A 288,358-nucleotide genomic window follows, 5' to 3' on the forward strand; every position below is an offset into this window, starting at 1 on the left:
TTTCACAAAATCTCATGCACAATATTAATTACCAAAACCTTCACAAAAACTCATGCACAATATTAATTACCAAAAACCTTCACAAAAACTCATGCACAATATTTACAAAACAAGAATTTAAGTAAGGATTCAAAATTGTGATTCATTCCTTATGTGGCTTATATTGTGTGCTATTTTATTATATAAAAAGAATTTGTAGTATGGATGGATTTTGGAATAAGACTTATCCTATACATGATATGAGAACCCTTATTTTGGACAGTACTTCCTATCACCATAAGTTTCACGAAAGCTCATGCACAAAATTTAGCTTAGCATTTCAAATTATGACTTATTCCTTATATATTGTATATGAGAAGATTATGTAGTATGGTTGGATTCATATGCATGATATGAGAACCCTTGTACTTTGTTGTCCATTTGAAACGGTAATCCTTCCTATGATCATAACTTTAACAAAAACTCCTGCACAATATAACCTTAACAAAAACTCATGCACAATATTACAATATTCATCAAAGAGGAATTCGTTTAAAATCTAAACTAATAGGGACTATACTAATTTTTTTATCAGCTGTGTGAATGACTTGTAATTAAAATAGGACTCATAATTAAATACTATTTTAGAAATGTAAATATGAAAGAGAAAACTCGTCTAGGAACGATGTTGATAATATGCCAATAGGGACAATTACAAATTTTTTATCTGCTGTGTGAGTAAATAGCTCGTTATTAAATACTATTTAAGAAAGGTAATTATGAGTAAATATTTCTAAAATCTACAACGCTTCCTTTCCCCACAGCAACATCCAAAATATTGTGCCTCAATGTGTTAAATGTACTTCCTTGTATTGGTCTAGATCAAATCAAACTTCGAGGCCCTAATATCTGCCCTAATATCTGCAACCAGTCCATATTTCTAAATGAGGACAATTTGAAGGGGTGCAATCTACAAGATTTATTTGAGTAGGCAAGACTCCAAAAAACAGTGGACTTCTTGATCAATATCAACAACAGAAGAGTCAACAACGACAAGAACTTGAAAATTGTAACAAAGATGCACTTGATCCCATAGACTGATGGTCTCATGGATGTTATTAAAACGCACTCATTCATTCATTGAGTCATTTTGTTTAATGTTTGCAACTTCAGTTGCATGCTATAATCATGAAACAAAACCTTTTTTTAATACCCTCACTACCCTCCCTCTGACCTTATTTACTTCATCTCTACGCAGCCAAACCCTTCTTCTCCTAGTCCATACTGCCACACTCTCTCCTGGTAGCATCCATTCTTCCTATTCTCTCTGCGTACCTCCCAAAACGGGTTGCCATTACATCTCACAAAAACCCTTTTCAATCATGCTTTGATAGATGTCCATACCTTGTCCTACCCGTGGCTTCCAACAAAGTTATATAAAAAATGGGTACCATTCCTCCTCCTTTGCCATTTCAAGTGACCCTCCCCTTCTTCTTCCAAGGCACCCATTGTTGTCATTACTTCATTTGTAACTCACATATTATTGACATCATTGTTTGGAAATTTTCATTATCACTTATCAACTGTTATACCGTTTATCGGTTGACATTGTTGCCAAACACTTTTGTAGTTAAGGTCTTTGTTTGTGAATTTTCATCATTACATAACTGCTAATTATGTCATCAGTTGGCACTGTTGTTATCATTATTGTATTTTGACATCATCATCCTCATGCAATTTAGTCATCTTCCTACAATCACTAATCAATAGCATGCTCTCATCATTGTGATCTGTTTCATTCTGGATCAGTATGGTGTTTAGTAGCATCATTATTTGATGTATGTTGCATGACAGTACACAGGTGCAGATTTGAGAGTTAGAATTTCTATTCATAGTCAAGCATGTGAAATAGAAACGTTCCTGTGACAGAGAGATTTTTTAATAGGTGTGCATCAAAGAAATATGTGTTCGAATTCTAAGACAATTTTTAAGTATTGAGATGCACTCTTATGAATAGATGGCCAATCAAAAACAACAAATATAGGGGGAAAATGTTATTTATGAAGGCGTGTTTGTCTAAGCAGCTGATCAACTATACTTAAAAGAGATGCATCTATATATAAGGGAGAGGTGGTGCCTATTCAAAGAGTCATGACTTCTGAAAAACAAATTGCCTATAAATAAAAGTGCATAGTACAGCAGGTCTTTAATAGCAGATTGAAACAAGATTTTGCAGTTATTTTTAGGAGGCTTCAATGCAGTTCTTTAATGCATCTATTTTATTGATTAATATGGATGCCATCACAATATAGAAAATATTGCTAAACATAATGATTAACATTAAACATTACTGTTAAAAGACAGGACACATATTTGGTACGCCGAGAAATTCCTAAGAAATATATTTGCTTTAACGACTATACCAAAGATACATATATTAAAAATGCTGTAACCCTATCAAATTTCCGTATTTTAATTTTGTATTATCTTATATTGTACGTCAATTTCACTGCAAATGCAAAAAGAGTTAGGCGCCTGCCACTTACTTAGTATAATCAATTCAATCCTTCCCTCTAATCAATGATTTGCATTTTAATATCCCTTCAACCATTGAGATAATTCTTTAATAAGTGCTTAGGATGCTGCCTTTTAAAACCATTGAAAATGGACCAACATTTCCCCTTGAAAATATTTTAACGGGAAGCTAATAACGAAAATTCAATATATTGGAGTTGTCACAAACCAGACCCGACAAAACTGCTTGAAGGAAAGAGGCACAGGCATGTCTTTCACACTCCCCTTCCTATTAAACACCATTTTTTTAAGAAGCCTTTGAATTAGTTTCTACCTTTGAATATTTACGTTTTAGATATTCAAAGACGTTCTATAAATATCAGTCCCTTCAGCAAACCTGGTTTTACAATTGAATTCGATTGTAGAAATTTTCAATACCTTCAGCAAACCTGGTTTTACACTTGAGTTCGATTGTAGAAATTTTCAATACCTTCAACATTTCTGGAATAACCTTTTACATTATTCAAGTGTGCAAGCTAGGTGCCAAAGACTACTACTGGTTTCATTATGAGAGAATTGAAACATAATAAAAACAACTAAATTAAAACATAAATGAACCAGAAAAATAAACAAGGACATAGCGGTTCACCATAAAGGCTACATCCACTCTCAAGTAGGGAAATCTCATATATTAACTGGTATACAATAGTACATAGACTGCACACATCCATTTATACATTCATATTTAGGTACAAGATGAAGAGATGGGGAATGCGAATGGTCATGTTCAGGCATCTCTTCCCAGGAACTCATGACTTGTATTGTGGTCAGCTAATATGCTTTCTCTACCTTACTACAAGGTTTATCCCATCCAGATAAAGAGAATAAAACCCGACTTTGCAGATTTAGATGCATAGGTAGGCTTACACACCAGAAAAGAATGTGTCTTCTAATCATTTACTTCCTTCTATTAATAAAAACCCACTGTTAACAATATTCAATTGTACAGATAAAAACAATTTATACTCTGTCTCGTCATAGAACACAATAACAACCATTGCCTTCGAACTATGTTTTTGCTGTGTCTCATCTACAGAATTTCATTTACTGCCAAATCAAAAATAACGTATTAAGGAAGCCTTCTTACTGTAATGATTGTCCTCACGCTCTTCAACACAGTATACAAAGGAATGCACATTTATAACACAGATTATTAACAATCAGACAATACATGCTTTGCTAATTATGACTACGCATCCACAACAACTAGGAAGTGCATAATAGTGGAGCTCTGGAAAATGTAAATACTGAATGCACATGAACACGAAATCATCCTTCACTGGACAAAGATTATCATACAAACAGAACATCATATTTATAGAGGAATTCTATTTTTTTATGATGGAACATTGAAAGAAGGCATTCCATTCAATTTAACAATAATTCATTTAAAGAGTCCCTCTGATAATGGAACTGACTACCAGTTTGTATAACATTCAAAAAGGCAACACTATTGCTTCCTTCTATAAAGCAAAAAGATTGGACATTACCATTGCATCTTTTTCTATGATTTAAAAGTACTTTTTAGCAAAATCTTCTGCAGAATCAGGAAATCTTTCCTGAACAAGATTTTTCAAGCATTTCTTGTACGAGAAATCTGATTTTGATCCATCCTTCCGTACAATGAATAAACATCTGCTCATTGTGAAGTCGTGATGTCTATCAACCTGAGAAGCAAGCCCAATTGCAGTTAAGAATTGCTTGTGACTGACCATAAACCATAACTAAAGCATAAAGATAGCATGTCTATTGCATTCTTTAATACCTTAAATATATTTGCCATTTACTTATAAAGGGGTTTAAACCATATCAATGTTTCTCACTGATCAAAGATGAATCCCTTTTAGGAGAAAAAATCATACCAGGAGGGAGAGGGTATTATTCGTGAGAGGAGAGATCCTTATAATCAGTTATAATTTTCCTCGATTTTATTCTTTCATAAACTGCAAATTTAGTATATCAAGGGCAGGGATCAGCTTTGATAATGTTCAATTTGCATTCCTAGATTTTGCTTGTGGACACGAGCTGTCCTACCACAACTCAGACAACTAGTGGAGGTAACTTTCCATGGAAATCAATTAAACCCCTAAATAGAAACTTATTGTGTTGGACTACATTATCTACTAGATTTTGAAGTGTGCAAATAATCACAAATTTTAAATATTCCAACGTTTAAGCTTATAATAGCAAAGTTTCAAATTGTCTTGAATATACTCAACTAGAGTGACCCAAAATGTGGATGTAAAAGTTTTTGAACAGTTTTATCTAGTTACATTGCTCTGCTCTTTGGTGGTTCTTAGTACCCAATTTACTTCTGGTGTCACTTCTACCCTTATCTTTGACCGATATGATTGCCTTACAAATATAATCAACTAGTTACATAGCTCTGCTCTTTGTTGGTTCTTAGTACCCGATGTACTTCTGGTATCACTTCTACCCTATCTTTGACCAATATATTTTCCTTACAAAACATTGATTTAGATATATTCAGTTGGCATCCAGCATATATCTATATTATATACAAAAGATTGATATGTATAAATGCAATCATTATTTATCAATATTTATATAATATTGTGTTTACATTTATACATATCAGTGTTACATATCTATATATTGATATATAGATCAATAGATTAATATTGCACATATTCAATACCTTATATGCTTATTTGATACATAAATATCATGTAACAATATATAACTCTATATTGTTCAATAATACTTAACGTATATCATTACATGATAGATGATACTATGTTATAATCTATTCCATATGCATACAGTTATTTTTCAGTATCTTATATCAATATTATGTATCATTTTCAATAAGATACCTAAATATTGCATATTACTCATCAACATATATTAACTCATTCACTTTAGACAGTAGATATTTGATACGTTAATAAACTTCATTAATTTTAACGGTTCTTAACATAGATTAATACTTTATCTTAATGCATTACATGCCTTGTTTTACAATGCGGATTTGTTTTTCTTTCCTTCCTTATGTATTTTCCTCTTTTTTCCTCCTCTACTTTTCTTTTTTTTAGTGCTGTTGTTACCTCCCTAACCCTTCCAGATCTTAATTTATTTTTTTCTGAGATGCAAAAATGCACATTTTAGAGCTTGTAAATACTTTGACTGAATTCATTAGACTGGAAACAAATATTTATACAATAGAATAGGAGAAAACCCGTGGAAATTCCAGTATGACGGGTTCAACAATATGTTAACAAATTCCTAAATATGCTATCAAACAATAACAGACTTAAACAAATAAACAGACCATACGGGTAATGATGGATACCCAACATTCCCCCCTTATTACATCGTTACATCATTGTTTTATACTACTAATAAGAGAGCCTTGAAATGTTTGAAACTTCACACATGCAAGAGGCTTGGTGAAAATATCAGCACGTTGTTCCTGTGTGGAACAAAATTGGAGCTAAATGTTGTTTTGTTGAAAGTGTTCTCATATGAAGTGACAGTCAACTTCAATATGTTTGGTCCGTTCATGAAACACTGGATTACGAGCAAGCTTGAGAGCACCCTAATTGTCACAATAGAGACTTGTAGGTTGGTTTTGTGGTACCCCCAATCCTTCTAATATGCGACGCAACCAAATTGCTTCACAAACTGCTGCACAATACTCTGCTTTTGTTAAAGAACGAGCAACTGTGGGTTGCTTCTTACTTCCCCAAGATATAGATCCTAATCTGAGGAAGAAAACATATCCAGAAGTGGATTTCTATCATCAACAAAACTTGCATAATCTGCATCTGTGTACCCTATCAAGAAGAATTGATCACTCCTATATTCCAAACCATGATTCATTGTACCTTGGATATACCTTAGTACCCATTTTGCTGCTTTTCGATGACACATTTTTGGTTCTTGCATGTATCTTGATAGCTAATTAACAACAAAACTAATATCTGGTCTAGTGTAATTCAAGTAAATGAAACCTCCAATCATTTGTCGGTAAAGTGTTGCATTCACTTGAGGAGATGTATCAAATCTAGATAGTTGCAAACCTGATTCCATAGGTGTAGACATGGGTTTGGAATCCATCATTCTAAATTTCTCAAGCAGTGCCTTGGCATATTTCCTCTATGACACAAAGATACGGTGATTTGTTTGCCATACCTCTAAGCCTAGACAATAGTGCAATAGCCCAAGATCTGTCATATCAAAAGCCTTCTTGAGATCATTCTTGGTTGTTTCAACCATTGCTTCTGAGCTGCCCGTGATAACCAAGTCATCAACATATACATTAATGATCACAATATCCCCCCCTTGATCCTTGAGGTAGAGGTTTGCTTCATATGGATGCCTAGTGAAACCATGTTTTAGCAAATGCTTATCAATTTTGATATATCGGGCTCTAGGGGCCTGTTTGAGACCATATAGGGACTTGATTAGCTTGCACACCTTTTATTCTTTACCAGGTGCAACATATCCCTCTGGTTGGGTCATATAGACCTCTTCTTTAAGGTCTTCGTTAAGAAAGATACTGTTTACATCCATTTGGTACAATTTCCATCCAAATTGAGCAGCAAAAGCAAAAATCATTCTAATTGTTTTAATTTTTGTTGTGGGAGCGAAGGTTTCCTCATAGTCTATACCTTCTTTCTGGGCATAACCCTTGGCTACAAGTATAGCCTTGTGTTTATCTATACTACCATCTTCTTTATACTTAGTTTTAAGAATCCATTTACAACCAATTGCTTTCTTACTGAGTGGTAGATCAACAAGCTCCCAAGTGTTGTTGTTTTTCATCAGAGATTGATACTTTGCATCCATAGCCTCAAGGCTTTGATTCTAGTGCTTCTTGAACATTAGATGATTCAAAATTTTCAACAACTAAAGTCATTAATGCAAAATTTACCTCATTGCGAGCCATGCCACGAGTCCTTGGACCTGAAGTGGAAGTGTCTGGGACTCCATCTAGCTTTGCATCTTGAATGGTACTAGTATATCACTTCAGTAAGGGTTTGGAGAAATTGGTAGGTGTTGATTGACTATCAATATTCCCATCATTTTTCCCATCCATGTTGAATATAGGAGCACTGTATGAAGTAGGTGATGACATGGCAAGAGATCTTACATCATTCTTCTCATCAAAAATTACATCCCTACTAATCTAAATCTTCTTTGTGTTGGGATCCAAGAGGTGATATGCCTTGGATTCATTACTATATCCAAGAAGAATACATTGCATTGACTTTAATCAAGCTTCTTCCTTTTTTGTTTAGGAATATGCATATAGGCATTGCATCCAAAAACATGAAGATGTGAGATAGAAGGCTTTACCCCTGTCCATGCTTCATCTGGAGTAATGCCATCAAGGGCTTTGGTTGGTACACGATTCAAATGATAAACTGCTGTGTGAACAGCTTCAACCCAATATGCATGCTCTAGTTGAGAATCTTTCAACATGCTTCAAACCATCTCCACGATAATGCGATTTCTCCATTCTGCAACACCATTTTGTTGAGGTGTGTATGCCGTAGTCAGTTGATGTCAAATCCCATTTTCCTTAAAATATGTGGAGAATTTTGTGCTGGTGTATCCCCCCCCTCGATTTGAGTGGAGGGTGCGAATACAGTGATTCGCATCTTTCTCCACTTGAGTGTGAAACTCTTTGAAATAGGAAAGAGCTTCATCTTAATGCTACAAGCAATATACCCACATTTTCCTTGTATGATCATCAACAAAAGCCTGAAAGTACATGTATCCATTGTGACTAGGTAGCATGGAACCGCACAGATCGGTATGCACCAACTGCAAAAGTTGATTTGCACAATGCTCACCTGTATAGAAGGGTGCTCTGTGTTGTTTTCCAGCAATACAGCTAGAACAAACAACACTTGACTTCTCAAGTGACGGAAGCCCTTTGACCATGCTTTGCTGATTGAGTTTTAACAAGTAGCTAGTGCTTAAATGACCAAATCTACGATGCCAAAGTAGAGCAAGATCATCATCCTTAGTCACTAAGGCTTGATTATTAGCAACTATATCAAGCCTAAACATTTTTCCAATCTCAGTAGCACTGGCAACAATCTTTTCATTTTCAGATTTATCTTTGATAAGACAAATCTATTTATCCCGATTGCTATCAAGCTCAATCCTAAGGTTGTGGTCAAGAAATTGATTAATAGAAGGAGATTTTTGGTAAGTCCTGGCCCGTACAAGACATTAGTAATCGTGCAATGATTAATGCCAAACTTCAAAGAGATGTCACCAATACCTTTGATTTCATGAGTGGTATCATCTCCAAGAGTGATTGTACCATGATGGGGTTTCAATGTGAGAAACCACTCCTTCTAACCAATCATGTGCTTTGTAGCACCAAAGTCCACAAACCATATTAAGATTGATTGTGAACCATCTTCTGAAGTCTGAGCTGAAAGTACATATTCCTCATCCGGAGAATCATCTACTTCAGCAACATTGCTTTGTTGCTTTTGTTTGGTCTTCTGCTCCCATTGCAGTTTGCCACCTTGAAAAGGCTTCTTTGGATGGGTTTTGTTGGATGATCCTTTGTTGAAGGAGTTGTACCAACAATTCTTCACATCATGTCCAACTCTGTAACAGATTGGACACTTCTTCTGAGGTCTGGATGAGTTGCCAGATTTTGGGAGGCCCATTGAACTGCTTCATAGGCTTCTTGCCTTTATGACATGTACTCATGGCATGATCATCATGATCATGTTCTTGGCTGCTAAATTCTTCTTTCTGGAGAAGATTTAGTAGTTTCTCGAATGTGGACGTCGTCTCAGTGACATTCAAAGTCGTCACAAAGACCTTGTATCTAGATGGTAGTGCTCGTAGAACAATAGGCACAAAAAATACATCCTCAGTCTTTTCTTCCAATGCTTGTAAGGAAGCTCTCAACTCTACAATCCTTTTGAGAAAGGATTCTAATTGTTCTCCATTCTTCATCTTCAGGCTATGTAGCTAACTCTACAAATTCAAGATCTAATTCTGATTTTTCGCCTCATACACCGTCTTGAGTTTGTCCCACGCATCTTTGGTTGTGGATGAATCACGGATAAAGGGCTAAACATCACCAGACACACTAAACAAAATGATTGATTTGGCCTTTTTGTCGGCCTAATAAAATTTCTTTTGTTCATCAACATCAGTTTTATGGCCTGTTGTGGTTCCACTGACCACATCCCACACTTCTTCAAACTCGAGCTGCATTTTGAGTTTGGTCTTCCAAGCAGAGTAATTATTTCCACGCAGTAGCTGAGAGTTTGGAAGAAGAAATTTAGGAAAACTACCTACCATTGGATTACAAAGGAAGAAAAACACCCCCGCCTCCCCCCCCTATGAAGAATTGAAAAATTACACAAGTTTGTTTAAAACATAAACATACATTTTTTACTTTTGAACTCTCCCTGATACTGAATCATAAATTCAGACTTATGATTGTGTAATTATAAATTTATGCTAACAAATCTAGCTTGAGACCTTCTTAACCCATATCTCCTCGATATATCTCATTTTGAAAGTTATCCCATTACAGAATAATCATAAACAAAAATAAAAATAAAAATATCACCAATATCTAATTCAAATGTCACAAGATAGTCTTCAGAACTCTTCCGAAAGAACAGAACTTCATGGCAGCCACCTTTACTTTCTCTTTCCTCTTCCACACCAACTTGTGCTAAAAGTAGGTGGGCTCCACGACTAGCAGAATAAGAAGAAAATTGCATGCAAAGGTATGGTTGTCAGCTTCTTTCAAATTGTCGATTCTTGGGACAAAGCGTTAAAGCAATATGCTTGAGAAAATCTCAAGCAAAGGAATCCGTTGCAACAGAAGATTGGGTGGATCATGAAATACACAAGGCTAGGAATAGTTGACAATTGATTTCTGTTACAAGTGCTACAATAGATTTGCAATTTGTCAAAGACCCGAGCTAAATGTCCATGTACGTGGCAACTCTTGCTCAAAATGGTATATTTTCTTAGTCAGCAGGCTGCTCCCATTCTCTAGCATCCAAGCCAAAAATGATCTAGTGATATGGGAGCATCCTATGCATCAAAGAAATCTTGCATCATAGTTGCGTTACGTGTTTTTGTGGCAGTTTTGGTTGTGTTTGGGAGCCTAAGTAATCTATATAGCATTACTACAAAGGCCATTGCTTTTGGCACCGGTTTTACATGGATTATACATGCTCAAGTGGATACTTGCCTTTGTAAAGATTGTGTAAACCCTAATGAAACCGCGCAATGCAGATGGTGTCACCAAGACACCATGTGTTACTACCCTAACGTAGGAAATCCAAGAGGGAGCAAGCCTTTGTTCTAGAGTGGATTTGACAAGGAGCCATTTTCAGGAATGACAACTTAAGGATGCCATCTTCTCTTAGTTGTTTTAGATTGTACAAACTTGTCAAAAGTACTTATAGATGATTTTGTTAGAACATATTGTTATTAGGGATCATATTGACGGGTGTTTAAAACCACACCAACACAAAATAAAGTTTCTAACAGTCACTCTATCCTCTCTTGATCAAAATCCAATGCATGCTAAGATTGCAAGAAGATCATAAAGTGATTCTAAGTTCCAACTACGTACTTGCGACTTTATGACGGATATAGGCTCGTTTGGCTCTATGTTTTGCTGGTAATCCAAGGGGACTTATGTATAGTGAAGAAGACTTAAACAAATTTGAAACTTCAATGAGACTTTGCGAATGATGTAGCAATGGATAGCTCTTTTTTGGAACTTTTTCTCAATAAGAATGTGGAAAGTAAATAGGAAAGAGTTTAGAAAGATTCTAATCTAGATCTAAGAATTCAATAGATAACAAAGGCTAAGGCGAGATCGACCATACTTTGCTTCGCCACTTTCAAACAACTACATAGAAGGTGCAATCTTCAAAGGTTGTGCTTGTAAGATTTTAAATCATTAATGAACACCATCAAGGAACAATGTTCATCCAACAATTTAAGTTAAGAACGCACATGTAAAATCTCAATCCTGTTAATGCATGGTAGCTTATGCAAGATAAGATCTTCCTAACCTTCCTTGTTCTGTTATTTATCTACATGCTTCATGTCTGATTTATATTGCATATGATTATCGGATTGTACAAACATTGCTTATCATTATGCTATCGGGCTAACAACTCGATAGCATATTAATGTCAATTGTTAATTGGCATTAATATGCTATCGGGCTAAATGCTATAGGTTTATCGGGTTAAATTCGCCGATACATACTTGCTATCGGGTGCATAAACATTGGCACCGATTCACATCTGTTATCAGGCTTAATTATATCGGGCATATTTGTTATCGGGTTTAATGAATACACCTCTTCATTTGGCATTAACATTGGTTAACAACTGCACCGGTTGGATTATATACATCGTGCACTTTGAATCATCAGTGTTTATATGAACCGATTCATTATATTGATCAGTCATTATATTATGATATTACAATATGCTATTGGGGGTTTTTGAACCGATAATCAGCATTGTGTTAATGGTATAATTGTAAGGGCACCGATCAATGAGTGCATTGATCGGTCATGCCTAAAAGGCATGACTGGTCAATACACCAATTGACCGGTTGCCTAAATGATATATATGCCAATTGAATTCATTTGGAGAAGACATACAAAATATTAAATGATCTCTCTCCTTCAGACCTGCAGATAAAAATCAGAATTATTAGACATTGACATAATTCCTCATATCCATATATAGCATACATAGTTCACAACTTGTTCTTTAATTGAAATTGAAATAACTTTACATGGTATCAGAGCCAAGGTAATCGAACCTAAGGCTATTCAATTTTGATAAAATTCAAGGACTAAGTTACAAACTACATCACATTTCCATAATGGACAACGCTATCAGATTCGAAGATAGACTCAAAGGTAGCAAAGATTTTTCAGCTTGGAAGTTTAGAATCAAAATGATTTTAAGAGAAACCAAAGTTGATTCATATGTCCAAACTGAAAGTACACAACCAGAAGATGAAACTGAGAAATCCACATGGATCGAGGGAAATGATAAGGCTATTAAAATAATAGTGGATGGGGTAAGAAATAATATAATGCCCATCATTAGAAAGCAGGAGACGGCTTATAAAATGTTCAAGGCACTTGAAAGGACATTTAAGATATCAAATGCAAGTCATACTCTGGCATTAAAACGAGAGATCAACCATATCAGTATGAACAAAGGGGAGACAATTAACTCCTACTTCATGAGGATATCAAGCCTAAGACATGACCTAGCTTCCCTTGGATACGACATCCAAAGCAAAGAGTTAACACTCATTGCTCTAGATGGATTGCCTAGTGGATGGAACACATTCGTCCAAGGCATCAATGCTAGGTCCAAATATCCTAAGTTTGAAAGACTAAGAGATGACTGTGTACAAGAAGAATCCAGATTGAACAAGGTAGGAATAAAATAGAAGTATATAGATGAAGACTTGCAAGTCCTAAATACAAACATCAATAAGAAGTACAAAAAGAAGCAATTCAGGAAAAGAAAAGCTAAACAAGGCAAGAACACTTCTAAGAAAGACCTATCACATGTTCAATGTTATAGGTGTGACAAATTCGGACACTATGTTGCAAACTGTCCGAAGAAAGGGAAGCAAGCCACATTTGCAAAAGTGAGGAAATCTAGAAGAGAAAATGACTCCGAGAACTATGTCCTCTACTCAGCACTTACAAGCCATGCTTCAAACAAGTCTAACTCATGGGTGATCGACAGTGGTTCATCCAGACACATCACCGGCTTTAGAGAAATACTAGACTCCATGATAGAGAAAGATGATGAGGACGTAACCATCGGAGACGATTCTTCACATCCAGTCAGAGGAATTGGAACCTGCACCATCAAACTGAAGACAGGCATGTCACTACGACTTGAAGAAGTACTATATGTTCCAGGCATCAAAAGAAATCTAATCTCCATATCAGCACTAGAAGATCAAGGATACAGAGTAACCTTCATGAAAAACAAGGTGTTGGCTTGGCCAAAGAGATCCTCCATCAAAGACGCTAAGGTCATTGGTCGAAGACAAGGCTATTTGTATGAGCTATGTACAGAGCCCAATCTAGCATTGATCCATGAAGCAACTAATGCAAATGAAGTATGGCACAGGAGATTAGGCCATCTGAATTATAGAGCTTTGTCAACTATGGGAAACCTTGTCACAGGTCTACGTAAGTTGAAGCAATATCATTCAGAGGCATGCAAAGGGTGTGCCTTAGGTAAAAATACCAAAAGTACATTTCAGAATAGTACTAGGAAAACTAGCAAAGTTTTGGAGTTAATTCATTCTGATGTATGTGGACCTATGTCTGTACCCTCGCTAGGGGGATTTTTGTATTATGTAATTTTTGTTGATGACTACTCTAGGAAGACGTGGATCTACTTTCTGAAATGTAAAGAATCAGAAGAGATCCTAAGTAGGTTTAAAGAGTTTAAAACATTAACAGAAAATCTCTCTGAAAACAAAATTAAAACCTTAAGAACTGACAATGGGGGGGAATACACATCAGGACTATTTAAAGACTTTTGTAAAAATTCTGGGATTAAGAGGGAGTTGACAATACCTTATAATCCACAACAAAATGGAGTAGCTGAAAGGAAAAATAGGACCATAGTAGAAGCTGCCAAAGCCATGATACTAGATCAAAATCTAAACTTGAACCTTTGGGCAGAAGCAACTAACACTGCTGTGTACATACAAAATAGATGTCCTCATTCACACCTTGAAGATAAAACTCTTGAGGAAGTCTTTACCAAGACAAAACAAGATATCAGCCATCTTAGGATATTTGGGTGTCCGGTCTATATTCATGTACCTAAAGAGAAAAGACTTAAACTAGAACCCTCTGGAAAAAGGGGAATACTTGTAGGATACAGTGAAACTTCTAAAGCCTACAGAATCTATGTACAAGGGCAGAGAAATATTGAACTCAGTAGGCATGTAATCTTCGAAGAAGATTTAGCCTTCAAAAGGGTCCAAAATACAATAGAACCTGAAATTCATAATCCTACTCCTAACCTAGAAGAAGAACCTACTCCTGAGCTTCAGAGGGAGTATCTTGAGGAAACTATAAGTGAAAAACAAGACCCACATATAGATAATCACAAGAAAAGACCACTATGGGCCATCAAAACTATAGCAGAAGCTCAGAAGTTCGCTGCTCCTTCAGGAACCTTCAGGGAAAGCAAGAGGCCTAATAAATTCATCAACTATGTTGCACTTATAAATGATCTCTCTAAAACTGAACCTAACAATGTTTCAGATGCACTCAAACATCAAGTATGGATAGATGCCATGACTGAAGAATATCAGTCCATTATGAAGAATGATGTTTGGGAGATTGTTCCTAGGCCAACCAAGAAGTCTGTTGTGTCTTCTAAATGGTTGTTTAAAATCAATAATGCTGCAGATGGCAGTATTGAAAAACACAAGGCCAAATTTGTAGCTAGAGGGTTCTCACAGAAGGAAGGAATAGATTACGAATAAACATTTGCACTTGTTGCCAGGTACACATCAGTAAGAGTTGTCCTAGCCATTGCAGCAGCAAAGGGGTGGAAGGTACATCAGATGGATGTTAAGACATCATTCCTAAATGGTGAGATCGTGGAAGAAGTCTACTTAGAGCAACCTGAAGGGTTTCAAATTCATGATGCAGAGTCTCGTGTGTAGACTCAAGAAAGCTCTCTATGGGCTCAAACAGGCTCCCAGAGTCTGGTATGAAAGAATTGACACCTATCTCTCAAAGCTCGGTTTCTCTAAGAATGATTTAGATCCTAATCTCTACCTCAAAAGAAATAAAGGTGATATGTTAATATTAATTTTATATGTTGATGTCTTATTAATCACAGGAGATGATCACCTAATAGCTCAATGCAAGAAAGATCTATCCACACAATTTGATATGAAAGACTTGGGGCTTCTTCATTACTTCCTAGGATTGGAAGTATGGCAGAATTCTGATAATATTGTACTGAACCAAGGGAAGTACACCTTGGACATATTGACAAGATTTGGAATGCTAAACTGCAGACCCATGACCTCTCCTATGGAAACCAACTTCCATAAACTTAAAGAAGTAGCAGCAGAATCAAGACCTACTGACCCCACTCAATACAGGCCGATGATTGGGTCCCTAATGTATGTGGTAAATACAAGGTCAGATATTTGCTATGCTGTTAATGCCTTAAGTCAGTTCATGTGTGAACCAAAGGAGATACACTTGGTTGCAGTAAAGCATATAATGAGATATCTACAAGGTACCCTAAAACTTGGTCTTAAATATGAAAAGGTTGACATAGATCTACATGGATTTACAGATTCAGATTGGGCTAGCAGTGTGACTGACAGAAAGAGCACTTCAGGGTGCTGCTTCAGTTGAGGGTCAGCCATGATATCCTGGATCAGCAGAAAACAATCTTCAGTAGCTCAGAGTTCCACAGAGGCTGAATATATTGCAGCTTCAATGGCTGCCCGAGAAGCAGTATGGCTAAGGAAATTGCTCGTGGGATTATTTGGAGAACCTATGAAACCTACAGTCATTCAGTGTGATAATCAAAGCTATATAAAACTCTCTGTAAATCCAGTATTTCATGACAGGTCCAAACATATTGAGATTCCATATCACTATGTACGAGATATGGTTGACAGGAATGTGATAAAGTTAGAATATGTGTGTACAGTAGATCAGACTGCAGATATTCTGACCAAACCACTTTCCAAAGTGAAGGTTGATCACTTCAAAAAGGATTTAGGTATGATAGAAAGGTAATCTGCTTTGTAATCTATACTTACATATATTTAAGATGTTTAACGTGTAAACTTCTTTGTCATGTCTGGACTATCTCTTGGCTTCTTGCCACCTGTGTTCATATCTAAGAGGTGACGATCTCTCAGATACTGAACACTTGTATGTAGACATCATAAGGTGACGATCTTATGATAGTCAAACCAGTAATCATGTTGGATCACTGGTAAGTCATGGATGTGCCATGACTATGTTGTGATACAACATTTGTACAAATGTTATTGCATTATCACAACTTGGATATAATGAAAACTTAAGCACTTCGCATATGGTTATCCTTGTATTGCGTGTTAGGCAATACTGATATCACGTGTAGGTGATATCTCAACCATTGATCATGTTGGATCTCTGGTAAGTCATGGATGTGCCATGACTATGTTATGATAAACATTTATAAATGTTATTGCACTTATCACAACTTGGATATGATGAGAAACTAACCTTTCTCATAGACTTATCCTTAAGTATTGCGTGTTAGGCAATACTGATATCACGTGTTAGGTGATATCTTGATGAATCTTACAGATCACATGTTTTGGTGATTTCTCACATGATCAGGTGATGATTCTCTTACTTTTATCACATGTTAAAATAATACTTTATGTCACATGCTCAGGTGATGTTCTTCTATTTTGTATCATATGTCTTGATGGTACTTCTCATGTATAAATGATTTTTGCTGACTGACATTATCTTAGTTATGAAAAGGAAATGTGATGCAGGTTGCCTTATCTATCTTCCAAAGCTAAGAGGGAGTGTTAATGCATGGTAGCTTATGCAAGATAAGATCTTCCTAACCTTCCTTGTTCTGTTATTTATCTACATGCTTCATGTCTGATTTATATTGCATATGATTATCGGATTGTACAAACATTGCTTATCATTATGCTATCGGGCTAACAACCTGATAGCATATTAATGTCAATTGTTAATTGGCATTAATATGCTATGGGGGTATTAACCCGATAGCATATTAAATGCTATAAGTTATCAGGTTAAATTCGCCGATACATACTTGCTATCGGGTGCATAAACATTGGCACCGATTCACATCTGTTATCGGGCATATTTGTTATCGGGTTTAATGAATACACCGCTTCATTTGGCATTAACATTGGTTAACAAATGCACCGGTTGGATTATATACATCGTGCACTTTGAATCATCGGTGTTTATATGAACCGATTCATTATATTGATCAGTCATTATATTATGATATTACAATATGCTATCGGGGGTTTTTGAACCGATAATCAGCATTGTGTTAATGGTATAATTGTAAAGGCACCGATCAATGGGTGCATTGATCGGTCATGCCTAAAAGGCATGACCGGTCAATACACCAATTGACCGGTTGCCTAAATGATATATATGCCAATTGAATTCATTTGGAGAAGACAAAGAAAATATTAAATGATCTCTCTCCTTCAGACCTGCAGATAAAAATCAGAATTATTAGACATTGACATAATTCCTCATATCCATTTATAGCATACATAGTTCATAACTTGTTCTTTAATTGAAATTGAAATAACTTTACAAATCCAACCTTGCACTACAGATAGAAATCATCTATCTGGAAAAGGTATGAGCAAATGACCTCACCATAAAGAAATGCTATCTATTCCATTCATCTAATTGCTTGGAAAATAAATTTCTAATCTAAGTGAGGAAGATGAAACCATGCAAACTTTAAAATAACACAAGTGAACATCAAAAGCCAATGTATCACTTTTATTATCTCAATAACTTATAGCAACAATCGCATACAATTCTCTCTCCCTTTTTAAATGAAGGGGTGAACCTCTTTTATAGGCCCCAAAAGAAAATGATGGCCTAGATTACATTCAAATCAATGGATAAGAATCACCATGCAAAATCCTAATCACGGTTTGACCAAAGATACCCAAAATGTGTCACCAAGTAGTGGGGATAGCCATTAATGAAGAATCTCGCCCACTACGTATTAATTGCCCCTTGTTCCTAAAAAAGGATGTTTGTGATGCATTAAATGACCATTACTTTTCAAATCACCCACCATGCATTAATGATCCACTAACTCCTTAAACATGGCAGCTATCATGCAATGAATAAGCCACCACCTGGTCAAAACGTCCACCAGCAATTAATGACCCACTATGTCTTCATGCATCCAATAAATACTCGTCCAAAATAGGACGACCATTATCCATTTCATTGGTGGCGAATGCGACGAATCTGGTCACAATGGCTTCCAGCTCTCCTATAGATACACTTGACACGGTCTCCAATTCGAATTCCAACATAGAAGTGTCTTTTTCACACTTGGAGAAAAAATTCTCCCATCTTGGCGCATTTTCTTGAGTCTTATGCATTGTGTTGGAGAACAAGGAAACATTTTCTAAATGTTCTTTCGAGAAGGATCCCATGAAGAAGAATTCATGCAACCTATCCTTAAGTTGGTCCACTTTCAACTCCTCATCAATCAACCTTCTTGCAAACAATGCCTCCACTACATTGAATATTTCTTCCTAAACCCCTTTGAGTGATTCCCTCGATAATGTTGATTCCTCGCTGAATGAATCTCTCAAAGAATTCCTTTCCAGTGCTGACTACATAAATACATCAAGGGAAATCATATACCTCGTTTTCCTTGATGACCTTCCCATCAATCAATTGTTGTCTGGAAGTCCCCATTCGTGCTTCCAAGTGTAAAATTGTTAAGTCCTAATAAATATGTACATCCTCCCAGGAATTATCCACAATCTCTAGCCTATTCAAGATAGCTAGGATCCTCCTATAGAAATAAGCCAAGTCTTCAATAAATTTACAAGTTGAAGTGAAGACATCCTCTACCCATTCCTTAGAGCACTGAGCCCTTTTCCTTATTTCTTCAATCCCATCTATGTATTCCTTCGGAAGAGAAGAGGGAGGAACAAAAAAACTAATCTTCCTCTTTGAAAGAACGCCTCAAGCATCTCACATATTCACACAAGGCTTTGTTCTCGCTCTTCACCTTCCTATTTTTCTCTTCTATTCTTTTCATCTGCCCCTTCAGTGCTAAGGAAGACTCATCAAAATCTTCTATCACTTGTACCTTGGAGGCATGCCCTAAGTCAATTGCTATAATATCATACTCATCAGGAGTAATCTCATTCTTGTCTTTGTTGACTCTAGGCACATCTAGGTGTAAAGTCCTAGATCCTGACTCATCCCTTGTAACTTTGGAAAATTTCTTTGTCGCCTTCTTCTTCGTTGGCTTGTCTATCCTGTTTAGAAGTTCTTCAAGTTCCAGCGTAGGATCCATCTCTTCCTCTGGCTCTTTTCTCATTCTTTCCTTCAGCCAATCTAGAGTGGTTGCTTCCTGATCCTGCATTTCCAACTGTACCTGTTCCTGTGAAACTTCCTCAAAATTTCCTAAGTCTCCAATGTTCATTTCCATGAAACAATCCTGAACCTATTGTTTTGGATTCAGAGGAAATTCTTGTCTTTGACTTCTTTGTTGAACAGGCCCGTGGGAGGCACTAATACTAAGGATATCCTGTGCTTGTGCAATGTCATGATCTTTCTCTTACGGGTGATTTCCCATGGCTTTCATGAACATTTCAACTTCATGCATGCTAGAAGAGCTAGCAGGTGACTGTGCTTCTTCTATCCTTGGCCTCTTATGTTGTAGTTCTTACTGCTGAACTTCCTTTCTCTTCCTCATTCCCAGGAACACTTTTCTCCTTCCCACGTTCTACTCTTTCCTATTGACTTTTCTCTTCCCTGGCCTATGCTCTTGGATCATTCAGTTGCCTCGTCATGGGATTCCAAATCTCCCATCAAATTGTAGGTTAGGCGAGTATTCTTCGCTTTCAACTTCGCTATGTGCCGTTCAACCCAATGCCTAATAAACTTCAGGACTAGCCTACTTAGGACATCTAAATCATCAACTTTTGGTTCTGACTAGTTTGGCACCTGAATAGGCCTATCTTTCTCCTTGTCATAATCTGGCTGAACAGTATTTTCATCCTCTTCAATCTGATCCAACACTTGTATAATTTCACAGATTCTTATCAGCTTGAGAGGCAATCTGGAAAACATCCTCCTTCTGACTTCAAAATCATCTTTGGCATTGGCCCAATAATCCTCCAACTGAAACTTGCTTGTGCTTTATGCTGGCAACCATCCTAATTTTATCATGTGGATCAAAGAATGTCCTTGCAGTATGAGATGCTAGGTGGTAGAATAATAATTCATCTACTGACTTTTCTGCTGCTGCCAATGACAGACACATTTCCTCGTAATCTCCCATGACAATTGGAAATTCAAGCCCCAACTTCTAAATTTTGTCATAGGCAGTCAACTATCTGGTAACCTCTAATAGCACCATCTTGTCCATTGGATACCTTGGAAGTTTATACGTCTGGGCAGCAAATCCTTGGGACCTGGATATAAGTAAACTTTGGAAATTGAATGTACCAGGCTCCATACTTCTTTACTAATTTCCTTGCCACCTCCAACAACCTCGTGCGAAGTCCTCCTTGCAACGATCTGGTGATATGCATAGTGAAGGTGTTGCCTGCCATCTTGAAAGAAGTAGGATCATACAAGTGCAATTGTGGACAGCACTCATGAACTTTTAGCTGTCCTGGTCCACATCCCATGAGTCCTTTCCTTGGAAATAATGAACTTGCCCATTCTAGCCAGTAGGTAGATAACACACGAGCTCATACAGAAAGATTAAGATTTCTTTAAATTCCTTAGCTGCTCATACAAGTTGTGGCTGATTATTTTTGCCCAATCTATCACCTTATTGCCTTCCATTACTTCGCCAATGAAGTAAAACATCCAAGATTTAAACATGAAGGCCTGCAGACACCCCATGACCTAGCTCATCATGAACACAAGATCGCCATATTCTTGTTTGAAATCCATGTTGGTGATCTGCTTGTGTAACTTTGAAATATGAGGCTTCAACTTCTGCATCGATACCTTATTGAGTATTCCAGCATATCTCTCAAAACCAAAATCATAAATCAATGTTGCTGCTCTTCTTTGGTCTTGTATGTCATGGACTGGTATGCAGGGATCCCAAAAGTTTCCCCAATTGCTTCAGCTGTAAGATTGGTCAAGAGTTTTCCATCAGGTGCCAAAATCGCCCTTCTTTCAACATTGTAATGCATCACACATTCCATAATCAAATTTGGGCATTGGATGGCGAGAGGGAAGCCGATAGTTGCTATAATCCCACTTTTAACTATTTTTGTGGCAATGGCTGATGGAGGATGTCCAGCTGTTTCGTATACTCTTTTTCTAAACTCTCCCAGCCTGAAATTTCCCAGGTTGGTGTCGCTGACCTCTCTTCATTTCGAAATGATTTTTAATTCCGCGAGAAATCCTCTTTGTTCGTTCTTGATTTGTGCCTACCGGGAGGTATTTGCCGCCTTACTGGATTCCGCCATTCCTACAAAATAAAATAATTAACATTAAATTTGTGACAAAAGAATCCTATAAATCCATTGAGGAAGGAATTCCAGGCTGATATTCTAGACTTCGAAATAAAAACCTCCAAAAATGAGAACTTCTGGAAAATGATAGAAACTTCGCTCCGACTTTCTTCACTTGTCTCTTGCTTCAAATTCCTTCAAAAATTGTTGTGAAGAATGAATTCCAGATCTTTCTTTAAATAGAAGTCACCCACTAAGCTGCTAAGTTGGTGAGGAGATAAATTTAGTAGTTGCATTAATTTACTTCAATCACATGTCATGTTTCCTTAGACAACTTGCCATGCAAGTGGACCCTGCCATCATCTTTGAGTTCGAAAATGGGAACTATAATTTTCCGAGTTGTGCTTCATTAATATGGAATATTCTTTTTGCATGTCACCAACTCATCCCTTACAAGAATCTTTCCATTCTGCGTGTACAAGGAAGATTCTAGAAGATTTTCTTGCCTCGAAGGAATTTTAATGATCTTTTCCACTTTGAAAAAATTCTTGAATGCCTGAAAATCTTGGAGAGAATTCTTTCCTAGAGAGATTATCGTCTTCGAGGAATTTTTCTTGTTGTTGTTTATACCTTGTCCTGAAGAGTGTTTTTTCTGACCACCAACTACTCTTTCATGTCCAAGGAATTTCATCCATCCTATCCAGAGTCTTGAAGAGAGATTTTTCCATACTTAGCCAATTTTCTTATCCTGGAAATTGTCACACTTGGGCGCAATTCTGCCCTGAGGAAGAATTTCATTGACGATGAAAAATCCTCCTTGTCTTAGAATCCACGCTCTCTCCAACCTTGGGCACCAATTTGGGGTGATGGAGGAATTTGACCATAGAGGAAAAATCCTCATGCATTGATTTTAGCGTCCATCCCTTGTCCTGGAGCGCATTTGAGCACTGGAGGACGAATTTTGGGGAAATGGAAAATTCCTCCATGTATTGATTTTGGCGCCCATCCCTTGTGTTGGAGCGCATTTTTGCTACGGCGAAGGAATTTGGTGAAAATTGAAGAATCCTCAATGACCTTGGTCTTGCACCCACCAACCTTCCTGGAGCGCATTTGAGTGGAGAAATTTCCTCCAAGAGGAAAATTCTCCTTGACCATGCTTTGGCGCCCATACACCCTTCTTGAGTGCATTTTGTTTATGGGGGAGGATTTTGGAGGATTTTGGTGGAAGATGCAAATTCCTCTATGACTTGATATTTGTGCTCTCCTTCTATCCTTGGGTGCATTTTGGAGGTGGAAGAATTTCCTAGGAGGAAAATTTCTCCCTCACATGGTTCTGGCACTCAGACTTCTTCCTTGAGCGCATTTAGAAGGTGGTGAAGGATTTTGGTGTTGGGATGAAATTCCTCCTTGTCTTGATTCTAGTGCCCACTTTCTAGTCTTGAATGCCATTTTAGGATAGAGGAAGATTTCTCAGTGAAGGAAAACCCTTTCATGCCTTAGAATAGATTTTCATGCTTTTGCCATTTCAAGAAAGGATTCCAGTTAAGTTTTTATCATCTGTCTGCTTTTTCAACTTTCTAGATTTAGAACTTGGATTTTCAAGGATGTTCTTGTTGGCAACAATGCAACAAACTGAGAAGGGGGGGAAGGGGGAGGGAATCAGTTTGCACCAAAAACTACAACAACTTAAACCAGAAAACAGATCTGATAATTAATAGTTAAAGCATTAATCAACACCACACCAATAACACACATAACACCAAGATTTTTGACGTGGAAAACCCGATTAAGGGAAAAACCACGGTGGGAATCTACCCACAATGAGATAATACCCTCTTAGGAGTAAAAGTGAATATTACAATGGGAATGCACATGCATTCAAATACACTGCCTAGAGCTCACTGCTAAAAATAAGAAACCAAGAAAGGCTACAACCTTAAGGGAAGGCTCACTGCCTTATAGGAAGTCTCACTAACTTATAAGAACATTCAAACTACAATCCAGATCATATGAACTGTGAAAATAGCATCTTCATATGCTTGAGTACAGTTCTGGTTAAGCTCAGTGTCAAATCTTCACTGCAACACACTTCTTTGCATAACTTCGCACATCTTCCCTCCTACTGAATGATTGATACAATATTCGCACATAGCATGATCATTTACAATGATTATTACAAGTATTTATACAAACCCTTCAACCTATATTTCAAGGTCGGCTAAACCCTCAATACCAATTACAAAACAATATCCTCACACGCTACAATAATACATGCGGACCAGAACAATGTCGGCTAAGACATAGTCTGGACCCAAACCAATCTCACAAACACGCAACACCTCCAATAATTACGCCTCGATCATCCGCAACACACTACATCCACCAAAAACATCGCATAACACAAAGAACATCACTGGACAAAGAAAATCTTCAATACTGCGCACAATAATCAATGCGGACCACCAATATGCATAGAACATAATATAGAGACATTCACAAGCAACGTGAATTGCATCACAACAACCGCAACAACTCGGATTACTAGAATCATCATCATCTCTCTACCAGAACTCAATAACATCAACATAACTGACTGTCAACCTGAAAGAATTGCTTGTGGATATCCAAATCATGAACAAAGCTAACTGAGGACATACATCAACATCCAGAACAGATTCCATACATCCACAACCAAAGATAGAGAAATCTCGAAAAAATACAGAGCACAAACCAGAATACCAAATAAAACGAACAACTGCATAACATCCCAATACTGAATCTCGTAACTCGATCAAATCATCATACGGACCTCTGCAAATGTGAATGAACCATCTACAGACAACATACCAGAAACCCTTTGAACCACATCAGCTCGTCTGCAATACACAGGCTAAACCAACTCATCCAATCAAACTGCAACACTGGAATACATGAAGAAAACTTTCCAACAATCTCCACATATGTCACATATGTTGACATCAATGACAACATATCAGTCAATATCCAACAATCTACCCCTTTGGCATTATTACCATCAAGAGAAATAGAACCTCTACCACGGATTACACAAGATTTGTTATCACCAAATCTTACTATACCACCATCATACCTTTCAAAGTTTACAAATTTACTCTTATCACCTGTCATATGATGAGAGCAACCACTGTCAATTACCCATTCATCTTTCTCCTCAACTTTAGCAGCTAAAGCTTTCTCTTCATTGGTGCAGCTTGTAGAATCGTAGAATCTGTAGTTACAGGATCATCTTCCTTGATAGCAATGAGCACAAATTCATGTCCTAAATTACCCTTATCTAACTCATCATCTGTCACACCTTCATTAGCAGCATAATAACACTTCTTCTGATATTTAGCCTTATATGGCTTAAATGGCTTCTGAGGATTTCTCTCTCTTTCCAAACACCTTGATGCAAAATGTCCTATCTTATTACATGAAAAACATTTAAGAGGTAACTTTCCTTCATACTTACCGACACCTTTAGGCAATCTTTTGACAATAAGTGCTTCAAGCTCCTCAAGCCCTCTTTCTTCATCTTCCATCTCTTTCATCTCTTTCTCACATCTAGATACTCTTGTAGAGCTTTCTCACGGATCATATCTCTGCTTCCCGAAAACAGTAGCTTTGAATGCAGACTTAGTCTAAGTATGTTAAGGAATTGTTGAAGAAATTTGGTTTTGAGGATTCTAAACCTGTTGGTACACCTATGGTGACCAGATGTAAGCTGACAAAGGATGATGACTATCTGAAAGCTAATCAGACCAGATATAGATCTATGATTGGTGGTTTGTTGTATTTGACTCAAACTAGACCTGATATAACAAATGTTGTATGTCATGTTGCTAGATTTCAAACTAATCCTAAGGAATCTCATGTTACTACTATAAAAAGGATATTCAGATACTTGAAAGGAACAGTTGATTTTGGTTTGTGGTATTCTAAGAATGATGGCTTTACTTTGAGTGCTTTTGTTGATTGGGCAGGTGATGTTGATGACCGGAAGAGTACTACAGGTGGTGCATTTTTTTTGGGAAAGAAATTAGTTTCTTGGGCAAGTAAGAAGCAGAATGCTATCTCTTTATCTATTGTAGAAGCTGAATACATTGTTGCTGCTAGTAATTGTACTCCAGGTAATTTGGATGAAGCAGATATTGAAGGATATAGAAGTTATTTATGATGAGCCTATTGCTATATATTGTAACAATTCAAGTGCTATCAATATTTCAAAGAATTCGGTGTTGCATTCCAAGACAAAGCATATATCAATCAAGTTTTATTTCTGGAGAGAGAAGGTGAATGAGAAAGAAGTCAGACTGGAGTATGTATCTGCAAAGGAACAGATTGCAGATATCTTTACGAAGCCTTTGCCTAAAGATACTTTTGGGTATCTCAAAGAGAAGTTATGGTTAATTGCCCCTCCTGATGAGAACTAAGGTGCATGAATTTGCATCAGTCTGGTGAACTTCACAGACGTATTTTATGCTCCCGATTGATGAGTGAGGTTGCTACCCAGGGGGAGTAGTCAATGTTAGTATTGGTGGTTCAAATGTTCAGATTTGTGGAGAGAGAACCCTGATTCCTGACCCTTTGTCATTGATATCAAAGGGGGAGAGAAGCATGTGAAAAACCCTGAAGTATTTTGAGTTGTTTGGGAACTGATCCTTGTGATTTTGAGGGAGATTGTTGAAAGCTGATTTCTTTCTTTGCATTGATTGTTTTTCACATTCATATGTTGCCATCAATGACGACATATCAGTCAATATCCAATAGTTCTACCATCAGTGTCCTATCGACTGCCGGAGATAGACCTGCCGAAAATAGACTTACTAAAAATAGTAAGTTCTTCCAAACATCAAATTAGGTCAAATCAAGGCACAGGAACACTTGCTAAAAATAGACACTGCTAAAAATAGTAAATTTGTTTAAATGCAAAATTAGGCCAATCCAGGATGCAATGGAACTTACTAAAAATAGTAAGTCTTCAAAATTCGCTCAAATTTCACTGGTAGTTTCCTTGAAAGGTTCTTACTTCATTGCTTCATATTTCTCAAAACCACAAGCTACTGATCTCAAATCTGTCTGAAGGGTAAACAACCTAAAATAGAAAAAACAAGCTCCAGACTTAGCCAAATTTACTCAAAAAACTTACAACTTGACCAAAATTTGCCAAAATACTTGGGGACTTGGGGAGATTGAAGAAACTGCCGCCAAACAACACAAAAGACCAAGTGGAACAAAAATGTAGGGGATCCCCATTTGGAATGGGGTGATGTGTGATTAGGTCACAAGAAGTCACATCCTTGTTCTAATATAAGGTTATAAAACCTTATATATTATATGCTTTTTGAGCATATCCCATTTGAAGTAATTATAATCTAATAACTATTAGATTATTGATTATTTGTGAATGGGAGTTATTGAAAAGGTGTGTGACTAGTGAAATCATGCTTCCTCCTATATTTAAGGAGGTTCTCTCTAATTTCCGAGGTGTACATTTGGAGCTTTATGGTGAGTTGTATCACTATGCAGAAGAGGTATTATTGGCCACATGAAAGTATTGGAGTGTCCCTAGGTTCAAGCCTATTTTTTTATAAACTATATTTTGTAAGTGTTTTAATAAAATGATGCTTTGTGGGATTTTTTTACATGAAAAGGCATTCCCATGTATATCTTATGTAATGTGTTAATTTTATAGTTGTATGACTCTTAATGCATTTATTTTATATCTTGTTTATAATGATTAGTATCCTAAGATCTCAATTTCTAGCATGGTATTAGAGCAGGTTAGGTGCTACTAATCATTTTTATAGGTTATATTGAAAAATACATTGAACTTGATGGAAAATTTCTTTATGCAATTTCTTACAATCCATGCCACAAATCTTAGTGACATACTTTTTTTTAATTAAAAAGTGACATACTTGTTCATTGCCAATCTATTTTTTTTGTGGAAGAAAGCTCAACACGATTACAAGGACACCATTTTCTTCAAAAACATTTGGGATTGCCTTTGAGAAGAATATTGTTATGCATTTTGCACCACATCCGCGTTTGTGACAGGGGACCCCCGATTTTTTTGGATTATGCCCATTGCTCTACGTAAAGAGAGAAGGTAAATGCTACGTGTTAAAGCCGAACAGCTTGAGGCCAATAGACTCCCGAATTTGTGTTCAAGTGATGAAGAGTCACGACAAATCATGTCGCCTTCCAGGAACTCAGAAAATACCGATAGAAGCCCCAAAGAATGATCATATGTGAAATCCCTTCACAAACGCCCTCAAAAAGTCGAACTAAATCCCAATATCGTTGGGTGAAGGGCATTAAGGATGAAAATCTCACATTCTCCTCCTAAAGCCTGAGTTTCTTCCAAATGCTAGGTTAGAGAGAGGGTGTTTAAAAACATTCAAGGCCGAGTTCAAAGGTTAATGTAAATCGTGCAAAACGTTTAATGAAGGCGAAGTTTCATGAAACAAAAGGCTAGAAACCAAGTGAAATCGCACATTTTCTGTATCATACCCGAACTTGCAAAAGGAACAAATAGCCCGAAAATGGAGAGCTAGGCGTTTCAAATAAAACATAAGTCGCGCGAAAACATCAGATGGCCCGACTTTCCTCCTCCATACTCCCAAAAATCTCATTAAGCTTCAAAATCGCTCAATTCAACTATTAAGGCCGAAACTAGGGCCAAGTTCAAAATCGCACGAAGGCTCAGTTTGACCGAAAAACTTAGGAAAGCCTAAGTCGCACGAAACAGGTAATCATAGAGTTTGGCATCAAAAACGAGTCGCGCTAAACCCTCACAGAGCCCGAAAATCATTAAATTCGGTGAAATGAAGTAGAAGTCTAAACTTCATGCAAAATCGTCTTTTTAACCAAAAAAACTTAAATGGATCAAAATCTCGCACTAAGGCTTCATAAGCCGAAACTGTTAAAAAATCAAAATCGCACCATTTCAATAAAGTGTGCGAATTTCACAAGCATTGAGAGCAAAGTCGCGCAAAACACGTCAAAATGCCGAAGTTCATCAAACCAAGGCTAGAAAACTAAAGTCAAAATCCCTGAAGACACTTCATCAGCCCGAAGATGACCAACACATCCAAAATCGCGCGATTTCACGTAGTGACCGGAGATATAAAGCAAGTCATTCACATGCCAAAACTAATTCGCGCAAAACGTTTCATTTGGCCGAAATTTGTAAAAAGAGTATTTTAAAAAATACAAAATCTCACATTTAAGCCAAATGCCTGAAAATCACTAAGGCAAAAAGGGGAGGAGGGTTTAAAAATCATAAGTAAAACAAGAAAACAAACCACAAAGTTGTGCATTATAACTTCAAAGGGCGAAAAACTTAGGAGAGAGAATCGTGCAATCCGGCCAAATTAACCGAAATTAAAAGTAAAAATCGCACAAAGCGTCCTAATAGGCCGAAAAGCTTCAGAAATTAAAATCACCATTCAAAGCTTAAAACCCTAATTTCAAAGGGGCATTTAAAGTTAAAATTTAATATGATTGTTAAATTTATTTATTTAATTTTTCAAAAGGATTATTAAAGTGGAATTCACTGTTTGCAGATTGACGATAACCTGAGGTGCAAAGCGAAGCTTTGATCGTGATTGTGTCGAGAAGCGGACATGAAAAGCGAAAGACCAAAGCGACAGGTCCTAAGTGCTGCCAATGCAAGAACGCACTGCAGAGCAAAAGGTCGAAGCGATGAAGCATGGGAAAACCTGCCACCACCGGACAACGAGTTGAAGTCCACCAGTCAGACCGAAGACAAAGAACACAGTGCTTCAAAAAGTGCATTCTTGGAAATGCACTGCTTGAAGAAATTCCAGAAAATCAGTTTTAAAACTGAAATGCTTTATTGTAAAAAGAACTGCCTGTGGGTCCCGTTCAAGCTATTTTAAAATGAGGGGACACCGGTCAGCTTTTTTCCAAATACCTGATTGACCGAATTAAAGCCAAATAGTGGTAGGTAGTTGAGAAAGTGGTTGGGGGGATAACAGAAGATTGAGTAGGCATGGGTTAAAGCTGACAAGTTTCTAGAGGGCAGATCAGGGTCCTTGGATGCAGTCAATCCTGGCCCTTGGCTTGAAATGTAAAATCTATAAAAGACAGAGGCCTTTCTTTTGTAAGGGGTTAGATTTTTTTAGGGTTAGATTCTTAGATTCTAGTAAAATAGTTAGAGTTCCGTAGAAGGTTAAATTTTAGTAGTAGCATAGAAATGTTGCAGAAATTGTTGTAGTAGCAGCTAAAATCAATGTAATGGACATTGATTTGGTGTTTATCATCTTGGTTTTATTCCGTTTGCATGGTTTCCTTCAACAGATTAGATAGATACTTTTGATGTGTAGGTATTTGATGAATCCAGGTTCATACCATTGGTGATATACTGATTGTGCATCCCTGTGTATGGTTACTCTGAGCCCTTTAAAATTGTGTTTAGTTCAATTGCACGTGACCGTCTGAGCTGCGCCAGAATTGGGTGCATAGCCATGTACCTGCAGTCTGAAAATCTTCCAAGTCCCCTTGAAGATTGCACCGTTCCTATGAGGTTGTGAGTTATTCTGGCCAAGCAGGGATTGGTTATGTTGAATCCGTCTCGTCACACACCAGTCTTATTAATTGTAGGTCTCTTAACCCTATCCTTTTGCATTTATTCTTCCCGCAGCATCTTAGAATGCAGACCAACTTGTTGCAAACGTAAGGCCCCTTGTGCTCCCAGCAAAACACATCAACCTTGAGTTATCCCGTAGTCAAGAACTGAGATTTGGAACCTTGAGGTTGTCCCCTTTGATCAATTAAAAACAAAATTAGGGCTTCCTTATACAAGAGAGGATAGGATACTCAACAAGAACATTCTATTTTGCGTTGGTTGGATAGAGTTGTAGCAATACGACTTTGACCATGTCAACAGAATTGGCGCTAGAACGAGGGCCCTCTTATCACAAAAGCTTGCACCCTTGTTGAGTTATCAACTCAGCAACCTTGTGAAACATGGAGACAACCCCGAAGTATGGGACCTTGCGCAAGGGGGTTGAATCTCCGGAGAAGGGCGGCTTCCTTCTCAATCCAGGTGCAGGTGTTGAACCAACTCAACACTTCAAAACTAACTCCTAAGCCTATCCTAACATATTGCAGAGGTAAAGGGAAGAGAGATTGCTTGAAATAAAAGGAGGTGATGCACCAAGAAGAGATTGTTCCTCTCCCTACCGAAATGACACAAAGAATTAACTGAAACACCCAGGAGATGCACAAACTTCAGTTGTGTGAGTGATCCCAATGCATGTATGAAGTTTAGAATCCACTGAATGCCAAGAGGGGAGAAGGTTTCCCACAAGTCACTCAAAAAAAAAAGTTCCTCTCCCTACTGAAATGACACAAAGAATTAACTGAAACACCCAAGAGATGCACAAACTTCAATTGTACGAGTGATCCCAATGCATATATGAAGGTTAGAGTCCACTGAATGCCAAGAGGGGAGAAGGTTTCCCACAAGTTACACTCAGAAAAACAAGTTAACACAACATATATGGAGAGAAGACCCACAAAACATACACTTATGATGAAGGTAAGGAAACATACACAGCATGCATAAGTTGAAGGAAAGCAAGAATGTAATTTCAATTCATTCAAAGGCCAAAAGGCCAAACTTACAGTTGCAGAAACGCAAAAATAATTACAAGTCTTCAAGAGAAGAGAAAGAGCATAGGAAAGCTCAAGGCAGCAGGGAGAGAACCCTTTACAATGAGGCTTAACAACCTTATATAAAAAAAAGGTTACAAGAGTGATCATGACCCCTACATGTCAGTCTGGGAGTGCAAGGAAGTGCATGCACTTGACCTCAGTACATGCAAGCAACCTAGCCATACCCACAAAAGGCAACCCTGAGAAGGTGGATTGACTGACCTTCCAAAGTCAGAGTATGTAGACATGACATAAGTCACCATAACAAGCATGGCCCCATACCTCTACTGATGGAAATCCTACCAAAAACATTAAATGCACCCCTGTGGCTCCACAAAAGAGGGTGCACAAGTCACAAAGTTGTCGGAGCATTTAAAGATTTGAGTGTTGATCTCGCCATCCAAAAGTGTTGTTAGACAGAAAGAAGTCCGGGGACTTCGGAAACTCGGGTTCCCAGAGTGGGGAAGACAAGGAAGGAAGGTTCCTAAGTTCTAGGGAAGAGGAAAGAGACGCAGCAGGGAACTCCGGAACCTTGGGGTTCCGGAGTTCCGAAAAGGAAGAAAGTGTAGCAAAGGAAGAGAATTTCGGAACCCCGAGGTTCTGGAGTTCCGGAGAAAGGAAGGAAGAAAGGCTAGGAGGGTTCCGAAGTTCCGGAGAAGGCAAGGGAAAGGAACTTCGAAACCTCAGAGTTTCGGAGTTCCCGGGAACTTAGAAGCAAGCAAGGAAAAGGTGAGAACTACGCAAAGGAACTTCGGAACCCCTTGGGGTTCTGGAGTTCTGGGGAAGGGAAGAAGAAAAGAAAGGAGTTCCAGAGTTCCGAGAAGGAAAGAGAGGAACTTTGGAAACTCAAGGTTCCGGAGTTCCAGGAAAAGAAAGGAGAGGCAGCAAAGGGAAGGAATCAGGGTTCCGTAGTTCCGGAGAAAGAAGAAAACGAAGAGGGAACCTTGGAACCTCGGGGTTCCAGAGTTCCGGAGAAGGAGAACAGGAGAAGGCAAAGGGAAAGAGCTTCGGAACCTCGAGGTTCCGAGGAAGGAAGGAAAGGCCAAGGGAGGAACTTCCTCCGGACAAGGCAACACTTCACACTTCATATTTCTTCTACTTTCTCCTTGATCAACTAGGGCAGCGCTAGTCCATGGATCGTATCTCTGATCGGTTCTTACTGATGGACCAAGGGTGCCATAAAATGACAACAGGCCCCTATCGTGTTCTTTGCAGCAAGTTGATTTTATCATACCCTTCCAATATTATATTTCGGATATGCAAGATCCTTGTTAAACCAGAAAAACCAATAAAATCAAAAAATCTGAAAAATACAAAAACATTCTGAGTCGATATGTCGGGTCAGCCACTTCATGAAAACTATCCGCAGTCCGACATTTTCCAAATCCAGCAAAGGCCGAGTCTGCAGCTATATCCCAGGTAGCTATCAGAGTTTGCATCAACATGTCACTGTAGAATTCTTGGCACAACAGAGCACCAAGAGTTGAACTGCTTGACGTTTTTGTCAAGGGTCGAGTCAGCATCGCAGGGGCAGATATTCTTTTCGGATATCCCCAAGTTAGAAGAGTTCATACATCCGAACATTCCCAGTCCTCCATCCAGCACTGATGATTTTACCCGATTCAAGGACCGGATTGAGAACCAATTTGGTCTCGAAGAAGAGTTGTGCTTGGAGAGTGTGTTGTCACCTTGGTGGTGCAGAATTCATCACACTCCACATTCAAAATTCACCTTCTCGATATGCATGGAGGCAGTCAGTCAAGTCAAAGCCCAATATGGACTGCCGGAAGAGCTAGAGGAGTGCATCACCAGCAAAGTGTGGAGTGCCTACCTTGCTGCAGATGAGTATAGAAGATCGCAAAATCAATGTAGCCCCACACTCTCCGATGATGGAAAGATAGAATTGCCAAGTGCCGACCAAAATGAACCAGTCAATCACACTGTGGTAACAAATGATTTTGTTGTCCTTGTGCCAAAGGAAGAGGTGACAAATGATGACTGTGTTGTCCTTGCACCTAAGGAAGATGTTTCTGAAGATGCACCGACAGATGACACACTCCACTTTCCCAAGTTCGAGTTCAAGACTGCTTTTCAACCTACACAACCCAATGAAGAATCTGATGCTCATTTGCATGAGCCGGATGCAAGCAGTATGATGCACCACCAGTTGCGACCTCCGGAGGCTGCTGAAGCTTTTCCGCTGCACGACCCGCCGCATGACTCAGAATCCCACCAGGTTGTTTCTTTCCTTTCTGCTCTTAATTCTCAAAATTTTCCGTTTGATTTTGAATATGCCGAGAAAACAACTTGTAAATGGATTAACCACGGACCTAATGAACTTCCCCAACTGATAATATTGCTCGATGTCCTGGTTCAATCTGAGAGTGGCCTACTGAAAATTTTCTTTTCAGAATACAAAGACAAGTCAGCCAAACTTAGAACTATTCCCGCTGCCCTGTTACTGCTACACATACTAAGAAATCATCCTGGGTCGGGAATGCATGCGTATAGTCCACATTTTGTACAATCGGTTTGTTCTTGTATATAATTAGTTTAGGCTTTTCTTTTCTATTTTAGAGTAGTTTTGCTTTCTATTTCTGCTTTAGTTTAGTTTTGCTTTGCTGTAGTGTAGGTGTCCTTTTGAAAGGGGTTGTCTCCCTGTCGGTTTTTGTAGGGGTATGTTTGCTTTTCCCAGCTTTGGTGTGCAAAGTCAAGATGTTTTCCGGTCTGTTTCTTGGATGGTGACCTTGGTAGAGTGCCTAATTGACGGTTGCCCCCATAGTCAGCTCATTTGGTTTAAGACTTGGTCGTTCTAAAAGTTTAGTTGCTTATTGCATCTTGTCACCAAAATTGCGATCACTGCACGTTTAACGCTTAAAATCGCTTGTCTATTGTCTTATCAAAGGGAAGTCATTGCAAGTGAAAATCTGAAGCTCTACTTCAACGACCACTATAACGTTCAATCCCATGTAGGCTTCATTGCCTACCAGCCAACGTGAAAAAGTGAAAGAAAAGAAATTGAAAAGCAAGAAATATCAAATTGCTTGCCCTTGGGAGTGCAGACATCTTTGCCGATATTCAAAAAGAAAAATTTACCGGAAACAAAGTAATCTCTGTGAGCTTACAGGCAATAACCTCGTCGGGGCTATGAACGCTTGTTGGCAACAAGGCAATGTCCAAGTTGCTTTTCGAGTATGAGTCGCTCTACGTAGCTTGTCATAACTGAACAATGATATTTCAACTTTCTCTAAGCTGGAATGAACTTCACTGCACACACTTGATTTTCAAGGTTGGTGACTTAATTCAGTTTGCGACCTCATTTTTATTTTGAATCTGTCTTTTATCATTTGGGTTGTTTTGTGGTGTATATACTAGAGATTATGGGTTTGATTCGGATAGTCATCCTTGAAATGTTCAGGAAAATTTCCCAGCCGAGTCGCCATTTGTTGTGCATTTTGCACCACATCCCCGTCTATGACAAGGGACCCCCGATTTTTTTGGATTATGTCCATTGCTCTACGTAAAGAGAGAAGGTAAATGGTCCGTGTTAAAGAAGAACAGCTTGAGGTCGGTAGAGTCCCGAATTTGTGTTCAAGTGATGAAGAGTCAAGACAAATCATGTCACCTTCCAGAAACTCAAAAAATACCGATAGAAGCCCCGAGAATGATCATATGTGAAATCCCTTCATAAACGCCCTCAAAAAGCCAAAGTAAATACCGATATCGATGGGCGAAGGGCATCAAAGATGAAAATCTCGCATTCTCTTCCTAAAGCCCGAGTTTCTTCAAAACGCCAGGTTAGAGAGAGGGTGTTTAAAAACATTCAAGGTTGAGTTCAAAGGTTAATGCAAATCGCGCAAAACGTTTAATGAAGCCGAAGTTTCATGAAACAGAAGGCTAGAAACCAAGTAAAATCACACATTTTCTCTATCATACCCAAACATCAGATGGCCCGACTTTCCTCCATATGCCCAAAAAATCTCATTAAGCTTCAAAATCGGTCAATTCAACTTTTAAGGCCGAAACTAGGGACAAGTTCAAAATCGCATGAAGGCTTAGTTTGACTGGAAAACTTAGGAAAGCCTAAGTCGCACGGAACAGGTAATCATAGAGTTCAGCATCAAAAAAAAGTCGTGCTAAATCCTCAGAGAGCCCGACAATCATTAGGTTCGGTGAAATGAAGTAGAAGTCTAAACTTCACGCCATAGTTCAAAAAATCGCGGACTCGCCACGGACTCACGAGTCCTTGGGAGCCACGAGTCGAATCGCGAGGTGAGTCTAGGTGAGTCCCTTCGCAAAGACTCGCACGAGTCTTTTGCTCGGACTCGCGAGTCTTTCGCAGGGACTCGCGGGACCCAAAAAGTACGCCACCAAAGACTTAAAGCGCGAGTCTTTCGCAGGGATTCACGGGACCCAGAAAATACGCTGCCAAAGACTTAAAACACATTTTTTTTTTAATTTTTCAACTAATTTGTGATTTCCTTTGGTTATAGCAGGTTTGTAGGGTTTGAAGGAGGAGAGGGAAGAAGAAAAAATCAGCAAAAGAGATCTAGGTAAGGATTTTTTCACTTTCTTTTTTTTTCATTTGAATCATTTCAATGTTTTGAAACTCAAAAAAATCTTGAAAAACAAGGGGATATGCTGCCAAATTTTTTTCTATTTCCTTTCCTAAGTTATTTCCTCATATTTTTTTCTTGTTTTTGAATGCTATTTTTCCCAAATGATTCATTGTCATTATTTTTGTTGATTTTCCATAAAACCCCACTGATTTTTTTTTTTCATGTTAAATCAGCATTGGCAAATTCAACTCCAAGGGCAACCCCAAGGTCAGGAAGACAAAGAGATAAAGCATGGAAATATGGGATTCCAGGAAGCAAAAAGGGGGATGTCACTTGCACCGAATGTACAAAATGGATGACTGGTGGAATCAATAGATTAAAATACCACCTTGCACAAATACCTGGATATGGTGTGGAGGCATGCCCCAAATCAACTCCTGAGATTATTAGAGAGATGAAGGCCATTCTTGCTGAGAATGATATGCATAAGGAAGAAAGGCAAAAAACAAAAAGAAGCCATGGCAGCTGCAATGTATCCCACATTGTCCACTTCGGGTCCCATTGGTCACACTCAGTCAGTCACTTTCATCTTTTGGTGACAATGACGGTGAGGCTAGTGGCACTCCTGTTAGATCAGACCCTAATTTTTTTGTACCACGCAATGTTCAGGTGCACAACCTTCACTTGAAGGTACAGGATGGAATAGAGAGAAGCATGAACAAGCACGGATAGCACCTTCAAACTTTTGGTTTTACAATAATCTATCTTTCAATGCAGCAAACAATGTGTATTGGGAAGGTTTTGTTAATGCAGTAACAGTTGCGGGTGAGGGGTTTAAGGCCCCAACAAGTTATGACTTCAGTGGGCCATTGCTAGAGAAAGCTGTGCAAAATACACAAGGTGTGGTTGATGATCAAAAAAGGTATTGGAAGAGAAAAGGATGCAGCATTTAATCTGATGGATGGACAGATGGACGGAATAGGACTCTTCTCAACTTCTTGGTGGCTTCAAATGGTGCAATAGTATTCATAAAGTCTGTTGATGCCTCAAATGAAATAAAAAATGCAGATACTTTGTGTAATCTGTTGGATGGTGTGGTTCAGGAAGTTGGAGTTGAGAATGTTGTCAAAATTATCACAGACAACGCAGCTGCATATGTATCTGCAAGTAGAGTGCTTATGGAGAGGCATCCTTCGATTACATGGAGTCCTTGTGCTGCACATTGCTTGGACTTGATGCTAGAGGACATTGGGAAGATTGTATGGGTGAAGAAGGTGGTTGAAGATGCAAGAAAAGTCACCAAATTCATCTACAACCATACTTGGGTGCTTGCTTTGATGAGAAAACACACAAATGGCAAGGACCTTGTGCGACCTAGAGTGACACGATTTGCTAGCCACTTCATCACTTTGCAGAGCATTCTTAGTGCCATTCCTCATCTTAAGCAGATGTTTGTGTCAGATGCTTGGTTGGGGTCTGCATACTCCAAAAGACCTGAGGCAGAGAAGATTGTGAGCATTGTTTTTGATGAAGGGTTCAATAAAAGTGGAGAGGAGTTGACTGCGGTAAGTGACAAACACAAAAGTAAAGTTTATACAATCTTGTCTATTTGCTGTTTTTATTTTTTAGGGGTTGATTTTGTACTAATTTAAAATTTGTTTTCATTTTTTTAGGTGACAGAACCTTTGGTAAGGGTTCTTCGTATGGTGGATGGAGAGGGTATGCCAATGGGTTTCCTTTATGAGGCCATGGATAGGGCCAAAGAGGCCATTTCACATTACTATCGTGGAAATACAAGAAAATGTGAAATCCTTTGGCGCATCATTGATTGTAGGTGGACAAACCAACTCCACCAACCGATACATGCCTTCGCCTACTTTTTGAACTCGAAATTCTACTTCTCTGATTCATTTAGGGCTGATGAGGAGGTCATGGCAGGTGTTATTACATGCATTGATAACATGACACCTGATCCTGAGTTGAGAGACAAGGTTCTTGATGAGTTGGAGGTGAGATTTGACATTTGCAATTGCTCTATCTTTACTTATGAATTCGGAAATGTTCATTATTGAATTTGAGTTTGACACTTTGACTATCTATTTCTGAATTTGGAAATGTTCATTGTTCAAGATCTACAAAAGTGCAGAGGGGAGACTCTTCTCATCACAACTAGCAATTGATAGGAGAGGAAAACAACAACCAGGTAAAAATTTATTAACTTAGTTCAATAGTGCAAGAAAAAACCTACAAACTTGATTGTTACATTTTTTTCTCAATTCTAATATTTCTAAATGTTTTTTGTAGATTTATGGTGGGAGAATTATGGTGCTGGCAAGCCTAATCTTCAGAAGATAGCTATCCGTATTTTGTCTCAGCCATGCAGTGCTTCTGGGTATGAACGAAATTGGAGTGTATTTGAGAGCATTCACACAAAGAAGAGAAATAGATTGTCACAAAAGCGGCTCAATGATCTAGTATTTGTTCGGTACAACCTTCGCCTTCGAGTTAAACAGGTGGAGGGTGTTTCACATGAGGCCATTGACTTGGATGAACTTGATCCATATGGTGATTGGACCATGAATGAATAAAATGATGGTGACGATGTCCTCCTTACCTAGAAGAAATTGCAGAAATAGAGAGAGGAGCAGCACAAGATGCAGAATTGGATGAAATGGAGGCTGAAGATGAGGACGAGGATGAGGACTTTGACTTTGAAGAAGAATCATCTCACCATTTAGATACCACAACAACCACTGCTACTACTTCTAGCTCAAGGCCTGAAAAATTGAGCTATATTAGGAAAAATACAATGAGGAAGATGTAGTCTTCTCTTTGGTTTGTTCATTGTTGTTTTTCACATTTGGAGTTGGACTTGGACATATCATTATATGTAATTTTGTGAACATTTATATGCTAATGCTGCCATTATACATTTTAGAGTTGAAACTTGAAACTTGAATATGATGCGAAACTTGAATATGCTGCCATGAATGATGAAATTTCAAATATTGTGTGTTTGTAGATCATATGACATGTATAATATTTCAATTATGGCACTTATGTTCTCTAAATGCATTAATATACGGTTTCAATTATGGCACTTATATACGGTTTTTTTTTTTGCCAAGTCTTTCTTGAGTCCGAGTTTGAGTCCAAATTTTTGGTTTTCTGAGTCCGTGGCAGGTCCGAGTTTTTGAAAATTGCACCGTTCTTGTGAGGTTGTGAGTTATTCTGGCCAAGGAGGGATTGGTTATGTTGAATCCGTCTACTCGCACACCAGTCTTGTTAATTTTAGGTCTCTTAACCCTATCCTTTTGCATTTATTCTTCCCGCAACATCTTAGAATGCAGACCAGCTTGTTGCAAACGTAAGACCCCTTGTGCTCCCAACAAAACACATCAACCATTGAGTTATCCCGTAGTCAAGAACTAACATTTGGAACCTTGAGGTTGTCCCCTTTGATCAATTAAAAACAGCATTAGGGATTCCTTATACAAGAGAGGATAGGATACTCAGCAAGAACATTTTATTCTGCATTGGCCGGATAGAGTTTTAGTATTACGTCTTTAGCCACGTCAATAAATATACAATCTGTTTTACAAAAAATCTCTTTCCTTTATCAATTTCGGAAATGTCAAATATGGAAAATTTATTTCCATTTGTATCATGTAGGAAAAATTGAATTACCACGTGAATTGCTTACATCATCATGCTAATATAACAACAATTTTTTAAGACTTGTGAAAGGTGCAAATTCATTTGAGAAAATTTGGAATGCATTTTTCACCTCTGAGGTAAGTTATATAATATTATTTAAGCACAATTTATTCCAACAAAATTGAATTTCATTCTAGATTATTTCAAGTGGATAAACACACTTTGGTAATGTGATATCCTAGAGAATTTTCACACTAATATTTTTTCTCTAACATATGCAAATAGCATATGATTATTTTTAAATAAAATCTGTTAATGATATAGATTAGTTTATCATTCCAAATATTTATATTATATATTGACAACCAATAGGAGAATAAGAATTCAATCTTCATTCTATACTTCATGTAATTTTTTTTTAATAAATATCTTCATTCGTTGATGAGTCATGTACTTCTCTTCAAAGGATACATAACACAATCGTGCCACTTGTTAGATGGTATGTAGATAGACTTGTGTGATGGTAGATACACTTGTAAATATATTTTAACTCCAATCCAAAACCATTGGTCGATGGGACCTATGTAAACAACATTAAGGAACAATGGAAACATTCCAACCTTTTTGGGGAAAGATTCTATGGTTGTCCATGTTCTTCTTAGCAAAATGAAAAAACCATTCAAAAGATAAGGAATATTATTTCCTCCGTTGTAGAATGTAGTATCTCTCTGCAATGGTAGAATTTCATAAGGAAACTAAGCATTTAGGTTTCAATGGCATCACAATTGGTGATGGAATTTCCTTGTTTCACCAACTAGACAACTGAGATTGATAGTTGATAATCGTTGGAGATCACAATCATTAAGAATCTTTCCATAATTGAATTCTTTCTCATTGCATAGCAATATTTGCGACAATAGGTGAAAGCACTTTGTCTCATGGATCATATTTTTCACCTTACTAACTATTTTTATGCTCTTAACCTCCAAACTAAATTCACTTTAGTTTGATTCTCTCACATATATCACCATGCTCATCTAACTTTGTATTGTAAGCAGGCCATGAACCCGTATTAGCCATGAGTATCTTCTTTGCATCTGTATACTGGTTACCAGCAAGCTCATGTGGAAAGTGATCCAAGAATGAAATAGAGCCACAATCTATATAGGCATGTGTCTCTCCTTAAACTCCCACAAATGCTGAGTAGGAAGAATGATGGAAAAGGTCATGAAATTTGGCTTTATGCCTATAAATTGAATTTTCTTGAAAGTTTTTGAAGTCTTTTCAAGAAAAATATTTTGCACATATCCAACAATCATTCATTCTGTGAGGTGACCAAACCATTTATGTGCCATGTTTATGCTCCAATGGACATCCATTCACTGCACAAAACATTTCACAATCAAAGCTTGAGCTAAAATGTGGAGGCAACAATCGACCTATTGGGAGAGCTTGCAAGAAGTTGTGGACTTGAGTACTCTAGCCCTATTGCAAGTTGGCTTTCTTTTTCGTATAGGAGGATAAGGTTGGTAAGCATTGTAAGTTTTGACTTTAAATGTTCTAGTCGCACTTGCTTTTAGGATCTTGAAAACTCCTTGACAAATCCATCTTGAGCATGTATCTTGAATATATCGCCCTCCTTCTAGCCTCCTTGTTAGTCAACTTTAAACTTGTCTTAATATAACTCAAATGTTCATGAACATAACTAAATAGACCCAATAATTAAAAATGTTGAAGGATTCAAAGAATTTCTTTAACTTGATTTTTCCTTGATTCTGATGGGATATCCTACCAAATATGTCTTCCCATTAATGCATATGATTAAAGTGGCCAATTTTGGTCTTTGAAAGGATGAAAACCAAGTTTGTTTTAAGGATCGTGAAATCTTTATGTGGTCACTACATATTTTGCAAGACTTCAAGAGGAAATGAGATACCCTCTGGCAAACAACTTCATCATTTCATACTTCACCTTCTCTTAGATGAGAAGATTACAACACATAGTAATTGCATGATTTACTGAAATAAAAAGAAATCATTTTGCCAAATATAACGAATACAGGGATGATAAAACTGAAATAAAGGATGACAATATATTTCTTGACATCTGGAAAAACTAAAAAGAGACCTCCCATTCTTCTCTTTTGTAGGCAAATTTATCCTTGTCTATAAATTATTCATTGCAATTAATTACTAAACTATTGGTGTGTATATGAAAGTGCCTCTCATAGCTTTTATATGAAACATAAGCTGAAGCCTATAGTAGCTATCTAAGACCAAGGTTACCTTTGATACGTAAGGAATTGAAATATTTGCCTAAACAACAAACAACGAGATTTTGTTTGTCTATTATCTTATGGTAGTATAAATTTATTAATTAATATTTAGAATATTTTCAAAAAATCACTAATAGAGAAGACTCTCAAAGTTCGGTTTATGATATTCATACCATTTTAAAAGTTATCTTCGAAATTTTGTGCTATGGACAAGGTATTGAATCTATTATGAAGATTTACAACAATACTTATGATGTTTATGGAACCATGTACTTTTGTGATTTCATCTACGGGAATCGAATAATAAATTGATGGTGATTTGTGATCTCATCATAAACAAGAGAGTACGTCTTCTATCAAATTTATTTTCTTCCCTAGAAATTGAATATTTGAAGAAGAAGAAATCTTTTTTGTATATCATTAATAGTATTAATTGACTTTACTTTAATGTGCATCCTTCCCTTCAAGTGGCCCTTCCAAAGTACTTGTTTTTATCTATATTAGTCCTTTAAGTTACATTTTAAAAAGTCACATGTGAACTAGTAAGAATAAACGGAAGGAAAATCATGATTTAACTCAAATTAATATTTGGACGAATTTGATGAAGGATATGCCTTATATTAACATTGACAATACTCCCACTTATAGTATATTTGATAAGAAAATTCTCAATATCAAACTATCACAATGATAATAGGAAATCATCTATCTATTCCTAAATAGAGGATAACATATTCAATGGCTCACTAGCATCTGTTTTGGAGATCAAAGAGATTTGTTGTTCTATTTGATCAATTTTTTCAATCATACTATAATGGGCGGCTATTTCCCTTATAAACTGTTTGGGAGCAAACCTACGAAGGATAGCTCATCCACCCATTGCCTAAATTTTTATGGATCATTACTATATGTAGTAGCATGTCTATTTTTATTTATAAACAAGACAACTACTTATTCATGCTTATTCTCATGAAAATATATGTTGATACCCTTGTTACTTTTATGAGGAATGCTATATGATCTTTGGAAAATGAAAAAATATTATTTTTTTATTTGCACCAAAAATCAAGTTTAATTGATTACTATGTTACTAACTATATTGGTGCTTTTTTGCGAGATTATGCCTTCAAAACATATGGTGTGGTTGTTGTTACATGGATGGTGCAATATTTAAATAAAAGGCTATCTTCTACGTGTCTTTAGCTCTTGAAGAATAAATATGGCTTTGAAGATTTATGGAAGAGTCCTAGTTGGATACATGTAAAAGTACCATCTTGAAGTTATTTTACTCTTTCCAAAGAATATCATTTCTAAAGAGAAAAAAGAACATTGAAGATCATGGGCACCTCACTAAGGTGAAAGCATTTCATCATAAAATTTCTCTCCAGTTCCATCCTAAAAGCTCATTGAAGATCATGGGCACATTTATATATTGGAATCATAGCCATCACTTTGAAATCCTCAATATAGTGATTGGTCTTTTCAGGGGGAATGTATAGGACACTACCTAGTGGCTAAATCCTAGATGTAAGAGCTAATAGGCATAATACCTTTAGGCATTATATGCTCCAAATTCAAATCATTGCTTGGCCTTAGGTGATGCCATTGAGGGGGAGTGTGCATTTCAATGACACCACCTAGTGGGTAAATTCTAGTTTTAAATCCTACAGGTAGGCATAAGTAAGTCTTAATAGGTATGAAATAAGACCTATATAGGCCTTAATAAATCCTTTAAGCCTACAAGTAGGCATATGTAAGTCCCTTTTTCTTTAAATACTGCAGGCAGGCATTAGTAAAGTCCTACAAGCACATTTGTGCTCAAGTCCTACGAGCATATTGTAATTCTTCTCCTTGTAAATCTTCCACTTGTAAAAGTATTACATTAAGACCTACATGCACATTTGTATTAAGCCCTACGAGCATATTGTAATTCTTCTCCTTGTAAATCTTCTATTTGTAAAAGTATTCCATTAAGTCCTACACGCACATTTGTATTAAGCCCTACGAGCATATTTGTATTAAGTCCTATGGGCACTATGTAATGAACCTGGGGAGAGGCTAATTTGAGGAGACCACAACTCTAATATAATTTTTTATAAGACCTCATGGCATCATTTTAAAACACTGGAATTATAATTATGACAAGATGACTTTCATGTAGTCTGAAATGCATGATCTTCATGTTGGCATATATTTGTATCTCTGTATATCAAAGCCAAAGAATACCTACATTACTAGGGTATTTCATTTTATTTTTTATGGAAATTGACATTTGATCCCCTATTAACATTAAGGGGGAGTGTTGGAACATAATGTCATTAGAGGTCACATCCTTGTAACATTAATAATCGAAATATGGGCAGAGACAACTGAAGCAATAGTAATTGAAAACAAATAATACGTCTGTCTTCTTTTCTTTCTCAATCAAATACTTTTTATATATAGAGGATTTGCATATCCTATAATATTGGAACCATCGTAAAATGACTCCCTAATATTATTGAGTTGTTTCAACCATAAATGAAAAAAACTGCAAAAAATCATTTTTAACTCTCAATCTTTCACAAGTCATTTATGGCAGCAATTTAATTTGCAAGCGATTTTTTCAAAAAATCGAGGAGACTTATTGGAAAATATCACAAAAAATTGGGAGAAAAACTCAAATAACTCTATGGTAATGATTTCTTGGGTTTTCTTTTAGAGGTTTGATTTCTTTTTTGGTATATGATATGTATTTAATTCTCACTTTGATTTATATATGATGGAAATCAGTAACATGTTCTACAAATTCAGTGTATGTGTGTTTTTCAAGAATATTTTCAGAATTATATATTTTCAAATGTTCAATAAATTTCCTGAGTTTTTGCCGATTTTTTCTCTATGTTTTGCGGAGTAAGAGTTTTTCATCTTTGGTTTCAACTACCCAAACAAACAACCAAACAGTGTTGACTAATAATAATATTAACTTGTTTCTCAACAACTTAATATTATGACACTTATAACACTAATTTAAATACTCACATAAACTCTAATTTCTAGCACCTATGTGAACACTAATTCCCATTAAGTTGTTTCTCAACAACTTAATATTATGACACTTATAACACTAATTTAAATACTCACATAAACTCTAATTTCTAGCACCTATGTGAGCACTAATTTCCAACACCCCCTCTTAGTGTGAACATGGGGTGAAAGTACAACACAACACTTGATGACCAAACACAGTAGCTCACCAAACACGATAAGATAAGAGTAGGGACATACACATCTACTCATGTCAAGAAATAGTGAAACTAGCCTCACTATGCTTGGTATACTTTCATCCAAGGCTAGGGGCAAACGCGTCTACCCATGGAACAAGGGATAAGGACAACACACCTACCCAAGGTATTACATCAAGTTAGGATAAGGACAAACACATCTATCCAACATCAAAGTCAAGAACATGGACACACATCTACTCAAAACAATTATGATTGGGGACACACACTTCCAATCATAATTACCCAATAACTGTGACTGGGTACAAACACTTCCAATCACATACACCATAGATTGTGAATGGAGACAAACACATCCATTCACAAACAACCAACAATAGTGATTGGGGACATACACATCCAATCACAAATACAATCTTTGAGAACCAAGTCCTCATCACGTATGCAGCTACCATTATAAATCATTGCCACTAATGATATGAGACGATCGCCGCTACCACCTGGAAACTGATCCAGGCTTTAGTCTTTTTGGCACAAAGTTTTTTCTCACTAAAGCAATTCCACGACCCTGTCGCTAGTGATTGACAAGAGGTCGTTGAATGTCCTCCATCGTCCTATGCCTCCGAACTCCAGTGAGTTTGCTACTTACCAAATTTGGCTTTGAGGCTCAATTTTATAATGCCCCCCTCAATATGAACATTGCATATAAGCGATAACGTATCCAATGATAATTGAGGCAATTATAAATGACAACTCTTTTTTTATTGACATATTGTTGATGAGACAACAATTATGGACTCATAAAAAAAAATGGACCCTAATCTAGATGAAATGATATAACTAGAATTTGATATAAAACAAGACAACTAGAACACCCTTTAACTGACCTAATTTGACCCTTCCTCTTATAAACGAATTGCAAGACAAGTCTTCGCAAGACCAATGATATCAAATCCCTTCTCAATAGAAGGCCGATGAACCATCAAAATAAGGAGCCGCAAATAATTTAAATGCTGGCCAATCTGAAAATGCTTTGCAAAGATATTTTTTGTACTGGCCAAGAAAAATGAAGGCCTCCAAAATGGACTCCACCAAAATATATGCCAACTTATAAGGTTCACCATCCAATGCAAATGATGCCCAATCTAGGTAATGGATCAATAAACCACCAACTTGTCGGTTTGCATTAATAATAATAATAATAATAAGCTCTATGCTGCCAAATGAAGGAAGGAAGCTTGCAGATGTCGCTCCACAACACTCCCAATAGGATAGACACTAGTAAGGGCAAAAGCTGATAAAACAACGCTGCCAAAATTTGTATAGTTTGCCAACAGTGATGCAAGCTCCCACAAACGACACCCTATCCAAAACAAAGTCATTGATTGGAAGATGATGCCGGCTGATTTAAGTAATAGCCGAGCAAATATGCCAAACCAATTAGGTTATGCAAGGAGTGTCAAGGTCGATAGCAGATCAAGGCACAAAATCCTGATTCAACATCAAATACTTCCGACCAATAATTGATCATGTGAAAGATCAAATTGCTGATGCAGACCAAACACCGGCCAAACACGAACATTGAAACCCTAAACTTTGTGCTAATCCTCAAGCTGATAGGGGCTAATACCAATAATAAATGCTAATGCCACTATTAAACCACGAGAGCACGCAATGAATGAGCCCGATCCAATGAAACTCAAATTCCAACAATGTCATGACTCGATCATGGAAAATGCTCTGCACATAATATGGGAGATGACCAATAAGGGTTACAACATTCTGCAAATCAATTAACTTGACTAATGAACTCACTTAGCTGTTTGATCTGAGATTACAAACACGTCGCTTCACAAAATACTACTGAAGTAAGAAACATGAACACAATGAGTACAACCTGTGATTGCCACATGACGATTTGGTAGACAAATCAAATCGGCAAACATATGGTTGAAAATTAAAAAAATTGCACTAGGCATAACTTTGAACTCGGTAATGCATAAATCGCACAACTCGTATAAGCATGAATTAAGATTGGCATATCACATAGCATCATATAAACAACAAAACCAACATAAACTTGTAATCATAGCATCATGATCATACCATCATAGCGTCATATACATCAAGTTTAATAATCAAATGGATTCTCTAATTCAACAAAATCATTATTCTCATCCTCCTCATCATTGACATTGACATTAGATGAACCAATACCAATGCCACTTGCACTATAAGTTTGCCCACTATCTGAGTCATCAAATGCAACAAGCTAAGAAGCAGAAGCATCCAAATCAGCATGCTCTGGCTCTATATCCCACATCTTTGTTTCCCCTTGCTTGCAGTCATGTTGCTTGTGTGAAAGAAGACGTAGGTTGGAATGCACATATACTAAATTCTCCGCTCTTTTTGATTGCAATCTATTGCACTTTACTAAGTGGATGAAAGAGTATGTGCTCCAAATTCTTTCTGATGCAGATGAACTAGCAACCTATGAAGACAAACTAAACTATAAATAAAACTTGTGATAAAATTTAATTAATTAAACTTACTTATGATAATAAAACTTTGACAACGAGGGGTTGTAGGTTTTGGAAGCACGTGCCATGGAAGTACCACCAGCTATGAGCAACCTTCATGAATCTATGACAAAGAGCATCAACACTTAGACCATTTCCATTTGCAAATTCTATAACCTCACTTGTAATAATATCTCACAAATCATCATCAGGGTAGAGTCTAAGGAATGCTGCCTTGTACCCATTAGATACTTCTAAATCTCTCCATGCTGCAAGCCTTCCTGGTTGATCAAGAAATTGATTGCTATAGTACTTTGGTGTCAAGGCATAAGGCAAGAAGATGCAAAGGAGTGGTCATCTTATTCCACCTTTCTACAACAATTGCTTCCACTTGTTTGAAGAATTTCTCCTCGAGGTCTTGCTCTCTTGCATTTATAATGCACTTCATTTTTTCAAGCATTGAGTCAATGCCATCATAAATCTCACCAATGCAAGGCCATTCCATGTCAATGTAGCGAATCATGCTCATAATGAGCTCCGTGAAACTAAGGATATATGTCACAAGATTCCACCATGAGTCATCCAATATCCTAACCCTACAATATCCTAACCCTAATTCTTGCTACCCTCTCACTGCTGCTCTGCTTCCATATAGCCCAATTTTGGTTGATCACCATATTGCAAAGTGCCACTTTAACTTTCACAAGTCATCTCAAGACAATTGTGTTTGATGCAAAACGGGTCTCAGCAATCTATAACACAAATTATGCCAAAATGATTAATAAATAAAGCCAAACTTAAAAGAAGAATACACATCATAGCTTACACAATGAGATTATGAACATTGAAAATAAAAATTTAAAAAATAATAAATGTAAAATTAAATTATTATTTCACTTACCTTCAATAGCTCCAAACTCGAAAAGGATCTAAAAATCCCTTGAGAGATGTGGTGGTTTGTGATGAACATCTGGATGTCCTTAGCCTCTGCATACACTTGTTTGCTCCATTCAATTTTATTCCCAATCTTGTGTAGCATAAGATTGAGTGAATGGATTGCATAAGGTGTCCAAAAGATGTGATGATAGCGTTCCTAAACCAACAAACCAGCAATTGTACAATATTTGCATTGTTCGTTATGACTTAAAGAACATTGTAGGGTCCGTCTTTTACTTGCCCCTCACAATCCATCTTGAGAATATTTGCAATAAATTGGCCATCTTTTACTTGCCCCTCACAATCCACAGCTTTTAAAAACATTACCCCTTTAGGGGACATCGCTATGACATTGATCAAGGGACGAATCTGAAACAATTGATACACCTGTCTCAACACATGAATCCCTTGTGGGCTTCAATGCATCTTCAACCCCCTTCACCTCTCTTTCCAATAAGGTTCCATGTACCTTCTCATAACCTGGGCCCTTATACCCTCTTGGAGCTTCATTAACACTTTTCAACATTTTTTTCCAATATGGGGAGCGAACAACATTGAAAGCCAACCTATTTGCATATATGCATCTTGCTACATCTTGGTCGACAATGTCTCAACTCTCCTTTTGAAATATGGTTTCTAAAGGCCCCTTTGATCTTTTGCATGTATGGGTGCTTCATTTTCAGGCTCAGTTGTGGAAAAGAAGGGGTGGATTTCTACTACAACATTGGGATTAGATGCGGGTTGCATTCCCTGTGTGTTTTTTTTGGAGCAGTTTGATTTAATCTACGGGCTTCTCTCTTCTACTACTTCATGCTCCCTAATATATTTCAACACCATATCATCTGGTATAGGCACACCATCTTTTCCAGGGCATCGCCTCTTTCTGGTATTCCACACAAATGGCCTAGCACCCAAAAATATGAACTATTACGTTCTTTACCACATCCTTGGCGTTTCCAACCGAATCCCCCACCTCCTGGAAGCAGTCGTATAATGTCAACATACTTCCATAGGGGAGAATTTGGATAATTTATTTGTTTTGATTGTTCATTTGTGCATATGGAGGAAGAGGTAGATGCCATTCTAGTTCCTATGGCAAGAAATATAAACACATTCAAAACTAAGAACAAAATAATGAAAATCAAATAATGTTTCATGTTCGACAATTTGTGAAACAAGAAAGTTGATGAAAATGTTCAAAAACCTACCTCTTTCAGCCAATGGGAGCTTGCAAATGTGTGGAAATGATGCTGCAACACTTGTTGAAGCTTCAAAAATCAGTCTTCAACTCCTCCTATTTGATGTTGGAAGCCAAACTTTCTTCAACCTGCTAGCAAAAAACTAATGTTTGCAACACAAATGAGGAGAAATGATCCAACTTTATGTTTTAAAACTCACTTATAGGGTTTTATTTTTATTTTTTAATTGGTGGATTTGAAAATTTTATGCAAAAAAAAAAAATCATATTTTGGGCCGCTGGACACCGGAGTTCGACCTAGGTTCGTTGTGGTATGAACCAGCCCTCCACAATCACGAATCTTGGCCGGATCCACAGGCAAACTGGACCAAGACCCAAACCAAGACTAGACCAGACTAGTACTAGGGGGCGAACCTTGCAACTTAGCAAATAATGGATCACCAAAGATATAATACGCAGCCAACAAGAAATTCAACTAATAAAGAAAATGCCACTGCAATAGGTATCACCTCAAATCTGCACAAACAAAAGAATTAGCTCGAGGAAAGATGTGCTACAATATTCATGACACTTAATATTCCAATATTCCCTCCTCATCGCTAAATAATTGGTGCAGAAGATAACTCTAATGATAAAAGAATCAACTCATTATCATTGAGGAAAATGCACAAAAAGGCACAGAAATGATCTTGCTCTAATACCATATTGATTTCCAAAGAGAGAGAGCGCACAAAACAATAATAATATGATCTGATATTTCACTCTCTTCGTCCATTGTTCATTCAATATACTACATACTTATAGGAGTTTTGATTCCTACATTATAGATACCACTCTGAATTATATGAGTTGTTTCAACAACCCAAAAAAACAACCAAACAATGTGACAAATAATACTATTAAGTTGTTTCTCAACAACTTAATATTATGACACTTATTCATAACACTAATCTAAATACTCACATAAACTCTAATTTCTAACACCTATGTGAACACTAATTCCCAACAATTTATATATAAGGTTCTAATATAAGGTTGTAAAATCTTATATATTATATGATTTATAAGTATATCCCAATTGCAATAATTATGCTCTAATAACTATTAGATTATAATTATTTGTGAACGTTATTGAAAAAGTGTGACTAGTGAACTCAGCCTTCCTCCTATATTTAAGGAGGTTCTCTCTCATTTGAAAGGTGTGTAAATTTGGAGCTTTGTGGTGAATTGTATCACCATGCACAAGAGATATTATTGGCCATGTGTAAGTATTGGAGGAGTGTCCCCGCTTCAAGTCCTATATTTTGCAAGTGTTTTAATAAAATAATGCTTTATGAGGTTTTTTACCTGAAAAGGTTTCCCATGTATATCTTGTGTAATGTGTTATTTTATGGTTGTATGATTCTAATTGCATTTATTTTATATCTTGTTTATAATGATTAGCATCCTAAGATCCTAATTTCTAACAAGTATGCAGAGCCCTGTCAATAGTGTTTTGAGTGGCATACAGGGTCCTTCAAAAACAATCAAGGAATCTGCAAAATCACACAATGGAAGTTGAACTTCGTTTCAAACAGACATGTGGCATGAAAATGACCTTTCAGTTCCCACAACCATAGTTTTAAAACTCGTGGACTCGCCACGAACTCGCGAGTCCATGGGAGCAAGTCTTTCAGATGGACTCGCGTGACCCAGAAAAAAAGTCATGCAAGCTTTAAAATTGAGTTTTTTTAAAATTTATTGCTTTCATTTGGCATAACTGAGGAAGTGAAAAATAAAAGAAAAATAACACCCGACACCTTTATAAAATAATAAAAGTCTTTTTGGCCTCGCGATGCCCCTTGACCCCAACTTGGGGGCGCTCCCCCAAACCCCCATCGAAAAATATAGGGGGAAACTGCGCTAATGGAAGTAGGGAAAATTTAACCTCCGATTCTGATTAGGCTCCATATAACAGCATAATTAGCATTGAAGAAATCTTGGTATTATACATTTTAGAGTTGAAAGTTTGAAACTATGAGTATGTGACATGTGTAATGTTTAAATTATGGCTCTTATGTTCTCTAAATGCATTAATTTCTTTATGTTTTTTTGTAAAACTACGGTTTTTCTTTTTGTCGAGTCCTTGCCGAGTCTTTCACGAGTCTTTCACGAGTCCAAGTCCGAGTCCGAGTCCAAATTTTTGCTTTGCCGAGTCCAAGGTGAGTCCGAGATTTTCAACTATGCCCACAACTATGGGATAAAATCAAAAATCACTACATCAGCATAAAAAAAAATGCTTATTTCTGCAGAGTTGGCAGAAGTTGAGCTGAAGCGTTGCAAGTGTGAGAGTTGAAGCTAAGAGAGAGAACAAGGTGGCTCTTAGGCATAGTTGGGCTTGTAAAATGGGGTAGAATGTAATTTACTAATTTCCTTGAGGTTTTTCCAAATCCAAATTCACTAATATTCATTCATGGTTCATGACCATTGGGTTCCGTGTAACTTGCAGAAGCTTTCATGTATTCCCCTGTAATGTACCCTTCTCAATGATGTGCATTCAGTGGTCCATTGGCCTATTCTGGAGACCCGTAGGCTATTTGGAAAGGAGAATTAGGGTTTCCTATTTTCTAGGAAGTTTCTTTGGTGTTTTCAGGGGGTATATGTGGGAGTTTGACAGTTTGGATTCTAGATTCCTTCTGGGTTTTCAGAGAGCTTCAGGATGGTTTGACATGCATCTGCATCAGGTGACTTTTTCCTGACTTACTATTTTTAGTAAGTGCGACGGCTGCTCAAAATGTGGTTAAAATCACTTTGGAAACACTTACTATTTTTAGCAGTATGCTATTTTTAGTAAGTACTATTTTTAGCAGGATGTCAGCTGGCCTATTCAGATGGCTATTTCCGGCAAGTCAGTTTGAGCAGTTGGTCTTCCAGCATTTTTTGGTGCTATTCTTGGCAAGGATTCTGCAGCTTAGCTCAGATGACTATTTTTGGCAGTTCAGTTCAGAGCCCCAACTCAGTTCAGTTTTGGTGATTTCCAGCACTTCAATCTCCGACTCAATTTGGCAATAATCAATATTTGAGGAGAAGGTATTTTAATATATTAATACCTTAGGCATGAGGTATTAATATTTGATTATTTTATGGATGGACGACTTAGGAAGGGAGAAAATATTAATTTTATCCCAAGTCTATTTGGGCGAAATTTGCATGACTTCAAGGGGTTCGTCATGGTGTTAATAAGTAAATTATAACTCAAGGCAAATGGGGCGATTTTCTAAGTATATTGCGTTAGTAATATTTTTTTATTTGGAAGTCATAGTTGGGCGCCCACTTTACACTTTATTTTATGACACTTATATTTATTAAAAAGGGCGATTTTGGGTGAATGTGAATTGGGCGAACTTGTGCAAGGAAATGAAATGAAATGAAATGAAATGCTAAATGTGGATGAAATGGAATGGCATTTGGTTTGGGCATATTTGGAGTGCATTTGAATTTGAATTTGGTTGGCAAAAAGTTATAAATAAGTGACTTGGGCTCTCATTTTGGTATCGAGAGAAAATATATTGTTATGCTATCGGAATGACTCCAGACATTCTTCGAGGGTGAATACCTCCTAGATCCTTCCTTCCGGTTTCGAGTGTGAGACATCACTCCTAGCTGTGGCGCGTAGTTGTGAGATTTTTGGTGATTTTTGGGTGTGTTGGTGAAGATTTGTGTGCTGCTGGTTTTTTGGTGTTGTTGGTGTGTGCCAGCTGAAAGTGTATTTTGCTCGTAGCTACCTGTGTGTTGAATGCATCATTCTGGGTGAGGGCTCGTTGGAAGCGTACCGGAGAGACGATAAGTCTCGTATATTGGCGTGGCATTTGGAGAACTCTCCAATTTTTAGTTGCAAATCGAACTATTCAGCAAAAACGCCATTTCCAAAATTGCATTGGGATGCGTGCATTATTGTTGGTGCTCTTCAGTGCAGTTTCGAGGTATTGTTTTGTTTGCTTATGTCATACGCTTCATTTGCTTCTGATTTGGCATGATTCTATGGGGTTTTGAGTGAGTTACAAGCAATTTAGTGGGTTTCGGGATGGCTGGTTTTGCGTTTTCCTTGTATTTGATTTCAGAACAGCAAGTAGTATTATTGGTTAGAATGTGTTAGCGAATTCATAAGATATGTACTTCACTCTACCTCCTTTCACATTTCTATCATTGTAAGAATTGCTTCAATAGTACTGACCAATTCATTCTATGTTGTATTTCCCGTTGAACAAGTGGAAAAGGATGGCTCAGCCGCCTGTATGTTTGTAATTCAGTTTTGTCCTCCCACTGAGCAAGTGGTTGAGTGATATTGTCCTCCAGCTGAGATATGCGGTTGAGTGATAGTTTCATTTAAAAGTCCTCCCGCTGCATAAGCGGTAGAGTGATTTGGTTCTATTATGCTTTGTTGCCTTGGCTGGTTTACCGCCAAGTTTGTGTTCTTCATCCCGCTGAAAAGTGGAAGGGGCTGGCTTGCCGCCCAGTTTTGTAATTGCATTATAATTTCCAGCGGATTAGAAAGCTAACGAACCCCTTGTCACCATATGCTCTCACCTTCCCACATTGGGCTCTTGGTGATCAGAAAGTGGAAGGGTTACCTTTCATTGGCATTGGAATTATATTTCCTAACTTTAACGGGTGCATTGTAATGTTGCTGTGATTGTAACTGGAAACAAATTGAAAAAAATTGTTGGGGATATTACATCCCCTCTAGCAAATCTGATATTCTTGAGGGAGAATTTATGAACTTATTTGTGGCGGAGTCGCAATCAAACCTAGACAAGTTTAGTTCCCAATAGATCTTCTATTAAATTGAAAATAGGAGACCAATCTTACATAAATCATATTTGTTTAGAAGCCAAGGACCTCCATCAAAGACCCTCCCTCGTTCTGGATGAGATGAGAAGATGGTTGGAAAATAGCTTCTCGGTTTCTTTAAAATTCAATCACATTGGTGGTGTACAAGTTGGTTCCAGTCCAGAGTTTTTGTTCTTTCGACCAATGAAAGGCCCTATAAATCTACCTATGAGAGCTCTATTTATCAAGGTCTACAGTCTTCAATCCATTCAATTAATGCTAAATGAAAATAAAGGGTAGCCATCTTTAAGTACAATCCATTTTTTTATTTTTACATATTGCAGGAATGTGCTCAATTCAAAATGAAGGATATAACCTTATAGGTGAGTAGGCCATGCTGTACTCCCTGGAATGGAATATAAAAATGCTAATTAGTTAAGGATTTGGCATTGGTTGGATTTTTAATCGAAGTATGCTAGAAACAAGTTGCGTAGAATCATGGAAGAGATCAGTTTGTAATAAAAATGTAATGAAAAGAAAAGCACTTAATTTCTTTTGCCTCTTGACAGTAACTTCCAAACAGCACAGTTAAATGGAAAAAAAATTCAAGTATGGAACAGAATAGATACTTGCATGTGTTGTATGTGAAACTCTAAAATTCAATATTGCACCTTTAGTAAGAATGAAAACAGTGACAATGGAATTAGTCAATGACAAATCAAAGCCGTGGAATATCAAAAAATATAGCCCTGAACCAATCTATCATTTTGAATTTTAAAACCTCTACAAAATTTATAGCATTTTTTTGAAAAGACAACATTCTAATTCTTATCAACTATGAAAATTATTAATTTATTCTTATTAAAATAAGGAAACATAAACTAAATGCTTTTCCTGATAGTTAAATACTTTTCTACGTAGTTTTTAAGTTTAGATTTTTTTCCTTATGTTTATGATACAATGGAGCAAAGATCTGCCGCTTACCATTACATAGTCAATGCCACTCCCAATTTTCGCTTCCTTTTCAGGATGGTGACAAAGAACTTTTCCTGTTACTTCTTTTTCATCTTCAGTTGTTAATTTGTCTCCATCCTGATAGCTGTCATAATATAAGAAAATTCATATCAGTTTTTCAGTAAAAGCAATCTGAACACCATTCACTTTAAAAGAAAATGTTTTGCATTATTTATTACAACACATAATAAAAGTAAGTTATAAACAATATTGGGATATAAATTTTTGCTTTCCCAGTAAAATAAGTTCTAATTAACGTTCAATACCTTGGGAACTTTTCTCAAACACAGTTCTCAGAATTTTTCTTCCCATTTCTACATCCTTCTACCTTCATCAATCAACAACTCAGGGACACATCATCTCTCCTCTTTCTGTACTTCACCTTATAGCACTTTCAATTCCCAGCTCTATTGTTGTCTAGTTTGCATGGTCTTATTCACAATATTACTTTCTTTCTTTTTACAGATGCTTAATATGGCAAATGAACATATTTGCTAAAAAAACAAACTAGTTACGAAATAATTTAAACCAGGTACCAGTCCTAGTTTGGTACGCCTTTGGATATGGCCAAGGTGCACACCAAGGCATGGCAGTTCGTCTGTGGCGAAACCGGATGTTTGGCTGCCAGATTCATTTAAAAATTTGCAAAATATTTTTTTTTTTGAAGTCCAATACTTGGAAAAAGTGAAATGAAACCCTAAAAGTGAGTTTTAAACAATTAGGGAGGTTATATTTTCTCATTTCTTCTGCAAGCAACTGTTTTTTTTCTTGTATGTTGAGAAAAGTTTGGCTTCTAGCATCAAATAGGAATTAAAGATCAATTGTTGAATCTTGATCAAGTGTTGCAGCTCCATTGCCTGAAAGAGGGAAGTCTTTTTAAAAAAAATTCATCCATTTTTGTTTCACAGACATGAAACATGATTTATTTAGTTTACCTATTATTTTCCTGTCTTTTATTTTTGTTTTGAATGTGTTCATAAAATTTCTTGCCATAGGAACTAGAATGGCATCTAACTCTTCCTCCATAGGCACAAATGAACAACAAAAACACAAAACAGATCCAAATTCTCCTCTATGAAAATATGTTGATATTATACGACCACTTCCAGCAGGTGGGAGATTCAGTTGGAAATGCTAGCAATGTGATGTAGAACGTAATAGTTCATATTTTCAGGTGGCAGGCCATTTGTGTGGAACACCAAGAAGAGGCATCAAAAAATTGCGGTGTGCCTATACCACAAGAGACAGCATTAAATATAGTAGGGAGCATAAAGAAGCAGAAGAGATAGAAGCACGTAGATCAAATCAGCCCATTTAAGAAAAATCACAAGGAATGCATCCCTTGTTTAGTCCTAAATGTATAGTTGATGGCTAATCAGATAACACAGTATTCCCTGCACATGCCAAGCATTCATGGAACAAAACACTGTACCTTACAACATTTTATGCCAATGATAATAGATAGACCAGAAAGTTATATCTTTATTCCAATGTCCCGAATTGTTCATACATAATCCCCCCTGCCGAGGATCCAACCCAACAATATATAGACCCGACGGTTGACCAAGATGCCAACCGTCACCAACTCCCAACTATCCGACGGGAACCTCTCGGCAACAGCAAAACATAAACACACTTATAATTATTATTCGTACTGACATACGTATTTACCCCTAACATTAGCCCCCCCAAAAACGTAGTTGTCTTCCAGACGACTCAGACAAGAGAAAATGAAAAACATAGCTAAGACCGAGAAGAGGGAGGAGGCATCCCTGTAGTGGTCGCGGGAGGCAACTGCTCTCCGGCCTGGAGTTTCAGGTTCTTTTCTGCTACTAACTGTCATTCCCGAGCTTTCTTTACCATGTGAGCAGCTTCCATCAGCGTTTTATCTTTTTGTTCCAATTGGGAAGTGAGCTCCGCCACCTGGGCTGCCAATGCCTGTGCCTCCTTCTCCTGCATGCTACATCGGGCCTCACATGTAGTCATCTTCATTTCCATCTCCTTCCTCAAGCTCTTTTCAACTGTGGCCAACTCCGTCTGTTTCCTGCTTTCTTTTTCCAGGGTTACTATGTACATCTGTTGGGCCTCTTTCTCCGCTTGATGTTGCCGCATCTATAAGTACACCTCTCGAAAAGATCCCTCCATACTGCGGAAGGTGGTGCCTAAGGTGCCTGAGCCCCCTATCAAGCGCCTGTAGGTCCAGTTCTGAATCATCTCAGGTGTACTATTATCCGGCCATCCCTGCTGCTCAAGATGTTGTGTGAACTCCTCTTTGCACCCCTGAGCCATGAAATGGCACAGCTATGTAGCGTCCGCTAAATTACCGGCCTCCATCTGTCTAGTAAGCTGAGCCATGCCCCGTGCAACATTTGAGAGTCCTTGTAGCTCTGCCAGGAATCGTCTGAGTGAGCCTGCTGGGTCATTCGGATCAGGTAGTGTGATGTGGAGTCCGATGAGAGTCCCCTCCAGGCCACTGCTCCGCTCGTCCCTTCCCTGTTGCTCCTGATCAATAGGTCTTCCCTCATCTGGGACAGTAACCTCTATCTGGAGTCACGCCTGGCCCGATGGTCATGTTATGTGGTGCGGGGGAGGGGGGAAGGTGTGGGGCGAGTGCGAACTGTCCCAGCCATCCATCCAACGAAGCGTCTATATCCTCATCTGTCAGAGTATCCAAGGCTGCCTCTAAGTTAGCTCATGTCGTACCAATCTCTGCTGCCATCGTACCAGTCCCCGTTCCCGTCGTACTAGTTCCTACTGCCGCTGTACCGGTCTCTGCTGCCATCGTACCAGTTCCTACTTCCATCGTACCAGTTCCTGTTGTACCAGTTTCTGCTGCCACAGTGCAAGTTTTTGTACCAGTTTCTGCTGCCAGTACGGCTAAACTAATCTGTGGCAACGATACTCGTCGTTGTGCCGGCGGCTCCCCTTCTCCAATCTTCTAGAATAATACCCCCACGGGTCGTACATCTCCTACTAGGCTGGCGACTGCAAGCGCCTCTTGAGGTACCAAGTGTGTCGAGGCCAAATTTTGAGGGCATAAACTTTACCCTTGTGCTCTTCCATTGTGCCCGCAATCCCCCTTGTTGCTCTTCTTCTTCATCTTCTTCCTGCTGGCACGACTCTGTTTCCTCCCCCTCTACGGTGGTGTGTTCCGATAGATGGAATCCTTCATCCCCACTTTCCGTTTCTTCCGCTTCCTCGGACTCCTCGGCACTGCTTACCTCTTCCACTTCCATAGATGTGTCTAGCTTCCTCCTCTTCCGTGTGGGCTGCGCTGTGTCGCCAAGGATGTCCAGGTGAATGTAGTAGTACATAGTGGGTTTATTTGGTTCGACCCGTCCGTGAGGTTCAAACGTCCCCCAATCCTCTGGTGGTACCTATAGGCGTACTACATCTAGGAACAAGCTGATGGCATGATGGCACTTGTAGAATGCATTGTGCTCTAATCTCAGGAAGTCGTGAAGGGGTTCTGCCAGGAGTTGCCCCCAATTGCACACTTTCCCGCATCTGATCCCGTTCATTAACCCAATCATCCATATGGCGATATCTGAGGCCCGGTTGGCCCCTGTCAGGCGGCTTTTAACCAGGTCCATCAACATCCTCCACTCTCCTGGTGCAATAAAACTACGCTTCATTCCTCTGCTGTCGACCCAAACGCTCTTCCACTGTTCTTCTGTGAGGTTGTCTCGGCACACCAGGTCTATCAACCATTTTTTCTTTTCTCTAGTAAGGTTTTTGGTTGGTTTGGCAGCAGTTGCTCCTTTATCTAGTATGCCAAATACACGCCTAAAATCCTCAGGTTTGAATGAAACCCGCACTGTGTGCCCTTGAAACTGGATGACTGAAGCTCGTTCGTGAGGGTTATACCTGGATACCATGGTCCGTAGGACTGGCTCGAACTCTTTAATGTTAAATATGGGCATTTGCACAGCGTGGTCAACCTGTGCTTTTTTAAGCGATTCCTTCATCACATGGTCTGGAGGGTTTTCCTCCCACGAGGTACGGCATTCACTGCCAGTCACACTCTCGAATGCTACGTTTGCGACTGTGAGTTCCTTTGAGTCCTTCGTTGCCTTCAGTCTGCTCCTAGTTTTCCTGCTACTGGCAGGCTCTGTGGCAGTCATGGTTGTACTGCAACTGCCTTTCTCTGCCCTTCTGCCCATACCCCTTCCTGAGTCGGTATTATAACCGCCTGACAGATTGTCTCACCAGTTGGTGCAGCCCATTGTGTCACTTTTCGCTTCCTTGTTGTACGGCCTCCTTATTTGTCCTGCTCAAAGCCTACTGTACAGATATCTCTGCCTGTCCACCTGGTACCTTACGCCGTAAGGATCTCCCTATTTGTCTGACTGATGTCATACGCCGTACGGACTTCACCTTATGGGTGGGGTTGATGCTAGTTGTCGTACGGATGTTGCTGGCCGTACGGATGGTATTGGCCGTACGGATACTGTTGGTCGTACGAATGCCTCTGTCTGTCTAGCAACTGTCGCTGCTTGTTGCCGTACGGATATCTCTGTTGTCGCTGTTGATTGTCGTATGGGTCTCTTTGCTCTGTACATCCTGGCGGAAATGGGTCGTACACCGTACGGTGGGGGACTACCTTCGGAGGCTATGGACATACGGTAGCTCCGTACGTCGTACGGTACTACCAGTTGGTAATGCCTTGCTTCTCCTAAGTCGTACTTGTACGACAGTTGGTTTGCTTTTCCTGGTCCAATTCCAGTCCCTGTATGTCGTACATCGTACGGAGCCTGTGTATCGTGCCTGCGCTCCCCTTCCGATGAGTTTGTATACCGTACGGTATGACCTCTGCGTTGCACTGTGGACTCTTTCCTGCACGTTGTACGTCGTACGGTATAGCCTTCAGATTTTTGTGCCCTCTTGATCGTTCACACCATGCACTATGCGGAATTGTCCCCTCTTGTGTATCCGTAAACGTACTCCTGACTGTTGTCTCTGTCCTTGCAATATTCCCCTGATCCGTATGGTGTACTAATTCCCTTCATATGCCCAGTCTTGTCTGTCTGTCGGGTCCATCATCCTGCATTGTGTCTAATGAGGCTTTGTGGGCGTTTTTATAAGCTTTTCCCTTCGCCAGAATTAGGGTTAGGTAAAAATGCCTTATAAATTTAATATAAAATAATTGTTTCTTCAGCAGTCTTACTTTTTCCCTATTATTTTTACTTCTACTTGCCTGGTTTTTTAATTTGTTCCTACCTGCTGATTGAGTTTCGAATATGCTTTTTTCCAGTACCTCTCTTCCTCACCCTTCCAAGCCCCTAGTTTTTCTAGTCGTCTTGTTTCTTTCATCTGGCACAGCTTTTTCAATATTAGCTTCCACGCCTTTAATTTGTCCAGGTACCTCTTGGCCTGATTGTGCTCTCTAGTTGCCCTCCTGCAAGTCCCTGGCCAGTTTACTATATTTGTTTTTCCAGTTGCAAGGTTCCCCTGTCTCCTTTGTTTCCATCTGGTTGGCCTATTACTTTGCTTTTTACTCCCTTCCTTCCTTGGTTCAACATTCCTCATCTTATCCTCCTTCCATTTCTTGTTTAGTTCCCATTTGGAGTCTCCCTCCTTATTGTTCCTCCTCTTCACTCCTGGTGTATTGTTGGGTGTCCTCATTTTTATTTCTGAGTCATGTAACCAAGTACACACATGTGGTAGTCTTCTGTAGCATTCTTGGGCGCAGCAGGTCCCTACGTATTCTAGGTCCCATATTTTGTCCACCAGTGGTGCGGGTCCCACACCCTTGTAGCGATCGTCAATGTACCGGTCCCCGTATTGGTGGTACCATTTTACTCTTTCTTCGTCGATTTCCGGTGGTCCAGCCAGGTTGGGAATCACCCGATATAATGAGTTAGGTTCGGCTTTCACCTCGCCTGCTCCGGATGCGATGACAAATAGATCCTCTGTCTTCAGTACCACTTTTAAACATGGTCCTAGGGTTGGGGCGTATTGGTGGTACCATTTTACTCTTTCTTCGTCGATTTCCGGTGGTCCAGCCAGGTTGGGAATCACCCGATATAATGAGTTAGGTTCGGCTTTCACCTCGCCTGCTCCGGATGCGATGACAAATAGATCCTCTGTCTTCAGTACCACTTTTAAACATGGTCCTAGGGTTGCCCCATATACTTCCAGGTTGAGTTCATCCTCTAGGTCTCCCGGCTCCCCTTCTTTAAGCAGGTTCTCAGTTTTCCTCCGAGCTTATGCTTCTTCGTCAATGTCATATGCCACGTATCCCTCCCGAGCTCCTTCGTATGGCGCCCGTTTTTTCCAATATCCTGAGACCCGTACCCACACAGCTGGGTCTCTGAAATACGCATTCGTGAGATGTTTGTGAATCCTGGGAACTGCTACACCTTCCACCCTTTTTGGTACAAGTCGTTCTTCCATGGCCGATAAGGGTTTTGCCCAGTCTTCATCCCTTCGATAGGGTTCCTCTTGTACTACCGGGTCTTCCTTGATCTCCTTGTCTTGACCAATGGTCCAATGTCCTCTCGTGGCATATCCTAGCATGTTGATCCTAATCACAAGTTTATTTCTTTCCCTGTAGATTTTTAACTTGGAACCGTTCACGGGGTCCCTGATCGGATTGTTATCCAGAGTTGCGAGTTTCACTAATCTGTTACTGCCGACCTCTCTGATTTTATAGGGCCCGAGCCAACGGACTTTGAACTTCCCTGGTCGGAGTTCGTTCCAACCATTATACTTCAAAACTAACTATCCCGGTCAGAAGTTGGCTTTCCGCAGATGCTGGTCGTGCCAATGCTTTCGCCGACGTCGTGCCACCTCAATCGCCCATTGTGCCATCAGTCTCCGTTCATCCATCTTTACCAACCCATCCAGCCTTGCATTCATGCTTTTGGTGTCCCCTAATCGATTTTCTACCGCCACCCGAAGGCTTGGCACAGTGTACTCGGCTGGTACCACTGCCTCCTGCCCATACATGAGTTGGAACGGTGTATGCCCGGTAGTGACTTTGTATGTTGTACGGTAGGCCCATAGCACGACTGGTAGTCTTTCCTCCCAGTCCTCTTGTTCCACTCCACATGACTGGTAAATTATTGATACCAGCACTTTGTTGGTTGCCAGGGCCTGCCCATTAGCGCGGGGATAGTACGAGCTGGATAGGTTATGGAATATTTTTAATTCCACGGTCATGGTACGGATTACCTGGTTGACGAAGTGCACTCCACTGTCACTAGTGATTCGAAGTGGTATCTCGTACCTAGTGACAATTTGTTCGTACAAGAACCGTGTCGTACTCAAAGTTGTGTTATCGGGCAAGGCCCTAGCTTCTCCCCACTTAGTGAGGTATTCTGTGGCTACCACAATGTACTTGCACCGGTGTAGGCTACTTGGTTTCAGAGGTCCCACAAAGTCCAAACCCCATCGTTCGAATAGTTCTTGTGGCTGGGAAGGAAAGAGAGGCATGAAGTCCCTCTTGAGGGGTTTTCCAGCTCGTTGACAGGTGTCGCATCCGGTCACCCACGCTCGGGCGTCCGTGTGTACAGTTGGCCACCATAGCCCTGCCAGAATCACTTTCCTGGCGGTTGCATCTGGTCCCATATGTCCACCTGCCAATCCGTCGTGTGCCTCCTTTAGTACACCGCGAACTTCCTCCTCCATGACACACCTCCTCAAGATTTGGTCGGGGCCCATCTTATATAGAAGTCCATTAATTAGTTGGAAGGTTTTACTCTTCAGTGCCAATTTCCTCCGTTCCCCTGAAGGCATCTCACTTGGAAATGTGGAAGTAGATAGGTACTGCCCTATCTTTTCATACCAGGTTGGTAGTATTGCAATTTAGAACAAGTGTGCATCTGGAAAGTCTTCGTTTACTCCCTCGCCCGGTTCTCTTGATCTAATCATTGATAGCTGATCCGCAATCACATGGGACTTCCCTGGCCGTACGACAATGGTGAAGGTGAATTCTTGTAAAAGTTGTAGCCACCGACTTACCCTCCCTTGGATGATTGGTTTATTCACTAGGTACATTAGTGCCTGGTGGTCCACATAAAATGTGAACGGTGTGGCCAACAAGTAGTGTCGGAACTTCTGAACTGCATACACCATCCCTAGTGCCTCTCATTCCGTTGTGCTATAGTTCGTTTCTGCTTTTGATATGAGTCGACTTGCGAAGAAGACGGAATGGTCTAGACCTTGTGCCCCTACTTGGCCGAGGGTAGCACCAATTGCAAAGTTGGAGGCGTCCACGTGCACAAGAAATTCCTTGTTCCAATCCGGGTATACTAATATCAGTGCACTCACTAGTCGGTTTTTTAATTCCGTGAAAGCTTCTTCTTGCTCCGTACCCCATACAAACGGCTCACCTTTCCTTGTCAGCTTATCCAATGACCACAACACCTGCGCAAAGCCCTTGATGAACCTCCGGTAATAGCCTATGTGACCGAGGAATGATTTCATCCCTGTTACGTTCATTGGACTTTCCATGTTAACAATCACTCCCATCTTATCTGGGTCTGTCTTCAATCCTTCCTTACAAACAATGTGGCCCAGGAGTTTCCCTTGTGGTACCATAAATCTGCACTTCTTCGGGTTCAGTGCTAGCCTAGCCTTCCAACATCGTTCCATGCACTCTCCCAATGCCTTCAAATGGATACCCTGATCGCTGAAAATCGACCAGCCATCCAGGAATGCTCTGAAATTCCCTACCGACATCTTGTCAAAAATGTGCAAAATTATTCGCTAGAAGGTCGCAGGCGCGTTGCATAGCCCGAAGGGCATGAGGTTATAGGCGTACACTCCTTCCTCCACCACAAATGTAGTCTTCAGCTTACTTCCTCCGCGATACTTATCCGGTTGTACCCGGAGAATCCATCCAGGAATGTGTACATCTCGTGCCCGACGACTTCTTCCAGAATACTGTCAGTGAATGGGATTGGGAATGGGTCTTTTATAGTTACTGCATTTAGGTACCTGAAGTCCATGCATATTCTTATCTGATTAGCTTCTTTTTTAAGGGAGATGACTATTGGGGAGACCCAGTCACTTGTCTCCACTTTGAATATAATCCCCGCTTCTAGCATTTTGTTGATCTCTTCATTGACTATGGCTGCGTAGTTTTTGTTCATCCTATACGGTCTCCTTCGTACCAGTTGGGCTCCTGGCACAAGGGTTATGCGATGCACGCACAGCTCTGGCAGTACTCCTTTCAAGTCTTTGTAGGTCCAGGCGAAGACATTTTTATATTCCAGGAATATCTTGAAAGCAGCTGCCTTCTGTACCGGGTTCCAGTCATCTCCTGCTAGTATCATCTGAGGTACTGCTTCGTTGCCTAGATTAATCCTCTCCACATCTCGTTCCTCGTACTTGATGTGTTTACCCCTTTCAAACTAGTGTGCTGACATGTTATCCACTCTTGCCATTCCTTCTTGATATCTACCATACCTGGGGGAAAGGATTGTTCCTCCGACCCCCCGCTAGATTCTCCCAACTCACATATTTGTAGCATGTGACATTCCGGATGGAAGACCTCATAGTCCTCCATTTGCCAATGAAAAAGTCCTGCCATCGAACTGACTCCATCCTCCGAACATCTGTCCAACTCCAGCACTCGTCCGTCAGGCTCTTTCCTGCCTCTGCCTCCTTCAGAGCCCCACTCCCATCTATTGGAATCCTCTGAATTGGAGTCTGATGACGCGAGCTCTTCGCTGACAGACTGGTTCCTGTGATCAATTACATACTTATGACCATCACTCTCGATTGAGAGTGTATTCCTTTTCCAGTTGTGATTAGCTTTGGCCATGATCAGCCACCCCCTTCATAGAAGAGCATCGTACGATTTCCTTTCCAACGGAATGACTACAAAATCCAGGAGGAACTGTTGCATCCCAATTACCACCTTTTGTGCCATGAGGGTGCCGAGGGGTTTGATACCGTATTGGTCGGCACCAACTAGGTGGAAGGTTGGTGGCCAGAGGGTAGGCTTCGCCAAGTTCCCTCCGGTAGTACGTTGACTCCGAACCCGCCATCAACAATGGTGTTAGTAAGCTTCTGCCCCATTATATCCATCTCTACTACTGCTGGTTTCCGCCCAGCGCCCACCGCGAGAAGCATAGGATTCATGGCATCTGTACTAGGTTCCTTCACTGGGTCTGTACTACATGGGTCCGCCACCGTCTGGTGTTCCTGTCCAGGGGTAGTGTCCATGGTTACATTTGTCAAAGCCATCCTTATCTGTGGCATGGTCTACAGAAGGTCGTACACCCGTACGGGTATTGTGGTTTGTAACATCTACTTGATGATAGTTTTTTCTGGTTCCGGCCGGATCGGCGTATCGGTGGCCAGGTGCGAGGCACTTCGTTCTCCAGCCATCGCCCGCTGGATATCTGCCCTTGCCTCCTAAAGTCTTTCTTTTTCTGTGCGAGGGTTCGGGTACATGGCTTTCTTGTTTTGCAACCTTGTGATTGCCAGTACGTCTTCCTTTGATCCCTCTACATCGAGCATGTTCAACCCTTTTTGCTTTGGACAATCTATGTCCTCGTGATTCCCTGGACCACACCATCTGCACAACAAACTTCCTACCTCACCTCCGTTTTGGCATTCTCGAGCAAAGTGACCCCATTCGTTGCACTTCCTGCACTGAATCATGGGTCGCCCCTTCCCGTCGTATTGAATTCTGCTCCTTGGAGTGTTATTATTGGATTTGTTGTTCCCCTGCCGATTGTTTCTGTATCCTCCGGGTGAGGCGTCAGGGTTTGTTGTTGGCATTGGAGGTGTTGCTGGTGGTGTGGTTTGGTCGGGTTGGGCTTAGAGCACTTGTGTGCTCCGTGCCTTCAAGTTGTACGGGCATTCCTTGGTGGAATGTCCTGTTATTTAGCAGATGTCACAGAAGACTTTTCGGGGACAACCTCCTTTAGTGTGCCCTTCGGTCTTGCAGTCAGTACACCATAGTTCTTTTGCTTCCCTACCACTCTCTTTGTCACCTTTTAACTCCTTCATCATCCTCATCATATCTTTGCGGAGTGCTTGCACTGTTTTTGATCCTCCGTTGTTGTCGTCGTCTGTACTGTCACCATCGCTGCTCCGTCGCTTCCCTCGGGATGTCTTGCTTTCACTTTCAATATCCATGGCGCGATTGTATGCTTCATCGTACGATGGCGGAGGTACTACTTTCATCGTCCTCCTTAGGGATGGTACCAATCCTTCCACGAACCACCGCTTCTTGAGGCCATCTATCGGCTGGTTCTCCATTTTATTCAGTAGTTCCCTCAACCGTCTGTTATATGCGCGTACACTTTCGTTTTTCCTTGTTTGGTGTTGTAAATTTCCGCCACAATCCCGTTGTCATCCTGTAGGAGTTTGAATTCTTCCCCAAAGGCCTTCTTCAGATTGCTCTGGGATGTTTTATGTTGCGCATCAAGGTCTGTGTACTAGTCAATAGCTATTCCTCGCAAAGTGGCTGGAAATGCCTTCACCCAGTAGTCCCGGTCGTCCTGGCCATTTGCTTTCCAGATGGTGACGCATGTCTTGCAATGCCGTACGGGATCCTCTGATCCGTCGCCCATGAATTTTGGAAGTTTTTGTTTCTCCGGAGTGTGTGCCATCGTTCTTTTCTGTGCGGTTTTATGTATTGCTTGGAAATGGCTATATGTCGGGAAGGTACTATGTGTCCGAGTGGTGTCGTACGCTCCTGGTCTGGTTGGGTCCCTGCCAACCGGACTTTGGTCACCTTCACTTCTATAGTCCCTCCTTCCCAGGGTTTCCGGATCCGATCTTCCTATTTTGATGCCCTCTGACAAGGACAAGTTTTTAATGCTGGACAATGTTGCTTGGAAAATAGTGGCAATTTCCTCGTGCAGGTCTCGTACCGCCTCCTCTCCTTGTTCGGAAAATTCCGATTGGGTGCTTTGTGATTCGGTTCCAGAGTCTTCTTCACTTGACGTCGAGTGTGGGGCCTGGTCGGCGAGATCTTCCTCCGCTACGTCTGGAAGTGGCAGGTTCTTGGCGACCTCGGCCAACTCCTTCCACGTACATGGTTTTTGCCTCTCCCGACTACGACTCCGACTCACACTCCGACTTCTGTTGTGTTTCTCCAGACTCCTTGAGTCGGCAACCTCTCTTAGTCGTCGTCTCCTGTTGGCCTGTTCTTTTATACGAAGGGATCGTCGTACAGTTCCCTTGTTTACTCCTTCGGTAGCAGTGGTACGTCTGTCTTTGTTCGGTCGTAGGGGCATCAAGTGCCAGAGGTACGGCGCTGACTGGCCTCCCTCTCCTCTTCCTCCCTACGACTCCGTTCCTCGTACTGTCGGAGAACTTGTTGCCGCCGAAGTTCCTTTGCTGTTTCTTCTCTTTGGTTTTGTTGTGTAATCAAGTTTCTGGCAAGTAACCTTGGAATGCTCCCGAGGAGGTCAAAGACTGGGGTGCTGACAGTGAGTTCACCATGTACCGTGCCTTCCGAGATGGCTCTCTCCTGAGCCTCTCACTGCATGTACTGCGTGACCGACACGTCCCACAACTCTAGCAAGTCCGTCGTCAACTGATCCTCACGTTCCTCTTCCGCGGTATTCTCCTCGTATGTGTCGCTGTCCACGACAATTAATTGTTGGTCGAACGGCCGGCCCATTAATTGCTTCCGCCTGCCGCCATAGTTATCTCCAAGTTCGTTCAGGCAACGGTGCCAAAATGTTTAGTCCTAAATGTATAGTTGATGGCTAATCAGATAACACAGTATTCCCTGCACATGCCAAGCATTCATGGAACAAAACACTGTACCTTACAACATTTTATGCCAATGATAATAGATAGACCAGAAAGTTATATCTTTATTCCAATGTCCCAAGTTGTTCATACATAATCCCCCCTGCCGAGGTTCCAACCCAACAATATATAGACCCGACGGCTGGCATCTTGGCCAACCGTCACCAACTCCCAACTACCCGATAGGAACCTCTCAGCAACAGCAAAACATAAACACACTTATAATTATTATTCGTACTGACATACGTATTTACCCCTAACATCCGTCGTCTAATCCCAATATTACGGCAAAAGGCCACCCATAATTAACCATAGCTGAGCCTGAAAGTGAAGCATCCATCGTTCACAAAAGATCAAAGGGACCTTTGGAAAGTGTATTCATAATGAGAGTCAAGACATTGCCAACCAAGATTTAGCAAGATGTATATATGCAAATGGGTTGGCTTTCAATGTTGTTAGGCCCCCATATTAGAAAAAAGATGTTGAAAATTGTTAATGAAGCTCCAAGAGGGTCTAAGGGCCCAGGTTATGAGAAGGTACGCAACACCTTGTTAGAAAGATAGGTCAAGAGGGTTGAAGATGCATTGAAGCCCATAAGGGATTCATCGACTGAGACAGGTGTATCCATTGTTTCAGATGGATGGAAAGATTCAAAAAATTGTCCCATAATCAATGTCATAGCGGTGTCCCATAACGAGGCAATGTTTTTGAAAGCCGTGGATTGTAAGGGGCAGGCAAAAGATGGGCAATTTATTGCCGATATTTTCATCTCTGCCATTGAGACAGTGGGACCTTGTAACATTGTTCAAGTTATAACAGACAATGCAAAGAATTGTAGAGTTGCTGGTTTGTTGGTTGAGGAACACTATCACCATATTTTTAGACACCTTGTGCGGTCCATACCTATGTAAAGGCTAAGGACATCCAAATGTTCATCACCAACCACCACATGTCTCAAGGGATTTTTAGATTATTTTCAAGTTTGGAGCTATTGAAAGGTAAGTGAAATATAATTTAATTTTACATTTTCTGATTATTTGATTTTCATAATTTAATTGTGTAATATATATTCTTCTTTAAAGTTTGTCTTAATTTTTAATCACTTTGGCTTTAATTTCTATTATAGGTTGCAAAGACCCATTTTACATCTAACACAGTCATCTTGAGATGACATGTGAAAGTCAAAGTAGCACTTTGTAATATGGTGATCAGCCAAAATTGGGTTATATGGAAGCAAAGAAGCACTAAGAGGGCAACAAAAATCAAGCAAAGGATATTAGATGACTCATGGTGGGACCGATATTAGATGACTCATGGTGGGACAATGTGGAGTATCTCCTTAGTTTCACTAAGCCCATTATGAGCATGATTCTCTACAGTAACATGGATAGGCCTTGCATTCGAGAGATGTATGATGGCATCGTCTCAATGCTTGGGAAGATGAAGTGCATCATAAGTGCAAAAGGGCAAGACCCTGAAGAGACTTTCTTCAAACAATTGCAGAAAGGTGGAATGAGATGACCACTCCATTACACCACCTTGCCTATGTATTGGCTCCAAAATACTACAGCAATCAGTATCTTGATATGCCAGGAAGGCTTGCACCATGGAGATATTTAGAAGTGTCTGAAGGGTACAAGGCAACATTCCTTAGACTCTTCCTTGAAGATGATGTGCAAGATTTGAATCATTTGATTACAAATGAGTTCACAGATTTTGTGAATGCAAATGGTCTCAAGTGTTGACGCTCTTTGTCATAGGTTTAAGAACGATGCTCATAGTTGGTGGTACTTCCATGGCCAATGCTTCCAAAACATGCAGCCCCTCGCAATTAAAATTTTATCACAAGTAAGTTTAACAATTAATGAATATTTATTTCATCACAAGTTTTATTTATAATTTACTTTGTCTTCATAGGTTGCTAGTAATTTTATAACTTTAATTGTTTACTTTGTCTTCATAGGTTGCTAGTTCATCTGCATCAGAAAGAAATCGGAACACATATTATTTCATCCACTCAATAAAGCGCAATAGTTTGCAATCAAAAAGAGCAGAGAACTTAATATACGTGCATTCCAACTCGCATCTGCTTTCACACAAGCAACATGACTACAAGCAAGGGGAGTCGAAGATGTGGGATATAGAGCCAAAGAATATTGACTTTGATGCTTCCACTTCTCAACTTGTTGCATTGCGGACTCGAAAAGCAAGAACACTAATAGTACAAGTGCAAGTGGCATTGGCATCAGTTCATCTAATGTCAATGTAGATAATGATGATGATGATGATGTTGATGACTAAGAAAATCGATTTGATGATTTAGATTAAATTTTAAAACTAAAGTTCCAGTTGCTGAACTTGAAACAATGATACTTGAACTCGATATTATTATTTTGATATTGAACTTGAAGTATATGATGCTATGATTACACTTTTATGGTGGTTTTGTTGTTTATATGATGCTGCATGGCATTCTAATCTTAATTCATGATTCTAGGCTACATATATATATATATATATAGTTTTTATACCGATGAACCCAAAACCCATAACAAAAATTTATCAACCCGGTGAACCAGATTCTCGAACCCGAACCTGAACTGGCAACTTAGATTTAAACCCTAGATTTACAAAAGCTCAATTTTATCATACAGAATAAGACTTGGCAGGCTGCCATATAAGGAAGGATATTATAGACCAAAGATTATGAAAACAAAAACACAGTTTTAATGAAGCTCAAATTGCACTTTAAATTGAATTCTCTACTTTGTTTCTCGTAACACTTAAAACTGCACTCCAATATTGTCAGAATCAATATATGAACTCAAACAGCAGCAACCTTTTCAGAAAGTAGTTGTGAGGAAGAAATTATAAAACTAGGAAAAGAATCAAACAAACAATAATGATAAACTAGGCCATAGGCCAATGCACACCTCAGGCTTTCTCTAGTATTAGATATTAGGTTTTGTTGGCAGGGTATGGTAAAACTACCTGCTTTGGAACAGAATTTTCTTCATTGATTGCATCAGTGGTTGGACATCTTGAAGGATTTCATTTTCTCGTGCAATAAGTAGGTTTGGATACTTTGTACTGGATGTAAACTGTCTTGCTCCTCTACCTCTACCTCTGTCATACCTACCCCTAACACCCCTATCTGTACTGCCTCTATCTTCACCTCCCATACCCCTACTGTGACCTTCACTTTTTAACTCCATACTGTGTTCAGGATGTTGCCAAGAATGCTTCAAAAGACAAGGTTCACTATCCATAAATTGCTTACTATTCCAATCACTTCCCAGGCCAGTTTTAATATCTGATTCTAGGGTCCAAGGATTCCTGACATCATTAGTTGACTTTTCAACATGTATTTTTTCTTTTCCAGCCCAACAAGAAGGCTGGGAATCAGCAGGTTCAGTCGATGAGCCTTTTTGAATGTTTTGGTCCATTATCTCTGAATTCCAGCCATTATTGGTTGTATCTTCAGCATTAAAATTATTGGTCAAATCTTCAAATGTTGTTGATTGATTATTATTCCAGTCACTTTCCCAGGCTCTGTCACCCCTGCCGCTACTGCCTCTGTCTCTACCACCCCTACCTCCCCTATCTCTACAACCTCTGCCCCTACCCCTGCCCCTACCATAACCTTCACTTAGTTCAGTTGTCTTCAAGGTAGCCTCTGGAACGTTACCATCCAATTTCCGTTCACTTGATCCCCAAGAAGGCTGACAAAAAGGTGTATCAGTCTCAATTGCTATCGATTGTTTACTACTCCAGTCACTTTCCCAGCCTGCATTGATGTTTAAGTCCAGGGCCACTGGATTCCAGCCATCATTGTTTGTATCTTCAGCAAGGACTTTATTTTGCTCAGGAATTTCCTGAGAAGGCTGAGAAAAGTATGGTTCAGCCTCAACTTCCACAGATTGGTTGCTATTCCACCCACCATCTGAACCTATTTCAGTGCTCAAGTCCAGAGTATCTGAGTTCCAACCATTATTAGATGAATCTTGAACTTGAAATTTCTGATGAAAACCTCCATGTAGCTCAACTGTCGGTACTGATAAAGTTTGACTAGATTGTCTTTTCCTTCCAAGTGGAACCGTGTTTGCCCCAGTTGGTCTGAATTTTGCAGAAGCATCACCTCCTTGATATCCAAACTGCAAAGAGTCACTCCTAGCTTGTTTGTCTCCTGAGATATCTTTTGTATTGTGTTCCCTCACCTGTGTAAACTGTTTAGGGTTAAAATTATCTTCCATATAACTATTTTTCACATCATTACATTCACCATCCCAACCTGGTACTTTCAGTTCAGTTTCCATTTTGCTGTTCCATCCATCCATATGCAACTCCTCTGATCCAACCAGCTTCTGATCACTGGAAATTCCATCCCAACCACTACAAGAATCCAATATTTTCTCATTTGTCTTGGAATCTTTGTTCAAACTAGTTACCCCATCATATGTGCCTCTATAAGGTTCCAAGTTGTGTTCCTTTAGCTCCAAAGCATTTTCAGTAAGATTAGTTTTATCTTCCATGGTAGTTTCTTTCCTACTATTCCATCCATCATCTGTATCTGGTGTTTCAAGGTGTTCCCAACCAGACTGTACACCAGCTTGCAAACACTCGCCATTATTTTTCTTAATATGCTCAATATTTGAATCGGCATTCCAACCTGTTTTTTCAACTTCTTCGCAACTAGGATTGTTCCAACCCTCAACCTGCAATTCCTTTTCTTCCAGCTGGTTCTGACTTCTAGAATTTTCACCCCAGCTATCCATGTCCATTGACGATCTGGGCTTGGAATCCCAAACATTAGCCAAAATTTTCACAGAACTATCCTCTTGACATGGTAAAGTTGGCTCATCAAAATCTGTCCCTAAACACAAGCTTGATGGTGCAACATTTGTGCATGGTGCTACACCTACAATTTCAAGGAATTCACAGACGTCCATCTCTTTATGTTGCAGTTCCACTGGTTCTTTCACTTCCTGCAGACAAATAAAAAATTAATGATCCAGAAAGGCAGTCACAATAAAATATTGTATCTCATATCATCTGCAAGTTGAAATACAAATGGTCAAATGCAACATTTTCTGTATCAGACTTCAACAAGATCAATGAAGAGATTGACAAGAATAATCGAAAAACAGATGCAACATTTAGAAGACACAATTAAATACAGCGTACAAATAGCATTTGAATGATTATATGATGGTAAAGAATTTCCTTGGATATGCTGTACTATAAAATAGACTCCATTATATGAAGGTTAACCTTTTGGGGTTATTTTTCTGTTAACCAGATCTATATATTATAAAAATACAGAGAGTAGCAAAATTACCTCCATATCATGCCATATGATATCAAAATTCGAACCTGTACCTACTGGTGCCCGTTTACCCCATGAACAACATGCAACTGCATCAGAAAGGGTGTCTCTCACCCCTCTCTGAGCTGCTTTGCCAAAGCATTTGATAGGCACCTGCATATGCATGCAACAAAGATATAAACTTGCTTAAATATAAGGTTCCTTTTTACACTAATTGTTCAAACAATGTAATAAACTATTAAACAGAATATTTCAAAACATCTTACTCAGCTCTCACCTTCAATGTACCTTCTGTGAAGGGTACCGGAAAATCCATAAAGTGATAGAAGTCTCTGTAGCCAGCAGGGTTAAATCCAATAATATTTCCTGTATATGTGATGCAATCAGAAAGCAATAGCAAGTGTTCCTTGAACACATTCTTTCCGACCATCTCCAGTGCTACAGAAAGTCGCTGCATCATAGTTACAACCATTAGACAGGATTCAGTTAAATGAATATGGTGCCTTTTGCAGTTCTACATAAATCTCTTTTGATAAATATTGAAAGACTGAATTAATTGTTAAAAGATGCTTCTCATACAAGATGGCATGGCAAATTGAGATTTTGAAGGCAAAAAAGCATGCCTATACCAAAACAGTGAATACATCCAAGTAAAATAGATAAGACAACAGAACAAGACTGCACAAATAACATGACAACATTATATAATAAAGGAATCATCTAAGATTGCTAGGAGTTGTAGCATTCTCAAACAGATAGAGAGGAAAAGTACAAAAAAAGCATCTGTGATAAGAGCGATGTTGACCAGCATGCATCCCTATCCTCATTATTGCGAGTTTATTGTTGGTTTTTAGTGTATGTCCATGTTGAAACAACTTTAGATGATGGATGTTGTGTCCTTATCCATGGTGATTCATTGTTGTTGATAATATGTTCCTGTTAAACAATTTTGATTACTTGGTGGTGTGTAAGTGGATAATATGTGTGTCCATGAATTTTAAAGCATTTGGTGAACTATGTGTATGTCCTAGCCAATTAAGTGTTTATTTTGGGTTGTTGTGCCTTACTCTAGTATTGGTATTACTACCTTTGTTTGAAGCAATATAATAAGCGGGAAAATGTTTGAATATGTATTATATGATATTGTTAGCTGGCAATGTGGTTTGGATGGTTAAGAAATGTAACAAATGTTATTAAGCATTTATATCATTGTAATATAAAGCTGAGACGATATTAAATTATCACTCGGACATTGTGTAATTCATTTCTATTCAAGACCTCAAACTTTATCATGGCATGTGCTAGCCACTAAGATGTTCAAACAAGATAAATTTGCAATGCCACAAGGGAAATTCTAGTTTAGTCGACTTCTGACCAATACAAAACTAACTTAATGATCTTTGATCAAACTTACAAACACTCCCACATAACATAGAAATGACAAATACATAACTAACTTGCATTGATTTAAAATGCTACCTTATTTATCAAATCCATCTTGCATATAAACCATTAAATATAAACAAAGGCTTGAAAAAGAATGAAACCCTTCATATTTTGTAATTCAAAATCTTTCAAAATGTATGACTGGCTTAGGAGACAAATTGTTATATGCATCTTCTGCTACAAGTATCTCTTTGAAATTTCTAATGAAACCCTAATGGCGAACTGATCGGCAAAAATGGAAACCCCAGCAAGTTCTATACCCCCTTTGTAAAAAAATGAAATGATCAACCTTCTTTTTGTTGAAGAGGACCAATATATATTTCGGACCCTAGGTAATGAGATGGAGACAAAAGCTGCAAAGATCCATAGTTCCGTAGTCGTCATGTTGACCAATACCCAACTCAAAACGTTATTTTAAGGTCCATCAAAATAACAAAACACCATGGAATCATTATACACATTAATGGTTTGCAAGGTTGGAACGCTAATGCAAGCTAAACACCAACGGTATCCACTGAAACAGCAACCATGAAGACAAAATAGATGCTAGGCTTTAATGACTTCAACCACTACAATAAATTTCATATAGAACAAATGCTGGTATAATAAAGACAAATATTGAGGCTGACAAACATGTTAAGAGCATCATTATTAATCTGCCATTAAAATCATTTACCAGTTGCTCCCAGATCCACATGCAACCCAACCGGAAAAACTATGAGATCCATTGAAAACCTTTTTCCAACAGTGTTAATCAATCATTCTATCAAAAATGGTTCGCTGCAATAAATTCAACATGTTCATGGTGTCATTTAGCAATAAACCCAACACTCCAAGTGAAACAAATCATTCTAGTAAGTGTGCTGCCAAAACAAGACAAAATGAAAACCCTACCACCTTTCACCAAACTATTGATCAAAACCACTTGAATCACACACCAAAACCATACTTAAAATCCCTTGGACAATAAAAACATGGCTCTATCCATCGTCAGTACTCATTCTTGTCATGTCAACACCTTTCCAACAACCATGTGATCATCTGAACTGTTCCTATGAGTTACAAGGAAAATCAATGAAAAAAGGCAAACTTGTCGGATTTTGGAATTCAAGAGGACCTCTTGCCAAAAACATATAGTTGAAAATATCAAACCTTCGATATCAAAGGTGACAAATGTTTCAGATTGCTCGGGGATAGAAGAGGAAGAAATCTGAAAAAGATGAGAAATGGAGAATGTTGATGATCGGGGATGAGAAAGGAACCATACCACTAAGGCATGAGAGGAACGGAAAGGAAACATTGAGATTTGATGCTCGATATTACCTTGTGATGAGTACTATGATAAGGGAAACCCTACAGTCAATCTCTGAAAGGTCTCTGCAAAGGAATACAAGAGTTAAGGACTTTCATGAGGAGACGAAATGGGTATTGAAAACAAAGAAAATATGGAATCTCAACACTAAAACTTCGTGAAATTTTGGGTTAACAAGGGGTAGTCAAAGTTAATAAAGAACACATCTAAGTCTAAAATCCAAAACACTTACGGAAATTTTCAGCACAAGCAATAGTGCACTCCAACCAGAAAAAAATATAGGGTGCAAGAATTTTGAGGCTCAATAGAGCAAAGGAAAGTGGACATAGGCAACACAACATGACAAGGTAGGAAATTTTGACATACTAACTAAGGGAACCAAGGAATCATTCTTGGAATGGAAACACCGACAACTCTAACATTTACAATAGACTTTAACATTTTCAACCTGCAACCCAAGCACTTAAACATTCCTTGGAAATTTGACACGCAAAACACAATATAAGCACATAGGAAAGAAAAAGACAACACAAATGCAATTGACCGAGGGGAACCCATGTAAGACTTCTCAAATCAGTTATAAATGGGGTTCAAGCAATAGTCAAAACACACAAAGTGAAAGGGTCTCTAGCAAAATTTTGGAGGTGAAATTTGACTCCCAGCAAGTCCAAAGTGCATCCAAACATTTGTTTGCACATCATTTAACCCATAGTTCATAGATTTGAACTGAAAGAGTACTCGACAAGTCCAATATTTTCAAATTGACAAAAATTCGACAACTTAGAAAGTACTAAAAATTAAAATTTCGTCAAAAAAGCATATTTTTCAGTATTCAATTACAAAATGTATCAAATGAGTCTAATTAACCATGAGGAAGGGCTGGCTGATTTCGACGAAGACAATAGAAAACAACAAAGGGCATACCAAGGTGTTTTAACCATCGTTTTACCCATGGTGGCTTTTTTACACATGTTTTTCCTAAGTTTGTAGAAATTTGCAAGTTAAACTTTTTAAAACTTGTGAAGTGAAAAACAGAGTACTTGGCAACTCAACAACTATTCGAAAAAATTGCAAACTATGATTTAACCATCTAAGCTTGTTAATATGTGTAAGGTTCTTCCAACATTGAAGCTTCAACCAATGAAAATTATCACAGTTCTCTTTCCAACAGGAAGAAAACTATGCTAAAGATTAACAAGCTTTTTAATTGCTAGTGGACATTAACATGACATGCATACAGGGAGTTCTGAATCTATCTTATTTGACAAAACAATTTGTGGTACCGTTTATGGTTTTCTTCATAATAAAAATAAATTGTACTCTAATTGATCGCGTAAACAAGATGTCATCACATATACAATCCACCATAATTATATTTGGATCTTTGTGATAGATTTGAATTAAAAAGAAATTCTTAGTCATCAATCAGAGATAACAAACAGTAAAATTTTCAGCTACGATATCATGACTCATACACAAATGCTTTCTCATGTAACGAACTTCTAATGCAAACAAGTTATCATACCCAATCCAGAAAAAACCATAAGAGAAAATTGCACCATCCAATAACAATTGCTAAGCTAATGGAAAATAAGATGCAATCACCCTTAATTTTCTAGTATTATTCAAATTTCAAAGTGATACATAGTCTCAAAACATAAAAGAGAGATTCATGAACAATTGAGTAGTTGACTTCCCCTTTACTCAAACTAGGACCATCAAAATATAGCAAGTGTAATGATATAGATCAATTGAGAGATTTTAAACCATATTGTTTTCCCAATAATAGATAACATATAACTAGAAAAGGTTATAGCAAACATGCACAAAATTAAATAATGCTAAAACATTAAATGGGCCACAATCCAATTTTCCTTTAGCATTCTAAATTGGTTCCCAAAACTAGTAATCACATGTTCCACATATAATTCTTAGCATTTTACTGGGCATAATTGATGAATCGTAATATGATGTCCTTCTAATATTAGGATTTGGACAACCGCAATACATAAACTTCATTCGCTACCACAAGTGAGGAAAGATTAGAATTCCATGAACATTATGCCACAAATGATCAGATGCTCTGGAAATCATGAAGTTTTTTTTCTTAATTTTGGTTTAGAGATAGCTAGTATTCCTCTCAATGAGTCAGGCACTCGAAACAAAGTTGAGTAAAGCTAGCATTGAAACTTTATGTTCACTACAGGCAAGAGAAATCAAAAGTGGATGTCTTTAGTGGACTAGATTTATCATCCCTACAGCTCCCAAGGATCACCTGCAATCAAACACCTACCACACAAAAACAGAAGAGCAAAGCTATGGAGGCCACAAGGTCAATATCCAAAAGAGGATGAATTATTGCAAATTATGCAACCCTTGATCTTGGTTGAATGATACAATGATCAATCCTTCTAAAAAGAAAAAGTAAAAAAGCAACCCTAGACAAACCTTACGTGAGGATAAATATAGATCATGACATGTGTCCTCATCAAACTTAAGAAGCTAGCGTGAAAAGGAAGCTAATTAATTAGGTAAATACCCTTTTACTCTTAACAATCTTTGGAGGTGTATATCTCCAATGAAAATTTGGGCATGTTTGCAAGAAGATTTTATTCATTATTAGAAATTTGCATACCATACTTTTGCTTCTCATATATTTATTTCCTTTTGGAAAAGAAGAGCAAGATGGCATTTCATGAATAAATTTCTGCACTCCACCCAAGGTAGTTGAAAAAAGAATGCAGAAAAAAACTAACTATCGATGTTGAAGACAAAATCATTCATCTCGAGAGGGGGTAGTTTTTGATGATACTACTCCTTTCCTTCTGGTACCCCTACAAAATTTGATTTCCCTCCCGTTTTTGTCAAATTTTGTTGTCAAGTGATCCTCAGATTGTGTCCATCCATTCATATTCGTGAACCTTTCTAGTCAGTTTGCAAAAGTTGGTCTTCTCTTAGTCTTTCAAACTAATGTGTGTTCACCTCAACCTAATGATTAAACAATCACAACATTCAGAGCCAAAAAGATAGCCAAGAAATAATGAAGATGACAGAGCTGATTAAAGGAAAAAAATTCAAAGACAAGATCAATAACGAGCAGGAGATCATTTCTTACACAGTTTTGGATTGCATAAAACATGAGATACTCCAACCAAAGTCAGTCATACGCCAAGCACACTTTCTAGGTGGCCTTACCACATGAAAGTTCTGGCAATGCAGATTTTAGGAGTGGCAAATAGTATCATAAAAACTGTGAGTTACATACCTGTATAATAAATATATAAAAAACTTCAAGTCCATACCTGTATAATTAGCTGATAGGCACATGATATTCCAATTAATTTATATACTTCATGAATGCTGTATGGAACACATTTGTTGAGATCCAGAAAACTAATATAAGGTAAGCATGCATCAAAGACGATCTTCCAAGCATCACAACGTTTCTTGACTACATTTGCCTCAACTACTACTTCTATCATAATCTCTCCCTTATCCTTCTTCCGAGAATACAGAGGGCGAGGAACCCACGTTTCCAAGCTTTCATTGTTCCATGAGATGTGTATATTTGCAATTCGATCATCACCTGCATATTTAAAACTAAGGAATAGTAATTTTATCAAGTTTAAAAAAATAACTTGCATTCTTATTTAAAGTGACCAAATAAGTAATGATTAAGAAAAAAATAATGTGTAATATATACTAATAATTATAACTCATACATGTTTATTATATAAAAATAAATTATTTCGCAGACCTTGAATTTTTAGGTACCAACAACTCTCCTCCAAATGGATGTTCACTTACCATGAGTCTGACAATCTTAAGACATTATTTCTAGGCAATCTATATGCAGACCACATACATAGGCCTATCCTATTTGGTACACAATGATATAAATAGATGAAGCGGACCATTATGTTTGTGATTGCGCACATGACTTTAATGAAAGGGCTATTCCAAGTGTTTTATTTATGTCCCTCTCGATATGTTAACCAAATATATACGAGTATAGTTGTTTTGCTTCTGATGAGATAGTGTGTCAAGTGGTTGGGTAGTTACTCTTATATATGCATATGACTTGGTCACTTGTGCCCAGGTAACCATTATATTAAGTCACTGACACTCAAAGACATTTAGTAAAAGTCTTTCTTCAAGAAAAAATAAACAAAATGGAAAAAAAACAAAATAACATAAAAAAAATTAATACTGTAGTTTCCTTCGATATATCATGTACAAAACAGAAATGTATTCTGATAAAAGATGCCCAATCTATCAGCATCTCACATCGTGATCATAATATTCTTGCATTGAAACAAAATTGATCTTGATGTGCTTCCTTCTCACCCAATGGGTGGTCGAGAAGTCCTTGTATTCCATGTAGAAGATTATCCAGAGGAACTAAAACCCATTTAAGTCCATTTAATGATCAGATATTACCAGATCTCATAATAAACAAAAAAATTAACGTCACAAGGGTCGACACCACAAAAGTCAAATTTTGCGTTCTACTATCATACCGATTTTGCGCTCTACTGTCATACCCATCTTCAAGACAAATAAGCTTATATTAATTGCTGTCAAGAGAAGTCAAACCAAAGTTATTCATAAACATGATTAACAAATCTATAGATATGTCCCATTTAAAAACTCCTTCTACCCATTTATCTATAAAGGAATACTCTGTTTGAAGATTCTATGCTCCAATTCTCCAGTCATTGCAGTCACTGTTGTTGAGTAGCATAATTAGTCCACATTAAGTGCTAATTGAGAGACCACTACCCAAATTTAATTTTTGGGATGTTCTTATATCTCAATTGCTTATATAATTATTCTCTTATTATAATAGGCTTCCCTCACCATGAACTTTACATCCATACACAGATATGGTTTTCAGTCCAATGCGAGTACTCAGCAAGGATGGATTTTTCCACATGATTTTGTAATACGTCTTTTGCATGTTCATGCACCCTAACTTGAAAATATCTCCGTGTTTCACCAAACTCAGGTATTTTTGCATTATCAACAAAGTTATACATGCATTTTTGTAGTTGTAGCTCGACCAACACTGTTGAGCATATTTCTTAGCATATTTACAAGAGAAAAGGCTGTCTGAATCCTCTACCTCTTTTCAGCTAAGCAGCAAAATGATTGATATAACTCTTCTGTTTTCACATTCTTTTCCCCTTGTCTCATTGATCCTAGTGGATCTCCTCCATGTTAGGAATTATAGTGCATGACATAGAATAATGTTAATTTATTATATGTTAGTTTTTAGTTAGTTATTAGTTATGAATTAGTTGGTAGTTAATAGTTTTGGTGGTTAATAAGTTGAATGGCTTTATAAAGCCATATAGAATGTAATCATTTGTGTGTTGAAGATGAATGACCAAATTGTATCTTGTGCATCTTGTTTCTAATATCCAATATGGTATCACAGCAGGTTTCAAAAGAGATCTCTCTGAACATCACCCAGCTCATGGTTCATTTGTCAAGTTGATTAAGGCAATGGATTAGCGGGTACCACAAACCTTGTGTGACCCCATTACCTTTTTTGTGCCCATCCATTTGTTGTAAATTCAACCAATGCAAACAAAGTTCTAGCAAACACCAGGGACCTCATGCAAAAAGTAGAGTTTGTAGCATCCACCCTTCCTACAAATTTGTCAACGGTCCTAGCAGATACCTTTCCAACGAACCCATTGACAGCTGCCATTCATGTGCATCACCTTTCTCTTCCATTATGTACATTCTGTACACAATATTTCCTTTATTATATTCATTGTGCTCATATTCAAAATCAGAAATAAATAAGTCATATTCAAAGCTGCAGAACTTAGAGGCGTCACAAAAAACTGCGGGAATTTAAGTTTATGCAAAGGTGGAATCATGTTCTCATCAGGCGCCATTCTATTGTTGTACATTGTTGGCACACAGCACCACTAAATATAAGTGGGGAAAAACTGCAGGAGTTTAAGGTTATGCAAAGGTGTAATCATGTTCTCATTACGCACTATTCTATCGTTGGTACATTTTTGGTACACACTGTCACTAAAACTGTGATATCTTTTTCACTTCTCAACAAAAGTAAGAAATACAAATTGTGCAAGAAAGCTATTGAAAAGGAGCACAAAACCCAAAAAGCATTTGAGAAAACTACCAATATTTAATTCATATTTTGATGTGAAATAAAAAGGTACTTAAATGCTTACTGTTGATTTAATTTATCTTTTTCATTTTGTATAAGGATTTTGGAGCCATAATGATGTAATAGATTTTGTAATTGCACATTGTAATTGGATGCATTATCACTAGAAATGGATCCAAAGAAAAAAAAATTCATTGAAGGGAGCAAATATGAGATAAGCTAAAGAAAATAATTCATTGAAGTGGTCAAATATGAGATAAGCCCATTGTTGATATTGCAACACCAAAATAAAGTCCCTATGTCAGTACTAAAGGGGGGAGTTAAAAATTATAGTACACGACATAGAATAATGTAATAAATAAGAAATTAAAATGTTAATGTTAATTTATTTTATGTTAGTTTTTACTTAGTTATTAGCTATGATTTAGTTTGTAATAGTGGTTTGGGTAGTGTTGATGGCGAAAGCCTACACTTTCAGTCAACACAGAATAGAATGCCGAATGTATCCTACCTTCTCTTGTAAAAGAAAAAGGAAATCTCCAATGCTATTCGGATTGATCATAGGAGATAACCTCAAGGTTCCAACTGTCGGGTCTTGACTTGCTTAGGATAACTCAGGGTCAATGTGTTTTGTTCGTGATCACGAGGGGACTTATGCATTTGACAAGCTGGCTTGCATCTGCTATGGTAATCTAGTGATGCTTCGCTTCTCAAACTGGATGAAATAAATAGCAAAGAGACAAGGTTTAGAGATCCTAGGGACAATGACAATAACAGTTGGTGTTGTAGGTAGACAGATTTCGAATAAACTAGTTCCTACTTAGCCAAAAATAAACTCACAACTCCATAGGAATAGTTCAAGCTCCAAAGGGAATAAAAGGATTTTTAGAGTATGAATATTCATTTAGATAGCAAATTTTGGCAATCTAAAACAAACATTCATAGTTGAACTAAGAGAAATGGTAGGATCAGACTAACCATGCACAAGGACTTACAATCAGTAAGCCTCCAATGGTATGAACCTGAAATCAAATCAAATAGCCTCACACTTCACCATTAACATCACTGAACTTTGATTAACTTGATGAAAAGAAACCACGCAAACAAGTTAGGGCAAATGGCAAAACACCATGCTTCAATGGTTTATTCATTTGTTCTAACTACTATTAGAACAATTTTTCCCAACAGTTCCTACTCTATTCTAATTCTACTTCTAACATCTACTACTACCTCTAACCTCTAAAATTATAACTGTCTAACCATTTTAACCCGCATTGGCCTTTTATAGATTTTACATTCTGTATCAGTGGCCAAGATTCCATCCATCCAATGGCTTTGATCCGCCTTCTAGAAATCTTGACAACTTTTTAGTCAACGATCTCAACAACCATCAACCACCTTTTCAACTACTTTCAACTATCATCAATTAATCCTACTAGAAGACAAAATTTAACAAGGCTCAAGGCACAAAAAGGTAAATTTGGTAGTTGGGAAAACTAACTTGTGGCCCCCTTTTGAATTGCATTAAATTGGGCCAACAAGTAGTCATTTTACAATAAAATAATTGCTATTACAATAAATTTATTTTCTGTCATCTCCAACTGTTCTTTTTTGTTTCTGCATGTCTTGTTGTCACCATTTTCCAAAGTTATGGAAATGGCACCAATTGCCCCTACAACACACTGCTATGTGATCCTTCCTTAAATCTCATGCCCTGGCTTTCAACTTGTTGCCATGTTGATGGTGGTAGTGGCCTTTGCACATCCAGCCCCCTCTTACTTTGTCTTTGGCTCTGCTCATTAACATCTTCAGGGTGCTAACATGGAATTCATCCTCTTTTATCATGGTCATCTTTCTGGCATATTTAGGCAATGCCATGGACCCTTGGCTTCTCCATATGGTCCCTTCATTTGTTGGTGCTCTGGATTGTAGCGCTGCAGAGCCTTCTTTGATTGAAGCATCTCCACACGACCTCCTTTGTATCCTACATGGACACATAAGTTCAAGGATCAATCATTGTTTCGTTTAGTTATTCATCCTCACCATCACATTCCATCCTATGTCATCACTCATTTCTTACGCATCCCCCGAAGGATCTTTATTTGATCAATGCCTTTGTGATTCAACATTTGAACATTACTCTGCTTTTGCCTTTGAGAAAGTGATCCAGGAGGAGCCAAGGATCAAACATGGCATAAGGAAGTCCCATTGGATAAGGCCAAACCAAATTCAACACCCCTACACCAAATTTGGAAATCTTGTGCAAAGTTCAGTCTGAATTTCAGCATTTGAAAGGTTAGAAGGAACAAGAGTTGTTTCTGATTTCCGAGAGTGATGAACTTCGGCTTGAACCTCGCCCTATCCTGATTTTGAGCTTCAATCAACAATGATTTTGGAATGCCACTTTGTTTGTCTAGAAAGGTCCTTGATGCCCTAAATCTCACCTCTTTGTGACTGCAAAATACAACTTTGAGAAGCTAACTTGGGAATGAAGACAAAATCCCACCTCTTTGTGACAAAATGAGAAAGTTCGGCCTTGAAAGGATCATTGGAATAAGGCTTATTCCCACCTCTTTGAAAACACCGATGAATTTTGACCGAAACTTCGGCCTTTTTTTAGGCATTTGTAAGGGGATTGGAATGCCAAAAGTTCTGATAACACCTAACTTTACTCATGTTTTGGTGAACTTCGGCCTTTTTTTAGGCATTTGCAAGGGGATTGGAATGCCAAAAGTTCTGAAAACACCTAACTCTGCTCATGTTTTGGTGAACTTCGGCCTTTTTTTAGGCATTTGCAAGGGGATTTGAATGCCAAAAGTTCTGAAAACACCTAAATTTGCTCATGATTTGGTGAACTTCGGCCATTTTTTTAGGCATTTGCAAGCACTTTAGGAATAAGTCATAATATGACTTTTGGGCTTAAAAATACCGAATTTGAGTTGCCTTTGCCCCAATTCAACTTAGGACTATCCTAGCTTGGGCTTAATTGCAGAATGCATAATGTCCTTAGAAACAATGTTTGTTCCTTTTCCCAAGCTAACCACCAAACTTTGCAGAGTGGATAAGAACTAGTTCTTGAGCAATTCTAGAGTAGGATCCCATCTCACTTGTTTCACCTTGTGAATCCTATGAGTTTTAACTCTCTCTCCCATGCTAGTAAGGCAAATAAAGGAAGGGGGGTCCATGTCAAAGACGGGGAAGGTGTGCACAACACAACAAGTAGTTAATAAGTTGAATGGCCATAGAATGTAATCATTTGTGCGTTGAATATGAATTATTGCTCTTTGTTTCTAATATTCAAAACTGCAAAATGAAAATAAAATATTTCATTTCATTTTTATAAATTAAATTCAAAACCATTTTTTCTTCAAACATCTAAATTGGAAGTATTGTGATTTGTAAATTTTGTCCCTGTCCAAAAGATTAACTCAATTCTTATGTAAGAAAAGAATTCTAATTTTCTACTGTATATAATGTCTATAATTTCTTACAATTAGAAAATTATTCCCATATTCGCTTGCATTGTCAAATTTTTTTCCCACAAGCCATTTATAATTTTATATACTTAAAATGTGGTATTCTCAAATATGTTCAAGCAGTCGTATTTATTTACTAGCTAATTGAGTAACCATGTCAAAGGCAAACATGAAAAGTAAGACATCACCATATCATCACTTACGCAAGAACCATACTTTCACTCTGAATCTTTAGTAGAGTGTTCCTCAAACCAAGAAAAATACATATTAATAATATAGAAGCCTAAAGTAGCAAACTCATTTTTTAGGCAGTAACAATGCTTTTCAATTTGAATCGAAGGATATAAAATCTACCATAGAGAGAGTAATAATCTCTCATTAACGTTTTTTTTTAGTTATATATACAAATACAAAAGGGCCATGTATGAAACCACAAAACATAAATTTTGAGCCAATTACTGCAAATATTTTCAAACAAATCAAAACTAAAAGCAGATGAAAGTTATGTGTGAATTTCATACATATACAAATCATTAGATGAGAACAAAAAAGAATATATTGAACTAAATAATCTAAAAATGAACTGCAAAAAAGGCCTGGTTAATTTCATGCCTACCAACAACATACCCTTGGTTGAGGTTTCCAACAAATTTGGATATACAACATTAATCAGCGTATCAATGATGCTTTCTTTATGGGGCATTGAATCATTTCGCAAGGCAAAATGTAAGCAAGGCATCTCATAATCCTTTCCTCCATATTTTTGTGCAGTGTTGCAAGAATTGCTGCAATAAAAATGGAACTAAATCAGAAATTTTAACTGCAAATGCCACTAAACATGGTTAATATGCAAATTTCTTGGTACACGAACTGCTAAAATGTATGTATCTTTGATACTACCTTATCTATTGTCACATACTCAAGCATCTAATGAACACTGCCAAAAACTTGGAATACACATGACATTTCTAAAAACAAATAAATAAAAAAGGATTATAGATAATGAAGAGAAGAATAAGCAACCCAAAATTTGATATACTCAACCATCTAATAAACATTGCCAAAAGCATAGACAGCACATGACATTTCTAAAACAAATGGATAAAAGGAGGATGATGGATAATGAAGAGAACCAAAAACAATCTAAAATGTGAGAGGAAATAAAGGGAATAATGTTACAATTTCTAAGCCATAATCATAGAGTGCTAGAAACCTCAGAATTTTGACTATCGTCCTCTTTAATCCAATTGTACGAATAGTGTGAAGCTGGAAAAATTATTTAGATTGATAAGATGAATCTGGCTTGTTTCCTAGATGATTTATTTTTAAATAATACTTTAAGATCTAAGAGATTATGGCAAACAGTTGGATATTACTTAGTAAACAGAAAAAGTTCATGGGAAAACTCCTATTATTGGCAATTGGTGAGTGAAAACAGGTAAAATTTCAATCCCCTTATTACAACAAAATACAGCAAGATTCAGAAACTTTCTAAATTGCATCACTGGGCCTACCGCTGGCTGTTTGGAATGATGAATTCCTGCATGAAGGCACTTTTCCTCTCATGCTCTTATTCCTAAGCTAATAGGATCTGACTCTCCACAAATCCTAATTCTAGTGGATTAAAAATTAATCAAGAATAAGTACTAAATCCAAGATCAGATTCTTGGTGAAAGGTTTCTGTAAGGTATTGGTGGCACCGAAGAGGAACAAGGAGTGTTAGAGGAACGAGGAGTATTTTATATGGCATTGGGTTCTATTGTGATAATTGTCCCTTCTTGGGGTCATAAAACTTCTATTTTAATCCAAAAGTAGGCTCTTACATATATACTACTATGGGTTTGCATCTACAAAGTTGATGAACTTTCACCAGCTTCCTAGAAACCTTAATTAGGGGAGCATATTGAGGAAAATAGGGGAACCGACTCGTCTTTTGAATGTCACAGTTCAAAGCCCATTGGCCACTCATGTAAGAAACATATTAATATAAAATTTTAAATCAATCCAAACTACTACCAAAGCATATCAACCTATACACCACTTTTATTACTTGGGTTAAGATTCTTGATACTGATTGACTTCCAAACTGCTACTATTGCTACCACAAGAATTGCTTTAAGTAGACAGTTGTAAATAAAGAACAAAGCAAATACCTAGGACGTGTCCCTAGGCCTAAACGTCTTGAGGACATAGGGATGTCCCAAGGATGTGAGGACACCTCAGGGACATCCCAGGGATGCAAGGACACCTTGAGAATGTTCTCAAGTGGTCCCCTTTTATTTGAAGTTGCGGGAAATGTCCCCAGAACCAAGGGACATTGGGGATGTTCTCTTGTCTCAGGGACTACATGGGATGTCTAGGATGTCCCCCAATCACCCCAAGGATGGACGGAGTCCCTAACATCAGCCCTCCATTTTTTTTTAAGAAAAAATCTCTTAACTTTGAAATAAAAAGCATTTTTTTATTGTTTGAGTGGTCCCCCACCTCCCAGCTTGCCCTAAAGGAAAAATAGAAGTTCATTTTCTTTCATATCAACACTTGTGTGTGAAAAAACAAGAGGAGCAACAGGGTTTGAAAGGAGAACTTCTTTTGAGTAGGGATAGAAGGAGCCAGCTAGCAGTGGGGCTGCAAATTCTTCAAAGAGGTAATCTTTAATCCTTCTTTATTTTTTTCAAAACTTGAACCATGAAATGTCTATTTCCTTCTGTTTTTTGCATTTTTCCAGTTAAAAATTGCATTATATCTCTAAAAACCATGAGCAGCATTGAGAATGATAGTACTAGCGACAATGAAGTAGAAGAGATTGGAGGAAATGCAAGTACAAGTGTTGAGGGTGATAGTGGACAGCAACAAAATCCATTTAAATGCCCTTCAAAAACCTGCAAAAATATGCAAAGGGCCCTTTTAATTGAAAATACTTCTCCAACCTATTACACCAAAGGAAAAAATTTAGGGGGAAGTAGGGTGTGGCTTTGTCACATCTAGAAGAAAGAGTTTAAAGGTGGCTACCCAAGGGTCCAATCTCATTTTTTGGGTGTTAAAGGGCGTGGAGTTAAAGCATGTCCAGAAATAAAAGAAAATAAGAAGTTAGAGTGTCATAGATTGCACATGGAGGTGGAAATTGGGGCTTAAGGGGTGACAATAATAGCACCTTCTTTTGCGAGTCCACAATCATCTATGCCTATGCCATCCACGGTTGGTAGGAAAGAAGATGTCACAAGAGGAAAGAGGGAGATGAGTGATGGTGAGAACCAAGGTCAATTGAAGCTATGTTTGATGAGCAAGCACGAGATGCTATAAAGTATTCAATTGCCAATTCTTTTTTGCTCATGCCATTCAATTTCATGTGGTTCGCTCCTCTTACTTCAAACAAATGATTAGAGATATAGCCTCTATTGGTCCCTCGTTTGTACCCCCTAGAGATCATAAGCAAAGAGTATTCCAAGGTCAGTTTGCTAATGGAGGATATGAGGCAAACTTGGATGAGGACAAGTTGCTCTATTGAAATGGATGTGTGGACTGATATTAGACATCAGCCACTCATCAAATCATAGTCACATGCCCTACTCATTCATTATTTCTCAAAGCCATTAATTGTTCAAGGAAGCATCAGGATGAAAAATTCCAATTTAGCATTTTGAGAGATGTCATAGAGGAGTTTGAGCCCTCAAATGTTGTACAGGTAGGTGATCACCGATTCAGCATGTGTGTGCAAATTGGTTGGTTTGATGGTGGACGGTTCTTACAAGCACATCTTTTGGACCTCATGTTGTGTCCATGCATTTAACAATGCATTGAAAGACATAGGGAAAATTGATTAAGTGAAGCAAGTTGTGGTAGAAGCTAAAGACATTCAAATGTTCATTTATGTCCACCATATCTCACTTGCTCTCTTTTGGACATTTTCAAAGGAGGAGTTCCACAAACCTATTGAGACAAAGTAGGCCACTTCATTTCGTTAGAGAGGATCTCTAAGGTGCATAAGCCTCTACAATTGACGATTATGAATACTAAGTGGACTAGATGGCCTAATTCAAGCTCTACTCAAGGAAAATCCACCAACAAAACATCCTTGATAAAGCTTGGTGATCCACTGTGAGGTAAGGCATTGCTGCTTTTATTATTAAATTGCTGATTTTATCAATAAATTGCTGAATTTATTCTGATTTTCATATTAAATTTCTGATTTTAATATTTTAATTTTATTGTTCAATGTTCCAAATTTTGAAGTTTCTAACATGTCAATTAATTCTTTTGAAAATTTTGTTTGCATTTTGAAGATACGTTTGCTCTTTCATCTCACCTATTTTAGATGTCATTAAATATGTTGATACAGACTCTCCTAGTCATGGAGACATATATGAGGCATTTGACAGGATGCTTGGGAAGATAAAGAAAACAATTTTGGCTAGAGATCCTACTTTACAATTATATGAGCAACATATTAAACCCATTTTTTATGCAGAAGTGGAACACAATAGACACCCCACTTCATATAGCAGCCTTTGCTCAAAATCCCAAATGGTATACACCAAAGGACGGAAGGGTGCTTCCGTGTGATGATGAAGAGGTTTTAGATGGGCTAAACGGGCCTTCAATAAGATGTATTCAGAGGATACATCTTCAATACATTGCACACAATTCCTTTGCAAATCTTCATGGTCCAACATTTAGTAGACCACAGGCAAGGTTGGATAAAGCTATATTAGCTCAAATTGACTCTATTGGATGGTGACCATGGCACTAGAGAGATACACCACATTTGAAGATTACTACCACTTGCTTCCATTCGCAGGTTCCCAATTCCTCTACTATAAAGAGGAATTGGTCCACATATGACTTTATCCACTTCATCAAGAGGAATTGACTTACCTCTAGACGGGCAAAGAAGCTAGTGGTTGTGCATATACTCTCCGACTTCAAGATTGTTACACTCCAAAGTATCGGCAGAGTCCAGCTTTAAGAGTATCAACAAACTCCAGCTTTATAGTGGGATATTGATCTCGAAGACGTGGCCCAAGTTGATGAGGAGGAGACACCAAAGGGATTGGTTGGCTAAGGAGGACAATCACAGTGGTGATGACTCAAAAGACTGATTTTGATGTAGTGTTGGAAGATGTACATTAGGGGCAGCAGTGTATTTTTTTTGTATTTTATTTGCATATTGTAATTGAGAGTGAAACTATATCACAGCAATGTAGCCTTTGAGCATTTAGTTATAACTTATATAGGTTTATAAGTTGTATGTTATTTTTTAATATCACATGCACATTGATAATGAATCCTGAAAGCATTTAGAATTAAGTATTAATGTTTGAAATTTTGAAATGTCTCAATTGAACACAAATGTTATATGTTAAGGTTCTATAATGTATATATGCATGCTTTATCCATGTTTTCATATGAATATTTAAAATTTCCCTATTTTTATATAGTTTTCCCCTTTGTCGTCCCCTAGCCTTCTCCAAAAATGCCACAAGAAATTGGGGAAAACACATTCCCCTTTCCCGAAAAATCGAGGTAACGTATAAAATACCAAGTCATGTTAAGAATGATGTGGAAATTCAAACATTTGGAGATCAAAAGTCCTAAATCCAGATCAATAAGAAAATTTACACGAGATAAATGAATAAGCTATCGCACAAGGGAGTATTCATTTATGCCTTGGGCATCGCGATTGCCAAACAAGGAATGAAGAAATATTATCCATTAGGGGAATGAACAGATTCGTCAAGTGAAGCTCTCGAAGAGATTTCTCAAGTTCATCCTCTCATCTAACTATTTAGGAGGAAGATGGGTGAGTTTAGGAACACTAAGGATTCAACAACAATTATTGAGGCTAGTGTGTTGATACATGATGATGTGAATATTTCTATAAGTTACAAACCAAAATCATTTACCCTAACAGAACTACAAATGATATATAATGGGACATTGAGAAATAGAGAAACCATACATGGAATACTTGCCACAAACTTGGCAAGTTTTCAAAAACTCGCGAGTTTTTGGCTGAGGAAAGTAATTTCAGCATTGACTCGCCACAAAAACTCGTCGAGTTTCTGGCGAATTTTTCAAAAAAACTCGGTTGCATAAAAAAAAGAGGCCCAAACACATCAAAAAATTATCTAATTTTTTTTTTCAAGTCAATCTCATTCTCTTCATCAGAATATATACGTCAAATATAACATTTAAGTATAACTTATATATGTCTTTTTCCTTTCTTATACTTTAAGTTATATTTCATGTATATATTGGCTAAATGTTTGAGAGTGATTTCAGATCTCTAGGAGTTATAATGCAAATACTAGGTTTTAGAAGATCTATATTTTCAAACACAGTCAAATTTCAGTAATCTGTAGGCTCCTATCAATATTCTCTCGATCTCTCTATCTCACTCACTTTATCTGCCTCAAATTCTAGACCTATCTATCTCCCTATCACTCTTCCTCTATCCCCTCTCTCTAACACTCTGTCTAACTCTCTCTTCTCTCCCCCAAGATCTAAAATTATCTCTCTACCCCTCTCTCACCCTTAGACCCCCGCGAGGGGTGCTACCCTCAACCTCATTTTGGAGAGGTGAAGGAGCCACATCGAACTCCTAGGACTAGACCCTCTAGGTCTATCTCTCACCTAGTTATCACTAGAGATGGGAAGAGGAAGATGTAAAATATTTTGATGTAGTATTTACTTTTAGTTTTACAAAAACAATTTGCTATTTCATTTTGTTTTGGTCTATTAGCTATCAACATTCCACAAGAGGATGCCATTTTGTACCCAATTTGCATTTAAATCAATCAATATATCTAGACTCGGCTTCTTGTTGTTGAGTTTTCACCGAGTTTTTGCGGAGTTTTTTTTTCGAGCCTTGGCGAGTTTTTGCTTTAGGCGAGTAGTTAACTATGAGAGAAACCCTTCACAATTATTAGACTAGCACAAGGACACCAATATAGTCCCAAAGAAATTCAAAAGTAAAACAAGAACTCAAAACTCATATGCCTTAACCAAACCAAAAGGAGGACTAGCATCCAACAATTTGACATGGGACCAAGAAAGCAGTGATCTAGGAAAGCTTTCCTACTACGCTCTTCCAAAAAATCCAACATATAGTGATCGACTATGTGGTATAGATAGTATATAGTCTACGAAGCTAGGAGTCATCCTCAAAGAACAAAATGCTACTTTTTAGGCAATGATCCAAAAGAAAAAAGAATGTTGCCTATATTGACACCTTCAGATCAATTTCCTTGTGTAACATAGTCTATAAGCTACTAGATAATGAGATTGCTGACAAGCTAAATTTAAATTACCAAAGCTGGTAAGCGAAAGAATCAAGAGGTTAAAGGTATCTAGGCTTTGCAAATAGCCTAAAACACAATGAATCTCTTAACTACAACGCGTTGATGAAAGCTGTTTAAAAAGATAACCAGTAGTGGAAGAGAAAAAATAAGTTTGAGAAAGCTAATTACCAAATTTGTAGGCAGTGGCACCTTTGAGTGAAGATGAAGAGAGCTTTTTGAGCCTACTAATGATAAAACTAATGCAAAACTATCAACTTAGGAAGGGAAGTAACCAACTCTAGCAAGAAGGATTCAATTGATAAATCATAAATGCCTTAGTAGAAACCACTTCAATCAAAATGCTTTGTTCTTTTCTTCAAGTAATCCAAACTTTTGTAAGCAACTAACATCCAAGATTCAAGCAAGATTCACCTAAGCATGCCCTATAGCCACAAATTAATTTTTCATCATTCATATTTGTTTTTATCTTTATCTCTTTTATCATTATTTGGTCAGAAATGAGTGCTGTTATTCTTCACCTGTGCATGTCCTATAGCTGGGTGTTATTTTTACGTCAGACTGCTATATGTAGTTTGGAAAGTTTAAAAACGTATAGACTAATACTTATCAAGCATGTGGATGTTAGCAACTTTAAAGGTTTTTGAATTAAATTTGCAACTTTAAACTTGCTGCACAATTCAACATTTACCTTGCCAAACATTATTACAATTTTTTATCTCGTCAAACTCCAAGTCGAAGAAACCTTAAATTTTTATTGAAATTAATATAAAAATATTTCAAATTTGTGATATATATGGTAGTTTAATTTAACATATGCATGATAGGTAGTATTTTGAACTGGATTCCTCTGTTTTACAGCGCAAACACGTATATATTTATAATTTGTGTATGCTGCTTTGTAGGAACATATCCAAAACGTATCCAGATCAAAAAGAACATTAATTGTACCTGCATAGCATACCCATCCTCATCCCAATTCCAACTGGGCAATCTAGGATTGGGGAATAGTGAGCTGGTGGACACAACTTTAGGTACTAAATAGTTTTGGTATATAGATGTATGACAGGGCATGAAAAAAAGAGAGCTAATTAGATTATAGTATCCATCCACCTACATAATAATGACACTGTATTGTAAAAATGTAAGTCAATTCTATTCACATGGATGTGGAAAGGGAGAAACGCATCAAAGCACAACAAAATAGAAAATGACTAAATATTCATAGGAAACAGAAAAGTAGATTGATTTTGTTAATTGCAAGACAAATATATATAGCACATAGACATCAAAATAAAAATACGAGTATTAAAGTTCAAACTTATCGCAACCACGATGCAAATGTCACTAAATAATTCAGAAGACTCAAACATAGCAACACAGATTGATTTTATTATTACCTGCCAAATGTAGTAGATAAACATCAAAATAAATATACGTGTATTAAATTTTTTTTAAATCTAGACACCACAAACCAAATGTCATTAAACAAGTCAAAAGTCTCAAAAAAAAATTAATTTTTCAATACCATCAAAAGTTTCAAATACCAATCCCAAGAAGATATTGACAGCCCTTTATAACTGAAAAATCACGCAACTTTTGTTTGCAAACTTTTGACATTAAATTTGTTTTTGAATTACAAGGCAGTTTCCTCAGAAAACGTCAAAGTTTGACCAGGTAAAATCTAGATTTTCCTACTGTATGCCAAACTGAAATAATGAAATTTCCAATCAGCAATTACTCACCGTTATTTGTGGTCATTTGCCAAGTAATTTTACAATAACTTGGATGCTACGCTGCCCACAATAATTTTATCTTAATCGAAACTTCTCTATCTCTGCTACTAGGAACTTTATGGCATTATATATTTTAAAAATAGGACCAAAGTCTTGAGTTGGGAATATATTAGCATGGCATTTGGATAAACTCTAGACTAAGAATCTGGATAACCTCTTCGCTCAAAACAAACAATACAGCAGCTTATGCGGTTGACAGTCATAGCATGGTTAAGGATTGTTGAGCGTTATTAAAAAGTAGAAATCTCAAATTAACCCTGTTTCCTCTATTGTCCATATATGTTATCGCATTCAACTGGAAAAGCGGTAGGCTGGAAAAACTCCAAATCAAAGCAGAATATAACATGACAACAAGACAACTAAATCAAGGGAGGTTTCTGCATTATAAGGCACTCATCAATAGGGCTTATTTGGTTGCTCATTTTTCCCATTGCCATCAGGAAGATATAGATCATTTACCAAACTGCCTTTTGCATCAAAGAATCAAAAGTTTAATTCACTTCCTTGTCAGAAAAGAGTTATGTGGAAGAGAATGGAGTTATGTGGATTGGGTTTGGTTCCTTCAGAGAATAAACTTCAGGTAAATAGGGCATGTTACTGTGAATCACTGGACTGAAGCTTGTAATGTGCCTAAATTAGAAATGTCCTAAAGCTATTAAAAAAACTTAATTCCAAATAGTAAAGCAGGTTAAACAGTACCTACCCCTGCACATAAGTAGAAGTTAATCATAATCATATTTCATTAAGTAAACAATCAACATTAGTAAACCTAAAAAATTAAATTATCTACTTAACAATGGAAAAGTTTACCACTTGAGGACGCTACCTGGGAAGGAGAGGAGATCCTGCAGCATCCTAGCTTGCAATTGCTGGAGGACCAGCAATCTCGGGAAGGGAGGACTGTAATGTCCCTTCTCAATTGACGGGCTATACGGAGTCAAATTCTAGCCTACCTTATTCCATAGGCTAGAATAAATAAACAATAAAAGGGAATAATTGAAATATGGCCAAAAAGCTAATGTATTATGCATAATTATTATAATTATTCATTATGACTTAAAGAGGGGCCATTTTTAAGTCATAATAATATTTCATCTAGGCGATATTACTTGGGGGTCATTTAATGTTTATTGAAGTTATATTTATTTTCCTAAGTTGCCAACGGAGAAGCCTCTAGAGGTATCAATTGCTTTTTAGAGATGGCTGAAGCTGTTATACAAGGGAGTTCGATGCTAGAATAAAAATTATTATTCACTCATCAAACTTTATTATATCTTGTGCTCTGCAATTTCTGCACTTTACAGGACAAAACCCCTGTATTCTCAGGCTGGATGTAGCCCCATGCCTGTGTTTGGCGAATCTTCAGTATTTCCCTACAGTTTGGATCAGTGATTCAACACAGCTATCACTATCGCTGTGTTTTGGAGGAGACATTTCCAGCAATCAACAGCAGAATTTCTGGAGTTATCTGAGTCTAGTTAATAGCAGCAGCTTCCATTGGCTTGCTTTTTCCTTATCGTTGCAATCCATCTCACTGACGTGGCGTTCCTGAAGGAATCAGGCCAAGTATAGAGGAAGGAAAGTGGCATACTTATAAGCAACAATCTCCAACAGGAATCCATACCTTACGCCATAAGCTGGAGATAGTTAGCCGTTCTAGAAGGGAAGATGATTTAAAGGAGTTAATGAGGTTCAAATTGGTATGTGGCATTTCATGAGTGAGTTCTTTGAAAATTTGACGCAGGCACAATTAGGAAAATAGATTGTAATTGCTGTCTATCGTTCATGCATATAATAATAATCCTGTGCAATGTAAAGTTTGACAAAAAGTAGAGAAGAATTTTAGTTAAACTGTTGCATGCATTCAATCTCCAATAATTGGAAGAAGGTTTGGTCTTTTTGAAGAGAATCAGTAAAATTTTCCATACTTTTCTAGAGAAAATCCTAGTTAGATCATTTCAGAGTATAGGTCAACATCTCATGATTTCATTTTTTACAGCAAAATAGACACCAATAGTCGAGTCAAAGATATGGTCCTTTATAGAACATTGCAATTTACCATGTCTAATATGGGATTGCTCTTTAGATACCTAACATAAATTATAGAAAAATAAGAACCAATTGCTTTGCTCAAGTGCTGATGTTTGAAATACAAAATACAATGTTATCCATATAATATTCATCAGCTCTTTTACTTTATTTTAATTGATTCCTCCAACTACTTTTCTTACTTGCATTGACCTGTCTGGAGGCATAACCATTTTGCCATATCGAACTTAGCAAGGACTATTGCATATCATATAAATTTACTTTTAGCATATAGATTATTGTACATATCAGAAATAGCAAGTGATATTGTCCATATTATAGTTCAATTGCAAAGATTACATAGTCTAAGTGTGAAGAATTGAAGTAATTGTCCCTATTTCCTGACATAGCCTAATAGGAGACATTACATGTACATAGTGCCTTGCTTCACATTGATTGCTACATGTACATACCATGAGAGTCCAGCGAGGCAAAGGGATGTAGAGCCAAAGGAATTAGCACAATTTAATGATGATGCTCTAGAGACAAGGCCAATTGCTAGGGATTTTGGGAAGGTTAAGCTTGTGGTGTCCAGCAACTCTAGCAATGAGAAATTTGGCGAGAACTTTGGGGATAATTATAAGTACCAAGCCATTTTTTCATTTTGAACAACATAATCATCAATTCATCATTATGAAAATTTGATTAGAATTATAATAAAAATTCTGAAATCAACATTTTCATTGTTAATGATTGCAATGTGTTTACAATTGATTACTTAATATGTACTTAGTGTGCCAATTATACTCATTCCTTGTGCATCCTTTTATAACAAGATTTTTCAAGTGCTATATGCGTTTGCTCTGCCACCCACTCTTATCCCCAAATTTAGACCCTAGGTCCCCCTTCCCAAAACCTGTCCCCCAGTGAGGAAACTTTGTGGAAATATGTATATCATCTATAGAGATTTAGCAAGGATACTAATAACCAAAAGCTATGGCTATGCTAAAACGACTCTAATGAGCATTTTTTTAATGGAGGAAGCTAATGATCAATGGAGACTTAGATTATCATTTACACCATGAAGTTGGGGTAGATTTCATCATACAAAATTGAGACAAATCATTAATGAAACAAACTAGCCCCCTCAATAACTGGAAGACACATCTCCTAACCATATCAAAGGAGAAGAAGATAAAGTTGCCAACCTTGCTACAAACCTTCGGGTCAATCTTATCATCTCAACAAGGATTGCAAATAGACTTTGGGAAACAAACTACATAGACAATTTCCAAAAACTTTTGGTCTAGGATGCTAATTCCTGATTTTCTTGAATAAGAATAAAACAAAAACATGCATAGATATTTTTATATAAAATAAAAATTAACAAAAAAACAAGACAAAAATTGATAGAATAATCATAGCTAAAAATCCTCTACCCATTCCCATTCAATGTGTCAAATTCAATCTTAACTTGGACGTGACTTTTCACTAATCCTTTCATCACTTTAGTGAATTTGACATGTCGTGTTTCATTGTTATTTGTATTGTGAGTTTGATGTTTATAACTCTTACCATGTTTTACATCAATTATACTCGAGCCTTTTATTTCCAAAAACTTTTGGTCTAGGATGCTAATTCCTGATTTTCTTGAATAAGAATAAAACAAAAACATGCATAGATATTTTTATATAAAATAAAAATTAACAACAAAAAAAGACAAAAATTGATAGAATAATCATAGCTAAAAATCCTCTACCCATTCCCATTCAATGTGTCAAATTCAATCTTAACTTGGACGTCACTTTTCACTAATCTTTCATCACTTTAGTGAATTTCACATGTCGTGTTTCATTGTTATTTGTATTGTGAGTTTGATGTTTATAACTCTTACCATGTTTTACATCAATTATACTCAAGCCTTCTATGGAGAAAAGAAAAGTGACTTGAATGGCATATTGACATACGATTTCCAGTTGTAAACAATTGGATATATTGTTTTTGGGACAGCACTTCAAAAAACAAAAATCAAGGTTTAAAAATTAAAAAAATTCAACTCTACAGATATGTACACCCTCTACGAGGAAATTCAAACCTCAGCTAACAAAATAGGTGCACAAATTCCTTTGCTTTCAGGTCACCTATTTTCAATAAAAAGGAAGAGCAAGCTTATGAATTTACAGGAAACGTTTTTAAAAAGTATCTCTTCATGTGGTTACAATGTAAATAGTAATACTGAATGGCACTGTGATTTTTTTCTGATTATAGGGCATGAATAGTCAGCTAAACCCGAGAATTTAGGACTGCCAGTTGTTTCTAACAGATTAGAGATTTAAAGGGTATTTCACAAACAAGAGTTGTAAAAGGTTTTCATTCGAAGTAAAAAAATCCCTATTTTGGAAAGTTGTATTTATTTCACCACATACCCGTCTAACTATTGCTAAAAACTTACTTTCCTCCTAGTACACTCCATCCTTGTAATTCATGGTCGATAGTTAGGAGATGAAATGAAGGCCATCAACTATAAAGTGTGAATCCCCATAGAACCTAGATGTAATCTTACCTTAAATAAGTAAGAAAGGGCTTAGAGATTTATAAAGGACATGCATATGGCGCATATCTTTTATTCCTTTTCAATTGATGATGTGTATTTATTTGAATGTTTTTAAAAGACTACTCAAAAACCTAAATAGGTCCAAAATAACGAATATTTACCTTGGATATTACTTTGAACAGTTGGCATTCAACTCCTCGATGTTACTATTTGTGCATTCCTCCTTATTGAATTGTCTGTGTATTGAATTAAGGTTGCAATCAATTATCAGATTGTTGGCAATGGTGTCAATATGGCTTGGAATCATACAAGTCATATTACCAAGGTTGCACGGGCATGGGGGTACTTGGAGACTTTGGAGACTGGTGTTGGTACTGGTACGGCTATTTTTTCATAATAGGAGACGTGGGTACTTGGAGACGCCAATTTCTTCTAAATATAATTTAATAATTTATAGAAATTCTGAATATATAATGACATTGAACATTAAATATAATGACATTAAATATAATATAATAATTTAGTAATGGTTGTTGCAACGTTTTAAGAAATCCTTGTGACCTGCATTTGTTTTGAGCATTGTTTTTTTTCTGTTTGTACTTTGTACTACATTTTGATTATTTTGCTGCCTGTGTTTTTTGTTTTTCTAACAATTTAAGGTTTCCTTTTTTTTGTTAGGCTTGGAGACGGTGGGAGACGGGTGGATACTTCAACGGGAAGTCTCCTCTCTATGGAGACGTTTCCAACCAAGTTTCTGGTGTGGAATACGCGTCCGAGTCTCCGGTACAAGTACCCAGGGCCTGGGTACGAGTACCCATGCAACATTGCATATTACTAATCTCTCTTTATGCTTTACCTGCACACAAGCAAAGTTGCAAGAACTTCCTCTCAAGCATCATGATGGCATGTGACCATACTGTTGATTGGGAGACTTGCATTTCTGCCAACGCAGAATAAAATACACAAAGTATATCCTATTCTCTCTTGAATAAGGAAACCTTGTATGCCCTCTGACTGTCCAAACTAGATAACCCCAAGGTTTCTAGTATCAGGTCTTGACTGTTCTTAAGATAACTTAGTGATATCTGATTTGCTGGTAATTACAAGGGGGCCTATGCATCTGACAAGCTAGTTTGCATCTAATATGGCAAACTAATTGATGCTTAACTTTTCAAACTGATCAAAAAACAAAAAGAGCAACGGGATAGGGTTCAAAGAATCTAAGGACAATGATGGTAATGGCTGATGTTGCAGATAGACAGATTTCTCATAAGACTGATTCATGCTTTACCAGAGATAACTCACAATGCCACAAAAATAGTGCAATCTTCAAAGGGAAATGAAAGATTTTTTAGATCATGAACATTCATTTGGAAACCCAATTCTGGTGCAATCAAAACAAGCATCCACAATTGAACTAATAACAAAAATAGGCTCAGACTAACCATGCATAGAGACTTACAATCAGCGAATCTCCAATGGTATGAGCCAGAAATCAATCAGACATGCTCACAGTTCACCATTAAATCACTGAACTTGTAATGTCCCCTTTCTAGGTGACAGGAGAAGAGTACTGGGATGGTCTATTATTTGGATCTCGTAGGCTGGCAGTGGTGGATAGAGACTCATGCAGGGTATTCAGTATCCGGAGTTGACATTTCAGACAGTTTGAGGCCCACTCGGAGCAGTTCCTTGATTTTAGGGAGATTCCCTATTTTTTAGGAGGTTGTGGCAGTTCCCATATTGGAGGTTCCACGGGACCATGTCATGGTTTCAGTTTCAGGGAGTTTGGGTGTGTTTCCTAGTTTCTAGGAGCATCCCTAGATTTTAGGGATGGGACTACCAATTAGCTCATCTTTTCCGGCATCGGTCATGTTGTGACGTTTTCACACATCGCCCCATTGCAAATGGGGACCCCCTTCTTTTTAGGCCCTCCAGGTTTTTTGTCTTGCGTTTTTGTGGTCTTTTCACAGCAGTCTCGTCAGTCTCTCTACTTTGCAAGTGTTTGGGGGTCATATTGGTCAAGCATGCCTTTCGTTTGAGCAAATTCAACTAAGCCTAGGGCTTGTTTTGTCTCGTTTTTGGGTTTATGCCTTTTATCCTAGATTTTTGGGGTTTCTGTTAGGGTTTTGGGAAAACTGAACATACGACTGGAATCAGGACCCTTCAAGGGACCTCCCAGTAAAATTTGAGCCCAAACGGAGCAACTTTCTATTTTTAGAAAGTCCCTATTTTTTAGGGATTTTCCGATTCCCGGAATGTCGCCATTTTGCCAAAAATCAAACTTACTATTTTTAGTATTTTATATTTTTAGTAAGTTTCTATTTATAGTAAGTCATTCCTGCGTCCTGTTTTAGGCTCTAACTCTGACATTTTGGAAAGTTTCTATTTCGGGAAAGTCTATTTGTGGCAGGATCAGGCTAGCAAACAGCGAAGAATCAACATGCACAATCACTTCTAAATCTGGAAAGTTGAAAGCAGACAGGCAGGGGTTTAAATGGCTAAGTATGAGAATCATCCCTGAAGTGGAAGGCACAAAATTGTTCTAAATCTGGAAAATCCACTTTCAAAATCCCAAAGTGGCATCTCAGCACAGACAGTGGTCAAAATTTGGCTAAGTTTGGATCTCCTATTCCAGAAGAGGAAAGCAAGCATGATCATCCAAGTCCAGAAATTCACATCAATCCACCAATGTCATCCTGATCCGAAAATGGCTTGAAATTTGACTAAGTCTAGAAATTTGGAAGATCTTCCGAAATCCAGAATTTGCATTATGATTCCTATGGACCTGAAACCACTCTCAAACATCCTGACAATATATATGAAATATAACTTAAAGTATAACTTATACTTAAATGTTATATTTCATATATATATCCTGACGAAGAGCCTGAAATGATGGAAAAATCCATGAATCCATGAACGTGGTGAAAATGCGCCCAAGACTGGGCTGGGGCGCTGAATTGAAGATGCCATTCACAAGTGCAATAATCCACCTCTCCATGGACAGAGCCAAAATGCGCCCAAGTCAGGGTTGGGGCGCTAAAACCAAGAATGAATTCACAAGTGCAATAATCCACCTCTGCATGGACAGAGCCAAAATGCGCCCAAGTCAAGGCTGGGGCACTAAAACCAAGAATGAACTCACAAGTGCAATAATCCACCTCTCCATGGACAGAGCCAAAATGCGCCCAGGTCTGGGTTGGGGCGCTGAATCCAAGAAGTCATTCACAGAGAGAAAATTCATAAATCCTTGGCGTGGTAAAAAAAATTTTGTCCAAGCAAAGAATTTAAAATTTTGCCTAGGGCACGGAATCCAAGGAGTCAAGGAGGAATAAAAAGAAGAATTCCCCTCGGGCGAATTTTCAGTTATGCTATTTTTAGACATCAAATCCCGACCAAATATGGAAATTTTTATAGATTCAGAATCGGGGTGAAATTCTTCATCCAATGAACCTGGCTCCTAAATTTTAGGAGGATCCCTAAAAATAGGGATGTTGAAAAGGAGACATGTGAAAATTTGGCTAAGTGATGGAAATTCCTTCCTTCAGGACATGATACCAGGAAAGGTGAAAAATTGACTAAGTGTTGGAAATTCCTTCCTTCATGACAGAGTTCTTGAAAAAGGTGAAAAATTGACTAAGTGTTGGAAATTCCTTCCTTCATGACAGAGTTCCTGAAAAAGGTGAAAATTTGGCTAAGTGTTGGAAATTCCTTCCTTCACGACGGAATTCTTGGAAATGTGAAAATTTGCCTAAGTATTGGAAATTCCTTCCTTCAGGACAGAATTCTAGGAAAGATGAAAATTTGGCTAAGTATTGGAAATTCCTTCCTTCGGGACAAAATTCCAAGCAAGGAAGAAATACACCCAAGGATGAATTGAACATGAAATTTCTAAGGCAAGGAAGGAATCAAGGATGAACTGAACAAGAAATTTCCCCTCCAGGGAAAAAATTGAAAAATCCATTCTCGGGCATCAAATCACATCCAAATTTCAAAAGTTTTAAAGATTTGTATTCGTAGGAGGATTTTCTCTCTCCTGGACCGTGGAACCCTAATTTGGAAATTTTCCTAAAAATAGGAAATGTGCAAAATTGATGAAAAACCTTCTTCAAGCAAGGAAAGTTGAGGAGACTTCAAGAAAATTCTTCCTGAATCGAATTTTCCCTCTCCAACAATTCCAGATGTGCAGGAGCGGATATACAACAGCGGGGCCCACTTGCATGGCGAGGATCTATTGAACCCGTGGCAGTAGGGTGGCGCATTCATTACCGGAATATTTGGCCAAATGGCGACCCGGTCATTGCATGTTGAATTTATGACAAATTCCTTTTGCATGCAGTCAACGCATGTAGAAATGATGGATCATTTATGACATAGTGGAGTGATTTTTGCATGGATGAATATTCAACGCATTTTGGGCGAATTTGAAGGAGGTGGTGCATTTAATGCGCAGTGGATGCTATTTTGGGTACTTTTGAATTAATTGTATATGGGCATGATGGGTTATTAATTGGAGATTCCCACCTTATTGCATCTTGAGTGGAGAATCTTTTAGGGAAAACCCTAATTAGGGTTTGCATGTAGCCAGGGCTTGAAGCCTATATAAGGGGTGACCCCCCTCATTTGTAAAGGAGGGAGCTTTGTATGAAATTGTTGCGATAAGTTTTTTAGAAAATAATAGTGAAACATTGTTCTCTGATGGTGTCCACTTGAGTTATTTTTTTAAAACTTGCATGGTTTCACCTTCCTCACTTAGATTAGAAGTAGTAAAGTGCTTTGATTTCAATGGAGAATGTAATGGTGTCTGATGAATTTCCATGGTTCATACTTTTTGTATCTTGCTGATTGTAAGTTGCAGTGTAAAGTTAGCCTGAGCCACTAAACTTGTGCTAAGTTCAGTTGTGGACAGTCGTTTGGATTGCGCCGTTTTGGGTATTCAAATGCACTTTCTCAATTTGAAAATCCTTCAATATCCTCAGAAGATTGCACCGGTTCTTGTGGAGTTGTAGTTGAACTTGGCAAAGCAGAGCTTGGTTTATTTGAAATTTGTCCACCAGAGCACTATTCATTGTTATCACTGCCCTTAGGAGTAGATTTAGATCCTTTTGAACCCTTTCCCTTTTCTTTCAGTTCATTTTAGTCCGTTCGAAGCAATAGCATCGCAGAATTGCCATATCTGATGATGGAGTTCCAGCCACAACAAAGAAGTGAAAGAACGATGCACACGTAAGGCCCCTTGGATTACTAGCAATCACATCAGCCAACTGAGTAACGTCCACGCATTGAAGGAACCTTGGAGTCAATTGTTTGAACTTCTTGCAATCTTAGCATACAATCGCACTTTGATCAAGAGAGAGTGAAGTGACTATTAGGCAACTTTATTCTGTGTTCAACGCTGTCCTAAAAAACACGTCAGCAGGTCACAGATAGGTGACAAAGTTATATTCATGATTGTTTGGTCATTTTGGGCTATTATTGGATATCTGGAGATATTTTAATATATTTAAATATTTCCTAAGTTAGCGATTAAATAAATTAAAATAAGGCTATGTATTTAGTCATTTCGGAGTAATAAGGGGTTTATGGCTTCATCTGGGTTGATATGCCTATGTGTTATAGCTCGTTGGAAAGGTCTTGAACTTTGCTACATGATTCTCACCTTCCAGAGTCTTTTTGGATGCCTGAAGCTATTTATTTGCAATTTAGTGTTATTTTCCTATAGTTGACGACATAATTAGAAAATAACACTCTTTTCATAATGCGCCAACTTTACTCCCTTTTAGGGTTTGGCTTGGAAAGGAAAGGAGATATAAGGAGATGATGACCAAATTGTTCATTATCTTTTTACACAATCAAACTTATTTTTGTGAATTAGCTCTGAGTGGGCAATTCTTCATCTGGGACGCAAACCCCAAGATCTGGACTAGCTGGGACGTAGCCCTTAGCAGTTATTGGCATTGGATTCTTCAGGCAGAGTGCATTGTTGACAGAGATTGAGTACGCCATTCTTCATTGTGGATTTAGGTTGCAGAGTAAGGATTTCAGCATGGCAGATTGATTCTTCAGCTTGGGCGTGATCCTTGCAGCCTTAGGGCCGCCATTTGCAGCAGGTACATCCCACGTGGAATGTAAGGAATGCATGTATTCAGCCTTAGAGGTATTCTTGATTCATGATCACTATTCACCTTTCAGTTTGGCATCATTGTTGGATGTAAGTTCCTTGGATCTGCATTGGAATTATTATTTGGTTTTACAAATCAGAAATTTGTCTGGTACAGCTTGTAGCAATTCTGAATTTGGCTGTATGTCCTTATTTATTTTCAGTCTCCTTTCATGTTTACTGTTCATTATTCATTACTTGTTTGAAAACTATCAAAATACACAAAAAGAAACAAACCTTCTGCAACTTTTGTCTATTCTCTAAAACAAATCACAGGCATCACAGGAAGATATAGTTTATTAATTTAAAAACTACAGCAGATCAGCAAGGGGATCCATCAGGGATCTTTCAGTGGTATCAAAGCCTAACCCTGCCAGCCTGTGGGTTATAATTGCATTCACTTGGTGTGATTGAATTTGGTTTTCAGTTGGACAGTAAAAAGAATCATCATGACAGGGTTATGTAAAAATAAGCAAGCAGGGAGGGAATTTGATCAAACACCTTAAAAGAGTTCAAGACACTCTAGAGGTACAACTACATCTAAAAGTACAAGGAGGAGGCCCCCTGTTAAAACATTCAATGATACATTCATAAGCAACTATCATGGGTATTGCTCCCTTCCAAAAAAGCTACAGGATATGCTTACCTTCACCCAATTTATGGGTATTCCAGATGAAGCTGAAGATGCTATGAATTCATATCAGCTGCAAATAAAAAGAGAAGAACCGATTAACTCATCCATAAATGAGGTTTGTAAAAATCTCTATGAAGAATTTGATGAACATGCTACAATGGATGAATTGGTACCTATGAATGTTGAAAACATGTCACAAAGGTACGGCAACCATTCTGATTTTTATAACAGCAGTCCTACAGTTGGCACGCATCATATGAGTGTTAAACAAGAAGGATGCAAGGGGATAAGAAGCCATAGCAGCCCTGACTTTTATAATAGTAGTGAGTCATTCTCTCCTTTTCATATTGTTGGTGCTTCTAATTATTGGGAAATGAGTCATGAAAATTCTATCATGAATATAACTTTGTCACCTATCTATGACCGATGCCGGAAACCCTGAGCTAACTGGGAGTCCCATCCCTAAAATCTAGGGATGCTCCTAGAAACTAGGAAACACACCCAAACTCCCTGAAGCTGAAACCATGACATGGTCCCGTGGAACCTCCAATATGGGAACTGCCACAACCTCCTAAAAAATAGGGAATCTCCCTAAAATCAAGGAACTGCTCCCAATGGCCCTCAAACTATCTGAAATGCCAACTCCGGATACTGAATACCCTGCATGAGTCTCTATCCACCACTGCCAGCCTACGAGATCCAAATAATAGACCATCCCACTACTCTTCTCCTGTCACCTAGAAAGGGGACATTACAGTCCTCACTTCCTGGAGATTGCTTGTCCACAAGCAATGCCTCCATGTACCACCACCATCCCATACAAGCCGTACATAAAATACTGAACGCTCTTGTTCTAGTCTACATGAATGTTACGCAATAACATGCGGTGATCCATGAGGAACAAAGTACCCAGCCAGCCAACATCCGAACCCCATACCAATCTGATAAATGTTGCTTCACCCAACCACTGCGCTACTCTGATAAAAATGCCCGAATACCACAGACCATGAAGTAACGTATGGGAATCCATGTAAAATAATGTACCAAGCAAATCAATACCCGGATCCCAAATCAAAATATAGAATTTGTTGTAGGAGATGAAGTAGGAGAATGTCAAATGTTCACCCTGAAGTAACCATACAAACATGTAGAATATCAAAACAATGTGAAAATGAACCCCCATATGCCATATAACCAAAAGAAGTGGCCGCCAACCCTCGCTGTCATAACTCTGATCAGCAACATAGATGGTATCAAATTTGTCATCAAACCAATGACAATCAACGAAAATCACCCCACACTCCATCTCTATCCCAAAGGTATACCTCCGAACACTCCTAGACTGCTGGTAAACTATTCTAGACAATGAAATGTCAAGATATGCCACATGATTCCACCTAGGACAGTCACTAGTCCTCAAGGAATCGAAGAAAATGAAGTCACCAACCAACAAAGATATCGCTGCCATATCAAGTGAAATAGGTGACAAACTCAGAAATGAAGTATGCATGCCAACACTACTCCACACAAAGAACTCTCGAGTGGCTGGCCCACTAAAAGAGTCATCAATCAAACCACTATCATCTCTTGGAGAATGATCAAATACCTCAACTGGAAATTCTGAATTAGGCAACTCATGTCTCTCATCATTAGATGAATGGTGAACAACACGAACACGTTGAAGATTGATCTTGGCTTGTTGAGCCAATAGCTTGGTTTGCCTTGCCCTTTCTAGCCAAGCATCATTCATCACTTGGGACTGAGTTATATCAGCTGCTCCAAAGTGTCTAAACCCAGTCCTAGCATGAGATATACCATGTGACTTATCATGATCAAAGCATGCTTCATGTGTACCCACCATAATAGAATTTTCATGACTCATTTCCCAATAATTAGAAACACCAACAACATGAAAAGGAGAGAATAACTCACTACTGTTATAAAAGTCAGGGTTGCTATGGCTTGTTATCCCCGTGCATCCTTCTTGTTTAACACTCATATAATGCATGCCAACTGTAGGAATCCCTCCTACAACTTCCTCCTCATGTGCCATGATCTGTGACTCATCATTGTGTTCATATGAAGGACTGCTGTTATAAAAATCAGAATGGTTGCCATACCTTTGTGACATGTTTTCACCATTCATAGGTACCACTTCATCCATTGTAGCATGTTCATCAAATTCCTCAGAGATTTTTACAAACCTCATTTATGGATGAGTCAATCGGTTCTTCTCTTTTTATTTGCAGCTGATATGAACTCATAGCATCTTCAACTTCATCTGGAATACCCATAAATTGGGTGAAGGTAAGCATATCCTGTAGCTTTTTTTGGAAGGGAGCAATAGCCATGATAGTTGCTTATGGACAAGCAATCTCCGAGAAGGGAGGACTGTAATGTCCCCTTTCTAGGTGACAGGAGAAGAGTAGTGGGATGGTCTATTATTTGGATCTCGTAGGTTGGCAGTGGTGGATAGAGACTCATGCAGGGTATTCAGTATCCGGAGTTGGCATTTCAGACAGTTTGAGGGCCATTGGGAGCAGTTCCTTGATTTTAGGGAGATTCCCTATTTTTTAGGAGGTTGTGGCAGTTCCCATATTGGAGGTTCCACGGGACCATGTCATGGTTTCAGTTTCAGGGAGTTTGGGTGTGTCTCCTAGTTTCTAGGAGCATCCCTAGATTTTAGGGATGGGACTGCCAGTTAGCTCAGCGTTTCTGGCATCGGTCACAGATAGGTGACAAAGTTATATTCATGATTGTTTGGTCATTTTGGGCTATTATTGGATATCTAGATATATTTTAATATATTTAAATATTTCCTAAGTTAGCGATTAAATAAATTAAAATAAGGCTATGTATTTAGTCATTTCGGAGTAATAAGGGGTTTTTGGCTTCATCTGGGTTGATATGCCTATGTGTTATAGCTCGTTGGAAAGGTCTTGAACTTTGCTACATGATTCTCACCTTCCAGAGTCTTTTTGGATGCCTGAAGCTATTTATTTGCAATTTAGTGTTATTTTCCTATAGTTGACGCCATAATTAGAAAATAACACTCTTTTCATAATGCGCCAACTTTACTCCCTTTTAGGGTTTGGCTTGGAAAGGAAAGGAGATATAAGGAGATGAAGACCAAATTGTTCATTATCTTTTTACACAATCAAACTTATTTTTGTGAATTAGCTCTGAGTGGGCAATTCTTCATCTGGGACGCAAACCCCAAGATCTGGACTGGCTGGGACGTAGCCCTTAGCAGTTATTGGCATTGGATTCTTCAGGTAGAGTGCATTGTTGATAGAGATTGAGTACGCCATTCTTCATTGTGGATTCAGGTTGTAGAGTAAGGGTTCAGCATGGCAGATTGATTCTTCAGCTTGGGCGTAATCCTTGCAGCCTTAGGGCCGCCATTTGCAGCTAGTACATGCCACGTGGAATGTAAGGAATGCATGTATTCAACCTTAGAGGTATTCTTGATTCATGATCACTATTCACCTTTCAGTTTGGCATCATTGTTGGATGTAAGTTCCTTGGATCTGCATTGGAATTATTATTTGGTTTTACAAATCAGAAATTTGTCTGGTAAAGCTTGTAGCAATTCTGAATTTGGCTGTATGTTCTTATTTATTTTCAGTCTCCTTTCATGTTTACTGTTCATTATTCATTACTTGTTTGAAAACTATCAAAATACACAAAAAGAAACAAACCTTCTGCAACTTTTGTCTATTCTCTAAAACAAATCAAAGGCATCACAGGAAGATCTAGTTTATTAATTTAAAAACTACAGCAGATCAGCAAGGGGATCCATCAGGGATCTTTTAGAACTTTAACTAATTTTGATGAAAGAAACCATGCAAACAGGTGAAGGCAATGAGGAAAACACCATAATTCAATGCTTTATTTATTTGCTTCAACTGCAAGTCCAACAATCTCTGTTCAAAAATTCTACTCTAATTCTACTTGCTAGCTATTGCTACTTTTAACCCTACTGCTAACTGCTACTTTCTAACTTCTAACCCCTAACAATGAGAGAGGCAATGGCCTTTTATAGATTTTACATTTTGGATCAATGGCCAGGAATTAATCCATTCAATGGCCCAAATTTGCCCTCCAGAAACCCTAACAGCTTTTCGTTGATGATCTCAACAACCTTCAACCACTTTTCAACTACCCTCCAATACAAGATAAAATGACAATTTGGCAAAATAGCAACATTTTTCACAAAAGACAAAATTGGCAATTGGACAAATAACTAACTTTTGGCCTTTCTTGTATTGTATTAAATTGGGCCTAAAAGTGGTCATTTTACAACAAATTAATTGCCATTACAATAAATAATACTCGAGCCATCTCTAGTTGTTCCTTCTCTATTTTTGTATGTCTCCTATAGCACCTTTGTAGTCTGTCACTCTCTTCCAGAATTCTAGGTATGGCATCATTTTGGCTTTCTGCATTGTAGTAGTGATATTTCATCTTCATACTTGTCATTGGCTCTACAGAACAATTCTCCATTGGCAAAGCTTTGTTGATATTTCCAAGTGTTCGCAAAATTCTTCATTTCTGTGACCATGCTACTCTCAATCCTCTTCAAAAATACATCACCAAGATTTTGAGCCTGACTTTGTCCTCCTTTCATCTTGGAAACCGTCTAGCACACTTGGGAAACGTTATCTGTATTGCTTGGATCCTTGGCTCCTCCGAGCGGTCATATTCTCAATCTATGCTTTTGGATTATCCATCCTTTAGCTCCATTGGTGGCATCTATCTCTTTAATCCTTTAATTCTTTGATTCCTTTTGGTGTCATTCATCCTGCATAGACAACTAAATTTTCATCACTTAAGAGCCTTTAAGGGTTTCTTAGGGTTAGCATTGTTATGTATCCTTCACTTAATCAGATTCATTTTTCTCATCATGGAATTAAATCCCTCATTCCTCTCATCTATCAGAGGATTTATTGACTCATACAACCTATCTTGCCTTACTTTGGGGAAATTTGGGCCTGGGATATTCATTGTCATGACATGCTGTTAGGAATTGGTTGTTGTGTGCCACTTGGATCTAAGACAAGTTCTAGGATCCTCCTCCTGATCTAGATCACAACTCGGACTTTGAGAGCATGGCCATGAAACCTTGGAACAATCTGCAAGTTTGGTGGTAGGAGACAAACAAGGAACAACCACAAACTCGGTTCTTGGAAGGATCATAGGATTAAGGGCCAAACTCAATGCTGGGATCAGTTTGAAGATTAGTACTTTATTCCTTCCTTGACTGCAAATGCCGAGTTTGGGAATGAAAACTTCAGTATGGGGGGAAATTCGGTACTAGGAAAAATTTTAGGAATAAGGCCCAATTCCTATTTTGTATACCAATACCAAATTTGGAGGTGTTTGTGCAAAACTTGGTGTTTAGAAGGTCTTTGCGAATAAGACCTATTCCTGATTTTTTAGTTCAAAACACTAAATTTTGAGTTACAATACCTATTTGATACTTCTCACTACCCTCCGTTTGGGGGCACCTTGACTTGGATTCCAACCTGCTTAAGACACCACAGTAAGTGTCATGAAGAAATTTCTGCTTTGAATTGGTATGAATGCTGCAAATTCGATGTTGGGGAACTATTTAGGAATAAGGCATATTCCTCATTTGACTGCTACCACTGAACTTTAGGATGGAACTCAAGTTCAGTGTCAAAATTCGGTGTTGGGAAAGGTTTTGGGAATTAGGCCTTATTCCCATTTTAACTGCAAACACCAAATTTTGGGAGAAAGACCCTAATTTCAGGTTGAAACTTGGCAAAGGGAAGTTGATTGGGAACTCGGGCTGAGGAAGATTATTAGGATTAAGGCTTAATCCTAGTTTGACTGCAAGTACCGAATTTGAAGAGAGAAAACTTAAAATCAAGGGGTAGCATCCGGTGCTAGAAAGATCTTTTGGATTAAAGGCCAATTCGTTCTGAAGGTGTAAAACTAGATGTTTGGAAAGACCTTATGATTAAAGCTTGTTCTCCCTTTCATTGCTAGGCATTTGTTCCTAATCAATGTTGGTTTTGAACATTATCTCTTTCTTCTTCTTCAAACAATCAAGTCTATGCCAATCCTCATGTATATATGCTTGCCTTAAACTTGATACCATAATCCATTCTTCATGCCCTTGGAACATCTGAGTCTTCAAGCTCTGTTAAAGGCTAGGCCAGGGTTCCTAGGCTTCCAAGCTTACACCTTTGAATCCTATCACTCTTGTGACTTCGATCTGATCTCTCTCTCTCCCTTTCTCACACAGTCTTAAATTGACAGGGTTTTCTACAACAACCAGCAAAGCAGACAAGACAACAAAAAGGGGGTTCCTGTCGGAGATGGGGTCTGTGTGTGCAACACAACACATACCAGTGAGGTCACTTAAGAAAATAGTTCTTAAGTTAATTCATTTGCAAGACAACCATTCAAAACATTTCCTTGATTTTGTCAAACCATCCTTTTCATTTTCCTTCACCAAAAATTCCAAAACAGAACAGAAGGTAGTAAAGAAACTAAGTAATCATCTACTTATCAAGAAAACAGTTGTCCATCTAAGTCATATCTTCATCAAAAATAAGTATCAGGTGAACCTAACTAAACAGTGAACAAAACCAGGAACTTTTGTTGTTCCCCTTATGATTATAGTTTAGACAAAGAAATAGAATGATATCTAGAAAAAAGATTATGTTGCTTTGAAACAGGCATGAGTGATGAACCACAACAAGGAAACCGATGACAAATGAATGTCCCTTCTCAATTGAAAGGTCCTGAAACACACAAAGAAACTACAAATGTGTCAAAAAAGTGTTTCAATTCAAATGATAAGTGCTAATCTAAACATTCTAATAAAAAAGATCAATATATTAGTGTTTTTTTCATTGTGATAAGTAAGAAACTCAAAACAATTACCCAAACAAAGTAATTTAATTCCTCAAAAAAGCACATCAAAGGAACAACTTCGATTCATTTTCTACTTCTTGGATTGCTTGTAGCCTAAAATAGAAAAATACATGCAACCAATCACCTATCACTTATAAACATACACAAATGTGACGAACAGATTGCTAGGACCCATCTGCATAGGCTAGTTTTTTTCTGAGACCATTAATTAATTTCCCTCGCCCAGACAAGACATTAAGAAGACTACCAAGTATGCAATATAATTTTGTTTGACAGCCCATTCAGGCAATGCATCTTCTTGCAAATTCTCGCATTCAAATTGTTGTGCAATGATTCCAACGTTAGCCTTTCTTCCTCCAATAACCTCTGCAATACAAAGATGTCATAAGTTCAATGTCACCTATGGAATCTGAATTTATTGAATAAATAATGACCTCTTGCATTGCTACACAAAAAAAGTGGATGCAAAAGAATCATCACCTTGTCTAACTGAATGTGACCAATAAATGGAGTCTTAATTAAGCACTCTTCCCAGTTTTTTTGGTATCTGAAACATGAAAAATAATATGTATTACAAACTAGCTTATCAACCCTAATTGCAGAAGTTGAAATAAAAGGGTTGAGTTAATAGATAGTTGTAAAAGCTGAACTAATGGGACTACACACAAAAATTAGTAAGGGCATTTATGAATAGCATAGCAAAAAATATAAAATATTGGTGTATGGGCCTTTTCCAAGACGTGCAAATTAGACCTAGAATTATTTGGTACTTTTCATATTAACATTTTGATTATTTACACATAATTATGGAACTATGGATATTAATGTCACTATTTAACAAAGTTAGTTTCAACTAAAATATGAACTAGTCCTAGTTTACTAACCAATCATCTTTGCATTCCTATCCATCCAATTCAATTCACTAAGATTAATTAACAAGTGAATATTTCTATTTTAGGAGCTAACCAATTGTGACTTTAGTTACACTTTACTTGGACCTTTGTCTATTCAAGTTATGTAAATAATAACCCCATACCAGAGTTATTTTACCTTTCAATATCGAAAATGTAAATACAAGTCTTTGCACTTTATGATCATCAAGTTACCAAAGTGGCCAAGATGAGAGCATACGACGTTTGGACAACAAACACTAACTTGATGAATGGATTACTCAAATGTAAAAACGGAAAAATGACCAAAGCATGCAAGCCACAGACCCGACCCAAATCAACACCTCTTCAACAAACAAGCATGCATAGAGAATGCCAAGCCACTAGCAGATTATAATAAAATCCAATCAAGCCAAAATGACTAATCACATGTGGATCCGATCGATATAATAAAAGGGGCTTGAAATGAAAAGGGGTCTAGCAGTGAAGTGACCAAGACCTTCAATGATAAATGCATTAATCAGAAGTATATCATCCAATATTACAATATCTTGAATATGAAATGCACCACTCTTTGGCAGTACTGCCATCCAAAGTTAAAATAATATGACCATAATTATAATGTTATTCAAAATAATGAACACATTGATGCACCTACATTAGTCCATAAAATCATAGGTTGACATTAAACCATTCATGTGGACTCAAACTGTCAAAGAGGGTTGAGGGATGATGTAGAATGCTAAACGTAGACATCCAAACTCAATAAACATTACTTAGAACTGTCATATCAGATAGTTTGGGTCCGAAATATGCCTTCAATCCACCATACTTAACACCCCTAATAATTGTATAACCACCATTTAACTTAGGATAACTACAATGCTGATATACAACCCAACATGCAAAGAAAAATCTGTTTGAAGCAACTCAGATTATTGATTCCACAAATAATGCAACAAGGAAAAAAGAACAACCCTCTCAAAGCTCAAAAAATCACTACTAAATTCAAAACAAAATTGAGATAGTAAACACCAATAAAACTTGCAAACCAATATCTCTCAAAACAAACCAAAAATATCAATCATGCATAACAAATTGGAATATATCAGCATTCAACACAATGCTAATTTATGAATAAAATCATTCAACTAGCCAAAGGGTTTACATCCTTAAGATGTTTCTTGATTTACCAAAGAAATTTGTTAAAAAAAATGCTTTGTACGCTACAAGTTCATAGAAGTTTCATTCTTGCAATATAAAAATGACAATGTAGGCTAGTAAAAACAATATTTCCAAATGAACTAAACATCTTACCGGATAAATTACATCTCAACGAAAATTATTCTTCTATACAAAGATTCAATTTAGCTTCTTAGACATTTGTGCCAAGTACCAAAATGGTAGATTCAACCTCTAAAACAAATTTCAACTCTAACCGATCAATTGAAATTTAGTTAATCTTGGTAACTGTGACATTTCTTAACATCAACAATCAAGTTCAAAAATTTCTAATAAAAATTGCATTAAAGTGCACTTTCTATGCATTTTGTATTTCCATGTGGCAAACTGTTTTCAACATAATTTCAGCATATGAGAAGCATCTTCATCGCCCATTTTCTTGGCATTTGTCTATGTTGTCATAATATTTTAGCTACAATACATACACCATAATCTGCATGGAAAATGCCTTTAGCACCTCATTTCACAATTTTATTTATAATATTCCAACTCAAGCCCATTGTTTTAGCTTTCAATATAGTTCCTTCTCCATACTTGATCAAATGTGTTGACCATTTTCTAGGTGTCCTTGAGTTGGCAATTTGAGATTTTGTGACACTAGTTGTTCAAGGTTTCTCCCACCAGTTTCTTATAAGAACACGTTAAAGTAGTTTTCAACCAATAAAATTTATTTTGAATTTTAATATTCCTTGTCACTTGTCCTTTGCGTCCATTGTTAGAGATTATAATTTCAGATAATTGAACTTGTGAATGAGATATGATGTGGTGAATGTCCAAGCCATAGTTACAAGGCTCAGACTTGGCAAGCTGATTTTTGACTCAAAATCAGACTAGAAAAAGGCTTCACAGATTCAAAATACATTTTTTTTTTTAAATTAAGGATTTCAAGCTTTTGCTATGCACCCTTCAATGAATCAGATTTCAAGACATAATGAACTTATCAATTAAAAGCTACGTTGATCACTCAGCCTAGCATCACTAGCTCTCTGTGGGACCATGCACATGTCGCTCAAGCAAGTCAACATATGTTCTACAACCATAAAAGCATTACTTAAAGATAGGATGGCCCAAATTGATTTTTGATTTTTAAAACTAGAGTAGAGATTTGGAGATGGTAGCACCTCACTATGTCAATGGACAGCACCTAATTAAAGCCTTTCAGACCACAGAAACCTACATGACACATGCCAACCTTCATTATTTTATCACATTTAACCAGGTTCCGAGAATCCTCCAAAACTTTCAAAAAAGTGAAAGTGTCAAGGCCATAGCACAATAATTAGGCTTTATCTTTGTTGTCAAAATGTATTTTTTTGGGTTTTTTATTCCATGAGTTGTATTTTTAGCTTCAATACTCCTTGTTTGTGCTTGCAAATGAAATGAATATCATTTTGAAGTGTTAAACACCACTCTAAGCGTTTTGGGGGGGAGCTCATTTTTTCTAATCTCCTACCTATTTGTCATGGCCAAGTTTTCAAGACAAGTCTCAGTAAGATTGATCAAACTTGGTAGAAAACCAATTCATAAGTCTTCAAGCCTCATTCTGACTGGTAACTCTAGATTTACTAAAGAAATATTACTGGTAAATGAGTTGGAATAGATTATAATATTATATCAAATACATATATATGAATTGGTCATGCAGTGATGAAATGAGTTACAAACTTTACTTGATTTTTTTATTTATGCATAAATTGTTATCCAAGATGTCATGATATTGTAAAGAACCTAGGTTTCCCATTTGCTTTTGTAACATAAACAAAACAGATAAGATGTACTGAAAACTCAGATCTGAAATGAACCTGGGTTTACCTTTTAACTTTTCAACTCAAAATAGAACATATTAGATATACTGAAAACTCAGAGCAGGAGAAATAGCATGGTGGATAATTAGATTGCCACCTGAAATTAACTTCAATCGTCACACAATAAATAGTAATACTCAAACACCATATGTTACGATTCAAATTATAACAAGGATTTAGCCAATTAGAGTACAATGAATTCCACAGATACGTAATGATCCCTTGATTTTGTCCTAGGGCGATCTGTTGCTCCAAAATCTACTACTCCAAGCTTAATCACTCAAAAAATGAATTTTGCAGATAGATAAAGATTCCCTTGGTTTTGTCTTAGGGCAATCCACTGCTCCAAGTTTAACCGCTCAAACTGGTTAAGGTATACAACCACAAAGCAATAATGAGGTGTGTAACCCTTAACCCTCACTACCTTATCGCTGATAACTTCGACCTATTACCTCACTTTTGCCAGACACCTTATTTATCACTTCGGAGCAGGTGCAGGGATCTATAGCATTTTCTCCTCACCAATCTATCTTCCCTTTGGTGCGCCAATCAGGAGTATTGTCACTTATCTTCGCTCAGACCTGCACTAGAGCTGGAATAATGAATCTGAAAAGAGCATAAAATATTGAAGATTTATCGATGATTAGAGTATATGTCCTAACCTAGTCATGTGTCCAACAGGGGTTTCATCCTACAATAAGACACTAAGAAAATCATCCAAAAACCTTCATAACCAAAAGAGTGTTGTTGCCCCAACTGTTATACATGATAGGAAGCACTAAGAAAAAACAAATGTTTGGCAATAGGTCAACTACCAAAAACAAAGGTTGACCACTAGAATAATTAAAATAACATATTATTATTGATTAAAATATTTAATATTATTATTATAAAAAATACTAATATTATTATATTGGTGTTGAAAAACACTTTTATTGTTAAATCACATGTCCTCACAGTGCTGGTGTTTTGCAGACATGACAGCCTGCACACTCAAATTGTTGCTTCTCCCTTAGTAAACAAATTTGTCTTTATAAAATTAATTGAATCCCAACTCCATTTGCCTACCAAAATAAAGACAAATCCCACCAACAGTTGGAGAGACAACCATTGCATTGGTTATCTTCTTCTGCGTTTGAGAGAGGCAGCTCCCTCGTAAGATATAATTTCATTTTTTGGGGTATGCTTTTAACCAGAAAACAGAAAAAGGCAAACTAACATTTGTGCATAGCCATGCCACAAATGCGCTTGGAGTTTTAGTGTGAAGAGAATGAAAAAGACAACACGAAGAACATCTCCTTGGAACTTAAACAGTAATTTCCCTTAAAGTAATATGGACAAATCAAGACTCACAGATATAGTAAAGAACATATTCATAATCTGATCATAACAGAGAAAAAAATCAAAGAGTAATTACAAAGACACAAAAGAAAATGGTAATCTAAAGGAAATGGAAATTTCCACAAAGATTCAAAGACATCTCCTTTATTTCTTTGATGAAAATCAAGCTCACAGACTCAACCTCCCTTTACAAAAGATTATGTTTCAAAAGAAATCATACAGCTGCTCCCCTTTCCTGAAACATAAGATGAGCATAAGGGGGATCAGAAAATCCGGACCCCTTGTCATGTCCCTTCCTCGCATATTTAAAGATTTCCCCAATAAACCCTTTAGTTCCATAACTACTTTCTTTAAAATACCACATAGAAATAAAGATGAAATGCTTTTCTTTTCCGTTAACATAATGTTTAATTCACAATTGAATTAAAGGCTTATATACCAAAACTTTATAATAAAATAAGATATAGTGGTAGGAAATTGACAAGCGACTAGTCACCATTGAAATGCTTCCATGTACTCACTTGGCCAAAAAGAATAAATGAAGGATCAAACATTAGTTGTAACGAAATTGAGCAACTATCACTACAAGCAACAGTCCAATTCTGCCTTCATTCACCAAAAGTTTCTTTAGTATCTCCAGTTCTAGTTCAATACGTCCATTATCTATCATTATTGACAAATGTTCACTATCCTTTATAGAGAATTCATATATCTTGTAAGGTATCCTTTAGTGATCCCAAATGCTTTCGGCCTTCAAACCTTTATTATGGTATATTGTCATTATATTAATGCTCATCTTTCTATCATCTCTCGATTAGAAAATTTTGCTACAGTAGGTAACCTTTGTAATTTGGCATCAGTGCATACTGCTGTGATACAGGGTAAAAGAAGTGCCAATCTTTTGCATATGCTTTCCATTCTCCATTCATTTGGCTATTGATAAAAATTGTGCAGCAATAGCGCACAGCTCAACTTTTGCTATAGAAGCTCCTATGTGGTCATATCATTAATCATTCAATTGATTTCAAGGCAACATTCAACAATGCCCTTCCAATGAATTCATATGGGTTCAACGTTGCGACGTTTGTTCTCATCGATTTCAATTCCATCAAAAGATCACTCATATTGCATTTTGTTCAATTACATTTTGTTTGAGAGATATCCAAACGTCTTCAACTCCTTAACTTCGATATGAAAATCAGAGGAATTCAGAGGAGCACCTAACCGGTTATTGCTGAAACAAATTGTTTAGCAGGTGAATTTCATGTTCCCTAGCGTTCCTACCGCCCACATAAATGTCCCATTGTAATTATATGGTCAACCACAAATTATATCTTACTCTTGTTCTTGGATTTGTAGAAAGACGAGAAAACAATCTGGCCAGTTCTAGTATAACTACTATTCCAACGCCATCACTATCACAATCAATAGACAAAGCTGATGTTGCACCAAATGTATCATAAGACGCCACAATAGCAATAATAGGAAAACGAACTGAGACTCCATCTCCTCGAAGTCCTTACAACCATCCCTAGATGTGATCGATTGACAAAATTGTGCATAACCAGTATATCATTTATGGACCAAATACCTTTGATGGGGTGATATGTCGATCAAAAGCAATAAACTTATTTGAACTTAAAAGATCTTTAGGAGTTCCAATTCCTCGGACAGCAATGACAACACATTGCAAGTAGTGCACAACCACGACGAAGTATACAGCTTCTCGTCTTGCTTGATGAACACACCCTTTGCACAAGGCATCCGGGAATAGATTAACATATTTTAGAAAAATTGTTGCATGACCTCAACATCAATTATCACTTTGTAATATAGGCCTCCTATCACAGCTCCAAGGTCTCAAAACCCTCTATCAATATAGTCATGTGCATGGAAATAAAATTTGATTCCTTCCAACATCAAGAAGCAAGCCCGTATATGCAACTCATATACATGTACTCAGAATCTCGGTAGAGCTCTCCCCTCTCCCTCAAAATTGAGATTCCCTCGCTCTCAAGAATTCTTGTCACCTCTCCCAATCCACTAGTAAGCCAACAAGAACTTCAAGAGCATCTTTGACCATGATTAACCGAAATTTAACTACTCTTACCTCTGCAAGGGTACGCACCTACCTGAACTAGAGCCCCTAGCCCAATTAATTGTAGGGGAGCAGTAAATTAATGACGTTCATTTATGCGCTTAGAATCACCCATAGAATTGTAGGGGGAGTTGCACTTGATAGTTGCTAGAATAACACTCGATAGTTGGTTGGGTGAGAGATTATAGTTCATATCGAAATGAAGTTCCATCCATTGGGCAAAAAATTGTAAACCTGTTTTGGGTGCTCTTCTTGCAATCTCGAGTATTTAATAGAAGCAACTACTCCCAAGCTTACAGAATCATATTAGATGACCAGTGCTCAAATCTTTGATGACTGGAAATATTCTTTCATATCTCTCACCATTTGAAAAGCTCAGAGAAGGATCAAGTGGTTCCCAAAAACATGCTCTTCTTAAGGTTTCGAAAGTCAATCCAATAACCCAGTTTTGTGCATATGGTAATCGCGGTTGTAGCTTTTGTTGGAGATTCACACAAGAATTTACATAATTGGTTCCTATATTGGTTCTCCTAACTATTTTGGGAACCACCAGTGGTTCCAAAACCACTTCCAAATGTCGATAGTACTCTTTGCTTTCTTTTGACTTCGATGAGAGCGAAACTTGGTGTCGCAGTAACATAGAGATTTCAAAACCATCTTCAAGCTCTGAAGCCCATTTCAAAACCAACAATATGTACCAATTAGCATTTTTAGCATTTTCTAGAGTTGCTATAGCTATGTGGAGGCTAATAGCAATTTTAAAACTCCCTTGGTGACCCAATGCTTCAATAATATCTTTTGATTGTGATTGGAAAAATTGCTTCAGGTCCATAAATGACTTCACAATCCATGCGGAAACCTTTCAACTTTATTCTTTCCTCCCACGATATTTAACATTTTGGCCTCTAAATAAGTTTGCACAACCATATGTCGACCCAATGGAGTAGATTTTTAACTTTTAAAGTGAGTGATAGAAAGTTATTCTCTACTTGTCAAGTGCAATATTTTTGCTGTGTAATTATCGAAACCCCCATGTTTTCATGAATAATCCTTCATAATACCTCAATGGAACATCCATCTTCCCTTTGTATTTTCTCATTCATACTTCACGAACTATCAATATTGGATTATTTGAAATGCATGAAAAGGAGTTCTGAAAGATGAGAGCACTTGTTGCAATACAGTAGAAGTAGAAACAAATGGAGGATAATTTCTTGCTACTACATAGAAGCGATGGTTGGTGAGAAATAAATGGTATGAGGATTTGGGAAGTTTAAAATTTCAAGGTTCAAATTTGTAGGCAATAGTCCTCAAGCAACTTCAACTTTGGGTGTTTGAAAACATCCACACCTACCCGAGTTGTGTCCTTGCATGATAGATTCGTCCAATTCATCAAGTACTGCAGTATGATCTTGTTTCTCAACTTTTTCTCTCTCACATCAAGGATTGTTTTGAGCTCAAGAATCTACTTCCCCTCATCATCAACTGGTGGTAGATCTAACAAAGCCTTGACCTACTGTCCAAGGGCATTCATTAAGTGAGACACTTGAAAAAGGTTAAGAATTTTGTTGTTCTCGAGAAGTTCCAACTCATATGCAACCTCACCAATCTTTCTTACGACTTTGTATAGCCCATTAAATTGAGGCTTCAACATTTCAGCACCAATTCCCTTGAGTGAAGATTGCCTATAGGAATGCAATCTCAAAAAACACCATGTCTCCTATCTCAAAAATCCTCTCAATTCAATGGCAATCAACATATATGTTTTTTTGTTTTTTCGCATAGTAGCCAGAAACTCCTTTGTCCCTCCATGGGCACATGTATCCTTGCATCCATTCTCGTTTTTGAAACGGATACGTATCCAATAAAGCTCGAATACACGTCAAATACTGTACCCACACATGCCCAAAAAACCTTGATTTCCAACCATGCTAGATATTATGTGATTTGATTTTTAAAAATTTGATGTATATCTTCCTAAATTTAATTCTTAAAAACTTCATTCATGCATTTTTTTTTTATAAAAAAATTGGTATAAACAAAAGCTACACCAAATGAGAAAGACAAATGAAATGTTGTTCTATTTTAGTGACCCATTTTTGGGTTATCTTCCAATGCAACTCTATTTTACTGCGTATTGTAAAATGTTAAATCAACTTATCATTATTTATGCAACAATTATATGTCTATAATGCATTTTAAGTAATGAAAATCTCCTCGAATAACTTAGAAAACTGTGTTAAATATGTGTATGTGTTTTTTAAAAATGACGTATCCAGTTGTATCCATATTTCTTAAAAAATGGCCATATCCGTATCTGATACCATATCTGTATTTGTATCCATATCTGTGTCCATGCAACTTTGGTTTTTGGACCTACTATGGATTTTCTTCGTGTGGCTTCACAATATCCAAGCTTTGTCAAACCAAAGATTGAGCACCAGGTACCCTTATATTTGCACGAATCAAATCAACAAATGAAAGTGCATCATACCCATAAAGATCCTTGAAAGTTATCATACTTATTGACATGTGATGGGTTGAAAAGTAAACATTCCCAAGGTGCAATCATTTGACTCGTGTTATTTGTTGTCCTATAACATAGTTCCTCAGGTAACCTTCTACCCATTTGTTCACAACTTTGGTTTGCCTATCAGTTTGAGAATGATAGCTAGTGCTAGGGGTCAATGTTGTGTCCATTAATCAAAAAATCTATTGCCAAAATAAGCTGATGAACTTGCTATCTCTGTCACTCACAATGTTCCTTGGCAGTCCATGAAATCTAAAAATTTCTCTAAAGAACAAATCAGCAACTTGTTGGGCCTTGTACTCTAAAGAGACGACATTGAAGTGAGAATATTTAGTGAGTCTATCAACAATCACATAAATGCACTTATTTAGTGATTCTATCAACAACCACATATATACCATTTTTACCTTGCACCTTTGGGATGCCCATAATGAAATCCATGAAAATTCTCTCCCATTTCGGATTTGGAATAGGTAGGGGCTGAACCAAACCAAGCTGTAAATATGTTCTTTGTTTTGTTTTATTGGCACACAATACATTCCCTAACATGTTTCAATACATGGTAGTCTCAAAAAAAAAATTGTTGAATATCTTGCTAGGTTTATCCAAGATGGACTGAAAATCAACGTGGTAGGACCTCCCATCCTTGGATGGTCATGTACCTATAATCAAGCACTCTACTACCCAAGCCACTTAGCCTATATGAAATGCTCTCTCCATCCTCTTAGCTGAAACCATCATCGAACCCCCATCGGAAAGGCCATGAAAAACTACGTCCTTCCCAATAAAGTTTAACTTCAAGTCCAATGTCAAATGATTTTGTGTGTATTCGCCAGTACAACCATTGCACTCCCAATTCCAATTTTGTCTCACCAATGCCACTCACATAGAAGTCATCTCGCATGTGACCTAATAGCTTCAACTACCAACTATTGAAACCTTCAGTTCAATTGGATAGTGTACCTATCTACCACTATAACATTGAACCCTTCAAAATATTCTATTCTCAAACCTATCTTAGCCACCAAGCCTTAGTTAATGAAGTTGTGGTTGGCCCCTTTGTCAATCAAATCTATCACCCTTTGTCGTTGCTAGACCCCTCTAACACAAAAAGAGTGATATCTAGGTGCACCTAAAAGCACTGCAAGTATACCTTTTGGATGCTCTCCTCCTTCTTCCTCATTCTCTACCTCATCCACAACAACCTCAAGCTCAAGCTCATCTACCTCTAGATCCTCAACAAAGACCACTTCTATGTAGTGTATTTGACCCTTTCCCAAACACCAATGATCTGGTTGCCATGGGGCTCTATAGGTGAAGCATAGCTTAAAAGTTTATTCTTGGATATGTCAATGTGATTTCGGGTTGTGGGTAATGCTTTGGGTTCAGGAGTACTCTTAGGGGGGAGGCCTTTGTTTACCCTCTGGGTGAACAGTTTAGAACATACAGATAGAACACATAATGCAAAATAATAATGTCATAGATATCAGATAAAACATAAAAGATGTTATTCCATTCATAATCATGTTTTTGTACAAGTTACCTCCGAGGTATATAAAGGTACCGAGGGGGTGCAAGTGCCAACCGTCGCATCGTAACTACCATCCCTCGGTTGCCGAACTAACAAAGACAATTACAACTTAATTAACTAATTTTATTCGTGCACAATATTGCCGCCAACATCATCCCCCCAAAAAAAGAAAGGTCATCTCCAGACGACTTACAACAAAATGGGGAATACATTGCTTATTACAGAACCCAACATAAAAAACTAAGGGGGTGCAGAGGGCGTCCCTGATGAAGAAAGCGCCGGTGGTGGTGTAGTGGCGGACGCCAATCGCCCACGCAGCTCGTACACCTACTCCGTCCTCTTCAGATCTCGTTCTGCCACCATCTATCTCTCCAGTGCAGTCTTCACCATGTAGGCGGCCTCCAACACTTCCTTATCCTTCTTGTCCACGCTCTCCAGTGCGCTAACCAATCGAGTCTCCAACTGCTCTCTGGATGCCCCTTCCTCTTCCAACTGTATAGCCAAGGTAGACTTATCTGCCACCAAAATATCCATCGTTGTGCGAGTCTGTGCCATGGTAGCCTCAACCTCCCGAAACCTGGTAGTCAGCGCCTCTCGAGCCGTCACTGCTGCTACGCGCAAGGCCTCAACTGTGGATGCCATGTGCTATGTCCTCCGAAGCTCAAGATAGCCTTCGCGGAAGGCCTGCTCCACCTCTCTCAACAACAACTGCATCCGGGTCTCACCAACCCCCTCAGTGAGGTGCCAAGCCTCCAGCATCCCCAGATTCTCCGTCTCGAGCCACCCGGCAGACTCAAAACACCTCCCAAACTCCTCTCTGCATCCAATGCGAGCAAAGGTCAACAACCTCTCCATCTGCTCGACCATGGCTGCATCCACCTGGAGGCTGGCAGATGACACAAGGCGCTGTGCTCCTAGAGTCATCTCGGCAATGAACTGCTCAAATTCTTCGGCGCCCTGCTGCACTCCCACAGGCACCCCCTCCTCTCTGTAAGTACTGGTTACTACATCCGCCGAGGGTGACGCATCCCTCTAAAGCGCCCTACTGCTCGAAGAACTCCCTTCCTCTAGATCGATGATATCCAAGGGATGCATCTCCCTGCTTGGAGATAGAGTGGCCTCCCCTACAGGTGCCACAGGTGTGAGCTGGTATCGACTCAACCAGGCACTCAAGTCATCCTGGAGAGCGCCTGCTTCCATCATTACCTCCTGCATATAACCTGGCACATCCGGCACATCTTGCTCCATGGAAGCCCCTACACTTGCCAAGGTACCCGGCCCATCCTATTGAACTGAGGCCACCCCAGAGTCGGTCCCTGGTGTGGTCTCGACCCGCGGTGGTGGCATAGCTATCATCACCCGAGGCTGCCCAAAGCTAGGAACTGGCACCGTGGTGACTGCGCTGACTGTCCCGAATGACCGCGGCATCGCCAACTGACAAGTCTCCGGTAAGCATGCTGGTGTAAAGTGGACCTGAACCTGCAATGCTAAAACGGACCCTTTTGTACCTACTGATTCCACTACCTCCTCTTCAGGCAACTGGTCACCTCCTCTCCCTGCCAACCGAAAGCTCCCTCCGCTCACCTGGGAGGTATCTGCGGATTCCTCCCTGTCGCTATCCGCATCCTCCTCTGCATCGGACTCTTCTGTGTCGGACTGTGTCTGACATGGCAGGCTTCTTCCTTTTTGTGCCCAAGCGTGCCTCTGCGCCATGTGCCAAGACGTCCAAGTGCGACCAGTAGAATATGGGCGGCTGGTCCGGTGCAACACGACCTTGTGGCTCCAATCGCTGTGAGCCTGGGGTGATTTGTGTGCGGACTGCATCGAGAAATAACCCAATGGCATGATGCGGCATGTAAAATTTCTTGTACTGAAGGGTCATGAACTCGTCCATCCTATCTGCGAGCAGTGATGCCCAGTCATACACCACCCCATTGTGCAGCCCATTCATCAACACTATTTGTGCGATAGCTATGTCAGACGCGCGGCTGGCACCTGTAAGGCGACTTTTCACTACGGACAACAGGCATCGCCATACTCCCTTAGCCAAAAATGTTTTCTTGACTCCCCTACTCTTGCCTGCACTTTTGAGGCTATCTTTTTCTCCCTGCGTGAGGTTATCCCTCAACATCAATTGTAGCAAGGTGGCACGGTTTTCTAGAGTAATTTTCTGTGAAGTATCGATTTTTTTCCCTTTCAACCCCGGTATGCCAAACACCCCGCTGAACTCGCTTGCCGTGAATGAAATAGTTATCCGCTGGTGTTGATAGTCAAATACAGAATGGTGGCGGTGTCTATCATAGCTACCAATCATGGCACGCAAAACCACCTCAAAATCTTTTATGCAGAAAACTGGCATTTGGACAGCCCAGTGTACCTATGCCTGGTGCAGGTTTATCTTTATCGGGTCATCGTGAGGTGTCTTCGCCCACAAATTTCTGCAGTCTATTCCATTAAGACCTTCGAACACAATATTATCTACTGTTACCTCATCCTTGTCCATTGTCGATTGGGTTTTTGGGCAATGCTTCCTGCTTTTCTGACTGCTGCTCATCCCGAGGCTGCCTGCAATACGCACACCAGATGGCAAAACTTGCTTGCCTGTGTCTGCGCTTGATTCTGAAGTTCTTCGCCCTCCCTGTAACTTGTCTTCTAACGGCTGTAACCGTTTTCTCCAATCTAGCTTGTTCCTGTTTGTGTCCATTGATTGCTGATTAATTCCCTTGATCTGCCTTTATAGCTTTAACTTTCTTGCACCTGCCACGTTCTCCTTCCAACTGCCAGCCTGCCACTTTCTCCTTCCAACTCAGCTCCTGTCGGTAGTACGATGTACAATTGCGGACTCTCCTTCCTCCCCGATTTTTTCCTTCCAATTGGCTGGAACTGTGTTTTAATTCTATTTCCCCTTTCGTGTTGTGGGGTATTTATGGCGTGGAGTGGCGTCGCACAGTGCCACCGCACGATGGGCACAGGCCCCACCGCACGGTGGGCACGCGGTGCCACCTGCATAGCCCCCACCATACGGTGGCACCAGAATATCCATCGTTGTGCAAAGGAGCCAGATGTTTACCCTCTAGGTGAACAATTTAGAACATACAGATAGAACACGAAATGCAGAATAATAATGCCATAGATATCAGATAAAACATAAGAGATGCTATTCCATTCGTAATCATGTTCTTGTACAAGTTACCTCCGAGGTGTATATAAAGGTATCGAGGGGGTGCGAGTGCCAACCGTCACACCGTAACTACCATCCCTCGGTTGCCGAACTAACAAAGACAATTACAACTTAATTAACTAGTTTTATTCGTGCACAATATTGCCGCCAACAGCCTCTATTGAATTGGAGGTGCCTTCTTCAAATGGAGTTTGTCTCTTGCCACCAAATCATCCAAATTTAGGGCTCTCATGATGGCTTCTTACAAATAATTAAAATCAAATGCCCTTTTGAATTCTTAGAGTGGTTCAAAAAGGCCCTCTATAAAGAGAACTATTAGTCTCCTCTCCATTACATCTAGAATCATCATCAATAGCTTCTTCCATTGTGCCCTCTTGCTTCATTTCTGCTAGCTCCTTGAAGTGAATCTCCAAATCCTTCCCATCAAACCTTTCCACCAACCTTTGGCTAAATTCATTTAAGGTAGTGATTGAATCATGCCATTGGGCTATCATGTCATGGTACACCACTCATGGGCTACTCCTAAATGCAAGGTGGCAAACTTGATTGCCTCTTCCTCAAACATTGGAGTCAAAGAGAAGTATTGGGCTACTCCTAAATGCAAGGTGGCAAACTTGATTGCCTCTTCCTCAAACATTGGAGTCAAAGAGAAGTATTTGTCTAAATTCTGCAACCAAGCTCTTGATGAATGACTTCCCAGTCCATCAAAGGTAGCTATTGTAATCTTGCCAAAGTGGTGTTGTATATCCTTTCAGGGCTGCTCCTCATACCTCCTCCTATGCCCATTCCTTGTCTCAATCTCTCAAAGTTCTTGGTTTTGGGTTAATTGAAACCCTATCACCAGTAGGGTGGCTCCCTTTTGTACTATTCTGATTAGACCCACTAGCGCATAGCTGCTGATTTAGACCTCTTAGGAGATGGACCATCTCAGCCATAGTATCCTTCATAGTAGTCTGAAACTCCTTGCTTTCACTAAGAAATTCTAATGAGTTGTCTTCATCTCTATCACCCATGGCTGCCTCTCTCTTCAAATCCCTTCACTATTACCTCATCTCTCTATCATTCAAGCTCATGAATCTACATAATCTCCATCACACATGCAGGAAGGCAGGAAAAAAGACTCTGATTCAACTGTAAAGAATTTAGGTTTCCCTTTTAATTTTGTAACTTAAACAAAACAGATTAGATGTACTGAAAACTCAGATCTGAAATGAACCTAGGTTTACTTTTTAACTTTGCAACTCAAAAAAGAACAGATCACATATACAAAAAACTCAAAGCACGACAAACAACATGATGGATGATTAGATTGCCAACAAAAATTAACTCCAATCGCCACACAATAAACAGTATTACTCAAACACCATACATTACAGTTCAAAATTGCTTCAAATTATAACAAGGATATGGGCCATGAGAATACAATGAATTCTGCAGCTACATTATGATTCCCTTGATTTTGTCATAGGGTGATCTGCTTTGCCAGGTTTAATCACTCAAAAATGAACTTTGCAGATAGATAATGATTCCCTTGGTTTTGTCATAGGTAATCTGCTGCTCCTAGTTTAATTTTCTCAAACTAGGTAAAGTTATGCAACCACAAGGTAATATTAAGGCATGTAACCGTCAACCTTCACCACCTTATCCCTAATAACTTCGACCTGTTGCCCCCTTTTTGCGGGGCGTCTTCTTTATCACTTCGGACCAGGTGTACAGTTCTATGGTGTTTTCTCGTCCCCAAATTATCATCCCTTTGGTGTGGCAGTAAGGAGTATAATCACTTATGTTCCTTCAAACCTGCAATGGAGATGGAATAACGAATCTGAAAAGAGCAGAAAAATAATGAAGATTTATGGAGGTTTACAATTTCCCTCCTAACATCCTCATGTGTCCAACTAGGCCTTCATCTCAACAACCACGAAAATCATCCAAAAATCTTCATACCCAAAAGAGTGTGATTGTGCTGTGCTCAGCTTTATACCAAATCGGAGGCACTAGAAACAACAAATGTCTACCAGTAGGTCGACCACCAGAAATAATTAAAAAAATATATTATTATATATTTAAATATTCAATTTTATCATTATTTAAAAATTATTATTATACTAGTGTTTAAACACACTTATTGTTAAATTTACATGTCCTCATGGTGTTGATGTGTTGGGGACGATACATATTTTTGGTGGATAGCAAGGTTACAACTACAAGAGGATGCCACCAGAGTCTAGGGATATGTAGTCCTAAGTAGAGTAACCAAATGGTAATCAAATTGGGAAAAAAGCTCAAATAGAGGCGCCATGCATAGGCAAAAATATTGGTTGATGACACATCAAATACAATTAGAGGAAAATTTACTTTGGTTGAAAAGTGTAGCAAATAAACTATGTTTAAGGCAAGAAAAGTTATCGAAGATTTTAACCAAGGAAAAATGCAACAATGATATGGAAGATTTTAACCGGGGAAAAATGCAACCTATACAATAATATCCTGAAGGATACATGGGCAATGCTTGGAAGCGAACAAGAACCTAGAGTGGTAAGTGTTGGCATAGAAGAGCCACGAACAATTTAGACAACATCACCCAAAGCCAAGTAATTTATAGAACATTTGTAGGAATCAAGTTTTAGACCATCTAAGAAATCTGAGAATGATAGCCACAAGGAATAGTGCCTCACTGTCATATTCACCATTATTGCCAAGAGAAAAGGTTGTCTATAGAACGAAAAGGAAGAAAATAACAATATGTTAGCATTTTGTTTTGCACCTTTAAATTTGCTACAACAAAACAAATTTGTAGTAGAACAACTCTTCCAATTAAAAAGGGAAGCTCTCCATAAATAAAAACTACCTTAATTTGTACAATATGTACTCGCTAGTTAAAATATGTACAATGTTTGTGGTTTGATTCACCCTCATTTTGAATCTAAAAATGCTTTTGGATTTGCTTAAGGAAAAAGGCAAACATACTCTTCGACTCAAAGCATAAAATGTGTATAAGTAAATCCTATCACTCACGCTTATTTTGATCAACTAAAACCAAAGTTTGAACAGCCCTAAGTGCAATAACAATTGTGAAAGCTTAGGTATAAAGGCGCAAACAATTTGATAAATTAACTAAAGGGATTGGTACAAAGCCATAATCTCCACCTTTAAACAGCCTATAATAAAAACCTTTCACCTTGCTATTAATATACCTCAACACATAATAAAATCTTTCAATAGGCATTTAGGACAAACATAGACACAATAAAGTCTATTGAATAAAGAAAATGAATTATGAATTACCACTGACATCTAGTAAAAAGCAATTTCAGCAATATATGCTTGACAATTAGCACTTATTTATATTGGCTATAAAATTAAGCATGAAAATAAATGGAATAAATTGACCAAACTTTAACTCTCACTACAACCACTTGCATGATGTGCAAATTTTGTTACAAACTATACTTTCCACTAATACTAAAACCAAGGCATACGATTGTTAATTAAACTAACGGTACAAATAATTACAAACCAACACTTAGATATCTTGCATACCAACTAATCTATAGATAGAAAATTTAGGAACAACTAACTCCCAAGCATGCTAATAAAAGCAAAATGCTATAAATAGCATAGACTAAATATAGCAAATCTCAAAAATGCTCTTATCCTCAAAAACTAGTGACACGAATTGTAAATGAGCTTTATCGGAAGGTGGCTCTACATCATCCTAATGAAGATCTCATTACAAATCCTCTAATCTAATGAAAACTAACTAAAGCTTCGACAAATCAATGAAAGCATTGCTTAAATATGAAAGTCCTCTCATTCATTTATCAACACCAAACACTTGATACATAGGAAACTTACCACTTTGAATATTCCAAAAACCATTCTTTACATGTATCTTCATGAACAATTTCATCAATTTCAATTTGAAATCTCGCTTTATTATCCTTCAATCTAAAATACTAGGAAATCAACTATCATCGCCTTTCGATGACATTTATAATAATACAAAAGATGCTTCACACATCTACCTGTTGATGTGTTTTTTATGCACATGCGAACACAGAATAAAATACCGAAGTATCTTATCCTCTCTTGAACAAAGTTCCTGACTGCTGAAGATCTCACTGAAGGATCAGTCAGAGTAACTCCAAGTTTCTGTTATGTAGGATCTCTATGTGTGGATAAGCTCTCTGTGGTATGATGTGATTTTGCTGGAATCACAAGGGGACTTACACTTGACGACCTAAACGTCTGATTTGCTGGAATCACAGGTCCTATTAACTACCTAGAAGACAAACAAATGGTAAAAGATGCAGGGTTCAGGAAGTCTACTCTACTACCTAGAATGCGAGAAGATGGATGAACGACTAGGTGGAGTCCTACTGGGCTGGGTCTCACCATCAAGTTGAACAATTCAACACCAACTCAAGGCGATCTTTTGGGGTATGCTTCAAATATATTCAAATCGGACACCATCAGATACTGATCATCATTCAAGTTAATGCATGAACAATAGACGTGTAACGAATTGAGATTAAGCTCATTTTATGCCAGTTGACCACGCAGGGCGCACTTACAATCAATAAGAGGCTAGTGGTATGGATTAGACGGATTCCACACAGGTGCATTCAACAACTTCTTTCATTCAATTTAATTATCTATCATCTAAAATGAAGATTCAACAAGAGACCATGCATATTGCAACGAAACGACATATTTCACCATATCTTCAATGAAAAATAAGTCTTTACAATTAAGGCAACAATGTCTTGTCTTCTCTTCCTAGTCTACTCTAATTGCTATTCTATTTGCTATTCTACTACCTATTCACAGACTATCAACTATTTTCTCACTATTGTCTATTAGCTAACCATTAGCCTTTACAAATGAGGAGCCAGGGCTTATATAGTGCCCTCAATACAATTCAATGGCTCAGATCAACTTGAGATCAATGGCTGAGATTTTATAATGAAAACCCTAATTAGGGTTTGTTACAACAACTCAATTCTGGCCAATAAAATAATTGCATTATTTGGACACGTCTTCTCTGGAATATTCGACCAATGGATAACCGGGGTAGGTACATCAAAGTTTGTGCCATCTCCAATGAGTCAAGTACATTGAATCTGGACACGTTGAGGTGGACCAATCCGACTGGAGGAGTGATGACTAGGATGCCACCTTGTCTGACACTTGCAACTTGGTAGATATTCAATTTGATGATGTTGAGAAGCTAACTTTAATTAACTCTTCTGGAACTGTCTGCTTCTTCAACGAATCCTTTCTTTAACCTCCTTTGTCTTTGATGTGCAGGATGGATGGTGTACCTTTCCTTCAAATGTTGGACTGGAAGAGGTCGTCCCTGATGATGCTAGACTGGAGAAGGTCGTCCTTGTTGATGCTGGACTGGAGAAGGTCATCCTTGTCTTGGCTTGATCTTCTTTCATCTGCAAAAACAAATCAAAAGATGATTAAGGACATAATAAATTCATTTCAACATAGTATTTCACACCTTAAATCATCAACAAAAGATATTAAAATGAAGTTAGTTCAAGACTCTTTCCAGGCACAGGCCCTATAAGAATTTCGCCCTGGACCCTCTAGAAGGGTCAGGAGCGAAATTTGCATTCCTTGCTCATTTAGACCTCTTTTCAACATTACCTCACAATTAGGTCCTCACCTAGCCCCAACAAGGTGAAAAATAGCAGTTTCAAAGGATTTCTCCCTGGACCCTCTGGAAGGGTCAGGAGCGAATTTTTCACTTTTGGACAAATCCCATCATGTCTCTACTCCAAAATGCCTTCCAAGGCAAGCATACGCTATCCTTCTCCTCACCAAAGGCTAGGAATCCACAACTTGACCTTTATCATGAGCAATTTGAGTGAAATTGGGAATTTCGCTTTGGACCCTCTGGAAGGGTCAGGAGCGAAATTCACCTTTTAGGTCACAACACTTCATTTTCTTCACTTCAATTCATCTTGCAGGGCAAAGTAACATCATTTCAACCTCAACTACCCCTTAGGACTCCTAGTCTTGACTTGACACAAGGAGGAAATAGGTAGATGAAGAATTTCGCTATGGACCCTTTGGAAGTGTCAGGAGCGAAATTCCAATTTTAGCTCAAAATATGCATCTTTGATGGTCAAGAGTCTATCAAAGGCAATCCAAATGGTATCTCTCGCCCTTCTTTAGGCCTGACTTCACTCAAATCTTGAGGAAAAAGGTGGTTTTAGGGTTTTTCGCTCTAGACCCTTTGGAAGGGTCAGGAGCGAATTTTTTGTTTGTAGCTCACTTCTCCATCATTTCAACTCCAAATCACTTCACAAGGCAAGGAAACACTTCTCTTCTCTCATCCAACTCCAGTTTGACTTAATTTTGCAAGGAGAAAAAGGTGATTGAAGAATTTTCGCCCTGGACCCTTTGGAAGGGTCAGGAGCGAATTTCTTCCTTTAGCCCAAAATCATCATTTCTAGAGACAACAATCAACTCAAGGGCAATCTCAAGGGCATCTTTCACCTTGGCCTAGGCATGGTTTAGCATAAATTTGAAAGGAATATGTAAATTTTAGGATTTTCGCTCTAGACCCTTTGGAAGGGTCAAGAGCGAAAATCTTGTTTTAGGGTTATTTCCTCATCCTTTCAACTTCAAATCACCTTCAAGACTTAGAACACCTTGCCTCACTCCTCTCTAGGCCATAAAAATCAAAATTTTACCTTGCCTTGCAAAGAAAATAGGTGGAATTGGGATTTTCCCTCTAGACCCTTTGGAAGGGTCAGGAGCGAAAATCTTGACTTGAGCTTACTCCTTCATCATTTGTCCTCAATCAAGTTCAACAGGGCAAGAACACCTCTCCTTGCACCCATCCAAGCCATGAAAACCTAATGTTTCACTAGACTTGTAAGGAAAATAGGTGGTTTTAAGATTTTCGCTCTGGACCCTTTGGAAGGGTCAGGAGCGAAAATCACTTTTTGGCTCAATTCCTTCAAGTTTGATAATCATTGCTAAGTCAAAGCCATTCCTGAGGACCTCTCCCATCAAAACTCGCCCTAGTTAGCACTTGGCTTGGCACAAAATTGGGAAAAAGGGTGATTTAGAGAAAATCCGCTCTGGACCCTTTGGAAGGGTCAGGAGCGAATTTCTTAATTTAGGCTTATTCCTCCATCATTTCAAGTTGCATTCACCTCAAAAGGCTAGAAAACACTTCTCCTCTCACGTCCAACCCAAGTTTGACATGATTTTGCAAGGGGAAATAGGTGGTTGAAGAATTTTCACCCTGGACCCTTTGGAAGGGTCAGGAGCGATTTTCATCATTTGGCTCAATTCCTTCAAACTTGATAATTATTGACCATTCAAGGACATGCCTAAAGACACCTCTAATCTTGACCCACACTAGACTTGGCATAAATTTGAGGGAAAAGATAAGTTTTGAGAAAATTCGCTCTGGACGCTTTGGAAGGGTCAGGAGCGAAAATCTCATTCTTGACCAAAAATCATCATTCTTTCAACTTGAAACTTCATTGCAAGGTAGAATCTCACCTTTCTTTGCCCTAGGAACAAGGTTTTAAGCCTAAGAAAGGTCAAAAAGTAGGCTTGTAAGGAATTTCGCCCTGGACCCTTTGGAAGGGTCAGGAGCGAAATTTCCTTCCTTGGCTAAAACACTCATTCCTCAACTTTTTCAAACGTCCTTAAGGATTTCAATATGCCCATTCTCTCTTTCAACATGCCTTGGACATCAAAATTTGGCCAAATAAGGAAAGAAATGAGGTCTAGGAGGATTTTCGCTCTGGACCCTTTGGAAGGGTCAGGAGCGAAAATCTCATTCTAGGCTTGATCACTCACTTTTCCAACTTCAAACCATCTCAAGAAGCAAACTTAGTTCATTTTCCACCTAAGGGACAAGGTTTCAAGCTCAAACAAGGTAGCAAATGAAGTTTATGATGAATTTCGCTCTGGACCCTTTGGAAGGGTCAGGAGCGAAATTCTCTTTTAGGCTAAAATCTTGCTCTTCAAAATCATCCAACTCCATCTCAAGGCAAGAACATACCAATTCATTCCCCAACATGCCCTAGAAACCAACACTTAGTCAAAATTTGAAAGGAAATGAGAGCTACAAAGATTTTCGCTCTGGACCCTTTGGAAGGGTCAAGAGCGAAAATCATGTTTTAGGTTGGATCCTTGACTTTTCCTACTCTCATCCTCTTTGGGAGGCAAACATAGATCCTTCCTCATGCATCTCCACCTTGGTCTTGACTCTTGCTAAAGGAAAAATGAGTGTTTTCAAGAATTTCGCTCTGGACCCTCTGGAAGGGTCAAGAGCGAAGTTCATCTGCTTGACTAAAATCCTTCATCTTTCAATCTTGACAAGGCTAGAACATTCAAAAATACCTTCAAACATGCCTTAGGAATTAGAAATTTGGCCTTGATAAGTGAGAATTTGAGCTCTTCAAGGATTTTCGCTCTGGACCCTTTGGAAGGGTCAGGAGTGAAATCCCTATTCTTGGCCAAGATCCTGACTTCATTTTCACATTTCTTCATTCAAACAAGCGTTTTTACCTTCATTCAAGCCTGGGAATGCGTTAGTTCTAGGTTTTGGTCAAAGTAGAATGTCTTATGGAGAATTTCGCTTTGGACCCTTTGGAAGGGTCAGGAGCGAAATTTGACATTTTGGTCTCTCCGTCAGGATCATTTTATGGAATATAACATTTAAGTATAAGAAAGAAGAAAGATATTTATACTTTAAGTTATATTCCATATATACTGTCAGGATGTTTGAGAGTGGTTTCGGACCTCCAGGAGTTAGATTGCAAAATCTAGTTTTTGGAGGATTCTTCAGTTTTCTAGACTTAGTCAAATTTCAGGATCAAGACATTCCAGACTTAGTCAAATTTCAGGATCAGGGCATTCCAGACTTAGCCAAATTTCAGGATCAGGGCATTCCAGACTTAGCCAAATTTCAGGATCAGGGCATTCCAGACTTAGCCAAATTTCAGGATCAGGGCATTCCAGACTTAGCCACATTCCAGACTTAGCCAAATTTCAGGATCAGGGCATTCCAGACTTAGCCAAATTTCAGGATCAGGGCATTCCAGACTTAGCCAAATTTCAGGGCATTTGAAGATCAGGATGACATTCCAGACTTCATCACTCACCAACTTGACCTAGCTCGGACCTTCAAGAATGAGACTCACTCACCAAGCAACACACAATTAGCAACAAGAGCAAAACCAGGCCCTAAGGAAGACTCTCAAAGAAACCCTAACTTGGAGCACCTGCTGACTCCCCTGGCTCAAGCAAAGCCTACCATCCTATTGATACACTCAAAATGCAAAGGCTAACAAACAAACCCTAAACACCTAGAAAGCAAACCCCAGAAAGAAAAAAAGCAGGGGTCCCCATTTGCAATGGGGCGATGTTGTGAATACGTCACAACACTACCATAATCAAGAAATAAGGCCTATTTGCTACTATGAGCAGCAAAAGGAAGTGGCAAGTGTGTTAAAATGAATGATGACTCCTATTCTTTTTTTCAAGGTATCCTTGACCTCACTTCAAACTTTATCTCGATTGACCAAACTCAAAATAGTGTCTATTTTTTTTTTACCTTTCTTATTTTCAAACATCAAAACTTGATGTTAGATTGTTTGCATGGCTACAATATTTAGAAAGGAGACTTTTAGAATATCTAGGAGAGTTGACATATTCCTAGCAAGGCACAATTAGAAAAGACGAACACTATATTAAATTATTGGTAGTATAGAAGAATTGTGCCTATTATTTTTTTCAAGGTATCCTTGACCTCACTTCAAACTTTATCTTGATCGACCAAACTCAAAATAGTGTCTATTTTTTTTTTACCTTTCTTATTTTCAAACATCAAAACTTGATGTTAGATTGTTTGCATGGCTACAATATTTAGAAAGGAGACTTTTAGAATATCTAGGAGAGTTGACATATTCCTAGCAAGGCACAATTAGAAAAGACGAACACTATATTAAATTATTGGTAGTATAGAAGAATTGTGCCTAAGCTTTGACAAGTCAAATTTTCAATGAGGTGCAATTTCCTTATGAAAAGTGTGCCGCACCATAAGCCAACAGGAAAGCTAACAATGTATGCTTGGTTTAATTTTTTTGAAATTTCTCATCGAAAGCCTGATTTCCTTATGACATCATCTGATACAAAGCTCCCTTTGGGTGTAGTTTTGTAAGATGCTACCCCTTTTCTAGCACAAAATTTTCTCACTTTTTCCACCGTGTAATTTTGTCAAACAGTTTGCATACATTTGTTTATGTGTTTCCAGTTTTCCATTGGTTTCATTCAACTTTCAAATGGATGGCATTCATATACAAATTAATTGCAATGATTCGTCAACAGATAATGACTATATAAATTTCAGTTTGAAGACTGCTGCTATGTTGCAGGAAATAGAGGTTCACATTTATAAATCTGCTTCATATTTCATAAATAATGAACGTATAAATTAAAAATATATGGCTTTCGTTGCACAAGAGCACCTCCTCATCCAAGTTGATATGATCAACAATAGCCTTGTTAATGAATAGAAAACACGTAGGAATTTGAGGTGAACCTGAATCCACCTTATTTCTAATGCTTGGATAAAGGAAACCACACCATTTAATCCATAGCAGCCATCAAATAAGAACTCCAACACAAGAAAGAGACCTTGTCCACACACAAGAACTTGCAACAAGAATGTTACAGGGGTAACGGGTATGCAGGTTGGGTTTGCACCAAGATAAAGGGGATGCCACCAGGTGAAATCACGCCAAAGATAAAGCTTACACCAAAGAACAGTAATAAACTCCCAAACATATGCACCAAGAAGCTCATGCCATGAAAGAGGTCAGCAATAATAAATTCTTTCAATGTTTATTTCTCTTGAACATCCAATCACCTTATAAGAAATCACAAACCAATGCCACAACAATGGAAGGAAGTTGCCAAGGTCCACAAACTCCCACACCAAGATGCTCACAATATAACATTTAACAAGAAATATGGCATCTCTAATATTCTTCCACAAATATTTGCAATATAACCAATAACCTGCAAATTTGTCTCTAAAGAGAGACTTCACAAATTAGAAAACCTCAATCTTCAAATGCATCGTGACATACCTAAACGATATCCCCAACAAATATTAGTTAGGGTAGATCTTTCACCATCAAATTTAATCTTCTCCAAGTGGGATTTTGTCCTCAAGTTGGCTGAAATGAACCAAGTCCAATCTCCAAAACCACAAAGATTTTCAGACAAAGAGATAATAAACTTCAAAACGCCAAAGGGGCTCTCAATCCCCCTTGTTATAAGCTTTCTATGGAACTTTACAGAAACTCTACTTTAAAATCATTTTATTAATTTATTAAGCCTTTTAACTCTAAAAAGTGGCTTATTTTACTTTCCAAACATTTTTGGCACTTGAAGTCACTTTTAAGCATCTCATCATTTAGAACATTCCATTCTCTTTCCAACCAGCCATTCTCTTTCCAACCAGCTATAACACTGAGGTGCCAAATTTTAATTAAAATGGTAACCTTAGTGAAATTAACTAAATATAGCTCTAAATTACACCCAAGTAGCGACAATGGTTGAAATGCATCGAAATCAAAAACTAACTACGTAGGAGTGATCTTGATGATGAAAGATAAATGAACCCTATCAAGTGACTTACTATAAAATAGATCCCTCAAAGAATCTGGACACCAAACCAAAATCTGGAAATAACATCTGAAAGTGTCATACAACTCCCCTAAACCGACCTAGCTCACCGGTAACAACAAATTACACCTCTAATCAAGCTAACACAAACCCAAAAAGTCAACAACAGCTACATTGCAAGAGAACCCGAAAATGGGGACATTACAAGTTTCGTCTTTCTCCTTGAAGCTTACTCGTGTCTATCTTTTGTGCTAACTAGGCTTCCAAAGATGTGTATTGTACTACTGAATTCCTAACACTTTGACTACCATTCCATTTGACAAAAGTGCTATCTTTTTCCTTTGGTAAGGTTGACTTACTCCCATCACCACCTCATGATACATTATTTTAACCATGTTAATAAAAATTTGTTTGTCCTTCAATTTTATTTTATTCTTCAAAAATTGAATTGTCCTTTAATTTAATTTTAATTATTTGAATTTTAATACAATTCTCTTAAGCATATCATCTCTTATTGAAATTTCCATGATTGTATGCACTAAAATACTTCTCCTTTGGCATGATTCAGGTACTCCAATCACCACTTCAATATACATTATTTTAACCATGTTAATAAAAATTGATTGGTGTGCTTTAATTCTATTTCATTTGTTGAATGCTAATACAATTCTCTTAGGCAAATCATCTCTTATTGAGATTTCCATGATCTAACTTCTTGCTGAAAACGTATGCACTAAAATAGTTAGTCTTCCTTGATCTATGCACTAAAATACTTAAGTCTTCCTTGATCTACAAAATTCAAATTTGCTTGCTGGTTGCAACTATTAGCACTCTAAAAAGAGCACTTTACAACTTATGTTCTCATCCTTTGTTTGATTGTCTATTCTTCCATTTCCAAACCTCAATCTCCTTCTATCATAGAAGGACTTATTCTCTAACTTGACATATTGCAAACACGAACGATCTACAAGAACTATTAGTAGAAATGCTAGACTTTGACAAGGCAAACTCACACCACTAACTCGGAAACAATACTTATTGAAAAAGACTTTAAAAGCATAGAAATGGTCATAAATTCATGTCAAAAACAATTACCAAGTAAAATAACCACAGATGTCAAAAATAAACATTTGGATCTCTTCAGCCTCAGCATAGATTTCTTTGATCCAATTTATTTTTCTACCCGACTTCTGTAGCATAAGGTTGAGAGAGTGCACGACACAAGGTGTCCAAAATATGTGTTCAAACCATGTCTCAATCAACATGCCTACAGCTTTACAATTCTTTGCATTGTCTATTATTACTTGGACAACATTTTGAGGACCCACATCCTGAATGCATTGTTTCAGGATATCAGAAATAAATTGTGCATCCTTCACCTGTCCTTCACAATCCACGGATTTCAAAAACATTAACCCTTTCAGACACACTGCAATCACATTGATAAATGGCCGATTTCCATCCATCAAAAATAATTGACACACCTATTTGTTTCCAAAAAAATTCTAATGGGAGCTAATGCATTTTCTATGCTTTTTTACCTCCTTAGCTAGTGTAATATCCCCCTTAATTTTTTTTTATTTTTAAACACAACAAACACTTCAAGCACCCGTTAAGGTTAGGAAAGATAATCTCAATGTTGTTGAAAGTAACCCTTTCACCTTTTGATCACCGAGAGCCCAATCTAGGAGGGTGAGAGCATACATTGTCGAGGGCATCGTTAAATGCCAATAACTGAAAATGATTACAATCTTCGGGCGGCAAGCTAGCCCCTTCCGCTTATACAGCAGGATATTGAAAACTATGCAATCACCTAGTGGTAAACCAGCCAAGGACAAGCCAAAGAAAAGAAGAATGCAATCACTCAACCGCTTGTGCAGCGGGAGGACTAGAAATAGAAATTAATATCAGCTCCACTGCTTATTCAGCGGGAGGGCAGAATTACAAACTCAAGATAGGCAGCCAACCCAGCCTCTTCCACTTATGCAATGGGAGCCAACTAAGAAATCTGAAATATAGTTGTTAGTACAACTAACCAGCTTTACAAATTCATTACAAGATTTCTGAAAATAAGAAATATTACTAATCTAAGATATAGGCGGCTGAGCCAGCCTCTTCCACTTATGCAGTGGGACAGCAGAAAGCCAAAATGTCGTTGTTAGTACTACTAACCAGCATTACAATAAATAAGAAATTTGATAGCCAAGTGCTGATTATGAGCTGACAACTGCAACAACACCTCCAATCATCATCTAACCACCCAATCTACTCACACTCTCAAAAGCACACCCAATGACCAACTTTCGAAATCTGATATTTATGACAGCAAGCTGGAAATGCATAACCAGCAACACCAAAACACACCAAAATGCTCCTAACTCTTTCAAAACCCACTCAAATCACTCAACAACGCACTCCAACTGATAAATAACATAGAGCGACTAAGAACCAACAGGAAACAGCAGCAATATAACCCCAAACACTAAGCACGCATCCCAATGCACTCCCTAACAAAAACGTCTAAGATGAAAAGTTCGACTTGCAATTAAAATTTGGAATCTCAATGCTAGGAGCTATAAACTTACAAATCTCATCGCTGGGAGCATAGAAATCTTTGGAGCCAATACCCAAAATCAACAGAAGCCCGCACAGGAAACTAGGAGTGAAAATAGGCTTCAGCCATGATGCCAACCAGCAACCAAGAAAACACACAACTCACACCAAAAAAAGAAAACCAACTGAATCATCCATTCTCAATAAGCTCTATATATTCCTCTGAGTGAGAAATAGTCTGTCCCTGCTAGGTGCGGTATCTCAAGCACGAAACTGGCATAGGTTAGGAAGCTCAAAACTTCAAAGCACAAATCTGGCACCATTCCGGCAGCACTACGTTATACAAATTTTCATGGATACCAAATGAGAGCCCAAGGCCTGTATTTATAACTTTTTGCCAGCCAAATTCAAATTCAAATGCTCTCCAAATGCGCCCAAACCAAATACCATTCCATTTCATCCACATTTGGTGTTGCATTTCATTTCATTTCCTTGCACAAGTTCGCCCAACTCACATTCACCCAAAATCGCCCTTCTTAATAAATATAAGTGTCATAAGATAAAGTGTAAAGTGGGCGCCCAAATATGACTTCCAAATAAAAAATATTACTAAGGCAATATACTTAGAAAATCACCCTATTTGCCTTGAGTTATAATTTAATTATTAATACAATGACGGCCCCCTTGAAGTCATATGCAAATTTCGCCCAAATAGACTTAGGATAAAATTAATATTTTCTCCCCTCCTAAGTCGTCCATCCATAAAATAATCAAATATTAATACCTCATGCCTAAGTTATTAATATATTAAAAATACCTTCTCCTCAAATACTGATTATTGCCAAATTGAACCGGAGACTGAAGTGCTTGAAATCACCAAAACTGAACTGAATTGCTAAAAATAGTCATCTAAGTGAATACAGGATCTTGCCAAAATAATACTGTCAGAAATAGCCACTGAGCTAAGTTGCATAATCCCTGCCAAAAATAGTACTTACTATTAATAGCATGCTGCTAAAAATAGTAAGTGTTTCCAAAGTGATTTTTGCCACATTCTGAGCAGCTACCAAACTTACTAAAAATAGTAAGTCTCGAAAAGGTCCTCGGATTGGTTTGCATGTTATACCATCGCAAAGCTCTCAGAAAACCCAGAAAAAGCCAAAGAACTCAATTGTTTCTGCCTCCACTTACTAAAAATAGTAAGTTGGTCAAACTCCATAACTTGCTATGCATGTACCCTCACTGTGAATCTTTCTAAAAACCCAGAAGGAATCCAGAATCCAAACTGACAAATTCCAACATGAAAGCCTTCGAAACTGCAGAAACATCCTCCCAGAGGTAGGAAACCCTAATTTCTGCTTCCGACTAGTCTATGGATCTCCGGAATAGGCTAACGGCCCCGAAAACAAACTAGAGCAAAAAGGGGACATTACAGCTAGTAAGGTACTACGCACCTTTTCATAACCTGGCCTCGTGCACCCTTGTGGAGCCTCATTTAATTTTCTCAACATATCTTGCCAATATGGTGATCATACAACATTAATGACAAAATATTTGCATATAAACATCTTGCAAAACTTTGCTCTACAATCTCTTTGGCTTCATTCTGAATGCTCTCTCGAATGGCCCCTTGCTTCTCTTCACACTAACAAGTTCTTCAATTCTACCCAAAAATGGGTGGCTCTCTACTACAACATCCAGAAAGTCATTATGAGATGGAGAAGGATGACGCCTACTTGATCCACTTCCTTTCCTCAAAGGATGGTTTGTGTCATGAGAAACTCTTTGCATCTGCTTCCTCTTGCTCTCTAATATATCCAGCTATTTGTTGAGGTGGTAATCCATTATTATCCTTTCCTGAACAAGCTTTGATACCTTGCTAGGGAATTGTACATAGATGGGCTTTCACACAACTATATAAGCTTTTGTACCTCACATTACAAAAATTGCATATCCAAACAAATGTTCCACCCCTTTTTACTTGTTCTATCATTTGTACATATTTCCATAAAGGTGACTTTGGATCGGTTTTGAAGCTAGGAGAGCTAGCATTGGTTGCCATTATACTGTTAACAACAAATTCAAAAAACATTTATTAAACAATAGAAATAAATGTTAAATATTTGATTTATTTTAAAAAATTAATTAATATAATTATATTTTCAATAACATAAATAAATTTATCATTTATAGTTATACTATAGTACTATTCATTTTAAATGTTACTAAATTAATATAAGGTTTGATGAAAATTACAAATGTAAATCATAAATGATAAATGCTAATAACAATTTACAAATATTATATTAATAATAATTTAATAATTATAAAATTAAAAACCAATTATATACACATTGTATAATAATAATTATATTATTAAATTTAATAAACAATACGAAAGAAAAAAATAATTTAACATTAAATTTTAATAGTTGGAAACTTGAAAGCAAAAATAAAAGTAAAACTATTAAAATTATAAAATTAATGTAACTTCGATTAATTTCTTCTAAAGCATTTATTCTTTATCGTAAAAAGAAAAGTCTACCCGGTGATGGATTCTGCAAGCTCTTAATGGAGAACTTTGTGTGAACCATGCGATGGATTCTTCTGTGAGCGCTTCACCGAGAACTTGGTGCAAATCGTGTGATATATTCTTCTACAACCGGTCCCTCGTTAAGCTTGAGAACTTGCTCGCGTTTTCATTTGCTCCTACGTCCTCCACTTGTGTTTTGCTCTTGCTTTTACTCTTAGATGTCCACACTCCACCATTTTTATTATGCAAATCCTCAAATAAAATAGAAGGTTTCTTTTACCATTGAAAAAACTGGAAAAAAAACATTTCTAAAATCGCATGAACAATCAAATTCATTTTGGAAACTCCTGTTCGATGTTGGATTCATTGAAAATTGGGGGAAATTCATTAGAAACGGTTCAGGTTGATAAAAACCGAACCTTGTACTAATCTACAAGGTTTTTTGGGCGTACCAGTTTCCAATACATATCCTATCTAGAAATGGCAGGGCAAACCTATGGAACCTTCAACTTAGATGTCATATATATTCCTGCATATGTTCTCAATGTCTACTAGTATATTTGCATGTATTCTAAGTATTTGCAGCCATGATAGAGGGAGAGAGGATTCCAAATAGGGGAACATTGTTGGGGTTATCTTCTAGGTATGCCACCTCATGGTATAAGACCGGGGAGTCCCATAAGGCCAAAGGGGTATAAAGGGAACCGTCGTACTGCCTTTGGGCCTATGAAGGATAGACTTTCAGGGTGCCCTATTGTGATGGCCCTCGTGTTCTCTATCATGGTGAATGGATGCATTAATCATGAGACAATAGGGGTGACAAGATTAAGGGGAACAATTATAGGATACCTCACTAGGTATTCCACCTCATATGGATGGCATGGGCCAATTGAGGCCAAGGGGGATAAGGTCCACCCTTGGATCTAGAGTAGAGGGTCTCTAGGGCACCCTATCTAGTCACCCTATTCTATGCCCTTCTATGATTGAACTCTCTCAAGCATAATTTAATCTTGTAATTAGGACTATGCTTCATATATGTATGATTGGTGTTTCCTAATTAACAGATCTATTTAATAAATTATAATTGTGTATTTCCTAACTTACTTGTAGGGTTACAATTAAAGTGACAGCTATCTCTAACCCCTATGCCACTTCAATGAGGACAAAATTTGGGAATTCATAATTTGGGGACATTACAAAGTAAAGCCTGCATGATGGCCTGGCCAAATGGCGAGGACTTGCACATGTCAACCTTGCCCAGCATAGCAAAAGGAAGCATGCCAAATGCAATGCCCTTGGATACCATCTGGGTTGCTGTCCATCAACATCACTATGGATTGCTGCCCTATAGACTACTCTCAATTACAAATCAAAACAGACAGATTGCCATATAGAAAGATATATGGCCATTGGACAAACATTACTGACAAAGCGCACTTGTTTCTGATTTAAATGCTTTCAGCCAACCAAATGCAGAGGAAGAGTCAAACGATTTGAACGTTTATTGGAAACCTCAGATAATCTGGTTTCTAAAATATATACCAGTAGTTAATACCAATCATAAAATAGTCTGCATTTTGCCATTTGTACAAGATACATATTTTAGTACCAAAATAAACCTGACTTACCTACAAATTTTAGTGACAAAATAAACCTGACTTATCTATGACTGCTATAGAAAGGCAAACAACCATTTAGACGACTGTTAAATGACACTTTTATCTGATTTATATGCTTTCAGACAACAATATGCAAAGCAAAATTCAAATGATCTGAACATTTAAGAAAACCTCGAATATTCTAGTTTATGCAGTATATTAACAGTAGTCAATGCCATAATCAAACAATCTGAATATAGCCAGTGAATGGAATACTATTTTAATGACAAAAGAAACCCGACTTTGAATTTAGAACAAACAATAATTCTCTAATAATCTCTCGAAAGCCCAGTGCCCTTCATGTCAAGCTCTCATGAAAGTACCTCATCGTGGGCTCAACTTCTAAGAAAAATCAGCTTACCAGCCTTGCCCTTACAGTGGCTAGATGTGCTTCTGGCTTAAATCAATGCTCATAAATGAGTTAATAGCGTAACTCTATATCAATCTATCCCAGTTTATTTGATCAAATGTTTACAATGAACAAAATATAAACTTGAAATCCTGAAGATAAGATAGCATAACTAGAAAAACTCAACATAAACAAAAGGCAATATTGAGTAAGCCTACTCACTCAATAAAAATGCATACAGCAAAGTCCTTCAAAGGAACCTTCTTTAGATGCTCTTGAATTATTGCAGCTTTCTGCTCACAATGTCTTTCATCACTGCAGCAATTTTTCATGTGAAGAATTACCCGTCGATCACTTGCTCGAATTTCCGGATGAACATTTGGTCGCAAAGGAGAATATGTCCTCATTAATGTTTCCTGTTGTCATTTGCTTGAATCTCAATGTTTTATATGCGAACTAATATTCCTGAACTAAATTGCTAACTAGACAATCATGATCCTTAAAACACAAGGCAGATTTTAAATCACCTTAAGGATATCCAATGGTGATATGCCATTTTGAGCAGCACCTGACAGCATTTTATAGGCTGGGTTTGCAATTGCTGTGCCAGCAAGTATACCTACAGGTTCTCCTGGAGGTAATGCATCCAATCTATTTTCATAGTTGCACTGTTGTGGCAAATGATCAGTTCCTAAACAGCTTCTGCTTCCATATTGGAATTGAACCAGAAATTTTCCACATGCATTCCTGACTGTTCCATCATAGAAAATTGTTAAATCACGCAGAAAGGCCATTAAGTTTTTGAAAAGTGTTCCTGGTTCTCTTAATCCCATTTTCTGACCCAAAAGACCTTCTCTACATGAGAGAGAATGTATAAATGCCTCGCAAGGGTTCAATCCATTAACAAATGATGATTTGATCAAACCGTAAACCTCCGGTGAATCATATTTCCCATCGCAGTCAAAGGAATAAGAACCAGTAAATGGAATGTGTGAAGAAAGCCTGTTGCGCCATTCACTAGGAAAAGCCTGCCTTCCTGGGAACAACTGAAGCCCTAAAAATCCAACCTGCTGAACCACTTTACTTATAGATCGAGCGTTTCCACTTTCCACCATCAAAACATAAGAATTTGTACTTGACATGACCTTTGTAATTGATTCTTGAACTTCAATTAAATGTTTTTGCACTTGTGATACTATAGCATTCACGTATGCTCCTCTCATGTGCTTCATAAGCTGAGAAATTGCATTGAGCTTGTTCTCCATCTCCTTCATAAATTTGTTTCTGCAGGATATATCACATATAACAACCAAGTCATCAAGGCCTGTACTAAATCCTTCTTGGGACAGCCACTCAATCAAACAACATTCAACCATGTCCATACTCTTAACAGCTGTCTTTGGACCTTTGTGTCGAGCAATAGCATTGAACAATTCTGAAAATGTTTGCGATTTCATTTGGCTTACATTGGAGGATATTATTTCACTATTATTTATGGAAAATTCTTTCTCAATGCAATTGAAATCAGGTGGCATAGCCATCTGAAGAATCTGGTTTACCGTCCAAAATGGCCCTCCATCATGCACCTTAAATATTGCTGGCCCAGGTAAACTTGCTGAAGTCCACATGGACAACTGATACATAGTAGTTTTATTTATAAGGGAAATACAAGGTAGAAGATTTGCAGCAAGAGCAGTATCAACTGTTAGAGCAAAATTTGCCTCTCCACAATGAGAGTTAAACAGTTGCTGATCCACAGTTAATAGTACAGAAAGCTCGGCTCGAGATTCAAGAGATTTTGGATAAAAAACATGAAGGCAGTCTCCATCAAAATCTGCACCAAGCGGGGCACATATAAGAGGATTTATTATCATAGTACGTCCAGGATGAATATATGCTCTCAGGGCCAGCAATGAGTGCTTGTGGATAGTTGGAGCTCGGTTAATTAAAACAATGTCCCCATCTTGGAGCCCACGATTGATGACCTCACCAATTTCAATTTTTTTTAATGTTTTCACAAACTCATTTGAACAATGCTTTCCATCCTTATCCACAAAGGTTCTGCAGTGTCCTTTATCCACAATTCTCTGTAACCTGTCCTTGTTGTAGATGTTGACACACTCCTCTATTGTCACTCTCTTTGCAATTTCTGCAGGAATACCTATTTCGTTTATACTTGTATATGCATCTCCTGTTATTATAGCACGAGATGATAGACCACAACTTTTCTTAAGAAAAATCGACCGAATTTTGTCCAGCCACATGTTAGAAAATGAATCAGTGCTTTTTGTTAATCTTCCCAAATTGATTAGAGGTTCCTTGCTCCCAGGTACCTAAATAATATAAAGCATAATTAAAATACTTGTTATTCGATTTTAAAAAAACCTAAATAACAGAAAGTGAAGACAGCCTTCGTTACAACTCACAAGTCTCTTCATTAAATATACCTTTGGAGCACCCTTTACTCGTAGATACTGTGTGACCAAGGACTGTAGCTCCTTAAACTCAGCTTCGTGAGACATGAAGCTAACTTTTCCGGATCGTGAGCCTCTAATCTCCTCAGAAACATTAAGTATTTTCCTTAACACTAGTGTCGCATTATCCTGGAAAGAAATGAGAACAAGTATAACCATTATAATTCAGTTACAATATCAACGAATTGCCCACCAGATATCAAGGTTTCTATAAATGCCAACATGATGGATAAGCATGATTCTACAAAGAGACAAGAACAAGTATGAGCATTGTTGACCTAGTCCATATATTAACCAACTTCCACCTAGAAAATATATTACTCACTGATGCCATTATTGTTGTCTTTGTCCACATATCAGGAATCCGTACACAGTTCGGAGGTACTGGAAGGCACTCTAAAATAAATGCCCCTGGCTGTTTTACAGACTCATTTGTGCCTAGCTTCTTCAGAACCTTGTCAGGTATTTGTTCCAGGATCTTCATAGCCTACCATATAAAATAGGAATAAATTTATTACATGGAAAATGAAAACCAGTATTTCCTTCATCCTTATTTCTAGTCATTCAAGGATAGTTGATTTCAAAAAAATTAAAAAATAAAGTTCAAGTAATTTATAACATAAAACAATAGCCATTATCTCCAAAACATTTCAGTTCAAATAATTTTAAAAACAACAATTTGCCAAAAACCTAAACATGAATTCTACTTATCAACCTCCTATACTGTTTAGCTAACTGTTATTGGAGACAAAGGATCGTTGCATCTTCTCTGTTGTGTTTTCACAAAGATGAGAACCCAATACAACTGTTAATAGAACTAAGGAAATTGTAACATAATATTCATAAAAGAAGAGATATAGCTTGTGTTCTAAGAGATATAGCTTGTGCTCTAACAGGATACCATGGTGCATATTTCAATTATTCTTTCTAACAAGACAGTATGGTAAGGCTATTTAACATGCATATTCTCTCTCTCTCTCTCTCTCTCTCTCTCTCTCTCTCTCTCTCAATTATTCTTTCTAGTAGGATAGCATGGTAAGGCTATTAGTATTTAACATATATATTGCAACCTCTCTCTCTCTCTAATCTGAATATTTTACAAGTTTACCTACATGTGACATTGAAATTCAATATTTTACCCAATAAATGGGTTTGGGTGGCTAGGGAGCTATGCATCCCCATGTTACCCTGATATCGAATCAAAACAATCCATATGTTAAAGCATATAGTCTAAATATTGAGATGCCAAAAAACTCTTATTGTGCAATGGCAAGAAGAAAGCATTTACAGCACTACTGAACAGAACTATGATAAATACTTCTTCTCCATTATAGTCATTGACAAAGAGGAGAATCTATTGCAACTCTTAACAAAACCATGCATATTGCAACTTAATATTCAGACAAAAAGATATCTAGGTTGAAATCCAAGCAAACCCATCGTGCATAAATGGATCTATCCTTTTCTAGCATGACAGAATGATGCATAATTAGATGAACCTTCCCAGTTAAAGTTTCAGTTTAAAAAGCCCATCTTCCTGTAACTTGGTGCAAGAAATTTAATCTTTTCTACTTCAGAAAGGTAAGGCTATTGAATCAAAGACAGTCAATATTATTAAAGCATGCGATCTGATATTGAGTTGCTCAGAGAACCCTTATTTGGGATGGCAAAAGCACATACAAAAGACTTGCAAAGACAGCCATGGCAACCCTCGGCATGCCTTCAATCACAGTTTTGATTTGGATATATTGGATGTTACAACAAGGTTTCATGAATGAGTTGGTTATAATAAATTAAATAAAAAGGGCCATCCATATTAATGAATAATGAGACATACAAAACTAATGGTGACATTAACAAAACATAAATAATAAGAAATGCAAACAAAATAAAGCACAAGCACGGGCATTGAAACTGACATCAGTCCTTGAACAACATTAAGAGAAGCTAACTTTTACCAAACCTAAATCAAATGGTGCAACTAAGAAAGCTCAAATGAGCTGTGTCTTGCATGCATTAGAAGGATCAGATTTTCCCCAAACATCATAAATCTAACAATGGATAGATAATTAGCAGATATGATTAGGAAAGAAAAACTCTTACCATTTCACAAGGGTTTCAGTTTTCCATGATTCAATATGCAAGTTGAAAGATAAATTAGCAACATGACCCTCAATGTAGAAATTCGTCATCGAGCTTTGTTTAAAAATTAAATCCATGACCTCCTCAATGTAGGATTAAGTCCGAAGATGCCCATGCCTTGAGACAGAACTCATTATAGGCGTATGCTTAGGGGTTAATTCCATGACCTCCTAAATGTCTGATTAATTCCCAAGATGCACCCACCAGAATCCAACGAGAAGATAAAATATGGCATGATTCAATTATAAACATTCATTGTGTTGCTGCTCTCGGAATAAGAATTACACATCAGGTTTAGGTTATAGAAATAAAATTATATCATTTTTCTTTCTCCTGCATCACCTGCTCAAAATATATTGTTTGAACTTTGAACATAAATTTTAGATTATAAAAACTAAATTCTATTATATTGATATGCGACAGATTTTTCAAATGGTTTGACCATCAAAGATTTCTGCTCAAGCATGCAAAAACTGGCAAAGATGCTATCAGTTTTTGCCTAGGGCAAAGGTCAGGGATTTCAAGTTAAAGAGATGCAATTATAAGCAGCCTAAAGCACAGAAAATCTCATCAAACATAAGCCTTTGATGGCAATGTTAGTGAAACGCACCTGGGATTTAGGGCATCTAATTGACTTTGAACAGCATGCAAAAAATAGCTGAGTTATGAGAAAAGTGCACCTAAAACATGGGCAAAAACTGAGTAAACATCCACCAACTAGAAAGATTGGCAATAAGTAAAGATCCACCAAATAAAAAGAAAGAGGGAAGATAAGTCGTAAGCTAAGCCCACATTTGGAGCAGTCATAACATGCCTAATTGCCAAGATAACTGCACCTAAAGAAAGGGAGATAAAGACAAAAAAATTAGGTGCACTTTCGAATAAGTTTTGCCACTACAAAGTTCTGCCAGAATATCCAAAACTGACTATAAGTTCATGAGAATTAGCCTGGGCTAATTTATCAATATTTTGGTCAGTCAAAATGATGGCATTGTCTTGAAAAATCTAGACCTATCGAAAGGTGAGCTGTTCTAACTAAACCTTGGCATGATTCACGAGGGTTAACCCATCTCCAAGCTTTGATGCCACTAAAAAAATTCGACCTTGTTTCCTGGCTAGCATATCAGAAAGGTGCACCCCAGTTCAATTTCCAAGGAAAATTCAAGGAGAGAAATTTGCATCTCACTGTTCCTTGTCAGCTAATGCAGAAAAGGGAGAATATTACGGCAAAGATGCCACCCTTGTAAACTTCACAAACATTTCCATCCGTGGTTCAATGCAGCAACAAGATGTATTTTTCTGATTTTGTCAGGTTTTTAAGGTCATTTCCAGCACCATTTTGGAGAGTTTTCAAGACTAGAAGCAGTTTGTCAAGATTTTTCAGCAACATTGATTTTCTACCCTTCCATCATAATTTTGTTCTGCTGATGCATAGTCCTGAACTAGTGTTCCTTGCTTCCAAGCAGCTATTTTTCTTTTCCAGAGGGATTAAATGATCAAAATCTGCATAACCAAAGTCTGTGACAAGCAGAAAAGAGTCATCTTTCAAGCACTGATTTTCCACCACAGAAAATCAATCAAAGTGCTTCCATAATATTTTTATTGGCAAGAAATTAAAAATATTTTCCAGAACCCCTAATTCTCAAAAAAAAAAACATATACCATGTCATAAAAATCCTTTCAGCCTTCTGCTACAAAATTTAGAAGACACTTCGACCTTGAATTATGGGATTATGTTAAATGAATTAGGTGCCTTCCTCAAGTAGAAATCTCTTTAGAGCAACTATGTTACTAATTTATGCTTCATAAAGAAAATGTGTTAATATTGAAAAAACTTTAAAATGACACTGTATTGATGTTCAACAAATAAAGAGTCTGGTAGATTCTGATAAGGGAGGTGGAGAGATCGATTTACAATCATGTGGTGTTTCATATTAAACCAAACAGGCTTGTCTTAAATGATGACATTTTTGGATCAAAAACTGGTTGGTGATGTTGAATAAATAAACTTTGAAAATCTAATATTTGCAATGGTTTGGGCTTTCATATTAAACCAAAACAGCTTGTTTTAGATGATGTTACCAGATCAAAAACTACTTGTTGGCACTAGAATGGCAAAAATGTCGCATGAATGTGAATAAATTATAATAATCTAATTGTAGAGAAACAAAATTAATGAAACACCTTTTAACTAGCCTAACTTTGCTTTTTTCTATTATAGGTTATGAAAAAAAAAGAACTTGTTATTCTTCAAAACGCTGTCACTAGCTGTTTCAATAGAGATGGTGTAGTTATTGTAAAAGGTGTAAGGACCACCACTACCTTTTGCCAAATAATCTCACCTGAAAACCAAGCAACAAGCATTAGCAGCAAAAATCATTTGGGGAAAAAATTGAATTTAAAAATAAATAAAAAATTGTCGAAAAAGAGACAAAAACTACTTTAAAAAATACATAAGGGCATTTCCTATGATATAAAGAAAATAAAATAGAGTTTAACCCATGAATTGTAGAAAATATATTTTTGTTGTTTATATTCATAATTTCATATTGCTGATTACATAGGCAAAAGGCAAATATTCAATTAACTTTTTAAGAGGGCAGTCACCAAATACACCAAAAAGTTGTCTGAGATCAAATATTAGCCAAGTCTATGAAGTAACTGAGATCAAAACATAACAGACAACAATCCAGCTACTGTTCGGAATTTAGTAAAAGCGGAAGCCATTTTGAAATGATCCAAGAATTTCATTGTGTTTGAGGCAAGGAGTTTTGTACTACGTTACCCCAAGTTTCCCGGACGGGAGGGGTACGGCAAAGGGGACGGCTATATAAAATATAGGGAAAATTCTAAATGTTCATATGAAAACATGGATAAAGCATGCATCTATACATTATATTCGTATGAAAACATGGATATAGCATGTGTATGATACTATGAAAACATTTTAGAATGCAAACATCGAAGATACAACATTATCAATAGACTCAATACTCAATATGCACTCATAATTCAGAATTTCAATTCATTCACATTGTCAATATGCATATCATAATAGATATTAATGAAATAACATACAAAATGCCCAAAGGCCACACTGCTGCCATATTGTTTTATTGTCAATTGCGATATGGAAATCAAAATAGTACTAAGTAAATACTAAAAAGCAAAGTATAATATTTATTATTTAATTTATTTTCTATTTATAAATTTTAAAATTTATAATATGAATTAATTTAAAATTATAAATATTTGATATGAATTAAATTTAATGTTGCCTTATAATTTTTGATAGAGGGCCCATGTTAGAAAAATAATAAAATATAGATAGTCGTATTTTGATTTCATAACTATTCAAATTCAATAATAAAAAAATTGATAGTCATTTTTTAAATTTTTTCAATATAGAGGGCCCATGTTAGAAAAATTAAAAAAAAATTGAAAATACGACTTTTTTTTTTTTAATATTTTTCCCTAGCTCTAGATGTGGGGGACGTCTAGCCGTCCCCAATCCGTCCCCAGCCGTCCCCGGGACATACGGACGTCCCCCACAACTAGGGAAGTTGTCCCCAACCGTCCCTGGGAACGTCCCCTCAAAATTCTGACAATTTGGGGAGGGGGGGGACGTCCCCTGGCCGTTCCCAAGTCCCCGAAACGTCCCCGGGACTGGGACGGGGGTTTTCAGGTAGGGGACGCGTCCCCGGGTTTTGTAGGTTTTGTAGGGTCAATTCAATATTTTAGAAAGCTTATCAAATCATATTCCACAATTGCAATGCTTTATATCATAGCAGCAAAAATCAATTGGGGAAAAAAATCAGCAAACCAAAAGTATACGATTTTTTGAAAAAATGGGTAAAAAATTGGATTTTAAAAAAGCATAAAAAATTGTAGAAAAATAAACACAAACTACTTTTCATTTAACTTAAGGGCATTTCCATAGCATAGAAATATAGAGAGTAAATAAAATAGAATTTAACCCATGAATTGTAGAAAATAGATTTTTGTTGTTTATATTCATATTGTTGATTACATAGGCAAATATTCAGTTAACTTTTTAAAAGGGCAATCACCAAATACACCAAAAAGTTGTCTAAGTCTGAGATCAAATATTAGCTAAGTCTATGAAGTAGCTGAGATCAAAATTTATGAGACAGCGATCCAGCTATTGTTAAGAATTTGGTAAAAGTGGAAGCCATTTTGAAGTGATCCAAGACTTTCATTGTGATTGAGGCAAGGAGTTTTCTAGGGGTAGTTCAATATTTGAGAGAGCTTATCAAGTCATATTCCATAGTTGCAATAGTTTATACTCCCTGATGGCAATTGGTAAGTCTTTTATATGGGGTAGAATTCAACAAAAGGCATTTGTTTAGCTGAAGTAAAAGATTAGCAAGCCACTGGTTTTGGCAATACCTATCTTGTAACTACTATTTTAGGTATAGACAAATTTTAATGATTATGTGTTAAGGGCTGTTTTATTACAAGTATGTAAGTTTGTTTGTTGTCATTCGGATTTATTTCGTGGAGTACTTGGATATATTCCTCACATAATGAATTGTAGGTCTTTGTTTGAGCAAAAATTAACCATATCAATTATAAATTAAAAATCATATATCTAAATCTATATATGATACATGTCTTTGGACGTTTACTGTTGTGGTGGAAACACTCCATTGGTGAGGCAGCCACCAAGGTTTAAACCCTTGTTGGGCCATTAAGATTGCAGGCTTTTTACCTTTGTTGGGCTGTTGAGCTCGTGGGTTTCAACAAGTGAAATGTGGGGAATTATGACCTCCCGAAAATGGCCTCATGAGAAGAGATCCTCTATAAGTGGTCTCTCTGGGATCAGACCAAGCTAACAAAAAGTTTCAACATCGATTCCACATTGACTCTGATTTTGTCTCTGATCAACCCTATTTCTGAGCAATTCAGTAGTTTCACGAGATTTTCTAGGGTTTTGCGAGTTTTTACAGCAATTTTTTCACTTTTTTTTTGCCATTTTTGGGGGTTTTTTAAATGATTTTAACGTGATTTAAATGAAGAAGATCATTTAAAATTGGGTCAATGATTGGTCAACGATTTTTTCGTGAATTGGGATTTTCTCGGGGAATAAATCAGCTGGCTCCAAGATTTAGGATTAATCGGGTATAATAATGATTTTTTGCAGACTATTGCTTCTATGGTCTCTAATACATCTAATCACCCAAATTTTGAGATGGTCAAGGTGAGAGGATATGGTGCTTAGGATCACACTTCTACTCAATCTGCTACTATGATTAATGCCATGCAAATGAGTATGTACACTCCGAGTGTCCATGACGACCATATGCCACACATATTCTGTAGTGTGTGTAATGTGTAACACAAGCATGCACTAGCCATATCTATGCTTCTTCATTGGAATGCATGATAAACAAAATGAACATGCAAATTACTGGCATGAGTCATTCCTTGATTCAAATCAAAATGGTCAATAATACAAGTCTTGGCCAGGTAAACCGTTGAATATAGAAATATGAAGAAAGTGTGTAAAGGCAACTGCCAGTACAACCATATATACATTACAAACATATGATAATTTATTAACTTCTGAGGACGAAAACCCTTGGAGTTGTAAGTGTGGATGAAAACCCATCCCTTCCCATGGAGAATTTACAAAGCAGCAAGCACTATTGAGCAAATTTGTGAAGTCTCCTTTGGAGACAAATTTGATTAATGTTTATGGAATGATGCTATTTGCAGTAAAAAAGTGTATTTGCAGATCTGAGATATCTTATATCTGATTTAGGAAAATAAAAGCTTATTTATTCTGAATATTATTTCTATTTGCCATAAGGATTATTTGTGGTGGATTTGATATAGAGAATAATCGAAGCTTTCCCAGTTTTGGCAAATAATATTATATTCTATGGTTCTGAATGATATTTGTATGGGCTTGATTCGTGTTGGGACGACCTTTTTAAGGTTGGCATTTAAATTGGTAAAGCCGTGAGTTTAAAGCATTTAAGAGTTGCCATGGAACATTATAGAAAGGAGGTTACAATTGTAAATGTTGTTCAATTCTCAATTCAATATGCAAGATATATTCTAGTTATATTTTATTGATCTATGTACTGTCTACTTATATGATAAATCTGATTGTCTACTTTTGTATGGCAGGTGAGAGGAGCTTTTTATAATTTCTATGTCCTTTTTCTTAAATGCCATATGATATATATATATGAGAGGGGAGGATCAAGCAGTGCCTTGACCGGTCATGTCTTATGGACATGACCGATCAAGACACTACTTGATCGCACCCTTTGGTATATAATATCAACCGGTGTTAACATATTTGTCAGCCCGATATTAATCGGTGATCACATAACACATAACATATTTGCCAACCCAATACGACTCGAGACTTACGTAACATGTTTAACCGATATGCCAATCGGTATTAATTATGGCGTTTGGTATTGCAAGGTAACCGAAGTGAATCGGAGTCTATGTTAACAGACACCGATCACTTAACTAATGATTATATTCATTAACCATTGATTGGTGCATATTATATTCGAAGTCATACTGATCGGTATATGGTTATATTAATGCTTCGAATGTTTTCCTTAACACCCGATATCAATCGGTGTGAGTTTATTATGTCTCCCAGATAATATGCGGTTCAAGCATAATAATTAAATACTAATTGATGTTCAGTTTACCGATAATCATCAAATCGGTTTTGCGATGGTTATCCTGATTTGCTAATCGGTGAATGCAACTAATATAATAGATTATCACATCGGAATTCTATATAAATAAAGAATGCTTATCAATTGAGGGCATGATGATATTCATTTGAATAATCGATAGGATAAATTATTGAATGAGAGACTTCATTTATCTCTCATTCAATCATTTATCTTACCGAAGCTATCTATGCATTAACAACAATCCTGATTTGTGGAGATGGCATCAAATATTTGTACACTTAGGAGATACAAAGTCATAGAGAAATATTAATTCAGCAATCAAACACAATATCACTGAATATTACCTGTGCTGGCTTGAATAGAGTTACATTATCAAATTACAAACTGCCATGGAAATTATTCTGAGCCTAGTGCGACCTTTGTCAGGGATGGCATCAACTCTCACAACCTCAGCAAGTGTAGCAAGGGAGTCTCAGATATAAGCAATTCGCCTGGAAGGAGCTTAAAGAAGAATCGGCGCTATTACATTGGCGCAAATATCAATCATTCTATTTCAAGCCAAGGCGATTGGCAGAGATTATACCTCCAGTGCAGAGGCAGGCACAGCTACTGAGACTTACGGGTTCATTGCCAAAATGCACAATTGAACATATACAGCAGTCAGTCACCCATTGGGAAGCATTCTGCCATTCCAATCTCAAGCACAATTTGTGAGGTTAAGACGTGATTTGATATTTGTTATGTGCTAAGAGAACCTGTGTTCTTATCCAATTTTCTTGAGAACGAAAACTCTCTCAAAAATATTGGTTTCAGGGACAAAAAAAACCCTAGCTGATTTTGATTGTTTCAAACATAGATCACAGTTTCACCTGCAAGTGGAGCTTTAGTTTTAATTGCTTAAAAAATGGAGGTATTTGGAGGTATTTGGAGAAAGAATCCTTGATAGGGGAAGCATCAAAGAATTTTTAGTACGGGGAGAAGTATATTCTTAAAATTTGATTTAAGTTTGCAATCAGACATTCATGGACAGAAGTTTGATGGACATCCCTTTGCCATTGATGTCAAAGTGGGAGAGAAATAGAATGGAGAAGAAATTAGAAGACTCATGTTGCCATCAATGACAAAGGGGGAGATTGTTGGAAGTGTTGTCATTGATGTCAAGAAGGTAAGAAGAAAATGTTATAGATAAATTTGTCATTGACGTCAAGAGTGAAAATATTGTTATTGGTGTCAATATGCAGCGATAAGTTTATAAGACAAATAGTTTTGTTGGTACTTTGAGAAAGCTCCTTGTATTATCTTTATAATGAAGTTGATGCAATTGGAACCAAATGGTTTGACAATGAAAGACATCTATGATAAATGATATCTGCAAAACAGATTTAGTTGTAGACAGATATGGTTGAAGAAAGACAAAACCGACTGTTAGCGAATGGACGGCAATACAGATTATGCAAATCTCTTTCTGACAACACTTAGGCATTTATCCAAAAACATATATATATTAATTTCCTAAGTTAATATAAGCGAGTGTTTTTTAATGAGAGTCTATGCGATACAAAAAACAAGGATTTGTTTACATTAAACAAGCAGCAAGGCAGCAATTTTATTAAGGACTGATTTGATATGGAGTGGTAAGAATGCACAGCTATAGCATATTGAAGATGAAAAACAGAGACTTGAAAAACAAATAATGCGACTTCATGAAGAACAAACAAACAGCAAAATAAAAATAATTGTTGAAGGAATACGATTGTGCTGGAGTTAAATGAGGGCCAACTTTCCTATGAATATTAAGGCAGTGATTAGAATAATCAGTGAAGACAGCGATTATGTAATTCCAAATAGCAACCAGTGACTATATTCTACAAGACAATGCATCAATTCATTATATTATGCATCAATTCATTATATTATGCAACGAATTAATGAGCAGCGATTATATAATGAAGACTTCTACTTTGGTTATTAACAAACAATAAGTGACTAAAGGAGCTGCGATGCAGATAATAAACAATGATGAGTTTCGTCTTTAATAAGGAATAGCAACATTGATGTCCCCAAGCATAGGGATTTCAATATACATATAAGTGATGAAAACATTCTACAAGTCAAAGTGAGGAAACAATTATTACGCACTATGGCAATGATTTCATTAGGAATACTGCTGCAGGCCGAATACAGATAAAGAAAGAGAAAGGGCGATAGTTAAACATAAATGCACAGTGATAAATAAGGAACTATATATGAGCAGCAGTTACAATATGTTAAGCAATATATATTAATGCACATTAATTATCATTGAATAAGTAATGTTTGGAAGTGGTAAAACTTATTAGCATAGACAAGGATGCGAACAATATGGTTGGTTGCTAAATTGACAAAGACTAGTAATCAAAAGACTGGTGTTGATTAATATATGATGATTGAGAATTAAGTCCCATAAAGAGGGAAAATGCTATCCGATGAATTAACAATCATGTGGATAATGTTATAAGAAAGCTTCGAAACACAGATTAGTTAAAAGATGTGTAGTTACTTTTCTTAAGGTACGGGTCAATGAAGAGGTGTGATTCATGTGATTTATGTTTTAATATAATAAAGAAAAGACACAAAACTTTTCATATTAAAGAGACACAACCTTTCTATGAAAGGTCATATAAAAGATATAAAAAGAAGATTAAAATCATTTTTGTAGTGGTTGTAAGAGGAGTGTGAATGACGAAGAATAAGGAAGAAAGCTGGTGTATATTATGAACGTCATACCTATTCATTTACACCAGATTGTGGAGACGTGACAAGGATAATGTGAATAAAGAACATAAAGAATATCATTCAAGAAATCAAAGTGAAGAGATGAAGAATTGTTGCAGATTATAAATCAGATTTGTGTGCAGATTGAAAAGTGTGTGACAGTATTTTGGAGTATTCTTCGTGTTTTTGTAAACAGCCATATTGCTGTTTAATGAGTATTTTTTTTATGAGTGAGTATGCAGCAGATTTGTGACTGAATATAGAAAAAATTTAGAGGACTCAAAAATGAAATTTATTTCAGAATTAAAAAGGAATATATGCAGACATGTGAAGACTTTATGAGCAAGTTTATGAACAGATTTTGGGGGGAGATGTTACTATCTTTATGACCAGTCTTGAGAAAGAATATTGTGCATACTTGTAAACAGATTTGTGAAGGAAGGTTATTGCTTGAGTTATGATCAGATTTGTAAAGAAAGAATAACACATAAGCTTGGATCAGATTTGTAAAGGAAAGAAATATATCAGTCAAGATCAGAAGTTGCAATCAGATTTGTGAGGAAGAAAGAACAATATCATCCACTGAAGAATTCGTAGGTTGGTGCCTATCAAATAAGAGATTGGTGTGGTGTCTCTTGCTGAGTTGGTGCTCAGTTGTGGGAGTTGGTGCTTCCAGTGGGTTGGTGCTCACAAACAAACTTAGGGGTTGGTGCCTACAAACATTGTAAAAGAAGAATTATATAAAAACATTAATTTGCCATGGTTTTCTCCCATTTTGGTTTCCATGTAAAACATTGTGTTATTGTGTTCTTATGTGCACGAGTGTTGAAAGTTGGTGAATAATGCTATTGTGATTAATAAAGTTAATCAGTAAAATTTGTTGTTATATTGATTCACCCACCGCCCACCCTCACTCAGTATAACTGTGTGCTCTTCAGTCTTTAGTACTTTATAGTTTGCTCTCAATGTGTTCAATACAAATTTGGCAGTTAATCAGCAGAACCAAGTGATATCAAAACTTCAAACAGCATCTAGTCTCATCTATTAGAGGTACATATCTTGTGTTTTCAAGCGTTTTGGAGGTGTTCCTTGGCATTTTGAGTTGTTTTTCATTTTGTTCATACAATTTGAGGAGGTGTTTCAGTTCTAATTTGTGTTGGGTGCTTACGGGTATTAACTCTAGTAGTTTATAGTGTGTTCAATACTAATTTAGCAGTTTATCAGCAGAACCAAGTGATATCCAATCTTCAATTAGCATCTAGTGTCCTCTATTAAAGATTCATCTTTGTTGGGTACATGAGTATTTTGTTATCCATGTTATTTGGTTCATTTCGGATTGTTGCAGCAGTTTACATTTGTGATCAGAACTATATATCAGCATTGATCAGCAAGTTAATGTTCTCTAACAATGATTTGTAATGCATTTCATATCATCATGTAATACCCTCGATGTTAGTACCGCCTATGGTCTCATATTTTAGTTAAAGTATTTGCTCATCCCACTGAAAAAGTGGAACTGGATGTAATCTCCGTGTTGCACTCCGCTAAATAAGTGGGTAGTCCATGTACTTTTTAATTGCCCTCCGCTGAAAAAGCCAGTAGTGCTTGTGCTTTGTAGTTGCAATCCGTTGAATAAGCGAGCAGTGCTTGTGCTTTGTAATTGCACTTTGCTGAATAAGCAAGGAGTGTTTGTGCTTGTAATCGCACACTCTGTAGAATAAGCGTAGAAGTGCTTTTCTTCACTGTCTTGCATAGCACATTCCATTGAAGAAGTGAAGTTTGGGGTCGGCTCTACCACCTAGTGGGTTCTTCCCATATTGCTGCATTTTAGCTAATTGGTGTGGTCCTATACACTATATGCTCTCACCTTCCCCAACTTGCAAACGAGGTGATCAAAAAGTGATAAGGACATTGCATTGTTGCTTCATTTCAGTTGAAATTTTTAACAAAAAAGGTGTGTTTATTACTATCTTCTCATGTTTAGTTAAATATTCATTGGGAGTTTGGGTATATAGTTATACTACTTGGGCAAACTTTAGTGGAAGTAAATGGCTTTGTGTTTAGTTCCATGTCGTGTATGTGTAGCAATTTTTGTCTCCGACCCCGCCTCATATGAGGATTAAGACAACCCTAATTTGTTATATGCATTTTTGTAGGTAGATTGAAGATCGTAAATAAAATGATTGCATGTGTGTCATTGTAGTCGGCACAAATTGCCTATTGTTATGTTTGATAATATTTGTTATCTGACAATGTATTAATTAATTGTAATAAGGGGGTTGTCACTCTCGGGTAGTTAATGTGTCGGTTGGTTGACGATTGTGTTCCTCTCGGCAACCATCGAGTCCTTTAAATTTGTTGTGTGCTGCCAAGGAAGGTAGTATGGTATAGTCAAGTGAATTGTAATTGGTCTTCTTCTCTGTAATAATTGCATGTATGAATAAAGATGTATTTTACTACTATGTCTGGTATGCATTGTCATGTACATTATTATTTCCTGTATTTAATTTATCAGTTGTAGCAGTAAACCGTCATGTTGGCAATATCTTGATGTTGTTGGCAAACATGGTGGAGGTTATCAATCTCTCTTTCCTTGAAATATCATGAGGATGTATTTAAATTATGATGAAAATTGAACAAGCTTTATGAATGGTCTCTAATAGGGGACTGATATCTCTTATATTTCATTTTTGGCACTATGTTTTATCATCATTATTTTATTTAACAATGTATGTACATTTAAATTATTGGATATGACTTGAAACTATAAGATGGTTTGTTCGCTAACTAGCTAGGTAAATGTTTCACAATTAAAACTAAGGAAATTTGATTGACAAATAATGTGATTTACTATCGTGGTCTAAACTATACTTATGGTTGTGTTGTGTAGGAAAGTAAGTGTGCAAATAGGAGAAATGAGAAAACATCTAAACCAAATCAAATATCTCTTGGAGAAGTTATAAGTTTAAACCCTTTACTACTTGGAAAATAAAGTTATTGCTTTAGGTGATTAAGGTTATAAGATTCAATATGGTGGGTCAAGCTTAATTGTGGTTGTGGGAGTATTTAATTATGGGTAATGTGATGTGTAAATGAGGTTAGGGTTTGGGAACCCTAGGTTTAAAATTCAGATGGACCTTCGGAAGGGTTTTTAAGCGGTGTTGTATGATCAATATCCTTAGTTTTTGTGCAAAAATAGACCCCTAGGGTCTATACCTTTGAGGTAGGAACCTATTGGGCATGTAATAATGTCCCTAGGACATAAATTAACCCTAGGTTTAAAATTCAGATGGACCTTCGGAAGGGTTTTTAAGAAGTGTTGTATGATCAATGTCCTTGGTGTTTGTGCAAAAATAGACCCCTAGGGTCTATACCTTTGAGATAGCAACTTATTGGGCATGTAATAATGTCCCTAGGACATAAATTAACCCTCCAAAAGCCCTCATTAATTAAAGAGACGAGGTTGGAGAATGGGCGGGGTAGATGGATTGATGATACCAACCTCATCACCATAACTCATTTATAGTTGGAGACTTTGGGGATGGGGTGTCCAAGAGCATAACCCCCTCTTTAGAGAGAAGGATGGAGTCCTTGCATACAAAGATGGTGATCAAAATATTAATCTTTAGAGAGATAAGTTCCCCCTCCTCTCCCTCTACTCTTTGTTTATATGTTGTAAGGTTAAGATATACTTTGCAAGGTTCATTGTTGATTATGATAAGTGCAAAGTCTATTATGTGAACCCTGTATGAGTGGAATTCTTAGAGCTATGTAAATCTTATAGTTGTTGTGAGTAATTTCGACATTTTGATTTATGTGGAGACCTCATTACCTTGGGTCTATATTTGTTTCCCTACTTGAGGGGTATAGCTAGAGCCCCTTGAGGCTTCATGATGCCACCACGATTGGGAGGTGAGCAAGTCTTTTTGTTGTTTATTTTCCCATTTAAAAACCTCTATGAAAAATCCTATGAATGTTTTGAAAAATGGTAGTCTAAGAGATATTTCATTATGTTTTAGTTAAGGGTTTCATTATGTAATAGGAGAGCATGTTTTTCTCTTAAATGGAAAATTATTATATTACTTTTATCAAACTTGTTTATAAACGAAGATTGAGACTATGGTCTCCGTATGCTTATTTTCTTCGATCATCTCTAACGAAAATTGTGGGATAAGATACATTTTCTATACTCCCTTACATGTTGAGAATGAAAGTGTATTTTCACTCAAAGCTTGTAATGAAAGGAAAGTAGTACTTCTTGATATTTGATAAAGGTAGAAAATATTGTGTAAAGTTGGTTTATCTCTATTAATTAAGGTATAATATAACATGTTTTTCCTTGAAAATACTGTGTAAAGTTGGTTTATCTCTATTAATTAAGGTATAATATAACATGTTTTTCCTTACTTATTTCCTTTTCAATTAGAAATGAATGTGAATACTTATCATTTGTCTAATAGTGTTTGTAAGACGCATTGATGTCCCATCATGATTTTACTCCCCCTTAATTATTTCTCTTAAGGCATATTAGAAAAAGAAGAGTAATATATCTCAAAAGAAAGAAGAGAAAAAAAAGTGTCTATATATATTTGTGAGATTAAAAGAAATATACAAGAGGATTATGGATACTAATATCATTTGTACTTAATAGATACACCATAAAAAAATGTATTTTCTTTTTAAAGTTTAGATGATAGTAAAAGAATATGCCATAAAAAGAACAGAAAAAGTTGGAGGTATGCCATTACTCAGGCTATTGCAAATTTGGACAAGTACCCACTATTGAATCGTTTGGCAATAACACATGAGGTTCTGCAGGAAATCATTACTTTCCTTTTTAATTTCATTGTTGCTTCCTTCCTAAAATATGCATCAAACATCTGACCTCCTTTAAATTTTTATTATGAAAACGTAAAGGGTGATAACATGAACTCTGAAATAAGTATTTAAGGAACATCAGACTCATTAAGAATCTTGGTTCATAACAGATTCAAGTAAAAAACAAAACAAAACACTCTACAAATAATAATAGCTTACGATAATCATTTGATCCCTTCCCACAAATTCCAATTAACCCAAGAATGGGCCTGCACAATCTTCTTTACAGATTATATACAAAATATCTCTGGCTAGCGACCGACACAATGACCTTTTCTCTGTAATACTAACCCAAGAGCAAGGTAATGTCACTTTGCTTTTTATTCACTCAGTATCTTTCCAAGATCCACGACTACCTAACAAGTAATTAAAACCCCACAACTATTAGCTAACACACAATTAACAAATCATGTTAGTCCATACTTTGGGTTTCACCATCCCCAATCTTGAAGGATTGGTTAGCATATAGGAATGCCTAGCAAATATAATGCCTGCCATCCCTCCCATGGTTGCCTCCTTGCAAAATAAACAAAGAAGAAACAAATCATTAGTAATAACAAGACCAGCAAGTGAAGAAATCGAGGACACCTCCCCATCTCCACAATTAAGCGCAAGAGGATAGAGTCAAATTGTTGTCTTAGATTGTATGTTGGTGGGTGAACAAGAAGATGAGTGTACGTAGAGATGTGATTGAAGCATACCACATCAAATAGGCCTTCTGCCAAATTTGAATCAATCAAGAACCTATTGTCCATACTCTTATGTGACAAGAACATATAGTGCCACTAGTGGCACACAATTATGATCAACCGGCTCGTGATACTAAGTGCAACAAGAACTATGGTGTAGGGTGGGAGTCTACGCCTCTACTCAAGAACAGGTTGGCATGACGATAGAAGACCAACTATCCTCTCACAGTCCCTAGCATCACATTAAAGCCTGTGGTGATGCATGAATTATATACGCAGCATCAGATTTGGAAATTTTTAAGTACAAACAATTTAGATGTTACCATGAAACCTAGCTCTTACTACAGTATAATACATTATTCATACAAAAAATAAAATGAACAAGACTTTTTTATTCCCAACAATTTTCATAAGGACACAGTAAACTCCCCTATGCACTAGTAATACAAAGTCAATAGTAAAATAAATGTTTGGGGTTGCATGGCAAGTGAGAGTACGTTGGAGACATGAAGGCTAAAAAGGGAGGCACACTGCTTCTACCTTTACGTACGCGACTGGGATTCACTGCCATCCTACAACCCCCACCTCTGTGTAGGCAAATTACCTTCCTATGACTCCACTGCAACGCCTATGCGAATTTCATACATCAAGAGCTAAATTTATGACAGGTAAAACAAATTAAAATATGTTGAAAAGCAAGAGTGGTGATGGGCAATGGATTTATGAGCCCCATGCAAACGATATTAGGACTCTAAATTCCTCAACCTCCATCAGACAAGGATTTCACTTTTGCAATTCTTACTTCAAATCACATTAAGCACAAATACAAAAGATACACAAAGAACAAAATCTTAATTTGACAACTATTAAATATTTAAATCTTAATTAGTTAATTGAATAACTTTCACAAATTTGCAAATAAACATTTGAAAATTAAACATTTTAATTTAATAAATTGACTAAAAAACTTAAAACACTGCTGTTATAAATGTAAAGTTAATACTTAAACCACTAAATGTTCTTTTTAGGTTGTCTAACTACTTGTTGTGACCTTTTTCCTAAGTTAATAAGTAAAGTGTAATTATATCATATAAGAATAAATAATTACACCAACAGTATTTCAACTCAGTAGAGATATCATAGATTTATACTTCCATTCTAATATTAAAAATGAATGAATTATAAATGTCCTATGCTATCCAAGTTTGCATTGAAGTGCTATTAAAATTTACGATTAAAAAAACATTCCACAAAATAATGTACAATACAAGAAAATAACAAAGAATTTTCTGATGTCAAAATTTTCTGTACAGGTCCTCTTGTGTATGAAAAAAGGTTTGGAAGCCTATTTTAACTCCAGACAAGGAAATCAACTACTTCAAAAAAGCACATTTTTCTTGGCATAACAGTAGATCTTCAAACGAAAACTACAGGATCTCATAAAGATGATCCACTTAAGATTCTTTACCTCAAAAGGGAGTAGGCTCCGAGAATAATTATCACTAGATCGATAACCATATTTGTCTACAAAATGCCAGAAGTCAGTGGGAGGTGTACTTTTGTCAGATATTTTCAGCTCTATCCTCTGAATACCATCATCTTTGCCAACCATATCAACAGAAACATCAGGATATGAATCTGCATCAGATTCATTGATCACCTGTACAAAGAGAATTCATTATCAAATAAAATCAATTCAATAATTTTAAGCAGTGGAATCAATGATTGTTGGTATCCAAATAACAGATCTAAATGATCAAACTAATGTTCATTTCCAGAGAAATCTGGCTGCATTTTGTTAGCATCCTATGTCTGAAATTGTCATTTGCAGATCTCCTAGTAGATGAACAAACATTTGCAAGGTCATTATTACTTCAAGACAATCAAATAACAGTTATTTTCACCTAAACAAAGTTGCCAGAGGGCATACAGGTGAACAATTTAAAATGATGAAAAATATTCAAGTGCATTGTAACCAAGATCAGAAAAGGATTTAAAATGATGAAAAATATTCTAGTGTTGTAACCAAAATCTACGATTCGTACTTTTAACAGTCATGTTTCAAATTTAGAACATCTATTAGGTGTAATAAGAAGAACCTAAAATCCAAGCACTCAGTCTATGTGATTCACTTGAATAGATATGTTCTAGTTTCTGAATGAATTTCACAAATAGGACTTTCTTGTGTGTGACATTCCCTGCAGTCTAATTTCACAATATAAATAATTAGAGATTCTTGTCTCCGAAATTTTTCCAGCAGTCTACAGACTTTCTTGTGTCTAATATTAGCCTTCAAAGAATTCAGTCTTCCAGATTAGGACACGGTTAGATGTAACAACAAGAAGTCAAAGAATATTTTTTATATAATTGACCTGAAAGTTCAAATATAGAAACCTTATAATTTCCAAATTGATAATATAGAACTAAATTTCCTATGTCTGAAAACCTTCGCCAGTCTAATTTCCAGATCATTATATAAAACAAAAATAGTTTTGTTTGAAACTTGTCCTTTCAGATCCTCATGTATATTATGAAGAAAGATTTGCAAAGAATATTTTTTATATAATTGACCTGAAAGTTCAAATATAGAAACCTTATAATTTCCAAATTGATAATATAGAACTAAATTTCCTATGTCTGAAAACCTTCCCGCAGTCTAATTTCCAGATCATTATATAAAACAAAAATAATTTTGTTTGAAACTTGTCCTTTCAGATCCTCATGTATATTATGAAGAAAGATTTGCAACCACATTGTAATTTCAGTCAAAAAATCAAAATACACAAAGGGTGACAAGTAACTAATTGACAGTTACACCCTAAAGCTAGGTATCCACAACCGGTCTTTTCACTAGAAACTCACTCATCTCCATATTAGCTTTTGTAACTGTAGTCCGAAATTGTGAAAAAAATAAGATGTTAAGGTTATATAATCTATGTTGAGTTCCCTACTAACATGATCATCGGCTCAGATGGCAAGTCTAGTAAAGGTAATGTCTACAAGACCCCTTTCTAACTATATCACAACCTTGTATACACACATTATGTCTTTAGTTACATTTATATAAACTTTTCTCCATTGCCAAACAAATCCTCTCTCAAATCTCAGCTGAAAGCTTTGTTACAAATGCAAATGACTACTTTTGCATCTGCCGGTTCTGTGTGTTTAATCCAGCACCACAATGCAAAGACGTAAGATAAAATACAGCTTCATTGAAATTACATTGATTAAATTACATCTTTACAATAATGATAAAAAATGCAATTTTACAGGAGTGGAGAGCTTCATATGAGGTGTAACCTCTAAAGGAGATAGAGATCCACAATGATGAGGTCAAGGCATTGGGACATCTTAGAGATCTATTGTACATGCTGAAACAGGGCTATATTTAATATTTAAATATTTAAAAAGAAAGTTCAATTAAGCAAATTACAAAGAAATTTGTTATTTCAGATCTAGTCATTTGTCTTATTTATAATTTGACTACTATCGTGCTTGGATGTGTTGCCTGGTTTTAACTGGTGCTTGTAATTGAACAAAATTGAACAGCAATGTGAGATGTGATATAGGTTCAACATATCCTGAATTGGTAAATTTTATAGTTGTCGAACTTGAACTCGAATTCAAATAACCATACACACAATATAGTTACAAGTAGTTATAGAACAGCTCATATCCATAACCATATGTTGCTTCACCTTCCAACTGCCACAATTAGGTTGTTGATGGCTAGCATTCTAGTTCCCTGGTTTATAAATGAAATGTTGTGCAAATGTCACCTGTGTGAGGTTGCTGATTGTGTAAATGGTATCTTAGTGGCTCAAGGAGTGCTGCAATGGCATATTTGGCGACATACAATGTTATAGATGTTTGCACAACAGTGTGCGAAGCTGTAGAGGCTTTGGTGCTAGCATAAAGGATTGTTGAGGTTTTGTTGTGACCATGTCACACATCGCCCCATCAGAATGGGGACCCCCTCTTTTCCCTAGGGTTTTGCTTTCCCTTAGTTAGTTTTTCTCTCTGCTTGCTGGGTTTTGAGTGAGTGAGTGGTTGTCTGGGCTGGCTAGTTTAGGGTTAATCTCTAAGGGCTCGTTTTAGGGTTTCTTTCAAGCTGAGTCTAGCCTAATTTTGGGAGGTCATTAGTCGTCTGCCTGGAACCTTAAGTTTGCCTTGATGAAGTATTCCTTTCAGATGGTGAGATTGGAGAGCAGGGTGGATAGGTCTAAGGTCAGGGTAGGTCCAGTTTGATGGTTTTCTTGTTAGAGTCCTGTTTGCTTCCAAGTCTGAGTCGATTGAGCAAAGTCGGTGATTAGATGGAGATCGGAGTGGTTATTTCAGAAACTGATGAGCGAATGCACCTGATGATGATTGAAAGAGTTTTGCAGGAGGGAAATGAAATGAACCAAGGTAAGGAACTAGTCAAGAGAATGAATTTCGCTCCTGACCCTTCCAAAGGGTCTAGAGCGAAATTCTTGAAAGCTCTCATCTGTACTTGGCAAAAGGCAGGATCTTGATGGGGATGCGTGAAGAAAGGTTGGTGTTCTCTTCTTAAGGAGGATTAGAGTTCAAAAGGTCAAGAATCAAGCTAAAATCTTGATTTTCGCTCCTGACCCTTCCAAAGGGTCCAAAGCGAAAATCCTTCTAGACCACCTTTTCTTCTCAGTTTTGGCTAAGTGTTGCTTTCTAGAGCATGTTTGAGGGTGAATTCATTTGATCTTGCCTTGAGATGGATTTGGTGGATTTTTGAAGGACAAGATTGCGACCTAAAGGAGAATTTCGCTCCCGACTCTTCCAAAGGGTCCACAGTGAAATTCATCATAAACCTTATTTCTTGCCTTGAATGGGTTACAAACCTTGTTCCTAATGTGGATGATAATCTAATTTTACCTTGTGAAATGGTTTGAAACTTGAAAAATGAGTAATTTAGCCAGGAATGAGATTTTCGCTCCTGACCCTTCCAAAGGGTCCAGAGCGAAAATCTTCCCAAAGCACATTTCATCTTAAGTTTGGCTAATCTTTGATTTGCAGGGTACCTTGGAAGGAAGCTTGGACATTCTTATTGCCTTTGAAAGGTTTCAAAGCATTGAAAATGAAGGATTTTGGACAAAAAAGGAAATTTCGCTCTTGACCCTTCCAAAGGGTCCAGAGCGAAATTCCTAAAAGCTCTTAATTTTGCAATAAAGGAAATCAAGTTTTGATTTGTTATGGCATGGATGGAAGGAAAATGACTTGCTTTTGCCTCTTGAGGTCGTTTTGGAAAGTAGAAATGAAGGATTTAGCCCAAGAAGGGATTTTCGCTCCTAACCCTTCCAAAGGGTCCAGAGCGAAAATCTCTCTAAAACACATTTCTTGCCTTATTTGACCAAAATTTGATGTCCAAGGCATGATGAGATGAAGTGTGAACATGTTCAAATCCTTGGAGATGATTAGAAGATTGTGAAAATTAAGAATTCTAGCCAGGAAAGGAAATTTCACTCCTGACCCTTCCAAAGGGTCCAAGGCGAAATTCCTTATAAACCTACCTTTTGACCTTTCTTGGACATGAAATCTTATTCCTAAGGTGATAAAGGACGAAATCCTACCTTGCAAAGAAGTTTCAAGTTTAGAAAATGATGATTTTGGGTCAAAATGAAAATTTCGCTCCTGACCCTTCCAAAGGGTTCAGAGCGAATTTTCTCAAAACTTCTTTTTGCTATCAATTTTTTGCTAGGTCAAGTGTGGGATAAGGCAAAATCAAGAAGAGCATGCCCTTAAGAATGACTTTAAGTTGTTAAAGACCATGAATGATGAAGGAATTGAGCCTAGACAAGATTTTCGCTCTTGACCCTTCCAAAGGGTCTAGAGCGAAAATTCTTGAAAACATTGTTTTTTCAAAATTTTGGGCAAGGCCAAGCTAGGACAAGGGTGTGAGAAGGCATTTGGATTGCCTTAGAATGAATTTTGGTTGCCAAGAATGCAAAATTGAAAGCCTAATGAAAATTTCGCTCCTGACCCTTCCAAAGGGTCCAGAGCGAAATTTCTAAAATTCCCCTTTTTCCTTGCAATTCAAGACAAGATTTTGGTTTTTATACCATGGGAAGGAGAAAGACAAGATGTTCTATGCCTTGGAAGTGATTTGAAGTTGGAAGGATGGCATGATAGCCCTAAAACAAGATTTTCGCTCCTGACCCTTCCAAAGGGTCCAGAGCGAAAATCCTAAAACCTACCCATTCCCCTCAAATTTATGCTAAGACAAGGCTTGATTAAGGTAAGAAATGCCCTTGAGACTACCTTTGACTTGATGTTGGTTTCCAAAAGTGATGATTTTAGGCCAAAGGAGGATTTTCGCTCCTGACCCTTCCAAAGGGTCTAGGGCAAAAATCCTAAAATCTCCTATTCTGCCTTGCAAAACAAAATCAAACTTGGATTGGGTGAAAGAAGAAAGATATTTCCTAGCATTGTGAGGTGGATTGAAGTTGGAATGATCAAAAATGAACTACAAAAGGAGAAAATCGCTCCTGACCCTTCCAAAGGGTCCAGGGCGAAAAACACTAAAGTCACCTTTTCCTTCAAGGTTTGAGTAAAACTAAGCCTGGATTGCAGTGAAAGAAGCCATTTGGAGTGCCTTGAAAAGATTTGGATCTTCAAAAAATGTGAATTTTGACCTCAAGAGAGAATTTCGCTCCTAACCCTTCCAAAGGGTCCAGAGCGAAATTCTGGATAGGTCCTGTCCCTAGCTAGGTTACTAAGCAAAACTGACCTTTTTCGCCTAGTGAAGATCAAGCCAATGCTAGTAGGTTGGGAAGTGGGTTCAAATTGAGCAAATGTTGATGAATTGAAGTGAAGGAGATTGAAAAATTAGCCAGGAATGAGATTTTCGCTCCTGACCCTTCCAAAGGGTCCAGGGCGAAAATGCCTAAAAAGCAGTATTTCTTTCAAAATCCTGTTGAAGCTAACTTATTGGTTGAGATAAATAGACCCTGGAGATTGCTTTGGAGGAAGTTAATGACCAAGCAAAGATGAATTTTGACCTAAAAAGAGAAAATCGCTCCTGACCCTTCCAAAGGGTCCAAAGCGAATTTTCTCAAAACCTATCTTTTCCCTCAAATTTATGCTAAGTCTAGTATGGGTCAAGATTAGAGGTGCCTCTGGGCATGTCCTTGAATGGTCAACAATTGTCAAGTTTGAAGGTATCGAGCCAAATGATGAAAATCGCTCCTGACCCTTCCAAAGGGTCCAGAGCGAAATACCTATTTTTACCCAGTTTACTCATGTGGAGAGTTGAGAAATTGAAAACCAAGACTTTGTTAGGCCAAAAAAAGCTTAAGTTCGCCTCCCGGAGGATTTATAAGTGAAGAAAATGTGGTATTCATGGCCTAGTCAGGAAAATCGCTCCTGACCCTTCCAAAGGGTCCAGGGCGAAATCCTCAAAAACACCTATTTTTTTTTTCATCCTTGTTAGTTTGAATCAAGGGTAAGTTGCAAAATTGTGAAGACAAAGTCATGGGAGATTGCAAATCTAGGTTGAAAAGATTTTGATTCACAAAGTGAACAAGCCTAGAAAAGGGGTCCAAACAAGCCTTGAAAGGATTTTAACCTACATCATTTTGGATATTTTTGATTCTCAAGGAGAATAAAAGTTCATCAAGCCTTAATCAAGCTTTGACATTCCTAAGCTAGCCCATAATTTTTCACTAAAATTAGCCTATTACAAGACATTTGGGAGGTTGAAACAAGTTCGCCATGAATTAAGGCATTCATAATTTAATTAATTAATTTCTAAGCCTTGAAATAAATGAAAAATCCACCCTTAAAGCTTTGAAATTAATTCAAAAAATAAAAAATTGGCCATCCTTTGAAAGGTGTTTTATTTCATCTTATTTCATATTTGTCAAGTCGGCCTCAAGGGGAATCAAGTTGGGGTGCCCTTAATAAGGGAGGGGTACTTTGATAAATTTAAATCATTCATTGTTTTCATGCGAACTTGAAGAGCAGATCTAGAGGAGCGAATTCTAGCTAAATTGGAGGATAATTTCCAGAATTTGCCAATTATTTGAAGGCTAGTAGAAGGCGAAATTCTTTGGCTGATGGGAGCATAATTCGTCCAAAGGAAGACCAGAAATTCAGATCAAACATCCTCGCCCAGCAAATTCATCATCTTCCTTCTTTCATTTTTTCAAGGTTGATAGCTAAAATTCAAGAAAGAGGTATGAAGAATCAGATTTTTGAAGTTTTTTATTCAAGATTTAGTTTGATTTTCCATAGTAATCCTTTGAAAAATCTAAGTCTTGTACAATCTGATCTTAATTTAATTTGAAAATCCATAATTCTTAGATTTATCGTTATTTTCAAATTAATATTTAGTTATTTCCTTGAGAGGTATCAAATCTCCTATAATGAAGATATTATGCTCAAATCCTAACTTTAAGCTTTTGTGTAGGTGTCAAATGACGACCCCCAAGGCCGGAGGATCCATTACTTGACAGGCTCTCATCAAGGAGGATCAGAGGAATGACGAATTGGAGACCAGGATCGTGTCCAAGTGGAGCAATATCGGAGATACCAACCTAGGAAACTTCAATGTGAAGAAGTTTCGGGAAGCGCCCTACATCGGCAAGCCGTCACCTACTGCAAAGAAGATAATTGAGAGTGGCATCATCAAAGCTGCAGGTTTCCCTCCCGCAGTCAAGTGTCATGAGTTGATGATTGAGTGCGCCCGGCACTATGATCCACATTCAAGGACGATTGTGGCCGATGATGGAACTATCTTAGCCTATCTTTCGGAGGAAGCTATAAGTGAAATTTTTCATCTCCCGGAACATACAGACATGGTCTACAAAAGTCTAGAAGGAGCTAGGTCGATCTATGAGGATGATCCTGATTCCTGCTTGAACTTCATCAACAAGAATTGGCTACTCAAGAGCAGACCTCGCCTGAACAAGATTCCCAATACACTGCACAAAATCGACTTCCAAGAAGAGTTCAAGGATTTGATAACCTTGCTCAATCGGGTCACAGGTGCTTCTCAAGCTTTCTTCTTTGATAAATGGATGTTCTTCATACAGCTGATCGTCCAAGGAAAGGAAATGCTCAATTGGGCCAGAATCATTAGTAACAGCCTGGACGTGCAGTTGAGAAGACTAAGACCTACCAAGTCATTCCACATGAGTTCATATGTTGTGTACGCCTTGATCAGAGGTTTTGAGTATGCAGGACTACCTCACAGAGGAGTTGTTGGAATAGGACCCGGAGAAATAAGAGTTTGTGATTCTTATGTTCAACTACATCATCCGCCCAGAAGTGACTACAAGCTAGTCAATGACACCTTCACGATGAATATTACCAGGATATTGCAAGGTGGGATTCACAATCGACTGTCTCTGGACACACAAGAGCTCGTGAAGAAGCATGGTGCATGGTTCATTCAATTTCCAAAATTCACATACATCAGAGTTCATGGGTGTCCTTCACCTCCCTACATGTTGCCAAGATATCCTACAGACAGGATAGTACTACTTGAGGTGACGAGACAGTTGGCAGCTTATGCGAAGGCATCCAGACACAAACATGGAAATGGGATTCCCGTGCCCATCATACTAGGGAACTCAGTTGAAGTGTGTCCTAATACTCAAGCCACGGAAGATGCAGAGAAGGAATTATCTCTATACTCATTCACGTCCTTTGCCTCGAGAGAGAATTTTGATCCTCATGGTCATATAGAAGAAACAGTCGGGAAGAAGTACAGGCATGAATCTCAGGTGGAGGACTTTTAGATGAATGTCCAAGATGATGTCGAGGTCAAAAGAAAGATGCATTCCAGGTTACCCTTGGATCTCATCAGGAAATGCAAAATTTATAGAGTAGCCAATCAAGCCCAGGATAATGGTAGATACCTCCAGTCATCCTATGAGAAGGAAGACAAAGAAGTGAAGATAGATTGGAATGAGCCCGAGGTTTTAGACCTGAGAGCTTTGATGGCTCCCATTTTATCCTGCACTCGCAGATGGGTGGATGTACAGCATCAAAAGTTGAAGGACTAGAATGTATCTATGGCATTCACCTTGGAAGCAAGACCAGAAGAAGGAGAAGCAAGTGTGAGTGAGAATACTTCTCATTCCAAAGGCTCAAAGAGGAAAGAAGGACCTGAGAAGAGAGAACCTTCCAAGAAGAAGCACAAAATAAATCCTGATCGCCCACCAAGCACATCTTCTAGGCATGAAAAGGAAGCAAGTCAAGGAGAAGATCAGAGGCAGATAGTATATGAAATTGATGAGTCTATGGAATCCATGGTACAGAATGATAAACAAGGGAAAGGACAGACACCTCGGCATTCATCAAGTCAATCTCCCCAAGTTGGTGCTAATGAACAACATGAAGAAAAGAATGATGATGAAGCAACATCTCCTTTCGGGGAAGATAGACCTCTACCTAAAGAAATACAAGTGAGGGAAACAAGATCTGCCATTCCTGATTGGCTGAAAGAGAGGCTGACAAGGGTAGTTGTGGTTGAAGAGGAAGAAGATGTATTTGACTTGGAAAGCCTCATAGGAAATTCTCATGAAGTAATAGAGAAGAAGAAGGCCACGAAGATGTCAAAGGTAATTAGAGATGAGACAGGATCCAGAAAAGTGCAGATAGCTACACCAATGGTGGACAAATATGAGGATGAGATTCTAGCAGAAGAATACGATCTAGAAACATTTGATCTTGGTCCACTTTCCACCGAGCAGGCTATGGAAGAAGCAACTGATTCACTGAAAACACTCAAAGACAAACTCAAAGAGGAAGTGGAAAAGAATAAGAAGCTTGAAAAGGAGGTCAGTGCTTGGAGGAATTATTTTAGCCATCTTAACCAGCCTTTGAGACGACAGGTTCCAACAATATCTCCTTTGCATGCACTTCCTCTTGAATCAATAAGTGAGGCAGAAAGGGCGAAGAACCTAGTTCAACTCATGAGTTCTTGGATTGATGAATCTCACAAGGTAGCCGTTGAATTTGCAACAAGAATGATGAAGACAGTTCATCGAGCTATCCAGGTCCTTGAGATTATCCATAATCTAATGATAACCGTGGCTGCATTCACTCACGCTAGAGATGTTATCATCCCAGTCTTACAAGTGATAAGAGAAACACCAAGACGGATTCTGACGCAAGAAAAGATAATGGATGGAGGAACCATAGCCTCCTACAGTGGTCAGCTATGCTCCAGATGAAGGAAGTCCTTTTTGAAGACGTCAACACCAGATGCAGCCGAGTTGAAGGCATCATCCATCCAATTCAAGACAAGGTGTTTGAGGTGTTGTGTACCATCCTTGACAGGCGGATCGAGATCGAGACAGATGTGGACATTCAAGAGTTGGAGGATAGAATCAAGGTCATCTTTTGCAAGGAAGAGAACATCATCACAGAAAAGCAACGAGATCAAATGTATACTACTATGTTCCTGATTGAGAAGACCAAAGAACTTGAACCTGGATGGGAGACGACTCTTCTCACTGCTTTTGATCAAGTCCTTCACTTGGAAGAACGAATGAAGAATCTTCCTGAGATTCCCATTGCTGAGATTGAGGGAATTGTGTCCAGATTCATTGAATATGCTAGAAAAGAGCATAGGAAAGGGAACAAAGTTCTAGATAAAAAGTTGTTATAGGATGATGTGGCAACTTAATTCCTATTGGTTTGTCTCCTCGGTATTTGTGCCAATTTTTTTATTGGCTATGGATTAATAATGTTTATCTAAATGGGGACTTTTTTGTAACAAACCCTAATTACGGTTTAGGTGTTAAAATCTTAGCCGTTGATCCTCTTTTGATCTGAGCCATTCATTGTATTTGAGGATGCTATATAAGCCCTCACTCATTTCATTTTAAAGAGTTAGAGACAGAGAGAAAAAGTTAGAAAAGTTGGAGAGAAATAAGTTTAATTTTGTTAGTAGCAAATTTAAGTAGTGAAGAGAGAAAGTTGAACAATTGTTGTTATTTGACTATGAGATCAATGAAATATTGAAGTTTTGTTGCAATCCATGTGGCTATCTTCATGGTTGTTTATCTTCTTGAATCACTCTTAGTAGAAATATCATTTAGATTTTAAGTTTGAAGGACGAATGTTGTGCCTGATCTTTGATAAGACTCACATTCCAAACTACTAGCTTCTTACTGATTGTAAGAACGCCTTGCGTGGTCAACTGGAAACATTGAAATTGATTAAGAGTTCAATTATTATTGGAGGTATTGGTACGTATCTCCCTGATAGTATCTATCTCCTTAGTAATTTGAAAATCGTGAATACCCTTAGAAGATCGCACCAATTCCAGTGGAGTTGTAATTCTTTGGCGATACTGAAATTGGTAGAATCTTATCAAGACCAGCCTTCATCAAGTCATTCTTAGGATTAGTTTAAGTATCTCTTCCTTGAAACCCTCTATCTTTTGATCTTTTTGAAAATCCGTTAGTATTAGGAAAATCCTGTTTCCTCATTTGGAAAGATAGTAACACGAACAAGCTTTCTTTGAAAGTACGTAAGGCCCCTTGAAGAAACAGCAAACACAACGACCACTGGTGCTTATCCACGAGTAGAGACCCTACAAAGCAGAACCTTGAAGTCCTTCCGATTGATCCTTTTTGCGATATCTTCAGCATTCGAAGACTTTACTCAAGAGAGGATAAGATACCTCTAGGTATTTTATTCTGTGTTTGGTCGTGTACACAATACACGTCAACAGGTTTGCACGCTGCCACAAAGTTATAGTGGTTTGTCCAAAATTCCCTACGGCTTGGGCAACTAGACTCTAAATATTTACCTTTTCTTGAGAAGCAATGGCCACCATCACATCCTAGTTAATCTTGTGGGAACTCAATGCAAAGCAGTTGAAGATTATATATTTGGCTTAATCTACATACCCCCCACCTACCTTGACCACTTTTAAAAAGTGATGAATGACTTGTTGAATGCAAGTAGTGATTGTCTATATGATTCATCTCAAATAGCTATGTGCAAGTACTCAACATCCAAGTCTGAAGAATGTTGCCCTAAAGTTAGCTCAATAAGTTGAGAAAAATATGGCTTACAGAGTTATGCATTGAATACTAGATGCAAACTCAAGTATTGTGGTAGATCGAAAACATAGTGTTCTCACCTACTATACACAAGATACGATATGGAACATAGTGCAAAGGTTTCATCTTTCTATGTACACCCTTGAAACACTCTTTCAAAAGATGCCACCAAAATTTGTGACCAAACTTGAATAAGTCACTGGATGTTGTGCATCATACCATTCTTTGTACCATTGTTGTTGGTGCAAGGGCATCTACTATACTTGTTGATTAACACTCTATGCACTTCTCAATCAGGAGTGTGTGATCCCACAGTGCATGATGCAAGAGATGATTTGTCCAAGGGTCCAAAAAGGACTATACCCTATAGAATTGTGCAAATCTTTGTAGACATGTTATATGTACAGCAAATTTCCCAAATGCACACATCCACATTATTCTAAAAGCATGAAAGATGTAGATGCAGTAACGTGTGATTTGACCACTTGAAATTGGTTGTCTATTTGTAGAGGAGGACTGATCCTGTTAAGTATCCAGCTTATGAAACAAAGTTTGCTAAAAATGGCTGAAAGAATTAATGTCACAATCAGACATATTAAATGTTGATAGCCAAAAATGTACCCATACATGGTCAAAAAAGTATTTTGGGGTCTCCTATGTGTAGATGTTTTTCTTGTAAGCAACTATGGTGGGCATCTTTGAATATATATCCACTAAAACAAACAAAAAAAATTCTAATATTATCATAGGTAGTTTGCTCATGAAATATGTTATAGATTCTCAAGGTCTTTATCGTACCACCAAAGGTGAGTAGAGACCCAGCTTCTTTTTCATGGCCTTGATAATGCAACTAGAAACGTAGGCTTTAATATGGTGCTCAATGTCTATGTGTATATGAGGCCATTGCCTTTGTAATGCCCATGTGTCTAATTATTTTGGCATAGCCAGATGAATTGTTTGTTAGGTACACCTTCTAGAACGCAAAGATGCCAAATCTTGTAAATAAGTTTGTTGGGTAGATAGAATTTGCAAGCCTGCTACATTGAGATAATGTTTTAATTTGTATTTTACAAGACAACAAAAAATGGAAAAATAGACAGAGAAGAATTAATCTTCAAATTGTCTACAAAGCTCCCTAAGATCTAACTAATCCTAAAACAAACCTTAGATTATAACTATAATCAGAATATAGGCATGCACACTATACTAAATTTCAAAAGTAGTCTTTCATGAATGTATTAAACTACTGGCTGACTATATTTTTGCCCCAAGTGCAAATGTCACACTATTAACAGTCAAAACCTGCAATGAGATTTTCAAATATTAAGGAGAGCAAAAGTATGAGAACAAACAATAAAACTCAACTTCCAACAAATTAAATCAAATATTCAATTGCAACAAGATAAAAACGGAGAACATTGCAAATATTTACCACTAGCTAAAGAAAAGATCAAAATCAACAAGAGGAGATGATTAAACCAAAAAGCTGATTGAATAAAATACGAATGGAATACAAGGTTTAAGACAGGCAGCTTGCCTTAGAAACACGTAAAGTTACTTGCAAGAAGAAAGGCAAACGCTAATACAATGTTCAACATCAAGCTTCAATATAGCACCCAAATTCTTTCACAATGACTTGATATTCAATATATGTATTTATATATACAATGATTCATACCATTGAGATGAAGAACTTGTGGGAAGTCAAGAACCAACCCTTTGAGAATTGAGATTAATTTGAACAAGAAAAACAATTCTAACAACACCATTTAACAAAGATCAAGATTGAACGCATGCAACAACTCTAAAGCATACAAAGCTACTTTGCAAGTTAGAGATCAATTTCCCACAAAGTTTCATAAAAACTTCCTTTATTGCTTGACTTTCCAAAATTGCACAATTACAACACAAAATTCAACTTTGAAACATGATGGATAACTTCACAACAAAAGCTAAACACAAACTCTCCCTCCATTCTACATGCTCAAAGCATTTATTTATAAGCTCTCTAAGAGAAGCTTCTACGAAAAAATAAAAATAAAACTGCATTTAAAGTAACTCTATCTCCTGAAATATCCCCTGCTGTTATAGGACTAAAAATGCATGGGATATCGTCAAACACTTAGCTGGCAGCCTGCTGTTCCAAGTCTCAGTCTGTATAACCTGCATGTTATGCGGTTTCTAGACTGCAGTATAACTTGCATGTTATGCTGTTTTGACTGTTGCAAATTTTCACACTTGTGTTTGCATAAACCACAAAGAATAATAAAAGGATGACTACCAATCAACACTATAAGCCTCTAGGGTGATGGTGCAAGTTGTAAATGCAATAATAAAAGATTAAGTGCAAGAATCACACACCTACAGCTGACTGTAATTTAAGCAAACAGTTGACATGAAACTTTGGGACAAAGTACAAATGAGAAGCACCTTATTACCCCCTTTTATTCACGAGGCAATACATCCATTACAATGCTCTTAACATGTATCCAAAGTCCTAGCAACCAATCACTGCATGCTCAGAAATTCTGAATACATATGGCAGCCATGGAGTTCTGCATACAACAAGAAATTACAAGGAGAATGATGCCAAAAGGAACCTGATATAAACGCCTTGCCTTGTGACTGAAGAAGCAATCAATATCCATGCTTGGGTGCCGTATGAAGTCTCTGCTTACGGAAAATCGTGACGTCCCTAATGTCCTTTCGAGGGCCAAGTTTCTTGTTTTGGATGAAGCAGATCATGTGTTGGATATGGGCTTTGAGGATGAACTAAAGGCAACATTTCAGTATTTGCCTAAAGAACGGCAAACCCTTTTGTTTTCAGCAACAATGGCCGGTGATTTAAAAGCACTGCATGAGTTGTCTGGAGACAAAGCATACTTTTATGAAGCATATGAGGGGTTTAAGACAGTTGAGTCTTTGAAGCAGCAACATGTTTTTGTTCCTGAAAATGTTAAGGATGTGTATCTTGTCCACATTATTTCCACAATGGAAGATAATGGCATCAGGTCTGCCATGTTTTTTGTTTCCACTTGCAGGATGGAGATTGCATTCAAGGGTGGATGAGCTTGATACATCATGTAAGGAAGTATCACAGGCTGCTGCCATGAAATTGAATTGGTGGCTAAGAGACATCTCTTCGAAGAGGAAGAATCAACAGTCAAAGAGAGCCTGACATTTCAGATTCAGAGGGAGCCTAACATTTCAGCTTCAGAAGCAACCTTGGAAAAGGAGGTCAGAGGGTTAATGCATTTCTCCTTGAGAGAGACTTGAGGTGTAAGCCCTTATCTCCACCCTCCGATACGGTTCATGGTGGATGTCATGTGTGTGACGCCATGACAACACCACGTGAGAGAGTCCGGGGTGATTTTCTTGTACTTGTGTGTTTACCCTCTGGGAGAGCCATGGTGAATATCATTGTGAGGTGACGATCTCATAATGATGAACACTTGTACATCTCACCATCATTGTGAGGTGACGATCTCACAATAATGGTTGATATCACGTGAGGTGGTATCTATGGATAAACCATAATGGTGGATGTCGCGGGAAGTGATATCTATGGATATGCCATAATGGTTGATATCACGTGAGGTGATATCTATGGATAAACCATAATGGTGGATGTCGCAGGAAGTGATATCTATGGATATGCCATAATGGTTGATATCACGTGGTGATGTCTATGGACAAGTCATGATGGTTGATATCACAGTGAGATATGGATGTAGCCATTGTGGTTAACATCACTATGAGGTGATGTGTTTTGTGCAGCTGGAAGTATCCTCCCTAGCTGAGAGGGAGTGTTGAAGATTGGCAGCGTCGATTATCACTTCCAGTCTGAGGAAGACAAATGTGTAAGTGGCCTAATCAGCTAAAGATGGAGTGTTGATCGGATTCCTACAGGCCAACATAGATAACATAAAGGTTGTGATAATTATTGTGATATAATAATTATATTGATAGGCATTGATAATATAATTATTATATTTTATTGGGATAATATTTGTGATAATATAATTATTATATATCTGATGTAATAATTATATTAATAATAATATTATTATTATTGAAATTATATAATATAATTATCTTATATTATTATTAAGATTATATTATATTATTATAATATAATAATATAATATAATTATATTATATTATTATTAAATAATAATATAATTATCTTGTATTATTATTGAGATTATATTATATTATTGTAATATAATAATATAATTATATTATATTATTATAATATAATAATATAATTATATTATATTATTATAATATAATAATATAATTATATTATATAATAACATAATATAATTATTGGGCCAAGAGTGGTGACCCTTAGTGAAGAGACATCACCAATATATATAATTGAAGTGATGAACACATACAATCAATTAATGGAATATATGAAGATGGGCACCCATATGCAGCAATAAAAAGAAAGAATCAATACCTGTGGTAACATCAACATTATTCACGCATCGATCAATGATTATGTAGCATACTATTAAATGTTTTTCTTCTGCCATTTTGCATTATTCCATCTTCCAATTCAATTCTAAACTATAAATTGGCATTTGGCATTGATCAATAATGAAGTATCATACTATCAAATGTATTTAGTTTTATAATTTTGTATATTTCTTTAAATTTTTGTATATAATATGTATATATATATATGTACGGATGAACCCAACCCACGAACTGAAAGGGCAAAAAAAAATTTACCGGAACCCACGAACCGGGTTCGTGTGCCTGAACCCAAACCGGTAACTTAGTTTTTTATATACAAAAAGATGGGATTAAAATAAGGCATAAAACTTTTTACAGAGCATAAGTCAAGCAGCAAATGAAACAAGTCTCATAAGATCTGAAACAAAAATAACAATAGAAAAATGAAACTAAGAAACTAAGAAACAAAAACTATTCACTAGCAGCTATATTGTGAAGATTCCTATTGTTTATGTAATCTATTGCTATATCTTTTAGGCATTCTTATTTAAATAAAATAAAATGTGAAGATTCCTATTGTTTATGTAATCTATTGCTATATCTTTTAGGCATTCTTATTTAAATAAAATAAAATATAATAAAATTATGATTTGTCCACAATATGCTCTCACCTGACCTTCACGAAATCTTAGTGATTAGAAGGTAGTGAATAATCATAGAGGTCTATCAAGCCCTCTTCCTTGCAAACTTTCTTTCACCACATTTGCTGGTGTAATTATGTCAAACATTTGAAGAGTGTTCAGAAAAGGATCAGTAAGTAAATGTTGTTTGTATGCATCATATCTTTGTTATTATTTATTGTGTTGTGCTTGTTATGGTTGAATGCTACTCTGCAATCCAATAAGGCACTGGTCTTAAATAAATAAAATCAATCATCTATTAGTATAGGAGTTAGTTTTAGGATTTGTTCATGATTAAGTATCAAAATGAGGAAAACTTCAAGCAAAACCTAATAGTTAAACCATTCACTGAATGATGTTCAATGTATTACTGCAATGTCCCCATTTTGAAAACAGGATTTAACAATAAATACTAATAATAAAATTAATATATAAAAATAAAATAAATAAAGTTTAGTTAAGTTTAATGAATAGTTAAAAGGCATGAAATGAAAAGCTGTGACTCCCTCAAACATGAGATATAAAAGGGAGTAAGAGAACCTCATTTGGGGGGAGAATTTAAAAAATAAGCTGCAAATCTGATTTAAATAAGTGCAGATTTGATTGTGAAAGGTTGTGTCCCTTTCAAAGGGCAGAAATAATGAAGAGTTGCACTGCACCCTTTCAAAGGGTGCGTCTCTTGCCAAAGGGCATACATGATGAAGAGGTGTGACCTCTCCCTCACATTGAGAAATATAAAGGAAATGGAATCAAAGCATCCAGAGGGATCATGATCGATCAGATCACAACAGAACTGTTATTAAGTTATAGGCAGTAAAATATCATTGTTCTTGGTGTTAACATTAATTCATTAATAAAATAGAGAACACGGAAAAGGGATCAGGAGTAATCGGAGTAAACAGACATTGTGGACATGGCTGACGCACACAATCAGCCTGCATCAACCATTCAATGATAATAATAAGGAAGAAGCACGATAAGAGAGCATGAAAGGAATCTCCCAGTCAGCCAGCGGGATAAGCAAGAACAGTCAGAGCATTAACAGGTACGTATTTTTATGATTTTCTGAGTTAGCATTAAATCATATCAGTCAGTTTAATATATGTATTAAAGTCCAAATATGTGCATCATTGAATATAAATTAAGGTGGGTGTTTTAGATAGATTTATGACAATTAACATAAGTGCAAAGGTAAATTATATATATATATATTTATCAGACAGCGTTAAAATCACAGTATTGTTTGACATAACATTTAAAGGTATATCTGTGTATAAATCCAAGAATACAGAATACAATCAAAATTCAGTTACACAAGTTATTATAATGTTGTGAACTCATATGATGCTAATGATATAATAAGCAATAGATTGATTGCAATGGAATAATGACAGTAAATGGTTAATATTGATACAAAGTAATACTAACAGAAAACATTGATGATAACCCAACACAAGGCACTAATGTAGTATAATATAATGTAATGATTATGTCAGAGATAATTCATTGTCATAATGAGATAAATTGAATAAATATAATGATTCACTGGAAATGAGAGATCCTCTCTTAAGTAAACCACTCCATAGTGGATGCCTAATCCCTGCCACATGGAGCCACGAGGGATGAAGCACCTGCTCTTGGGCTTAAGGAGGAAGGTAGTTGTGATGAGGGGGAACAGCGATAGAACACCTCACTGGGTACGCCACTCCATGATGGATGCTTAACACCTGCCATATGGAGCCAGGAGGGATATGGTATCCACCCTTGGACCTAGGAGGGAGGATTTCTTGGACACCCTATCCAACTAGCCTACCCTAGTGTAATAAGGAATTGGATAATTAAGAAAAGCAACTAACCTATAATCTGATTTTATCTAACAAATGTGACTGTATCTAACAAATATAACAATCTGAATTTATCTAATAGACCTAATACTAATGGTAATTAATACATTAAGGTTTACATCACTCGGAACACTTCTTTAGTATGTGTTTCAGTTTTACAAGTATCATTTCATATATGTTCTCTAAATTTGTGTTACAGGAAAACAGTATATAAAGGTACTCCCATAGACTTAATTACCTATTTTAGATTTGGGCGAATTTGGGTTAATTTAAAGTATAACTAATTAGGGGACATTACAATTACTCAATGTATTTATACTTTGCCAATGCCTAAAGAAACATAACTTTTTATCCCCAGATGCATATGTCTACGTATTATCAACTATAAAGCGGATTTATTATACTAACTGAGCTTAGTCTAGAGACTATTATTGAAACTATCAACTATAGGGAGATTTTACTACAACCAGTTGAGATTAGTCTAGTGACAGTTATTAATATTCTCACAATTGGGTATAGTTATTGTGAAGTGCACTGGTTGTTCATTGTGTTTCATGTGAATGCCTATTAAGGAATAACTCTAGGAACACCCTCCTAGATTTAAGGAGAGCCTGCAGCGAAGATAAGATTACCCACTGTCACCAATTGGACTTTAACTCTCAACGATCTATAAATGAACCACAATTTTGCCATCTTGAAGACACCCTTGGCCTAGATTGCTGAGTTAAGTTTTAGAATTTTAGAGTGGTTTTGGGACCCAACAAAGCTGAGCATGTTTTTTGTCAGCAAGTTTGTTACAGCATTTGCCTATTCCCAAAAGAAGTGAGAAAGCAAACCCATGGACTTCATCACTAACTTTACTAAGGTAAATGGCAAGTGCTGTGTTGTGACCTAATCACACATCACCCCATCCCAGATAGGGACCCCCTACTTTTTAGGCCCTCTCAGTCGTTTGGTTTTGGTTTTTGGGGTCTTTTGGTGACAGTCTCAACAGTTTCTCTGCTTTGCAAGTGTCTGGGGGTCTTATTGAGTAAGTTTGCTTTTTCGTTTGAGCGAATTTGGTCGTCTAGGTCGTCTAGGGCTCCTTTTGTCAATTTTAGGATTTCTGCGTTCAGTCCTAGATTTTAGGGATTTCTGTTAGGGTTTTGGAAAAACTGAGTGTAGAACTAGAGTCAGGACCCTTCGAGGAACCTCCCAGTAAAATTTGGGCGAAATTGGAGCAAGAAAGTTCCTATTTTTTAGGGATTTTACTGTGTCTCGGAATGTCTTCATTTTGCCAAAAATCAAACTCACTATTTTTAGTAATTTCTATTTTTAGTAAGTTACTATTTATAGTAAGTCATTCTAACGTCCTATTTTGGGATCTAATATTTTTTTTTTGATCGGTAAGAGGCCATAGCCAAAAAAATTTATTAATCAAAATTAATTTTTTACATCACTCCACTCATGCGAGCGCCAGTAGGAAAGAGTGGAGGCGAGAAAACCTCCGGCCTTGCCCGGGACTGTAGTCCAGATAGTTTCTACATCTAATTACAATAAGCATAGATTAAGAATAGTACAATAACACCCCGGTCTAGGGTGAGCAAGTGGGAAGATATTTTCTTTCCCTTACAGGCCCATATTACTATTTTTCACTTGTCACTGTTCTCCTTGTGCTTTGTTTAAGAGTTTGAACCTTGATTGCATGTAGTCTTTTGTCATTTTAGCAACTTTCATCCTGTCATTTGTTCAAGATGGCCCTGCACCTCCTGCATGGTTAGTTTTCAAAACACTTGCCCAGATTGTTAGTCGCATGTAGTATTCCAACGTGATTTGACATCCTTCTCTGATGTTTCTAAATTCTTAACCTCATATCTCTGAAATAAGTGATCATCCATAGGTATGAATCACCTGTTTACCACCTTTTGCTTATGTACCCGGATGCTATCCCTGAAAATGGATGATATCCAGGATAAAATAACAAAAGGGGGTAAATGGGACTTCTGTCTTGCCTGAGTTCAGCTGAGGGTAATAGAGGTAGATGAGTTTTATGGCAGAATTTAACCTACATTCTTTACTCAAAATATTTTGCATGCAAGCCACATATTACCTGCAGTCTGTGGAGTGTCAAATAACCATTCAGTTATAGAAAGCTCAGCAGCAAGTATCAAATGAGTATATGGCAGGGCGCTTGGGGGTTACAAATGATTTTCTCAGTTCCTATAGGCCGACACATGCAAAAAATGGTAGACCTGTTGAATCGAAGAAACCTATCGATGTTTCATCGAAAAGATGATTTATCGGATAGAATTGGGCGACGATGAACTTCAAAAGGGACTTATCGCAAGCGTTATTTTTCATCGATAGAAGGTTATCGAAGAAACCAAAGGAGGTTCCGTCGATGAGGCAAGGCTACCGAAGAAACTGCAGTATCGGTAGGACATGTAATGAATTCACCGAAGAAGATAGATCTTCCGAAAAGATGAGATTGAAGAAACTGGGGAAGGTTTCATCGATAGGACAGTTTGAGAGAAGAAGGGTGTCGAAGAGATACTAAAGTTATTGGCCGATAGAGACAGTTTCATCGAAAGATAAAAGGTCGATAAAACATAAGAGAGTTTCATCGATATAAAGAGGGTATCAAGGGAGAGGGGACACCGATGAACCTAAGAGGGGCTCATCGAAAGCATAGATACCACCGAAAGAGGATATCGAAGAAAGCAGAGACTGTTTTCATCGACGGGAAAAGGCTTCCCAGGAAATAATGCCATCGGCGCAACATGAAGGAGACTTACGGAAAGAAGCGTTCTTATCGAAAGAATGATCACGATCAAAAAAAGATATCGATAATAATATGAGATTCGAGGAGGCTAAAAGGTACGTTACCGATGAGTGTGGTTTTACCGATGCAACGTTATCGAGGAAGATTACTAATGAGCTCATCAATGAAAGATGATAGTGGAAGCAAATCAGCAAAAGACAGATGGCCTCGATGAAACAATAGACCCATTCATCGAAGGAGTGTAGTGATGTCGATAGAAAAAGTGTTTCGATGGAAGGATAAAGGAAGTTACCGAAGCCCAAGGTTTCTTCGACATAAGACCCAACAATGTCCCATCAATATAAAAGGGAATCGAAGAAACCTATCGATGTTTCATCGATAAGATGATTTATCGAATAGACTTGGGCCTCGATGAACTTCAAAAGGGACTTATCGAAAGCGTTATTTTCATTGATAGAAGGTATATCGATGAAACCAAAGGAGGTTCCATCGATGAAGCAGGGCTACCTAAGAAACTTCGGTATCGGTGGGATATGTAATGAATACAACGAAGAAGATAGTTCTACCAAAATGATGAAATCGAAGAAACTAGGTAAGGTTTCATCGATAGGACTATTCGAGAAAAGAAGGGTGTCGAAGAGATACTAAAGTTATTGGCCGACAGCGACATTTTAATCGAAAGATGACTGGTCGATGAAACATAAGAGAGTTTCATCGATATAAAGAGGGTAGCGAAGGAAAGGGAACACCGATGAACCTAAGAGGGACTCATCGAAAGCATTGATTCCAACGAAAGAGGATATCGAAGAAAGCAAAGACAGTTTTCATCAACGGGAAAAGGCTTCCGAGGAAATAAAACCATCGGCGACTTATGAAGGAAACTTACCGCAAGAAGCATTCTTATCGAAAGAATGATCACGATCAAACAGAAGGAGGCTACCTCGATAAAAGATATCGATAAGAATATGAGTTTCGAGGAAGCTAAAAAGCATGTTACCGATGTGTGTGGTTTTACCGATGCAACTTTATCGAGGAAGATTACTAATGAGCTCATCGATGAAAGATGATACTGAAGCAAATCATCAAAAGAAAGATGGCCTCGATGAAACAATAGACCCATTCATCGAAGGAGTGTAGTGATGTCAATAGAAAAAGTGTTTCGATGGAAGGATAAAGGAAATACCGAAGCCCAAGGTTTCTTCGACATGAGACCCAACGATGTCTCATCGATATAAAAAGGGTATCGAAAGAAAGGAAACGCTGATAAACTTAAGAAAGGACTCATCGGAGATTGTAATTCCATCGATAAAAGATATCGAGGAAAGTGGAGATGGTTTTTATCGACGGGAAAAGGTATTCGAGGAGAAAATACCATCGATGCAAAGGGACTCACCGAAAGAAACGTTCACATCAAAAGAATAAGGTCGATTAGACAAAAGGCAGTTTCATCGATAAAAGATATCGATGAGGAAATAGGTTTCGAGGAGGCTAAAAGGCATGTCTCCGATATGCGTTGTTTCGCCGATACAACTTTATTGGTGGAAGAAGTATTCGGTGAGACAATAGATCCATTCATCGACGGGGCATTGATATCGATGGAAGAAGTATTTCGGTGGAAAAATAAAGAAGGTCACCGAAGCCCAAGGTTTCATCGACATAAAACCCGATGGATATCAGAGAGGAAGCGGTGAGGAGACAGCCCTAGGGACCGAAAACAGTATATCGATGAATGAGGGAAATACGTGATCGAAGTGATATTCGAAACAAAAGTGTTAGTTAACGGTTTATGTTGAGAAGCCAATATTTAAACTGAATGTTTGTCTGAGTATCTCTACAAAAATACAGGGGGCAAGAAGAGGAATAAATAAGGGGTTTAAAATAGAGTCTGGGCATTTTGGTATCTAATATTGACATTTTGAAAAGTTTCTATTTTTGGAGAGTTTGTTTTTCACAGGACCATTCAGGCAGGCAATGAAGATTGAACATTCACAACTATTTCTAAATCCAGAAGGTTTGAAAAGTAGACAGAGAGAGCAAAATTTGGCTAAGTGTTGGCATCGATTCCTAGAGTGGAAAGTGATCAGAAAAGTCTTAAGCATATGAGATCACTTCGAATCAACAGATGGCACCTTGAATCCGAGACATCAAAGATTGATCAAGCCTGAAAGATGGATTTTTTGCCAAAATCCATGGCATAGGGTATCTGGCGCCCTAGAAGGAGATAAGGCACTGGAATGGGACACTCAAGGAAATCCTCAAAAGCTTCAAATTCCATGCGAAATGCAAAATAGCGCCCAGGTGCAACATAGGGCACTAAAATGAGTGCCTCTTGGAATGATGGAAAAAGGAGAAATTCCACCTCTAGGTGGAAATAGCGCCCAACTAAGGATGAGGGCACCAAAATGGGGTGCCCTTGGAATTCATAAAATGCAATGAATCCTTAGCCTACGCAAAATTCTGCCCCAAGACAGAGAAGGGCGCTAAGATAGGGTGTTTGTGGAAATCCTCAAAAATGATAAATTCCACCTCCATGTGAAATTTGTGCCAAAGAGGACCAGTTGAGCGTTAAAATGCTTGGGTTGTGGATAAAGGAGAAACTCGAGAATTCCTTGCCAACATGAATTTGGCGACCATGGAGATGAAAGAGCGCTAGGAGAGGGTCAACATGGAAAACTAGGGGAATGATGGATTCCAAGCCCAGGACAAAATTCCGCCCTAGGGAGTACAAGAGTGCTAAATTGAAGTTATCATGGAAAAACCCCAAAAATGATGAATTCCATCTCCAACTCAAAATGTCGCCCTAGGAAGCAGTGGGGCGTCAAATAAGGATGATGAAGGAAAAGTTAAAAATTTGTGAAATTCCATTCATGTGTGAATTTAGCGCCAAAAGAAGAGTCATGGCGCCAAAAGTAAGGAATCAGGGAAAATGTGAAATGCACTGAATTCCATGACAAAGTCAAAACAGCGCCTAGGAAGGTAGGAGGGCGTCAAAGTGAAGTCAATATGTAAAGTATGAAGAACATTGAATTCCATAAAACAGTTAGAAATGCACCCAAGGATGGACAAAGGCGCCAAACTTGCAAGCTCATGGAGAATGTTAAGCAAAGTGAATTCCACGCTTAAGTTAAGAAATTCAAGAAATCTTCCGAGGCAAAGCGGAATTCCAAAGGTTAGGAAAGGAATGGAAAAGCAAAAATCCCTTAGGGAAAAAATTTAAAATTTCCACTTTTAGGCACCAAATCTTATCAAAATCCGGAAATTTTTGTAGATTTGGAATCGTGAGATATTTCTCTCTCCACTGGAGCCGAGTCCTAAATTTTAGGAAGATCCCTTAAAAAAAGGAGATGGTGGACGAGCATGGAAAATTCCCTCCGGAGCAAGAAAAGTCAAGCCAAGGAGATGAATTAGGTGAATCTTGAAGAATCTTCCAATTTCCCTCCGAAATTTGAAAAAATGGAAATTAGTGAGTTGGCAAGGAATATTCCAAGTATGACATGATTTAATGCATTAAGAGAAATTTCCTAATTTGAACTCAACTACAAGGGAAATTCCATTTGCATGGCGTGGTAAATGGGAAAGTATGACGCATAATGAATGCGATTGCCAAATTAAATGCCTCCCAACTTAGCAGCACGATTGGAGAAATTCTATATAAGCGTGAGGATGCATTTCATTTCTCACATGCAGGATTTAAGAAAGAAGAGTTAGTTGGTGAGGAGGTCAGGAAGGTCATACTTAGAGAATTTTTCATCATTCCCAAGGTGCTTTTCCAGGATGAGAGAATCAAGCAAGGCGGCTACTATCACCAGGCAATCACAGATAAAAGCAGAAATGAAGGGCTTTCTTCCAGATTCCAAGATTGCTTCAAGGTGGAAAGAGATTAGCAATACAAATATAGGCATGTTCAACTTGGCTGCCTTCAAGATCAAGATGTTTGGGACAGCAAGGCATAATCCCTCTCCTACACCTATCAAGTTTGTCAAAAGCGGAATCGTTGCAGTAGCTGGTTTTCTTCCTGCAATCCAATGTCCAGACTTGATTCTTGAATGTGCAAAGCATTACAATTTGGAGCGGAAGATAGTTTCAACATCAGATGGCAGGCTGCTAGCGACCTTGACTCCGCAATCAATTGGTGAAGCCTTCGGAATTCCTTCAAACCATTCCATGACATACAAGACCATAAATGGAGCTAAGGCAGTTTATGAAGCGGGTCCTGGCAGATGTGCGGATATGATCAATAAACAGTGGTTTCTAAAGCCTAGGCCACATATCTCCAAAATGCCTAAGGTTCGCACCATCTTCGAATTCAAATAGGAAATTGTGGACCTGATAAAGATGCTAAGTAGGATAGTGGGATGTTCACATACTATAAATTTTGAACCATGGATGTTCTTTTACATCGGCGAAATCATGAATGCTAATGGGTTAGTGGATTGGGTCAAGTTGATCAACCACTACTTGCATGAACGGCTAAGAGATTTGAAAGAAAGGAAGTCCCAATCCTTCTTCATGAGCTCCTACGTGATTTATATGCTTGCAAGAAGGGGAGGCTTTGATGGTTTGCAAGCAAAAGGACTCATGGGTTGCGGACCGGCACAACTGAAAGTGTATGAGTGATATCCTCAGCTACATCTTCATCATACTAATTCTTACAAGCTGGCGAATGACACCCTCACTATGTATTTCACTAGACTTATACAGAATGAATTGTGCACAAGGGTGTCACCATAGGCTAGGGCCCTTGTTCAAAAATATGGAGCTACGTTTTTACAATTTCCAAAATTCACCTATATAAAGACGTAGGGATTCTCATTCCAATCATACAAATTGCCAAGGTATCCATCCGACAAACTGGTATTGCTTGAACTCATGAGGCAGTTAACAGCCTATGATCAATTACATAAGAAGAAGAAGAAGAAGAAGCCCATTGAATTCCCGGTTGTCCTAGGTGATTACGTGGAGGTGTGCCTGAGTTCGGAGGCAGCTGAGAAAGCAGCAGAGGAGTTGGCATTCTATTGCCTGGCATTTTACACATCCAGAGCTCAATATGATCCTTATCGCCAAATTAGAAAGGTGGTTGGAGTGAAATTTATACATAAGTTTCACCTAGAAGATTACTAGGCAAGTGCCAAGGATGACTTTGAAGTCCAAAAGAAAATGTATTCCAGACTGCCCCTTGACACCATCAGGATAGGTGAGATAATGTAGGTGCCAAATCAAGTGAAAGAGGATTCGGACTTGGTGCAACCAAAATTCAAAAGTGTGAAAGATCAACCCATTCACCTGCCAGACTAGTCGGAACCTAAAATTGACGACCTAGACATCTTTTCCAGACATGTTTTAAAGTTTACCAGACACTAAGTTGATAGGCATATCAAAAGGTTAAAAGAAGCAAATGTCCACTTGACTTTTCAATTGATGGGAAGTCTAGATTTGTTAATACATGGTAGCTTATGCAAAATAAGATCTTCCTAACCTTCCTTGTTCTGTTATTTATCCACATGCTTCATGTCTGATTTATATTGCATATGATTATCGGATTGTACAAACATTGCTTATCAATATGCTATCGGGCTAACAACCCGATAGCATATTAATGTCAATTGTTAGTTGGCATTAATATGCTATCGGGGTATTAACCCGATAGCATATTAAATGCTATAAGTTATCGGGTTAGATTCACCGATACATACTTGCTATCGGGTGCATAAACATTGGCACCGATTCACATCTGTTATCGGGCTTAATTATATCGGGCATATTTGTTGTTGGGTTTAATGAATACACCGCTTCATTTGGCATTAACATTGGTTAACAACTGCACCGGTTGGATTATATACATCATGCACTTTGAATCATCGGTGTTTATATGAACCCATTCATTATATTGATCAGTCATTATATTATGATATTACAATATGCTATCGGGGGTTTTTGAACCGATAATCAGCATTGTGTTAATGGTATAATTGTAAAGGCACCGATCAATGGGTGCATTGATCGGTCATGCCTAAAAGGCATGACCGGTCAATACACCAATTGACCGGTTGCCTAAATGATATATATGCCAATTGAATTCATTTGGAGAAGACATACAAAATATTAAATGATCTCTCTCCTTCAGACTTGCAGATAAAAATCAGAATTATTAGACATTGACATAATTCCTCATATCCATATATAGCATTCTTAGTTCATAACTTGTTCTTTAATTGAAATTGAAATAACTTTACATGGTATCAGAGCCAAGGTAATCGAACCTAAGGCTATTCAATTTTGATAAAATTCAAGGACTAAGTTACAAACTACATCACATTTCCATAATGGCCAACGCTATCAGATTCGAAGATAGACTCGGAGGTAGCGAAGATTTTTCAGCTTGGAAGTTTCGAATCAAAATGATTTTAAGAGAAAACAAAGTTGATTCATATGTCCAAACTGAAAGTGCACAACCAGAAGATGAAACCGAGAAATCCACATGGATCGAGGGAAATGATAAGGCTATTAAAATAATAGTGGATGGGGTAAGAAATAATATAATGCCCATCATTAGAAAGCAGGAGATGGCTTATAAAATGTTCAAGGCACTTGAAAGGACATTTGAGATATCAAATGCAAGTCGTACTCTGGCATTAAAACGAGAGATCAACCATATCAGTATGAACAAAGGGGAGACAATTAACTCCTACTTCATGAGGATATCAAGCCTAAGAGATGACCTAGCTTCCCTTGGATACGACATCCAAAGCAAAGAGTTAACACTCATTGCTCTAGATGGATTGCCTAGTGGATGGAACACATTCGTCCAAGGCATCAGTGCTAGGTCCAAATATCCTAAGTTTGAAAGACTAAGAGATGACTGTGTACAAGAAGAATCCAGATTGAACAAGGTAGGAATAACAGAAGAATATAGATGAAGACTTGCAAGTCCTAAATACAAACATCAATAAGAAGTACAAAAAGAAGCAATTCAGGAAAAGAAAAGCTAAACAAGGCAAGAACACTTCTAAGAAAGACCTATCACATGTTCAATGTTATAGGTGTGACAAATTCGGAAACTATGTTGCAAATTGTCCAGAGAAAGGGAAGCAAGCCACATTTGCAAAAGTGAGGAAATGTAGAAGAGAAAATGACTCCGAGAACTATGTCCTCTACTCAGCACTTACAAGCCATGCTTCAAACAAGTCTAACTCATGGGTGATCGACAATGGTTCATCCAGACACATCACCGGCCTTAGAGAAATACTAGACTCCATGATAGAGAAAGATGATGAGGAATTAACCATCGGAGACGATTCTTCACATCCAGTCAGAGGAATTGAAACCTGCACCATCAAACTGAAGACAGGCATGTCACTACGACTTGAAGAAGTACTATATGTTCCAGGCATCAAAAGAAATCTAATCTCCATATCAACACTAGAAGATCAAGGATACAGAGTGACCTTCATGGAAAACAAGGTGTTGGCTTGGCCAAAGAGATCCTCCATCAAAGACGCTAAGGTCATTGGTCGAAGACAAGGCTATTTGTATGAGCTATGTACAGAGCCCAATCTAGCATTGATCCATGAAGCAACTAATGCAAATGAAGTATGGCACAGGAGATTAGGCCATCTGAATTATAGAGCTTTGTCAACTATGGGAAACCTTGTCACAGGTCTACCTAAGTTGAAGCAATATCATTCAGAGGCATACAAAGGGTGTGCCTTAGGTAAAAATACCAAAAGTGCATTTCAGAATAGTACTAGGAAAACTAGCAAAGTTTTGGAGTTAATTCATTCTGATGTATGTGGACCTATGTCCGTACCCTCGCTAGGGGGATTTTTGTACTATGTAATTTTTGTTGATGACTACTCTAGGAAGACGTGGATCTACTTTCTGAAATGAAAAGAATTAGAAGAGATCCTAAGTAGGTTTAAAGAGTTTAAAACATTAACAGAAAATCTCTCTGAAAACAAAATTAAAACCTTAAGAACTGACAATGGGGGGGAATACACATCAGGACTATTTAAAGACTTTTGAAAAAATTCTGGGATTAAGAGGGAGTTGACAATACCTTATAATCCACAACAAAATGGAGTAGCTGAAAGGAAAAATAGAACCATAGTAGAAGCTGCCAAAGCCATGATACTAAATCAAAATCTAAACTTGAACCTTTGGGCAGAAGCAACTAACACTGTTGTGTACATACAAAATAGATGTCCTCATTCACACCTTGAAGATAAAACTCCTGAGGAAGTCTTTACCAAGACAAAACCAGATATCAGCCATCTTAGGATATTTGGGTGTCCGATCTATATTCATGTACCTAAAGAGAAAAGACTAAAACTAGAACCCTCTGTAAAAAAGGGAATACTTGTAGGATACAATGAAACTTCTAAAGCCTACAGAATCTATGTACAAGGGCAGAGAAATATTGAACTCGGTAGGGATGTAATCTTCGAAGAAGATTTAGCCTTCAAAAGGGCCCAAAATACAATAGAACCTGAAATTCATAATCCTACTCCTAACCTAGAAGAAGAACCTACTCCTGAGCTTCAGAGGGAGTATCTTGAGGAAACTATAAGTGAAACACAAGACCCACCTATAGATAATCGCAAGAAAAGACCACTATGGGCCACCAAAACTATAGCAGAAGCTCAGAAGTTCGCTGCTCCTTCAGGAACCTTCAGGGAAAGCAAGAGGCCTGATAAATTCATCAACTATGTTGCACTTATGAATGATCTCTCTAAAGCTGAACCTAACAATGTTTCAGATGCACTCAAACATCAAGTATGGATAGATGCCATGACTGAAGAATATCAGTCCATTATGAAGAATGATGTTTGGGAGATTGTTCCTAGGCCAACCAAGAAGTCTGTTGTGTCTTCTAAATGGTTGTTTAAAATCAAGCATGCTGCAGATGGCAGTATTGAAAAACACAAGGCCAGATAGGGTTCTCACAGAAGGAAGGAATAGATTACGAAGAAACATTTGCACCTGTTGCCAGGTACACATCAATAAGAGTTGTCCTAGCCATTGCAGCAGCAAAGGGGTGGAAGGTACATCAGATGGATGTTAAGACAGCATTCCTAAATGGTGAGATCGTGGAAGAAGTCTACTTAGAGCAACCTGAAGGGTTTGAAATTCATGATGCAGAGTCTCATGTGTGTAGACTCAAGAAAGCTCTCTATGGGCTCAAACAAGCTCCTAGAGCCTGGTATGAAAGAATTGACACCTATCTCTCAAAGCTGGGTTTCTCTAAGAATGATGCAGATCCTAATCTCTACCTCAAAAGAAATAAAGGTGATATGTTAATATTAATTTTATATGTTGATGACTTATTAATCACAGGAGATGATCACCTAATAGAGCAATGCAAGAAAGATCTATCCACAGAATTTGATATGAAAAACTTGGGGCTTCTTCATTACTTCCTAGGATTGGAAGTATGGCAGAATTATGATAATATTGTACTGAACCAAGGGAAGTACACCTTGGACATATTGACAAGATTTGGAATGCTAAACTGCAGACCCATGACCTCTCCTATGGAAACCAACTTCCATAAACTTAAAGAAGCAGCAGCAGAATCAAGACCTACTGACCCCACTCAATACAGGCAGATGATTGGGTCCCTGATGTATCTGGTAAATACAAAGGTCAGATATCTGCTATGCTGTTAATGCCTTAAGTCAATTCATGTGTGAACCCAAGGAGATACACCTGGTTGCAGTAAAGCATATAATGAGATATCTACAAGGTACCCTAAAGCTTGGCCTTAAATATGAAAAGGTTGACATAGATCTACATGGATTTACAAATTCAGATTGGGCTGGCAGTGTGACTGACAGAAAGAGCACTTCAAGGTGCTGCTTCAGTTTAGGGTCAGCCATGATATCCTGGATCAGCAGAAAACAATCTTCAGTAGCTCAGAGTTCCACAAAGGCTGAATATATTGCAGCTTCAATGGCTGCCCGAGAAGCAGTATGGCTAAGGAAATTGCTCGTGGGATTATTTGGAGAACCTATGAAACCTACAGTCATTCAGTGTGATAATCAAAGCTGTATAAAACTCTCTGTAAATCCAGTATTTCATAACAGGTCCAAACATATTGAGATTCCATATCACTATGTACGAAATATGGTTGACAGGAATGTGATAAAGTTAGAATATGTGTGTACAGGAGATCAGACTGCAGATATTCTGACCAAACCACTTTCCAGAGTGAAGGTTGATCACTTCAGAAAGGATTTAGGTATGATAGAAAGGTAATCTGCTTTGTAATCTATACTTACATATATTTAAGATGTTTAATGTGTAAACTTCTTTGTCATGTCTGGACTATCTCTTGGCTTCTTGCCACCTGTGTTCATATCTAAGAGGTGACGATCTCTCAGATACTGAACACTTGTATGTAGACATCATAAGGTGACGATCTTATGATAGTCAAACCAGTAATCATGTTGGATCACTGGTAAGTCATGGATGTGCCATGACTATGTTGTGATACAATATTTGTACAAATGTTATTGCATTATCACAACTTGGATATGATGAGAACTTAAGCACTTCTCATATGGTTATCCTTGTATTGCGTGTTAGGCAATACTGATATCACGTGTAGGTGATATCTCAACCATTGATCATGTTGGATCTCTGGTAAGTCATGGATGTGCCATGACTATGTTGTGATAAACATTTATAAATGTTATTGCACTTATCACAACTTGGATATGATGAGAAACTAACCTTTCTCATAGACTTATCCTTAAGTATTGCGTGTTAGGCAATACTGATATCACGTGTTAGGTGATATCTTGATGAATCTTACATATCACATGTTTTGGTGATTTCTCACATGATCAGGTGATGATTCTCTTACTTTTATCACATGTTAAAATAATACTTTATGTCACATGCTCAGGTGATGTTCTTCTATTTTGTATCATATGTCTTGATGGTACTTCTCATTTATAAATGATTTTTGCTGACTAACATTATCTTAGTTATGAAAAGGAAATGTGATGCAGGTTGCCTTATCTATCTTCCAAAGCTAAGAGGGAGTGTTAATGCATGGTAGCTTATGCAAGATAAGATCTTCCTAACCTTCCTTGTTCTGTTATTTATCTACATGCTTCATGTCTGATTTATATTGCATATGATTATCGGATTGTACAAACATTGCTTATCATTATGCTATCGGGCTAACAACCCGATAGCATATTAATGTCAATTGTTAATTGGCATTAATATGCTATCGGGGTATTAACCCGATAGCATATTAAATGCTATAAGTTATCGGGTTAAATTCGCCAATACATACTTGCTATCGGGTGCATAAACATTGGCACCGATTCACATTTGTTATCGGCTTAATTATATCGGGCATATTTGTTATCGGGTTTAATGAATACACCGCTTCATTTGGCATTAACATTGGTTAACAACTGCACCGGTTGGATTATATACATCATGCACTTTGAATCATCGGTGTTTATATGAACCGATTCATTATATTGATCAGTCATTATATTATGATATTACAATATGCTATCGGGGGTTTTTGAATCGATAATCAGCATTGTGTTAATGGTATAATTGTAAAGGCACCGATCAATGGGTGCATTGATCGGTCATGCCTAAAAGGCATGATCGGTCAATACACCAATTGACCGGTTGCCTAAATGATATATATGCCAATTGAATTCATTTGGAGAAGACATAGAAAATATTAAATGATCTCTCTCCTTCAAACCTGCAGATAAAAATCAGAATTATTAGACATTGACATAATTCCTCATATCCATATATAGCATTCATAGTTCATAACTTGTTCTTTAATTGAAATTGAAATAACTTTACAAGATTCCCATAGCGAAGCAACTGAAGGATCTTCACAAGCTCAGGAAGAGGGAGAAGTCCGGTTTGATAGAGGGAAAAGTGTTCCAAAGAGGCCGAGGACGACAAGGAAGAAGGATGTCCAATAGGAAGCCCAACAGAAAACCTAGCAGGAAGTCAACAAGAAATTCATAAAAGAAGTTCAGCAAGAAATGCAACAGGAAGAACCATTGCAAAAGAGAGGAAGGATAGAAGGAACGCAGTCACCAGCAAGTTCTTCCAGTGTGCGGGAGGTAGAAACGTTTTCGCAAGAAAATCCAGTAAATCCACCTCAGACAACATCCTTGGCAATGCTCCAACACAAGATATTCTCAGCATTAGTGCTTCATATAGACCACATCAGTCAAGAAGCCAGAGACAGGAAGTTTCTCCTCATCAGGAAGAAACTCGCCAGGATAGTTTCATGGAAGCCATCCTTGGCAAAATGGAGGAAGTATCACAAGAGCAAGAGCAGATGGAAATCCATAGTCACTCCATTCCCGCTCCTAATTGGCTGATAGATAGATTAAGAAGGGAGCCAGAAAAAGAAACTGAGCCAACGCAGGAGTTGGAAGAACTTTTGAAAAGAATGGATCAGACGGTAGAAAAGAAGGCTCCTCGAAAATTCTCCAAGGTTGTGAGGGATGCATCTGGATCCCGAACCTTGCATATAGCTAAGCCTGCAATAGATAAAGACGGGAATAAGATTATGCCAAAGGATTATGTGATTAGATAGACTGATCTAGGGCATGCTTCCACCGAGCAAGTAATTTAAGATTTCGAAGGATCTTCCTTGGCCATGACGAAATAAGATGCAGAAAACAAAGGCAAAATGTAAAAGGTTGAAGGAAGAAAATAGGGCCTTATGTGAATACATTAGAAGTCGCAAGCGGTCGCTCAGGGAAGCAAATCCATCTTTCGTTCCTCCTTCCTCCCTCCCCAAGGAAAGTCGTTGAAGACACAGAAATAATCAGAGTGATGGCCCAGAGTTCCAGGGAATGGTTGGAAGATGTATTTACTGCGGCTGGAAAATTCATTGAAGATTTGGCTCAACTTCATACCAAATTGTGGCCCTTCTAAACAGATTGGAGATAGTGGAAGGTTTGTGGGAAGATGTCCACATTTATCTGGACATAACCATTCTATGACTCAGGGCTCTAATGAAGATTCTGAAGCAAACACTGATTGATGGAAAAGTAATCCAAGAGAATGAAATTTATGACTTTTCCTGATGAATCTGCGTTGTTTACTCAGGAAAGAATACCTTTGAAAAGTTTAGCATGGAGCTTTAACTTTGAAAGACTCAATTAGAAGGGTGCAGGAGGAAGTCATCAACGTGATTGAAGCACTGTTCACAAAGAGGCTAAATAAGGATGGAATATCGGTGAACTCCTTGAAATCTCAGTTACATGAATTCTTCTTCACTTTTCTAAGGAACATTTTCAGAATGTTTCCTCATTTTCCAACACAATGAAAAGGGTCCAGGAAATGATTATGGAATGTGAAAACTTCTTCTCTAGGAGCAAGGAAGAAATCACCTTGACGGAGTTTGACATCGAAAGTGTGCCAAGTGTCTCCGTAGGCGAATTGGAAGCCGTAATTAGTAAATTCATTGTGTATGCAATTAATGAACGGAATAATGGTCGTCCATTCTTGGATGAGAATCTTTTGACTGAGTAATGGCGGCACATTTACTACTAAAATATTTTGACTTAGTGGCGGCCCAGTCGATGCATGTTGAATGCATGAGGAATCGTTTTGCATGCAGCCGTCATTTTAATGATTTTGTGACAGATTCCTTTTGCATGCAGTCGTCGCATGAAGAATGATGGGCATTTATGTTTGCATGGGGACTATTTGTGGTATTTTTGGCAAATTTGATGTAATGGGGTGCATTTAATGCACAAATGGATACCATTTTTGGGCTTATTGAATTAATTGTATATGGGCATGATGGGTATTAATTACTGATTCCCACCTTGTTGCATCTTGAGTGGAGAATCTTTTAGGGTGAAACCCTAATTAGGGTTTGTATGTTTTCATGGCCCAAGGCCTATATAAAGGGGTGACCCCCCTCATTTGTAAGGGAGGAGAGATTGTTGTCAAAGATTGTTGCTAGGAGTTTTTGAAGCAAACACTTAATACATTGTTCAATTGTTGGTGTGTTCTTGTGTTGTTTTGAAGCTCGCATGGTCTCACTCTCTTCGTATAGATTATATTTGCTTCTGTGTTGTTAGATAAACTGGATTTGATTGGATTACTTGCTGCAAAGTCCGTGCTCATACTTTTGGTGTGCAGTTGATTGTTGCATACTTTGCAAAGTTAGCATGAGCCTCCGTTATATGCGTATGCTTAACTTCGATTATCAGTGGAGATTGTTCGATTTGATGGTTTCCATTGGTGATATTGAAAAACCTTTACACACCCTCTGAAGATTGCACCGCCTTCATGTAGTTGTGCTCTGTTGGCGAAGCGAAGCATGGTTGGATTTCGCATAAGTAATCCCGTCTCCTTGTTCGTAGGATTAGATTAGTCTTAGCCTAGTTTTCTAAACTCTTCACTCATTTACTTTCCGCATATTTGAAACCCCAAAAAATCCAAAAAACAAAGCTTTCATTGCTAATCATTCGCGTAGAAATCCTTGAACCAGCAAGTTTGTAAGATCTTTTGTGAGCATACGTAAGGCCCATTGGGTTAACAGCAAACCCATCAACTAACTGAGTCGCGTCCATGCACAAAAGGAACCTTGAAATTAGCCGTTTGATGTTTCTTTGCAATCTTAGCATACGGTCTGATTGTAAACAAGAGAGAGTGAAGGAAACGTTGGAAACTTTATTCTGTGTTCGAAGTAGTCCTAAAAAACACGTCAACGGGCTGCATTCTCGTTGTAGTGGATCATAAGTATTCAGGCTACACATGGCTTACCTAAGACAATTGTTAGCAACAGGGATATTAGAATTCCTCAGATCCTTTTGGCAGGAATTATTTTGTTTGACTGGCACCAAGGCTCACTACCAGCTATCAGCCTTAAACAGTTTAAAAGATGTATTTTCCAACCATAAAATCACTATGGCACCACAGAAATACCAAATTTATACTTTTGGGAAATTCTGATAAGTTTAAAAATTTATGCTCTTTCAGTAAATAAAGGTAAATACAAATCATCAAGATTATACCTGGCAGTATGGACAAGCTTTTTTGTTTCGAGACATGGTTTTCAATCCACTGTGTGCAAATGAGACCTCCTCATTTATTAAATCATTTTGCTTTGTTTTCTGTTTCCCAGAAGCTGCAGCATTGTGCATGAAAAATGACTTCCCCTGCAAAAACATTTTTTTTGTTCCAAGAATCAAACATTAACATTAGACTCAGAAATAAAACTAAACAAATCAAAAACTTAAGATTCATGGTTCATATGCTATAATAATATTACCTAAGACTCATGATTTGTGTGCTATAGCAATATTTGCCCCAAAAAATCTCCAATATAGTATAGATTCAGCTAAGCACATTGGTAACCTATTTTGTTAATAGTGGAATTAATATTCTACCAAGATGTCATGCAAACTCAGAAATAAAAACAAACCAAACTGAAAAAGCCACTACCTTTCATGGTTGGCATCCTATTGTAGTATTTAGCAAAACAATTGTGGCATAAAAAGGCTATGTAAACTGCATGTGGATAACCTTCTAGATGAAAGTAGTGGTCAATAAATGCGTACCAATTTGAAATTATGAGGAATTCAATGCAAATAGATTCAGCCAAGCACACCAACTAAACTCTTCCTCTAATTTCTAGAGCTTGATTTAGTACAATTAGGTATTAACATCATCGGATGGATTTTTGCTTTACTATAGCCTAAAGTAGTCACCTAACATATTTTTACTGGACTATAACTATAAGCAGTAGTCTGATATTATTTATATACTACCCCAACTGCACCATTCTTCTGTTGTAAGTAAATTAGTAACTGATATCTTACTGCCATAAACATTTGATCCCTGAGCCAATCCAAACATGAATTGATATATATATGAGAGAACAAATGAAGCATTCAACACCATCTGTCATTTTCCTTTGTTTTCTACTTTTCAGAAGCTGCAGCATCAAGCACAAAAAATGATCCCAAATACGTGATATCATAAACATTAAATTCGAAAGTAAAATTAAAGAAAACTAAAAGTTTGCCGTTAACAAAAAAATCTCCAATGTGCTATAAATTTAGCTACGCACATAAACTAAGCTATCTGAAGAAGCCAATTTACTGACAAGGTGTCGTGCATACTCAGAAATAAAAGTTAACAAAAAAATTAACTGATATTTTATGGTTGCTGTCCTACCTTAATATTTACAAAAAAAATTGGCATTAAAAGGCTATATAAAATACATGAAACCACCTTCTAAATGATAATAATAATGTAAACAATGATGCTTACATTGACTTATGAGGAATTTAATGTGGTACAGATTCAGCCAAGTATGCTCACTAAACTATTCTGTTACTTTCTGACACTTAATTTCATGACAATACATATGCATATCATGTTAATGTGTTAATCACGAAGGTTACACATTTGTAAATTCAATAAACTGATTCTCAGTTTAGATAGTTATGTGGCAGTCAAACTATTCTTCTGCCTATAAAATAACAATGTAAACTTTCCTATGTAACAAACAATGAAATACAATAAAAATCACTTCCTATTCTGCCCCTCCTGGGCCTAACAGTGGTATCAGAGCACCAGGATGGTTGAACATGAGGAGCAGATGAATCTGCAATCGTGTGCTCATGTGAAGCCAGTGGATGTGTGTTGGTAGCTGATTTGAGATTCAACTTACGTTGCAAGTACTGCTCAAATCATCATGACGCAGAGAGGTAGAATCGTCCACTATTCTCAATAAGATTTGGGTACCATTTTAAGCATTCCTAATTTGTTTAGAGAGTGAGTCATCATTGATCGCTGATTTGTGGTGGCTGATCTACTGAAAAACTAAGCTATTGATATGCATAAGTGAGATATAAATGTTCCTCTATTTTGCCAGCTGATTTAAGGTGTTGACACTCTTGCCCATCATATTTTGGACTTATCGTTTCCTGTTTGACTGCTGCATGGAAATCCATTATGTAAACACATAAAAATAAGTATTTAAGCAATTCCAGATTTGTATAAACAATGAGTAAAGGTCACGTGTGGTTAGAGAAGTGTCTGCCATGGGAAGCTTATTTTTTTCTTAATACTACTGCCATCAGTGATGGAATAAAAAGGAAATTCCTGAACTGATCACTGGAAGTGCTGGGAACAGCAAGAGATAGATTGTTTTGCTTCTTTTGTCAACCGATGTGTATGTTTGTTTTTGCCAATGCATCTGCTTATTCAAATCATTCGCCACTATTCTGTAAAAATTTTCATAAATTCAAAAGAAGAGGACTGGCAATTTCTGTGACAGACATGACAGTGTGAAGAAAAATATGGTCAAGAAATGCATGATCAGTGGTTTTGTTTAGAAAAATGTTAACTGTTAAGGAAGATAATGCTGATGTATAGTATCTGTTCTTTATTTTTTAACTATTTATGGAGTAATATGGTTATCTTTGGAAGTAACAAGGATATAATTGATCTTATAAGGCGTTTGTCAAATAACTACAATCATGTCCACATTATTCACAGAGGGCATACTGTCTCTAAAATTTCACTGTAAGCACAACAGATGAGACAAAATTGATATCTGAATGTTGGAGACAATATAAACCTTCATTATTGCAACTTTGTAACCAAACATATTATTGAGTAAAAAACTTAATAGGTTACAAGATCAGTTAGAAAACACAGAGCAGAAAGAAGTTAAGCAAGATGTATCTTCTTCTAGCATTTCAACAAAGCAAGCAAATAAAACCAATATGTACTTGAAGACACATGTTGTGTCTTCCTTGTGTCACAGAGGCAAAATGTGTGTCCAAGCCTATGGCCCAGAAATGCCACCAACCAAAATGCAAAAGCAGAAACCCACTGAGTCAAAATTTGATACTTCACCCAAACCCATTGTGAAAGTTTTGGAATCTCAGATAACAGCTAGGGGAAAATCTCGTCCTCTTGTATCCCAGAATATTCTAAACCTGTCAAATTTGTATCTAGAGGACTTACAAATGCATGTCAAGTTAAATCTTTCTCTACATGTGTCAAATTATTTCAACCAAAATTGTGTTCCTATTGTGGTTGTTATGGCCATACATCAGTTTCATGTTTTGATCTACACCCCTATTCTTTCACTTGTCAACATACTCATGATTCTTCTCATTGCTTTCAGAAGTGCAAAAATCTGTGTTATGTGTTGCTAATCCTTTGTCTGAACCAGTCCTAGGGGAGACATCAGATCATTCTTTAGACACTAGCGCTGTGACAAATTTGACAGATATTTGAGTTGGATGCCCCAAAAAAGGATATTTTGAGTGCTGTTGACCCTGCTATTAGGGATGACAATGATGTTTGTAATGCTGCTGGCAACGACAATATTGCTGGTGATGTTAACAATGAAGTTTATGATAATGTCTTTTTTTTTTTTTTTTGGAAAAAGGGGTTAAAAATTTATTGAACCAGTAAAAACAGTACAATAACAAGATGAAACCAATCAAAAAGTGATCCAGAAAGGATCACAAATAACCTATCATATCATCCTTTACAATCTTATCAAGAAATTGGGCACAATCCTGGGGCAAATCACCCCTTCCCCCAATATTCCAGCCATCCATCTTCTCAGAAGCCCACTTTGCCAAAAAATCAGCAGCCTTATTCCACTCCCTTGGAGTATATAACAGAAAGTAACTGACTCCATAGAGTCCTTCAAACTCAGAATTTATCTACCCACCACCGCTAGATGCCAATCAACATCCTCCAACCTCTGCTTATTTAACATGTCCATAACAACCTGGGAGTCAAATTCATAAAAAACCTTGCTCCACCCAAGGGCAAATCATTGCTCAAGCGCACAAAGAACAGCCAAAGCCTATATAAGGTTATTAGTTTGATGTCCCTTACAAACAAAAAATAGGAAAATCACATTTCCCAAACTATCCCTACCAATACCTCCAATTCCGGCATGTCCTAGATTTCCTCGAGAGAAGCCATCAATATTAGTCTTGAGAACACCCGAGGGCGAAGGAGCCACTTACCAACCCGCTTAACTTTCCTTTTAGCATATTAACACCGGACTTGTCGACTCCTTGAAAGGGATTCCCTATTAAAATATTCAAATTCTGAATAACAGGCATGTCACTAGGGTCCACATTTACGAGGAGATCACATTTTGCCAGTAAAGTTTCCTGCAACATATTAATAATTCTCTACCACACTTGTTGTGCTAACAACCTTCTATCCTGAAAAATCCTACAGTTTCTTTCTAACCACAATTGCCAAATAATAAAGGAGAGGCCAATATTGCAAGCTACCTGGAGAAAGGAGGTTTTAGCAGGGGGTCTACCAAGACTATTCTAGAACTCCAACAAAGAATCAGCATGAACACAAGCATGCTTCCAAGGTCCCCACCAAAAATGCCAAATTTCCTTTAAAAAAGCACACTAGAAGAAGAGATGCAGGGTACTTTCCTCATTCTGACATAAAAAACACATTGAAGGTTCATAAAATCCTATTTTCCTAAGATTTTCCAGGTAAGGCTTCTATTTTACACCACCAGCCACAGGAATAAATTACACTTGGGCAAAGAAAACCGATTCCAAACTTGCTTCCACCAAGGAAGAGTCAACTTCCCGTAAGTCAATCTATCTAACTCCATATACCCAAAGGCCAACAAAAATTTTCCTTTTGGGTTTTGACCCCAAGCAAGGACATCTTAACCCATCAAGGAGCTACACATCCTTCCTGCCAAAATCCTAGCAAGTTGCTCCCGAGTGTCCATTGATCCCCCATGAGGCCATTCATGCGGCTCTTTCCATCTTGCCACTTCTCCTAGACCCACTCTCTAGATAACTTTAAATTCCTCAACTCTACTCCAACCAGCTTCAAGAAAGCTATCACGAATAGACTGCAACTATGGAAATTGATAAAATGGGAGGAAATCCATCCCAAGAGTCATACTAGAACAAAGCTTCAGCTCCTTTGTAACAAATCCAAAAGAGGCCTTGCTTAACAACCTATGCTACTCTTTTAAGAGTATCCCAAATCATAGATCCTTTGCCAATCATATTGCATCTTGAAACATCTCTGCTATCCACTCCCCCCAAATACTTTACATTGAGAATTTTGGCTTAGCCTTGATCTTGGCTAGTGCACCATCTCCAAAAAAGCTTACAAGCCAAAACCTGACTATTCATACCTGATTGACGCAACCCAAGGCCCCCATCTTGTAACGGCCTACAAACTGATTCACATTTAACCAAATTCCACTTAGAGGAAAGCAAATTATCATTCCACAAAAACTGCCTGGAGAGAGCATCAAATTCCTTTATAAAACTTACCAGAGCAGTCTGCACAAAACATCTACATATAGGGAGAGCCTCAACCACAGACTTCAAGAGACTCTTCCATCCATTGAAAGCCATCTATTAGTCCAATGGCTCAGCTTCTTGCGGAACTTATCCAAAACATCCTGCCAAAACCCCCTAGCAAGAGGGTGAACAAACAGGAATTCCAAAATAAGAAAAAGGAAGAGCACCAATCTAGAACCTTAAAATCTTTGCAATCCTGGCTTGGATAGTTAAAAGGGTAATTAAAAAGAAGATAAAGGACTTATTTTCATTAGTCAGTTGACCAAAAGTTGCCAAATAAGTATCCAGCAGCGTTACACAGAGTTTCCTAACTAGGGGACAGGCGGACGTGGGGATCAAGGGCCTAAATTTGGGGACGACGGGGGACGGCAGGGAAGCGATGGTGGGGGGGCAGTGCTGATATAAAAATAGAGGTGAATTGAAATCTTCAAGGCAAAATCTGCAATATAACATCTTTGTGAGTGCCCCATGAAAGGCCAACTAGTTTTCACAAAGTTAAAGATTGCAGTCAGTATGTAATGGCATGTTGACATATAGCAAGCGACCCAGCGTCGTCCCCGCCAGAGGTGGCGAAAATAATGGTGCTATGGGGGGGACGTTTCCCCCAAGTCCCCAAGTCTCGGAAACGTCCCCCTACAGAGAACACAGGTTTTATTGGGGGGGGATGCATCCCCGTGGAACGCCGGTATCCAAAGACTTCCTCAAGTTAGTAGCCTCTAGAACTCAAGCTACTACCATAAAAGTCGTGTCATCCACAAACTGAAGATGAGGAGGAAGACCATTGCCCCAATTCCAACCTTGGATCAATCATTGGCTTACTTGAGAATTGATAAATCTTCCCAACCCTTCTACCATCAAAATAAACAAGTATGGGGAAAGAGGATAACCCTGCCATAAAATACAAGCCCCAAATTACTCTATAGGCACAATATTGATGAGAACGGCAAAAGAAGTAGTAATACAACTCATAACCCAATTAGTCCACTCATTATTAAAACCAAAGGCTTCAAAAGCTTTACAAAGGAAACTCCATTTGACTCTTCATATGCTTTGGCCATGTCCAATTTTAGACATAGCCTTTTCCTTAGAAATTGCCATTGAATGAATAAGCCTTTATCACTATAATAACCCCGTCAAGAATTTGTCTCCTAGAAACAAAACCTCCATATTCTTCAAAAAACAATTTAGTGAGCCATGGCTTAAGCCTCTGAACAATCAATTTTGTGATTATTTTGTAAATCACATTACATAAAGCAATGCGGCAAAAGGAGTCAAAATGCCCCTTAGCATCTTCTTGTTTCTATAAGATTCATGCACCACCTCCATGAGATCAAACTTGATTATCTCCCAAAATTCTTGATAAAATTCTACAAGAAAGCCATCAAGGCCCAGAAGCTTTACTCTTCTTCATACCGAACACCACCCCTTCAACTTCATCCATAGAGATAGGTCTACATAGGTTCTCATTCATTTCAGTAGAGACAAAAGATGGAATACAAGCAAGCACTAGCCCTTCTTCCATAATGGTAGGAGGGGTATCCTCAACAAATAAGGCCTCGAAGAATCTAGTAGCCTCATAAGAAAACTCTCTATAGGAAGAGAGAGGGACTCCCTCAGAGGAAATGAGAGAAGTGATAGTATTACCATATCTCTGATCCTTTATTGAGTTGTGAAAAAACTTTGTGTTCCTGTCACCTTCTTGGAGCCAATCAATTCATGACTTTTGCTTCCAATAAATTTCCTCCTAAAGCTCCCATTCCTCCAACTCCTTCACTGCAACTTACTCCTCTCTCTACAAATTCTCTGAGAGGCCTTGATCTTTGATCTGACGAGTAATGGCATCCACCCGAGACTATGCCTAAACCTTCGCCATGAAAATGTTGTCAAAACATAGCTTGTTCCACCTTTTAATCTTATACTTGATGAATTGAACTTGCTTGACAAATGAGTACATTCTAGTGCCATAAGCAGGCTCCCCCTCTTGCCACCAATCCATCATAAGGTCCTAAGGGAAGTATCTCAAAGGCACATGAGCTGAAACTTAAAGGATTTTTAGAGACACGAAAGTGAGTAGCATTAAATTTGATCGACCTATGGTCAAATTCTTTCCAATCTAGAATCCCAAGGCTAATCACCCAATTATCACCCATTCAAAAACAAGAGACCAAAAACATGTCTAATCTCTTTGCTATAGCCTCTCCACATCTCCCATTATTCCAAGTGAAAAGTCCATTAGTAGGTTTAACATCCACAACCCTCAAGAACTCAATATTATCCCTTAGAACCCTTGACGAAGGATCAAGCCTAACATCACCACCCCTTTTTTCCTCTAGACTAGAGTTTGCATTAAAATCTCCTACAATGATCTAGAGGAGCAATAGATCTAACATATCTGATATGAGACCAAAGCATAGACGTCCCCACAATATCCATTGGAGCATAAACATTCGTGAAAAGATGATTCTCACCAAACTCTCAGCTTACAACAACCATAGAGATGGAAGACCTGCTAGAAATCCACCAAAGAGGCACTATCTTACGAGGATCCCAAAGGCAAGCCATACCCCCTAAGTTGCCCTGAGCCCCAATACACAAACAATGGCTTCGAGCCCAAATTTGGGGAGCCTTATTTAACATACCATCAACCGATAACTTAGATTCCTACATAAACACCACATCAAGAGCATGAGATCCAATCAACTCTCAAATAGCCTTTTGTCCAGGGATGCTATTCAACCCCTGTACATTCCAAGATAGTACAATCATTTTTTAGGAGAGAAATGGGAATCAATGATCTTTACAAAGCCCAACTCCACCAAAGTCTCACCAATTAACTTTAACTTCTCCTGATCTTTCTTCCTACCCTTTGTTCTAAAAGGCCTTTCAGTAGCACCTTTTTTAATAACCTTTGTTGCAATCCCAATACAAGCGAGGTTCCCTTACTTTTACTTCCATCTAAAGAATCTTTCTTGAGGTTTAGCGCTGAGCTGATAGGACCTGAAGAATTGATGATTTCCTTACTTCCATTTCCAACCACCGTACCAGAAGTCAACAAAGGAATATCTATATCCATTTGGGCCTCCTAGCCTGCATCTTGAGTACCAATATGAAGAGTCATATCCTTCTCAACATCTACTTGATCCATTTCCTCAGCGGCCAATTAACTTTAACTTCTCCTGACCTTTCTTCTTAACCTTTGTTGTAGGAGGCCTTTCAAGAGCACCCTTTTCAATAACCTTTGTTGCAGTCCCAATACAAGCAAGGTTCCCTTACTTTTACTTCCATCTAAAGAATCTTTCTTGAGGTTTAATCACTGAGCTGATAGAACCTGAAGAATTGATGATTTCCTTACTTCCATTTCCTGCCAGCTACCAGAAGTTAGCAAAGGAATATCTATATCCATTTGGGCCTCTTGGCCTGCATCTTGACTACCAATCTGAAGAGTAATATCCTTCTCAACATGTACTTGATCCATTTCCTGAGCTGCCAAACCGATAGCCATACTGTAAGCTCCTCATCAAACTGTTCCAAATCCTCTGGCGCATCAAACCTGTTAAACACCTCATTAGTCTACCTATCTTTAAAAGTTCTCTTCTGACCTCTACCCTTATTTCATGTTTTGACTGGAACAAATCCCTCTTTATCCTCCACCATGGGTGCTTTATCGTTATCTTGCTTAGGCAATGGGTGAGATGACCCATTATTAGCAGCCCCTGCATGTTTAGATTTCGGGCACATTCGCTGCAAATGGCCATATTAATGACAAATCCGGTAGCAAAAAGGAAGAGTTTCATAATGTAATTGTTGAATCCAAGAATTGGATCCAAGACGAATTTCCATGGAATCGGGTAATGGCTTATTCAAATCAATTTCAGCACAAACACAAGCATTAGTAATAGTACCTTTTTGTCCATAGTTTGTCATGAAGGACCCACCGGCTTGCCAAGTTGTGCCACAACTAAATTGAAAATATTGTTTCTCCAAAATTGCAGTGGAAACCACGGAAGCCTCACCCAAACCATAACCCTCAACAAAAGCTCTTCTATAGGGTTAAATCGAACATGCCACAGCTTAATGAAGAGACAGACCAACTTGATTGTAGAAATAAGGTCCCCCCTTCAAAAACCTTATTTCTATCTGACATGCATGAAAAAACCACCAAAAAGTAGCTATTGGCAACTAACACCACCTCCATTTCCCCCTCTAGATTCCATGTGTGATGGGCCCAAGATTCCAAGAAGGGCAAATACACCCGAATTCCCAAGAACTTACAAATCAAGGCATGATTAGTCAAATAATTAATATCCTCCTCAACAAAGTTAGGCTGGATCACAAGAACAGGACTAGTATCACTCTTAGCTAAACATCCATTTACCTTTGTAGGCTTAAAGCCCTCAATTTGAGAAGAATTTTCTCCGATGCCTGCACCCTTCAAGCCAAAAATAGGATTCTCATGAATGATTGGAGCCGAACTTTCCCCTAGCACGACATCACTGAAGGTGAGATTCTGCATGCCCAATACACCTCTAGGCATTGCCATGCAAAGCTCCCAAAGAAAAATAAAAAAGCACAGAGCCAAAACCCAAACCCCTCTCCAAAACCTCTCGCATGCAATAGGAAAAAGACAAAAAAACTCCAAACACCAATGCCCAAACCCCGAACTAGGCACACCAAAGTTGACCAAACCACTACCACCAAACACTGCAGATCACCCACCCAAACGCACGAAGAAGCAATAGGAAAAATGCCAAAACCACGTCACAGACACCAAACCCCCTTCACACAACACTATCCCACCCTGTGCCACTTTCGAAGCAGAAAACAGAAGAAAACAACATGGCTAAGGCCTCTCGGCCCTACCTGCAACCTCCTCCATAGTTGCAGCAGCCATCATGTTTATGATGATGTTGCTCCTTACTAGTGTATTCCAATTATTTGAGGCTATAGAGATAAAGATGTTTCCTTTTGTTCAGTAACTCCATCAAGGAGACCAAGTCGTTGGCCTTTTCCTGTCTCATCTGCCAAAGGGAGGAATCTTGTGTGTCAAATTCAAGCGAAGACTTCATTTTGATTTGATTGATTGGTGCAGTAATTACACTTCAATATTATATTATTATGTTGGACTCAATGTGTTCTATTTCAGATATTATTTGGTTGCAGATATTATTGGTGGACACTAGATGTGTATATGTTCCTCGACAATGTATTGATTGCACCCAATGTGTGCTAGTTCAGATATTATTATCAGTGATAATGCAGAGTCGTCCCAGATCGATAGTTGGTGACTACTCATACTGGCCACTAAGGTTTGGTCATTTTTTCAAATTGCAGCGTGGACAAAACGCAGATAGTTGGTGACTACTCATACTGGCCACTAAGGTTTGGTCATTTTTTCAAATTGCAGCATGGACAAAACGCAACAAGCTCATTCTCAAAATGTGAGACTGTCAAGGCAACAATCTCATTATCGAACTTGAGACTTGTCAAGGCAACATGTTCATTATCAAAGTTTGAACTTTGTCATTCAAACTTTAAACCCTGTCAAGGTTACAAGCTTAGTTCAAACAAATTTAAGACCTGTCATAGGAACAGGTTTTTTTAAGAAACTTCAGATCAGCCAGCAAATATTTTCACCAAAGTGCTTGGCTGAGAGAAGAATTTTCTGCTTGGTTTCATGATAACGCCTTCAAACTAAGGGGGGGATGTTAACGTGACCATTATCAGGTTTTAACATATCTATTAATATTTGTATAATATTTTTCTGTTTAGATATGTATGTGGCAGTTAAACTGTTCATCTGCCCTATAAAATAAGAATGCAAACATTTCTATGTAACAAACAGTTCTTCTGCCGAAATTAAAGAGAGTAAACATTCCTATGGTATGTAACAACCAATGAGATACAATAATAATCAATTTCCATTCTGCCCCTCTTGGGCCTAACGTTAACATCTGATAGATTTTCATTTGATTATACCCTAAAAAGGTCACCTGACATATTTTTTACTGACTATAGCTTAAATAAGTTAAAGCAGTAGTACTGTAAATTACACCAACTGAACCATTCTTCTGTGATAAGTAAAAAGCTCAGTGGTATCTCACTGTTATAAACTAAGTTAAAGCAGTAGTACTGTAAATTACACCAACTGCACCATTCTTCTCTGAAAGTAAAAAACTCAGTGGTATCTCACTGTTATTAAATAAGTCACAAGATTCAAATTCGAATTCGTGTTCCGCAACAATAAAATTCGGATGATGTTCAGCAAGTAAAAAGATTCAGGAAGTTTGACAAAAAATTCAACTTATATAAATAAAAAATCTACAAAATTACTAAAATAAATAAACTTTAATAGATATATTAAATTTTATATTTTATATATATTAATAATTAAATAATCTAAAAAAATATTTTATTATATTAAGTTTTAATGTATAAGATTAATATATTAAAGAAGATAAAAACAAAACAATATTAATACGTTTTAATATATTATGCTAAGTTTCTGGATTCAACTGTGTATATTTTGTTTGCATCAATGTTTTAATATAATATATTTTATTAAAAATAGAAGATTGGGGCCCTCTTTTAATAGCCATCCATTCCCATTAATTCCTATATAACAAAATGAAATGAAAAGGCCAAAGAAGACCTACAGATATAATATAAAAAATATTCAATAGTTAGAATAAATAATAGGGGCCTTTTAATAGCGTGACTTTTATTCGGCGGACAGAAAGAATTGAGGGGACGTGATCATGACTTGCAGTCTCCAAGGTTTTGAATTGCTGATCTGGAATCGTTGCCCTGGGTTTCAAACTTCAGGACCTTCTCCATACAAATTTGGGGCGTTTTGAGAACACGGTTATATTGAAAGGGGTAGGTGGGTGAATCGATATAACGACAAAACTTTACTTTTTCAACTTTATATTATAAGCATCTAACTTGATCGCATTAACATATTCATTGCATATTAACATTAACATGAATCAAACTATTATGCATCACAAGTTGAACACAAGATGTGTACATGGAAACCCTTATAAGAGAAAATGACGGTAAAATAGCTTCCTTATATATAGAAAACTTATTATACAAATTTGTAGGTACCAACCCACTAGAGGCACCAACCCCTCATTCTATTTGTGAGAAGTTTCCTGCTAGAGGCACCAAACCCTCATTCTAATTCATGAGCACTTACCCACTAGAGGCACCAACCCCTCATTCTAATTCATGAGAACCTTTCCCACTAGAGGCACCAACCCCTCATTCAAATTTCCACCTTTTAACAGAACATGGATGATCCTATTCTTCTCACCTTATGCTATAATTCTTCTTTTCAACTTGTTCTCCAAATCTTGAGTTACCAGGTTCTATAGGTAAGGCCCGAAATCAGAGTCAAGTACGAGCCAGGTTTACCCCTGAGTTCGTCTCAACTCTCGAGTGCCCGGATTTCCTATTTGGAAAAAACCTAAAAAAACGTTTTAATTCAACCAGAAATTTGTACAGAAAATTAAGTTAGAAATTTTGTTTATCAAAATGTATTTAAAAAAACGTTTCATAATAGATATTTTTGCAGCAAAACATGTCACAAGCTTCTGGGATTCACTATTTATTCATGAAATTACATTGGGATGCAGATGACATTTGCCAACTCCCTTCTACGATCAATGAATTCTGCCCAATTTTTTGCCCATATACAAGTCGTCGAATACAATCGCTGTTCGCCGCCTCTGTATATCACTGCAGGAGGACTTTATTTTATGTTTCATTCATTTTGATTTTTATATGTTATGCTTTTTTCTTTATTTTTGTTTAGACTTATAGGTTTTGTTTTTATTTATTTTGTGTTTTTTAAAATTTAACATATTAGAAATTATCGAGTTCAACAATGTTTTAATTTATAGTATGTTAGAATTCAATATTTTAAAATATTTAATTTTGATTATTATTATTTTGACTGCTAATACATTAATTTTTATTGATAATCAAATGTAAATACAAATATTGAAAATGGCCCACATCCACTGAGTTATACATATCATCATCAGACCCCACAAAGACCCTAGCATAAAACCACATGAGTCAAAAGATCATCTCCTAAGCAGAGTGCAACAAGCAACACTAAACTAGACACCTATCCTTATTTCTAGCAATCAGCAAATCAGCCCAAAGGGCTGCAGTACAAAACTAAGATAATACATTTTGCTCTTTAATGGAAGAGCATACAAAATGCTGAAACTGGGTGGTATGCTTCTTCCTCTTCACTTCAATCCAACCTTGGCTGTCTCGATTGTTGCCTTCTCCAACAACACAATCCTCCCCACCCTTATTTCCTACCGTCATCAAACATTCGGGGGAAATATCCAACCCCGAGTTCACTTGGATTGGATCAACCACTAAACTAAGGGGTTTAACCACCATAGCGTGCTCCAACTGGGGATTTGGAAGAGGAGGAGAAAACTTAGGAGTAGAGGAAACGGGATTAACCTTTGAAGCAACTTGAGACCGATTTGAAACCTTGGACGAATTGGGAGGAATAATGTAATGTAGAGCTTCTGCACCTATCCACCACGCCGGAACTCCCAGAACGTTGTTTGTGACAATGGGATGTTGAATGTTGCATTGAAAAAAAAAACCTACATCTAAAAGGAATTTTCTCATAATTCACTGTTTGATTCCTGCATCTAGTGCCCACCTTTAGTAGAATCTCCGCTGGCAGGCCCTTGTCCAGATCCATTTCCACACAGTTTCGGGCACATGTTGAATTTTGGTAGTTCATAGTTTCAGGAGACGAGCAATGATACCTGCCAAGACCATTCCCAAGGGCCTCGAGACAGTCAAGTTCCCAAAATTGAATGGGAAGATATGGAAGTCTCACCCACAAAAATGCAGAAGTGAAAATTTCTATGCGTGGATCAAAATCTGGAAACCAAGGCTTCATACACAAAAAATCCCCTTGATAAGTCCAAGGGCCATTTTCTAGCACCATTTTCCTTTCTTTCTTGGTATCAAACTCCAGAATAAAAAACCTTTGGCACACGGGAAAATACTAACTTCCCCTACCAAAAATTCCTTCCAACTTTTAGTAACCCAAGCATGCAAATCACACAATTTTGGCCATGTCCTTGTAAAGCGACAAATCAAAGCATGATCTACTAAAAAAACCTCCCTATCCTAAGCTAAGTCGTCTAGACAAATTTCTGGGGTAGATGAGGAAGCTCAAATAGGAAAGTGAGAGTTCAGAATACCTGCAGCATCTGAAAGATGGAGCGCTTGAGATTTATCTACCATGCTTGAAACCTTGTAATCCACGCACAATGCCGCTTTAAAAAAATTTCTAGGGTTTTGGTTTGGGGCCGGAGTAGGGTTCCCAGAATCAACCATCTCCACAGGCCCCATTCCCACATAATGTCAACCAATCTGCTACTGACCGTCCTCATATTGAGATCGCTGCATTATGTCTTAATAAAGTTGCTGCTTATTATAATCAAATCTCATTGTTTTGGGCACTCTTCAAAATGGTAATCGCTTTCTCCATTGTTCATCGCTGTTCACAAACTTTTTGTTTCTTTATCTTCTCCTTGCACAAAGGTAGTCGGACTTGATTGCTGTTTGTCTTTAAAAAACAAAGGACTAACTTGATCACTGTAAGTTGCATTGTCTGAGCATAATTACCATTTCTTAATAATGATTTCAATCACCACTTCTAATCCTCATATTTCAACGACTCCCTTGTTGAAGTCTCCAAAGAAGAGCGACTATGACCTTTGTCAAACAAGGATGTATTGACTGAGAAAGTTGACTGTTAAGATATATGATGAGGTCGACATCTTTTGTATAAGGTCGACATCTTTTGTATAAGAAGTCGGCTGTAAGGATAATAATACTTAATGGAGACTTGTAAGAATCCTCAAAATAACTTTATTATAACTACACATTTACTTCTCTCACTGAGTCCAACCATTATTATTTCTGTTGATATCATTTTCACAAAACCTTTATTATAATATTACCCTTTCATATATGCATTTGTGTCTTTCACATGTAACTAGTTTTACCATCACTCAAGATTGTTTGTAGATGCTCCAAACGCATTGGCTTTATTTCTTGTTGCGCATTTATCTTTTGACATCAATGACACTACTTATGACATTGTTCTTGTTGACATCAATGAAAATATACATTCAATCTCTATACCTTTGACATCAATGAAAACATTTCCAACAGGGCGAACTTCAACTAATTTATAAGATTTTCATGAAGTTCGCCGGATTTCAAATTTCTTCCTTAAAATTCGGCAAATTCTGTGCCAAAGGTTATAAACATTAAATCCCAAGCCAATCCAAATATGAATTAAATTCCAAGACAATCGAAATATGAATGAATTAAGTATGAAGAGCACAGCTCATATCCAAAACCATTTTTCCTATACAATTATGTGATTCAATGTAGATAACATGAATTATCAAAGATTTTTTTTAGGCTTTAGCCAAATGGTAATCAGTCATAATCATCTAATACGTGATATAAATTTCAGTAGCACTGGAAATCTTTATGTTTATTGAAACTTCACCATTACCTTGTCTCTAATGTCATTAGTTACCTCATGTGAATAGGACTCAAATAGCCAAATCTAAAGAATCATGCTATTGTTCACAACAGCTATTCAAATATATCCATTCATGCATCAAAATATTTTGAACCATTACTGATAACAGCATTTTGAAATGAATGGACATCATAGTCGGAAAGTTGGAAAGTATTGCTTGCCTTAGTTGCCTTCAAATTCTGTGTCTCTGAACCATTCTTTTGTCTCTTAGAAGTCACATCTTTAACAGTAGATGAGGCCAAATTGGTACAATCCACAGAACCCTGTAAGTTATAAAGATCATAATTTGGTGAAGATGAGATGATTAACTGGAAATTTAGAATATAATAGACAGAAAAAGCATATAACTGTGGTGCTTATCAGACATATATCTCACCTTTGATGTCTTTGAAATCTTCCCTACTTTACCATATTTTTGTTTCTTCATTGACCTATCAATATAGACAGTGGAATGAAGTGGAACACTTACATCTTCAGGTTCCTGAAATCAGTAAAAGGTCTAGACAGGTTTAATAAGTTATTGGTTGTCATTGTTTAAAACTTTAGAAGTATCCATGTCCACAACCATCTACAAGAGAAATTAGCAAACATCATCATTGTTTAAAAATTTTGATGTATCCATGTCCACACAACCATCTACGAGAGAAATTAGCAAATATAGCTTGAAAAGGAAATATATATGGGCATTTCCCGTTAACATTTTATTTATCATACATACCCAAATGCTATCCAAATGTACAGTAACATAATGTACTTATACCATCTTTCTGTTTCTTTTCCTCCATAATGCACACTCTACCACACTCTTAGGAGATACAAGTTGAATCAAACATCCAAATTCTAATAAAGATTCCACACATTCAAAAACAAAAGCAAAAATATAATATATTAACATCAGAACAAACGTATATGTGGTCCACAATTCTTATCCTCGTTAGTACAAGTAGCACTGCATAATTTGAGAAACCAGCTATATTTTCCTCTTATTCACAATAGGATGTCAAAGTGCTACTAATTAGTAATTTAAAGAAATGATGAAAAAGGAAAAAGCAAGAAACTCTATTTATAAAACATTTTTTTAATATAGTCCTAGCAATAATATTTACCAATCTTTTTCTACCATACAAATTGTAAATTAAGCTACTCTCCCCACTATTTTATCTAATATCTTCAGCAAAATTGCAAAATATCCTGGTACCTTTTTCATAGCAATGCCAGAAAAATTAATATTAGCTGTTGAATTTATATCACTTCCAACTTTGCTCCAATCAAACTTGCCACCAACACTTTTCAGCTCTGAAAAGCTTGTAGCTTCAATTTTGTGATCGTCAAAACTCAACATAGAATCACAGCCTTCCAGTATATCCTTTATAGGATCACCTGACTGTACACAAAAAAGCATATAACATGTCAAAAACTACCTCCTACAACTTGGAGCAAAAGACATTTTGCAACCATGTGTCATTTGTTTGCTTGCGTCATGTGATACAAAAATAATGTCAAGCTGGGCAATACAAAAATATTACACCTTGTTAGAAACACTGTCTTATACTCCAAAAGAAACCTACAGAAATACACTTTTTATGGCAGTTTTATTTTTCACTTAAAAACAAACATTGCATCACTTTTTAGGGCACTTTTTAGGTGCAAGTACAAGGATTAAAGGGAGATCTCAGATCTCTTTTTGTTTCAGGCTTTGCCTCTAACCTTTCTATTCTTCCCTTTTCTTCCATTCTGCTTCTTCAGTTGAAAGCAATTCAGACATATCTTTCCAAGAATGCGTTTAACTTCATGCACATAGAGCGGATGATATACTGGTGTTGGGAGCTTCAAATGACCAAAATGACCTGCAAAAATATTACAACTTTTAAATGGAAAAACAGGTTAAATTAAAAAAGTAATTCTTTTCCACTATTAACATTTACCATAAAGTTTCAGTTATATAAAGGCAAAATGTTTTAATTACTGCATACCATCACAATCATGAAGCTTGTCGCTTCCGCATGTTTCACATTTATTAGATTTTACAGGCAAGCCAAGTCGATCACTTGATAACTGACTTGCATGTTGAATAGATGACACCGACACCTTAATCTGTACGATACAAAAACAAGAAATGTGATTCAAATGTATAGAAACCACATTCATTGAATCAAAAATACATGAATGGGAATGATAATGTAGAGCCACATTTGTATGATTCCCTGTGAATCTTTAAGCATTTCTAAATTAATTCAGTCATGCCTTGCCATAATTCCATAACATTTATCAAAACAAACAACACCAATTATAAACAGGAGGATACAATGGAAGGGCAAAAAATAAATGACGATATTTCTATTATAGTTATACATCCACAATAATGCAAAATATAGATATTATAACTTTATAAGTGTTTTTCCTAAAGCGTGGAAAGAATCAGGCTGTAATTCTTAAAAAGCAACAAAAAAATCTAATCAAACTAAATATCAGAATGCAAACAAGGCCAATAGCCATTGAATCACCAAAAGCATTGGAATTTCCAGTATTCAAAATGGACCATAGGAAGATCATTTAACAGGCTGGTCAAAAACAAATTCATTCAAGACTGTAAGTCAACAGATGATGAGTTCAGACTATGAATATATGTAAAACCCAATTATGTACTCAGAGATTAAAAGAGAACAGAAATCAGGAAACAAAACAAAACGAGCATCATGTGATTCAAAAATTTGCAGGTTCCAGTCCACCAATTGTCAGAGCTAGACAATTGGTTCTGTTTGCTGCTACAGAAACTCCATAATTCTGAATGGAGTGAATTTGCTCTCAAAGTTCCTCCATTGACTTCCAACATTTCCGTAAACTGATTTTGAGGCTTAAGAAGGAAAATCCTCTACCTCCCAAGTACACAACAAAATAGAAGATCGAGCCTCTTGTCATGCCATCATGCTCTTCACAAGAGCAGGGTTTGTGCTCTATTTAACACCTGGTATAGTCTGCTATTCGAATAAACCCACCTCCAGCCAAACTATCCAATATTAGAGCAACTTGAATATTTTAAACGAGCATAACCTCTGTTATTTAGAAAAAATGCCTCTTCATTTTAGAAAAAATTCACTTGCCTAAAGCAACTATCCTGCATTTTTCTTCTCAGGAGGTATCCTCAAGTCCAAGAAATACTCGACCTAAAGCACACCTGTATCTCTTCTTATCCAGAAAGCTGATGGGAGACATGATGGCACCCTCCATGTCGCCATTGAAATGGACCAATTTCCAATTTGCAACATATCAGACTAACAAAATATGAAAGCCAAGGGAGAGGAATTGGGACATTGAACATTCCATGCACAAACACTGGAAGAGATGCACGTTCCAGCCACCCGAATATAAAGAAAGTGTTAGAACATAATATTATTAGGGATCACATCCTTATAACATTTATATATAATGTTCTAATATAAGGTTATAAAACCTTATATATTATATGCTTTATAAGCATATCCCATTTGAAATAATTATAATCTAATAACTATTAGATTATTAATTATTTACAAGTGGGGGTTATTGAAAAGGTGTGACTAGTAAAGTCACCCTTCCTCCTATATTTAAGGAGGTTCTCTCTCATTTGAGAGGTGTGGGAATTTGGAGCTTTATTGTGAGTTGTATCACTATGCACATGAGGTATTATTGGCCATGTGGAAGTATTGGAGGAGTGTCCCCAGGTTCATGTCTATTTTATTATAGACTATATTTGTAAGTGTTTTAATTAAATGATGCTTTAGCAAATGACAAAAAATAATATTATTATTATTTTTTGTCATTTGCCAAAGATCATATAATATTCCTTATAAAAATATAGTCCAATGATTGGTAGAAAGGAGATCAACATATATTTTCATGAGAAATAATTTGTTGTCTTGCTTAAAATACAAAAATAGACATGCTACTACTGACTACATATAGTAATGATCCACAAAAAATTAGGCAACGGGTGAGCTATCCTTTCCAGGTTTGCTCCCCGGATAGTTTATAAACAGAAAGACTTCATCAACCCACACGAGTAGCGGAGTTGGCTTGGGCTGTGGGTTTGCTCTCCATTGGTCTCAAGTTCGACTCCGAGGCTTGGGCTTGCCTGATGCATGTGGTTCGACTCCGAGGCTCAGGCTTACCTGAGGCTCATGGTTTGAGAGTGATTGCATGCATCCCCAGGGGATTAGTCTTGCTCCTTCCTGGCCCCAACTTGGCAGTAAGTAAGCCCAAGGCAGGTTGGGCGCTGGGCTGGATCGCGGGGATACCCCTGAGTTATCCAAATAAATAAAGACTTCATCATATGCACTGCCGATAATGACCAAGTAGTAAGGCGGTGAAAAAGCCTTAAAAATATTAAACAGATTTTGATTGGCATTTGACACCCAGAGATCAAATCAACATTCAGCACATTATTACCAGCTTTTTACTTGAAGCCCTCTACCCCACATGAACAGTCGACACATTGTTACCAGCGGTTTCCTTGGAGCAATCCACCCCACAAAAAATATTGTGCCGGCTGTTCAAGCTCTCACTCTACAGGACTATACCTCCATGCTCACTTGGATATACCATTAGGCATTGAGCGAGTTAGAGTACACTGCTCCCTTCTGATTGTCCAAAGTGACCAATTTGAAAAGCTGACTACCCTGGAAGGATGCCCCTTTATTAGCCAGCCAATCCACAGGTGAGTTGGCCTCTCTATATGAATGGCGGACAAAAAATATCTTACGAGATAGTAGCTGAATAAATTTATTACAACTGTTACTTCAACAAATGAGCTAAAATTATTGATGAATAGTGCAGATTAATAAGTAGTAGTCTTGCTTAATGTGGCTCGAGAGATCCTTGAGTACAAAACAAACAGGGCATTTTTAATCAAGTGTACAACTTCAACGTTAAAGGGAGAAGTTGTCGGAATGAAGGCTGTTTGAGCGGCTCTAGATTTGTTCTTGCCTTCGTTTCTTAAATCCATTGCAGGATATGGCCCAAAGCTCATTTCGGTTTTGATTAAATTCCACATTTCTTTAACAGTTCCTAATTCCTATTCCCAACAGAGAAAAGCAAAATAAAATAAGTTATACTGCATGAAAGACCAGAAATCTAAGTGCAGCTGTTAACATGGTTTAAGAAAGAACCAAACAATGTTGGTCGTAAACGGACGTTTTTGAGTCCTAATTAATAAAATTCTTTTGGAAGAGTCCCTTCTTAGGATCAGCTAGGAATTTCCTTCAGAGAGAAATGAATGGCTTAAACTAGAAGCGATTAAAACGTGAAAGTTTCCAAGGGGTATTAATGACGTTAAGTGTCACAGCCGCAGGGGTATCGTGCTCCTTGCGTGTTTGGAGACCAAAGGAAGCATATTACCTTCAAGTAACTAGATGATGCGAGAGTTTATTTCCACATGTTTGTGTATGTGTTTAATTACCACGTTAAACTAAAAGTTGATCATTTCTCTTCCAAAGCTTTACCGAATGGAGGTTCAAGACCTAAAAGCTGATAAAGCAAAAGTATATACACAGTTGGCCTCTGAGTTCTGAAAGAATGTTACGAATTCAAATTTAACTATGAATGTTCTAAAATTCTACAGACGCATCTATGTTAGCAGAAGGACAAGCAACGCATTTAAAATTCATTGGACAAAATTCTAGGGCTTCTTAGGAAGAGCCTTTCAGCACTCGTCCCTAATTTTTTAAGGAGAAAATTTCATATGCCAACGAAATCAAAGGAATTCGAAAAATTATACAATTGAAAAGCCCAAAAATACAAACAAACATTGTTCTGTTTTATTCACCTACATATGGCAGTTGATGATTAAATATTTGTAATCAAAATTTTCAGGAACTACGTCAAAAAGCATTGAGAGCTTGGGAAGGAACAAGAGCAGTCCCCAAATTTTTAAGGAGCTCTGGGCACTGTGCAGTGAGAAAACCCTCGCAGCAAGAATTTCGAGGCCCTCGTATGAAAACGCATCAAAACAACAGTGCAACCTCATAACCACAACTAACAAACAATCCCTCCAAATCAGTATTAGTAAAATTAACGAGCTTTTACAGGCTTTACAGAAAAAAATATATGTCAAACATGACAAAAATCACAATTGTATAGTTCTGAGGCCCGCTGCTGGGCTTGTAGCTCAAGTTAGCTTCAGAATGTTCATTTTAGAGTGACCGTGAGCAGCAAAACCGTTCATCAAAACAATTAACCTGGAATTCACACCACAGACCATAAACCCTTTCATAATCAACCACATTTTAAGCATCGTTAAGGTTCTACTAAAAAATCGCATCAAATTTCTCCACAGTCTACAGACTTGTAAAATTGCTCACCGGGTACCGAGAAATATATTCGTTGTTAGAAAAACAGAGTAACAAACCTCCATTTACGTCATCTGACTAAATTTCAAGTATAAAAGACCGCATCAACCACATTATACTCATTCGAAATACTTATCCAGTATTAGGTCAGCACATCCTTGAAAAGAAAAACTGGCAACCAAATGCATATAAAATGAACTAAGCTCAGAGGATACGCCAATTATTCACACTGCCTGGCCATTTAACAAACAACTCTCCACGGCATTCCACCAAATCAAAAAAAAAGTGAAGCGCATTTGAAATGTCCACCAGCCATGCAGATTTGAGGCAACAGCAGCAGAAAAGACATCAAAACACCATTTCTTAAAAAAGAAGAAACTAATGGTAAGGAAGTGATTTTACTTACAACTTTCCTGGACGTCGGAAGGTCAAAGTGTATGCCTGTCAAAATGGCCTGATGAATTTCAGGAAGAAAACCACCTTCCTCCGGAGGTGCTGGTGGTGGTGCCGGTGGCGATGGTACTGCGGGTGGTGGCGAGATTTTAACCCCCATGCCTAAGCCCCGAAACAACCCTCTCACCTGAATTGCAAGTATCTCTGTTAGCAATTGTAGCTCGGAAACTCCGACTTCAGTGTTGCTCGCTGTTTCTGTTACACGCGCATGAGACAATATGCTCTACCTGTCTCAATATAATGTCATTGTTGTATCGGAATGACAACCGCTGAGGTGTCGAGTGTACCAACAAATATAAAACGGCGTCTCTCTTCCCGGCGGCGCATTAACTCTTCCGTCAAATTCATGGCAAGCTCCGCCGGCTTTATAGCAGCTGTGGTACGATTTAACTTTAAAAGCTTCAACCCAATCTTGTGTATTATTATTTTTGGCAATGGTTTGGAATGTCCCTCAGAACACTCAAAACAGAGAAAGTAGAAATGTCCAATTCCGGTGGAGGAAAGTCGAAAGATGTGGGGGTACAATTAGCTACGTGTGCGTCATGCACCAATTTTCAGTATCCAAATTATAATTTGTTATGGATATGAGCTTCCACTAATTTGCTAGGACGAGTACCACACTCGACTCAAATCACGTCCTCCAGCGCCACCAAATTCCGACCATTTCTACTCGCGAATTGCGTTGAGGGCCGTGATTACCTCAATCGCCACACTTCCACGGTCGTTTCATGCTTTTACCATCATCACATCTGCACGTCCTCGTAAAGGAATATAATATTTCCCCTATACTAATCACCGGGTTATGATAAAGCCTTCTAAATAAATGTTATTTTGTGAAAATAAATCCACAACAGACTGGTATTTAGCTCTCCAAATAATGAATAAGATAACTTAGGTATTTCATCCTTAGCACAAACACATAATATTAATGCACAAAGTTCAAACCTGGAGCACAATAACCTAGCACTGGTACAAATCCTATGAACACACTATTCCAAACCAACAATATTAAGATTAAAACTTGTAAGCACAATGGATCAAGAAGGGTATAATGCCCACAAGCATAAAGGTTCAATAGGGCTTGCACCTTGATGGCTACAAAAACAATGCCACATTTAAATAATCACACTATGTCATCAAGGGCAACTTCTAGTCTGTAGTATTGATTTGGTATGTAGTTATCATTTTCTTTTTGATTCATTGGATTTTAAATCTTGGATAGATCATTAAATTCCAAGGGTCGAGTTCTCTTAGATCAAACCCCTTTATTAGACTAGCTTTACAATTGTGACAAAGATTAGTTGATAACATTCAAGTGGGTGAAATATTGATTTAAATGCAATATTTTGATTCCTTTAAAAGCTCCATGTTTAATGTTCCTTGTGAATGTTAATGATAATTTAATGATTGCCTAATGTGTTTAAATGTGCAAATGAATGTCTCTAAACACCTAGAATAACAAATCATCACACAGCCAAATACCAAGTTAACTCCCGAAGACTGAGAAAATGAATCGATAATTTTGAGTTCCAAAATATTATTTTTCAGCTCAAATTTGCATTGTGTGAGATCTCATAATAAGTGATCAAGACAATGGGAGTGGAATATGGGGATTGAGTATAATGCATAAAAATCTAGACCAATGTATAATAGGAATATGTGGGAAGAGGTCAAATAAGTATATGTTGAGGGTAGATGTATGAGAATAAATGGGAAAGGATAAGGATCAACAAATGAATCACTTTCAAAACAAAATTGTGTCATATGTTATGTAATCGTACTAAAATATTTTCTCATAATGGACCCAAAACTATATGGGAATTGTCATAGATATTTTAATTTTAGCATTATAGATTGCCCTCACTTTGAGGTGCATGTGAATCCTAAAATGATTAGGTATCTCAAATCAAATGAGAACACACACTTGTGGGAAAGTAACTTCTCAATCACAAAAAGGATATTGAGGTACATGTAAAGCAATGAACCCCTCTAGATCTCATTGTATGTCTTCATCTTCGTATGCATGCTCTATGGAAACCTATATGAAAAGTAATGCAACAAATTACCTGTTGTAGCACATCAAGTGATTAAAACATGGCATAGTAGGCACTCCCATGTCATTAAATCAAATCTCACAATTAAATAATTACTCATAATGTAAGGAACACAATCCTTAAAACAAATCGCACAATTAAATAATTACTCATAATTACAAAAATATAAAAAATGAAAGATAATATCTCAATGTACACAATTAATGTCAATACATCTCAATTAAGTAGTGCTTAATCCAAGTGTAAGTACATGTACAAGACATGAATGATAATTACATCATAGGCCCTCATGCCCAAGAGATAACTCAATACAAGAACATTATACAATGTACAAGCTTATACAAAGGATAATAAAGATATGAAAGTAATCATGTGCCTCCAAGTGCTATCGATCGCATTTGTCATTCGCAGCTTGAGAGATGAGAACATGGCTCGAGCGCTATTCCACCCAACCATGAACCATTTACGCTTCCCCGCAATTCTTCTTGACACGAAGAACCACCGACCCTGCACGAAATGCCTACTACCTGGAAATAATAGGCAGCGGGGAAACCCAGTGCAACTTGATAGACCTACATGCATTTGTTTGTATGAAATGCAATGTCCTACTATCAAGATATGGCAGAGAAATATATTAATAAATTTTGCTCGGCTAGTTCATCTATTTCAATGAATACATGACTTTGGCCAAAGTACATTAATATTTTGAGCAAGATCCTGAAAAGAGGACTGATCTTATATGTTTTTCCATATTTAGCACCCCATTCCCAAAAGCATAAACTCATAACTTGCAAAGAAAAAGAAAACTTCTCCTTAAAGGAAACACTCTAGCAAACATGTATTTTGCATTAACTCATTTGTTCAATAATGATACAATTAACAAACATGCATGTGATAGAGAGATATGTCTCCTTTTGATGACATTGTAAATCTACATGCATCCTTTTTCCTATTGTGAATCATGCACAATTTCCTTAAATGAATACCTCTTTTCATTCATAGAAGGATAAACTCAACTTTCTATATTTCATGCTTTTAAGGAATCTACATGGTTCTATGCATTTAATCATTTATAAGAATAGCTTAATTTATCCATCCCTATATACATATGTCAATCAAATCCAATAATACATGCATGTTAATTTTTATACCTATTGAAAAGTTTTTCAACTATAGAGAAACAAAACTAGTATGTGTCAAACAACATAAATGTTCATATGCATATATATAATTTTGTGTATATATTTCACCTAAAATAAAAGAAAGCATTCCACATGTCTTTATGCTCTTATCTACAATAAATAATCTATTTTTCCAAGAAAGATTGGTTTATAAAATATAGTCACATAAAGTCTGAAAATAAAAGATGTCTTTATGCTCTTATCTACAATAAATAATCCATTTTTCCAAGCAAGTTTGGTTTATAAAATATAGTCATATAAATTTGAAGATAAAAATTTATGAGATTATTTTCCATTGATTGTATATAATTGTAGATTTATTAGGAATTGTGTATTTCATTATCCTTTATAATGCTTGAAGAATCAAGGGAGCTTAGTTTTGTTTATGCACACATTTGTGTATAGTCTTGTATACACAAATGTATATAGTTAAATTTGGAAAAATAAAAACTAATGAATATCTACCCATAATTTTAGTTTTCTTATTTCAAACCATATTTCCATTCCAAAATGAAATAAATTTGAGAGAATAATAAGAAACGACGGAGAAAATAAGTTCTTACTGATTTGATATTTGTTGGAAGCGTGTTGGGAAGTGATGTTTCAACTCCTCCAAAAAACCCCAAACAACTGGTAAATAAATCCTTGAAGGTGAAAACTAATACCCCCAATAAAAAACCTTCAAGAATGCTTAAATATCTGATGTAAATAAACTCTAGAGAGTGTTGGAAATTGCAAACATAATACTGATGTAAAATTCTCAATCCATACTTTTAAACCCAATAAAAAAACTCTTTCTAAAATAATGGTTATGTTGTGTAAAAGAAATTTGATATTTTGTGTATTATCATGCCCAAAATCTGCTCTCCTTCTTTGGTTTTAAAAACATATGAGACACTACTAATAAACCCCCAAAAGAAATATCTGTTGGATGCATGCATGGGAGTTGATTCTTCATAAAGAAAGTGTTGATTATTTTCTTCTTTTTCACACCTTAAGTGCTTCTCACACTTTTAATGTTGTTCTCTCACACTTAAAATACTTCTCATTACACTTTGACTACTGCTCACACTTAAAATACTTCTCTTCACACTTTAATTGTTGCTCATACTTAAAATCTTGTTCATGCACCAACCAAAAAGCCTAAAACTTTCATATAATATCATAAATGAAATGGAAACGGAAATGATGTTAAGTTATCATGTTATTATTATGAGTTTAGTTCTCACATATGCTTTGGCTATGATTATGGGACTAGCCTACTAATGTGAATATAAGTGCGAGTGTAGTTATACATTGAAGATGAGAACTTATCTAAGGTAGAAGTGCCCTAGCCATTTGGCAATAATATGCATGATGGTACCTGGTGTATATACACACATTCATGTAGAACAATAATATTGCATTTCATGTTTATGCATTTTATGATTTCAAGATTACGTAGATTAATTGAACATATTGTGTGAATGATGTTATGGTATGTAATTGCTTATATTGTGTTGTTTTGAAAATGATATGTTAGGAAAACTAAAATGGTCACCTTTATTGCTTTCTCATGATTATGTAATTAATTTTTAAAAAAAAGATTGGTTTATATTTGTTTCAATGAAATTATTTCCTTTTATACATTAAATAATCTAGTCTCAATATTTTAATGTTATTGATGGTAAAGAAAGGAATTTTTTATGTAAATTGGTAGAAATAGTGAGCTACATTAAAATATCATCAAATTCAAAAATTAGGTCCAAATCCAATATCAAGGCCCTAATATTCTGCATCCTACTTTTTCAGGGCCTATTTTGGTGGGTTTATGTTAATAAATTTACACTTGAACTAACAAAATTTCCCAATTTCTTTGATATTTTTAGTGTTGGCCTTGACATTGCAAAATCTGGTTTTTAATCAATTTTAAGCTTGTAACCCATATATGTGGAAGTAACTTTCCTCATTTGTGATATAAACTTTTATAAGATATCCTTATAATGCAAAATTAATGCTAAAAGTGAGTCTATAGGTTTGCAAATCTGAGGAATAATTAGCAACATTAAATCTTTATCAAGTATTCATGTTTTATCATTTTTCATGTTGGAAGCTTCAAGTAATGTTAGAGTATGATAGGGAATCATTAGCTAAAGATTGTATTGTACCTCTCCTTAAGGGTTTGGTATGATTTCTTGTTGTTCTCAAATTTATGAGTTTTAGCTTCAAATTTGATATCTATCATTTGTTCGTGTAAATTTATGTGATTATTGTATTCTTGAGTTAATTTATTGGAGATTGTTGTCATTGATTCCTAGGTGTTGTCATTGATGTCAACCCTTAGTGTTATATTTTCATTGATGTCTCATATGTAGTTGTGATGAATTCCATGTTTTGGTTTTGATATCTATAGTTAGTATGTTGTGGTTTCATTTATGCTTGCACTTTTATGATGATGCTTATGATAATGATGATGAGTTATGTTAAAAAACAGTGACGATGATGAATTTATCTTGTTTGTTGCCAACAGAGATGTTATCATGATGATTTCTTATTAAGATGAGCATTATAAGCATTAATATGAGGATTATAAGTTTAAGATGAGGATTAGAAGCATTAAGATGAAGTGGATACGATGATGATAGTCTTGTGTATGCTACAGGTCATTTCATTATCTATCTTGTTGCTCCTAAGAAAGCAAATGGTGCTACAAGGATGTTTTGGTCTCTATCGGCTTGTGAAGTATGAAATACAAAAAAGTATTTTGAAAACTATCTAGAAGAATGCTCCACATTCCTCCATGTTTGGATATATGCTCTTGTGGTTTGGGATTTAGCTTGTATGTTCTATGGATATTGCATTCCTGTCTTTTCAAGTCTCTAGTGTTACCACAAGATCCTTTTAATAAATTTAGTAGGTTGTTAGTTTGGTTGTGTTATCACTGATTAAAAATGGGCTTTTCTTTTCCCATAATTGGCTATGGTTTGTTGAAATTTTGAGTAAGGCACATTTTCAAATGCTTCAGCTTTGTCTTAGGCCTTAAGGGTTTAGGGTTTTTTGATTTTAGATCGCCTAATGTTTGTTTAAAGCCCTCTGGTTTCTATTCTCTCGTTACTTTATCCACTTAAGTGATGGGTCTTGTGTTCGTGAAAGGTGTTCCCCCTTTTTCATTTGCCTAGGCGGTCTCGTGAAATGATAATTGTTTACGGCTTATACCTTTTTTCCTAATGTTGTCGGGCCCATTAAGTCAGGTGCATCTCTCAAGAAAATCCACGGCTTGCATTATTTCGCGAAGGAAAAGTGACCGAGGTTTAAAGACCGCGAAATGGCGAAAAGGTGGTGGGCCCAAAAATGAAAAGGACTCGTGTTCACAACGACTAAAGGGCCACACGTAACAGACAGTCATCTCAGATTTAATCCAATGGCTAGCGTTGTTTCATAGCCTGAACATGAAGGTGAAATACCTTTCGCGAAGTGGCGAAAAGGTGGTGGGCCCGAAATGAAAAGAGTTATCTAAAGGTCTCTGCTTAAAGAGTGATTACTTTTAATATGATTTGATGGCTCGCACTATTTCGCAAGACAAAAGTGACCGAGGTTTAAAGACTACGAAATGGCAAAATGATGTGGCATTCCAAACAGATGGTCCAGCCAGCCTTTGCGGCGAATAAGAGAACAACACGTAGCAGAGAATGCAACAATCAACAAGATGAGTCCTAGAATTTAAAAGGAAGGTGGGTCCCAGTAAGGAAAGGTGTTCGGAATTAAAGTCAGAGGGCCCACAGTCGTTTAAAAAGGGGTTCAGAAAGTAAAGACTGATCAAATCTCATTTGATCGGACGGCCCGCACTATTTCGCAAAACGAAGATGTTCGAGAGTTAGCCTCTGCGAAGCAACGAAAAGTTTCTTTGTGGGTTAATAAAGCATAGGGCTAAATCAGGATCATTTTCGTCCTGATCTAACGGCTGGCGTTATTTCGTGAAGCAAAGATGCCTGAAAATTATGCTTTGTGAAATAGCGAAAAGGGAAAATGCATCAGCGTCATGACCCGTTGGAGTGAAATTTTTGAATTCTTTCATGAATTCAATTTTGAAGAGACAGCTAAGCATGCGAAATCAATGTTGCAGTTGAGAGGCATGCCGCCATATATGATCTCCTATTAATTAAAACTAAGGCATTATGTTAAAGAGCATTTGTAAAAGAGTAGTTGCAGAGCGAACTTCTCGGGTTGCAAAGTTAATTCCTTCAGGTTCAATCAGGTTTTTTGTACTCTTGTTCGGCCAACTTTGTAGTTGTGTGTGTGTTTTAATTGAAGCTTATATTTGTCCTAGAATAATTGAAAGTGGTTGCTTGACTCTTGGCCTGGTTTTAAAAGATGGCACCGAAGAGAGAATTCTCAGGGAAAGTTAATTACCACGAAAGAGCCATTTGTGATGATTTCCTTGAACAATTGACGTTGTCAACTAATGTAGCTTCCAAAATGAGAGAATTGGTGCCAAGAGCTTCTCACCTGAAAGTAGGAGAAGGTTTATATGATAAAGTGAACTGGATAAGAGACCCTCAAGTAGGGATGTCTGGGTTAGGACTTTTCAAGGTGGGATTTGGTATGAGAAATTCTCCAGCTCCTCAGAACAACATATGGGAGCTGGATGTGGGGAAGTTGGTGGTCCCTGGGGTTTTCTTTGATGTAGATCTTCTAACCCAAATTGCACATAATTATGATCCAATTTCAAAGACTGTTAAGGATATTAGCGGGAAGACCCTCATTGAGATTAATGATGAGGAATTCAGGAATGCCTTTGGGTTAAGTGAATACACAAATTTTTTGGAGCCAATTGATTTCAAATCATTAGCTCAGGTGTATAATGTGCAGAAAAACCACCTTAGGAATGGGCCTCTCAAAGAATTCTTTTTGAAGATAGGCGGGTTGACTGTTGTGGGACCTAACACTGAAGAGCCCTTTTCTCTAAATTTGTTTACCCTTAGGGCTAAAGGATTATACTGGTCACTCTGCCAGATCCTAGGAGAAGATGTTGGCCAATATGCCAACTCATTATATGTTGATGGTGGCTCAGATTTTGAACCCTTCTGTGGCAATAACTTTTGACTATGCTACTTTCTTAACTGATGCTATCCACAATGGATTGATAGGGATCAAGAGCGGGAAAGTAGATAAGCCTTTCAGGTGGTATTCCCTCCTTATACACTTTTTTCTTTTTAAGGGTGGAGATTATTTTGCAAGTGGGATGGATTTGGTGAAGGAGAAGGATGGAGAGAAAATGCCAGTACAGCTATGGAGCACAGCGCTGTCATGGGACAGAGAGGATGCAAGTTTTTAAAGGTTTGACAGATGTTTTGCATCAAAAATTAGAACCCTTATCTGTTCAAAGAATCCAAAAGTTCCTAAGGTACTTTTGGAATTCATAAGGCCACAAGAATATGTGGAGGACATAAAAATTGTCCACAATTGGGGAGATATTTATTTATACCTTGTTTCCACAGTTTTCAGAGTATATGGTTTCGTAGGTACCCCATTTTTGTTGCCCTACCAAGTCCCTCTAAAAGTGGGAATTGCAGAAATTCTTAGGCAGATTGGTGTTGTACAGGAGGCAGAGTTGACAGGTAGAGGCAAAGGGACAATTTTTCCCACAATTACCATCGCACACCAATTTGTGATAACTAAAGGAGGTTGGAAATGCTTTGAAGATTTCCTTCGGCCCTACCATTTATTATCTGCAGTTTCTAGGTGTGCTGATCCTGAAGATTTTTTTAATGGTATGTTTAGGAAGAGGGCTGTATGCAAGGCCAAACCCCATGAATTTCAGTTCCCTAAGGACCTCATCAGGAATGAGTTTGACTTGGATGAACAAGAGCTGAGGAAAGAAAAATGGGTGGCCTACAAGAAGGCCTTGGACCTGGTGCACCAACTGGATATAAGCTATGACCCTTTGTCTAGCTTCCACCCCTTTGCTGAAAAAATGAAGTTTTTAATTCTTAGCTTTGAGGAGGTAATGCAAGCACTTAAAGAGAAGAGGGAGGTTGTAATTGGAAACAACCCTAAAAAGGCAAGATTGGTCCTGAATAGGTTTGCATCTGTTAGGCCAATCCCTCCTGGTAATTATATGTTGCACAAGAAATCTAACTACAGTGTACTTATGCCTACTTCAGGGGAGCCTTCTACCTCCAAAGGTAAGAGGAAGATACATGATGTTATTGACATCCCTGATAGCCCAAAGAAACAAAAGGTAGGAAAAGAAGTGCAACCTGAGGAACCTCTATACTCTCCCTATCAAACTCCTATCCATATAGGAGATGAACAGGCAGCAGCTGAACAATTATTGCAGTTAGGCAGTTTAGGAGAAATTGCCTATACTTATGATGAGATAGAGGATGGAATGCCAGAGGAGCCCATAGCTGCTGAGATGGATATCACCATCAACAAATTCAAAGGCCATGAGTGTGATCCTGAGATCAAACGGGCCAGTGAAGATTTCCTAGCTGATGATAAATTTATTACATCAGAAGCATTTTTGCAATTTTTGTGGAAACAGAGCATTGATAAGTATAATGCCCGATGTAATAAGAGGAAGAGTGAGCAGCCTCATAAAGACTCAGCTACAATAGAAGAAGAAATAAAGCAGGAAATGGTTGAAGAATTCAAAACCATTACTCCTCAACAGGGAAGAGACATGGTGAAACAGGCTGGGGTACTTATTCTCCCTGAATGGGATATAGCAGATGCTCTAGTCTTAGAAGCAGTAAGAAAGGAGACTAAACCCATGGAGGGAGTCACTTTCAATAAGGACAATGTAGCACTAGTTATGTGGTCATTGAAGAAAGATGAACAAAAGAAGAAGAAGGATACTTCAGGGTCAAGTTACCTTGGAGGCATGATGATAAAGAGAGTGCAGACTACTGGAATAGTGGAAACTGCTAGCACTGTGTTAGAAACAGCCAAATTTAGTGTTGCAGTAGCTGAGAAGGAGGCTAAGGAAAAGGCAGATCTCCAAGTTAAGCTGGAGACAGTCTTGAAAGCCTATTCCAATGTCCAAGAAGAGGTAAGGAGTAAAGATTTAATCATTGCTAGATTGCAGAAGCAGTTGGCAGGGCAAGGTGAGTCATCCACACTAATGATTTCCTCCTCTCCTGCCAGACCTCCACCCACCAGTCCTATTATTGAACTCCCACCATCTCCAGCACCTTCCAGTTCCCAGATGGTTGAACTTACAACCCAAGAGTTAGAAGATCTAAAGCAGGCTCAATCTCTATATGCGAAGAAGTATGAGGATAGAGTAAAAGCTACTGTTATAAGTTTTGCAGATACCATGAAGGCCTCATTGCTTTACAATAATGTAAGTAAAATTTTAGATATATGGAATGAGCTCAGAGGAGATAAGGCCATTTTGTTACCCATTTTTGATAAGTGGAGGCCCAGAGAGCAGGATTTAGAACTTATTTGCACTTCATATGATGAAGCAAGGACTAATCCTACCATTAAATCCACTTGTGATATTATTAAAGAGATGGTAAAGTTAGCTGCAGGGGTGGATAGTGCGGATAGGAAAGTTAATTTGTGTAAAAAAAGTATGTTGATCGGGTTTTTGAGTTGCTCCTAGGAGTTTTTGCTAGCCCGGATCAATTGAAGGATAAGCAAGTGTGGCTAAATGAAGTGGAATCCAAGCTGTCGGCCAGAATCAAAGGAATTATTGATTTAGATGATGCTTCCTTCTTTGTTCTGACTATTCAGGAAGTAGAAAATATTAAGGCACATTATAGTTTTCTCAATTCGGAAGTCAGCAAAGTGAGAAACTCTTGGGCAAGGTTGACTAAAGCTAAAACTAAAGTGATTAATTTCCCTTGGCCAACTGATGATGTGTATGATGGATGGACAACAAAATATGTCACCCATGATCCGGAGCAGTTAAAGGGGACCCCCGAAAAGATAGAAGAGGTTACAACCGAACAACATCTAAAAGAAGTTGCAGAGGCCGAAAGAGACTTGTAACTGTTTTTGTAAAAGGTTTTGTAACTTTCTGTTTGAAAAGATTTGATTGTAATCAAAATCTCATAGGAAAGTCCGAAGCTTTGTGCATCCATATTGTTATAAATGGATACCAGGACTAGTGAGAAGGGATCGCAAAAGAATTGTAAGAAAACGCTGCAGAAATTTATCTGAGCTTTTCTGAGTCTAATGGAGAATATTCAAAAACTTCTTGTAATATTTTTCTGAACTTAATATCAATATACAGACCATCGGTTTTGAGTGAAGCTTTGTGTCATCTTCAAGTGTGTTTACAATTTGTTTACTATTTTCATTCTGAATAATCCAGGGTTATTTCATTTGAATGGGATTGCAAGGCAATTTTCAGTAGAAGTGTTCGCTAGCTTTTCTCTTTAGGAGGGAAATTAAAGATGCAGGGATCACTCATACCAGTAAACTCTTTGGGAAGAGACTTTGAATCTTGATGATCATAGTTTAATTTGGAATGCATAAATTCTTATAGGTGTCAGGCATATATAAGGATTAATAGAAACCAAGCCAATGGGATGCGTAAAGATATTCTGTTTGAGGAGTATTATCTGAGTTTAGATGACCCTGTGACCTTGGATAAGGCACTGGTATTGATTGAAGTTGTTTATTGCATGTTTTGTTGATCGAAATGCTGAATTTAAGTATAATTTCCATTCTTTTGTTTTCAGTTAATTTCAAGGTGAATAGATCCACTGGTTTCCTAGACTAGTTTGTTGTGGGTTTATGTTTGAAAGTGTGAACTTAATTCACAAGGGTATACCCACCCGGGCTTTGAGTAAGTCTGAAGTGTAGAAGGTTCAATCAAACCTTGTCATATGTTGTCTTGATAATTTCTTTATCTTTGATGTCTCTTCTGCACCGAATTCAATCATATTATTTTAAGGATGTTAAAGAGAATCAGATTTTGAAGATAACAGGTTGCTTGTCAAGAATGATTTGGAAAATACTTTGCATTATTTTTTTTGCTCCTACAGCTTGGTGGATGTTCTTATATTGTATGTGCAGTGTTTCAATTCAAATTTCAGGTGATTATGTGTATCACAAGTATGTTTGTTAATGTCTTATCTCATGATTGTTTTGTGGCCTTCTAAGTATAAAGAAATTTGTATTTATTTTGTTTTATTTGCTTGTTTTGACATGACAATGTGAAAGAAGTGTATGGAAGTATTGTTGAATGTTCATGGAACGTCTCTATGTGGATTGGGTGACGATGATTTCTCCTTTTGGTGTTTCATATTTATTTTTAGGGTGTTTTGTTTTGTGGTTGTCTGGTAGACATAGTTTATTATATTGCTTGTATTATGCATTTATGGGTCTACACCAGTAATGGTGGTTGTGATGAGTTGTCTTTGGGCCTTGTTATGTCTCAATTTGAGCCGCATTGTGTAAATCCATTTGAAAGTTGTGTTTTTGGGCCAATTAGTAAAGGGGTTAGAAGTTTCATCTACACATTACCATGTTGCTAACTTGGGAAAATGTGCACCTATATGTTTGATGTTTGTGGTTGCATAGAAATATGTAATAAGTTGTTTTAGGTCTAGACTATCTCTTGGATTGAATCTGTTAGAGTAAAGGTATTAGTTTACTTAATTAATTAAATCATATTGATTTAATAATTAAGTCATCTTTTCTCTATTTCACTTAAGCCAAATTTAGGAAGCTAAACTTAGGAATATTAATAATTACTATTCATTATTAATTATAAATTGTTTTTAGGGTTTATGTTTTTAGATTTGATCTCCTTTTATAAGTATTGATCCCTCTATAATCCTAACCAATCTGATTATCATTATTGCATTCTTTTGCTCTAGGTTTTCATAGCAATCTTTGTGTTTTGTGAATCTTCCATTGTTGTGACAGGTTATTTGCATATAGGTGTTCACTGGGTTATGTGAGGTTGTATTTCTACAACTTTAACATGGTATCAGAGCTCTTCACAACCATCCATGCACTTTTTCCAGATTTTACTCGAGGTACATTTTATTCAGTTTTTTGTGTTTTCACACTCTGGTGAATTACTTGGACATATGACATCGTGGAAACTTCTTGTTTGCGTGGGATGACTCGTATTTGGTTGTTCTTCATGTATTTCCAGTCTTATGTCTTTTTTTGACATTTTGAGCTTTCATTGTAAGCACTTATGATTTTGTAATCGCACTAAGATAAAAGTGCCTTTGTATTGCACATGAATTATGGGATCTTCCACATCAGTTTTGTGCCCTATTGTACTCGCACTATGATATAAAGTTCCATGGGGGTTTGATGTTTGCCTTTGTTTTCCTTCACACCTTTCTCATGCGTGTGTGCCTTGGTTTGCACACGCTTTGTATTTGCTTGTACTTTCATGTCTGGACAGTCAGATGTTCTTGGTTCTTCTTCATGCACTACATTATGGCTTTTAGATGCAGTGTACATGTCATACCTCTCCCTTGTTAGCATTATGGGGGGGTTTCTACTGTTGGTGCTAATGCTTACTTGGTTTCGTATTGGAGTGAACTATGTATTCAATATTTGTTCCTATGTACTAGGAGGATGCAGCAGATGGTTACCCATGCATTTTGGTGAGATGGAACACTTACCATATGGACACTCTTGCATTCCTTTTTCGGAGGTGACCTTCCAATTTTTATTTGATCAGTTCTTCATACTGTTGGTACTCATGCCATTTGTATCTTTGGATTCTAGATGTTTTGCCTGTGTTTTCCATCTGATTCGGATTTGAGTAGTGCCATTGAGGGAACTCATGCAGATTCATGTCTTTTTGATCCTGATCATCTTTTGTTTCAAAGGAGGTTCTTTTTTCAGCATCTTAGCAATCATTCTATGACAAAGTTTGCAGGTTCTTCATGCTCATCTTTTGTTCCTATCTTTTGAAACATTCTTGTTTGGAGACTTCTTAGTCCTGTACTTGAGCTTTCATCTCTTCTTCGAGAGGAGTTTTGTTCCCACTGGTTTTTCTCCTTTTTCTCCATTTTACAGAGATTTCTTTGTACTTGGGTACCTCATCGGGCCTTATTGCGGGGACCCATTTTTTGGCTTTCATGCATCTAGTCCTTAGTTGTTTTTTAGCTTCTCCATATCTTCATCTTAAGGGGGGATGTTAGAGTAAAGGTATTAGTTTACTTAATTAATTAAATCATATTGATTTAATAATTATGTCACCTTTTCTCTATTTCACGTAAGCTAAATTTAGGAAGCCAAACTTAGGAATATTAATATTAATATTAATATTAATATTCATTATTAATTATTAATTGCTTTTAGGGTTTATGTTTTTAGGTTTGACCTCCTTTTATAAGGACTGATCCCTTTGTAATCCTAACCAATCTGATTATCATTGTTGCATTCTTTTGCTCTAGGTTTTCAAAGCAATCTTTGTGTTTTGTGAATCTTCCATTGTTCTGACAGGTTATTTGCATACAGATGTTCACTGGGTTTTGTGAGGTTGTATTTCCACAACTTTAACAGAATCTATTTCGACACAATATTTTTTTGACGTTGACTTGTTGGGGTCATTGTTTCTCTCTTGTTTTGGCCAACCTAATTTGATGTTTTCCTTGCTTGTAGAGGATATACATATAAGATCAAATAAGTTGCAAGTTTGTGGATTATGAGATGCAAAGAATGAATGTGTGAAGGTGTGTGGTGGAAGTTTTAGAGCTAAATTGTTTAACAATTACTTCAAGCAGTGAATCAAGAACAACGATATTCTTAGGATCCTGCTGGAGGTTGTAAGTTGAAGGCTTATTTATTGTATATCAAATTTTCATATATCTTACTTTGAGATAGTGGATCTCTTCAACAAGTCCTTGTATCTTTCTCAGCAAGTCCTTTAAGGAGTAATTTTCTTCCTTAGGTAGTGAGCCTTAAAACAAATTGTAATCTTGTTCATATATTATGAGATAACACTCATTGTTGTTTTTCCCTTATTGGGTTGTCTACGTAAATCTGGTATCCTCTTGTGCATCAATGTTCATTGCTTTCTCTTTCATTGCTATTGATTTGTTTAAGGGTTTGAATTTTAACTAAGCTAAAGGATACAAGTTTTAAGGTCACTAATTCACCCCCCTCTCAATATCCGTGTGTCCTCAACAAGTATGTGAATTACCTTTGATTGGCTCATATAGGGTTCACTCTAACACACTTGAGTAGGGCTCTTGTTTATATTTATGCTCACCACAATCTTAGACATGTGTAAGGTTCAAGATTAAACACTTTTGTTTTACATCCAACTTGGCTATATGTGGAGGTGAGAATCACCAAAACAGGCGCTTGGCCAAGTCAAGTCCTTATGTACCCACAACACTATTGTCCTCTTCTTTTGTGCATTTCCAGATTCATATTGGTTTTAGACCCAATTTGTAGGTACACAAAGATAGAGAAGACTGCGATAGACATTGCAATAGAAAATTTAGGTGAAAATGTTTGGTTTATGGTATCTAGCACCATTATCCTAGCAAACTGACTTGATATTTGGAAGGAAAGTAGTTTGAAGACTTTTGAGACTAGATATGATACTCATTTTCACCTGGACAACTGTCAAGATTATGACACCTAGCACATTTGCCCATCAATTCTAAGTTTTGTTTGTTGTCGCAGGTGCACCTCTTAAGCACTATTCCATTTTTGTACTTGTTTATAGCTTTTTGTTTGTCTATTAATCTATTTTTTCAAACTATATGTTCATTTATACATGCATTAGGACCTAATTAGCTCACATCTAAATCAATCAAGAAATCTTCCATGCAACAAAGAAATAGAGCCCGAGTGGCTTGACTCTCTTTGAATAAGAGTTAGTCAAGCATAACCCCCCTTGTGGCCCGTATTCCAAAGCTTTATGAAAGAGGGTTTGGTTCTAGCTAAATTACTTTTTAGAGTTGTCCATCTCTCTTTTAACATAAACAATTACATGATTATTTATTTCTTACTTATTTATCTAAAATTTTAAAATGGAAATCATAGCAAGAATTTAAAATTGTTCTAACTTTATCTTTAAGATCATTCCTTGAGAAAAGTTTCATTGGTAAAAGAGAATACTTACAATCTAATATTTAAAAGCATTTGTTAGGCAAATTAACTAGTTTATTTTGAGCCTAGTAATTGAAGGAAGAAGATTAATTATTATCAGTAAAGTGATTATGTCAAATTAAATTAAATGCCAAGTTGAAATAAAAGAATTTTGGAGGCTAATATTAGTCATTGATAAGACAGAGAAGGAAAGGAGTAATGCAATCAAAAACATAATTTTGAATTTGGGAGTTGCATCAATTTGGTGGAGTTTAGAGCCTTATATTTTTATCCAGATTGATGAGTTGGTGGTGCTCCTCTAGTGGAGTAGTGTATTGAATTGATTGGTAGTCTCAGGGGGAGAGAGAATCATGATTTGGTTATCTGTTTTGAGATCTTTGGCATTGTTGTTAAAGGGGGAGAGAGATCATGTGAAAAATGCTTTTATATGTCTTGATCTTAGGGGGAGTTTGTTGGAGATATCTTCTTTCTTTGCATTGATTCTTTTTCACATTCATATGTTGCCATCAATGCCAAAGGGGGATATTGTTGGATATTGTTGGGCATTGTTGCTACTAGGATATATTGTCGTCATTGATGTCAACATATTCCTGTGATTTGCTCTGGTGTTTGCTGAATGGGAAGATCTTATGATCTGGTTTTGCAGTTTTGTTTTGCTGATCACTATTTTGCAGAGTTTAGCATTTCCTCCACTATATTTCGGTGTGATCAGATCTTGTGTTGATATTTTGGGATATTGTTTGCGGTGGTCTTGTGTATCTTCATTTCAGATGGATCATGATTTAGTTCTCTACAAGTTTTCTTTCTTTGTTACAGTTGTTGATTGGTTGTGTTCTCGAGCTTTCAGATGTTGACAAGTGAAGATTTGATAAGTGGTGTTGGCACAACTTTTCTGATGATTCTAACATGCTTGCTGGTGTTTCCTAGTCATTTCCTATTTTATTTTATGATCTGCATTAATCATTGTGCGATTTTTTGGTGGTTTTGATGAATCGGTGATGATCTTCGTGTTATGCAGTTTTCCTGGTGGTGTAGTGTGTTGCGGTTGTTCTTAGCGCGATTTCCAATGGAGTTGAGTATTTGGGAATTTTAATTAGGTCCATGTTATGTCATGTAAATCAATATATCGATCTGGTGGTCGATCTTTGTATCGTGTGATGTAATTTTATAATTGTGAGTTGAGGTTTTAGTCGACCTTGTTGTCAAGGTTGATGATTTGTATATATAGGTGACATTCTCATGTAATTTAGGTGTAGAGGTTGTGTCTGCATTATCAAAGAGTGGTGTATGTGTGATTAAGTGATTCATCATTCAGTTTTGTAATTGAGGAGAGATTGGTATTGCTGAGCAGACAACTGTGCTTAACTGTTCATTTCTTCCAGATTGCAGTTTGAATCTTATTGCAAGTTAGTGAGACTTCCCTGAGGGTTGTAGCCTTTTGAGTCATTATCTTTTGAGCAGTGAGCTCTAGGCAATGTGTCTGAACGCATGTGCATTACCCATTGTAATATTTTTACATACTACTACAGAGTATCATCTTACTGTGGGTAGGTTCCCTCCATGGTTTTTCCTTTAACCGGAATTTCCATGTCAAAATCTTGGTGTTGTGTGTTGTGATTTCAATTGCTTATCTTTATCATTATTGTTGTTTATCACATATGTTTTTGTAGTTAAGTTTGTTGATCCAGTGAAAACTTATTCAACCCCCCCCCCTCAGTTTTCCTCCTCTTTGCTGCTAACATTTACCTGGTAAGTTTGTTTATTATTTCACTATTTTTAAATACTTGCAAATTACCCGGATTCCTATATAATCTATTTGATGCATGTCTTTTAATTTAGGATTTGATTATGGATCACGGTTCATACCAATTTCCTTGCATGAAATTTTTGAAGTTCCTTTTATCAATTTGTTGTCCATGCTCAATTACCATTGCAATCCATGAGACCACATTTTGCTGAGACAATCTAGCAAATAAGCCACAAGCCATGGTTTATAAATCCAATATGTGCATGCATTCACTAGTGGTATAACCCATATAACCAGTGACATGAATGTGTTCTTTCTTTTTAAAATTGGCCTATATATTAAACCTTGTCCTCCAAATCAAAATCTTTTTATTTTATCATAAATACGTACACCTGCCAATATGTTTAAGGTTTCTTAATTTATTTAAACCATTTTCTTGTCATATTTTAGGATTGTAAGTTATTTTAATAGAGAACTAATTATCTTTTAGTTGCTTAAAAACTTTGCAAAGAAATAATGATCAAGTGGATATTTTACACCTTTAAGACAAAACGAGAGGGAATTTTATTATTGAATCTTAAGTTCTATCTACTTATGAATAGCTTTATTGTGTTTTCCTTAAGAATTTTTTTAAAAGACCATAGTATCATAGTATTTACACTTACTTTTTTTTACCTTGGTACAACTCTTGTGTTTTGAAAGGTCCTTGGTGATAATCTTTAGTTGACCATGTTGAAAATTAACATGAGAAGAAATCAAGGGTATATAAGAATATATATAAGTGTAATACTATTAAAGGTCATTATAACATATCATAATGATTAATATTTTATCAAAAGATGATATTTATTTACAAGGTTAAGGATAAGAGATTTATAATCATTTGTTAGTCATGAGCTATTATTTCCTTTATTTCTATTTAAGCTATTAATATTTTAAATTATCTTTATGATATCACAAGTTATACTATCAACCTATATAATTATGGAACACATTAACTAGATACCTTGAGCTTATCATTTATATAAATCTAGTAGTCTAAAATCAGGTGCTTGCTCTTAGTAACATTATCTTAGTTGGTTGATTAAGAACTAAATTCATCTCCTTTTAGATACTAGATCAAATCATACCATCAATTATTGATTTAAAGATCTAGAAACTATTGAAAAATTATCCTTATTGATAAAAAACAAGTCAATTAAGAATAGCTTGTTTTATATTACTTTGACCTTTTCAAATTTTCAAATTATGCATATTTTATTTAATACCAATGTATGTATAAGTTGTAGAAAAAAGAAGTATAAAGCTTATAAGTTAATTAAGTGTTGGGAATTCTCTGATTAGGCCAATGTAGAGATATTATAATGTTTAAATGCTAGTAAGAAGTACTACATTTAAATTGATAAGAGATAGTCCTGGTATCATTCTAGAATAAATAACCAAAAGGTAGAGTTTGGACATCATAAGAGAAGGTATTTTAGGATAACCCATGCTTAGCCTAAATATCTAATATATTACATCTTGATGCTATTCTTTAAGGATTTATGTTTCAATTGTAATGTATTTATTGTTGGATTATTTGTATTTGTATTTGTACTCGTATTTATACAATCTTAGAAGATGAGCATTAATTATATATTATGCTTTAGTCTATCATTTTATAGTAATTATTACAATTATGATGTTGAATAACAAATATAGCTTCTATTATTGAAAAAAACTATCAAAATTAGTAAGAGAAAACCATATTTTCTTATTATCACAATTGTTGATAAAAGATCTTTAACCCATGGGAACACCTTATTGAATATAATGGTCCTACTCTTGATGTAAAGGATAAGGTGTGGAATAACATTTATCATCTCATTTTGACATGTTCTTAAAAGACTTGACTTGTTGATACAAATATCTTATAGAATAATTGTGTAGCATTGTAAATTGTACTCGCTTACATTTTTTGTCCCCACCTACGCCTCACTAGGGCATTCCATCTTTTGATGCCTGACTACAGTGCTAATTTTTCTCAAACCACATTCCAAACTCACATTTTTATCACCTTTCCATCTCCACCCTCATTTTGGAGTCCTGATTTTTAGGACCAGGGCATTGGGCATCCTAGTCCTAAATCAGGACCAGCATGACCCATGCCCTAGTTCTCCTAATCAGGCCCTAAATTGGATCTCTTGAAAGACTAACAAAGATCAACCACAAAAAAAATAGCCTAACAATGAAAGCAATCCACCATACACAAATGAAGATACCTAAGACCATGCAAATAAACAAAATAAATCAAATATACCATTCACATGTCTACTAGGGTTTCAATCTCCATTTCTTCCGATCTCCATTGATCTTGTTTGATATATTTGCTCTCAGATTTTATGTGTGCACAAGAGCTTAACAAAGAACGAAAATGTGGTTGATAGCTTGATCGCAAGAAGACTTGATTGCATAAGATTGATTAGATTAATTGATTGATTTGACACATTGATTAGGCAATTAGGGTTGAAAAGGAAGAGGGCATCCTCTTATATAGAGAAAACTGTAAGAAATGGAGGGATGAGATTAAGAGGTGTAAAGAGAAATGGTTGGCTAGGATTAAAGGGTGGGTAAAGAAAATAATTGAATTATAAAGGGAGCAGGTAAGAGATGAATGACATGTGTCATGGGTAGAAAAGGCTAATGAATTAATTAAATAAATAAAGATTTATTTAATTAATAGAGGAAGTGGAATAAATAGAATAAATAAAATATTTATTTAATTTAGGAAAAGGACAATTTAAATAAATAAAAGTGCTTATTTAAATGAGGAAAGTCTTAGAAGAGGATTAATGAATTAATTAAATAAATAAAGATTTATTTGATTAATAGAAGAATTAGGCTTAAATAATTAAATAAATAAAATATTTATTTAATTAGAAAGTACAATTTAGGTGTCTACATTTTGCCCCTCTTTGAGACAATGCAGCTTGTCGCGTTGGCTGAAAGAAAAAAAATTGATACATGCCCCAAGACGGGAATGATATGCCCCCTTGAGAGATAGGATGAAAATATTTAAAAAGATCATAGACAATCTCTCGATAAGAAAGAAAGGCTAGAAAGGATTGACGAGATAGGGTGACAAGGTCACACAGGAAAAAGAGATTGACACGGGGAAGGAAAATTGACATGAGACTAGGGTTAAGTAGCCTATAAGATAGGGCCACAAGGAAAACATCCTCATTTGCATCCACACACTTAAGAGATCAGAGTACAGACAGAGAGATTAGAGTAGTCAGAGTAGTCAACAACGATGGATAGAGTCCAGAGGTTCAATCAAGTTCAGAGATATCAGAGACCAGATGACATGGGTGAGCCGTTAATTACCTTCGAGCCTCTTTGTACATTTTTTCATTTATTACTACCATTAATACACTTTAGGCTAGATAAACAAAAATGCAAAATCGGTGTTTTGTACTAGAAACACGTCTAGGTCAGTGCCAGGCACACCTAGGATAGATAGTCGCGTTTAGGTCAAGTATGGTCGCATTTGTGAATGTAATTGCGTCTATGTTCAATAAGGACACATCTATTTTGAGAAACCACATTTGTGTCACAAAGATGTGTTTGTATAGGACAGTGGCGCGTCTGTGATGTTTAGGCGCGTCTAGGGCAAGAAAGTACATTTGGGTTGATAAAAACCACGTCTAGGTTGAAAAAACGTGTTTGTGTCTAAGTGGGCACAAGTCGACAGTTTTGTGATATACATACATTGCCAATTGGATAAGCTGCTGAGAGGATACACTCGAGCAGGTGACCTAGGAAGACAAAGTGAGAGATAGGCTAGAATTGACAATTTCGTGATGAACATACGTTGTCAATTGATAAGCTACCGAGAGGATTCACTCAAGTAGGGCCTCTAAATAAGATCAAGTGCAATATGATAAACATATACACTAGGATGCAACGCCTGTGATAGACATGAGCACTAGAATAGGAGTAGCATTATGTTAGACATGAGTACCACTAGGATTTACATGATTGGTTTGGTTGGATGCAGGAGTACTTGCCCCAGATAGAGTCATGTGAGAGATTCCCTGCGACATAGAGGTTGTGACCATAGTTGACCTTTGAAGAGCAGGTAGTTGTTGAGGGTATGGGTTTGAGACACATCATGTATCTGCCTAAGATTCGGGCGAACAGGGGATTACTGACTGCTCTAGTAGAGAGATGGCATTTCTGAGACCTGTTCGTTTCGTTTTCCAACTACCGAGATGCCAACCACTTTAGAGAATGTTTACAGGATTCTAAGGATACCTATCCATGACGAGTTGGTTCCGTATGACAGAGAGGGAGATATGGATGCGCTGAGAAAGTCTTTGGAGACCTAGAGTTGGAGAAGAAATCGGGTCATGTCAGCTAAAATGTCATGCTAGCTACTGAATGCAGACTATCGGCAATAGTCGGAGGAGTGATTAGTGGCTACCTATGTCTAGACAGTGTGACACGGGGTATGGTTGTTGGTTGGGGTAGGACTCTACAGACACTGGTGACAAAGCACACTAGATATGCATGGAGTCCATGTGTATTAGAACATTTATATCATGAGCTTCACCAGTTTGTGTATCTCGGCGGCCGTGGATTAGGTTGCAGGGTGACTCTATTGCACGTGTGGTCATATGAGCACATTGCAGTGACGAGACCGGTGCATTTCAGATGGAGAGGACATTGATAGTCGTATGCACACTTGTACATCATGATCACTTCCCAGCCATGATTGGGAAGGTGGACTATTGGAGATGGGTTATAGATGACATAGATAGTGTCCTGTGGAGACCCTATCTTGACTGTGAGGACTGGGAGGAGGACGCCACAGAGCTACCTTATGTTTTTAGGAGCAGGTATTTGATTGGGCAGATGCCTTATATACTAGATAGGCATCAGATTGACATGGTATGCAGGTAGTTTGGGCAGCAGTAGAGGATGACTCAAGGTTTAAGAGAGTTTGTACGAATAGTGCAGAAGCAGGCTCACTAGGGGCCGATTTTGTCCTATGATGCTGTAGTTACTCAATTTGAGAAGATGGTTCTGATGCCTTAGGATCCACTGAGGGATGTAGTTAACGGAGGTACAGACGCATAGTATGATGCTTATTTTGCAACAATACACATCCCCCTGACCTATCCAACAATCAACGTCATACTTTCATCCGCCAATATTCTTGAGAGGACAGGTGTTACAAGTTGGTGGATATGTGTAGGAACAAGTACCAAAGAGAGATGCCCAGGGACAGGTACATGGCAGGCTAGGGAGGAGGAGGGTGCTCAGGGTGGGGATGAGGAGGATGAGCTACTAGCATTGCAAGAGATTGTAGCCAGATAGGCCGATGGGATCAAGGATCTCGAGAGAGACGTGACTCGATTGAGGCGACAATTTGCATAGATGCAAAGGGAGAGTGATAAGGCTATCCAACAATATACAGAGGATTTGGAGGCACTGAGGGTAGGAAGGAGAGCAGCTGAGGACACTAGGGTTGGATACACACATGTCCTATGGGTAGGAGAAGAGATAGCCTACTGGAGAGATTTGTACTACGCAGTTCCTCCTCCAAAGCTGAGGGCTAGGAGCTTCAGGAGAGCTTCTCAGATGACTACCACAGGGGGGAGAGATAGATGACAAGCATCCAGTGGCGGGGTTATGGGTCCACCCACACCACCAGGAGGAGGAGATAGAGAAGGGGATCCTGAAGCAGGACCTTCGTGAGCTTAGATTCCTTTGAGGCCAACTGGCTCTGAGGGAGGGTCTTCATCATAGCTCTCTTGGATCCCATTATACATATGAGATGACTCATTCCTTGTGGTAGCTATATGCATGCGTACCTATGTGATGTTGATTTTATATGTTTTATGATGATTTTATGATACTTATGGATGCAAAATATGTACATGATGAAATGCAATATGTTTTTGTTCTTTTTTGTTTTTATGCTTATGCAAATGTGTATGTACTACATGTAGATGGATGTATGATTATTAACATGCTATGATTATTTACATGATGAGAATGCAAATGTATATATGATATGCTTATCAGTGGTATGTGCAGGATGTGATGTGATTATGGTTTCTATATGCTAACCTGTGATGATGCAAGTGAAAACTATATGAAATGCAACTTTTTTGGGTGTGTCATTATGCCCAGTCATGTGATAACGGGCTACACAGACTCGAGGAAGGACAATGGAGGTCAATCAAGAAAGGGGGATGGAATATAGAAGATATGAAAGTGAAAGAGCTTCTTGTACTTTATCATCATTGAGCTTTATTATGACAAATAGGTTATGACAATCAAGGTATAGGTTTGACCTAGAAAGTCATTGTACTTGTTTGCATGGAGATCAGACAGTCGCAAACAAGGAATGTCGTAGTTCACACTAGACTCACAGTGTCCTCATATCCTTGGACAAGTCATAGCATTACTAAGAGACAATCCACAAACAACAAAACAATAGGTGAACATATCCCATCCTCACCTTTCTAGTCAAAGACATCTCGGAGATAAAATATCCAGTCAGAGACATCCTGGAAAAGCTAAAAGACATGTCACCAAAAGATAAAATCAAAATAAAACCAAGACTTGACACCGACACACAATGGAATCTTCAAGTTATTTGTGTTTCTTTCCACATATGTTAACATGTTTGATTTGCTCACGATGTTGTTATCCTGATAAAGGACAAATAATGTTGAAAACCATGTTGTTGCCAAAGTCTGTTGAAAGATTTGATTTGTTGAAAGCCCACTGCTGCTTGCGTCTCATCTGAAACTAACCGAATCCATGAAACTGATACTTTATTGCGAAGAAGAACAAAACTTTATTGCGGATTGGTGATGCAAGTGATCTTTTTATTGCAGATTGTGCACGAAAAGAAGGAGGAATGGAAAAGATAATACTCCTCAACACATGCGATGCTCAGGGTACCACTTCCATCACTAAATTTAGGTTTTTGCCCCAGTTACAGATTGGATCTAATTTATTATGGAAGGAAAGGGTGAAAAGAGAGGTTTATTATGAATGATTAACCAATATTAGATATACCAATAAAAATTCATGATGGGAATGGGTAAGTTTATTATGGATGTGTAGGCTATGAGTGTGTGCAAAGTGAAAGGATGAGATTGAATCTTGAAGGAGGGAGGATCAATGTCTCTACACATGGTGTTGGTAACTCGGTTTTCACCATGGTACTTGTCCAGGGCGCCACCAAAGTGGTTTTCACCGTTGGATGGATTTATTTCTCTTTACTTTTTTCAATTTTTTCAATTTTTATTTTTTATCTATTTTTTCTTTATTTTTTTTATTTTTTTAAATTTTTTATTAGGATATTCTAAAAGGCTATGTGTAAAACCTGTGAAGGTGCATGTTGTTGATAAGATCTTCCAAGGGTTCTCCATCAGGTGTTGAGAGCTGGTATGCACCTGATCCATAGATTGTTGTGATAACATAGGGACCAAGCCAATTGGGCTCAAACTTTCCTTTCTTTTCTCAGTCTTGCTGATTGTTAGGATTTTCTTTGAGAACTAAGTCATCCACCTCAAATGTGCGAGGCTTTACCTTATAATTGTAGTTGTGTCATTCCTTGACTGAATGATATGTTGCTCCCTTGATTGTCTTCCTTTATGAAGGAACTAAGGTAGAATTACTAATGTGTGAACTATGTAGGCCCATATGCGTGTCACCTAAAGAAGTTTGGCCATCCTTAATAACAAAGTCCTTTAAGGAAGTTCCATTAAAGGTCCATTGATGTGATATATCTCCGAAAGAGGATGGATGTTTGGAACAAGTGGATGTGGAATGAAGGCTTATGATTGCAAAAAGAAGTGAAAGTAGGATAACATGATGAAGACTTAGGATCAACAAGTATTCCTTTTTACTTGAAATTTAAGAACTTTTGCCCCCAGTTATTTTGATATTAGGGGAGATCAACTCTTATTCAAGTTTTCCTTCGTAGGATTTTTATCCTTGACTTTGATTTTTGCAGAGTCCAATAGCTTTTGATTTTGATTTGGACTAAAGGACTTTTCTTTATTTTTGACTTTTAAATTTTTCTTTTCATAGCTTGATTTTTTCTCTGCAATCAGGAAGGGCTTTTCTGATTCTTGTTGATCCATGTCTAGGAGAGGAGTGTGTTGGTGTCCAAAACCATAGTTTGGAAAACCCAAAGACTTGCCAACTCCTTAGGAAATCCAATTAGCCTTGGCCAACGAACAGGGATGGTCAAAGACCAATCCCTCTGCACTTCAGGCTCCACAAGACCTAGGTGGGTGTACCCTTCCCTCTCAAGCACAAAAGAGTTATTTAAATGTGGATTTAAGCCTCTAAGCAAGTTTACACAACTGGCAAATTAGTGTTCTGCAACTATGCTATATCATGTGCTTTAGTTGAATACTTTGAAAACTTAAAACTGAATATGAATAAAAGTGTATGTTAAAGATATTGTATATTGAAAATGAAATGCTTTCGGGACTTGAATGAAATCTGCAAGGATTAGTTCAAATGGGATATGGAAGAATGTTTCTCTGTAAGGACCTTATGCATACAAATCAAAATCTCATAAATAAATAATAGACCAGTGCCTCTATCCAGGAATATGCACGATACTTTGTGGATAAATAATTCAATTAAACTTTTGAGACAGTTTTCAGGCAACTTGTAACACAAGACTATCAATACAGAGGTTCCATTAAGTGCTATAAGAACATGAAGAAACAAATCTTATATTCAATTATAACAACTTGTAGTGGCACACTGTATTAAACCCTTTATCAGATTTATCAAGAAGACAAAATGAAATTCATCAACACAAAAGTATACACGAATTCTGGAATTGAAACATCGAATCTTGTATATTAATTTTTGGAGAGTGAATGCATACAATAGCTACACTTACAGATACTCCATTACACAGGGATTTCTCAAAATGATACTTCCATTCCTACATACTTCTCCAATATAGACATCCCATAGCCCCTACTGGCAGCCTGACAGATTGTGAATTATTCTTTTTTTTATTGAAAAAGACTCCCTATAAATACCTGATCCTAAAGACATATGTGAAAGGACACACCCTTTGGTTTACAGAGATAATTACATTTGAATCATTAAAATACACACTAAATAAAGCTTTATTAATATTCTTTATAATCTTTCACTTTGATAAAATTCCACTTCCGCTCTTGCTTAAGCTCCTCATTTACAAACTTTGATAAAATTTCCTGCATATAAAGTGAACCAATCAAGTTCCTTAAATAGAAAATAGCTCATGACTTACCTTTGATTAAGTTTTGCATTAAAAACTATATCTTTTCAGATAATCGTAATTCACTTTGATCCAAATATTTAACCCTCCGGGAAAATACTTTTGCAAAAATTCATACTTTGATTCCGCATAAAATCAACCCTAATACATACATGTATCATTTATTCACTTAGGGTGAAAATATTTACAAGCAAATAATAATAACGTAATGTTAAAATATATTAGGTCATCATGAGTTAAAAATATTATGCACTTGCAAAATGTAATTTTCCTTATGATAAAATATATTCCTTTATAATTTCTCAAAAGGATAATGTCAAAATACTATCATGTCAAATGTTGTAAACAAGTCTTTATTTACCAAAATGCTTTTGCAAATGATGAATGGCAATATTAGAATATTAAAAAAATTTAAGTAAAGGATACTTCCTGTGTCCGTGTAAGTTAAAGAATAAAATATCCTGCACAAAACATAAGAAAATCAAATAACTTGATAACTCATATTTTTTACTTTCTAGGGATATATTTAAAATCATTGATAAAATCTTCCCTATGCAAATAAGAATACTTTCCCCTAAAGAGATATATAACCTTTACACATAATTAGGGTAAAGTGTTCCTAAAAAATATGATATCATAATAATTAATATAAAGCTCAGAAATAAATGAAATTTCCTTTGAATAACCTTTTTAGAATAAAACATCCCAATGAAGATATTAGATCAATAATGTTTTGAAATTTTTTACTCTCGCTTTAACCATTTCCAAAAAAGTAAAAAATTAACTATTGAATGCTAATAATCACCTATCCTTGATATAATAATTTTTTTCATCAATAATACTTTAAATATGATTCAAGATAAAAACATTAGATTTTCACCATCAAACATTATAAAAAAGGCTATTCTTTATCAAAGTATTTTTACCCATTATAATAATTAAAATGAAAAATTATTTAAAGCCTATAGGTAAAATATACTTCCTTAATATGCACTTAGTAGAAATAATTTGTCATCCTATCCTGCACACATAAGGCACATAATAAGGAATTTGAATAATAAAAATAATATCCTCATTAGCTAGGGAAATTTCAAAGTATTCATCTTTAAAAAACTATTCCCTATGCAAAAAATGTTAGATTATTTTGCCCTAAGAAAATATGTTCAATTAACCTTCATAAGGATATAATAAATAAGGGCAAAAAATGTTCCCCAAATGAATAATTAAGTGATTGAAAAAATAAATCTATAAAGAAATACAAATCATTTCATATAATATTTGAAAAATCCCAAAATGTAAAATATTGCGTAAATAACATTTGAGATCATTTATTTTTAGGAAAAAATAAATTCAAAGGCAAAATATTAATTAATAATCTTTTAAAATCACTTTTACCTTTAAAATAATAAAAAGCAAATGATTAAAACATACCTACTTCCGCTTGATAAAAATACATTACCTTGGGAATTGTGGAAATATTTGTAAATTATTATCCATAGTAATTTACCCTAACAAATATTTTCAAATAATACAATAGAGCAATTGGTAAAAGAGGAGGGTAGGTATGGGTAGTTAGGAAGGTTGGGTTGAGAGGTTGAGTGTTCAACTCCCTCTCCTTGCTTTTTTGTAAAAATATATTTTAAAATCATTTATTTATATGCAAAATGTAATCTTATTGTAAATAAAAAATATACTTGCTTAAGATATACTCCATGCTCCTTAATGTGCCTAGAAATTTATTTTTTCCCATGTGTAACATCCTGCACAAAAAAAAGAAATGTAGTAAGATATACTAACAAATCAGAAATCATTTTGTTAAGGATAAAACAATATATATTTTTTATTGAAATGTTGGAGGCCGTCACTTTCAAATCTGGGCCATTTTTGAGCTTACCGGCACTCCAGAAATATCAAAAATCTTGTAAAAATGGCCTTCAAGGTAGGGTGGATGGTTTGGGCCTCTGTTGAGAGACAAAAACCACCATTTAAAACTCATATTCAAGCCCAAAAAATGGTCTGAATTGCAAAAACGTGAATGAACTTTTGCTGTTGTTGGTGATACTTCTCATCATAGCCTCTCCGCTTCTCTAATATTTGCTAAGCTTACTTGATTATGTATGAAGATCGCATATACTTAATAGTTCACTACTGCTTGTCATCACCCCAATCATTTTCTTGCTGAGGTGTTGTAAAAGCTCACAACATTATGTATATATTATACTTCAGCTTGAGCACTCAATAGGTTATTAAGGAAACATGTATATGTTGTTCATTAATGAATATATTGTTCATTTTCAACCGGTTGTACAACAATGGCCGCCCTATCGGGAATCGAGAGGGCTCTCAAATGCCTATGTCGATACTCGATGGCTTTTACTCGTCAGGCCCCAATGTATCCCAATCATTTATTTTAAAAAAATGATTTAATATTTCACCTTTTGAGATAAAAACTATTTACTTCCTTCTACCAACTATAAAGTATTTGATCATTTGATTTGATCAAACATAAAATCTTTTATTTCTTTTTTGTAATAATCCTGCATATTATACAAGCTCAAAAATTGTGTTAGTTTTAAAAGCATCATATAATTTCATGTAACACAAATAATTTAAATACTATAATATTAATTGGAGGAAAAGTATAATATTCAAAATTAAAAACTTCCTAATTAATATTATACTCAAGGAAAATAATAATGGCTTTCATAATTCATTAAGCGCGATCTTCCTGCAAAAGGAAATTTATTAGTATTCTACTATAATCATTTTGACAAAATTTTGAAATTGTATATTGCAAATATGAAGAAATTGTATTTAGATTAGCCTCATAGAACATATCAAACGATATCGTATGAATTCGAAATTTGAAACATAGGTCCTCGTATATACATAAAATACAGAGGAATAATTAATTTGACATAACAGAGTTCAGATGAGAAGAAGTTATGGTTCAAAAAGGCGTACCTGGCTTGATTCCGTATTTGTAATCATATATATACCTGGAAATCGACCACCTTGTTCATGCATCAAAGTAAGTTGCAGGTAACTCGGAGTGGAATAGATACTTGATCTAAATAATTGTAGAGAGAGATTTGCTTCCTAGTATGAATCTAGAACCTTAAAAAGTTTAAATTTTAAGGGTCCAACAGAGTGGAAATGGAATGAGCGGATGAAATGGTAAGGCTATATGAGTTCTAAAGAGGGCTGGTGATATATTCAATAGATTCTTTGTCAAAACCACTCTTAGGACTATTGATATCAAGAGTTGCTTGCACCGCTAGAGGAGATTTGCATTCAGACTTAGTAGCCACAACACTAGGTGGTTCATACCCAATTCCTTGATATTGTAAATTTTTTGTATTTTGTTCCTGTCGACTAAATGTTTTAGAAGATAGTTTGTTCACCTAAGCTTTGTGGTAACAATCTCATCAAATATGTTTCTTCTCCTGCTACCTCAATGCAAGCTGTGAAAAACTATCTTATGTGTGCCTTAGGATCCCCTTTGCCTTTGTACTTGTCAAAATTTGGTGTCACAAAATATGGAGGGACTAGAGGCATTGTAATGCTTCTATCAAATGGGTAAGGACATATATCCTTCATTGTGTATTGTTGCTTTGGTGTATTCATGCCTGCCATTTGCTTTTGTAAATCCTTGATCTGTTGTTGCAAGTCATTCTTGGGTGGTGTCTTTTCTCTTTGAGCTAGTCCCATGTGTGAGCCACTAGGTAGAGGAGGAGGTATATAATGCATATATGGATGGTGTTAATCATAGATGTGTTCATATGGAGGAGGGACATAGTTATAGCATGTATATGGACCACTTGGTTTGGTATTGTAATGAGGAGCACTAGGTCTAGGTTGATACATGTAATGACCATAAGGATAGGAGGTATCATAAGAGTGATCTTGAGTATTGCCCCCAAATCTGACACAAGGTTTCCTCGTGTCATGATTTTGAATATTTGATTGAGTGTAATTGTATGCATTGGTATGATCTTGGGTATTATCATGGTCATGTGTAGTAGTAGTTCTTTTCCATGGGAAAGGACGACTGTGGGGTGGTTCATGATAGGTTCTATCACAATTGGCATGAGAATGAGTGTATGTATTTGGAATCTTAGGTTTTTGAAATAGGGAGGAAGGTGACTCAAGCACGAGATGCTCTTTCTTATTACCACCATTATTGGGCCTCCTTTGTCTCGTATTAACTTGATTTATTTGGTTTGTATCATCCTCCAAAATTTGCGACATATCAAAATCACAGGGTAATTTTGTTCCACTTTGTGCCATAAGTTGTAGGAAATATTGTCTATCCCTCTTCATGATTTCTTGAACCAATTTATTAAAATGGGGGTCCATGATAGTTTCAATAACTTTTGCAGAATCCACAGATACATTGTCATTGTCATTATCATTTCCATTGTTGTTGTCATTGTTTGGTATATTACTGCAATTGTCAAATGGATTGTAGAATTCATCTCCATCAAACTCATATGTACTCATGTTTAAATACCTTAAAGCTTCTTCGTCTTCCCTTCTAGACCTTTGTGAATTCTTTTCAACCATAGACTAAAGTCTTTACCAAAATGAAAGGATAAGATGAAAATGCAAAGACTATGGAAGACCAGGAGGTATATGAAATATAGATGAATCTAGGGCAAACTTGCAATGTCCAAAAGTGTAAGACCAAAGTATGTATGTTTGAGAGTAAGGTGTGGCTTCCAAAGAGATGATGGATCTCTTGATGAGGTATGTTGACCTTGACTCAAAAGACCAAATGAGACCCTAAGATGATAGATCTTGATGCAGGAATTAGCTAGTGTTGTGTTATAGTATGTTTATAAAGTGTGATGAGGACAAGCAAAGTAACCTTTTGACTCAAATTTAGAAGATATGTATGAGGGAAATGCAAGTGAACCAAAATGATGGAGTATGTGTGACCAAGATAGGTTGATTGAAAAATGAAGCCCTATAGGAAGCAACCTTATAAGCTCTTTGAATATGAAAACTTAAGTCCCTTTTGTTCTTAAGAATTTTTTGTAATCTCCCAACTGTGAACACAGATGCAATTTTAACTAACCTAGACGTGACTTTTGATCTCAGACGTAGTTCTAGTAGACACAAACACGTTTTTCTTGTGATAATGACAATTTTAACCTGCAAGTCAAAAATGCAATTCTGCTCTACACAGACGTGTTTTCTCAACACAAACATGGTTTTAATTGACAGAGATGCAATTTCTGAAAATGTGACAATTTATGGCTAATGATTTTTTGTAGGACATAGACATAATTATGTACTGCACATACATGTTTTCCCGACACAAATCTAGTTTTAACTAACACAGACGTGTTTTCTGATACTTTGTGCAATTCTGTTTGATTTTGAAGTTGTTTAATGTGACCAAATCTTAATGTTTTGACTCTTTTCATGGCAAGAGGACACAATAATAGTGAAAACTCAATGTTTGAAAGTGTTTTGTCTAAAGGATAAAAAATGTTTCCAAATGTGAAATGTGATGTAAAATGTTTTTGCATACACTTGAAAACACGGTAGACACAATGTTTCTTTGTTTTGCTTGAAAATGTGAGTATTTTGATCATGCAAGCACAAATCGTAGGGTTGGGCAGGACAATAGTTGTTGAATCTCACTTGCCCATGTAATGCCCGCCAAAATACCCTAGAGAAACTAAACATCTAACATGCAAATGGAAATATATTTTTTGCTTTATTAACATCTAATAACAAATAATGCAACACATAACATCTCCATCTATTTAAATTCATTAACCATTTAACCAATAAGAACATATATCATTGTTCACTTCATCAAATAACGCAAATGGAAATAACATAACATCATTAAACTTTCCCTAGGGTACTTCAACATCATTACTTAATTCACCACCATAATAACATACTACACACATGATAGGCATATTTCATCTTGATTTAATACATCGTATTTTAATTCTCTAACCATGAATATGCAACCTACAACATTATTTATTCCTCATGATATGCATAATTTCCTTTCTACCAATGCATCTATATGAATCATTCATCTTCACTAGATCTAATTAAAACATCGTCTAACATATTCATTTCTTAATCTACGAATATTCCTCTTTCAAGATAAATTTACATTCTAACTTGCTTCCTAACATTCCATGGGATAATACAACTAAACTACAATGCAAATCCATTTATACTCCAACCATAACTCACTTCTATTTCCATGAACCATAAGATCACATCTCTACAATAGTACAATTTCATCCGTAAAGTTTCATTACAAATATGACTTAATTCTAATTCCAACTACAATTCATCTTATAAATACAAGTACATTAAATACATCATGAGCGTAGCTCTTTCTGCTACAAGAATCCATTTACTATATACAAGAATATTACATTACATGCATTCCATCTTATTCATTACATAAATCTACTAGAAGGTACATCCATAGTTCATCATGAAGAAGAATCCACATCCACGCTAGAAGAATCCAAGAGAACATCCTAATGGATAAAAAGCACCAACCTCCCGACCATGTGGAACCAAAGGAACCACCCCCTGTGTTAGGAGATGACACAAAGGTCCCAACACACACTCTAAACCTAAGTTGGCACCCTAACCAAAGAGACTAACCACACAAGGACTCTCAAGCAATAACTCACACAATGCAACAAGAATGAAATCCCAGAGGTGTATAACTCACCAAGACATAAATGCATCCAATGAGCATAATCATAAATCATAAAGGGGAAACACATATAGGAGTGGAGTCTGTGAGATTTTGCCAAGATCAAGAGCTCAATGAAAATTATAAAATAGGGAGACAAAGTATAGGACAAGAATAAACTGTATTCTCATCAATAGATAAAAATGATCAATAGTTGTTAACATACAATGAATATGAGCCTACTTATATAGGCAAGGCTATATGAATATGTGAGAACACAAACATGATATGTGGCTCAATAAGAAACAAGGGTAGGTAGGGATTAGGTGTGGTAGGTAGGAGAAACAATAAAATATTCCACATGAGGTGGATCACCCACTGAAGGTGGAATTATCACTCCACAATAAGTGGACATGATAGAGTAATAACAAGATCACACCATAAAAGGTGGAAATTCTCCTACACGCACTATCCCAATGTGGCACAAACACCCAAGTGTCTCATACCCAAACTATTATGAAATGCATTATCCTAAGTATACTTAAGTAAGGTGTAATAATATCCAACATGAATAAATAATCACACCAGCCCCCCTTAAGTGCAACTTAGGGGAATGCACTTAAGTCTACAATGCAACTAATCAATGCAAGATGGGCCCCGACTACTAGGCCATGTTAGGTACCCATGTGCAAATGCAAATGCATGCAAACCAATGCAATGAAATCTCTCATAAAGCGGGGAAAGAGAGAAAAACCCAATGGGAAAAAACACTCCCCCAAAAGAGAGATGAAAACTATACAAGAGAACTCTCATAGAAGCATGTGAAGGACAAAACCCGATGTGAGGAAAACGTCCCCCCCATATGAGAGAAGAAGAGAAGCTAAGTAGCCCCCCCTCAATGTAGAATCTGCACCAATGGGAGAAGCTCGAAGATGAATGAAGAAACTGCTCCATGAATGTCAAACTACATTCCTCCCCTTAGGAAGAAACAAAACCAAAGGCGTATCCATGAGGTCTCCCCAATCATGAAGGGAAGATGTAGGAAAAAAACTCATGATGAATGAAGTCTCTGAAAACTGCTCAAGTGTCCCCATGTCAATGATGTAAGATACCCCCTCCAAAGGTGGTGAACTGCTCCACACTGCTGAAAAAGGCACTCCAAGATCTAGTGGAGATGAATGTAGAACAAGTCCCGAAGACTCACATGTCTCCTCTAAAGATAAAGAGACCTCCTCCATCTGTTGTACATAAGAATCCACAATCATGTCAACCTCGAAAGAATGATCATGTAGAGAATGAACAAGAGGGTTAGAGTGTTCCCTCGCAACAATCAAAGAAGGATCATCTTCATCAAAGAGAAGATGAATATCGTGAATGATGTCTCTCAAATCTGCAATGTAGGACTCCACAAAACAAACCTGCAATGTCGATCAAGTAATCATCCCAATCAACTGAAGTTGGAAGACAAGGTATATCCTGCTACACTGAATCAGAAGAAGGCAAAACTGTTCCACTAGTTGCATCATCAGGTGCAATAGGTGATGTGATATCAATAGGAGGAGATGAAATGCAAGGCTCAAGAATGGGGTCACATGTGAGAATCCCAAAGTTCTCCTCAAAATCTAAATAATCATAAGAAGTGTGATCATAATATGTAGAATCATCATGTGTAAAATCATCCTCATCAACAAAATCTGAAAAGGAGTATAACCGAGATGCATGATCAACCACCCTAATCGCAATGATAGCTCTAGTCTCCAAGTCTCTAATAAAAACTGACTCAGGTATGAACTCCACAATTTTCTTTGTTGCCCCATGTATGATTTAATAGATGGAAAGGAGATTGTTTGTCAAATGGGGTACACACAACACATTATTGAAGGAGTTATCCCCAATGATTATAGTTCCTTTCCCAATCACATCCATGTATGTATTATTTCCCATCAAAATCTGCGGCATGGTAGAAGGCTCAAATGTAGAGAACATAGATTGAGAAGATGCTATATGATGAGAAGCTCTTGAATCTAGAAGCCATCTCCCTGAATCATGACTTTTAGTAGCACAAAGAGCTTTTCCTTTTCTTGTCCCAAAAGAGTGAATCTTCCCACTTGTTGAAGCCATGAATGCTTGCCCTTTCCCTTTTGAATGTGAGGAAGTGGAAGTTGATGAATCCTTCTTCTTGTAGGCATTAGGCAAATCAATGTTGTGCTTTTTGAAGATGTGTGTGAGCTCATCAATCTTCTTAGAATGGCAACAATGCTCCTCATGATCAACCTTGTTACAATAGGCACAAGTAGGTCTCTCCCTCTTTGATGAATTGTCCTTCCTCAAAGAGGATGAATCTCCTTGTTGTGGATAAGGTGGTTATTTGTCCTTAGGATTTTATTGCCATTTCTTCTTGTTTGAGTTGTCCTTTCCTTGATTTACTTTGTTCCCTTGAGTTTCCACTAATGCTTGAGACTTAGAAGTCTTAAGAATGCCCATGCTTATCAACTTAGTTTGTTCCATCATCAACATTTTGGCAAAAACATCAAATGTAGGCATTGTGTAGCTTGAACCCATTGTCATCCTATGGGTTTGGAAACTAGAAACAAATGCTACATATTCTTGTGGAAGTTTTCCCATCAAATTGAAGATCAATTGAGTATACTTCTTATCAATGCCACAATACTTGAGTTGTGCCCTCAACTCTTTTTCCTTAGTGACATAATCTTGTATAGTATCAAAGTTCTTAGGATCTAACATGGTGAGATCACTATCAATCTGATATCCCCTAATCTCATCAACTTGACCATACAAGTCTTGAAACTTTTGCCAAGCATCCTTGATTAGAGTACATTTCTCAAAATGAAAAATGAGATCCTTTGATACATACTTTCTTAAAATACCAATTGCCATGATATTTTTAGTGAGCCAATCCAAGTGAGAAAGAGGATCAAGCTTAGGATTAGCGGGAGCAACAATAGTTCCATCAATGTAATAAGTTAGTCCTTTTTTCATAAGTTTACTCCATGCATCAATTTTCCAAGTAGCATAATTATTAGGAGTTAAGAGAGTAAACTTAGGAGAACCCATAGAAAAAAATGGAAAAACACAAGACAACAAAAGCACAAGAGACACCCCCCCTTAATCAAAGTACCCCCCCACCAAAATGATGATTTTGGCACTTTATATGTAGTGCGTGTACAATAGGCCACTTGTAAACAATGGCAAGGTGGACTTATGATTTTGTTTTACAACTGCCCCAATAGGCTGAGAACTACAATGCAAAAGACCAGCAAGATAGCTCTATGCAATACAAGTGCCAAATTGGCCAAAAAATACCATATATTGAAAGTACAATTTATACTCAAAATAACTGCAAGCTGATAGAATATTATGAAGGTAGATGAAAAATTATGCACTTTAAAAAAAATGACACGTGAAAAGGAGTTCGTATGAGCCCAAATGGAGTCCCGGAAGTTGCAGAAACAGGGATTGGACAAGTACAGTCACGAAAAAATGCAATTTATGAAAAATATGTCCATCAAAATCATAAAATAACAACACCACAAGAAAGTACACAAAAAATTAGCCCATTTCAAAAAACAAAGCACCAAAAAAGGAGCAAAAATGAGCAAGATATGGTCATTGGAAGTTGAACTGGAAAACTGAAAAAGCTCAACGGGAGGGGGCTCATAAAATTTTGAAAATTGATGATGGCAAAAAAACACGTGGTTAAATTTGATGACCCTATGGACGTCATAGAAAACTTCACTCCCCTTCTGACTGTGTGTTCGTACGATACAGACTGCTGATGTGGCAAAATCGGATTGGCAGAAAAAATAACGTGGCAAGTGAGTCAACAGATGACGAGGCACTGACGTGTCACTATATGGTTTGGTGATGTGTCCTATTGAGTGGTCTGACTAAATCCGATGTGGTACAGGTACGATAGCTGATGTGTCGGATGAGTTGGCTCGGTGACTAGTTTGCCACGTGGTAGGACACGTGTCTGTGGCACCCACGTGGCGGCTCTCGGTTGGCGCTGAGCGGGAGCTGACAGGGCGTTGTGTGGGAGTGGTTGATGCTGATGTGGCGAGTCCATGGAGGAAGCAGGCCTGGGCGGAGAGCAGGTCGGTGACACCGATGAGGAAGCACGAGCCGAGACCCAAACGATTGGTGGAAGACGACGCCGACAGGTGAAAAATGACGCCGACAGGTGAGGACGTGGTCGGCGGACCAGCAGCGGGATGATGCAGATGATCACTAGGCGGAAAGGGTTAGCGTCAAGAGGTCCAGGCAGGAAAGCAAAGATTGGCGGTCGGGAGGTGGCCGACAGTAAGGACGTGTAGAGGTGGAGTTGGGAGAACCTATTAATATTTGTCGGCGATTGGACGACAGAAGGTCGTGAAGTGTAGGTCGCCAGAGACGGGGGTGCCCGGAGTTCGGGTGCCCAGGCTATGGTACGGTGGCGGAAACCGCCACAAAAAAAAAACCTCTTTGCAAAAAAAATTTAATATAGAGTATGGTGGCTGGAGGGGCAGGGGGTATTATAATATATATTTTTTGATTTTTTTAATAAAGACTTTAAAAACTACGAAATATTTTTAAAAATTAATTAGAATTTTAATTAAATATTTCGTAGAAAATATAATTTTTTTTTTTTGAAAAAAATCGTATCGTACAGCCTAATAGGCTGAATTTTTCTTCCAAGCCCCAAATTTGACTTTCACCCAATATAGGCGAATTTATAGTTAAAATTCATGGAAATGGCCACCTGGATGCGATGGTGAGGTTGGATCTAGTCTAGGAAACCTCCAAAAGATGCTTCTCCTCAGATCTACCTCTTGACGCTGTAATAATGCCTCTCAAAGACGAATCAATGACGCTCTAATGGCTCTGATACCATGTGAGATTTTGCCAAGATCAAGAGCTCAATGAAAAGTACAAAATAGAGAGACAAAATATAGGACAAGAATAAATTATACTCTCATCAATAGATAAAAATGATCAATAATTGTTCAATAGTTGTTAACATACAATGAATATGAGCTTGCTTATATAGGCAAGGCTATATGGATATGTGAGAACACAAACATGACATGTGGCTCAATAAGAAACAAGAGTAGGTAGGTAGGAGAAATAATAAAATATTCCACATGAGGAGGATTACCCACTGAAGGTAGAATTATCACTCCATAATAAGTGGACATGATAGAGTAATAACAAGATCACACCATAAAAGGTGGAAATTCTCCTACACACACTATCCCAATGTGGCACAAACACCCAAGTGTCTCATACCCAGACTACTATGAAATGCATTATCCTAAGTAAACTTAAGTAAGGTGTAATAATATCCAACATGAATAAATAATTACACCAATAGAGTGTCATCACATGCCATCCTCAAAATATAATAACATAAGGCACTAACTTGATGGACATGTGGAGCCATCTCAACCTATGAGAGACTAAGGGAGGTTATCTTACCATCTTAATGACCTTCTCATGCTTATCCTAAAACATCCTCCCTAGGACTAAGTCATGAGGCTCAAATCAATTTATCATCTTATTAATTAATCTAGCTACCCAACCCATTAATTATTAGGTTATCACTTATTTACAAATCATGGTAAACTCCAATGTGCCCTGGTGGTCTAGACTTCATGCATACTTACAAGGAACCTCATGCAATCCTATCTCTTGCGACCTTGGTCATCACAAGGAAGCCCACTCCCCCTAACATGGCCCATCAACAAATCACAAGAGGCTCTAACCAAGATAAAACATGAAAATAACACTCAATGCAGCCAATAACTTCCACACATACTCTCACAACATATGCAAGGCTACAACAACATCAAATATAACAAAATGAGCCTCTTGGCCAATGAAATACAAGGCATAACAAGCCATCAAATTTGCCAACAGATAAGGAGATAACATCACAACAAGGCCAACTCACTTGCTAGTCCAAAACAATATTATAATCATCTCAAATAACCATGGCTTATCAACATGGAGTGAGTCTAAAATATCCACAAAGACACGGAGAGGTAAAAAATACATTAAACCATCAAAATACATCAAAACTGATCAAACCCAAAACTGGAAAATATTAGCAGACCTCAAGAAATCCTCTGGTTCAAAAATCAACTGGGGACAATACCTCAAAAATGACAAAAACTGAGAAAATACATAATATAGACAGTTTAGCACTTTTATCCCATAGAACAACGCTTTTGTCCAATATAACAACGCTTTCATTTCATAGGACATCGCAAATATTCCCAGATTCACACATACATCTTCTAAGACATCGCATGCATTCCTAGATTCACGATTACGTCTTATGAGGCAACGCTTATGTTGTGTAGAATAGTGCAAACACAATACAAAACAATGCATTTACACATTTAGACAACGCATTCGCTGAAAAATCACATTTACACAAATCACACGGAAAACTCAGAAATCTTGCGGGTAAAATACTAAAATCCAGACTTAACCAAAGGGCTAAAAAAAATTACATGAATAGTGACACCCATAAACAAGGAATATTAAGGTTTAAACAAGGTAAATCAATTCTAACTATAAACCAACATCCAATCAAATTTTCTTCACGACAATACGCATACAAAACCACTTCAAACTCATAGAAAAACCAATGAAACCAAATCCAAACACCTTCAGACTAAAAGACTCATAAAGGGGAAAAATCCATTCAAACTCCCATACAACAAATGATTCAACGAACCAAGCTTATACATAAATTTTACAGAGCCGTGAAATGGTATCCTCAGGCAACCATAAATATTATTCCCAACAACCATGTAAATGTTGGCATATGCACACTCCAATGAGGCATTGTATATGATTGAAGGTTTTGTCATTGATGGCAACCTTGCAATCCTATGGCACCGGCAAAGGCATTATAACGGCATCAGCAGATCACACTCTACATCGACACTCAAGACACCGGCACCGACACAAAGAAAAGAAGTATACCAGCACAGAGGCCGACAGGATTTTGTTATATTATATTTTGTTTATTATTGTAAAAACTTTGTAAGCCGACTTGGCAAATTGTAAAATGACTCTTATATATATAAAAGAGATCATTATAAACATTTTGTAATGAGTGAGGAACATTGAGGAAAAATATTAGGCAGACCTATTATGCGAAATATAGGCTAAGGGTTTATGTAAGAAGCAGAGCAACAACCGGTACTAGATCAGGCATTATAGATGCTATTGTAAAGTAGTACAAGATATTGGATTTGTATAATCCTCATTGTAAGTCAGTGAGACTTCCCATTGAGCAGTGAGCTCTAGGCAGTTGGCCTTCCTGCATGTGCAGGCCCCTATTGTAAGTAATATTCTCTTATTGGCCAGTGAGTGAATATTGTGGGTCACAAATCCCACCGAGGTTTTTCCCACACCGGGTTTCCTCGTTAAAACCTTGTGTTATGGTGTGCTTTTCATGTGGATGTTCTTGATTCTGTTTATTGCATTATTTCTTGCTTACCAGTACACTGTTATAATATGTTCTGCATGTTTTAAGTTAAGAAATTATGTACACCGGTTAGATACTGATTCACCCCCCCTCTCAGTATCTGTGGGATTCCTAACAATTGGTATCAGAGCTTGGTCCTCTATTTTTAGAAGCCTAACAGCTTGAGGAAGATCTTGACACTGGTAAAGATGGAGAATTTGATGAAGCAACTTAAAGGAGCTCTTACAATCTATGATGCAGAGAAATTGAAAAATATTAAACTAGAAGATGATTTAAGGGCAGCTCAGGATATCATTCAGGCACTTCAAGAAAATTTTACTATTGCAAGAAATAAGAGAAGAGAACTTTGTGAAAAATTGCAAAATGAGAATGATGAAAAGGAATCACTTAATGATATGATACGCAAGTTGAAACAAGAGAACATGACAACAAAGAATGAGATGCAGGATATGACTATGAGATTTTGCAAAGAGATTGAGGATAGGAAGAAGAATGAAGAAGAATTGACCAGAAGACTAAGTGATGCAGCAAATGAGAACACAAGACTTAGCTATGAAAATGACATGTTGAAGACAGATCTGATGCATACTCAAAATGACTCAAATGAACTGATGAGACAAAAAGAAGTCTTAGAAAGAGAACTAGAAACTGCAAATCAACATAAAGAAAAATTCAAGAAAATCTCAGAGGAACTTGGCACCTTGTTGAAGAATCAAAAACCTAAAGGTGACACTTCTGGAATTGGCTTTGAAGTTGGTGAAAGCTCCGGTACTGCAAATACTCAGGATCACAACAAACCGGTAAGACAACCTAATGCTTATAAATTCAATGGAAAATGCTTTAACTGTAATAAGTATGGTCATAGAGCATATGAATGTAGATATAGAAATGATCAAAATATCAACACACCCACCGGTGAATGTTCTAAATGCAACTAAGTTGGTCACAACTTTGAAAATTGCAGAATGAATGTGAGATGTTATGTTTGTGGAAGATTTGGACATTTATCTAATCAATGCAGAACACAAACTAACATAGGTTATGGGAAAGCTATTCAGAAGAATAATGTAACTTGTTATGCATGTAACAAGATTGGGCATATTGCAAAATTTTGTAGAAATAAAGGAACACCGGTAGACAACAAAAGTTCTAGCTTGAAAGGTAAAGAAAAAGCAAGAATTCTCAAAACAATGGATTAGAAAAGCTGATCTAAATATTGGGAATACTCCTCCACCAGTAGAACAAACCAATGCTTCACCGGAAGGACAGAGTGATGCTTCACCGACAGGACAGAGCAGTGCTCCACCGGCAGGAAGTTCTTCATCTAATTGAAGAAAGTTTCCTTGAGGGTTTGGCAATCTGATGACACGTGCTATTATTCCCTCGGTTAGAGATAAGAAGTTGAAAATTACTTTTTATCGACATACAATGTTAAGAAAATACTTAACTGACTTGCATTTAATGTGGTAGATGGCAAAAAGACACTATAAAATTGAGGTTTTGGCTCCATTCCATTTCACCGAGATTTCAAACCTACGAAGAGCATGAAGATTCTGAGCTAAGGCATTTCGAGCAAGAGACAAGAACACTCCAAGTATTCATCCATCCTAAAGGCAGTAAAAGGTATTTAATCATGGCATCCACCTCTGCAATTGAATATATAGCAAACCCTACTATTATCGAAGTGATAAAAAGACCTAGGCCCATATTTTAGTTAGTTCCCGAGGTAGCAAAGAAAGATGATACCTTAGGTGCTTTTTCTCAAATTCCCAAGGGAGTTGTTTATGCTGAAGACTCCAGAATTTACATCCACTGCAACATTGAGGAACTAGGAGATGAAGAGATTAAAACCATGTTTAAAACTGTGATATGTGATAAAACCGGCAATATAAAAGATGAACACAAGATCATTGAAACCCTAGGATTTACAGAGATCCTTAGCATTCCTGAATTTCCCAAGGATGTGATTAGGATAGTCTTAAGTAGGGTACATGGTGAATTTTTCTGGTTAGATGCAGTCCACAAAATCACTAAGGAAGCTGTGAAAGCTGTCATAGGGTTACCAACCACCGGTAAAAGGCCAGATAAAACCAAGAAGATATCCAATGACCTAGTTACAAACCTAACTGGTGCAACTTTCGACAAAAGGTCCCTAAGAGTTAATGATGTAACAAACATTAATGTGAGATTTATCAGCATGATATTAGGGTATAAAGCTACTCATGCAAATAGACTCAATTCAGTTTCAAGTTTATGCATTAAGAGTGCTTATGATATGGTCACAGAAAATGCAAAGATTGATATATGTGAATGGTTAAAAGATTAATTAATTGACAACCTTGGAAAGATTAAGAAGGACAAGAAAGGAACTTTCAGGTTTGGAAATCTATTAGTATGTCTGATGCTACATATAACAAAACAGGTTCCCGGTATAGGCTACAAAGAACTTGGTTATGATATACCGGTAGGTAAATAGTTAACATAACTATTCAATAACATGGGAGAAATTAAGGAAAACAATATTCATGACTTTTTTCAAGCATTAAAGGCCAAAATGAAGAAAAGAATCAGGTTATCATAAAAGATTGTCGACAAATACAAAGATGAAATATGCTTTGTAATCAAGAAGGATGAAATCTGGATGGAAGCAGTCATCCCTAGGACAGTTTGGGTAACCGAGATGGGCTATGAAACAAATGATCACATAATTGAAACATATGCTAAAGCACTTCTAGAAGCCCCCAGAGAACCTAAGGAAGAAATATTTGGTAGTGCAGAAACTATTGAAAGCCAAATACAATCAAAGAAAAGAGTGAAAAAGGTTGAGGCAGTTGTAAGGAAAGGTTCCAGACAAGCAAAGGCCATCAAAGAAGATGTGTTGAAGAAAACTGGTATAACAGAGGATGAGTTAGCAGCTCCACAACCTGAAACTCACCTATCACTGGTAGGTACTTCTTCTGGGAGTGACATGCCTGCAACTTTCAAAAGAGTTGTAAGGAAAAGAGATCCCTCACCGACAACCACACCCTCACCCAGGAGGACAAGACAAAAACAACAAGCAGTGAGATCTCCAGTAAGAAAGGCTACACCAAAGAAGAAGAAACTGACACCCAAAAAGAAGAAGAGGACAAACAAAGACTTGGCCCCTCTTGATATACTGCTGAATGAAATTACAGAGGAAGGTAAATTGAAAAATATAGAGAAAATATGAAACTTTAACAGCTGATGAAAAAGAACAAGTTGAAAATAGTGTTATATTGCATATGGATATGTATAAGAAGTTTTTGGTGGAAGTAGTAAATGAAATTCCAGATGAACTATTTAAGAGACTGGAAGCAAGAAGACAAGAAGTAATAGAACTGGACAAGAAAATAGAGATTGAAAAGCTACTTGTTGTTTATCCAGTAAACTCACCCAAAGAAATTGATAACCTAATTGCTCAAGCCAACCGATCAGTATTTTCTACTGCACACCGACACATTGCTTTAATGGTTGGAAGAGTTAATGAGGTGACTGAGGAAACAGAAAATGGATGGGATATATTCTTAGTTGAAAAAGTAAAACAAGAAGAATACAGGAACCCCAAACCCATAAAATTTTATCAGAAAGATAGAGACAAGGGTAAAGGTATAGTTGGTGGACCACCTAGTATCAAGGTTAGAGACAACTTACCCCCACCTCCTTTGATTACTCCACCGATAAAAACAACAGCTACAGAAGATCAACCAACAGCTGAGAATATGGATGTAGAGGATGGTAATACTAATCCTGAATTCTTATATACTGTGGATGTTGATACTCAAAAGATCAACATAGTGGTAGACAAAGATACAACTGATAAGACTGACATGGCTAGTGAGCCTTCGGTAGCTAAGAAAACTGAAAACACACATAAGAAACCGACAGAAGACAAAGAGAAAAAGGTAGAGACTCAGACTGAGTCAATGCAACAAACAGAGCAAAAGGCTTTGGAACAGGAACAACAACAACAATAGGAACAGGAACATAAGGAAATAGTGCCACCGGCAACTGGAGAAATAGAAAAACCATTGCTTAAAGAAATGCAGACACAAACAGACCTACCAGAGGTCAATACAAGCTTGGTTTTTTCCACTGGTACTCAGATTGTTGGTTCATCATTAGGCTTCAAATCAACTAATGTGACTGAGGTATTATTAGATTCAATCAAAAAGATAACAGACTGCAACTCACAAGCTTACAAGGCAATTGATGATACCATACCAATTTTGAAGGTAATTGCTCCCAACTGTAATATAGACAATAAAGATTCTTTAGGACAACTTGATACACTGTGTAAATATATCATAGAAAACATTGAGAAAATAAAGGAAGAGTCATTGAAGGATAAAGTAGAAATTGAAAAACAGAAATTCTTTGATGAGGAAATAAAGAAGTGTAATAGAGATTTTGACACACTTCTACCAGAATTGTGTAATTTATTGAAAGAGTATAAAACTCTGTACAAAGACCACTGTAAGACAAAAATTTTGACTGTAGATATAGACAAGAAGATGAGAAAGGTACAGGATGAGATCAATAAACTTGTAGATAATTTTGTTAACTCACCAGATACACTATCAGTTTTTGAGGAGAAGATAACAAATTTTGAAGAAGAATTACTTAAATTGGAAAGAGAGAAAGAGAGAATTGTGAATAAGGCAAAGCATCTGAGATTAAAATTGATTCCAAGATTGGACTATCTAGCATCACTGCGGAAGGAAGTATTTGAGGCACTAAAACAGGGACAGAAAACACCGACAGAGCATTTGCAGCATCTCACTGGTACAGTGAAGAGAACAGAGACAACAATAAAGGACAACAAGAAGTTTATGGATAGTATAAACTTGATTTTGGGAGATCTTTTTCAAATTGTAACCACCCAGTTACAAGGTTGAAACTACAAACTCTACTGACATCTTGACAACCTTTGTCATTGATGCCAAAGGGGGAGTAGTGGGATGAGAAAATTCAATATATCACAAGAATCACATGCTTAGGGGGAGCACACACATTTTTGGTAATATTTTTGGACTTCACATTTTTGGATACATTTTTTTTTAAATTTCTCATGAGTGTTGCCATCAATGCCAAAGGGGGAGATTGTTGGCATATGCACACTCCAATGAGACATTGTATGTGATTGAAGGTTTTGTCATTGATGGAAACCTTGCAATCCTATGGCACCGACAAAGGCATTATACCGACATCAGCAGATCACTCTACACCGGCACTCAGGACACCGACACCAACACAAAGAAAAGAAGTATACCGGCATAGAGGCCGACAGGATTTTGTTATATTATATTTTGTTTATTATTGTAAAAACTTTGTAAGCCAACTTGGCAAATTTCAAAATGACTCTTATATATATAAAAGAGATCATTATAGACATTTTGTAATGAGTGAGGAACATTGAGGAAAAATATTAGGCAGACCTATTATGCGAAATATAGGCTAAGGGTTTATGTAAGAAGCAGAGCAGCAACCGGTACTGGATCAGGCATTATAGATGCTATTGTAAAGTAGTACAAGATATTGGATTTGTATAATCCTCATTGTAAGTCAGTGAGACTTCCCATTGAGCAGTGAGCTCTAGGCAGTTGGCCTTCCTGCATGTGTAGGCCCCTATTGTAAGTAATATTCTCTTATTGGCCAATGAGTGAATATTGTGGGTCACAAATCCCACTGAGGTTTTTCCCACACCGGGTTTCCTCATTAAAACCTTGTGTTATGGTATGCTTTTCATGTGGCTTGATTCTGTTTATTGCATTATTTCTTGCTTACCAGTACACTGTTATAATATGTTCTACATGTTTTAAGTTAAGAAATTATGTACACTGGTTAGATACTGATTCACCCCCCCCTCTCAGTATCTGTGGGATTCCTAACAGCAAAATCTCAAGTACATAAAGTTTCCTTCCCCAAATATTAATCTCCAAACTATATTAAAACTATAGAATAACAAACTATCTCAACCCATCTCTCGAAAACAATGTACAGACACAAAGCATACATAAAACCCATTAAAATCAAAATGCAAAAGTAAAAGAACTCCAACTTGCAACCTGAAGTGATGGAGTGAAGTTGTAGAAGAGATCCCACAAAGCCAAGCCAAAATCCAACCAAGCTCCAGCCAAAACCAAGAGTAAAAATCCAAATCCAAAGGAAAAATGCTTGCAGGAAGATTTTCTAGAGGATAGCTAACCCAAAAACCATCATGGGAATGAAAATAAAATGCAACAATAATAAAAAACCCTAGCCTCAATCTCGGCCAATCAAAATATTCCATTTTAGAATATATTTTACCAACCCACCATATATTATAATTTTTTCTCCCATTTTGAATTTAGCCAATGAGAGTAAAGGGTATGTATAGTACATATGAAATATACTTATCCAACAAAGTGGGAATATTTTATTATTATTTTAATTTAATGTGTTCATACACCCCACTTAGGAAATAAAAGTCAAACTATTAAATAAACATAAGCTATAAATAAATAATCCAAATGGGGATTATAATTAAATAAATCAAAAGCTAATAAAATAAATTAAAGAACCAAATAAATATTAGATATCAAATAAATACTAAACCATAGAATATCAAATAAATAATTAAATAATCAAATACCATTAAAGATTAAATCACAAATATAAAATAAATATTAAACAACAATAAGGCTTACCAAATATTAAATAATCATAAAATCAATAAACATTAATTATCAAATAAATATAAATGCCAAATAATTAAATATTCAAAACTAATAAATTAAATATATTAAAATAAACTTTACTAAATATAAAATCACACATCAAGATCCACATAATTACTCTAACATAATCAATTAAATCAACCGACATTAACCGAACTCACAACACCAAGAAGACCAAGCTGACTAACTGACATGGCAAATTATGCCAAGACGTAGACGACTCCCGGTGAACAATTTAGACGTAGAGTATGTGAAGGGAACTCATGCCATCTCCGAACCTCATAAGCCATTGGAACTAAAGACATGCTCAGACCTGTGAAGCCAGGTGGAGTCAATGTCTGGTACCTAAAAAGTCCCGCAACCACAAAACAACAATACACCATATACATATACATATATAGAACAAGCAAGTTATAGAGAATCACAATGAGTGACGTGGAATCGTCTCTATCATGAAGATAGTCAACAATAGTCAAACACATCTCATCAAATGTAACCATGAAATAAGGTTAGCGTAATCATAATCATCATCAAAACCACGATAAATCTAATTCTATCAATAATCCATCACATAGTGAGCATATAAAATCCATCAAATACATATATCATCAAATCACATGATCAATCATGATAGTACTAACATCCATATAGATCATCAAAATAGCATATGTCCAACAGTGTCTAACATCAATAATAAGTAACTGAAGCACATGAGTAATCTGTTAGGTCCCGGAGACAACTTAGAGGGGAGAGGGGGGGGGGGGTGAATCAATTGTCCAATAAATTCAAACCAAAATTAACTTAACGAAAACCTAATGCTTAATGTCGGTTGACAGTTTTAATAGTTAATTGCAATACAAGTAAAGATTAATGCATGAAATAGAAAGACAATAACATCCACAACACATAACACAGATGTTTGTACATGGAAACCCTGTAAGGGGAAAAACCACAGTGGGAAGCCTTACCCACAATCAAATGATACTACTGTAGATAGTATGTGTGTACAATATGGAGTCTGCACATGCAGAAAGGCCAGCTGCCTAGAGCTCACTGCTCAATCACAAAAATGGGAGTCACACTGACTACAATTGGATGGTTAAATCCAATGATAATGTACTGCACAAAATAGCATCTTCATATGCTGGATTCAGTACCGGTTTAGCTCTGATATGTCTTCTTCAAATACCTTCCTTCAATCTTCAAATGATGTCAATGTGTATAGCTCTGCTTATTTTTGCATATACCTTATTACAATCCCTTTTCCAATCGCATATCAATCTCATAAATGAGATCTTACATTTATACCATAACCTAAGACCAATTGAATAGGTCGGCTCACTATAGATATTACAATAAAATCATTTAAAAATAAATAATTATGCGATGCATCATGTCGACTCAATGCATTTACAATAATAATAAATCATCTTCATAATGTGTTGTGCTGATCTAGAATAGATATGCTTGCCGGTGCATAACCTGGACCTATTTGTCGGTAACAACAAATATGCAAACCCGAAAAAATCAATAACCAAATCACCAAAACCAAGTGATCAAATAATGTCTTCGACATAACTAAGTAGTCTCCAAGTCATACCAAGTGCCGGTGAACAATATAACCTATCGGTGAATCAGATACCGGTGACTGTGCATAAATCACTGAACATGCCGGTGAACATATTCAGGAATCTCCAAGTGCTAATAAGTGTTGACAAGTGTTGACATCAATGACAAAACCAATGCAACACATCCAAAATACCAACATAATTATCATCCAAATCATCAAATATAGTCTAGATAAGTCTATCAAGCATAATATAAAAGTCAGCTCTAGTCAAAATAGGTCAAATAAAGGGTGGACACTACACCCTGAGCTACGCAATTCTGAGCGGATTCTTAGATACTTGACCCCACTGGCTCCACCCTCGACACTCACTTCTCCGGGGTAGCCAAGCACTAGTCCCCACGAAAGCTCCCTGTGGAGAACTTTGCATCTCTACTAAGAACCATAAGAATGTGAGCCACTTCAGAGGTCCAACCTCTTGCACCAACAACTAGAAGGTTTTTGGCTTCTAACACAAAATGGTGTCTAGTAAGGGCATCCATTTAGGTGGCTATAATCAGCAACATGTTACGCTCTATTAAATGGAAGGCCTCTCAGCCTATAGAGGTTGCACTCTATAGGGTTTATGGGGAGTCATAATGTCATTATAGCAACATGTAACACCCGTTGCTTGCAACTTTCATCACAAACACTTTTATTTATAGTGGCTTGGAAGATCTTGGCTTTACCCTATTACCACTTGGGTCATTCCCTCTCACTTGGCCTTATGAGCTACTTGGGAGGTAGACCTCTAAAAGGTAAAACATAAAGAGCCTATTGCTCAAGACACAAAAAACACTTATTTTTAGAGCACTAAATGAAGTGTTTTTCTATAATAAAGAAGACAAAGAAAACAATTTGAAAATCAAATCTTTGCCAAAGGTCCTGCACCAAACTTGTTAGTAGTTGTGAAATAATACCCCTCCTACAAGCACACAAGTTAGGAAAATTTTAGATCGAAAAGACTTTGTGAAATAGGGGCCTTCGATAAGATGTTTTCTCCTTTTTAAACAGCTGCACCACTTCGTTAGTGTGATCAAAAGAGGTTAGCCCTAAAAAACCAAATATGAAAAATCCTAAATGAAAGCAAAAATAAAAACTGAAAACACAAACGCATAAAGATGGAACATAAACACAATTTCCAGATCTGAGACCTGCAAAACATACAACAAAACACAGACATCACAAACTTCCATAGATGCAACTTCTAGATGCAGACGCAACAATACTGCTCATAGAAACGATTCCTGAGACTTGAATCTACAAACTGAGCAAAAGCCCTGCAAAAAATAAAATGCAACAACACATGACATAAACGTGATAAGAAAACAAAAACATGATAATATGCTGCACATATGCAACTTCAGGATGATAGATCTGCAAAAACAACAACAAATAAAAACCGCAAAAATAATAGTCTCAGATGCAGAAAAACGCAGAATCGTCTCAATATCGAACCTGCAACTTTTAAAGAACACAAAATCTGCAAACAAAATGTTAAAATAAAGGGACAAGAGTACCACCGAGCATGCCAAAATGTATATGGTGAAAAGTAGATAGTGAAGAGCTCAACAAAGAACGAAAATGTGGTTGATAGCTTGATCGCAAGAAGGCTTGATTGCATAAGATTGATTTGACACATTGATTAGGTGATTAGGGTTAAAAAGAAAGAGGACATCCACTTATATAGAGAACACTATAAGAAATGGAGGGATAAGATTAAGAGGTGTAAAGATAAATGGTCGGCCAGGATTAAAGGGTAGGTAGAGAAAATAATTAAATTGTAAAGGGGGTAGGTAAGAGATGAATGACACGTGTCATGGGTAGAAAATGCTAATTAATTAATTAAATAAATAAAGATTTATTTAATTAATAGAAGAAGTGGGATCAATTAAATAAATAAAATATTTATTTAATTTAGGAAAAAAACAATTTAAATAAAAAAAAGTATTTATTTAAATGAGGAACGACTTAGAAGAGGATTAATGAATTAATTAAATAAATAAAGATTTATTTTATTTATAGAAGAATTAGGCTTAAATAATTAAATAAATAAAATATTTATTTAATTAGACAGGACAATTTTAGGTGTCTACAGTTTCAAGCATTTCAACCTTTCCCTCAAAAGGAAGGTATTTCATTACAGTGTTTCATTACATTTATCAATTCAATTTCATGGTTAATTCCAAAACCAAGGTTTGACCTAAGGAAAAGCCTATTCCCAACACCTCTATGCAAGAAACAGGTGCAGGAGTTGTACTCAAGAATTTTGGCAGAGTTGATAATGACGAACAAGTTCAGATTTCGATGGTGAAAAATTCGGAGGACTAGGGCGGATTTGTGCTACCTAGTTCTGAAAAATCAAGCTGAACTTTTGGGAACCAGTTCTAAACATCTTCTTTTGCCTAGATCTCATTTTGTGGCTCTGTGAGATGTCTGTAGCAATCTGTGTTGGCATATTCCATCATTACCCATATAGTTTGTTTTGGGTTTGTTTAATTGTTATTTTATTGTTAGTATAATACAACATATGGTTGCATATTAGGTTACACAGTTGAACCTATAAGTGTTATTTTAAAGCATACAGTTCACTGATATTACTCCTATACATTTGTAGACTTTGAGGGAGAATTATATGGAAGATAATTATATGTTTGATTATCTTTGATATGGTATCAGAGCTTATAAATATTTTGTTTCTGCTATTTAGTAATAATGATGTGAAAGGCCATATATTGTGCCTCAAGACTGATTAATCCTTTGGATATGGAAAAATTTAAGAAATTAAAATTTTGTTCTAATCTATTTGCAAAGGTGTTACCCTCTAAAAAAATTAAATCACAACTTAGTTAACTCCCTCTATGTCCGTTTCCTAAGGTTCTCTTTGTTCACTTCAATAATTTAAGTGTTAAGTCACGGTCCTTGTGTAATTATGAAGTTAGTCGGGAGTCATTCACTTTCTCTAATTATGGTCGCCGAGATAGATTTTTAAAAATACTCGATTGCTTGACCTTTCTCTTTGCCTTGAGTTTTGGTCACTCGCGTGGAGGTTATCAAAAGTTCGAAAACCCCGACCATGAGTTTTGAAGTTTGTGTTCTCCGTGACTGAGTGACTTGTGAATCCTTGCACAGATTTTGGGGCATTGCCACCATGTTGAGTCAGTTGTATGGACTAACCTTGATTTGTCTTGTAAGAAGGGATATGCGGATCAAGGAATCATTTTCAAAGCAACAAAATAAATGTAGTATTAAAGACATGTCACACAATATGAGTACATCGACAAGGTGATGAATGTTTTTTGAACCAACATTCATTATTCACTTATGCTCTCATGAAGTGAGCTATCTAGTTTGAGCCCATGCAGAGTGGGATCTAAAACCATTAGGTGGGAGTGAAGGACACAAAGATTGAGCACTTGAACTTGGAAGAGTTCCTACGAGGGCTTGAACATAAGGAAAGGACCCCATCGTGAGATCAAATATTTCAGAGTGGTTTAGCTTATGTAGTTGGTTTTCCACCTGTCATGCCCTGTGTTGACTTAATTGTTGCATGTTCTAAAAGATACGACCCAGTGACACAAGAAATTGCAAGAGACTATGGAAAGGTCATTGCACAAAGTAACTCTGAAAGTGTTTCTCGTGCTCTGTGCCCCCTGAGAAAGGAGCCTCCGAGACATGTTTGTTCTTGCTGGTGAAGAAAATTTTTGAGCTCATGGAGACTGGTGCAAAAACTACATTTCCAAGTCCTGGCTGAAATCTGAAAAAGGAGGTAAGTCTCAATTTCCCTCTAGGCTAAGAAGAGTATATTTTAGGGATGAGATTTCAGAAATTATTGCCTTATTGCATCATGTATTAGGAAATGCGCGTGCCGAATCTTTTGAATTTTGGATGTGCCGCTTCATTTTAGTGATTTGCAGTCCACAAAATTCCATCATTTGGGTCTCTATAATTAGTTACCACTTAAATGAGCAATTGAGGAATTTTATCAGCAATCTTTGGCCTTTAGCATGTGTTCATACTTAGTATATGTTCTAGCTAGTCGACAATCTATTTGGCCTATGTTGGAATTGCAATGCCCTCCTTCTACATGTGTGCCTATTTTCCAAAAATTTCTGCAACTCACCATGCAAACCTTTTCTTGCTTAAATAATGTCTTCCTAATGGGACTTGTCAAGGAGCTAGAAGGAAATCTCAAAATGAGAATTTCCCATGAAGCTGTTGTCTTTGTGATGGAATTTGGAAGTTTCTACACCCAATCTGACAGATTCACATATCTAAGGATTGGGGGTTTTGAAAAAGCTTTATTAAATCTGCCTAGTTTTCCCAATGAGTTATTGTATTCTTGAAGGTTTGTCGACAGATGGTGATGGTTAATGTCAAATATTTAAATATAGGAAAGAAAGGATATTCCTTCCCATTGTCAATGTTTGATTTTTCCTGTAAAACAAATGGTGTTGCAAAAGGAGTCGAGAAAACCCTGGAGGAATTTCACTTTCATTCTTTTCCAGCCAAGGATAGTTTTAACAACAAAGGCTAAGTGTAGCGTTGCTAGTATGGAGCCAAGAATTATGTACATCGACCAGATATTGAAGATTTTTGGGAAGTCTGTTCTAATGATGCTGAGGTGTTTAGAAGAGGTTTCATGAGACTCACTCTGCAAAAAATTCATGCTCTTGGCATTTCTTTTAATATCTCTAATAATACGGTGGAAGATGAGGTCGTCCTTGACCTGGAACATCACACTCTTGCTGACAAGGCTCCACCTGGGATTGATTGGTTAGAAGGTGGGCTCTTGGATTTGATGGGTCATACAACTCCTGTGTTGAGAAGAAAATTTTATTAGTTGAATGGAAAGTGAAGACAACATGTTAACCCCTCACAAGGACATAATTCATCATCTCGTAGAGATCAAGTGGTTGCCTTGGCTAATTCTGTCCAGGTGTCAACAAATAAACCTGCTACTAAATTAACTAGCCAAGGTTCTCACTTTGGTAGGGATGGGGAAAGACCCGAGGAAACCAGAACCAGACTCAAATAAGCCTGTGAGCAGGATGAAGAGGTTGTGTTATCAAAAGGGAAGACACCACTTATTGATTCTAAGGGCATTTACAAACAAATAATTAATGATAATTCATTTTCTAGTTTATTGAAAATCCCTTCCTCTCCTGTTTAAAATACTCTTGTGAGCACTGCTAATAGAGACTCAAGAATTGAAATAACTTCTACCACCTGGCTGTAAACAAAGGTGGAGAAGAAGAGGAAAACTGCACATCTGCCACCGGTGAATTTGATATAGTCACCTTGCTACTGTAGAGTTCTCGCAAGCCCAAGAAGGTGAAAATGATGTCTCAAATCATCTCTGATTTCGTGTCTGGTCACAAACTATTGGAAATTGTTGACCCCATAAAGGATAAGAATGAAGGTGAAATAATAGAGATTACAAAATTAGTCATGTGGATATGGGACCTTCTACCCTGGAAGGAGATGTTTATCATGTTGATTTTTTAGTGAATCCACTAATTAAGAGAGCAAAGGAGAAAAAGAAATAAAATTTGGAATTATAGTCTCAAGTGTAGTCATCGAAGGATTTCATTTCATCTATCATAAATCCTATTGCAGGGGAGGCCTCAAGTTCAAATGTGCAGGGAATCGCCCTCGATACTATGCAAAAAATTAAGAGCAATCTTAGATATGCAAAGGTTGTCACCGAGTGGATGGATGAACTGTATCAGGGTGGTGTTATTTATGTCACCAAGTTTAGGAGATTGTATGTAACAGTGATAAATAAGAGGAAGGAATCAATGACTAATTTACAACAAGTCTGGGAAGAACATGGCAGTATATTCATGCTTGCAAGAGAGGTTGCAGAGCTCTTTGTAAAGCTCTGATACCAATTGTAAAGTTCTGATGCCAATAGTTAACAAGATGAGAGGGGGGGAGGGGGGTGAATCATACAAACTTAATCCTCCATCAAATCAACAGATTCAACCTCGGTAACTTATACTTCAGCAATATAACCAAAAACTGCTAAACATACTAACTTATAAACACTTAATCATCATAACACATATAACACCGGATTTAATGTGGAAACCCAATAGGGAAAAACCACTGTGGGATTTCAGACCCACTAAGAAATATACTCTTCTAGAGTATGCTCGGTTAAAAGCAAATCCTGTTAAAGATTACAACACATTGCTAGATGTGACCCGGTTAAGGGATTTCCCTCAGATCTGTTAGAATCTTCACTTTGTTAGAAGTGACCTTGTTAAAGGATTTCAAATACTCAACTAGAATGTCACCTTGCTAGAGGATTTACAAATAAGATTGTTAGGTCCACTCAGTTAAGAGATTTCTTGTTACTTACAGAATAAACAACAGTAATAATATATATCTGTAACTTGACATCTAAAATGCTAAAGCAGATTCTTATTTGCTCAAAACAATCTTGTCATAGGACTTATCTTGTCCCTCTGCTGGGCTCCTTACTATGTTATTCAAAACATGTCTTCAAGCTTCTATGCTCGGTAATCACTATGTAGCATCCCCGTGCTTACACTTGCCCGCATACATTGTTTATCAACAATTCCTTATTTACAAACCAATTTACTAACTGCTTAATCTCCTTGATCACATTTCCCATGATCAATCTTAGCCGTCAGATCTTCAATCTTGACTAGGTTCAATGTATCCTTTGATCTGAAAACATTTTACCTTGCCTAGGGACTTGCATTCCTTTCTTGGAACTTGCACAAGGTTATTGCGGTTCAATCTGAGTTGTAGATCTTCCTCCCGATCTTCTATTGCCGTAGATCTTTAACAAACTTCATGCGTGGCATACCAATCATTTATACAACTCCAGCTCATCATCATCCTTCATTAAATAATGCTTTTATCCATCCAATGTGATCTGTCATAACTCGGTTGCAACTCAATAAATATTGAACTTCACTCGGTAGACATTCTGCCTTCATTAACCGATATCGATAACCTTAGGGTTTACCGACTAGGTTCCTTAGGGTTACCGACTAGGTTCTTTGCTCGGTGACATAGTATAGTATTAAGCTTACAATCAACAACATTTGTAGGATATCAAAACAATGTAAACATCATGATCTCATCATTGTCTAACTCGGTAATAGTTGCCCATTGAATAACTTATTTCTCCCCTTATTCATCACATTCTTTCTGTGTCTTTTACCGACATCTTAATTCTCTTCAAATCAATCTTCTCAAGATATGGCAACATCATACTCAATCAGAAAATCAATTTCTTGACATCAATGACAAAACAATATTATTAAGACAGTAAACATCCTTCTTCAGTTATATCAATAATCTCCAACAACCTTCTCAATATCCTTATTGAAATGCTAACAATCTTTCTTTCTACTGAAATGCCAACAATCTCCCCCTTTGGCATTGATGGAAAAACCAAAAATTAAATGGTAATACCAACAAGATATTCAAATTGATTCAGATTCAGATTGCTGTTAGACTTCTCCTATTATCCTTAAGTCATTAAAATATTATGAAGTCTTCTCCTTTTTTTAATCTTCTCCCCCTGTCATTAGTCTTCTGTTATCTTCTTCATTTAGGGCTTTACCATTCAGTCAACCATTTAGTCTTCTCCCCCTTTGACAACAATGCCAAAAAGTAAAAACTAAATCATGAACTCTTCAGCTGTGAAGTGCTTGCTTTTGCTGTGTTACACACGTATCATTTTAGTCTCAGTCAGAGCAACTTGTTTCTATTCACTATTTCCTGCACACCTTTAGAAAACCTTCTAAAGTGCGTAAAGTAGCATCAATCCACACATAATATTCTGTAGATTCATCGAATTGATGCTTTCACCGAACTCTGTCAGTGAGTAGAAGATAGGGGTAGGACCCCTAACTTGCTTCTGAGATACTCAAAAGTGTCCCTTGGCAGTGGCTTTGTGAAGATGTCTGCTAATTGCTGCTTTAAACTGATACATTCCAGCACAACTTTTTTCTCTTGAACTTCTTCTCTGAGATAATGATACTTTATAGATATATGCTTTGTCTTAGAGTGCATTACCAGATTCTTTGAAATGTTAATGGCACTCGTATTATCACAGAATATAGTTACTGGCTCGGTAGCCTTTTCATTTATAACTTCCAACAGTTTCTTGATCCATGCTATATTGGTACAATTCAATGCTGCAACAACATATTCAGCTTCTGCTGTTGACTATGAAATACATCCTTGTTTCTTGCTAAGCCAACTCACTAGTCTTTCTCCTAAAAAGAAAGCTCCACCACTTGTGCTTTTCTTGTCATCTATGTTGCCTGCCCAATCAACATCAGTATAAACTTTTAAATCAAAATCATTCCTCTTTTCATATACTAAGCCATAATCTTCAGTGCCTCTCAAGTATCTGAAAATTCTCTTGATTGCTATCATATGGGTTTCCTTGGGATTTGCAGAAAATCTTGCAACAATACCTACTGCATTTGCTATATCCGGTCTACTATGCACAACATATTGTAACTTTCCAATCATAGATCAGTAAAGTGTCTCATCAACAGATGCAGATTCATCATTCTTTGATAGTTCACAGTTGGTAGTCATAGGAGTACTTACAGGTTTAGAATCCTCCATTCCAAATTTCTTCAAGATTTCCTTTATGTACTTGGATTGAGTAATGAAAATCTCATCTTTCATTTGCAGTATCTGTAAACCTATAAAATACTTTATCTCACCGATTAATGACATCTCAAATTCTTTGCACATTTCATTTCCAAAGTTCTTGCATCAGGAGTCATTGCCACAAAAAATAATATCATCAACAAATATGGCTGAGATCAGTATTCCATTATCCTCATCATTCTTCATGTACGTATTGTTGTTTTCACTTGTCCTTATAAAACCAATCTTGAGCAGAATGGAGTGCAGTCTTTCATACCATGCTCTAGGTGCTTGTTTCAGACCATATAAAGCTTTGTTTAGTTTACATACCTGATCTTTACTCCTATCTTCAACAAATCCTTCAAGTTGTTCAATGTAAACTTCTTCTTCTAGTATACCATTCAAAAATGCAGATTTAACATCCATTTGATATACCTTGAAATTTTTGAAAGCAGCATATGCCAATAATGTTCTTACTCCCTCAAGTCTAGCCACAGGTGCAAAAGTCTCACCATGATCTATTCCTTCTTCTTGAGCATAACCTTTGCAAACTAGTCTTTCTTTGTTTCAAATGACCTCACCTTTTTCATTTAGCTTGTTTTTGAAAATCCACTTTGTACCGATTACATTTTTGTCCTTCGGTCTTGGGATCAATGTCCATTTGTCATTCTTCTTGATTTGATCAATCTCTTCTGTCATAGCATTTACCCAATCTTCACTGTTAAATGCCTCTTTCACTATTCTCGATTCAAATTCAGATATCAGACATGTGTTCTGTCTCAGTTTGTTCCTTGTCATCACTGGATCATCCTTATCTCCTATAATCTGACTTGATGCATGATGTCTTCTAACATATTTGGCTAATATAGGCTCGGTAGGCTCTGCATGATCTTCTTCATCTTCCTCACTTTTCTGATCAAACTTTCCATTTCTGTCATCTTTGTGAACATAACATCTACTTCCAAAGATTTTAAAATAACTTACATTAGGTTTCTTGTCATACTAGATTTCATATGGTGTCTTCATAGTTCCTTTCTTCAGTTGTACTTGGTTCAGGGTGTAAACAGTAGTGCTGATTGTTTCTCTCCAAAATGTTTGAGGTACCCTCTTTTCTATCATCAGGGTTCTGGCACAATCTACAATTGATCTATTTCTTCTCTCAACTATCCCATTTTGTTGTGGTGTTCTCGGTGCAGATACTTGCCTTTTTATACCATGACCATTGTAGAATAGGTTAAATTCATCATAAGTGAATTCTCCTCCTCTATCAGATCTAAGACATTTCAGCTGTCTTCCTGTTTCATTTTCAACTCTTGCCTTGTACCATTTAAACATTTGAAAAGCTTCTGATTTTTCTTTTAAAAAAATAACTGACATCATCCTTGAGTAATCATCCACAAATAATATGAAATATTTATCACCATAATAACTTTGAACTTTCATGGGACCACAAAGATCAGTGTGTACTAGATCTAAAATTCCTTTAGAAGTGTAGGACTTACTTGTAAAGCTTGATCTTGTCATCTTACCCATCTGGCATCCTCGACACATAACATTCTCAGGTTTTTCCAGACTCGGTATACCTCTTACTCGGTGCTTCTTGCTTATTTTGATCAGATTATCAAAATTTACATGACAAAACCTTTTATGCCATAACCAGGTATCATCTATCTTTGCATAAAGACACTTGTTCCGAGTTGAGTCAAGATGAAATGTATTACCTTTTGTTTGTGTCTCGGTAGCAGCTAGCTTTCCATGCTTGTCATGAACTTTGACAATTCCTTTATGAAATTCTATTCGGTATCCTGTATTGTTTAGCTATGCTACACTCAGCAAATTGTATTTCAAACCTTCAACCTAGTATACATCATCACATTTAGCATTGTCAAGAAGTGTTATAGATCCTTTACCTTTCACTGCTCATGGTGCATCATTACCAAATCTTACATAACCTCCATCATAATCTTCTAATTTAACAAACTTGTGTTTATCACCTGTCATGTGATTTGAGCATCCACTATCTATGATCCAAGAATCATTATTATTTATGTGAGATATTAGGGCTTTTTCTTCATACCTTTCTTCATCTAATCCATCTTTAATAGCCACATAAACAACTTCCTCTGTATCAGTTTCATCAGATTTATCATCATTGGATTCCTCATCAGCTACTAGGCATGTCTTTCTGTCTCTCCTTCTGAAGTCTCGGTGTCCTTTGTATTGGTTGTCTTTCTGCCTATTATCACGGTATTCTCTATTTTCACTAGATTCTTTGTTAGGGTAGTTAGAAGCCATATGTCCTATTTTATCACAATTGAAACATTTTAGAGGTAGCTTTCCTTTATACTTACCTTTTCCTCTCGGTAACCTTCTGGCTAATAATGCTTCAAACTCTTCTTGCTTCTTGATTTCCTCATACAGTTTGTGCACTTCTTCCATGTTCTTGCAAAATCTTTCACTTGCTCCACTGTGATTCCCTTCAGAGTACTTACTCATTCTATCATTGTAATCATCAGATTCACAAATATGAAAAGAATTGAATGTAGATTCTACTTTATTTACGGAAGACCCACTGTTATCAAAATTGCTTAACTCAAATGCATGTAGCTTACCAATAGTAGCATCCAAAGAAACTGGCACGTTAGATACAGACCTCAATTCATTGATTGCAGAGACTCAAATAACATAAGCTGGTAGAAGTGTTCTAAGCAACTTACTTGTTACATCCTTTTCTTCAATAGTCCCTCTTGCTCCTTTGATTTGATTGACAATTTCCTTTAGCCTTGT

General features: G+C 37.1%; 1 protein-coding gene and 1 long non-coding RNA gene across 3 annotated transcripts; both read right to left on the reverse strand.

The window, feature by feature from the left end:
* Nucleotides 1–3,813: 3,813 nt before the first annotated feature.
* On the reverse strand, nucleotides 3,814–227,712 carry LOC131064457 (DNA-directed RNA polymerase V subunit 1). The gene is made up of 21 exons (XM_057998604.2): nucleotides 227,026–227,712; nucleotides 222,270–222,390; nucleotides 222,004–222,143; nucleotides 221,495–221,680; nucleotides 220,673–220,777; nucleotides 220,458–220,559; nucleotides 204,363–204,506; nucleotides 168,013–168,204; nucleotides 149,715–149,876; nucleotides 149,363–149,518; nucleotides 147,443–149,248; nucleotides 147,138–147,331; nucleotides 114,009–114,075; nucleotides 113,776–113,894; nucleotides 86,777–86,934; nucleotides 79,828–80,111; nucleotides 74,045–74,218; nucleotides 73,780–73,920; nucleotides 71,433–73,426; nucleotides 55,686–55,800; nucleotides 3,814–4,220 (listed from the first exon to the last, which is right to left on the reverse strand). The coding sequence occupies exons 1-21, from the start codon at nucleotides 227,170–227,172 to the stop codon at nucleotides 4,065–4,067; spliced, it is 6,663 nt and encodes a 2,220-aa protein (XP_057854587.2). The 5' UTR covers nucleotides 227,173–227,712; the 3' UTR covers nucleotides 3,814–4,064.
* Nucleotides 227,713–229,292: 1,580 nt separating this feature from the next.
* Nucleotides 229,293–231,226, reverse strand: LOC131064439 (uncharacterized). Of its 2 annotated transcripts, none has more exons than XR_009111268.2 (2): nucleotides 230,871–231,226; nucleotides 229,293–229,731 (listed from the first exon to the last, which is right to left on the reverse strand). It is a non-coding gene; the product is annotated as an uncharacterized LOC131064439 (long non-coding RNA). The 2 variants fall into 2 exon arrangements; XR_009111267.2 differs by having other exon boundaries at nucleotides 229,293–229,734.
* Between the last annotated feature and the right edge of the window lie 57,132 nt (nucleotides 231,227–288,358).

This window comes from Cryptomeria japonica, chromosome 2, assembly GCF_030272615.1.
Source record: "Cryptomeria japonica chromosome 2, Sugi_1.0, whole genome shotgun sequence".
Classification (NCBI taxonomy): domain Eukaryota; kingdom Viridiplantae; phylum Streptophyta; class Pinopsida; order Cupressales; family Cupressaceae; genus Cryptomeria; species Cryptomeria japonica.

Excerpts from the sequence above, each read along its gene's own strand:
- LOC131064457 (XM_057998604.2), bottom strand. The coding sequence starts at position 227,172 with ATGGGGGTTAAAATCTCGCCACCACCCGCAGTACCATCGCCACCGGCA. Across the intron at positions 113,895-114,008 it reads GTCACATTCAGTTAGACAAG|AGGTTATTGGAGGAAGAAAG; the intron begins GTGATGATTCTT and ends TTTGTATTGCAG. Across the intron at positions 80,112-86,776 it reads GTTGGAAACCTCAACCAAGG|GTGATGATCGAATTGCAAAT; the intron begins GTATGTTGTTGG and ends TTAAATATGCAG.